General features: G+C 41.5%; 3 long non-coding RNA genes across 5 annotated transcripts; all 3 read right to left on the bottom strand.

Moving 5' to 3' along the window:
* Window positions 1-43,312: 43,312 nt before the first annotated feature.
* Window positions 43,313-45,271, bottom strand: LOC130541512 (uncharacterized). Its single transcript, XR_008955570.1, has 3 exons — window positions 45,067-45,271; window positions 44,084-44,159; window positions 43,313-43,462 (listed from the first exon to the last, which is right to left on the bottom strand). It is a non-coding gene; the product is annotated as an uncharacterized LOC130541512 (long non-coding RNA).
* A 19,718-nt stretch (window positions 45,272-64,989) lies between these two features.
* Window positions 64,990-273,398, bottom strand: LOC117980266 (uncharacterized). 3 transcript variants are annotated; one of them, XR_008625365.2, is made up of 5 exons: window positions 273,216-273,391; window positions 266,952-267,103; window positions 106,010-106,177; window positions 90,134-90,243; window positions 64,990-65,191 (listed from the first exon to the last, which is right to left on the bottom strand). It is a non-coding gene; the product is annotated as an uncharacterized LOC117980266 (long non-coding RNA). The 3 variants fall into 3 exon arrangements; XR_004671513.3 differs by lacking the exon at window positions 64,990-65,191 and adding an exon at window positions 127,556-127,666 and having other exon boundaries at window positions 89,921-90,243; window positions 273,216-273,398; XR_004671512.3 differs by lacking the exon at window positions 64,990-65,191 and having other exon boundaries at window positions 89,921-90,243; window positions 273,216-273,384.
* On the bottom strand, window positions 68,985-72,081 carry LOC117980267 (uncharacterized). Its single transcript, XR_004671515.3, has 3 exons — window positions 71,888-72,081; window positions 69,429-69,574; window positions 68,985-69,336 (listed from the first exon to the last, which is right to left on the bottom strand). It is a non-coding gene; the product is annotated as an uncharacterized LOC117980267 (long non-coding RNA).
* Window positions 273,399-288,358: the final 14,960 nt, after the last annotated feature.

The raw sequence follows: 288,358 nt of genomic DNA, 5'->3' as shown, positions 1-288,358 counted from the left end.
GACTGCCACCCTGAAACAGCTGTCCTTAGGGTTACCAGTCACAAGCCTGCTATGAAATCCCAGGGACACTCTACAGTCTTCATTCTTCTTGACTTCTCAGCAATCCTAATCACTTCCACCTTTCATTCTTTTTTTTTTCTTTTTGACAGATTCTCACTCTGTCGCCCAGGCTGGAGTTCAGTGGCACTATCTCGGCTCACTGCAACCTCTGTCTTCTGGGTTCAAGTGATCCTCCTGCCTCAGTCTCCTGAGCAGCTGGGACTACAGGTGCACACCACCATGCCCAGCTAATTTTTTTGTACTTTTAGTAGAGATGGGGTGTCACCATGTTGGTCAGCCTGGTCTCGAACTCCTGACCTCAAATGGTCTGCCTGCCTTGGCCTCCCAAACTGCTGAGAATTACAGGCATGAGCCACCTCACTCGGCCCCTTTCATTCTTAAATAAGCTCTTTTATGGCCTAGAATATAATATTATAAAGTGCAAAAATCATGAACATAAATGTTTACAAAATGAACATACCTTTGTAACCACCATTTGGATAAATAGGGTTTCACCAGACCCCTAGAAACCCCTATCCTGGTGTCCCCTTCCAGTCACTACTCCTACTGAGAGGTAACCACAAACAGTGGATGCTGTGGTGTCCTCCCCAGGCCCCCTCCACGACTCAAGCATTTATTCCCCTACTGGGAGTGTTGGCTACTAGCTACTCTTAGCCTAGTCCCACTCGAAGACTTCCCTGGGTAAAGAGAGCCTTACCCAGGGTCCTGCACCATTCCTCAAGATGTCTCACATCCAGTGACTGGTTGATCTGTAAATGACTGGGATGTAAAGGCTGTTTGTGTGTGTGTGTGTGTGTGTGTGTGTGTGTGTGTGTGTGTGTGTGTGTTTAAAGACAAGGTCTCACTTCACTCTGTTGCCCAGGCTGGAGTGCAGTGGTATGATCATTGCAGCCTCAACCTCCTGGGCTCAAGTGATCCTCCCACTTTGGCCTCCCAAAACACTGGGATTATAGGTGTGAGTCATCATGCCCAGCTGCCATCATCATTAGAAAGCTCCCCTTTAGGTTAGCTGAGGCCCTGGTTGTGACTTCATCACAGTTCGCCTTTTCCTTCTGACCTTCACAGCATCCTTCATTCACTCTCATGGGCTGACCCTCAGGTCACACCCCAATCAACTTACTGCACACAAATCTCTGCTTCCTGGGGAATCTAAGATGTGATACCACAGACTAACTGCTAACATAGATTGCTTCACATGACTTTGAACTTTATAAAAAAATTACACAGTGTGTGCTTTTATGTGCCTGGTTTCTTTTGTTTAACATTCTGTGAGATTCATACATGTTGTACATAACAGTAGTTTGCTCTTTATTGTAGTATCATTTATGATATTCTTTAAATAAATGTGCCACAGCATAGTTATAATTTTTCTGTTTATGGCCTTTTAAGTATTTTCTAATTTTTGGTTATTATGAATAATACTACAATAAACATTTGTGTACCTATCTTTTGGTGCTTATAAATAAGAATTTCTGTTGGGCGTATGCCTAGAGGTATAATCGTGTTATATAAGGTATATTTATGTTCGGATGTAGTGAATATTGCTGAGGAGTATTCAAATTATCTTACCACTGACTCCAATTAGAAGAGCATGAGACTTCCCATTGAATTTGCTATCTGGCCCTTTATAGAAAAGGTTGGCCAATCCCTGAACTAAGCCAAAGAATGAGAGGAGCACAAGTATTAAGGCAGAAAAACACCTGATATATCTTCAAGCAAGGGTAAGAATACCAGTTTCTTTAGGTAGATAAGACTAGGTAGAAATACAGTTTGGATCAGAGATCAGCAAACTTTTTCTATAAAGGGCCAGATTGTGAATTTAGGCTTTGCAGGCCATATGGTCTCTGTTGCAACATTCAACTCTGCCATTGGAGCTCAAAAGCAGTCACAAAAAATAAGCAAAAAAATGAGAGTGGGTATATCCCAATAAACCTTAATTAAGGACACTAAAATTTGAATTTTATATCATTTTAATGTTGTCACAAAGTATTACTCTTCTTTTGATTTTGTCCAACCATTAAAATTATATAAGGAACATTCTTATCTTGTGCGGTAAACACAAACGGGCAGTGGGCTGGGCTTGGCCCATGGGCCATAGTTTGCTGACCCTTTTCGTAGATGGTGGAGGTCTAAATAATCTCAACTTATTTGATAAACAGAACATTTAGCATTTTGGGGGGAATGGTATGATGTATACAAAGCAGTGTTTCAGGGACTCTGAGCTGATTGCGGTATTTAGGATGAATTGGGGAGGGAGAGATTGGAGGTTGGATGACCAGTTAGGGGGCAGCATGGGTAGACCTAGTAAGGGTTGGTAAGGATCTGTCACCTGGTGATGACAGAGAGAGTGTGGTGAAAGAGATGGGGCATATGCAAGAGGATATTAGGAAGAGGTAAGAAAAAGGTTTGGTGACTGGTGAGAGAGAAAGAAAGAAGACTCGGTGCCTAGAACCAGGATTTTCAGCATGGGAGACAGGGTGAAGAGTTTGATGATAAAATGGTTAAGAGACATTAGAGATCAATATTTAGGGCATGGGTACTGGAGCCAAAAGGCCTGAATCTAAAGCCTGGCTTCCTGTTTTACAAACTGTAATCTGTCTGTTTCCTCCTCTGCAAAATGGGATTAATAATAGCATCTATTTCATGAAGTTATTATAATTCATACAAAATGCTTAGAACAGTGCCTGGCACATAGCATGCGCACTACAGGTGCTAGCTTTTATTGTTAATTGTATAGTGTCTTTTTAAAAATAACAAAATAGGGCTGGACACAGTGGTTCACACCTGTAATCCCAGCACTTTGGACAGCCGAGGCGGGATGATCACTTGGGACCAGGACTTCAAGACCAGCATGGGCAACGTGGCAAAACCCTGTCTCTACAAAAAATTAAAAAATAAAATACATTAGCTGGGCATGGCAGTGTGTGCCTATAGTCCTAGCCACTCAGGAGGCTGAGGTGGGAAGGGCACTTGAGCCTGGGAATTTGAGGCTGTAGCGAGCCTTGGCTGCACACCTGTACTCCAGCCTGGGTGACAGAGTGAGCCTCTACCTCAAAAAAATATATATATATAATCTTTAAAATAATATAATAAAGTAAAAATGTTAAAGATAGAAAGCAAGTTTAAGGGAAAAAATGTTATCTGGCTTTAAATGGTTTTCAGCTGACCCTGGGCAGCAAACAGAACACTAAGAATAAACGCTCTGAAAGGCGGAAGTCCTAGCATTGTGAGTGTGTGTTCCCATAGAGAGCAACTTCGTTTCATAGGAGTGGAAAAGAAGGCCAGAAGGTCAAAGATTAAAGTATAAAAGCACACATTGTGGTCAAGAGCTCAGACTCTAGTGAAATCTCTTCTGTCTCTCTTAGTAGCTATGAACCCTTGGGAAGGTGAGTTACTTAAGCTCTCTATACCTTAGTTCTGCCATCTGTAAAATGGTGTAACCATAGTACTTACTACATGGAGTAGCTGTCATGGTTTAAAAAGTAAATGTGAGGCCCAAACAGAGCCTATCACAAAATGAGTCTTCCATAAATGTGTATCCTTTGTTATTCTTGTGACTACCTTTAAGGAAACTAGAGACTAGGGAAGCCCCAGGAAAAGAAGGCCTCAAAGGCACAAAGGAATTTGCCCAGTGAGATTGTCCTTGAGGACTTCTCTGTCTCTATCTCTGCTACACTGCATCAGGGTTAGGAAGAATGATTTTCTGAGAACTTGATCAACTCCTTTAGGATCAATGGGCAAAATCCCAAACTTTTCGTTTAAATGGAGTTGACCTAAATCTGCTGAATGACAATGTCTTTAGGATCAGCCCCTGGAGCTTTTCAAGTGGCATTGATTGGGCTGCCTGGAAAATCCTCTGACCTAGAGAAATCTCCTCCTTAGTGAAGCTGACATAAAACCCCCAGATTGCTCCTTTTCCGTTCAGGAGGAAGAGGGGCAGCTCATCATCGCGAAAGCAGCAGCTCAGACTCTGGCTCTCGCATTTAGCTCTGTATCACATCCATCAGGATCCCACACTACAAAGTTGCTCATTTTCTAATCCACAGTGACTGTGGGTTATTTCTTCTTAAGCTTCTTAATTTGCTGCTTAGAAAATTACTTTGGGTGAAAGCAATTAGTGTTATACATTTTTGAGGAGAAAATTGCAGGCTAGCCCACTCTGACTGCATGGGTCAGGGATTTCCTCTGCGTCTCATTTGATCCTTCTTTCTTTTGTTCATAGCTCTGATTCAAACAATCTGGCTCCTTAAAACTCTGAGATGGTAACCTGGTGCTGTGTTTAAAACTTATGGAAGCAACACTTGGCAAAGGAGAAGAGCCTGGGTGTGAGGAATATAGGTGACAAATAGGATTGGCTTCAATAAGATTTTCCCAGCCAGGTGCAGAGGCTCACATCTGTAATCCCAGCTCTTGGGGAGGCTGAGGCACGAGGATTGCTTGAGGCCAGGAGTTTGAGACCAGCCAGGCAACATAGTGAGACACGGCCTTTTATATATGTATATATAAGATAAAATGTTTAAATAAAAAATTTAAAAAGGAAGGTTTTCTCTTTTCTTATTAATTGGTAAACACTGTATGGGTTTGTGTGTGTGTGTGTGTGTATGTGGTGTGGGGCAGGAGGCTGAATAGGGAGTAGGGAGTAGAGACTGACTTAGAAAACTTTCTTTTAAAATTTTCCTAGTGATCACAGACTCTCTAATGTCATCTTGATCATTTCTGGAAAAGTCATTGTAGAAATCTCTGCTAGGCCAGTCAAATAAAAATTACTGATGGGAAAGAAAGTCAAAAGGGCATAGCGCAAGCTGGAAAAATCAGTCTTAGAAAGAGACAAGCAAGAAGGAGTCTAGAGCCTATAGGGGCCTTTAGCTTTGGCTTCTCCACTTGTGGAGGTAACAGAACTAGCCAGAGGCTGACTCGGTCTCTCCCGTCTGATCACAGGCCTGACTACACTGACGGACTGCTTGGCCAAAGGTCTGACTGTGTGCTTGAACAGTCTAGCCATGGAATTAGAGTTGCAGCTAGTGTGTTCAGGGCCCTTCTCTGGCTTTTTCAACCCTCGATTTCATGATTCCTAGCTCTCATGGTTCACAGGACATAGTCCTCCACCTGAGACATGTTCTCTACCCAGGCCCTGGGTGGACATTCGGATGGCCCCTTTACCTTTCCATGGCATGGGATATGGGTCTTTGGATGTCAGAATCATTTTGTCCTTCCTCAGGTGGAAGGCAGGGACCTACTGGGATTGGTCCAGTCGGTCCAAAGCTGCTGATGGTGGCAGCTTTGATGACAGCTCCGTGTGGAGCCCAGTGAATCTTCCTCCATCACCCTAGGGTGTGATGGTGGGGGCGAGTTCTCTCACTGCCCACAACTCCTCTCCCTTGTCCCTGCAGCTTGTTTCTGAGAGCTTCGTTGTTTTGTGCCTGGCTCTTGGACTGTGAAAAATCATACCCCTCACAGCCCCAGCGTCTTTCCCAGAATAGAGAAATAATAATCCAGGCCGAATGTACACGCCTGAGATTCAGTCCCTAGAGCTTTGTTCTTTTAGGAGTACAGTGTTTATTAGAGGAGAGAGGGTAAAAGTGTCATTTATCTCCACATATGTGGGAATGTTATTGAATTGTCATCAACAAGGAGTCCAGCCCTCATGAATGGAACAATCTTTTCTCCCCTGATGGATGATTGTGTTTCTGGAAATCAGTCAGACCTTTATGCTAACAGGGCCCGCGTCTGGATTCTATAAGGCGGAGGGTAGTTTACTCAGTGGAGTCCTTCAGTCCTACAATTACGTCCTCCCCATAGACCCACCCTCCCGTCAACTTTTTCACTCATAAATCCAACACTGCTTTGTCTGAAATATGGCAGATTTGCTTTCATTTTTATTTGAATTTGAAGTGGGAGGTTGGAAGGGTAAGGTCTGGGCTCCAAGAGTAAGCATAAGTTATAATTATATTTCTTCACATTGTGCCTTTGATTATGTTTTGATTTGATGGATTGCATATCCCCTACTGTACACACCAGGATCCTTCTGACAAAACTAAATAGATGTATTTTCATTAACCTACCCAGTGACTTTCCAGAAATACCTTTTCAGAAGTTTCTCCAGTGTTTCATGACAGAGTCTGTTTCTAAAATCTTAACTCAAAGCCACAAAATTACTAGTATGAAATACTCTCTAGAGACCTTGGGACACTTCTCTTCTAACGTAGGACCTATTAAGGACCCTCGATGTGACCATTTTGATTGAACCAATTATTTGCTTTATTTAAATACCAGGACAGACTGAAGCTTGCCTTCCTGAAGTGATTTCTCCTTTGACTAAATGGGAGAACACCGAATCAACAAATTATTTGAGCTTGTATAGTGGTGACCTCAGGGGCACGGTATCTGAATTCAGCAACAAAATCCTTGTTATGTGACCACAGAAAAAATCATTCTGTCTCAGTTTTCATGACTGTTAAGGATAAGCTGAGAGTTCCATTTAAGCCCGCAAATTGCCAGTCAACATTCATAACTGGTAGGCTGGGATAACTATTATTAAGTAATACTCAACAATATTAATAATGATAACAACTATCATTTCCAGCATTCATTTGCCTTGAGTTGGTAAGCATGGAAGGAATGTTTTGTTTTAGGGGCTAAAAGAGGAGGATGAAAGTCGGGGGTGGTTGCACATTTATTTGGATTTTTTAATGCCTAATGCCCGCATCCCTGAGAAAGTATAAAGAGACATTTTGTATGAAGCAGAGACTGTTATCTGTTCCCTATTCCACATCTTAAGCTAGTCTTGAGTTCACTAAAAAGTTAGGTTTGAATAGCAATTAGAGAAGTTGAATTTTTTAGAAACTTTGTGAGACTCTGGACAAAAACAGTGATACTTTTAGGCCTGGAGACTTTGAGTTGAGACAAAAGACAGTTTCCCCATTGTTATGTGGAAATTAGCTCCCCCTGACACCTCCAAAGTTGCCAGCAACATCGAAGACAGGAAGGCTAGACTGCGCAATGAACACGGGCACTCTCCCACAGCACTGTGGAGTCAATGGTAGGACAGAGGGCTAAGGTGTAGCGAGAAAGAGAGGGAGTCCACAGCTTGGACTGAAGGGAAGGAGTGTGACTCACACGCTGCTCCCAAGCCAATGGGAGATCCTCTTTAGAAGCAGTAGGAAATATCTTGAAGGAAGGCACTTAAGGTGGCTGAGCAAGGTGGGAAAATCGGAGACTTTTCATGAGTGAGTGTGAAGAAGAAATTCAGGATTATTGATGTCATTGTGATTTCACTTGTATCTGCAGAAAATAAGAAATAAAAATTGCTTTAAATACTTAAAAAATAAAAATAATCTTGAATGTGTGTGTCTCTATTCTGGATTCCCTTGTGTTCTATTTTTTATATGTTTAGATTTATGCCAATACCTCACTATGTAGTTTATTATAGGTAAGTAAGTCTAAATATCAGGTCAAATAAAACCTCAAAAATTGTTGGTTTTTCCCCCCACAATTGTTTAGACTATTCTAGTTCCCTTGCATTTCCATATAAATTTTTAAAAAGCTAGCCAATTTATAAAATAGAAAAAGCGCCTGATGGGATTTGGATTGAATTTGACAAAGGTGCCAAAGTAACTCAATGAACAAAGCATCGTCTTTGCAACAAGTGTTGCTGAAAAAATTGAATAGACTTACACAAGAGAAAAATAAAAACCCTCCATTCTTACCTTATCATATACAAAAATTAACTTGAAATGGATTATAATAAGAAGAAAACATAGGAGAATGTCTTTGCAGCCTTGGGTTAGGGGAATAATTCTTAAGACATAAAAAGCAGAAACCATAAAAGAACTAATCAATAATTGTACTTTATCAAAATAAAAACTTTTACTCTAAGACACTAGAGAAAATGAAAAGGCAAGCTACAGACTGTCAGAAAATATTTGTAAACCATGTATCTGATAAAAAAAACTCTTAGAACTAAATAATAAGACAACAAACAATGCAATAAAATAAAATAAATAGTAAGTTGGACATTAATCCCAAATAAGACCTAGGAACAGCAAAAGAGTGCATGCAAAGATGCTCAATATCATTAGTCATTAAAATAATGCAAATTGAAACTATGGTAAGCTACTACTATACATCCACTAGAATGGCTAACACTAAAGACTAACAAGACCAAATGTTGTGGAGGATGTAGGGCAACTAGAATTGTCATATATCACTGTTAGGAATGCAAAATGATAGTGCTACTTTGGAAAACAATTTGACAGTTTATTATAATGTTAAATATATATGTACGTGTAACTCAGGAATCCTATTTCTAGGTATTCACCAAAGGGAAGTGAAAATATGTATCTATACAAAGACATATAACAATTATTTTCCACTGTAATTATGATATCTTCCTAATACTTGGCTTGCCATTTTTTAAAAGCTAACATTTCTCTATAAATAATTTCCTTTTTAATATTTTGAGTGACTGAATATCTTGGTTCTTTCTCTCCTTTACTTGAAACTTAGAACACATAAACTAGAACTCTTTTATCAACATTATCATGGACTCTTAAAAGGATGTTATGATTTTTGATGGAATAGAAAAAGGACTTCAGACCCAAACTGGTACATATTAAGCTTGTGCAATAGTAATTGCAGTTTGCCATTACTTTAATGGCAAAGACCGCAATTACTTTTGCACCAACCTAATATTATTGTTATGTGTATATCCGGCCACCTGAAAATGTTCTAGGTTTTTAGATTCTGTGTGTGTGTGTGTGTGTGTGTGTGTGTGTGTGTGTGTGTGTGTGTGTGTGTGTTGCTACCTCTGGAACTCCTCAAAATCTTAATGGAGCAATTATGAGTGTCATTTCCTTTAACTTTTTCCTTCAGGTTACTTTTACATGTAGCCTGTCTTTACGTGTCTAAATATTTAACCGCATGAATGGAGCCTTCTTCCAGTTTTTTTCTTGAGGGTTGGATTCTGTGTAGGTACAGATCTTGACCCCTGACATCTTTATGCACAAAGAACAATGGTCAAATCAGCAGTCATTACTCTTTGGTTTAAGAGGAGGTCAGCCAGGACAATGAGCTGAAAGTCAAGGTAACAAAAGAACTGAGGGCTGCACTGGGTCCTCTTCACAAATGAGTGAACTTGATTCTTGCTTATTGGGATGTGAGGAATCTGGGGCTATTTCAGGAATGTTAGCAATTTTGCCCTAAAGCAACTTTGATCTTGTTGCTCCTCCCCTTGCTTGGTCATTAACTGGGAACATGGAGACCAGCTCCACTCTTTGACTTCTCAAAGAGTCACTGCTTACTGCATAAATACATCTCCTCTTACTGTACTCTTTTCCTGGAAGAAAAAATACCAATCCTCTCCCCTGAGAGGGGGTTCAACTTCTCGTTTTCAAAACTATTTACCCCAGCTGATGCCCTAACTAAAAAAGCATGCCTTTGAAACTGGTAAGCAAAGGCCAGGGAAGGAAAATGAGAATCTGCCAGCCACAACTTCCTCAAGTAAGAATTCCCTTCTGTCTTCTCCAACCCATCCTCAAATCCCACCAGAGATGGGGTTTCCAGCGGCTTTAGGAAATTCCTCAAAAACAGGGGAGGGGGAAATTATGTACAACTTCCATTGTATCTAGCCACAAGAAGGTGGTCTGTTACCCACCCTTTCTTTCCCTTTAGGCTTTTAACTGTTAGCAGTGGCAATTAATATAAATTAGCCAATGACATTGTATGCTTCATTCTTCTGGAAACAGCTAGTTTGTTAGTGGTCAGGCCTACTTACCTCCCAGAGAAATCTGTGGGCGTTCTTTATATGAAGAAACTCTCCAAAATCCTCATGTTTCCACATAAGTGAGGATCAAAGTAAGAATTCCATTGTCTCCTGTTAAATTCTGTTCCTCAGACTATAGCCTGAGTAGAGTCATCTTTCATTCAAATTCTCCCCACACATTTCTGAGGTTTAGGGGCTGTCATCTACAAGATTTAGAGATTTGCATGCATTTTATTGTGTTTTCAAAAATTAAGAGGCAAATTCCCTCAGAGCAATTACCAAGACTTGTGTAAGAGTCCCTCACCTTAGGAAAAGAAATCACCAGCACACTTGTTCAAACAAAACCCACGCCAGTTTTCTTTATTTTATAATCTTATAAAAATGTTTTACTTACACCATGGGATTCCGAACATGTTTATGAACATTTTCCAAATGTTTTGAAGTCCAGGGTTGGGAGCCCAGTAATTGTCAATGGATGAGTTAGAGGGTATGTTTGCACCGGCGGCTTTTGTCTTTCCCTCCCACTCACCGGGACTGTCTCTCACAGACTCACGGTGACCTTGGCTAGTTTTGGAGACCTGCTTTGATTTATGAAGTTCTCACAGGGCAATGTTTTCAAATAAGTTGTTTGTGTGGCCATCAGCCTAGTGGTTTCCAGAGTGCTTTCCCACTTGCTCTCTCTTTGAGTCCCACAATAACAAAAGAGGATAGGCCCTTGGCACCAAGCTTGAGAGACCTGGGTTGTTCTACATAAGTTCAATTTTCTAGCTAATAGAAATTTATCTTATATACTATCCAATTGATAAATAAAAATTTATTGAGGAATTCCTAACTGTTCACAGTTAGTATTCAGTAAAGCACTTTTAAATTTAAAAATAAAGGAATACTAGGCAAGATTGATTTATCTTTTGATGATTCAAAAAGTACCTCAGGATTCTGCAGCATTTCAGGCTCATTTTGCTGAAACTCCATTATCCCTGTTGTTGGCATTCAGTGCTAGGTTATGTTAGATTATCCTGAAAGTTATTTCATACACATATTTATGTAGCACAACGTAGCATTCAGAATTGCAGCAGGCCCCCAACTAATGAAAATGTATGCTTGCAAGACAGATGCATATGGCAGTAATTATTCAATTTACAAAGCATTCACCTTTAGAATTCCTTTGCATGGCATTTAGATTTCTAACTACACCTATAGCTTTATGAACATACTTCTGGTTCACGGAGTTCCTTTTGTCTCCCTCCAGCATAACCACACACTCACACATGCATATCCCTATACAGATACTCTAATTTGTCTGACGAACTTCCCTCCCAAGTAGTAGTCCCTAAGAATAAGATGAAAAAGAATCTCGTTGCTCTCCTATGGCCATTCTGCCTTCCTCCTAGAGTCAATATGCTGCAGTGAGGTCTTCTAGATCACCTAGTCTGATCTCATTTTCTAGATGAGAACCCATGGCCCAGAGAAGTTAAAGCACTTAGCTGAAGTCACAGAGTTTGTTAGTGGCAGAGCTGGGACTAGAAACCAAGCCATGAGCCTCACATCACAGCCTCTACTCTTCCCACTAAATTCTCTTCCCACAACTCCCTTGGAAAGATACGCCTCTTTTTCCAGAGACCTACTCAGACAACAACTTTGCAGTCTGCCTGAGAAACTCATTTTCCAGATTTAATCATGTACACTCTCACTGAAGCTGATTTAATCGATCGGAATTGTCCACGGTATAGAAAAAAGGTCACATCCAGATGGAGATGGGTCGAGGTGGTCACCATTTAATACAACATACTGTTTCTACCCAAAATGGTTATACTAACCTAACCCTCTATAATTTTTTTTTAACCAAGACTGAGTATTCTAAATTCCTTAGCGTTGTCTCAAACCCCTGTGTTTTATTCTTTAATTATTTTGATGGACTTCTCCAAAGCCATCCTATTTTAGCATCCATTCTTCCCATTCCTCTTGATTCAATGGTGCAGCTCAAGTTGAAATGCAGGGTTGTACACAGGCCCTGCTCAGAGCTGTCCATTGCAGAAAGGTAGCACAGGCTTATTACCAATTTTAGTTCTTTCATTTTATAAAATTTTAGCACTTTCCTTTGATTAGAATAAAATTCCCACAAGATTAAATCATTTCTTCTTGTAGGCCTGTGAACTAAAGCAGCTATCTCTTTGGGGCTGTGAATGGAAGCATACAATTTTCATCATTACAACTATTGTTGCAACAGACTTTATTTTTAAGCTACTTAATATATGACTTTTTAGAGGCCTGATCTGCCTTTTCTTTGAGGTGGAAATATTTGTCACAATCTTGTTCTGCTGCCCAATAAATCAAAATGTTGAGCCTCTTGTAATAAAAATAGTTGCTTTGATGTATAACCTTAAATGTCTAATTTCCTACCAGCAATAATGAGGCTTTCTCCAGCCATTCTGGGGGAACTGGGTTTCCTTTTTTCTGTCCTTTTGTTTTTCTAACATGTGGGCTGTCTAATGACAGGATTTTGTATTCCAGATGTTTTGGCGAGAGAAAGCAGTAAGCCACGGTACACATCTCAGGCCTTCATACCACCCAAGTGGCTGTTACATCACTGGCCAATGTGAGCCTATCCAGACTATCTCTGCCCGCCCCCCCACCCCAACCCACACTTTATTTAATGTTGCTAACCCTTTAGACATCAACACAAAATCACAGAAATTCTTTTATGCAGCTATCACTACACAGACATCCAAAGAGCAGGGAAAGAATCTAAAACCACACAGAAGTTAAAACCCATGTGGTTTTAATAAGAAGAAAAGAAAGAGATGGTTTAATTAAGTAATAAGACTAGACTCCCTGGTGGTTAATAAGGTAATTTGCCACATGATTAAAAGTATGTATATGCAAGTTGAATTTCTGCGGTAACATTATTGCTCAAATGGAGGCTCTTTGGAAACTGGGATTGTTAGTCACTTAAATACTATAATCTTTTGAAGCAATAGAAGGGGAACAACAAAGAGTCACTTTTGAGATTCTTTCATCATTATCTCAATGTTTTTTAAAAAACAGAGGACGTTATGCAAGACTACAATCTAGCAGCGGCACTGTCAGATTTCAGAGTGGATGTCTCCCCTCTGTGTTCTCGGCTCTGGGACTGCAGAGGCACCATGAGCCTCTTGGAAAACAGAGACCAGGTCCTGCTCTGATCATTCTCTGGAATGGATGAACAGGTGCTTAAGGTTTGATCAACTAAAGCCTCCAAGACACCAGTTCATTTAAAAGATGTTGCCATTGATTTATTTTCCATCTCTCTTCTTGCTTCTGTCTCTCTTCCCTGTGCATCATGTTGGCATGCCTCCATTGCTTCTTGAAATCTTTGCCCTCCTTGGGGAATTCTTCTTAGCTTTGCTATATATTCAGGTGACAGGACCTGATGCAGACCACCAGAAGCCCCTGCTGCTGGGTAAACAGTGAAGGCTGCACAGTTGCTGGGGGTGACAGGGGCATCTTGTTCCAAAGCACTCCACCAGATGCCTGTGTGCTGAGAAGCTGAACTGTCTTATCTGGATTCCAGGCTCCTGCCTGCTCCTATCTGTGTGACCCTAAGGAACCTCACTTCTTTTTATTTGTTGAATGAAAATAATGATATCCTGTCCACTTCATGCAGCTGTAGATGCTACAGTTCAAAATGCTCTACACACTTGTTAAGGTGCTCTATGAACATATCAGCTTACTGTCATTACCTCTCTCCTCAAGACCCTCCAAATGTTCCCAGAGGACTTGTCTTGGGGCAAAAACATTCCTGCCAGTTCTAATGGTTTATAATTCATCTCTCATTCTCCTATTCATTTACTTGTTCAGCAAGTACCTATTGAGCTCAGGCTACTACAGTCAACAGGAAGGCAAAATCCCTTCCCTCAAGAAGCTTATGTTCTAGGGGAATGACAGACAATAAATAAGAAAACAAATAGGATAATTAGAAAGTATAATAAACATGATGGAGAAAATTAATAGACTGATATAACAGGGAGTCAATGAAGTGGGAGCTGCTTTAGAAAAGGATCAAGGAAGGCCACCTGGATATGGGGCATTTCAACTGCAACACAATGGATAAGAAAGAGAACCACCTGCACAAAGAGCAGTAAGAGCTCCCTTCCAAGGAGAGGGGTGAGGCCTTGATGCATGGAACAGCTTAGATGGTGAAGGAACAGAAAAGCAGCCAGTGTACCTGAGGAAAAGTGAGGCCAGGGAAATGGGCAGGGGCCAGGACATGCAGAATCCTGCAGGCCATAGCACCAAGTTTACATTTTACTCCAAGTGCAAGGGGAGCTATTAAAGGTGCTAAGTAGGCAATCGGATGTACATTATTAGAATACTACGTGGGCTGCTCTATGAAGCATGGATTTTAAGGGGAAAAGATGGAAAAATGAGGACCAAGAAGAAAATATTGAAGTAATCCACATGGGCGATGCAAGTGATTTGGGCAAGGAAGATGGTGATGGATAAAGAAAGGAGTGGGAAAGCAAAAATATAGTTTGGAGGCAGAGCTCAGATAAGGGTCTGGGTATACACGGTATACACATTATTCAGAAAGACCAGACCATGAGCACAGAAGGCCAAACCGGATGGAAAAGGAGGAAATTCCAAAGAAGGAGCCTTTCTGTTTTGTGGCCTATACCTCTCTAGGAAAACTGTGTTTTTAGAGCTCTCAATTAGCCTACTCCATGTCTTTTGATGCATAGGGAAAGGGGACATCTCTGAATAAACCATGTCCTGGCCACATATGGCTAGGTAAATGAAAATCAATATATTGATTCCCTTGAAAGGACACGGGAAACCAAGATGTGTTTCAGGCACAAGATCATCTTGTTTCAGGCTGACCCACAGACGCCTCAGTTCAATTAGTGTAGTCTCCATCTAGCCAGAACTTAGACATCTTAAAGCCACTTGGGCTTTTTCTGGATACCATAAAATCAAACAAGTATACCAGGAAAAACATGAAAACTGTAGCACTCTGTGTTCTCCCACTCGCTCTCACTCTCGCTCTCTCACTCTCTTCTCTCTCTCCTCTTATTTTGAAATAATTGCAGATTTAGAGGAAATTGCAAAGATAAGACGAAGAGTTCCCATGTACCCAGAGCAGAGAGTTCCCATTTACCCTTTACTCAATTTTCTCAATATTACACTTGTATAACTATAATACAATATTAAAACCAGGAAATTGGCATTGGTATAATGTGTGTGTATAGTTCTATTTCATTTTATCGCATATGTAGATAGATTCTTTTAACCACCATCACAACCAAGATAGAGATCACCACAAAGATCTACTATTGTCAATATTTTACTAGTTTGAGTAAAGGGTAGAAAGCTTATTTCCTCTTAGTCCCTTCACTTTTCCTGCCCTGGCTATTTACAACACAATTGTCTAAAATATTCCTCTATGTACATTGAAATTCATATTAGACAATATCATGCTTTTTTGCCTTGACTGTCAAATCTAATTTAGAAAACTTAAGAATAGAAGGAGAGACTATTGTATGTATCCTATTTTTACCCCTCCATTGTTCTTGCTTGCTTTCAGATGTTCCAAGACTCCTCCTTTTATCATTTTCCTTCTGTTTCAAGAACTTCCTTTGGCCATGCTTTTAGGGTAGGTCTATTAGTGACAAACTCTTAGTTTTCCTTCCTCTGAGAATGTCTTGATTTTACTTCTTGAAGGATAATTTCATGGGACATAGAATTCAAAGCTGACAGTTATTTTCTTTCAGCTCTTAAAAAATCCTGTGCCACTTCTTTCTGGCCCCTGCAGTTTCTGATGAGGAATCCACTGTCATTTCCTCTATAGGTAAAATGGCATTTCTCTCTTGCTGCTTTTAAGATTTTTTTTTTGTCTTTCATTTTCTGAAGTTTGATTATAAGATGTCTTGGTGTGTATATCTGTGGGTTTATTCTCTTTGGGATTCTCCCAGGTTCTTGAAACTGTAGGTTTTCCAGTTTTTGCCAAATTTGGAAAGCTTTCAGCCTTCATTTACTTGAGTACTTTTCCACCTCCATCTTCTTTCTCCTCTCTTTCTGAAACTAATGACACAAATGTTAGGTCTTTTGTTATTTTTGCTCAGGTTCCTGAAAGAGTCTGTTCATTTCTTTTTTCAGTCTATTTTTTTTCTCTGTTGCTCAGATTGAGTAATTTCTATTGTTATGTCTTTAAGTTCATAGATTCTTGCCTCTGGCCTCTCCTGCTATTGAGTCCATTCATTATGTTTTTTTTAAAATGTTGTTACTGTATTTTCAATTCTAAAATTTTCACTTGGTTCTTCTTTACATTTTTTTTGCTGAGAATTTCTATTTTTTCATTTGCTCCAAGCACATTCATAACTGCTTGTGAAAGCATTTTTATGATGGCTGTTTTAAAATCCTTGCCAGATAATTCCAATATACGTGACATCTCAGTGTGGGTGTTTGTTGATTCCCTCTACTCTTTTATAAAATTTTTTACTCTTGACCCCATTGTCAGAGAGATTTGACAATCCCTTGCTCCAAGGACAAGCACAGATGCAAGTTTCCTAAGGGCCTCCAGAGACTTTGGTCCATGTTATTTTTTGTTGCATAACACAGGCATTTTACAGTGGTTAGGAGTACAGACTTTGGGGTCTGATAGACTCAGGTTGAAACTTGATTCTACTGTTTACCAGCTCTGTGGCTATGGACATGTTATTTAACTTTTAAGACTCAGTTTCTTCATCTGTAATGGGGTATGAATGGATTTCATTCAGCATTTGGGTGGGGAGAGAGATGGGGTAAATAAGATAATGTTTTTGTAATTGGTACAAATTGTTCCATTGTATTTAAGAAGTGACAACATTTCAACACAAATGTATCATGAAAGATAGTGTATATACAGAAAAGCTCATAAAATATGTATGTACATTTTTAAAAAATAAAGTGAATGCTCTCAGTCAAGTAATAGCATAGCCATGGTCAAGAAATACATCATGGTTGGTGCCTTAAAAGCAGTGTTGCTAGATTAGCAAATTAAAAATGTGGAAATTGAATTTCAGATAAACAATTAATGATTTTTTTAGTATAAGTTTGTTCCATGCAATATTTGGAAAATCACTTACTAAAATATCATTTATTATTTACCTAAAATTCAAATTCAGTTGGGGGCCCTGTATTTTGTCTTGAGGCCCTACTTAGGGGGCTGATCCCCATTATATTACCTTTCCTCCCACCTAAATTTTCTGATAATTATTCTTTTGCTTTTCTTTAGTTTTACCATCTATGTATTGATTCCAAAGTGTAGAGTTTAGTTCTTCCTGTGTTGGACTGTCATGGATTTTTTCCAATTATTTTTTTCTGAAGTATGGCAAGTCCATGCACAGGTCTCCACTAACCAATGTCATGAGCAGTCCAGTAGCTGTCATTTTTCTTTACAGTTCCCTACTGCTAAACCTGGTAATCCAGGAACCCGATCAAAGACCTTTGGGGTGAGGCTTCAGATTGTCAATCTACTGAGATCACCTCCAAAGGCGCTTCGTGCCACACTCACACACCCTTGTCAAAGACACCCACTGATGGCTGCAATCCCTCTATGCCCAGCTGACCTTGGGGACCCATTGCTTTTGGTTCCCAGTGCCCACATGCAACTCTGAGCTGTTTCCTTCCAACCACCAGCACCCTCTAGAGTGCTGGGAACATGTGGCTCAAGTTTTACCACTCTTGGATCTGCCCACCACCCCCCTTTCCTTGTCCTGACTTATGGGGAATTCCACTCTTTTCTGCCTTGAACACTTCTTTTTCAACACTTAGAAGAAAAAAAAAAACATGTCTTTCTACCCCTTGGTTTCATGATGGGGATAGCATCTTCAGAGATTATTTCAGTAGACTGAGAAACTGAGGCCTCTTCCCAGATTTCCTTGATTGGGTTCCTGGAGTACAAGGTTAAGGAGTAAGAAAACATTTTTAAAAATGACAGATATTTGACTGCTACAGAGAAGTGGTAGATGATTTATGAAGCCAATAGCCCATCACCACCAAAGAGCTGTTTTGTCTTTCTTAAGGGAAAGGAGGCTCAGCCCTCAGAAAAGCAGTAGCAGCTTTCTTTCCTCCAGGAGCAAAGAGCTCACTTCTTCCAAGTAGCATAAATAAATAATGTAGTTATATTTGCATATTCTGCTGCATTAAATTCTTTAAAATTTACATATAAAGCACCCATCTCAATGTCTGGAAAATAATGAGAGTCATTATGAGCATCAGACTTTGTTCCCAAATTGCAGAAAGCCAGAATCTAATCTTCAAGGCAAATACACCATGTCTCCTCTACCTTGAACCCACTTCTTAAAAAAAATCCAGTTGGACTCTAGAGAAAATTGACGTCACATACAGCCTGGAAGGGAAGACAAGTGGTGGCAGGGCGGGAGACAGCCAGAAGAACAAGCATGTGGGAAAGAAAGGAAAAGCTGTACCCCTCCTCACCTTGATGGCCCAGGGAGTTAATGGGCTGCTTGTGTGCCAACAAGGGACTCTGGTCTCTTTCCCACCACCTGGCAGTCTTTTCTTCCCAGCTGCCTCTCTGAGTCACTGCCCAGCTGAGCCCCATGAAAAAGCAGCAGAGACAGAATGGGGAAGAGAGGCTGCCTGGCCGACCCCAGGGGGAGCTGGCCCTGTAAATATTTGTTGACCACCACATTGCTCGCCGTCTGTCAAGGCGATGACACGAACAAGGGCAAATAAGTCAACAAATGGCCTAGCTTGTATCTGATGAGATCAAAGCCAATAAGAAGTAAGTCAGAGATGCTAATAATAAATAATTGTAACATAAGCAATTCTTGTCAACATGTAAGATAATCTCTATTTTATAGATAAAAAGGATTTATTCCTTTCAAAGGTAAAACAAAACAAAATAAAACACTACCCCAAACAAAAGCACGATACATGCGTTGTAACTGTTTTAAATTAAAATTATATTTGGAAAAGCAACATTCTATAAAACAATTGCTAAGAAAATTATCCAAAATCTGGAACTAAGTTAAAAAGATTACTAGGTATCCTTTCAGTGGACTGCCTGACATAATCTAGTAGATCTTCCTGGGATTCTATTCTTCTACCGGGGTGTGCACCTTTGAACAATTTTTCATTGAATAGGCTATTTTTGAAATTTGTAGAGGTAGAGGTTAACTTATTAGAAAACTGATATCATTGCAAAGATTATTTTTTGAGTCAAAGAATTCCCATGTGTAACAATGCGAAGGGATAAGATACAATTGATGCAATTGGATGTGCTTGATTTCTCTCTGACGGAAAAGACAGCCTTGAATATTGTTGCCCTTTAGCATTTCAAACATGTTTATATCTGTTCACATATTTATCTCAGAATTCTTTTTACTGATTATATTTATCCCTGTTCCTCTAAATCAGTCTTAATACCTTACTGATTTTCTTTCATTATTTAAGAGTTGAATAAAATCATTGACATTTGGTCATTTTATATTTGTATGTGCCAATTTTTTAACTTTAAAATCTTTGTTATGCTTTGTATTTTATATGTCATATGATAAATGTAAACAAAAACACATATGATAAATGTAAGAAAAAGAGAAATCAGAGAACTGGGTTATAGTATTACCTTAAGATTTGCACCTCTGCAAGGTAAGAACCCTTTCTAAAACCATACGGAAGATCTGAACCCTAATTCCTCTTAGTTTGGCAAAATTTAAAAGTAGAGTCAGTTGGAACTTTGGTCTCACAAGGTTTCTTGCATTGTCATCAGGCGTTGGATTGCCAAGCCTCCATGTGAGCCGTCACCCACAGGTTTCCGTATCACATCTGCACTAGTATTTGAAGAAAGCAAAGGACATGTGGGCTATCTCATCAGTTCGTGGTTGCCCTGAATTGCAGCACCCCAGACTGAAAGTTAAAAATGCTTCTGGACTCAGCAACCCTACAGAACATACGCATTGGGCTTGTAGGACCAAAGTGGCTTTATAGGTGAAGAGCCCTAGCAGAACATTTCAGTGGGTATCGGAAGATGATTCTTCCATGTATACTGAATTGACCTCATAGATAATTTTGCTTGTTAGTTACATATAGTGCTATTTCAAAGACCTTTTCAAGATTTCAGATATATGTCTTTATTGGTTTTATTGTTGTTATTGTTACTCTGAGATTTGGATAATAATTCTTCATAAAGTAAACCAGAGAACAGGCCTAAAGAATGCCACTGTCACATTGGCATTCAGATGGTAAGAACTCCATAGAAAAGCATTACGACCAGATCCTAACAATGTTAATGAGAGATGCTACTCCTGCCTGACAGACAGCAGGTAGCATTTGTTAAGAGAAGTTCAGGAATTCTACCTCGGTCAAATTAGCTAAAGGGGAAGAGGAACTTTGGGCTCACATATTCCACTAATTTGTAGAAAAGAAAGACCCTTTCTGATGCTTTCCCTGAAGCCAGTCTGAGGTAGACACCCTCTACTGACCTCCCACAGGGTGGATGGACCAAGGGAGGAGTTGGAAGAGCTCCAAGGAATGGACCTCATGGCTCACCAAGCCAGCCTTAGCATTAACATTTGTGTAGTATTTACCAGTTCACAAAGTCCTCCGCATACACTATCTTTGCAGCTGCTAGGGTCTGTGACTATGTCTGTCTACACATGAGCAAGGAGAGGTTGAAGGAGGTCACAGTGGCTGTAGAACACACGTGATTAGGCTATTAGCTATTGGGGGCAGGTGTCCACCTGGATCACAGGTCTTCTGATTCCACATCTGTGCTTCTTTTTGTTTCCCTTCTGAAGTATTACCAGTTCACACAGAAGCTTTGGAAAGCACAGAACAATATGAAGAAAAGGGGAGAATTTCACACCATTACCATTCAGAAGCAGGCACTATTTACATTTTGCTGCATTTTTGATACTTATATTTACCTATCTTCATCGGAAAAAAAATTGCAAAGTACAAGTATGTATGAAGGTGAAATCTGAGTCACACAGAAATAAATGTACATTTCTTTCCATTATTTTTTCCTAATCGTGTTTTAAAACCAATATAACTGATTATATAGTATTCCCCTGCCTATATTCTTTGTTTATGAAAAGATTATACTAACTACACAGAGCAGCAAGGCTTCCTAAGGCCTTTCCAGCCTCTGGATCTAAAGTGGTATTGACAGCACCAACCCAAAGAGTGCTCGTGTGTGACACAAGATCCCTGCCTTCTTCAAACCCCAGTGATATTTTTGAGACCTCCCACCATATCTCATGCTTGTTCTCAATCCTCACCCACTTTTCTCTCTCAGCTGCTGTCACCTGGTTTCCACCACCTGAAAAACCTCTTGAGGATTGTGTTCTAACCACCACTCCTCCCTCCCTGAGACCTCAAGGTCCTGACTGGTTCTCTTCCATACTCTGTGTCCCACCCTGGGGAAAGCTTTAAGCAGACATGAGGAGAGGCTGCCCTTTTGCACTCTCTCAGATGTATTCAGATACCATGGGTCTCCTAGGATAGCACTCCTCAAACATCAATGTGCACACAAGTCATCTGGGATCATGTTAAAATGCAGATCCAGAATCATGAAGTCTTGGGTGGGTCTACTCACTCCCAGGTGATGCTCGTGCTGGTGGTCCCAGCACCGCACCTTGAGTAACAAAGCCCTAAAGTTCCTCCGGGAAAATCGCCTCTCTTCTTAGGCCCATGAGGTCTGCCCATGGACCAGGTGGGTACCACTTTGTCTTCCCCATCCAGCTTTTCTCCTCTTTCCTTTATCTTTCCCTCATTCAAATAAACTTATACAGATAGATGCCAGCAGGCCACACACTCCTTCAATTTGCCCAGCAAACCCTGACATTTCTAAATAGCTCCTATGCCACCCTGCTTCCCGATGCTCTGTTCCTCATCCTCTCCCCTCTGTTCTATCGTCTCTTCCTAAACCCTCGATAACCGTAAGCATCATGGACAGAATACTTTTGTTATCTTTTTGTCCAGTTCCTGTCCCTCACCAGACACTCATCTTCATAGGCTTCATCAGGCATATTCATGAAGCCTTAGCTTTACCCCAGAAGTTGTCACCTGACTCAAGGCAGCTTTCTCACTCAAAAGGATTATGTGACTAGCTCTTAGACTAATTAATCTTCCAGCTGGAAAAAATACCACTGCAATAAACATTTTCATGCATAAGCATTGTCTGCATCTGAATATTTCTTCTTTAAGACAGATTCCTAGAGCTGCAACTCCTGGATCAAAAGATACGGAAACACTGGACCTCTTTATACCCATCATCTTTCCATTCTTTTCCCATGAGGCCACACTGCCTAATACGGGCTCTTCGTGGCTTAATTTGAGAGGCTTTGAAAATGGAAACATACTTCCTGCTCCCAAATAGCTCCCAAACCAGCTCTTTCGTGATGACTGAAATTGACCCTACCCTACCTTGGTTATAAGCACAGCTATGTTGTAAAAATACAAAAGTTACCGTTAGCCAGGTTGGTAAATAGACTAATCCACGGAGAGACATTAATGCTTGAACTCAGAGCTTTCCTTCAATTTAGGAACCCCTCACTGAGCCCTGAGTGCCAGAAAGCATGGCACTTTATTGTTGTTGGGTGGGGGGTGAGGATATAAAGATGAGAAACAGTATGAAAGGGGGAGAATGTGAAACATAGGTCTTGTCCCCCAGCCCCCAAACCTCCCCACCCTACTTTGTAGGAAGCAAGGGACTGGGAGAACAGAGTAGCCAGGGACAGCTGAAGGTGTCATCCTATAATGAGGAGGACAGAGAGGCCCACCTGAACCCCCCACCACCCCCCCACCATTCTGCCTTTTCCAGTCAAGTGGTGGTTGAAGCTTCTATGGCTGTCTTCACCCATAAACTATAACTCTACACTCCCTGGCCCTAATGATTCCCATACACAGGGGGCTGTGCCAGGGAGGCGGCACAGGCACTTCCAGAACTCTCCAGACGCTTTGGGAATCATCCCACATAGAACCACTTGTTCCCATGTTGCTTCACAGGAAGCCCAGGGTCTCCATTCGAGGCAGCCCTGCACAGTCACAATGAGCACTCGTGGTTCATCAAAAGCAAATTGTGCAAAGGAGGGCACACAAAAGAACAATTAATACAATTTATGGAATCAAAGTGGCATCAGGAGCTGTACATTTTATAGAGCCTGCTCACTAAAAGAGAAAAACAATGAGCCTCTGACAGGGAGCCACTCCCTTAAGGCTGGCCACGGTGGATCCCACAGTCTATTATCTCAGCACCTCATTTCCAATTCGAATGGATGCCACCTGTCTTGTTTTGGCCTGCAATGGATGGTGTTTTCTGGTTTAAAAAGCAGGAAGAAAAAGATTCATGTTGTGCTTTTTACTTAGCCAGGGTAGCATCTGTTCTTATCCACAACAGGACTGCTGGCTAAAGGACATATGCCAGGATTTTTCTTTTTTTTAGGGATGATTTTTTAAAATCCCCCAAAAAGTTCCTATTACAGCCTTTTGACAGATTATCTTTAACTAACATCCCCAGTCCCCTGGCTGGAAGAATTGGCATTTGCAGGCTTGGTACATACCTATCCCCATGCTGTGGGTTGGTGTCATCAACTAATTGATCAATTGTTTACATGAAGTCTGGGGACCTGGGATTTTTCAGAAGTGATTTCAGTTCCCACATGTGAAAAGGTAGCTGCCAGCAAAATTCTATCTGAAACATTCACTATAATTTATTTTGTTAGGTGCATTTAAAAAAAAACACATAAGCCATCAGTAGCTTAGTTGGCATGCCATTGGTTCAAAAAATCAGTCTTTAATTCAGCAAAGATTGATCAAGGAGATACTATGTGCAAAGCACCTCCTAGTCCATGGGGTAGATGAACTGGAGTAGTGTTAAATAAATGGAAGATTCTAGAACCACATGACATTAAAGGAACACTGGAAAACAAATCTGCCCATCTCACATCCTTCTTTTCCTGGCATCTTAGAAAGACAATCTTCCAGAGTTAATAGCCAAGGATGAAGTAAGAGAGGCCCCTTTCACTTCTCAGCAACTCCATTACATCATGGTGGCATCTGAATGATTGAAGGCTGTGCAGCCTTCTTTTCTGACATATGCCAGGGAGACAGATGTTAAACTTGTCTGTTGATTGACTTGGTAAGATGAGTCTCTCAACCTGGTCTTAAGAAAAAAGGTAATAGCTTGGTGTCACAGGGTATGCTGCTTAGAGAAATAGGAGTCAAATCTGTGCCAGACTTTTCTCAGAGACACTAGAACACCAGGCTTTCCAGAACAGTAACAACTGCAGCAGAAGCAAAAGGGTAACAATCGTAACTGCCATAAATGGAACACCAGCTGTGTGTCAGGCATGCAGATACTATCTCCATTTTGTAGATGAGAAAGTCAAGGCTCAGAGAGATTAAGTAATTTGCTCAAGGTCACAAAGTCAGTTACTGTGATAGTTAAAAGCACAAGTTTTGGCCAAAGACTGACTTGGGTTGAAAACCAAATGATTAACTATTAATTAATCACTTAATGATTAAGTTATTAATCATTAATTAATGAATCTCTCTGCTGCTTAATCTCCATCTGCCACCTTGTTAGAATGGATCTAACACCAGTTTTGATGTTTGACTGCTGACAGCCTGTAAGACTCACTCCTCCCTCTTCTTCCACCCCCAGCCCCCATCTTGACAAGCTGATTAGAAAGCCTGGGTACTTTCTCTTTGGTATGGGCTGGAATTTTAAACCATGTATGAGAACCCTCACCCTGCCATATTAGTCTCCTTTCCTTGCTCTCTTAACCTATTATCGAACCTGCTTAGGGGCTGCCATGCTCTTCCCAGAAAGCCTCGTTATGTGAGTTAAGCCTTTCATACCCTCCTGGCATATGTGTGTCATCATCAGTTTCAATATCCAAACCAAATGGGGTCCATCCTGTTTCTTCAGGATAAAGACACTCTGAACTCATTGATCCTCTAATCTGCCTATGCCCTGGGATTGATCTGCAAAGCATCATCACTCTCTCTTGCCCTCTGGCTTCCCATTGGGTTTAGTCAACAAGAAGCACAGATAGATCAGAGGGAGGAGGAGACAAAGGTTGAGGCATTTCTTCTGCGCTTCTCCCTGACTTGGTACACGTTTCCGGCTGTTGCAGCATCCCTGTATGTCAGCTCCCACCAGGCAGCCCCCCAACCCCCCGCAACATGCCACCACTCACTCTTCCCTTCGGTTGTCCCTCCAGCACTAGGGGTGGTAACAGTGTGCCAAGGCTACAGTCTCTGGGTGCCTCAACATCCTTTGCTGGTTCCCTTATCCCTGCCCCACCTCTATAAGGAGTCATCTCTTTAAAGTTTCCTTACCGGAATCATCTGAATTCAATTATTTCCTCCCAGTACCCTGACCGATACACTAAGCCTCAGTCCCCTCACTTGTAAAATAGAGATGACTAATACTATTTGATAATAAGTCATAGGATTGTTGTAACAATTAAGATAATTCAGGCAAGCATTTAGTATACTACCTATATGTGCAAAGTAAACTCTCCGTGTCTCTTCTTTAGTAAAATGAGGGTAATGATACTTATTATAAAGTTTATTCTGAGAATCAGATCAAATTTAGGAAAATCAGCTAAGACAGACATATTACTATTGTTATTATTATAACTTACAACAGCAATAATAATAATGAACAGTGACCCTGGAATTAAAAATCCAGGTCTCTCTGTTTGTAAAGTTCATGCTTTTCCCACCAGACTACACTTTCTTCTTTAGAGAAAGGAGGTCAGACATCTCCCAGCCTGTCTTGGAAATATCATATTTAGACTGTTACATGAATTAAATCATTCCTTATTTCTTACTTAAACAAAGCTTCTCCAGCTCAACAGATTTGTCAGTTAAATGGGAGCTCGCCAAAAGAACAAAGCGTACTGTTTTCCTTTTAACATCTCAATGCCAGACATGATTCCATGTCTTTCACCCACCAGGGACTTTCCGGAACATCATCTCATAAGGCAGCCAATGAGAATTCAATATAAATCACTGTAATTAGTATTCAAATGATAGGTGTTTGTCACAAGTCCATTATCAGAAACCAAATATTCATTAGGCAATAGACATGACCTTTAGAGCTTCTAAACATTTGTGACCACGGCTCAAGATGCTCCCCATCTGCCAATGCTCACAGAGGCAGCTCATAGGAGAGAGAAAATTCTGTAATCTTTAAAAATAGCCAGGAAATGTGATTCCCAGATAGAAAGATTTCCAGGTCATGGTGACACAAATAATACAGTATGTGTATACAGGATGAGGATGAACTATAGAAGGAGATAGAAAAGCTGTGGAATATTGTAAGGATTTGGGTGATGATAGAAATAACTTGAGTTTGAGAGATCATCCTTCTCTGAAGGCTCCTCCACCCACCTTCCTCAACATTTTTCCTACGAACTGTCTTCTTTTCTCCCAGTGGTGCAGAAAGCAGTGAATTACAAAGTCAGTGTTCTGGGGAAGCTACCAACTTGGGAGAAGGGTTCCATTATCCAAATAATCGAAAATTATCATAGCTCCAGGGCATAATCTCTTAACAGATGAATCATGGACAGGAACCTGGCTCTGGGTATGTTGACAGCAAGGTGTAAGGAAGAACATATGGGCTTCAAAGCAGAAAAACCCAGGTTCAGGTTCTGACTCTGCTACTTTCTAGCTGTGAACCCTTGAACACGTCACTCGGCCTCTGTGACTCTTCTGTAGTAAAATGAGGGTAGTGACACCTATTATAAAGGTTATTCTGAGAATTGGATCAAATTTAGGAAAATCATCTGGTACAGATATAGTATATCTTTAATAAACATAAGAGCTATTGTTGCCTTGGCCTCTAAGTACATAACTCAAACAGAGCTACCATATGAGTAGGCTCCATGGGAAATTATACCTTTAATATACCAGAGCACTAACATGGGAGTCACAGGACCAGGATTCTGGCCTAATGTTGCCAATAAATTGCTATGTCATCTTGGGCAAGTCACAGCATTTCCGTTGAGCTAAATAGCTCAAGGGGGCCCTTGAGCTATTTTCAAAATCTTGGAGAGTCCAGTGGGGAGCACCTAATTATTGGAGCTGAGGCTGCACCAGCTCTGCCCTTGCTTTTGGAAGAAATTATCTCATAGTCTCATGATATTCTGATTATTTTACTTCAATCTGGCATTCTAATTGGCAGCTGCAAATGACTTTACCTAACAAAAGTGAAAATTATCAATGAACTACTGAAAAAGTTTAGGGTTTTAATAGAAAGATCTGACAAAATATATGGGAGAGATTTTAAAAAGAGATCCCTGGTGATGCAAAGTCTCAGAACCATCTCCTAAGGTACTAATTGGCTCTACCATATTCTATTTCTAGCATCCTCCTTAAAGATCCTGATTCTCCAGAATTTTCTCCCGTAAGAGGAGATTTAAAAATGTTTCAACTCATTATTCCCCTGCCTCTTCTCACCACACAAATGCTGTTACTAGTCATGTGACACTGACCACAGGCCACCAATCTTCATACAGTGGCCTCTTTCTGGCCATTGATCATCTAAGATGAACAGAATATTAAATATTAACTTATTCTTTCCATAAAATAATTATGGAGCCTATACTCTGGGCAAGGTCTTGTTCTAGATAATGGAATGTAGCAGTGGACAAAACAGACAAATTCTCTGCCCTTGTGGAGTTTGTATTCTACTAGGGAAAGATAGACAATAAACCAAATCATCAAAGAAATATATAAAGGTGGTGATAAGTGCTCTGAAGGAAAAAACAGGCTGGCTAAGGGGACAGGGATGATGCATAAGGAAAGGCTGCAGAGAGAAGGTTAAAACTGAGCAGGTACTTGAGGATGAGAGATCAAGGTTATTGGTGTCTGGGGAAGAGGCACCAGGTGGAGCATTGAGCCAGAGGTGGACATGAGGAGCCATTAGCCACCATGGCTAGAGAGGAGCAAGCCAGACAGTGAGTGAGGGACTAAGGGCACAGATCCCATAGGTCCTTGTGGACTATGGGCAGGACTGTGAGTTTTATTCCAAGTATGTGACAGGAAACCGCTGGAGAAGGGAAGGGAAGTTTTACAAAGGAGCTGCCACAGTAATAAAAATCAGCAAACTCTGCTGTCTTTGTGTCCCTGGATTGGAATGAAACTTGTTCCCCATTTTAAACAGAAGCCTCTACCATGCTTGAAACTCTAGTGCTGCTCTTTAACCCTGCCAATAACTCAAAGCAATTCAATGGAAGACCCATTTTTAGTGTAAAGGTTAAAATGACGGCAAAGACTATTGCAGGCAAATGCAAAACCCTTCACTAAATCACATAGATTTTTAAACTAGAATAGGATCTATAACTCACAGCTCACCTATTTCTCCATCCAGGCATGCCTAGGTATGCTAGCATTTGTGTGTTGGCTGGAATAAAGCTTTTTTGCTCAGAAAAAAGATGAGGGATGTGTTCATTTAACAACAAAATCTCATTTTTTTCTGCCTGCCTGCTTAGGACAAAGGTCTGGGGTTCCTTTCTTAATCTACAAAGTCTACTCTTTAAGTTCTGATTGGGGACCCCAAATTTGAATTGTCAGCCATATAACTCCTATTAAAAGCTCACGTAAAAGAATATATTTAAGAGGGTTTTCAGTGTTTTCCATCAAATCATTCCCAGGGTCAGCAGAGAATATATTTATCACAACATCTATAGGTATAGCCTGAAGTGACCTGATGAAAAAATAAATTTTTTCAAAGAGATTTCATCATAAAAATATTCTTGGCTGGGCACGGTGGCTCCTGCCTGTAATCCCAACACTTTGGGAGGCCAAGGCAGGCAGATCACCTGAAGTCAGGAGTTCCAGACCAAAATGGCCAACATGATGAAACCCCAGCTCTACTAAAAATACAAAAATTAGCTGAGTGCAGCAGCATGCACCTGTAGTCCCAGCTACTCAGGAGTCTGAGGCAGGAGGATTGCCTGAACCTAGGAGGTGAAGGTTGCAGTGAGCCAAGATCGTGCCACTGCACTTCAGCCTGGGTGACAGGGCAAGACTCCATCTCAAAATAATAATAATAAAATTATATATAGATATATATATATATTTGTGTGTCTATATATGTATACATATCTCCTAGTGATTTTTTGTTATATACCATACATCATAATCTATCCATGTTTATTTTAACATGTAGAATTTTAAAATACCAGTTAAAATGCTGAACATTTTCTCTCCTTCGTTTCTTATATTTGAGCAAGATGAGCATCCTTGATTGTGCCCTATGTTGATCATGTGGCTTTGTGTCCTCCCTGGCATCCAGGCTAGGTACTCAGGAAGAAATGCCACCAGTCAGCCAGTTAATCCTTCGAATCAAACCACCAAACACCTACACAGCCAAACCATACTACTAAATTCTCTTTAGAATCCCTTCACATCATTGTGACTTCAGATCATGTTCAGTGTTTTTATTAAGAGCCACTGTGAGAAACAGCCACATTTATAGCTAGTTGTTACCATGCCCATCATAGAATAACCCATGCAATAAATTGCTCTCAGCACTCAGGACATTTCTCTTTGTGAAACAGCATGCTTTTTAAAAACAAGAACTCGTGAATATAGCATTTTTGTTTTGTTTTGTTTTGTTTTGTTTGCTTTAACTGATAGGAAACTTGGAGATATTTTCATCCAATATTAGTAGCATTCAGCAGTCTACATTTCTGATATATCATTCAGAAAACACTGACAGAGCTCCTTCTCCATCCAGGTCCTGGGCTAGTCTGGAAAGAGGGGCACTTGTAATGTGCAAGCTGTTTCTTCTTACTTTTCACTAGGGTAAACTAAATGGCCTCTAACGATCTCCTCTAGCTCAATGTTTCTATTTTCTTTCCTTAAGAAAAAAAAATGGAGCTTACAGACTTAGAGGATCTTATTGTGGAGTATGTGTCCCCAGGCACCTGCATTCCTTACTCTGCTTCCCAGAGGAACTATGCCAAATTTTTATTAGTTACATGATGAATTTTTTTGAAGTTCATGATATGTCATTTGCCATTTTAAAACAAATGCCTACTTTAAGATGCCAAAGGTTTGTGGAGTCTGAAGATGTGAAAGTATGTTTTGACGCTGCCTCTGCAAGCTCAGATTTTGGCTGCAAAGACCCTCCTGTATAAACCGTGGTGCAGGCTGGAATACAAGACCCAGAAATACTTTAGCCAAGTTCCAAGTATTTGCTTCTAAATATTTAAGAAGCCAACTCTCAGATGCCTCCAAGGAGGCAAATACCAGTGAGCTATTGCTAGCTCCTGGGGCAAATGAGGGCAGCCTTGGTCCCCAGTGCCTTTTAGATTTGATGTGGGACACATGGCTTTGCAGCATTCGTACAAACCTTCTTCCTCTGTTTCCCACCACCTCAACATCCACTTCATATGAGATCCAGACACATAAGCCAAGCAGTTCTCACACCAGCAAGACTCCCTGGGAAGAAATCAGCCATTCTCAGTTCCCAAACACAGAGGAGTGCTCCAACCACTGGGAAAGGTTTATAGAACACTTGAATACCCCTGCCCTCACACCCACACTGTTAAATACACGCATAACTGCATTTTCGCTAGACAATGCCTATTGCTTCAAAAATTCCAGAATCCTGTCATATCACGTGGATGATTTAAAAGCAGTGTTATTAAATTAACTTCTAATTAATTGGCTCTCAGTGTTGCCAAGCCAGATTGCTAGAGGCTGAGTCCCTTTGTTATATGATGTGCTTATTACCAAAGCCAACTCTAACAAAGTATAAACATCTATAAACACAATCTTGAGAAGGCCAGGGACTAGCATGTAACCATTTCTAATCCATGTTTCTGTATTTGCACCAGTTTATGCCACAGGCTAAGGGTGGGATTAAATTTACACATAAAGGCAAGTTGGGAAAATCGGTTTCCCAAGAATTTATAATGCTTTAAACATAGAGGTCATTCCATAAATATCAGCTGATTGAGAATGTTTCTCAATGTGTACATTCTAATATTTATTGATCCTGGGCAGCCTAATAATCCTGCCAACCGAAACTATTTGGGTCTAGTCTCAGGCCCAGCTGAGTTTTAAGACCAGCTCAAGCCTTAGATTGAGAAAACAGAACCATATCTGGCTTCATGTGGCTTGTGGTTCAGGAACTTATCATTCTTGTTGCTACCTTTCTTCAGACACATCTATTCTACTTAGTATAATTCCATTCGTCTCTTGTTCCAACCCAGTCAACGTCCTAGCTCATTCATCTCACCACCCATCTTTCATTAATCCCCTCTAGTCTCAGAGAAAGGGTCCCTGCTTCTTTTTAAAGTTGGTTTCAACCTGAAGCCTCACCCTGCCACCCACCTCTGCCAAGGTCTTACTCATTAAATCGTTTCCTCTCTGCTATCTTCAGAAGTTACATCCTCCCCCACCCCTTCGACCTACCCATCTTTTAAAATCTTTCTGTCCTGTTTTAAAAATAAATTCCCCTTGACTCTCTCTGTTCCCCTCCCACCATAGCTTTCTCGCCTTCTTCCTATGATGACGAAGCTTGCCACCTCCTCTTCTCACTTCCCAATCTCTCCTCAACACATGGCCATCTGTCATCTACCTCCAATGTTCCAGAAAGCCAGCTCTCACGAAGGTTACCAGCCACCCAGCCCATTGGTAGGTCTTTCCTACTCATTTTGTGCTGTATTTGGCCTTGTTGGCTGTGCCCCAAAACCACCTCTGGCTCCTGGCCCATCCTTTCTTTCTGATGTTTCTCTTTTCTGACTATCCCCTCTCAGTTCCTCTTCCCTATTCTTCCTCCTTTGCTTCCCCTACAAAATACTGATGCTGCCTCTGACTTTCTTCTTTCTCTTCTACTTGCTTTCCTTGGAGGCAGTGTGGCCCTGTGCTTGGGCATGGATCTTTGAAGTCAGATTTACTTGAACTTCACATTCTGGTTCTGCTGCTTAAAAACTATTAGGCCTTAGAAAATCACTTTGCCACTCCAAGCTTCAGCTTTCTCTTCTATAAAATCAAGGTAAATGATCAAAATAACAGTAATAATTGTTCTTTCACAGATCTGTCATTCCAAGCATGCACAGGGCTTAGCCCAGTGCTAATATACAGAAAACTTGATGCACAGCAGCTATTGCTATTTTATTATTATCTTCATCACCATGACCCCCAGAGTGATCTCTTCTCATCTTCTCCCCAGATCTCAGTTCATGCACAGTTTATGACATTCACCTCTCCATCCCCAACCCTCTCCTGTCCCCTGAGCTCGAGCGTATGCTTCAAACCACCTATCTACTAGGCAGGTTCTCTGGAAGGTCCACTGGTACCTCAAACTCTGCATGTCCTCTTAGAGACTGAATTGTGTCCCCATAAAATTCATGTGTTGAAGTCTCACCTCAGAATGCAGCTATCATTTGAAGATAGGGCCTTTATGTAGTAATTAAGTTAAATGGGGCCATTATGGTAGGTCCTAATTCAATCCGACTGGTGTTCTTTTAAGAAGAGGAAAACTAGACATGCAGAGAGACACGAAGGATATGTGCACACAGAAGAGAGACCATGGGAGGACACAGCAAGAAGGCGGCCATCCACAAGCTAAGGAAAGAGGCCTCAGGAGACACCAAACTTACTCAGTACCTTGATCTTGGACTTCTCAGTTCCCGAACAGTAAGAAAATTAATTTCTGTTGCATGAGCCACCCAGTCTGCAGTATTTTGTTCTGGCAGCCCTAGCAAATGAATACATGGCTTAGGCTGAAATTGCTAGGTCTTCCTTAAAACATGCTCCTCCTCCTACTGCAGCCCCTCTTTGAACTTATCTGTATCTCTTTCTTCTCCCTAATGACCCACATCTAATCAGTCTCCAAGACTTGATAGTTTTAATTTCTGAATAGCTCATAGTCTATGCACCATCTTTCTTAGCTCTGGCCTGCATGATCTTTCATCTAGTCTATTGCAATAGCTCTCCCACTCAGTTTGTCTCTCTCACCATAGCATTTCTCCATTTCAATCCTTCCAGTATACCAATTAGATTAATCATTCTAAAGCACAGGCTTGTTTGCATCTGCCTTCAACAAAAAAGTCCTTCATTACTCCCACTGCCTAGTAGGAGTTCCTCAGCCTGACACTCAAACCGTCCACAGTTTGGCTCTAGCTTACCCATCGGCCTGGAGTCTTGCTATATCCTTCCTCAGACCTTTATTCTAACCAAACAGGAAAATGTACTACTCCTGAAAAAGGACTCTACCTTTTTAACCACTCCCTGAACTAAAATACCTCACCATTCCTTGTTTCCATTCCACACCACCAAGGCTTTCTTCCCTTATTTCCTAGAGGAAGGGATCTTTGCACTGGGCTCAGCCCCCATGACAGTTCATAAGGACAGCCTGTGACACATGTGTATCCTCTCATTTCTCCTTCTCAACTGTAAACCCACTCAGGCTACCTCTCGTTCACCCTTTATCCTCCATGGTGCCCAGCATAGCCCCTGGCACATGTCTCTTCCACAGTGTTGATGGAACGAGCAAACGAACAATGCTGACTGCAAGGTCATGAAGACAAATGGCCTTGACACCCTAAATAAGCCATCTCAAAAAAGAGCTGCTATGTCTGATTTCCCTCTAGTAAGTTAGGTTGTTTGCTCAGATAACCAAAGTAAATCACTCATCTATAGTTATTTTCTGGAATTTAAGCACTAAAGATGAGGCAAATAACCAAAGATTTTCAAAAAGAAAATGGTGAGAGGCAGAGGACCCAGTTGCGATGTCATTAATACTCAGCCATCATAACTGGGCCTTAACAATTCTCCAGGAACAATTTTCATCTTTATTAATGACCCTTAGAGAGCTATCCTCATACCCACCCCAAACTGTTCAATCTGTAAGAAGCATTTTCCACCAGATGCCATCATATCTGACCTTTCTAGCTTCCCAAATGATCCCCCGACCCCTGCTTCCTCCCCTTGCCTCCCCTTCCCATGATGATGAAACATCCACTATAGAACACAAGTGGCATGGAGCCAGGTCAATGATGTGCACCGTGGAAGCTGTTCTGACTGCTCGCTGCTGGCAGCCACTGCTCAGGGTCAAAGCATTATAGCACTCTGGTACTTTCCCAAAGGCATTCTCAAAGGGGGCTGATGCATCTGGGTTCTCTTTCTACTGATCAGCAGAACACGCATGTTTAAGAATCAGATTAGACACAACTCTTTGGGTCATTTTATATGGTTTTTAAATTGAGAATGAATGAATCCCCATATTCTGTGCCAGTGACTGACTGTCAGGGGCAATCACAACAGGGCTGATCAAGGGTAATTATGAGGCGGCTGCTTTGCCATGGCCCTCACGTGTTATAACTTGCTACATCCGTTCTAGGAAAGGGAGATTCTGCCAAGCTAGTTCCTAATTTGCTCGTCTATTTTGGCAAACAGAGATATAGTCCTATCTCTCTTAAAACAAAACAAAACAAAAAATGAGCTTGTCCAAACAAAGCCTTAAAATAAACTGCAGGAATACCTGAGACTCAGAATGTGTAAGCTCACATACTCATTAGTCAGACACAGTCTCTGCCCTCTGAGCCTCAGTTGTCCTGTCTGCAAAATGGTATAACACCTGTTTCTCTCACCATCAGTATTGTTTGAATCCAACTGGTAAATATGTGATTTGAAAATTATAATACACCACAAAAATATATTACTTATTTTGCATATATTTTATAAGTAACAATGCTTAGCTTTCTTATCTACATCTAAAAGTTTCCTGCCTTTAAATATTAGGTATCTGTGCCAATTACATAGTCCCCCACTGCCCAGCACCACTAAATTTCAGTGTAAGTATGAATGAGAATGTGCTATATTTTGCCATGTGACGGATACATGGTAGGATGCAGTAGATACTCATTGAATTAGTTAATTGCTTAGTCTCATAAGCTTTTTCTGATGTGCCTGTGGTTACACAGTGGCCAGATTCATACTCCCTAGTTCCAAGGTTCTTTCTACATAGTTTACAAAAAGCAACGGGGCAACCAGCAGAGGGTCTGATGCTATGGAGTAAAGTGTTTTATTCACATTCTGCTTGGCTCACTTAGTTTCTCCTCTATCCCCTGAGAGGCTTCTGAGGCTCCCTGACTATTTTCTTGGAGAAAGGCTCAAGCGGGAGATGAGGAGCTTGAGCTCCTGGGGCTGAGACTAGAAGGGGTCTGGAAGCAGGTGGGGGAAGAGTGTACACACAGGACTTTGATCAGAAGACCTGGGATCGAATCTAGACTCTTGACACTTTCTACCGAAGCTTCAATTTTCTCACATTAAAAAAAAAGGAGTAATAAAAAGGTTATATGATGAATAAGATAATGCTAAGGATTCTAATTATTTTCATATCATTAAAGATATAAGAACCCCTGAAGTTAAAACATTGTTTTCTTTGATCATGGAAGTATTAATATAAACACGACTGTGGTTCTTAAATGAGCAGCCATGTTCTTCTCCAGCTAATTTTCTAGGGGCTTCTGGGAGTCAGACACAGTGTTGTAAATACTTTGTCCTCACAGAGCCTTTCAGTCTGGCCCTGCTCTGGCTTTAGTTGGTGGTATATGCTTAATCTTCTAATAGTCCTTATTTTCCAGGTGTTCTGAGTTCTCAGGCTTATTTAAGGCTTTGTCAAAGTTCTGAGTGCCACCCTCTAAAAAGCTGAGTGATGGTACACATATAACTAATGAGAACATATTCTGGGAAAATAAAACTTTTTAAAGTAGATTAGTTTCTCATCATACCATATGGCCCTACAAGTGATCAGATGCACTTCTATGTGCTGTTGATAGAAAAATAGAGTATATTACATATACTTTTAATTGTGAGGAATTACATCATTAAAGAATTTAGAAATAGAAATTGTCTCTTATTTGAGTTAGAAGGAGTATTGGGGGAAAATTAGAATATCACCATATGGCTAACCTTAATTCTAATTTGCATTTTAATGGAAATAAAGCTTTAAATGCCTCATTCTCTTCAAAATCTTTGAGACAGTAAGCCTTTTGTGGGTCTCTCTAGCTTAAGCAAACCAGATTTCAGCAGCTAACTGGCTTTCCAGAGAGTTCATACCACCTAAAAGCATTTAAGGTGAAAATGTTGCATATTGATTTGTTAAACCACGTCTCTGGGAATCCTTAAACACTGCTGCCAAGAGTACATAATTTTTTTTGTTAAAAAAAAGTTTTCTGGCCAGGAGCAGTGGCTCATGCCTATAATCCCAGCACTTTGGGAGGCAAAGGCAGGAGGATCGTTTGAAGCCAGGAGTTCGAGACCAGCCTTGTCAACAAAGTGAGATGTGTCTCTAAAAAATTTTAAAAATTAGCTGGGCATGGTGATGTGCACCTATGATCCCAGCTACGCAGGAGGCTGAGACAGGATCCCTTAAGCCTGAGCCATGTTCGCACCACTGCACTCCAGCCTGGACAACACAGTAAGACACTGTCTCAAAACAAAAAAACAAAAAAGGAAAAAAAGAAATGTTTTCCCTAATTTTAAAGGTAGTTTACACTCTTTGAAAAGGAAATATTAAAAAAAATAGATTGTCTGGAATCTTAGCATCCAAAGATAACCACTGTATATTCTACATTTGTTTCTATATATGCATAAGCAATTATAATTTTTATTGTTTTTGTACTTGCAAAAATGAAATACCAGATTTCCTATTTGTGATCTCTGCATGTTCCCTTAAAGCATGTTGTGAATATCTTTTCCTGGTCACATATGTAGATTAACATCCAGATTCTTATTGGCTGCAATATTACACTATATGGATATGCCATGATTTATTCAACTTGCCTCCTGGTGATAGATATTTAGATTGTGATGGGGTTCAGGACACACTACCTTAAGATATGACACCTTGGCATTTGAGAAAACTGCAAAGAAAGGAGGGTCTCTCTGTCTTTCTCCTGTCCTTCTGCCCTGGAGTAGGCCATAAAACCTAGAAAAAATTTTCTGACCTTCTCCTGAAGTAGGTCATAACAGGCTGATGTGAAAGGTGCCCACTCTAAACCCACAGAAAAGGAACATTCTCATTTCTGAAGACACAGAAACACAGGGAAGAATCTAAACAAACAGGCCTTTCTACGATCCCCCCAGTTTATTACCATTGGATCATACCTCCTTTGTCCAATCACATTTCTCCACAACAATCGACTCCTTCATCAAACTTACCATAAAATTATACAGGTTTCTTTGTCTGAAGCCTCCTGTACTGTATAAAACATATTAAATAAAACTGTATGGTTTTCTCTTGTTTATCTATATTATAGTGCCTCAGCCTTGAACCTAGTGATAAGTGAGGAAAAGAAATCTTTCATCCCCTACAACTGTTTCCAGCTTTTATCATTACAAGCAATGTTATAATAAGCATCCTTATATACAGATCTTTGAGTACCTTCTTAATAACTTTTTAATTTTTTAAAATGGTACCCAATAATTTGGCACATCTTTTTGAAGGAAACATTTTGGCATAACTGAAAAAAGAAAAAAAAGAGAATTTTCAATTCTTTAAATGTTACTAAGTATGTCAAAGTAATTCAAAGATAGTCTTCAGCAAATAGTGCTGGGGAGAAAATGGATGTCTACGTACAAATAAATGAACCTCAATCTTCACTTTACCCTATAAAATAATCAACTCAAAATGAGTTCTAGATCTGAATTCTAGAGCCTAGAATAATATAAAATTCTACAAGACCACATGACAAAATCTTTATGACCTTGGAATAAGCAGATTTCTTTGGTAGGATGCAAAACATGCAAACCATTTTAAAAACTGATAAATTGAATTTTATTAAAATTTAAAATGTCTCCCCTTCAAAAGACACCACTAAAAAAATAAAAGGCAAACCACAGACCGGGAAAAATAATAGCAGAAGATAAGTTCAATAAAGGCGATCAAGAATATGTAAAGAATTCTTATAACACAATAAGAATAAGATAATCTATTAAAAATAAATGGGCAAATAATTTGAAAAGAAGGTCTCCAAAGATGTGGAGACCTTTGGTGAAAGGTCACCAAAGATGTGTAAATGACCTAGAAGCCCATGAAAAGACGCTCAACATCATAGTCATTAGGGAAATGAGAACTGAAATCATAATGAAATACCACTACAAATCCACTAGGATAGCTAAAATAAGAAAGATTACTGTATTAGTCCGTTCTCACACTGCTATAAAGAGACTACCTGAGACTGGGTAGTTTATAAAGGAAAGAGGTTTAATTGACTCACTGTTCTGCATGGCAGGGGAGGCGTCAGGAAGCTGACAGTCACAGTAGAAGGTGAAGGAGAAGCAAGGCACGTCTTACATGGCGGCAGGAGAGACAGCGTGTACAGGGGAAACTGCCACTTTTAAATCATCGCTCACTAACACAAGAACAGCATGGGGGAAACTGCCCCCATGATCCAATCACTCCTAACAGGTCCCTCCCTCGACACATGGGGATTATCATTCGAGATGAGATTTGGGTGGGGACACAGAGCCAAACCGTATCAATTACCATACAAAGTGTTGCTGAAACTGGGGTGTGGGAATTCCCACACTTTGCTGGTGGACATGTGGAATGTTCAGCCACTTTGGCAAACAGTTTAACAGTTTTGTCAAAAGTCAAACGTATACTTACAACTTAGCATTCCCATTCCTAGGTATTTATCCAAGTGAAATGAAAATTTACATCTGTGCAACAACTTGTACTTGAATGTTCATAGCAGCATTATTCATAATAGCCAAATATCCATCAACCGGTGAATAGATAAACAAATTGTGGTATGATGAACTACTACTCAATAATAAAAAGGAATGAACTACAGATACATACAATGACATGCAGTATCTCAAAAGAATTATGCTCAGTGAAAAAAAGCCAGATGTAAGAACACATATCCTATGATTTCATTTATATGAAGTTCTACAAAAGGCAGAATTATAGTGAGAGAAAGCAGATCAGTGCTTGAAAGGGGTGGGAACTGACTGTAAAGGGATGAGGAACATTCCTAGAGTGATGGAAATAGTCCATAGTTTGATGTGGTGATAGTGTATATGTTTCAAAACTCATCAAATTGTATACTTAAAACTGGTGAATTGCATTGAATGTAAATTATATCTTAATTTAAATAAATCATGGAATTATAAACTATAATGTTTGCAAGAGATAGCCTTACCCCAATCCTAATCTTCATCCCATCCAACATCTTGCAAGGGGACACCCATTTTTTGGTAAAAACAATTTTTAAAATTGTTCTGATCCGTCAAACAAAAATGTTGTCCACATCAACAGGCTGTTTCAAATTGATCACGTGAAAGAGATTTGTTTCTTCCTGGCCTTGCCCAGGATAAAGTTGTGTCTTCTGATTTTTAATCTGCCAAATATCCAAAAGCAGACTAAAAATTTGTCAATGCTCCAAATATTTAGAACAACTTAAATGTTTGGTACAACATGGAGTAAATAGCTGAAGATTTGATTGAGTTTTTCATTTTTCATCCAGGTGTTCAGATGCAGAACGAACGTAAGAACGATGAAGTGGATGGGCAGATTTCCAAGGCAGCTGGAAGTAAATTGGACAACTGCATGACCCAAAGATGTAAAGCCAAAATTTCACATTCAAAGCAAGTCAGGAGGTAAAACTACACCATGGAGACATGAGGGAGATTGTCAATAAGACTTTCATGCCTCAGAATTTGATGATGATGGTGATGATGATGGTGATTGATAACAATTGCAGCAGCAATTATTTCTTGAGTGCTTACTAAGTATCAGGCTCTGTATTGAGCCATTTACATACATTATCTTATTTATTCTTCACAATAGCCATGTGAATGAGGTACTGTTGATAGCCCTGCTTGATTCAGGAGAAAACTAAAATGTAAAGAGTTCAGGAATCCTCCCCAATTTTGTACAAGTAGTACAAGCTGAGGAGAGGCAACAGTGTTGAGGTTGGGTGAAGGGGGCAACATGATAGCCACAGAAATCATTAGAGAACCATAGTACATCCAACTTTTGTGGCCAAAAGTACTTCAGCTTCCACTATTCTGTTGTTAAAGGGTGTTAGAAAGCACTTTATTTTCATCTAAAATAGACTAAGGGGGAAAGTATTCCAGTTTTCCCTTATCTCATTATGAGCTTTAAGATGATTATTTTCTTCCTCATAACTCCTGTCAAAGCTTTATTTTGTCCCCTCCCACAAAATCTGGACCCATGGCAGGATGAAGTCCTCTTGTCCTGCCACTCTGTGCGGGGAGCAGTGTCTCTGAGGTGCCAAGGCCAGAAGATGCCATTTTGGTCCTATAGACAAAACCAAGAGGTTTGAATGGATCAAAATTGTCTAATTAAGTCCAGATTCATTGATTTAAGTATTTAAAAATTAGTCAAGTTTTGTGTCATTCTGTCAATCTAAAATGCCTTTGTTCTTTTTCTGGGAAAACAACTCTTTAAAAATTGTAAGATCTCATGTTTATTGAGTATTTACCAGGTAGCACATAATTTGCCTAGCACTTCACATGCATTGTCACATATGAGTTTCATGATACTATTATCCTAAATTTGCAGGCATATAAATTGAGTTTAAAAAAATTTTTTAAGGTACCCATGGTAAAGGCATGGCTGAAGCCAGCGATTGTCTGACTCCAAAGCCCTTGCTCTTTACCTCTTCTCCTTCCTGACTTTCCCTTTGAAACCAGACTGAGGAGAGTCAGATGGTTAAGAGACCCAAGTTTCTACCCTGCCTGTGTCTCTTTTTGAGTAGAAACCTGAGCCTCACAGAAGCTGGCTATGTATCTACGGACGGAGGACTCAAGGATGTTTGCAAGCACAACTTACTTCCGGGAGTTGTCATCACACAGCAGCTCAACCCACCAAGTTGCCCCTTCTTGCATTATTTATGGATATTTATGGAGGATTCAATAATTGCAACATGTGCTATGGGAGTGTTGAAATGCATTGGCAACAAGTTCTTAGCTTTTAGTTAAGACAATCAATTCCAAGGAGTTTTCATGGAGCTAGTCAAGATAGAAAGGCAATGACTAAGGTCAAAACCCACAGTGGACTCAGGAAGAGATGGTGGTACTGCTCTTGACAGATGGCTTTTGCCTCTTACCTAGGTACTTCCCATACCACTGGGATTGTTGGCTTATTTTTAAAAAGATATTAAAAATATAACAAGAAGGAGAAAGACCTAAAAGGAAAGGATTTCTCTAACAACTATCTCCAACTTTTATTGTAAGATCCATTGTTAGTAATCCATGCTGTAAGGAAATCAGGAGAGTAGTTACTGCTGGGAGGGGTCCCAACTGGACGGAAGCACAGTTGCATACCTAGGTGCACTAATGTTCTGTCTCCTAACCTGGTGCACAGGTTATGTTCAGTTTGAAACTGAACTGGTATGTTCAGTTTGAAACTTCATGGAGCTGTATACCTATGACATATGCACTTGTCTGTATGTATATTATGCCTCCATAAAAAGTAAAAGAAGAAACATTGCAAATGAAGATGACCAATTAAGAACTTCACCCTCTTTTAATCTGGAGCACAAAATTTTGCAAGAAGCATAAGTTAAAACTTTCCTGTGATGCAGACCCAGGTATTTGTGGCTCTGCTAAAGACCTTAGCAATGGCCACTCTCATGGGTTCCTTTTGGTGACCCCCTGTGAGCAGATCTCTCTTTAAGGCTTTGGACACCTCCAGTGGAGAAAGAGGAAAGGAGGCAGAGCAGAGGTCAATTCACTCTGACTCCGACCTCCCACAGAGACCAGACTGTTGGTTCCTGCTCATTTTCCACACTTCATTTCTGATTTTAGTGACTGTCAGCACTAACATGCCTATCACAGATGCCTGCCTGGCCTAACAGAAAAGACTAGATGGCTGTCTGCCCTCAGCAGAGGGATTCCCAAGAGGCACTTCATACCACATGCACATGTCTTCTTAAGCTCAGGATCTCCTGAGTTTTAGCTAGAGAAAGCCTAGGAATAGGGTATATTTACCAATTTATTTTGTAGTAGTTATAAACAAGTACCCTATGTTAAATTAAGTTTGACCTAAACCTGCCCCCTTACATATTTTAAGTTTGGCCTAAAGATTTCTCCATAGATAGTGAACTGAAACCTAACTGGATGTATAAACAGGCTGTAAACGACTTTTGTACAAATCATTGAGTTTCGGCCAATCACATGTGGCCAAGTGTTCAAACCACGTTCAAACAAGACAAACACCGGGCTGTAACAAGTCCAGCTGTTTCTGTACCTTGCTTCCATTTTCTGTCCATAAATTTTCTTAGACCATGTGGCAGTGCTGGAGTCTCTCTGAACCTGTTCCGGTTTGGGGGCTGCACAATTCACAAATCGTTCTTTGTTCAATTAAACTCTATCAAATTGAATTTGTCTAAGGTTTTTCTTTTAACACCTAAAAATTGTTTCCAAAGATAAAAAATATTTTTTTCTTCCTCAAATCTCTGGTTCACCAAACTCCTCACAAATTTATATTAGACAAAATGCTTTGTGCTAGAAAGAAACAGGTTGACACTCAGTGAGACACAGGAAAAGTTAACCAGCCCACTGCCCCTTCCAAGAATGTAAGTGGTGAAGGGGATGGAAGTGGTCTGGCAAATGAAACAAGATTGATCAGATATTGATCAATCAATATTGAAGCTGGAGCATAGGTACATGGGGATTTATAATACTCTTCTTTCTAACTTACGTAGTTTTGAAATTTTCCATAATTCTAAAAGTTTTAACAAGACAACAAGACATTTAAGGTGAGTGCCAGATGGCCAGTGTGGATGATTAAATCTAATATGATCAAATTCACAAATGAAGACAAATGTTCATGTTATAAAAGAAACTGTCTTTTCATTGAGGAGGAGTCCTTCTCATTATCAACAGAGTTTGGCATTAAACAGGAAGTCCTAGAGGTGAGGGATTTTTCTCATGTCAAGTGCTCATTTTGTAAAGCTATTCCACCTGGTGCAGTAGACAATACATGGGCTTTGGAGTCAGGTTGATGTTGGTTTGAATACTAACTCCGTAGTTTACTGGCTATATAATCTCAGAAGCAATATTTAACTTTCCAAAACTCAGTTTCCTCAACTCCAAAACACAGAATTGTGCTGTGAATCAAATATGTTAAAGTGCTAAGTACAGTGCCTAGAATATAGAGGGTGTTTACTTTTATCAGCGTTGCATTAATATTACCAACATCGTTGAAACAAAGACTATGCATATGGTATAAATTACACGGACGCGTAATCTGTTGTTTTCCTGAGGTATTAGCATTCCCTTCCATGATCTCTGATAGTAGTAACATTTATCAGCTTAAGATTTGCCAAGAATCTGTATGATTTTAGTGATTTGAGCCATTAAGCTAATTGGGTCATGTTGTAGAATTCTCTCTCTAGATCACATTCACTTTCTTTCAGTTGATATGTTCTAATGCCTGGAAGGTCACCTTTGACATCCTAATCACAAAGTTAAAGGCCTTTTCCTGTTTCTCCTGCTCTTTGATTCTTCTGCAGCCAATGGGCTATTGGCCACTGTTCATTCTTGAAATTACACTATTTTATTGTCTGACATGATGCTGTGTTTTCCTGGTTCCCTTCCCACCTCTTGACAGCTTGTTTCTTTTTCTTCATTAGCTCCTTCTTTACCTACCTTTTAAAAATGAGAAATTATTTAGTTCAATCCTTGGCTCTGGCTTTCCTAGGATATACCCTCTCCTCTTATTTCCAACATCTCCTCCATGCAGATGACTCCTGAAACTCCACCCAAAACCTCATTGGCAATCAACACAGCAAAGCAATGAGCATTTTACTTGATCACTGAACCTTTACCAAAACCTCAACATCTCTAGGTATAAGTTTCTCATCTGAGCTCAAAACTGTCTTTCTCTACAGATTCCTCCATTATTCCAGTCTTTTAGGACTGAAATCTCAACTTTATATCTTCCCTTTCCTCTATGGAAAGTATCTAAGTAGTGACCACTAGAGTTTGGATATGGTTCGTTTGTCCCCACCAACCCTCATGATTAAATTTCATTCCCAGTGTAGCAGTGTTAGGAGGTGAGGCATAATGAGAGGTGTTTCAGTCATAGGGGTGGATCCCTCATGAATAGATTAATGCCTTCCCTGGGGTTGGCGGGGGTTGGGGGTGGTGAATGAGTTTCCACTCTATTAGTTTCCTCAAGAGTTTGTTGTTAAAAAGGAGCTGGCACCTCCTCTCTCCCTCTCACTTCCTCTTGCCATGTAATCTTTACAGGAGCTGGCTCCCCTTCACCTTTTGCCATGAGTGGAAACTTCTGAGATCTTCACCAGAAGACAACCACAGTTTGGTGTCATGCTTCTTGTATAGTCTGCAAAACAGTGAGCTAAATAAACTCTTTTCCTTTATAAATTACCCAGCCTCAGGTATTCCTCTATAGCAACACAAAATAGACTAAGATAGTGACCAAGCCTTGTTGATTCTTATTTCACAGTGCTGGTGAAATATTCCTACTGACAACAAGCTAAATCGGACTCTTACCTTTCCTAGGATTGCTGAAAAGGCCCATTAATGGTTTCCTCAATTTCAACATCAGTTACCTCCATTCTATACCCCACATCTATGTCAAACTACCTCTCCCCAAAACACTGTCAGACCATGCCACTCTGCCAATCAGAAGCCTTCCAGGACTTCTCATTGCTTACTGGATTGTATCTAAAACCTTCAGCTCAGAGTTCAAGAGCCTCCATAATGGGCCTCAATATACTTTTACTACCTCCCCTTCCCTCAACTTGTCTACATAAAATAACAACTCCAGATAAACTTATTTCCTTACTCTCTTCCAAATATACTTTTATCCTTCCATTCATCTTCCTTTTTCTTAGACTACTTTCCCCCACCAAAACTGCCTTCCTAACCTAATCCTAACTCCCAAATGGGACCAAGGTCAGATCTCACTTCTTTAGTAATGATGTTCCTCATTCTCTAAGTTGAACTAATCGCTCCTTTCAAAAAAGTTTCCACAATTCGTATTCAGATAATACATTTGGTAATTAACCACTTACTGCCTACTGACATCTTTTCCATTATTGCTTGCTACTATTAAGTGCTTTATTGTTATTTAAGTTTTCATACTTGTAAATCTTGTCTCTCCAACTTGCTTGTTTACCTCTTCTTTTAAAAGAGGCAAGCCTATCCTCTTTGTATCTCACAAAGCATTTAAGAGTAACTTGTACAATGTATTAACTTTTTGTCCAAATAATTTTAGAAATGTTTACCTCCAATAGTTAGGAACTATTCACATCGCTTTGTATTCTTTCAGTTAATATGTCTTCATGATGGTCCTCAGAGCTTTGAGAAAGCATGCATCTCCAAAATGTGTGTGTATTCTGTCATGGTTTGTATGCTGGATCCTTTCTCCTGGCTTCATGGCAGATTTGGCCTTTAACTATATGGCAGATTTGGCCTTTAACTCTACCATTAAACCAACTGAGTATGATTTCTAAACATAGAGAATAGACAGCTAGATTAGTTATGCTGTAGTAATGTGAAATAAGAATTTTCTTCCCCCTACCCCACACAGATCTTACTCAATAAAATTGTTTTTAAAAATGTGGGCTTGATTGCTCACTGTTATTTTCATCTAGTATTATTTTAAATATTCAAGTGTTTTGAAAATAAATGAATGTGATATGTTCATTGACCTATTTGTAAGAAGCTAGATATCCGCAAATTGTGAAATACAGTCAACTAGCAATTATCCTCATACAGATCCAGGCTTTACCTTATGACTAGTGATCTGTGGTCTGTTGCCAACCAGCTCTCTTCTTCCTCCAGCTCACACCCAACCTACTTTACCCAACCACACTGAAAATAAATGTTCACTTGGTCCAACATACTAACATCAATCTAACACAGGTTGAAAAATAAGTATCTTATATGCCAATCTCCGTTGATTTGTACCAGCTGCCTGGATTGCAGTGATGCAAAGAATTCTAAAGCTATATCCAGATTCATCAGGAAAGGCCTATTAGTGAGTCTGCTATGAGCACAAGACAAGATGTGTTGGCACTTGAACCATGAATTTGCAATCTCCAGCCAAAGCAAAACTTACAATGTGGAGTTTCTTGTAGGGACCAAAGTAAAACTACCCCTTTGCTCTCTGAGGTTTTGCTGAAAACTCAGCTGACAAAAAGGTTAATAGGAGAAAAGGCACACAAAATTTTATTGTAATGTGCATGGCACAGGGGATCACAGGAGAATGATAGAAGTGATATGCCCTTTTCCATAGGGGAGGAAGGAGATGGGAAGTGTAGACATTTCTTTTAAGGAGCAGTAAGTCATTAGGGAAAAATAATGCACCTGGGAGGTAGGAGGCAGACATTATGGGAAGGTGAGGGGTGGAACTGCACAGGAACAAAGGTCATCTTATTATGCAAATTGAGTCCCACAGGTAATCTCTTGGAGCTGCTCTCAGGAGAATAGATGAAAAGTCTGTCTGGGCAGGGTGAAGATTCCCAGTCTCTTCTCTTCTCTTCTCAGGTGATTAATCTTTCCTGGTTATTTGATGAGGTCCCTAAGGAAAGCATTTAAGATAATTGCATTTATTTTGGAAAGAAGCTTTCTTGGTCACATAAAGAAATTCCAGGAAGAGTCCTTCCTTGTGCTTAAGAGACAAGACAAAGGTAGAGGAACCTTCATTCTTAGGCAGCTTCTAGGGCTCCTCAGCACATCACAGCAACAGTCTTTGGGGCATCACTTTCTGGGCCCCAACATTCTCAAAGGCAAAGATTCTGTTTTATTCATCTCTACACATCTTCCTCTCTTCCCCTTTTACTAAGTCATGGCAGATATAGCCTGCTCTGAAGTTGGCACCATTAGAGAAGGTATGGTTGCTTAGCTGTGTCTGTGCCTAAAGTGAACATGTGTCCTCTTAGTCACACCCAGTTTCTACTTCCACTTCTTGTGGAAACAGTCCCCATCTTCATTTAGAAATCCATTCATCTCCTATTTTCAGTCTACATGGTTCCAGGGAGATGACCATAACACAAGCTCATTGTGACATGTGATTCAGACCACCCAACATGATTACTACATTTTTCAATAACTGGCTTAGAAAGGACATTTAACCCAACAGGGACAATGAGATACCTTAGAGTTTTCTTCTGAGGTGTTTGTGAGGGAAACAGTCACTCTTGTTGCTTGCTGGATTTGAAACTAAGAACTATCTTGCTGTCACATGGAGTTGACACTTTTAAGCTTACAAAAAAAAAAAATGACCAAGTCAAAATATGATGATAATAACAGTTGTGATTAACTAACCTAAGCCCCCAAATCTATCATTCTGAAGCCCTGAATACCTTTCATTAATACATTCCCTTTTCTGCTTAAGCCTTTTTGAGTTTTCTGTCACTTATTACTGACACAGACTCCCTGAGACAAAGCTTTATAAGGACCTTCTTTGACTCCTATCAACTGCAAAAACAATATCTAATAAAAAACATGAGAAATGGCTGTGTGGGTGATATTTATGCTGATGTTAGGAAAGCTCATACCCCGGCAGTAGAAAACGTAGCAATTCAAAAGCACATGTTCTGGGAAGTGACTGCTAGCTGGGTCTGTTTTTTGCTTTATATCATTGCTCTCTTCTGTGAGTACTAATAATTGAGACTAGGTTATATACTTTATAAGTGCTTCAACAGCAGTGCAATTGGTCCAGGAAGGGAAGTTTGGCAGCTGAGTCACCTGTCAGGATAGTGTGTTGCAGGAAATCTCCAAATCAAGGAGAGACGCCTTCCCAAGGAGAGGTGGAGCTGGACCGGGCAGCTGTGGGAAAAGTTGGTTTCTAGCCACAGGCTTTTTCTGTAGGTAAATCAAACCAGCCTAGTTTTCCAATCTAGGCACAGAGCAGGCACTCCAGTCTCAGACACTTTGATCCTTTCCATAGAGGACAAAGAGGTAATGGGGAGAGGCCATAGCCTACTCATTCAAGAAGGTAGTTCTCAGGATGAAAGTTCATCACAAATGTCTGTCCTCTCTGGATTTTGACAGCTTTGTTGCCTGACTTGAATAATGGATCACGTCAGAACATTACCTAGAGGAATATGCCCACTGCTTAGTGAGTATCTTTGACACTATTGACCTTGAGTAACTTGAGGAAACAGTAGAGTCTACGATTTGCTTCATCTGAGGTTGATATTTTTTCCAACTACAAATAGTAGCTTCCCGCTTCCCCAAGATCAGACTCAGAGGGTGCCTTAAACGTCAATACTGAAATACTCATTTCAGCTCCAGGAAAATAAGTCTGTTGTGTCTCAAAAGAATTGTTCTCTGAGGCAAAACAATCTTTTGCTGCAACGCCCCCACAAAAGCCTGCATGAAAGGGTCACACAAGTATGTACAAAGGAAAGATCAGTGAAGATTTCCTTTCTTCTCTCTCCGTTTTTTTTCCTTTTAGCTCTGAGCTATGAACATGCTTAAAAGTCCGAGTGATGAGATCAATTCTGAATGGTCCTTGTTCTTCAGGATAAGTTCAAAGGTATCAAAAGTCAGCCTTTAAGGCTGAAGGAAAAATGCTTTCTACTTTGCCGCCAAAAGATTTTAAAGTCTGGGGCCTTCATAGAAATTCCAAGGTGAGAACCAGGAGGGAAGTCATAGACTGTTCCCTGACATTGGAGGATATGGCTTTTTTTTTTTTTTTTTTTTTTTTTTTTTTTTTTTTTTTTTTTGGTAGGGAAATCAAATCCACACAGCTGTGCCTTTGGAACAATTAGACACACCTAGAAGATCACACCAGGATGTTAAGAAAATGAGACAAACAGTGAGCATTCTGACATCATATACACTGATTGGCTTTTTAAACTCTGGGGCCTTTTCACACAGATTTTACCCAGATAAAAATGCAAGCATCTGAACCATATGCTTAAGTGTTTTCTCTGTACCGCTGGCTGGAGCAGCTGGCAAAACATGATCTAGGACTGCTAAAACTGTTCTGACAAAAGCACTTTAGTGGGGTCTGCAGGACAGGGTCTGAAAGATGTCAGAATTTTTAAAAGGTACTAATTGCTCAAAGGATGAAGCAATCCCTCTGAAAACTAACCCAGCATTTTAATAGAACCCAGAACAATACTGAGAATCTCAGAGGGAAAATCTGCTCATTTTCTAACTCCTGCTGATAAAGAGGAAAAGCATAACCACTAAGCACCGGGCAATGTGGAAGAATGTATTGGCTTTTCAGGCACCTATGAATCCTTCAAGAACTGTACCCAAAACTTTAGCAACTGAGCAAGAAACAAAAGAGCAGAAGCCTATTACCAAATCACTGTTGGAAATAAGGCTATTTGGCCTCTGCAAACCTCTGATGTCTGTCAGTTCAATCCTTCCAACAGCTCTTGCAGAGGTCCGCCAGGAAGACAGTGAGGGGACTGTGGCCAAGGGATGTGGAAGAATGTCCTGTCCTCACAGGCAGGCCCATTAACCCTCCAGGGAGAGCTCAAAACCCACAACAGATCTCTGACCCAGTTATTTGCCTCATGCAATCAATGTCTGTCTAATAGGAATTTATCAAACCTATGAAATCTTACATTACTAGGCAGTGAAACCAAGTAAGGACTAAAAAAACCGGATGCCATCTGAATCAATCAGGACTTGGGGACATGGGTCCCTATCGTGATGTTTTACACAGCCACAGTGCCTCTCTACATCAGAGGAGCTCACAGATTCTGGGCTTCTGATAATCATTTCTCAATCCTGTGAATATAAACCAAAACTAAAATTCTAATTCCTGGACCCATCCTCTCAGCCGGGGGCATTCCAAAATTTACCTAAAAACTAGCTCAGGCCATGATGGGAAGAGGGAGCTGGACGTGCCTCATTGTACCTTCCTTCCTGTTGGAATTCAAGCACATCTGACCAGCTTTAACATCAATACAGAGACCTTAAGATTGATAGAACAGACTCTTAAGCCTGATAAGTAACATTTACAATCTATTCTCTCTGAAGCCTGCTGCTGGAGGCTTCCTCTGCATGACAAAATCTTGGTCTTCATAACCTCTTCGTAACCTAGACATTCTTTCTATAACCCAGACATTCCAGGTTCTTAGATAATAACTCTTTCAACCAATTGCCTATCAAAAAATCTTTGAATCTGGCCAGGCATGGTGGCTCATGCCTGTAATCCTAGCACTTTGAGAAGCCAAGGCAGGCAGGTTGCCTGAGTTCAGGAGTTCAAGGCAAGCCTGGGCAACACTACAAAACCCCATCTCTGCTAAAACTACAAAAAATTAGCCGGGTGTGGTGGAGTGCACCTGTAGTCCCAGTTACCCAGGAGGCTGAAACCAGAGAATTGCCTGAACTCAGGAGGTGGAGGTTGCAGTGAGCTGAGATTGTGCCACTGCATTCCAGCCTGGGTGACAGAGCAAGACTGTCTCAGAAAAAAAAAAAATCTTTGAATCCATCTATGACCTGGAAACACCACCATCTCAACTCCCAATCTCCCTGCCCTCCACTTCCAGTTCTCCCGCCTTTCCAGACCAAACCAATGTACATCCTACATGTATTGATTTGATGTCTTATGTCTCCCTAAAATGTATAAAACCAAGCTGTAGCCCAACCACCTTTGGACACATATTCTCAGGATCTCCTGGGGCTGTGTCACAGGCCATTGGTCACTTACTTTTGGCTCAGAATAAATCTCATCAAATATTTTACAGAGTTTGACTTTTTTTGTCGACACCTATTTTGTCAACAGAACTAGGAACTTGAAGATGAATAAATAACTCAATATCTAACATACACAAATACATCAGAGTAGGATCCTTGGCTCTTGATCCCCATTGCCAATGGCATTTTCAATAAGAACAGATGGACTAAATTAAGCAAAGAAAGATGGTTCCAGGATAGCCATTCTATTCTCCAAATGAGCAATTAATATGTTACTGCTGGCTGATATGATATAAACAAATAACAACATAAAACACATCCCAGGTTAGTCAGTATACACACAAAACACATTAGTCTCTGATGATACATCCAGGAATTAATTGAGTATAAAATATTGTGTAGAAATGAGGACACTCTCATGGCAATGAAGAATAATAATGGTTTTACAAAATACAGCAGTGAGCCCAGCATCCCATTACCCTCCCCTCAGTCCCCTTCCTCTCTGCCTTTTCCTTCTGCCTGAGACAGCAATGCACAACTGAGGGAGTTGCCCGAGATGGCTAAACGGAGGGCATGACTTCTGCAGATGAATCAGCTGTGTGGCCTACTGCTCCCTCAGAACTCAATCAGAACTCAGGAGTGAGTCGCTCTAAGATGGTAATAGCCTCGTTACTGAGGTTATAAAGGCAGCAACATGTCTTCTCTGAAAGATAAAACAGTATTATCCACATTTCATTTGGTAAATTAAATCCCTTTGAGCTTATTTACCATCTTGAAGATAGTGCTATTCTCTGTGAGCAGAAGTTTCAAAGTGAGATTATGCTAATAACTCATCCTTGTGTCTCATTGGCTTAGCACACAGGGATGACTAGTGACATGGCATCTGCACAGAGGATGCTCTCCCCTGTCTCCAGAATATGCTGGCATTCAGCCCTCTGCTTGGCTGGAATTTTTAGTTTTGGGATCTTTTGATGTTTGTTTAGGGAGGGAGGGAATATTATTATTACCTTGACGCTACATACCTCGGAGGTTTTAGAACTTCTGGCACATCTATCAATTACTGAGCACCTACTACATACCAGACCCTGTGCTTAGTTCATGCACATGCATTATCTCAACAATTGTCTCTTGAGATGGATATCGTATCTCTCCATTATGCAAACTGATATGTCAAGAAGTTAAATTTCTTATCCTAGCTAAAAGAAATAGTAACGATTTTTAAATTGGAAGCTAAATATACATCTATTGACTATCTCAGAGCCCCCTCCCCAGGACTGTAGCTTTGCCCAACCATCAGAACCAGGAAGAAGCTGCCACTGTGTCTGTGAACTGTAGCCACACAAACATGTGTGCAATGTTCCTACCTACACAAAATGTGAATGTGTCAGCATTTGCCCAACTTCTTAATAAGGTACTTGCCATTCTTCCCAGTCACTGAGAGCCCAAGGACAGCAGGAGCATTTATTTCTTCCTCTGCATGTGAAAATATACAACTCAACCTCAGTGCATAACCCATGGCTAGTAAAGTGGTCAAAAGAAGTACCTGGAGCCTACCAAATAAGAAACATGCAAATGGTATGTGAACCATCCAGTGTTACCAGCTCTCTGGTCAACCCAGTGCTGACTTTCCTACTTGGCCTCTTGGGAAAGAGATAATGATCAAAGTAAACAATTTTACCACATGTTAGAAAGTTCTCGGTATGAGATAGTTAAATTCAGGGAGAATACAATCATAAATTAATACACTTTTTTGATTATTTATGAACATATATGGTCTGGTTAATGCAGAGAATTAGAATATGAAAAGAACCATATTGAAGAATATTAGTCCTCAACGTGAAGACAAGCTGATCTCATCACCACCTCTGGTCACCTATATTTCTCTTATTGCAGCTAATCAATATGGCCCACTATAGTGGGAATAATTATGATTACATAACTATGTATCTGAAATTTCATCAGGTTAGAATCTGCTCAGGCTTTCCCCAAATCCATATCTCCCAATTTTGCGAGGCATGTGGTCCACAAGAAATCACTGCTCTTCCAAGAATTGGTATAGAGACAGTCAAAGGTCACCAAGGGTCACCAAGTCATAGGGCAGTTCTCAAACTTTTCCACCAAAATCTCTCAAGGGCAGAGGGAGCCAATACGTCACTTGAAGGGTGAGCCCAAATGCCTTCAACAAGTGAATGGCTTCTTCAAAGTCTCATGCTTGTGATAATCTTTCATTTTTGCCCATAAGTCCACGTATTTCAATATAAAAATAATCTTTTTTATTACTTATGTACTTAGAGTTGAAGCTTTAAGAATGCATCCATGAATCTAGTATTTCAAGTGCCACCTTACATTCTGAGGGTAGAAATATGGAATCTAATGTCCTCAGTTCTTAAAAATTAGAGCAAAGGGTAGGAGAGAGAGAAAATGGATGAAAAGAAGCCGTCTGGTCAACTGAATGACAGAGCTAAATTTATTGCAAATTGATAATAAGAACAAACCCTAGCCTGCTCTATTTTAAAGAAGACTGTGCAAATGTGTGTGCATTGTCTCCCAGTTACACAGGCAGTATAAGCACCATTTCACAGCAAGGATCAATTGTAACAGAGCTACTGAATGGCTCATTTCCCTGCAACCAGGGGGCTGACTCATGGGAATGTTTCTGCACTGATCCAGCCTGGAAATCCCCACAGAACCTTCCCAGTCTCTCGTTCCCTCCTCAGCAGTGAGGTGGGGAGATGAGCCTCCTCCCAGGGTTCTCAGGCACCATGTCTCAGCTGCCCTTAGCTTGACACGCCAGTCTTCCCCGTGATTGGAGTCTTCATAGGGAATGGGCCCCAGAGTGTAGTAGAAGTGGCTGCCATGGTGAGGTCCTGTTACACACGCTTCAGGCTGTTGCCACCAGGCCTTATCTGGCCATCTGTGCATATCTGTGAGGACAGTTGCCATGGCACCAGCCTGTGGGCAGTGAGAGAGGTGCTGGAAGGGAATTCAGAGCCTGAATAACCCTGGGGTGAGTAACAGAAAGCGAGGAGGCAGTGCAGGGAGGGGTAAGGAAGGTGCTAGAAGTTCTGTGAGATTATGTCAGAGATAGTGCTGCTCCTTAAAGCTCCCTCAGAAAGAGCCACCAGTCTCCTTCCCTCACCAGACCTCCTTGGGCCATCATGGCTGCCTTGGGCTCTCAGCTGGGGCCACATGTTTACCCTTGTCTGGCACAAGGGCATTTGCCATGGCCTCCAAGCCTGTCTTCCCCTCTGGCCTCACCACTATACCACCCACCACATCTTCTCCTTTCTGCTTTCAAAACCTACTCTAGGAATATTCTCTAGAGATCCTGGAATATTCCCTGACGCCCTCACCGTTGCTCTCATTTCCATACAAGGATAAAATAGATGTATGTACATGTGTGTAAGGTGTTTTAGTTGTGAGCAGCAAGCCAGACCTGGAAAGAAAAAAATCAAAACAGAGTAAAACAGTGAATCTAAAAAGAATTACGTGAAAAACAATTTCTATGATTTTCAAGTAAAGGAGGAGAGCATCTGCATGGGAGGGGAACCTCTGTTCCCTCCAGAATACTGGGGTATGGAAGGTTGCAATATCTTCTGATATGAGGACAAAAACCCAAAAAAAGGAAAGAGAGGCAACAGAAAAAGGAACAGAGAAAAAAGGAAAACGGAGACTAACTCAAGAGCAGGGGAAAGCAAGGTCACTTCATAGTCAGAGAGAAAATATTTTGAGGATTTTGGAACAAAAATACCTTCAGACTTTGCCCACAACAGAATCTGAAGTGCGAGTTGAGTATAGAAGAAACAATTGGGTTTTGAATGTTCTCCTCTGTGAGCTGGGCAGAGGAACTGGAACTCAGAGCCCAGGATGGCGATAATGACTAATATTTATATGGTGCATACTATATGTAGGCACTCTTCTGAATGCATCCCATGTTTTAATCCCCTTAATGTTCACAGCAACTCTCTGAGAAGGCAATATCACTCTCCCCAATTATAGTTGTGAAACCTGGGCCCAGAGAGGGCAAACAGCTTGCCCAAGGTCACACAGCTAGTAAGTGGGGCGCCCAAGATTTGAACACAGGTGGTCTGACCCTGAACCCAGCCCTCTTTACCACTACCCACTAGTGTGTGTTCATAGTTACTCTCAGTAATAGTTTCCCAAAAGCAAAGTTACAAGTTTAAAAAAAGAAAGAAATGGGTGGAGACAAATTTCAAGCAGGTTTTAGGAAAGCAACCTCTAAGTGTGAGAGGGCTGGATAATTAATGATGCTCCACCACGCGGGAGAATGAGCAGGAGTCTCAGAGAAATCCCTGGCTTAGAACCTCTGACTTTCCTTTGTTCTTCAGTTGGTTCTGAGCATTGAGTAGGTGGACGAAAGGTCTCCTAAGGATATCATTATCTCATAGCCCCACTGCTGCTTAAAAAGCCTCAGCCTTGAGTTTCTAAGTGTCCTTCAGTCTTTTTTAAAGACTTAAACTAGAGCCAGATGTGATAGCATGTGCCTGTAATCCCAGCTATTCAGGAGGCTGAGGCAGGAGGATCGCTCGAGCCCTGGAGTTCTGGGCTGTAGTGCACTATGTGGATCGACTGTCCGCACTCAGTTTGGCATCAATATGGGAGCAAGGGACCACCAGGTTGCCTAAAGATGGGCGAACTGGTCCCGGTCGAAAATGAAGCAGGTCAAAACTTCTATGCTGATCAGTAACAGGATTGTGCCTATGAATAACCACTGCACTCAAGCCTGGGCAACATAGCGAGACTCTGGTCTCTTCATAAAACAAAACCCTCAAACTGGAGCTGAAGACAAAAAGAAAAAACCCACTCTGTTGTAACTACTTAAAGAGTTGTTGACTAGGGATAAAGCACTCAAGTAGAACAATATCAGGAATCATCCAGACACAAAATACACTGGGGTATTTTTCTTGGCCTTTCTGATATCACACCCTCTATGTATATTTTTTTCTTCCCCCTGGCCTTGAGGAGAAATTGCTGGGAGAAAGTTGCCACCAGAATCTCTGGCCAAAGACCTATCTTTTTTCTATTCCACAGTAGTCTAGGGGTATAGCATTTGGCATCCTCAGCTTTTCATCATCTTTGAGCGACCTTAGAAGCTACTGTGTACTTAGATTACTTATTAAGTGTCTACAGCAGTTCTACAGATGTAAGTTCCTTGCTGGAAAAAACTTTTTTTTCCTTAAACTGAACAAAGCCTGTTGGTGTAAATGAAACCTCAGGAAAAAAAAGAAAACACTCTTGTTCATTGTTATAGCTTTGCCTTTCTAGATGCTGCCACATGACCAAGTCGGACAGATGGGAACCACTAACCATCTACCTAAGAGAGGAGTGATAGGTACTTCGGCCTCAGGTTTCAAACCTTGGATTTCAGAGTTTCTGTAGATGGAGAGAGGCATTGTTTCTGATAAGTGTCTCTGATAAAGCCACTTGGGAGGAAATAAAATCTTGTTACATGACTGGCTTTCCTTTTTACTTTTGCTTTTTCCCTTCCTTTTGGTAGCACTGATTCCAGGGGGAACGTGCTGTTTTCACTGGGTGTTTATGAAGAAATATTTTATATTGTAAACTCAATTCAGTGAGGAGTGGTTCTCAACTGTGACGTCAGGACTCACTGATGAGTCTCAATAAGTCATAGGGAGTATCACAAATAAGTTGTTACTCATCATAGAATACCAAGGTGTCAGAATGAGTTCCATTACAAAAGACAGACTAGAGCTGACTCAATATTCTCACCATTTCAAAGTCATTCATAAACTCATGTATTCCAGTGTGTTTTCTTAAATGACAGAAAAAGAGACAGAATTACACCCAGTGAGTGGAATGACATACCTTCAAAATCCAACCACGGGCCACCTCAAAACTATCAGGATGACTACAACAACAAGCAAAAAATACGAAAAACAACAAAACAGAAAATAAAGTGAGAATATGGAGAAATTCGAAATGCCTGTGCACTGCTGGTGGGAATGTTAAATGCTGCAGCCACTCTGAAAAGCAATATGGTGGCTCCTCAAAAAATTGAAAATAGAATCACCATATGATGTAACAATTCCATTTCTGGGTATATACCCAAAAGAATTGAAAGCAAGGTCTTGAAGAAACATTTGAACACCCACATTTATAGCACTATTATTCACAATAGCCAATTGGTGGAAGTAACCCAAATGTCCACCCGTGGATGAATGAATAAACAAAATGTGGTACATATGTACAACAGAATATTATTCGGCCTTAAAAAAGGAGGAAATTCTGACACACACAACAATATGGATGAAGCTTGAGGACATGATGTTAAGTAAGATAAGCCAGTCATAAAAGGAAAAATACTGTATGAGAGTTACAGACAGAAAGGAGAGGGGTGGTTGATAATGCGAAGTTGTTCAATGGGTACCGAGTTTCTGTTTTGCAAGATGAAAACGGTTCTGGAAACTGGCTACACAACAATATGAATGTATTTGACACTACTGCACTGTATAACTCAAAAATGGCTAATATGATCAATTTAATGCTATGTACATTTTACCACAATTTTAAATGTTTGTAATTTTTCAAAAAAGAGAACTACAACCATGGGCCCATGGAGTGTTTTGCATGTGAAGTATCACCCAGCACACATGCACAGTGGAGAAACTACTTTAGACAATGGAGTATTGGGAAGTTGTGGAGTATTGCTAGGACCATCTTTTCTTACCCTCCTTTTTCTTCATCTCCTTCCTCATAGTCTATGAAAATTTATCACCAAAGCCTATTATTTGCAGAATCTTGCTGACTTGCCCTTTCTTTTCTGCCAATGCAATCTCCATCCTCTCATGAAATCTACATTCTAACTCATCTCCTTGATTCTAGTTTTCCCTTCCCCTCCAATTCTTTCCTATGCCACTCCCATTGAAGTGTTTCTAAAACAGCCCTTATCCCATATCTTTAGCTTGTCCAATAAGATATAATAATTCCTCTTTAATTATTGCACCGGGTCTAACCTCAATACCCTTTATGAGCAGACCCTGTTTCTGTTGCTTCCTTCCGTGAACTTTCATCCCAGCTGGAACAGATTCTTCATCAGTCTCACCTCTGTGCCTCATGCTAAATCTCCCCATCTTGAAATACAGTAGATCCCTGATTTCATGTATTTGAAAGCCACCTGTAAGGTCTATGGCCTGTTCTTACCTGTCATGAATCTAAGCCCTGCACCCTGGAGTGGAGGCATGAGTCACTCTGCTAGGAGGGAAACTGCCATCCTCTGCATCTCAACATTGCCTTGTGGTTCTCTGCTTGTCATTTCGGAGGCAAAAACTCTCTTTGTGTTTCTGTTGTGGAAGAAATTATCATGATATTGGTGTAATTAGAAGCTCACAAATATCAGGGACCTATCAGACTTTCTTTTTCTTTTCCACAATTTGAGCTTTTTCTCCTTCTAGAAGCCTTTCCCAGTGACTCTGACACTTGGTATTCTCTCTCCTTTCTCTTTTCCAATGGCAAGAAAGGAACCTCTGACCTGCAAACAGGTAGCATAAGCTTCTATATGTTATCTATCTGATATAGTTTCTAAATTAATTTATTTGAATAAACGTCACCACTTCAACCACAGTGTAGACTTTTTTGAAGATTAGAAACCAGGTCCTTACATCTCTTGCCTTCACATCACCAAGCACAAAGCTGGACACATTGCAGGTGCTCAATAAATATCATAAATTGTTGATCTAGAAACAGCACACTAAGGTCTCGAAAGAGTACATGAGAGCCATGGAGAAACAATGCTGTATAGTGATCCTCCTAGAGAGACACATGTCTCCAAGGACCTCAGTTCAAACAGCCACCTCAGTTCTCTTTTACTGCCCTATCCTTTCGCCAGGTTTCTCCTTTCAACCTTGAGAGATGACTGACATGGGCTTAGGATACTCAATCATTCTAGAATTCTGTATCAGCACTGAATCATGAGTGGGGAAATTCTAAGAAATTTACTTCTCTTTTTCTTTTCATATTTTCCTCATTCCAAAGTGGAACTAAATCGAGGTTCCCTAGCAACCCAGGGCTCTGTGAAGATTCATTATTCTATAAAATCCCACCACCTTACAAACACAAAATGTTACAAGTTGCCCAGTTACCCCGGCTTCTGAGATGAAGAATATCATTGAAGTCAAATCTGGTGGCTATCACACTCCATGGAACTTGGGGCAACATTTAGGTACCTCTACCCAGGAAAGAATCTCTGAGAAATAGGTGGCAGTTTCTCTAGCAGCATAAGAACCTTGACAAGCATCATCCTTAAGTCCTGACAGCAGTGGATGACTAGTCAGGAACCTGTCCAGGTAAGCGCACACCCTAGCAGGGCTCTGCTAAATGGCTCCAATGGCTCGGAGGCCTTACTGAACACTAGGGATTGATTTCTATTGAAAACAAAAAGGAAAATGAGAAACAATCGAGATCAGGGCTCCTTCCAACCCTGGCTCAATAGCCCTTTGTTTTGCATATTCTCTATGCAAGATGGTGAAATGTAGAGATACAATTAGAATATCAAGGCTAATGAAACTAATCATTTCAAATTAAGCCCATATACAACTGTGGCACCACAAAACTGCCTTCTCATCTCTGCTATCTTGGGGGAACATCCCAGATGCACAGGAAAAATTAGCTGTCTTTTCTGGAAATTAAAATGGTAAAATGCCTGATGCACAGAACATACTTCACAAATCTTAAGTGAGCCAAACGAGGCTTTTATCCCCTGACAGCAATCTTTCATGAGCTGGACAACTGTCCCCAGTGTGAGGCAGTGAAGTCTGGCTAGCACCCTGCACACAGGAATATCAAGGCCCCTTTTCCCTTTCATGCTTTGCCTCCTCAACCATACTCTCCCCTTTGTAATATCTCTGTCACTAAGGAAACCATGGTAACATCAGTGCCTCTGTTGAGCACAGTGGTCACTCAAAAGAGGGAGAGTGAGTTCAGCCTATCATTTGAGATCCGAGTATGATTGGGGAAATATCCTGAAATAGTCCATGATTTGAAGAAATGGATAGATGGCTAGAATAATATGCTAGATGGTACTCAGGTTACTAACTGCAGAATTGATTTGATAAAATTCTCATCGTGTCTCCTGACTTAGGAGAAATATTGGGTCTGATGAATGGGTAAAATTCCCAGGTGAAAAGAATTTGGTCTGTAAGATTTGGCAGCACCCTGAGGTTTGCCATATCTGATGGCCTGGCTTTAGTGGCAGCACCTAGTGAAGGCCCAGGTGTCCTTCTGACAACCTTTACCGCCTACCGTTTTGTCCTTACTTATGTTGAATCACTACACACAGGCTGTTGAATTCAGCTGTCTGTGGAGAAATTATACCAACCACATGGTTAGACAGAAGGAATACAATATATTGCTTAATTTGTATCTGAAAGCTAAGCAACATGGAAAAAAATCAAGCCTGCTCAGTCACTTCCATGAGGACAAATGAAGACACTTCAAGGTAACCTTAGACCAAACACATATTAATCTATAATCAGATGCCATTCAAAATAATAAGAGAAATTGACCTGAATCTTAGAGCTGATGCAACTGAGTGTGTCACCTCAATATTCAACCAGTAGGGGGTTGTTTATGGGGAGGGCTTCGGCTTGCCAATTAGAAGTCTTGGCTGATTCTAGCACTTTCTGCAGGTTCTCTTTCTGCAGGTCAGTTACTTTGTTTGTAAAAGTGTACTCCTTCTTAGTAGCTATCAACTCCTTCTTGGTAGGGTTATTTCTTTTACTTCTTTGTATTCCTTCCACTATACAAAATACAAACCTTTGTTTATATTTGGCTCCCCGGTAAATATTTTCTGAAAGAACAAATGGATGAAAGAAGGATGATTTATGATATGTCCATGGTTGCTGAAAGAATGCGGAAAAATGTAAAATCACCTTGAAAAGTTAATAGATAATAAATACAAGAAGTTTTATTTGTAAAAAGTCAATAGATAATAAATAAAAGAAGTTTTATTCATGATAAGTAGATGCTGCTACTTGATCAATGTCCCAGAGAAATAAATGTGTCCAGAGAACATTCATTTTACCAATTCAGTCAACCAACCAGAAATTCAGTTGAAGCATCAGTTTGACAGGTATTGACTGAAGTGGCTGGGTAGTATAGTTGATCTCATTGGCCCTTTTGTGGTCCACATTTTAGTGGTGACCCAGTATTCCTCTTGGAAACCAGAAGGAAAGGAAAAGGGAGGCAGGGCTTTTTAGCTATGCCATGATATGGTTCAGAGAATATTGGATGAGAGATAGTAGACCTGGTTTCTCCTCTGTCTTGGGGAGGGGCTTCCTGGCTATTGCTATGTGACCTCGCTCTCAGGACAGTACACTGAGAAGAGACAGAGCAAAGAGCTAGTCTGAAAGAGAGTGGACTATTGTCTGCTGGTCCCAGATCCATGCCATTCTTCCATGCCTTCCTCTGTACTGCAGTCCACTTACTAGAGGAAGGCTAGAATATAGGAGGAAGAAGGCTTTTTTGTCTGCTACTGGTAGAGCCACCAATAACAGTAGTACCGAGATCAGCAACTATGGGCTCTGGCAGCTCCATGGGTGACACTGAGCTTCAGTGGTGTCAGTCCTGGTTTCACCAGCATCAAAATGTAGTGTCCGGGGTTCCTAGTCAGAACAGCATAGATCTGACCGTGGCAATGGTAACAGCAGCAGCATCTTTAGAAACTCAGCAGACAGTGTGGGCTTGCAGGTTTCAACCCAGGTTGAAAAACCCCAGCTTCCTGATCTCTGGGGCACATTTCCCTCTCTGTGTGCTTCCCCAGCCCATCTAACACCTTGGTAACATTCTTTCTCCATTAATTCCTTCTGTTTGAAACATCCAGAGTAGTTTCTGTTTTTCTGTCTAGATAATGATTGATACACCTCCCATGCCCCACCTCTCACCCAGGACAGGATCAAAGTGTTGGGGGAGCCACAACCTGCTTCACCTAGAAAGTAAGAAAGAAAAAGAGAACTGAACAGTACCACACCTTACAAAGTTCAACCCCAGTTTGAAAATTAAGGGTGGCTTATCAAATTTCCTAAGTCAGCCAACCCCTGGTGACATGTACTCACGGTGGTGCTGTGATGCTCCACTGAGATCCCCCATGAGGATTGAAGGATTTATCCTGCAGAAGCTGGAATTGCTCCCAAAATACCATCCCCAACTGTCAATCCTCTTCGGGATTTGTCTAGGCTTATGAAAACTAGGCAGAGGCAGCCCCCACCCAGTGACTGATCAGCAGGGAGTTATAAAGGCCCAAGCTCATATTCCAACAACGAAGGGCCATACCAGCTCCAGAGCTTCCCATGAAGTCAGGTGAGACCTTTGCTGGGACTACATCACAGCTCAAATTATCCCTTGTCCCAATCTGCCCCCTTCCCTTCTCTTCCATGGGAGTTTATCCCAAGAGCACTCCCTAATAAGCCCTACATACTCATCTCTGCCTCAGAACCTGCTGCCAAAGAGACATATATATGTGCTGGAGCTGCCGCAACAAAGTGCCACTGATGAGGTGGCCTAAACAACACCGACTTATTGGCTTACAGTTCTGCAGGCTGGAAATCCACGATCAAGGTGTCAGCAGCATTGATTCCTTCTGAGGGCCGTGAAGGAAGGACTTGCTCCAGGCCTCTCCCCTTGGCTTGTAGAGAACTGTCTTTATGTTCACATGGCAGTCTCCATGTGTATAGATCTGTCTCCAAATTTCCCCCCAACCTTTTTTTTTTAATTTTTTTTTTGAGACAGAGTCTTGCTCTGTCACACAGGCTGGAGTGCAGTGGTACAATCTCAGCTCACTGCAACCTCCACCTTTTGGGTTCAAGCTGTTCTCCTGCCTCAGTCTCCCGAGTAGCTGGGACTACAGGCATGCGCCACCACACCCAGCTAATTTTTGTATTTTTAGTAGAGATGGTGTTTCACCATGTTGGCCAGGATGGTCTCGATCTCTTGACCTCGTGATCTGCCCCCTCGCCCTTCCAAAGTGCTGGGATTACAGGCATGAGCGACCGTGCCCAGCCCAAATTTCCCCTTTTGGTAAGGACATCAGTCATATTGGATTAGGGCCCACCCTAATGACCTCATTTTAATTTGATTGCCTCTATAATACCTTATCTCCAAACAAGGGCCCGTTGAGGTCCTGGGGGTTAGGACTTCACCACATGAATTTGAGAGGGCTGGGGGGAAAAATTCAGCCCATAACAGAACCCAACCTGCAAACATATCAATTGTCTTTTCAACTAGGAGGACATTGACATGGATCTGCCAGCTTTCTAAGCCTTTCCCCAGTTTCAAGTCCAGTCACATCAAGTTGCCTTATTAAAGGGTCTGCCCACTCAAAAGGAGAAAGTGCAAAAGATGCTCAGCAAGGTTAGTTATGGGTTCCCCAGCACAGGCTGGCAATATTTTAATCAGGAATGACAGAGTCTGGTTCCCAGGCTAGAGGGAAACCTGAAATCGGGCATCTATTGGGAAATATGCATTTACAAGGAAACTATTTATTACACATAGCTGGGTGATGAGAAATGTGGCTGATCATTCACCTCTGGAAGGGTGTCTGGGAGTCTAACATAATTAGGCTCTTATGTCCTTTGTTCCCAAAATTAATAACAGCATGACAATGAATAAAGGTGGGAGGAGGAAGGTACAGGCAAATAGATGATAGATTTTTTTTTTTTAACTAGAAAAGGAGCACTTTTCTTTCTTTCTTTCTTTTTCTTTCTTTCTTTCTTTCTTTTTCTTTCTTTTTTTTAATTTTGAGACAGAATCTCACTCTGTCACCCAGGCTGGAGTGCAGTGGCATGATCTTGGCTCACTGCAACCTTCACCTCCCAGGTTCAAGAGATTCTCCCGCCTCAGCCTCCCAAGTAGCTGGGATTACAGGCACGTGCCACCACACTCAACTAATTTTTGTATTTTTAGTAGAGACGGGGTTTCACCGTGTTGGCCAGGCTGGTCTCAAGCTCCTGGCCTCAAGTAATCCACTGGCCTTGGCCTCCAAAATGCTGGGATTACAGGTGTAAAACCATCATGCCCAGCCCTATTTTTTCAATTTACTGATAGAGTTATCATGGTATTCCTATGTTTTTCTCCGCATACACATTGCCTTGCTTTCAAGCTGAAAATGTGAAGATGCTTTGCTGTAGAAAGCATTGTCACAGTAAAACGCCTTAAGAGTCAGCACTTTGTTAGTGGGGGCAGGGTAGCAGGAAATGTGGGCTATAGACAAATTTATGCATGAATGCTTAAAAGCAACCTAAAGCCAGCCTGCACTTTGGAACTCAAGTTGGTGTTACAGTCTGTATCTGGAGCCATCAAAACCATGTTGGGTTGGGGCATTTGAAGGAGTACAAACAGGCAGGGTTACAATCTGGCCCTGAGCCCTAAATCCCAAGAACACTGGCCTCAAAAACATCAGAAAGCAATGGAGGTCTGAGAATCAAGTGCAAATGTTCTCATGTGCCAAGAAAACCTAAGACGGCTATTTTCACAGTATATTGGGGCTTGGCCAGGTTCCAGAAACCATCAGCAAAGTAGCCTGCCTTGATACTTCAAAGGAAGAAGTCGCACTGATAAATCCTGCCCACACTTTCCACCGCACACACTTCATCTTGAGGTATATAATACCACAACAATGAGTCACTGGGCTGGAGCCTGAGGCCTGTCCACAGGACAGAAAGAAAGAAAAAAGTCTCTCACATCTGTTGTCTAGGGCAATTCCCCTCACTCTTCAAAACTGCATAAAAACAGAATAATAAAAACTGTCACAGGACAAATGAGTTATGGCCTGGTTTACCTGTACAGTGTCCCTCAGTAGAACTATAACGAAGTTGGCCCACCATTTTTCTTTACCACATTTTATCACATTTTGATAAAACTCATCAGACAGGGAGGAACCAATCTACTTTATTCCTTAGATTCAGCTCAGATATCTCAGGAGGACTTTAAACCATGAGACAAGCTGAGAGCTTTTCTTTAACATACTTACACACTCATACCTTGGAAAGCCTCTGTCTTCTGAATTGTATTTGGTGTAAATGAAAATTCAGCAAATATTCACAAGAATACCCAAGGTAAAGAATATCAAGCCTAGGTGTCATGGACGAGAAGAAAGCAACAAGGGGATGCCAAGGTCAAGAGTAGGGCCTTTGCTTCTTAGTGGGGGTTGGGCAGGAAGAAATCATAAAAATTCCTTTTCTATAAATCCTGCACTGTCTGGACTGCTCATGGGCTGACTGGCAATTTGGTCAGGCAATAGACTTTTCCCATCTGGTCATTTAGTGAGGGTCTATGGAAAGATAGTGGAAATCGTCTACATCTTTTGCTGAGTAAGACAAGAAAGTCAACGAATGCAGCGACTACATAGTATGCTGGAGGCTAAAGTCTTAAGAGACACATTGGTTTAGATGTGTGCATGTGGCCATGTTTGCTTTGGGGCAGTTTTTTGGACACACAGACACGTCTCCACCCACTCGTTTACCCCTACCCCATTCCCACCTTTACCCGCACCCCCACCTCACTTTGTTCTTAAGACTATAGTTACGCATAACTGCTAAGAGTAAACACTTTCCAGATGACCTACACAAAAATCCTTTTCCAAAGACTCTTCTTGGTTTCAGGTGAGTTCTCATTTTCCTTCACTCAAGCTTTGTTTGTCTCCCCCAGGGTAGCAAACACAGTCAGATGATACTTCCTGACAGCATCCAAGAGCAAGTCTCACCACCACATCTGTCAATAAAAAAGAAAACAAGGAGCTGCCAATTTGTCTATTTATAGGTGCCAATAAAATCCTGCACAGAACTTTAGTCAGCAAGACTATTTCAGAAGGGGTGGCCAACAGTGTGGCCTTTCACTGGCAAGGGCCACCTTTGTCATCACTTAAGAAATAAAACCTGCCAAGTTTTCTGTGAGGCCCTCAATAAATCTTACAGAGTATTTCCATACACATCAGCCACCTTAACTTGAGGAAAGCCAACTTGGTGAGCATTATGTTGATTTACCAAGATAAGGAGCCTAGAGTCTATGGCAAGAAGTTCTTGAGGCCCCTCAGGAGTGTCAAACAGTCCAACCCATAGGCAGGGGAGGAAGAAAATTACACCTCTCCTTCAACACCTCCAGAGCCCAGGATCCTGCCACCTGTCAGAGCAGAGGGGCAGTGGGTGTTGGCATGGCCCACAAGATGCCTCCAAGGACAGAGGCACTGAGACAGGGGTTGCACTGGGGTTTCTAAATCCTGGGAGCTGAGAGTCAGATCCAGGATACACACTGGGGTTCCCATTGCCTAGCCCTAAAACATGGCAGTTGTGGTTAGCTCTGGTGAAGCAAAAAGACCACCAAATTGAATTCAGATAATTAGTTCTAATTATGCTAACTCTACCACTTTCTGCTTTTTAGAACTTGAGCAAATTACTTGATTTTTTCTGAGCTTCATTCTTTATGCAGTTCTTATGAAGACTAAATAAAAAGGTATTCAATATTAATAGGTAGTTTATTAAGCATTTCCTGTAAGCCAACGACAGTGCTAAGAACACAAATATCCTAGTGTTCAGATAGGAATTGTAAAGGGTGGAGACAGTAACTTGCCCAGAGCCACACAGTTAAAACATGGCAGATATCTTATACATATTTTGGCTATTTTGTTTATCATTTTAGAACCACGAGAACACCTCAGCTACCACTATAACATGAATTTTTTTAATCCAGTGCCAGTTTTATTTTTTGGTTGTTTGTTGGCAGAACACAAAACTTACAAAAAGCTTCACCCAGGATAGCCATTGTTGTGTGATAAAGTTGGGAGATTGATCAAAACGGCAGTGACATTGTGGTATTATTTTTGTTTTGTGTTGTTAGTGGCCAGATCCTTCACAAACACCTGGAAACTAGTGTGGCTTCTGGTTCTAGCCATTTGGTAACAGCTCTGAGGCTGAATAAATTGGACGTGAGAATGTGACAGTGGAAGATGGCTTGGGAACACCCAGGGTCTGAAATAAAGCTTAGAAAATACACCACACCTTTATAGAAAAAGTAGATTTCTGTTTTATAAGGGAAAGATTGGCAGGAGTTCCAGGCCAGCTGCCCCCAAGAAAGAGGTAACTATTTAAGCCAATAAGGTTTCCATCTACACAAGTGCTCAAGTGGAAACCAGCCAACCAGAGTTAGCAGTTCTGTGGCAGAGAATCTCTGAAATCACCACTGTGTTCTGAAATCACAGAACAGAGGCCTCCTAAGCTTGCCGAGCCACTCAGCCTCACAGAGACTCATTTCCACTTCTCTAAGATGTGGAGACTAGATCATGCAAAATGGTCTAACCAAAGAGTAGATTTCTTTGAGGTTTCTTTCTGTTCCAAAATTCTGAGATTCTTAATTATGTCGAGGAAGCCACTTCGAAGCTGCTTTAGTTAAAATAACCGGAATCCAAAATAAAGTTCGGCTTCAGCTAAGCATAATATTCCTGACACTTTACACCAAGCTTGTCCAACCCGTGGCCGGCGGGCCGCATGCAGCCCAGGACAGCTTTGAATTTGGCCCATGCACTTCCTTAAAACATTATGAGATTTTTTTTTTTTTTTTTTAGCTCATCAACTATCGTTAGTGTTAGTGCATTTTATGTGTGGCCCAAGACAATTCTTCTTCCAGTGTGGCCCAGGGAAGCCAAAAGATTGGACACACCTGCTCTACAGTGTGTATTTTCTTTCACAGTGTCTTAAAAGGAACACATTTCAAAATCCCTACATTTTTCTTCTTTTTCTTCTCCCTCTTCTCCTCCTTCATCTTGTTTGCCATCATTATCATCATGATTGTACTTAGGGTATTTGTTTAATGTGTTTGTTTTTACAGAAAGTGCCTTTTGCAAGCCACTGCTCCTACTGACCTAGTAGTGGAAAGTAAACTGACTGTCACAGAACTCCAAGCATCCTCACATGTGCACTGAACAAGAAAACTGTGGAGTGCCTGCCCACTCCAAGCCACCTGCCCCACGCCACCCCAAGGGGTGCCCACCAACAGCCCCAAGGGAAGGGGTTCTTGGAGCATAAATTGCTAGGTTCAGATCAGGTGACTCTCCATCCTCATTCGCAGGTGATTGGTCTGAACCCTGTATCAGTCAGGGTTCTCTAGAAGGACAGAATTAAAGGAATATATATATGTTTATTAAGTATTAACCCATATGACCACAAGGTCCCACAATAGGCCGTCTGCAGGCTGAGGAGCAAGGAGAGCCAGTCCGAGTTCCAAAACTGAAGAACTTGGAGTGTGATGTTTGAGGGCAGAAAGCATCCAGCATGGGCCAAAGATGTAGGCTGGGAGGCTAGGCCAGTTTCTCTTTTCACATTTTCCTGCCTGCTTATATTGTAGCTGTGCCGGCAGCTGATTGGATACCAGATTAAGGGTGGGTCTGCCTTTCCCAGCCCACTGACTCCAGTGTTAATCTCCTTTGGCAACACTCTCACAGACACACCCAGGATCAATACTTTGTATCCTTCAATCCACTCAAGTTGACACTCAGTATTAACCATCACAATCTAGGTGTAGAAGTCTCACCTCAGAGCAGCTCCTCTCTGAGTCGTGCTGACACAAAAGCTGAGCCTAACAAAGACAAGGGGGATCAATGGAAGCACTCAGAGTCCCTCTCTAGAAGCGTCTAAATGAGAATCATAGAGCTATTCATGAGTGGAAAGGTAGGAAGGAAACAGAAGCCCAGAGGCCTTCAGCAGAAACCTAGAGTAGCAGAAGCCACAGGCAAGAGGAAGCCTGGGCAGGCAAAAGCTAGGGGAAAGCCTGCAGTCCTAGACAGCTAAAACTGAATGACATGCAGAAGAGCAATGAGATACTCGGTTGTGCAGTGGCACAAATAGTAGAAAATTAGAAAACTCCTGCTGCTCTAGGACCACAAGGCAATCCAGCTTCCAGAGTTGCTTCTGATTCTGTGTAACCTCCTAGTTCCTGATGGACATACCATTCTCCATGAGTTTTGCCTCTTTGCAATTCCCCCATGAGGTCTGGTACAGATTTCTGCCTACATATATCCACCAATGAATCTCAATTTCTTCATTGTAACCTGAGTCAGTCTCTCATTCTGATCATCAAAGGGCCTGTTAAGTATAAAATGCTGTATGGACTTACTGTCTGAACGATGACTCCTAACCTGCTCACAACTCCACTAACATGGATGCTTCTGTTCTGGGAAATTCCAGGGTTTGTCTTCTGTTTCTATTGAATTGACCACTTGCCTGTTTTTCAAATGCTCTAAACCTTTTATTTACATAATGACTTTGTACCCTCTCATATACTTCTCATACTGTCTCTAGCCTCTCATAACTAAAAGTACTGATACTATTACTTCAATTACCATTTTACATTTGTACTTTTCCTGACAGATTTTTCCGTAGTACTTTTCCAGGCAATTTCACCTGCATTATCTCTTCTGAATCTTGTAATAGACTTATGAGGTAACAATAGTAATTATAATACCTAATATTTACGTGGTGTTATATAATTTAAAGACCATTTCACACACAGAATCTCATTTGGCCAGATCCATTTAATGAAGCTGTGGAGTATTTTTCTCATTTTACAGATGAGAAAACTGGGTTCAGGGATGACAAAGAACCCATGCAAGTCCACACAACAAAGAATGATTTCTCCTGGCTGTCACTTCGGTGCTAAAATGCTCTGTAGCTTTTCTTTCTGCCACAGACACCCAGGAGCTTCTCTTCGCTGTGTTCCCATGGCATTGGAGTGTGTCTCGTTTCTTGTCTTCATTAAGTCAATGGTCCTTTAGGTTTAGCATGCACCATTTATATGACTGGGATCTGCCCACATGATCTGGGAGTAGCCATTTAACAAGAAAATCACCTTTGTCTTCCATAAGTGCACTGAAAATACATTGATCATATTAATTTAGCACCTAGAACTGTTTCTCTCCAGTCCCTTAATTTAATATAAATGTGTTCCAGAACCCAGCTACCTGAGGCAGGGCTTCACTTGAATACAGAGGGCTTTTATTTTTCAGTACCAGGAAACTGATTCTTTCAGAGTTGCGAATCAAACCAGCCTGCTATACACACATTGTACCATTACAGCTTGTAGGTTGGAATGTTGAGATCATTTTAGCTTGAGAGAGAAAGAGAAAGACTCAAAATATAAATTGTTCTTCATTTTTATCTATAACAAATGTGGTTGCTCTAATGATAGCACATGAAGCGGGTTGTTTTATCATTCCTTAAATAAGACCTTGACATTCAGTACCTCATCTTCCTGTCATTTGAAAGCCAGGAGAGTTTAAATTGTGTTCACCCTAGTATCTGTTCTTCCCAGGCACGCAGATGGCTGATGCAGTTTATAATGGTAACTCTGGTGATTAGAGCAGCATTGCGCACATAATAAAGCAAGCAATATGCAAACAGCATGAGCTGGATTCTGGAGGGCTCCTCCACAGGGTCTGAACTACTGCAGAGCAAGGCATTTAGAAAAAAGGTGGCAAATTCATGGCCATGGGTTCCACACCATCAATCAAGGCTTTCTTGCTGATAATAGATATAGCTTCTGATTCTTTAAAATATAGAATTCTGGGTGCTTACTTACCAATCAGATCTGACTACAAGACGAAACTTATTTGCCATTTAAAAATTAGACGATCCCTAGCAAACAAGACTGCCAAGGATTGATCTTGGTCCCATGAGTAATGGACCCCATGACCTGGTCCTACTACGAATGAACCCCATGGCCCTTGCTGTAAAGGTGACAACTCAAATATGTCACCTTATGTCATAAAAGTGCACTTGACACTTACTGCCCCATTCATATTGGGAACTACATTTACACTGATTCAAGGGCCACACTCCAATAATACTGGACAGTGGCTCCCCAACATATCACATGGTTCCAAACCTCTGTGCCCTTACATACCCTGTTCCTTCTGCCTGGAATGTCCTTTCCCTTCTAGGTGACTTATAAATCCTCTTGACATTTCAAGACTTCAAGATTAAATAACAGCAACTATCCATAACTCACTTCCTTCCTGGGTTATCTGCTACCCTTTCCCAACCCCTGCCAACCCTAGGCTAAGTGATGCACTCCTCTTCTGTGCTAACCATGTACTTTGGACATTCCTCTGTCATTCACTGATCACACTGACTTTATTAGTATTCATATTACTACTTCTGTGTCTGTCTCCCTAATAAAGTACAAGGCCCTTGAGGATAACAACACTCTCTTATTTATCCCCAGCACCAAAGTCAATGCCTAGCACACAGTAAATGCTCAGATGTGTGACAGAAAAATACATGGATTCATTTGTGAAAAATTAAAGAAGTGGGTACATAATAAAAGGCAAAGGCAATCCTCCATGTGTTCATGTTTGCATCATTCAGAGGCAACACTTCCCACTCTACTCCCCTTTAAATTACAAATTTCTGCACGAAGACACTTGGGCTTCCTTCAGTGTGTTAGTTAAGAGTGCATGTAGCTGTGCAACAAAAAAACCTGAACAATCAGTTTAAACAAGCAAGGGTTTATTTTCTCACATAAGAAGTCTGGAACAAAGTGCCTGCTGATGTTGATTCAATGGTTTGCCATTATCAGGACTAGAAAATTCTATTCAATTATCCCTTCAAGATGTTTCCTAAATCTCTGGAGATAACTCCAACAGTCAGAACAGGAAGAAATGATAAGGGGGTTCCAGCTACATCTGCCTCCTCCCCAGACTTCTGCTCATATCTCATCGGCCAAAACCAAGTCACATGATCAGGGGATATGTCTCACCCCCAAAGGTGAGGGAGGCTGGTAAGCTGGAAGGAAATTATTCTGACTGACTTGGGCCAGGCATGATCCATCACTAGGGCTGGGCACATTGTCTCCTAAACCAAATCATAGTTCTCTTGGTAAGAAAGACAGGAGAACTAGATATTGAGCAGACAACTAAAGCATATGCGGATTCAGAAAATAGCTCAGTGCTTTAAAAATAAAAGATTACATCAGAATGCAAAAGAATCAACATTCACCACTCACTGTGAATCTTAAGGTTTCTCCTTTAAGACCCAATGAACATGACTTCAGGTGCCCTCCTGACTGCTCCACTGCCAGGACGAAGGCTAAGGCCATGGCTTTGCAGCAATGACTTCACTATGCATTCAGCACAGATCTCTGAAACAGGAAGCTTGCCCAGATGTACTCAAATTCTGATTTTATGATATTACAACAATGAAATATCCTGTTCATTCAAGGAGCATCTCTGGAAAGGTGCTGATACACTGCTGGTGGGAGTGTAAACTGACACCAGCATTTTGAAAAGCAGTTTGACATCTTCTAGTTGTTCTGAAATTATACCCAGGACTTAATTTATAGAGGCATGACTGAGTGACAACACAGAGAAGCTAATGCCACTGTAGAATTTATTCATTTCCCAAGAGAAGGGGGCATGCTTACCATGCAGGGCCACGTGGGAAGCACCGGTATGATCAGGAGGCAGAAGACAGGAGGTAGGGGAAAGCTGGGGGCACAGCCGTTATGACGGTTTCCTTGAAAAGGGAAGGCAGGGCAGAGTAAACAGTTTAGGATGAGCTAGTTTGAATAGCCTCTATCAGCCCTTGGGTTACAGGGTTGATCTCAAGTTGCCTGGAACTTGGCCCTGGGATAATTTAGGGCAGAAGAAGTATTGGCTTGGTATGTGAGAGTTAGATAAGGAGGGCGGTTGGGACTATAGATCCTGGATTTGTTGGCTTGTATATGAAAAGTATGCTCTTGGCCAAGCCCTTTGCAATCTCTAGGAATTGGCTCGCCCTGGGAGGGGCAGTATCTCCCTGGGTCTGCAAGGCCCCCAAATGCCAGAGAATCAAGAATACAGAAAATAAGAAAAAACAGTTAATATACTTGGCCCTGTGATGAGTGGATGCCAAATAGACACACACAGAACACTAGTCAAGTTGAAGATATACATCTCTATGATCCAGCAATTCTATTCCTACATAAAAACCGTAGAAAAATGCATGCACCAGGGAACATACCCAAACGTTAATACCAGTGGGTAAATAAATACCCAATGGGAGTGGGTAAACTGTAACATATTCATACCCCGGGATGCCAAATGGCAATAAAAACAAATCAACTAGAGATGCGCTTAACATTAATGAAGCTCATAAACAATATAGAGTGAAAGAGGCGAAGATACAAAATAATATCTTGTATATGATTTTCCTTATCTAAAGTTTCAAAGCAGGCAAAACTAAACTATAGTGCTTAGGGATACAGAGGTGGTCAAACTGTAAAGAAAGTTGTGATCACCTTAAAAGTCAGAATAGAGTGCTTTCCCCTGGGAGATGAGGGGTTGTGGGGGGAAAGTAAGATGAGGGTTCCTGGGGTACTGATGATGTTGCATCCTTTGAAATAATGGTGTTCATTATTTGTTATACTAGACTTTTCTGTATGTATGCTATATTTAATGATTTTTAAAGGGGTAAAAGAAAAAATGTAATTTATAGTCATTAAATGTCATTTATTAGGTACATAACCTCCCTTTATCAATGTAAAGCCTGCTGCAATAGTAGAAAGGTAAAAATATATATATAATCTTCTTCTGGTATACCATGACTACTGTAGCATAAAATATATGTTTATGAAAAATAAATTGACCTGGTGTTTTTTTGATGACCCTAAATTCTCACATTATCTTGTCTGCCTGGAGTCAGGCCCTCAAAAACGTGGTTGCTAGTGTTTGCATTCTCCCTCCTGGGTCACCTCTTCCACAGAGGCAAATTTGAAAGCTGTTTCTGGAAGCCAGCATTGGCTGGTATTATGACCATATAAAATTTTTTATATTTTTTAAGTAAGGAGGAATTATAAAATTCTTGAAGTTGGGAGGCAAAGAGATGCATCAAGGATAATTACATCCTGCCTGCTTCGGTGCCCCCTGTGGCTGCAACTGGATATGGTGCCCCTTCTTCATTTCCCATCCTAAACCAGTGTGCACTGCTGCTCTGTGTATGAAACAGCTGCCGGGGCCCTCCGCAGGCAGCTGCTTCTGAAGGTTGTGTGAAATGAGTCTGATATCCCTGGCGCCTCAGCACCTTGGCTCTAGGGTCCATGATATGCTTCAGTGTACAGGTAAAAATTACGTGCTCAAAGCTTGAGATTTGCTTTTGGCTGCTTATTTTGTAAGCACCAAAGATCAGCATTTTATGGGGAAGCTCACATTCTCAGCAGGGGTGGGGGCTAAGGGGGGTATCTAATCAGCTGAGTGGCTTGAATTTTTGCCCTTGAACCAAAGCAGGTAGCAAGGGAGATACGAGGCAGTACCAGGACCACTCTGAAATCTTGATGAAAAACCTAATTGCATAGCCAAGTGCATTACTCTGGCTGGAGTTGGCAAGAGGCCTAAAGGGTAAAATGCTGAAAGTAGGGGCAGTATGGTAAAGGTTTTTCTGTTTTGTTTTGTTTTTTGGTTTAATTTCTGGAAGAATTTACTTATGCTATTAGATATTGTAGTGTTAAAGTGAAGAAGGGTTTTGTTTAAAAAAAAAAAAAAAGAAATCTGCTAGGAAAACAAAGAAAGACAGGGATATACAGGGAAAGAGATTTAAAGAGAGACAGAACACGAAGGAATACAGAGATGGATAGAGTTCCTAAAAGCAGAAACATGCTGAAAGACAGAGGTTTCTGTCCTGACAGTGGACAGGAACTTCCCTTGCCTTTGTTCATTCTGGAGGGTAAATATGTCAAGTTAGAACTCTTTGCACTCTCCAGGTTAGTACCGTACTTAAACCCATTTAATTACTGTGATGGATTGCATTCTTACCACCAAAAACCTTGTTCTCACTCGCCCTAACTACTAATGGGCTATAAATAGGGCCTTTAAAAAGGAAACCATGTTTGATGTGGATTGTGTTCACCTGTGTTAATGACATGCTGGGGAAACAGATTAGCTGCTGTCTGCCCATGACACTGCATCATGCGTTTTACCACTGACCTGGTCTGGCCCAGTCCAGCGGGACAGAGGGCACTGCCCTGACTGTATATAAATCCAGGCTTTTATTGTGAAAAGAAACATCTCCAGTGAAGGAGAGCATTTATAGCAGGACAGAAAGAGCTCCAGTTATTGTTTGGTAAGCAGTTGAGTCCTAGGAGACTCTTCCAGGCGATGAGCAACTTCAGCTGGAAATAACTAAACAGCTCTAAAGGGAATGGGGGCTAAGGGGAAGGGGAAGTAATGAGCTCCAAGCCACAAAAGAGTTAGAGCATAATTAACTCCCCCATGGTCTCACTGATGGTGTAGTGGTGCTGTCCAACCCTCCCAGCCCTTCCTCTTCAGCTAGAATTAAAGTTTAATTCAGTCTCAAAAGGGCATTAGGAAAAAAGCACTGCACAGTACAACAGGAAGAAATCAATGAACTTTACGGAGAAAAGATTACAACGTGGCTGCTCCTTCCTGCACAGTTTGCAGAGTGGGCTGACTTTAAAGTGCAACTATTGGATCATCTGAAGTAGACTGAAGGAAGTCTAAGTCTGGGCCATTTGGGAGAGAAAATGATGGAAATAGCTGTCTGATGCCTGGAGAAGCTATTTGTTTTGACTACTGCTGCTGCTATTTTCCTGAAGGTTGAAGCTCACAGGACTGGAAAATCAGTGCCCTGAGCTGAGTAAAAGTATTTTCTTCAAACAACTGGGAGGCCCTGTGCTTTGGCACCTACATGCCTTTTTGGGTGTTCTGTGCTCAGGACAGGGAAACCTATTGTCAGTGGCCTATCTTCCACATTTCACACCCACGGCAGATCATCATTAATACCTCCTCCTCTATTCAGCAAAATTATTTCTATCAATAATTGGAAATTTTAAAAATAATGTGGCCAGGAAAGGCAGTGAAAATTTTTCTTTACTATATTTTTATACAATATAGCCCTGCAAGAAAGAAAGGAAGAAAGGAAGGGAGAGAGGGAAAGTTTATTATACATACATAAAAGGGAAAGGCACAACTATTTATTCAAGGGTTTTATATCCACCTTACAGCATGAGCTTTGATCCTTTCTTTACAATATATTATTTTATATAAAGAATTGTCCAGCGACATCTAAATAAATTTTAATAAAACCAAAATGTCTACAAAAAATACAAGTCAGGCAGCTATGAAATCATGCAATTGTGGTACTATTTTATTTACTGGATTCATTATTTAGTTTTAAAAGGAATAATTATAATTTTAAAAGAAGAGTGCATTTCCATTTTAAAGCTATTATTTACATTCAGTAAAATAGTTTATGTATGAACTAGAATATGCACTTAACAAAAATTTCATACCGCACCAATTTTCAGTGTTTCACCGTTTCAAATTTTAAACACAAACACTCAAAATGTTTGAGTGTCAGAAATGAGGTAATTCGACTTGTTTCTTTGTCTTTTGCAATCCTTGTTCTTTTTCAAATCTACTGTAGGAATATCCAGCACAATAAGCATTGAAGAAACAAATGGCAACGCAAGCTCAAAGGATTCCAAGCCATTATGAACTGACTCTTCAAATAAGTGCTTATTTTCACATAACCAGGGAGTTTCTGGATTAACTTCCATATAAGACATATTTATTAAAAGGTAAATAATTTGGGTGGGCGCGGTGGCTCATGCCTATAATCCCAGCACTTTGGGAGGCTGAGGCAGGCGGATCACGAGGTCAGGAGATTAAGACCATCCTGGCTAACACGGTGAAACCCCGTCTCTACTAAAAATACAAAAATAGCTGGGTGTGGTGGCACGTGCCTGTAATCTCAGCTACTGGGGAGGCTGAGGCAGGAGAATCGCTTAAACCTGGGAAGTGGAGGTTGCAGTGAGCTGAGATTGCGCCACTGCACTCCAGCCTGGGCGACAGAGCGAGACTCCGTCTCAAAAAAAAAAAAAAAAAAAAAAGGTAAATAATTAAAATGTGCTGATTTGAAGCCTATATAGCATTAAAACTCAACAGTAACCACAACGATTGTTTAACATTTAGATCATTGAAAATTTTGTCAGGGAAGAGTTTTTATTATGACATTATTTAGAAGTGGGGGTATATGGTGCTATTAGAAAATGGATCTCAGGGATTGTATGCAGTATTTCAAGCAGCTGGGCGTGGTGGTTCAAGCCTGTATCCTAACACATTGGGAGGCTGAGGGGGGGTGGATTGCTTGAGCCCAGGAGTTCAAGACCAGCCTGAACAACATAGTGAGCCCACATCTCTACAGAAAATACAAAAATATGCTGTGCATGGTGGTGCATGCCTGTAGTTCCAGCTACTCGGGAGGCTTAGGTGGGAGGATCACTTGAGGCTTGGAGGTGAAGCCTACAGTGATCTGAGATTGTGCCACTGCACTCCAGCCTGGGCAAAGGGAGTGAGACCGTGTCTCAGGAAAACAAAAACAAAAAAGCAAAAAACAGATCCCATTTTAGTTGATTTGTCATTGTTTTTTAATTCTTTACAGGTTTGCACCCCTATTGCTGGCACTGGGTGGACCTCCCCAAAGGCTCTGCCCTTGGTGCTCTTCTGCCGGTTATTCTCGTCCATGACCCCAGAGTCAGGGAGAATCTCACCAGTGCAGCCCAGGGCACCTCTGATAACATCTGTGCAGAGTGAGGGAGAAGAAACGCATGAGGCAGGCATCTCATTTATGGAAGTGCTCCTCTGGGTCAAGCCCTCTGCCAATAATTTTCATGCATAATGGCCCTTTCATTCTCCCCAACAATTCTTCAAGGGAGGGTGATAATCCCAGGATTTGGAAACAAGGAAAAGCAGACTACAAGAAGTTAAGTGACCTCCCCAATGACCCGCTGCTCATAAATGGTAGTATCAGAATTAAAACCCAGATGAGGCTGCCCAGGACTGAGGTTTGAGTTACCCCCCGAAGGTGCGCACCATGGAGAATGGCCTGGAGTTTCCTGGCTGCATATAAGTGCAGGAAGACATGCTAAGGGTACCACCGCTCTCAGTAGAACAAGCACACTTCTCTCGGGCTCTTTCCTGAATTCAAGTAATCACACCTTGCACACCAACCCACTGCCCAGAAAGAGCTTTTATTTGACTCAGGAGGTAGAGAAAGTTTCATTGAAGGATTTCTAAATTTGTTCTCTTTCTTTCTTCCTTCCTTTTCTTTCTTCCTTCTTTCCTTCCTTTCTCTTTTCTTTCTTTTGTTCATTCTCTTTCATTTTTCTTTCTCTTTTTTTTCTTTCTCTTTCTTTCCCTTGTCCATTCATTCCCCTTTCCTTTCTTTATTTTTCTTGGCTTTTTTCTTTCATTTCTTTATATTCCCCTCTTTTGCTTTCTCTGAATTTTTATGTCTCTTTTTTGTTCTTTTTTATTCCCTTTTTAACCCACTTCCTTAACAACATCTGTATCTCGGGTGAAATTGCTGGAATTGTCACATTAAGTTCCAGAGAATTTCTCATTTGGGACCTTGCATATCACACATGGCTCCAAGGGGCTGATGGATTCCTTTTATGTCCTCTTTACTACTAAAGTTTATAGGGAACATCTTGTGTCTCGCTCTCTTTTCTCTGCTACATTAAAAATGATCATCTAGCTCTCCATATGGCCAAAGTTTGAGGTCTTGCTTACTGGTTAGTATTGATTAGTACTTATTTAAAACTGGTATAATATTTTTCCTACAGAGTACAAATTGCAATTTGCAGTATCAGACCTTAGAAAGCTTTGGACCACATAATAAATGCAAGATTTGACAAACATGAATCATGTTCTTTCTTCTCCTCTCCACTTTAGGCAGAGCTATTTTGTGTTTTTTGTGGTCTTGCCTTTGAGTATGACCAGGGGCAACAAGTTAAATGCTTGCCATCTCAGACTACCGGGGGAAGGGCTCCTCCCCACTCACCAATGTGAGTGGCATAATGAGAGCTAAGGACAGGCCAGGGCCATGGGACTGCTACACAGCAGAGCCTTCCTTGAGTTTGTCTCCTCTGGAGGCATGTCCTTAACAATCTTCATAGCAACAAAACAGGTCAGTGAGGAAGGGAGAGAGCAACTGAAGGCTTCCTCTCCTTCCATAGCTAGCAGAGCAACAGGCGTCCTTACTATTATTTTCATTTTTATCCATTTACCTAGTCAAAACACATAGGAAGAGAATAAGCATCTTCAGAATAACAAAAATGTATCAATTAGGATTAGGTTCCTCTGCATATAACAGTAGCTTACATAAGTAACTTAATGATATACAAATTTATTTTTCCCCACATAAAAGAGGTCTTGAGATGGGCAGCCCCGAGATTTAATGGAAGTTCCACAGTTGCTAAAAACCAGGTGCTTTTTTATCTTTCTTTGCCATCATACTTAACATATGGCTTTCATCCTCAAGGTCACCTCATGGTCCAAGATAGCCGTTGGAATGCCAGCCATCATTTCTGCTTTCTAGGAGAGAACCAGGAAAAACAGAAAGGCAAAACATGTAGCTCTCCCGGTTGAGGCAGCATTCTTGAAGATTTCTGGAAACCCAACAAACAACTCCACTTACAGGAGGCTAGGAAATATGTCTCTGTATCTAGGCCCATCACCAACCAGAATAAAATCAGAACCTGTGAGTGAGGAAGGAGAGAATCAATACTATGTAGGCATCCAGCAGTCTCTGCTCCAAGCGAGGTGCCAGTCCCTGAGCTAAGAACTTTATATACATAGCCCTGCTTCTTCCTCAAAATACCTCCACTAGCCACAGGCCATCAGAGCTACAGAAGTCTCAGGAATTATTAATCCACCAACCCAATTTTATTTTAACTAACGTTTGAGTAGAGCTTTAGCATTTACAGAACTATGCCCCAGATCTCATTGAATTCTCAAAAACACTCCCTTAAGGTAAATATTATCTTAACTTGATTTTCCAGTGCAGGAAGTTGAAATCTAGAAAGATTTCAGTGGTTGGCTCAAAGTCACATAGCTAATTAGAGGCAAAACTGGTACTAGCACTCAGATCTCCTGATACCTAGCCCAACATCTTCCTTCCTTTCTCCCTTTCTTTTTCCTTCCTTCCTTCATTCCTTGCTTCTTTCCTTCCTTCCTTCCTCTTTCTTTCTTTTTCTTTCCCTTTCTTTCCTTCCTTCCTTCTTTTTTTCTTAGAGATGAAAGATACAGAAAAGTTCAGAGATTATTAAAAATGTCAAACCACTACTCAACAAATGCTGATGTTTTTGTCACTTTGCTTCAGAACTTTTTACTTTTAGATTTAAAAAAATTACTGAGAAGGCTGAAATCCATTTTGTATTCCTCACCAATCACATTCCCCTTCTTCTCCAGAAATAATCAATATCATGAATTTGATGGGTATCTCCCTGGTCCCTATTTCTCTTTTAATTTCTCACATGCATTCATAAATAATATAAATTGATCTTTTTGAAGCCTTTCTTTTTCACTCAACATTGTTTTTGAACTTTATCCAGGTTAATGCATACAGTTCATTCATTCTAATTGCTATGGGATGTTCTATCCATAAATATACAGTACATTTTATTTGTCCATTTCTATTTTCCTTCTACATATATTGAGAGCTTATTATGTGCCAGGAAGTATTCTAAAAGCTTTTTGTGTATTATCTCAATCATCATAACAAGTCCATGAGGAAGAGATTGTTATAATCCCTGGTGTATATAAGGAAGAAACTAAAGCAAGACAGAAATAGGAATCAGGCCAAGGTTTCACAGCTCTTAAGCCACAGAGCTAGAATTCAACCCCAGAAGATCTGAATCCAGAATCCCATCCCTTGACTTCTACTCTAAATAACCCAGGCAAACTCAGGTATCCTCACCAGTACAGCCATTCCTGTTATTAAAATATTGCCCAAAACACTCTGCCCTGATCTGGCAGGACCCTGCCCCACTCTATGACCAGCACATGTTCTGATTGGCTGGTGCCTGTACCTATTTTATTGCTAAATATTTTGAAAACCACTCCTATTCTGTACTGACTAGACACTTGGGTTGTTTCCAATTCTTCGCCTCTACAAACAAGAAGACCTAGGGGTAGAAATGCTGAGTCATACATTATACCTATCAAAGATTTTACTAAAAACTGCTGATTGCTTTCAAAAGTTGACTACATTCATGAAATATACTAATAAGCTAATGTAAACTCCATTTCTCACCAGTATTTTATGTCATTAACCATTTTGATTTTGCCAGTTTGTTGGGAATAAAAGGGTATCTCCTCGTCTTTATTTGCATTTTGCTGATTACTAATAAGGTAGAAAGTTTTTTTAATGTGTTTATTTGCCTTTTGGATTTATTCTGGTTTGAATTGTCTTTCTCTGCTCTTTGCTTTTTTTTAAAGTGGCTTCTTCTTTTATGTATTATCTCTTTTTTTTCAAATGTGTATGTTTTCCTTTGTTTTTTTTCTTTCCAACTTTTAAGGTCAGGGGGTATATGTGCAGGTTTCTTACATGGGTATATTGTGTGTCACAGGGGTTTGGTATACAGATAATTTTGTCACCCAGGTAGTCATCATAGTACCCAGTAAGTAGTTTACCTGCCCTCCCCTTCCCACCAACCTCTTCCTTTATATAGTTTGGACATTAATCCTTTGCCTATAATACCTGGTACAAATTCTCCCCCTGCCTCATCTTCCCTGTTTTAATTTTAAACTTTATATACTCAAATGGATAAATATTTTTCTTTATAGGATACACTTATTGGTATTTTAAAGAGTTTTCTCACTCTAGAAGTAGTGAAGAAATCCAGTATTTTGTTCTTATTATTTTATAACTTTGTTTCTTATGTTTATTTTTGTGTGCGGTATGAGAAAGGAATCCAGCAATTTTTTTTCTCCCTGGAAATTGTTCCAACATCATTAATTTAGTAAGTCATCTTTTCCCCACTGATTTTTAGTACCACTTTTAACACACATATCCAAGTAACCTATGTGTACTGATCTGTTTTTCAGTCTTCTATGCTATTTCATCAATTTGTTTTTCTCTTCTCGGTATTCTTTCAGTTTAATTCTCTGGCTTAAAAATAAGGCATGCTAGAGCCTGATGCCTTCTATTTACTCATACAATTTCTGTTGCCCTGATGCTGCACACAAGCCTAAAAGTTTGTTAAGTGTCTGACAGTTCTTCAGGAAGGGAAGCTAGAAGGCATATGGTCTCTTTGATTTCCACATCGGAGATTCCACTTGCGTGACTGAGAGATCTACCTGTTTAGAGTGCATTCCTCTGCAGTAGAAGGAAGAATAAATTCTTTTTTTTTAAGATTTTTTTTTTATTATTATACTTTAAGTTCTAGGGTACATGTGCACAACATGCAGGTTTCTTACATATGTATACATGTGCCATGTTGGTGTGCTGCACCCATTAACTCATCATTTACATTAGGTATATCTCCTAATGCTATCCCTCCCCCCTCCCCCCACCCCACAACAGGCCCCAGTGTGTGATGTTCCCCTTCCTGTGGCCAAGTATTCTCATTGTTCAATTTCCACCTATGACTGAGAACATGTGGTGCTTGGTTTTTTGTCCTTGTGATAGTTTGCTGAGAATGATGGTTTCCAGCTTCATCCATGTCCCTACAAATGACATGAACTCATCCTTTTTTATGGCTGCGTAGTATTCCACGGTGTATATGTGCCACATTTTCTTTTTTTAAATTTTATTATTATTATATTTAAGTTTTAGGGTACATGTGCACAATGTGCAGGTTAGTTACTTATGTATACATGTGCCATGCTGGTGTGCTGCACCCATTAACTCATCATTTAGCATTAGGTATATCTCCTAATGCTATCCCTCCCCGCTCCCCCCACCCCACAACAGTCCCCAGAGTCTGATGTTCCCCTTCCTGTGTCCATGTGTTCTCATTGTTCAGTTCCCACCTATGAGTGAGAACATGCGGTGTTTGGTTTTTTATCCTTGCGATAGTTTACTGAGAAGGATGATTTCCAGTTTCATCCATATCCCTACAAAGGACATGAACTCATCGTTTTTTTATGGCTACATAGTATTCCATGGTGTATATGTGCCACATTTTCTTAATCCAGTCTATCATTGTTGCACATTTGGCTTGGTTCCAAGTCTTTGCTATTGTGAATAGTGCCTCAATAAACATACGTGTGCATGTGTCTTTATAGCAGCATGATTTATAGTCTTTTGGGTATATACCCAGTAATGGGATGGCTGGGTCAAATGGTATTTCTAGTTCTAGATCCCTGAGGAATCGCCACACTGACTTCCACAATGGTTGAACCAGTTTACAGTCCCACCAACAGTGTAAAAGTGTTCCTATTTCTCCACATCCTCTCCAGCACCTGTTGTTTCCTGACTTTTTAATGATCGCCATTCTAACTGGTGTGAGATGGTATCTCACTGTGGTTTTGATTTGCATTTCTCTGATGGCCAGTGATGATGAGCATTTTTTTATGTGTCTGTTGGCTGCATAAATGTCTTCTTTTGAAAAGAGTCTGTTCATATCCTTCGCCCACTTTGTGATGGGGTTGGGGTTGTTTTTTTCTTGTAAGTTTGTTTGAGTTCTTTGTAGATTCTGGATATTAGCCCTTTGTCAGATGAGTAGATTGCAAAATTTTCTACCATTCTGTAAGTTGCCTGTTCACTCTGACGGTAGTTTCTTTTGCTGTGCAGAAGCTCTTTAATTAGATCTCATTTGCCAATTTTGGCTTTTGTTGCCATTGCTTTTGGTGTTTTAGACATGAAGTCCTTGACCATGCCTATGTCCTGAATGGTATTGCCTAGGTTTTCTTCTAGGGTTTTTATGGTTTTAGGTCTAACATTTAAGTCTTTAATCCGTCTTGAATTAATTTTTGTATAAGGTGTAAAAGGGACCCAGTTTCAGCTTTCTACATATGGCTAGCCAGTTTTCCCAGCACCATTTATTAAATAGGGAATCCTTTCCCCGTTTCTTGTTTTTGTCAGGTTTGTCAAAAATCAGATGGTTGTAGATGTGTGGTATTATTTCTGAGGGCTCTGTTCTGTTCCATTGGTCTGTATCTCTGTTTTGGTACCAGTACCATGCTGTTTTGGTTACTGTAGCCTTGTAGTATAGTTTGAAGTCAGGTAGTGTGATACCTCCACCTTTGTTCTTTTGGCTTAGGATTGACTTGGCGATGCGGGCTCTTTTTTGGTTCCATATGAACTTTAAAGTAGTTTTTTCCAATTCTGTGAAGAAAGTCATTGGTAGCTTGATGGGGATGGCATTGAATCTACAAATTACCTTGGGCAGTATGGCCATTTCTACGATATTGATTCTTCCTATCCATGAGCATGGAATGTTCTTCCATTTGTTTGTGTCCTCTTTTATTTCACTGAGCAGTGGTTTGTAGTTCTCCTTGAAGAGGTCCTTCACATCCCTTGTAAGTTGGATTCCTATGTATTTTATTCTCTTTGAAGCAATAGTGAATGGGAGTTCACTCATGATTTGGCTCTCTGTTTGTCTGTTATTGGTGTATAAGAATGCTTTTGATTTTTGCGCATTGATTTTGTATCCTGAGACTTTGCTGAAGTTGCTTATCAGCTTAAGGAGATTTTGGGCTGAGACGATGGGGTTTTCTAGATATACAATCATGGCATCTGGAAACAGTGACAATTTGACTTCCTCTTTTCCTAATTGAATACCCTTTGTTTCTTTCTCCTGCCTGATTGCCCTGGCCAGAACTTCCAACACTATGTTGAATAGGAGTGGTGAGAGAGGGCATCCCTGTCTTGTGCCAGTTTTCAAAGGGAATGCTTCCAGTTTTTGCCCATTCAGTATGATATTGGCTTTGGGTTTGTCATAAATAGCTCTTATTATTTTGAGATACGTTGCATCAATACCTAATTTATTGAGAGTTTTTAGCATGAAGGGCTGTTGAATTTTGTCAAAGGCCTTTTCTGCATCTATTGAGATAATCATGTGGTTTTTGTCATTGGTTCTGTTTATATGCTGGATTACATTTATTGATTTGCGTATGTTGAACCAGCCTTGCATCCCAGGGATGAAGCCCACTTGATCATGGTGGATAAGTTTTTGATGTGCTGCTGGATTCAATTTGCCAGTATTTTATTGAGGATTTTTGCATTGATGTTCATCAAGGATATTGGCCTAAAATTCTCTTTTTTTGTTGTGACTCTGCCAGGCTTTGGTATCAGGATGACCTCATAAAATGAGTTAGGGAGGATTCCCTCTTTTTCTAGATTGGAATAGTTTCAGAAGGAATGGTACCAGCTCCTCCTTATACCTCTGGTAGAATTCAGCTGTGAATACGTCTGGTCTTGGACTTTTTTTGGTTGGTAAGCTATTAATTCTTGCCTCAATTTCAGAGCCTATTATTGGTCTATTCAGAGGTTCAACTTCTTCCTGGTTTAGTCTTGGGAGGGTGTATTTGTCCAGGAATTTATCTATTTCTTCTAGATTTTCTAGTTTATTTGTTTAGAGGTGTTTATAGTATTCTCTGATGGTAGTTTGTATTTCTGTGGGATCAGTGTTGATATCCCCTTTATCATTTTGTATTGTGTCTATTTGATTCTTCTCTCTTTTCTTCTTTATTAGTCTTGCTAGCGGTCTATCAATTTTGTTGATCTTTTCAAAAAACCAGCTCCTAGATTCATTGATTTTTTTGAAGGATTTTTTGTGTCTCTATCTCCTTCCGTTCTGCTCTGATCTTAGTTATGTCTTGCCTTCTGCTAGCTTTTGAATGTGTTTGCTCTTGTTTCTCTAGTTGTTTTAATTGTGATGTGAGGGTGTCAGTTTTAGATCTTTCCTGCTTTCTCTTGTGGGCATTTAGTGCTATAAATTTTCCTCTACACACTGCTTTGAATGTGTCCCAGAGATTCTGGTATGTTGTGTCTTTGTTCTCATTTGTTTCAAAGAACATCTTTATTTCTGCCTTCATTTTGTTATGTACCCAGTAGTCATTCATGAGCAGGTTGTTCAGTTGCCATGTAGTTGCATGGTTTTGAGTGAGTTTCTTAATCGTGAGTTCTAGTTTGATTGCACTGTGGTCTGACAGACAGTTTGTTATAATTTCTGTTCTTTTACATTTGCTGAGGAGTGCTTTACTTCCAACTATGTGGTCAATTTTGGAATAAGTGCAATGTGGTGCTGAGAAGAATGTATATTCTGTTGATTTGGGGTGGAGAGTTCTGTAGATGCCTATTAGGTCTGCTTGGTGCAGAGCTGAGTTCAATTCCTGGATATCCTTGTTAACTTTCTGTCTCGTGGATCTGTCTAATGTTGACAGTGGTGTGTTAAAGTCTCCCATTATTATTATGTGGGAGTCTAAGTCTCTTTGTAGGTCACTCAGGACTTGCTTTATGAATCTGGGTGCTCCTGTATTGGGTGCATGTATATTTAGGATAGTTAGCTCTTCTTGTTGAATTGATCCCTTTATCATTATGTAATGGCCTTCTTTGTCTCTTTTGATCTTTGTTGGTTTAAAGTCTGTTTTATCAGAAACTAGGACTGCAACCCCTGCCTTTTTTTGTTTTCCATTTGCTTGGTAGATCTTCCTCCATCCCTTTATTTTGAGCCTATGTGTGTCTCTGCACATGAGATGGGTCTCCTGAATATGGCACACTGATGGGTCTTGACTCTTTATCCAATTTGCCAGTCTGTGTCTTTTAATTGAAGCATTTAGCCCATTTACATTTAAGGTTAATATTGTTATGTATGAATTTGATCCTGTCATTATGATGTTAGCTGGTTGTTTTGCTCATTAGTTGATGCAGTTTCTTCCTAGCATCAATGGTCTTTACAATTTAGCATGTTTTTGCAGTGGCTGATACCAGTTGTTCCTTTCCATGTTTAGTGCTTCCTTCAGGAGCTCTTTTAGGGCAGGCCTGGTGGTGACAAAATCTCTCAGCATTTGCTTGTCTGTAAAGGATTTTATTTCTCCTTCACTTATGAAGCTTAGTTTGGCTGGATATGAAATTCTGGGTTGAAAATTCTTCTCTTTAAAAATGTTGAATATTGGTCCCCACTCCCTTCTGGCTTGTAGAGTTTCTGCTGAGAGATCTGCTGTTAGTCTGATGGGCTTCCCTTTGTGGGTAACCTGACCTTTCTCTCTGGCTGCCCTTAACATTTTTTCATTCATTTCAACTTTGGTGAATCTGACAATTATGTGTCTTGGAGTTGCTCTTCTCGAGGAGTATCTTTGTGGCATTCTCTGTAATTCCTGAATTTGAATGTTGGCCTGCCCTGCTAGGTTGGGGAAGTTCTCCTGGATAATATCCTGCAGAGTGTTTTCCAACTTGGTTCCATTCTCCCCGTCACTTTCAGATACACCAATCAGACGTAGATTTGGTCTTTTCACATAGTCCCATATTTCTTGGAGGCTTTGTTCGTTTCTTTTTACTCTTTTTTCTCTAAACTTCTCTTCTCTCTTCATTTCATTCATTTGATCTTCAATCACTGATACCTTTTCTTCCAGTTAATCGAATCGGCTACTGAAGCTTGTGCATTCGTCATGTAGTTCTTGTGCCATGATTTTCAGCTCCATCAGGTCATTTAAGGACTTCTCTACACGGTTACTCTAGTTAGCCTTTCGTCTAATCTTTTTTCAAGGTTTTTAGCTTCTTTGTGATGGGTTTGAACTTCCTCCTTTAGCTTGGAGAAGTTTGATCTTCTGAAGCCTTCTTCTCTCAACTCGTCAAACTCATTCTCCATTCAGCTTTGTTCCGTTGCTGGTGAAGAGCTACATTCCTTTGGAGGGGGAGAAGCACTCTGATTTTTAGAATTTTCAGCTTTTCTGCTCTGTTTTTTCCCCATCTTTGCGGTTTTATCTACCTTTGGTCTTTGATGATGGTGACATACAGATTGTCCTTTCTGTTTGTTAGTTTTCCTTCTAACAGTCAGGACCCTCAGCTGCAGGTCTGTTGGAGTTTCCTGGAGGTCCACTCTGGACCCTGTTTGCCTGGGTATCAGCAGCAGAGGCTACAGAACAGCGAATATTGCTGAACAGCAAATGTTGCTGCCTGATCGTTCCTCTGGAAGTTTCATCTCAGAGGGGTACCCGGCCGTGTGAGGTGTCAGTCTGCCCCTACTGGGGGGTGCCTCCCAGTTAGGCTACTCGGGGGTCCGGGACCCACTTGAGGAGGCAGTCTGTCTGTTCTCAGATCTCAAACTCTATTCTGGGAGAACCACTACTCTCTCCAAAGCTGTCAGACAGGGACACTTAAGTCTGCAGAGGTTTCTGCTGCCTTTTGTTTGGCTATGCCCTACCCCCAGAGGTGGAGTCTACAGAGGCAGGCAGCCCTCCTTGAGCTGCGGTGGGCTCCACCCAGTTCGAGCTTCCTGGCCACTTTGTTTACCTCCTCAAGCCTCAGCAATGGTGGGTGCCCCTCCACCCCCAGCCTTGCTGCTGCCTTGCAGTTCAATCTCAGACTGCTGTGCTAGCAATGATTGAGGCCCCGTGGGCATGGGACCCTCTGAGCCAGGCACGGGATATCATCTCCTGGTGTGCCATTTGCTAAGACCATTGGAAAAGTGCAGTATTAGGGTGGGAGTGACCTGATTTTCCAGGTGCTGTCTGTCACAGCTTTGCTTGGATAGGAAAGGGAATTCCCTGACCCCTTGCGCTTCCCAGGTGAGGTGATGCCTCACCCTGCTTCGGCTCACTCTCGGTGTGCTGCACCCACTGTCCTGCACCCACTGTCTGACAAGCCCTAGTGAGATGAACCCTGTACCTCAGTTGGAAATGCAGAAATCACCCGTCTTCTGCATCACTCATGCTGGGAGCTGTAGACTGGAGCTGTTCTTATTCAGCCATCTTGGAACTGCCCCCAGGAAGAATAAATTCTAAAGCTAGTGAGTTAGAAGGAATGAATACCAGGTTCTGCATCCACACAGATATCCCCACTGCTAACATCCATTCTCTGACATCCAAGTAAATGTCAATGACAGCACATTATTCATAACCATCATTCTTATTAATTTACATTGACCAAGATAACACAGGTATCCAAAAAAGATTGAAAAATAATCAATTCCAGAGCTTAGGCAATAAAGCAAGTTTTAAAATCACATTGCTTTTTGGAAATGATCATATTCATACTATATAATGATCTGCACTCTATAGTACTTTACAGCATTTGGGCATCTGTATATATCCAAGGTTTAGAGTCTGGCTCTGGGAAAAGCCTCTTCAGCACAGTTATATACACTGTAGGCAGAGAATGTGAGGGTTGATCAGTGTCCTGCATACAACACCCTGAAATAAACCAGGGCACAAAAGAAATAGATCCTGGCCCAGAATGGTGCCTCACATCTATAATCCCAGCACTTTGGGAGATCAAGGCAGGTGGATCACTTGAGCCCAGGAGTTCCAGAACAGCCTGGGCAACATGGAGAAACCCCGTCTCTACAAAAAATATACACAAAAAAAATTAGTTGGTTGTGGTGGTGTACACCTGTAGTCCTAGCTACTGGGGAGGCTGAAATGGGAGGATCGCCGAAGCTCAGGAGGTCAATGCTGCAGTGAGCCATGATCGTGCCACTGCACTCCAGCCTGAGTGAAAGAGTGAGACCTTATCTCAAAAAAATAAATAAAAAGAAAGAAATAGATCCATCACAGCAGTCCTGAGTTTGACTATAGCAGTTATCTCTCCTCTGCCTGAGTATAGACTCAGCCCAGAGACCAGTGGGGATGAGGAGGATGGGGACTGTCTAGGAATCAGTATCTCATAGAGCCCAGCTTTTGACCCTCACCTCAACCCAACCATAATGGATGGAAATATGTATCATTATTCTTTGTCAGTATTAAGAAGATCATAGGCAGTCCTGACAAAGTGCTTTTCAGCTCAAACCACCAGCGTTATTTTTCGTATTCTGTAAATCATTAAGTACCTGATCTATAGAATTTTTAAACTCTTGCAAGAGACTCTTGCACAGCAGCTTCAAGAATATGCCACAGTTCAATCAGAAAGCCGTTTTTAATATTAGGATGTATTTTTCCACAGACAATTTGACTCCCAGTGGTGGAATGTGGGGGTGGAGGAGTGAGGAGGAGTAATTCCTAAAACATCTTGACTCTCTGGTTTTGCCGGAGAGTTTGTATAAAATATGGTTATCAAGATACTGATTGCACAGAGCCAACATTACAGATGCACATCTTTTTACTCCATCTCTTTACTCTCTTTTCCCTTTTTCCAAATGAAATTTTACACAAGTAAAGGAAGATCATTTTTGTTAACTCAAGAAATGTAAGGATATTTCTGATTTGTAGCCTCTAATTTCTGTAATTAAAATTATATATTGCTCAGATTAAATTTGAATAGAAAGGCAATCAACTGTATAGCCAAGGATATTTCTTTTTTAAAATGTATTTCTCTCCTGCATTAGAACTGGCATGATTCTTCTGGTCTTCACCAAGCAAAACAATTGTTTTTTAAAAGGAGAATAATTCCGTCTACTCATTCATTTAAAGCAAGAAATTTTGAAGAGGATGAAATGAGAACTCCACAACTCCTTACTTAAAACCATAATTGGAAAATCCCCGTAACATTGTCCTCTGGGTTCACACCTAGGGATCAAATTTCAGGTAAAGCTGTGTTTTAACAAGATTCACCCAATTCTTCCAATAATAAACCATATTGGACAGGTTCCAAGACAAAAATGCCATGTATTGTATTATGCATAATAGCAAGTCATATTTATATAGGGCTTTCGTATGATTTACAATTGTTTATCAATTTTTATTTCTTTTTATTCTGTTTCTTAACATGTGAACCTGACTGGCATGCTTACATCAATTGCTCTTTTTTCTTGCTTTGTTGTGGTCGTGTTTTAATGAAAACTCTTCATCCTGAAAGACATCCAGCTCCATGCCAGATCAATGGAATCTGCAGGTTTTCTTTCTGGAATATAAAACAAGAGCTTGGATTCAACTGGCCCAGAAATATATTTGCTAAATGAGGCTTTCCTCAAAGGTCACTCATTCACTCAGCAAGTATTTACTGAGCACCTCTTAGGCTCCAGGCATTGTGCATGTCTGTGAATATAAAAGTGAATGAAGCAGACATATGGCCCCTGACTGTGTGGTGGCTGAAATGCAATGGGGAAGACTGAAACAAGCAAACATCTAATTATACATTGTATTAAGTTGAGGGAGGAAAAAACAGAATACTGTGATAGAGAATAATGCAGTGCAGAGCGCTGCTACTTAGAACAGTTGAGGAAGGCCTCGTGGAAGTCTTTTAAGCCAAGTCCTAATTGATAAGGGAGACCCAACCACTGAAAGAGAGGAGGGGAGTATGTCAGCAGAATAGCAGATGTGAGGGTCTGGCAAAGGGCGTAGACAATCGATGCTCACCATCTTTGCCCACCTACCTGCTGGCCAGCTTCACAGGGCAAGTCCAGTCCATTTCCCCTAAGAAGCCTTCCTGCCCATCCACGCGTGGTCCTCTCTTCCACGACCTCCTCCAGCATTTCAATTGTTCCCCATGACTTACCACTGAGCCATATGCTGGGTTGTATTGTCCTCAGATGGTTCCTGTGGTTAAACCTCTCTTTCACAAGTTTTGCAAACCCACTGAGGACAGAGGGCATGTGCCCCTTTTGCACCCCATGCCACGTCTGCTGCAGCACTGGAGCGGAACTGACGTGGGAGGCATTGAAATGAACTGAAGATGGAAGGCCTAGCGGGGCAGGTGAATGGCCGTGGCTAAGCCTCTTTTCTATCTGCATCTGCTCACATTAGATGAAATGCAAATAGATAGGCCCCATCTCTCTCTGTTCTACTTAGCATTTATATGACACCTTTCAGCACAGAGAAACGAGTAAGTGTAACCAGAAGCGGTTGTTCCATGTGCTCATCCCCAGCTCGGCTGTGGCCAGGCATCTGGTCCCCACCTGCCCCGATACCACTCCTTCCCAGAGGGGCAGCTGTGGACCCCACCACTTCACTTTCAGCAGAGCCTTTCCCATGGAGCCACACACTGTTGAAAGAACGCATTGTCTGTGCTAAAGGGAGAACGCAGGTAGCACATTGCAAATCTGAGCTGTTACGTGATAGATGAGCAATGAAAAGCATCCTGACATCATTAAGGTGTTCCAGAACATGCTGTCTGCTCCAGCCTCACCTGCATGCAACCGCATGAAGACAGAATTGCCTGCATGATGACCAAAGCCTGGCTTTGGAGTCAGCAAATTGGGTCATTCCAGCCCTACGAGGTTTTTCTAGATTCTGCCAGTTGGGGACAAAGACATTTCATAGAAACTGCTAGACTTACATCTGCAAATGGTCTTAGAGGGTAGGGCTGTCTTCAACCATATGAAAATAGACTTGCCTTTTCACTCTTCCAAGTATTCTCAGAATTTGAAGCTGTCCTTCACCACTACCTCCTGCCCCACATTCTGGAAGCCCTCTCCCAAGCCCCAGGGCATCCATGTCTGGACACGGCTCTCTGTAGAACCCACTGCACAACCTCCTGACTTTGCCAGGGCCCAGCACTAACAGGGAGTTGGGGACAGACCACCTGCTGTGTGGCAGAGCAACTTATCTGACATTTATGGGATGAGATTTGTCAGGGTCAGAAAGGGCAACTCTTTAAAATTTTTTAAAGAGCATCTTAACCTTTGGCACGCTGCCTGGGGAACTAAAAGTAACCTCTTATTCTTCCCTACCGATATTGTGGAATTTCAAGTTTCTACAAAAGAACTTGAGTATCAGTCAGCAAAAGCAGTGGAGTGGCTGGATTTATTCCTCATGGCTCAATCACTCCTAATTTGCCTACAGGAACCTAGTGGTCATTGAGGTAGAAGAGGATACATCACTCTACAACATACAGGACAACATCCTGGGCTCTATCCTCATGGCAGCAAGCTCATTTTGCCTCCTGTTTCATAGTAAGAGTCACTGTTCACCGAGAGCAGCATGTGTAGTGATTAGAACATGCACTTCAGAGTCAGATTACATGGGTACAAATCCTGGTTCTGTCTCTTACTACCTTTGTGATCTTGAGCAAGTCACGTAGCATCTTGTTTCCCCGTATGTAAACCAGAGGGAAATAATAGCTCAGTCAATGAAATATGATGAGGCTCAAATGATGGCAAAAGTCCTCAGTACAGTGTCTGGCATGTAAAGGGGTGTAGTAAATATTCACTATTTATCGCAGACCTACTTACTATGTCACACACTGAATTATGTGCTTTATTTAATTCTGTAATTTAATCCTACAACAACTCTCAAAGGTAGGGCCTATGCTTATAATCACCATGCTATGCTACTCACCTTGTTTCCCTAAGAGAAATATTTTCTTGTCAGTGGCTATTCCCACCTGCAATTTTCCCTTGACAAATTGCTCCAAGACAGGTACTTCCTAAGGGGACACTTTCTCCATTAGTGAGACAGTAGGGGAAATGGAGGGGCAAACCTTGACCCACCATTACCAAGAAATCACCTGTGGAAGTGAGTCATCTGTCTCTCGTCGCTGGGCTGGACTTGATGATTAATGGGAGACATTTAAGATTAATACACTTTCTTGTTTAAGTTTTGAAAATTAAAGATCTTAGAAATGTGAGCCCAGAGAATAAAGAAAAAAGAAGGAAGTAGAACAATATTCTCTTTCTAGTCATCTGCTTTCAAGAACTCAATCCCTTTAGGCCAGCATTTAGAGAATTGCCTGTCCCCAGCCAGGTCATCTTGCTTTCCTTTTCTCCCTCCTCACCTCCAAAGGGACGTTAGTTCCAGCCAAAGTGCTTATCATAGATCCTCAGCACAAACAGTTTCCAAGTTACCAAATGGGATCGTGGAACAATTGATTGTACTGGCACAGGCCAACGGTGGGAGATAATAGAGTGACATGTGGGCCCAAGCAGCTATTGTTGCTGCGTTTTTCTGTTTGGCTTTGGGTTTTTGGTTTTTTTAAAAGCATGAGTGCACAGGCTGTGCTGGCCTAAGCCCTTGAGATTCTTGAGAAAGAAAAGATACCTCAGCTAGAGTCTTACTGAGGCCAAGTTTCTAACAGCTCAGGCCCAATCCTGTTACCTTAACAGAGCTGACACTACCTCATCCTGAAACGGGCTTTCAGACCCAGCCATCAAGAGCTATCCTTTGGCCCCAGATGTCACTACCAGAGTTAGGCCATTTAAATGAGCATGGCTGACATTTATTGAGCACTTTTCACTGTGATAAAAGGCTTTTCAGGCTTTCATTTAGATCTCAAAACAGATGCATTTTAAAGGGACTTATATTTTCTGATTTCTAGGAATAAAAAGGCAGAAGCCAAGAGATCTTGAGAACCTCACCTATAACTGCACAGCTGGTCAGTGATAGGGCAAGAATCTGAGCCCAGGCCTGTGTCTTTGACCTTAAACCCGTTGCCTAAGAATGAGAGGAGACAAAAGGAAAGCACAGGAAGTGGGGGAAAGGATGAAGACAAAAGAAGAAGGTGTGATATAAGACCTAAAGTCAACACCCAATATTACGTGCTGTCTTGACATCTGGCAAAGTATGGCAGGCCCCAAATGGCCTAGATGCAAGTTCCCCTCCTCACTCTGCTTCTGAGGATAAGGTTTTCTAGCCAAACAACACTCTTTATCAGAGGTCAAATAGGGCTGGGCACAGCGGCTTGCACCTGTAGTCCCAGCTACTCAGGAGGCTGAGATGGTAGGATCACTTGAGCCCAGGAGTTCAAGGCTGCAGTGAGCTATGAGCTATGATTGTACCACTGCACTCCAGCCTGGGTGACATCATCTCTAAAAAAAAAAAAAGAGAGAGACAGAGACCAGGCGCGGTGGCTCACACCTGTAATCCAGCACTTTGGGAGGCTGAGGCAGGCAGATCACAAGGTCAGGAGTTCGAGACCAGCCTAGCCAACATGGCAAAACCCTATCTCTACCAAAAATACAAAAATTAGCCAGGCGTACTGGTGGGCACCTGTAATCCCAGCTACTTGGGAGGCTGAGGCAGGAGAATCGCTTGAACCCGGGAGGCAGAGGTTGCAGTGAGCTGAGATCGTGCCATTGCACTCCAGCCTGGGTGATAAGAGCAAGACTCCATCTCAAAAAAAAAAAAAAAAAAAAAAAAAGCAGCAGCCAGACACAGTTCCTGCTTACCCCTGAGCAGCGGGCTTCAGTTCCCTGCCAGACCAAGGAATTATTCAAACAAGGTAAACACATTCTCCCTCACAAACCAGGGGGCACACCACTCTCCTGATACTACAAAGCTTGCCTCTCTCTGCTTGTTCCCTCCGTTTCCAAGCGCAGCAGCCATGTGGCCTTGCACGGCATGAGGTGTCCTTCTCCCGGGGCTTTGAGCAGACATATGCCCCAATAAACCACCGTTCATACCATCTGTCCAGTGTCAGGTATCATGTTTCATTCAGCCATGCCTGCATCCCTAGGATGGGAATCCCTCACTCTTCAAGAGGAGGTGATCAAAACAGAAGAAAAATAGTTAAAGAGGAAAGGATGAAGGATGAATCTGAGGTGACCCACCTGCAGATTCAGCCACAGGGTCTTCCATGTGGGTCCAGAGGCTGTGATGCTGTGGTTAAGAGAGCAGATCTGGAGACAGCCTGGATTTAAATCATTTCTCTACCACCTTCAGGCAAGTTACTTAACCCCTCTGGGCCTTCATCCCTCATCTGTAATGTGGGAATGGATAATAGCCACCATCCATTTGGTGTAAGAATTAAATAAAATCATGCACGTATAGCCCATTGGAGAAGGCCTAGCACTTAGCAAAGGCCCGTTATCTTTAATATCCTAAACCTTCATGCTCTGGGATCACTTTTCCTCCTGAATCTACCAGAGAACCCATTTGCCTTTCCTCCACTGGCCCAGCCAGCTCATCTTTGTGTTTCTGCAGCATTATTTGTGGAGCTGTTGACTGCAATATTCCTTTAAAATGTCTCTAAACTGTGTGCACCAACTTAAGTAAACAACTGAAGGACCTAGTCCTCCTATGCTGCCCAACAAGGAGCGCTAGTTTCAAGCACTCTAAAACTGCCACAGCCTTCACACGACAAGGACAGCAGAGAAAGTCGTTCTTAGAGTTTTCCAAGTGAATAGGCATCAACATTCTGAAAAGCTTCAGCAGAGTCTACTAGGTATTCATGTTTGAATATTTATTCACCAATGAGAGCTCACATTTATTGAGTGTTTATTGTGTGGCAGGCACTGTTACAAGCATTTATTTGCATTCACTCATTTTATTTTCACAGCAATAGATTTGAGGTAAAGTATTGACCTAATTTTGCAGATGAGGAAATGGAGGCACAGAGGGGTTCACCAATTAATTCAAGTTTCAGAAATTCTGTTTAACTGGTCTAGGGAAAGGGCCCAGGCAGTGGTCTATTTTCAAAGCACCCTCAGTGGTTCTCAGGTGCTGTTAAGGTCAGAAACGCTTTCCAGAGCCAGCACGCTGATCTTGCGATCCTGTGATCACATCATGCCTTGCATTGTGAACTGTTTCCTCTAAGTGTCTCATGTCTCCAATTACATCATAAATCCCAGGAGCGAAAGAGCTAAACAGAAACAATGTCTTCTATTAATCTGGAATCTATTCCTTCAGTACTGACACCACTGGATTTGTCCAGAGTAGGCACTCAGTAAACTTGACATCTACATACTTGGATTGTGCACAGTGATTGGGAACTTCTGCCATTCAAGGCAGGCACTGTTTTAGGTGACTTACATCAATTATTACCTTTATTCTAAGAAGAAGGTGTTACTCTTATTATTCCCATTTTATAGATGGAGAAACAAAGGCACAAATTGCTTATGGACACACAACTAGTAAATGGCAGAGCTTTGAGTTGACCAATCTGGCTCCATAGCATGACCTAATCCAATATGGTAGAGTGGAAGGCGAGGGGAAGGGGAGAGGAAAAACCATAAAGAGGAAGACAAAGTCAACTTGAGAATTCCAAGTTATTTAACTAGTATAGTATCAGTTTGGTAGGACTGCTGTGATTAAGCATCATAGACAGGGTGGGTAAAAAAAACAGGAATTCATTATCTCACTGTCCTGGAGCCTAGAAGTCTTTAGGGGACAAGAAATATCTTTTCTTCCCCTCTTGGGTTCATGACTGTGGTGGCCCCTATAACAAAAGACAGATTAACAGGAGAAAAGCATGGCAAATTTATTTAATATAAGTTTTACACAGCATAACCTTTGGAAATGAAGACCCAAAAAAAGAGGGAAACATCTGTAATGTTATCCTAAGCTTGGTGAAGAAGTGGATAATTGTGGAGAAGTATGATTGGACAAAGGAGGTGTGACCTAATAGTAATAAATGGGGGGGAAATTTAGCAAGGCCTGTTTGTTCAGATTCTTCTGTGTCCCTGTCCTCAGAGATAAGGATGTTTCTTTCCTCCAGCTATAGGGAGGGCAGCTCTCCCATAAAGTCTTATGACCTGCTGCAGGGGAAGGTCAGAAAATTCTTTCTAGATTTTATGACCTACTTCTGGAGAAAAGGGCTAAGGGAAGGTGATAGTGGCCTTCCTGCTTTTGCTGTTTTCTCAAATGCCAAAGTGTCATATTTAATGTTCGAAGATGTGTGCAATCTTTGACTTTCCTTAGCACATAGAAGCATCTCCCCAACCTCTGCTTTTGTCTTCCTCATGGTGTTCTCCCTGTGTGTGGGTTTGTCCTCAAATTTCCCCTTTTCATAAGAACACCAGTCATATTGGATTAGAGCCCACCCTAGCGACCTCATTTTAACTTGATCGCCTCTGTAAAGATCCTCTCTCCAAATACATCACATTCTGAGGTACTAGGGGTAGGACTTCAACATATGGATTTGAGGAAGACACAATTCACCCCTCCGCAGAAGTTGGGGTCACATGGTGGGTAGGTTAATAAGCCAGTGCTCCACAGGAGTGGGAAGGAAAACACTCCCAAGACTGGAGGCTGCCAAGAGAACAGCTCCGATGTGTTTAGATGAGGGTGGGTCAAACTTCAGCAGAAGCCAGGGTAGCAAGGCCACACTCAGGCTTCTGCTGGCACCGAGCATGAGTGGTCACCGAATGGCTCCCCTCTTTTCCTGGCAACGCCTGGGCCCCTGGATTGCACAACACTCTCATCAATGAAAACCAATAAGCTGAAAGAAAAACTAAACAACAAAATAAACCACACACATAAAAAAGAGTAACCTTATGTTGTCTGTAAAAAACCTCAAAAAATGCCAACAAGTACTGAGTCAGGAAATTCTCTCCTAATAGCTTTTGGTGGAAACATTTAACATTTCTACTTTATCTCTTCTTTTCTTTCAGACCACTCCTCAGAGGCAATCAAGTGCAACAATACCATCATTCAGGACTTTTGGTTCCCAGAGGACTCACTCTGAGCCTTGGCCAACATACACCCTTATAATATCAGAGCAGCCTTAACTCCCCGAGAGTGGATTTCCTCCAGCCCTTCTGAGCTGAGGGAGAGGAGGATTACATATCTGATACACCAGTTTTGTTGCCATCTGGCCACCAAAAGAGAGCACTGGGTTGATTGTATCCCCTCGGTAGTGACTGCTAAGGAGACACATCCCCAAAGCTAACGTTTCAAGTCTGGCAGTGGCCAAGAAATATCAAAGACCCTCTATAAGGGGCCTTTCAACGCCACCCAATAGTAACCTTCACATCCCAGGACAACAGTTAAATTAAAGACTGGACCACTGGACCCTCACAGGACAAGAATACAGCTAAGAAAGGACCACAGCACAATCTCAGCTGTCCTCATACCTCAATCTTCCACTTGGAATTCCAGGTCACTCTGTGTCACAGCCTCTCTGTACCAATTGCTACCCCGTGAGGCTAGGATCCCTAAACACCTTCATTGTTTCTTCATTCTGAACCAAACGCGTAAACAGGGAGGCAGAGGAGGGATGTGGCGGAGTGGAGCAGGCAGAGACAGTGTGCACAGAGAATGCAAGTGATGCACTTTGGTGTGGACAAGCTGATTGCTGGCCTAATTACTATGGGCTCTACCTCAATGAAACACCATCTTTCTGGTCAGAGAAGCAAAGAGATGTTTTTTTTAATGCAGAGCAATAAATAGCAAGGAAAATAGAGGCACATTCCCTTCCTCACCACTCCCAACCGCAAAGGCTCAACTTACTCCTAAAAGGGGATTCATGAACTTCCAGGCTGGCATTCAGAGAGCCTTATTCTGGCAAAATCCATCCTTCCCAAGAGTCAGGTGGAATCAATGAGCCCATTGTTCTCAAGCCTGTGCTGAGAAATAATATGTACAAAACAATAGAGAGCCAGTGCCAGAGGTGATCTTTGGCCACAATCATCATGCTAGAATAAATAACGCATCAATATACACTGATTAGGAAATGACATATTAATTGTCCAAACATTGAGAGTGAAGGGATAGGCTGAGCCAGCCACCTTTGCTGTTTTCAGCATGAGCAGAAGGCTTCACTGGAGACACATAAGAAAGGGCAGGGCTCACCCTCCAGACCAAGACCCAAGAGCACAGGGCAAGCAGCAGCCACCAACAAAGGATCCACGCCAGAGGGGCTGGGAAATGGTGTTACGAGCCTCACTCCTGTGAGTTTCACATTTCTCATCATGAACCATATTAACACATTTATTGCTTGGAAGAGACAGGGGGAGAAAATGGAGACTTGCTGAGCATCTGTCCACATGAACTTCCTCACTCACTGTGATCTTCCTAACTCCCTGGGTAGGTACTATCATTCTCGTCCTACAGAAGAGACTAAGAGGAGATAAGTAATTCCTACCTAAGGACCAGTTATCAAATCAATATTCATTTTTCTTGCAAAAAGATGTTCTACTCTGAATTAAGGCCAAGGAAGAACATAACAAGTTTGGTGTTAGGTTATTTGTGAGCACAGAATCTTTGACAGTATAACCAGGTTAATGAACTTGTTAGGGAACAAAAGGAAACAAGTTTATCCTTCCCCCATCCCAAGCTCTGTGAGATTTCACCTCCCCAACTCTCAGCCCCAGGCCCCTCCAATGTCTTGGCTTCACTCCATAGCTTTCTGGGCTGCTTCCACTAATAAGACTAGGTCTCCTTTGGTAGTTAAGAGCCTTTCAGGTATTAACAAGTCTCCTCCAAGAGAATACTTCTCTCCCACTTCATGTTGAAGCTTCCTTCTTCCTGAAACTGAAGGCTGATTCTGCTTGCTCAGAAGTGGGAAGGAGGAATGGTGATTAGGAAGAAGAAGGGGAAGACCGTTCCACATGCCTTGCCCTCACAGGAAGCCCTCTCACTCAGGGTCCCCTGAGACACCCAGGCATCCATTTGATTGCATCCTCTAGATAGTGAGTGCTGAGAAGACACATCCCCATCTCTGGCCGTGGCCAAGAAATACCAAGCACCTTCCATAAGGGGCTTTTCAGTGCCACACAATGGCAACCCTCACTTCCCAGGACGAGAGTTCAGTTAAAGACTGGACCACTGGACCTCACACATAGGAAGCTCACACGCCAGCTAGCCCTGAGTTCAGAGTGTGCCAGGCAAGCTCCAGGCTTGAGATTTGCATCCACCTGCAAACTCTCAGGGGTGCATGCAAACCTCTCCCAAGGCAGTGGGTGAACCCCTGCTCTTCCGTACATCATGTTCAGCCAGCCAGGGAGCAGAGGGCAGCTTTCCTTCATGCAGGTCCCCCTTACATTGCAAAAGCCAATGAAGGCAAGAGCCAAATGGAGACCAAAATGCCAAATATTGAAATGTTTCAAAGTTACAAGTCAAGTCAAAATTACTATTAAATAAAATAAGTTCTAGCTTCCCACCTTGACAAATATAGCTCCTCAATGGCCTAAAAGGTCAGTTTGCATTTAGAATGTTCGGTCTTCTTGGAATTTGAATCTGAGCTTTTCCTCCCATCCTCAGACCCTGTCACTGGCCGACAAGCTGCTCTGCTTTTCTTCCCACTCCCAACTCCTTTCCACACCATAAGGGCAGTGAGCCACCCAGACTGTGCATCCAAGATCCACCCACATCCTTCCCAAACTGCTGCCCAGAGCTGAGCACAGTCCACCTTGGGGGAAGGACCCAAAGCAGATTAGAGCAGGCCCTGGAAAGAGACACATTCTGAAGGCCTGGACACTTGGAACATGATGGGGAGGCGGAGGCATGGTCTCCAGGAGGACACGTCCCCTTAATCCCACAGGCTCTGGCTCCTGCTTCATGGGGAGGAGTGTGCTGAAGAATTCCAGAGAGGGCCTCTCTCCCAGGAAGAGGGCACGGCAGGGGCCACACCCGAGGGCAGTTCTGATGAGGGTTCTCCTCGGCCCTCCTTCACCTGCCTGAAGGGGGCAACATAGGAAGGGGAGGGCAAATGCCACAGCCCCGTCCCCAAAAGCCCTCAGCTCACCAGTCAGTGATTCCCCTTGCTATGAGTCTGTGTCTCCTGCTAATGTGGACTTCACGGGATAGTGGGCAGGGTGAAGGGCAAAGGGCCTGTTTGGCCTCCCTCTGGAGGGGCTGCTTTCTTTATAATATGCAGACACTTACTGCCCACCGCATTCTGCTTTGGGGCTTTAGCCAAAATCCAGAGACCTCCATTTCCCTCGAGGGACAGAATGGACACATAGTTCTAACACGACAAGGATTTCAACTGGGGAGGAGTGTTTCACACGCCCACATTTTAACACCATGAGGAAGGAGAGAGTGAGCGTGCGGTTCACATATGGGCAACTTTAAAAGCAGGCACTATCGTGTGACAAGACTAAACTTAGGGAAACGTGTCTGCAGTGACACAGGGAGAAGACACCGAATTCCCACTGGGGAAGCTCCACGAAGACTTTGGAAGAGAATGTTCATCTGGATCCACTTTTACATTCACAGAAACCTGCTCTTTCTCAAACTTGGCCATTTTGTGAAATGGCTTGGACTTGGACAGCACGGTGCCATCCAAGGCCCTGATGGCAGGAGGCCACTTCCCTTATACCACTGAACTACTTCTGGGTTGGCAGCAGCTACTGTCCCCACCCAGAGTGCCTTCCTTTTGTCTTAGCAGTTGTGAGGCGTGAGGAAGCACTGTCAGCTGCCAGGCGCCCAACCTCTCCCACCTCCACTCAGCATGGTGGGGACCACCTGGCCTGCGGCTATGAGTGGGCTAAGCCCTGCTCTGGTCTCTGGCCAAGAGGGAGTTGAGGAACTTAGGTCTTATGCATCAACACAGAGGAGTGCATAGAGAAAACAGGACCTAATTTGGAATTGGAGGCTCTGAATTTAAGTTCTGATTCAGCTGCTTCTTAGTTGTAAGCTTTTCAGACATCAGTGGATTTTCTGGGCTTTATCTGGAAATTGGAGTTTCTTCATCTGGAAATTGGAGACATTAAGAACATCTGCTTTCCCACCTCAGTGAGGAATGGAATGAACTACCACGGTATCATTTGGAAGCTGTGAATTCTGAATTGTTAGAGTTATGAGTCTTGGCTTTGAATAGGAACACTGTGGTCTTTGTTTATGGTTTATTAATGTCGACTCTCTAGAACCATGGCTCTGCCTACACTGGTAGGCCAAATAGTAACAATAATGGCAACAACAACCTCTTGAAGAAGAAAAAGTCTAAAATAATATAATCAGAATAGCTCAGTATTTGTTGAGAAGCTTCTATGTGCTAGAACTAGGCTGCGTGCTCAGATTCGCCTCACTTAATACTTAACCACACCTCATGAGAATCACTGTCACACCTGGTCTCTGTCCCTGCATACCAGCCTGATGCATGGGCTGAATGAGCCTGGATATCTGAGTACTAATACATTCCACCTCCTGTTGGGATACCTTGCACTCTCATTTGGAACCTTCTCAATGTTAGCCAACTGGACCTTCTTGAATTTTTACATACTCACAAGATGCCCTGCTGGATGGGGCTTTCTCCAAACATAAGCAAGCACTAGGGTCTGACCTTGGGTTTATTCATCCCAATGCAGCCCAGGTGTTCATACCTGTTCCCAGTGATCCCAGCACCAAGTGGGCCATAAGAACTGGGTTCTGCATGGTTCCAGTTATTGATGAATAACAAATCTTGGTAACTACCAGCCTAGTGATAGTGGCTTCAAACCACAGCAATCATTTTATTATCTTTCATATTTTGTTTGGATCAGGAATTTGGGAAGCTACTGGGTGGCTGTGGCTTGGGGGTCTGTCATGCAGTTGAAGTCAGTTGGTGGTGGGAGCTGAAACAGTGGGGAAGCTGACAAACTGGGGACTGGCCAGATATCTCTCTTCATGCAGTCTCAGGGCTTCTCCATGTGGCTGTTCCATATGGACTAGTTGGGCTTCCTCCCAGCATGGCAATCTCAGAGAAGTCGAGCTGCATACATGGCATCTCAGGGCTTTGGCATGAACATTCCAGTGAGTAAGGTAGAAACCATGGTACCATTTTTGACCCAGTCTTAGAAGACATATAGGATGACTTCTTCCACAGTCACAAACATGTCAAGATGCAAAGGGAAGGAACATAGATTCCACCTCTCCATGAGAGGAGTGTTAAAGTTACAGTGTAGAATAAGCATGTGAGATGGGAGATATTACTGCAGCCATCTTTGGAAAGTACAATCTGTCATAGCTACTAGAGAAGAGGGTCTACTCGGAAATAAGACAGACTCAGCCCCTAGATGTCACAAAAGCATCTGATCCTAATGTTCACACTCTGCCCCATGAGGAGGGCTTAGATTTTTCACCGTCTTCTCATGTGGGCCTTGGTTTCCCATCATCTTTTCAGTTTCTCATTGAAACCCTAGCCCTAGCCTTTGAAAATTCAGGCTTCCTCCCCTAGACCATGGCAGCTCTTCCCATCCTAGCTGGACCCCATTCCTGAGGATTGCCAACTGACCACAGTGGACACATTGTGGCCCTAATCTATACCTGGCAAATGCCACTGAGAAGAACACCTGCCACTCCCACTTCTGCCCCTCTAGTACCCTCCTGCAATGACCATCCCAACCCACACTGAATTCAAATTCACTAAGTTGCCTATTTATTTTACCCATTTGTATGACTCCATTGATGACATCCAATGTGGGTTTCACCAAAGCAGCTGGCTGAACCTCCAGAGTGTGCGATATCATGACACTTAAGCAGGACACTTCAAGGTATGGGCCAAGACAGGACTCAGCTCTGCAATTTACTAGCAATATAAATTTTAGACAAGTCACATGACACTCTGAATTCTTGTGATATGAGGATAAGAGATAAGAGTACTTTGCTGTGTGGTATTTATCTGCAGGCTCCAGCAAGGTGCATATGAAAATGAGTTGAAGACATGTATCATGTACCATGTAATTATTATTACAATTGCCACCTAACATTGCTTCTCTATTCTCTTGCCCTGTCTACAGGGAAAGACAGCGTACCCTTCAGCTAAAATATGTCCATTCCCTCTTGGCCAGCCTGCTCAAAGCCCAACAGGCTGTCCGTTCATTTTTCTCTATCACACTCGTGCAGCAGGAGATTGGTGCAGTGAATGCCATCCTGGCCCCACCTCCTCTGCCCTCACTCTCACAGGCATGTTGTGGGCAATCTCAGCCTCTTTCCAGACACCCTGTTAATGCCACCCTAAAATTGGATGATCTAAGTGGTTGGTCCCAAAGACCAGTCCCACATGCGTGGACACACCCAGGCTGTGCTCCTTGAGTGAGCAGAGAGGCCTACAGCTGGGCCTCCCCTAGCACTGTGTGTTCACCCTGTCCTGCATTCCTGGGATACAGGAGGGAACCGGGTGCATGAGGACAGGCCAAGGCACCAAAGTGACAGCAATCAGCTGTGGATAAAAGAGCACAGTCCTGGACAAGCACCTCATTCCTCTCCCACAAGACTCAGACCATTCCAGGACAAATTCCCAAGGATGTTGCATTATCCGCCTGTCTGGACAAAGTCTGGCAGGAAGAAAACCTTTCAACGGTTCCAGCTTGATGTTTCTGGGCCTGGGCTTTTTTCCTTACTCTGATCTTTCCCACACAAGAAAAAGGAGCTGCTGGCCCAGCTCTGAAGATCTGGCCCATTTGTGATGCAAAGCAGCTTATTTCTAACTGCAGAAGTGCCAATAGTGCTGGAGGGGGCTGGCTGAGGGAAAGGATGATAGAATTGTTTATCTTTCAAGGAAACCCAGAGGGTACAAACAGTCAAAAGATTAGCCTGGGTAGCTTTACTGCCAGGGATGGGTGGCACGATGGGAACCTGCCTCCCAATTCTGCCATGAATCAAGGTCTAAAACTTTTACAGGCATTTCTCTTTACTCCTCAAAGTAGTTTCAGGGGGAAAAAGAGTGACAGTTTAATCTCTCTATCCTCACCAATTTTTATTTCCTCCTCCTGAACTACCCCCTCACCCACACTCCCAACATTAAAAATCCATCTGGTGTCACCAAGGGCCAAGCAAGGTCCATGAACAACTGCTGGAGGCTGATGCAGCCAGTGTGGGCTTGGGAGGAGCCTTGGGAGAATTGTCCTAGACTGGAGCCACTTGGCCAATGGTGGGGCAATGGTGGGCGTGCTGGAGTGGAGGGACTGGGGGAGGGAGAAAAACAGAAAGTGATCCAGGACACATGAACGGGCCTGGAATAATGAGAAGGGAATGTGGCTAACAAAAATGGCCAAAGTACACAAGAAGAGAGAAAGGGAAGAGCCGCCCTCAGAGGAAAGAGAACAGAGAAGGAAAAGAAGATGGAGGAAAAGGAGGAGGAGGAGGCAGGGGGAGAAGAAAGTGCCAGAAATGAGGAGAGAGTAAAATCAAGGCAGAGAGGTTTGGAATGAGAGGAGTTAAAAGAGTATGACAGTAAAAGAAGCAGGAAGAAAGGAAGGGAGAAATCACCAAATTATAAATGGGTTGTGCCCTAAAGACTTTTTTTACAATAGGTAAGTTTAAAACTAAAACCCATCTCCATCCAAGACACTGACTCCCATGCTGACGAAGTTCCTAATGCGACCTGCAAAATGGGCCAACTTGCAGGGATCCAAGAGCGAGCACCTCCTGACACTTTGTACCTAGGCACCTCTCTGGCCTCAGCCTAGTCCTGACCCAGATATAAAATCTCAGGGCTCTCAACCCTGCCTGCACATTAGGATTTCCAGGGAAACTGGTTTTGTTTTTTGTTTCTTTGTTTTTTTCCAGACAGAGTCTCACTCTGTCACCCAGGCTGGAGTGTAGTGGCATGATAACGGCTCACTGCAATCTCTGCCTCATGGGTTGAAGCAATTCTCCTGCCTCAGCCTCCCAAGCAGCTGGGACTACAGGTGCATGCCACTGTGCTGAGCTAATTTTTGTATTTTTAGTAGAGACAGGGTTTCACCATGTTGCCCAGGCCGGTCTCGAACTCCTGACCTCAGGCCATCCGCCTGCCTCGGCCTCCCAAAGCGCTAGGATTACAGACATGAACCGCCGCGCATGGCCAAGAGAAACTTAAAAAGTACGTATGCCTGGGTTCTTGCTTAGATTAGTTTAATCAGAACCTCTGCTGGAGGAACACATGCAGGGTTTTAAAGCACATCCAGGTGATTTTAATGCACAGCCAGAATTAAAAATCACTAATAGAACTTACACCGTAGCGTTCAGCTCTTGGGGGGGTTAGTGGGCTTTTGGCCCTCGTGAATAATATTGTTTCTAAAGGGAAATGTGTTTAGGTTTTAATTCCAGATGCCAGGCACTAACCAGCCCCCACACCCTGTATCCCACCCACCCATGTCTGCAACACTTACTTTGTCAATGGAAGTGGGGGCCACAATAGCTGGTCGAGCTTCCCCCTCCACCCCGAGTTCCAATGGGAGGCCCCCATTCCGTTCCCAGTGTGGCCAGGGCCATCCAGTCACGTGTGGGAAACTTGAGTGTTTCCAAGTCAGGGAGTTCTTACTCAAGTTTGGTTAAAGCTGAAAGAAAAGAGAAAAACAAAATGTGTCAACATGAGTCTCACTTGGATAAAAAGTAAATAAACATACAAAAAGTAAAAGAAACAACGTATCAACAATAAATGCCAGAGATGGAGGCTCTATAAGAAATGGCAGAACCTTCAAGTTAACAAACAGGGCCGGGCACTGTGGCTCACGCCTGTAATCCCAACACTTTGGGAGGCTGAGGTGAGCGGATCATGAGATCAAGATATCAAGACCATTCTGGCCAACATGGTGAAACCTCGTCTCTACTGAAACTACAAAAATTAGCCAGGCACGGTGGCGCGTGCCGATAATCTGGTAGTCCCAGCTACTTGGGAGGCTGAGGCAGGAGAATCACTTGAACCCGGGAGACGGAGGTTGCAGTGAGCCGAAATGGCACCACTGCACTCCAGCCTCCATGGAGATAGAGCAAGACTCCGTCTCAAAAAACAAACAAACAAACAGGAAGACACATGCCTGGAAATGAAGTTGAAATGTGGCTTAACAATTCCATACTAGGAAATCTGCTGTGTCAAGACATCAAGAAAACTGGTTTTTAAAGCTGTGTTAACTTGTGTTAGAGCTGCCAGACATAGGGAGATCATTCCAATCAAACCAATACACAGCCATTTCTCCTGGGGAAAAAGGGACAAGATGGAGCTTGAGCACTAAACATTTGAGAAAATCTGCAACATGTGGGGCCACTGAAGACTCCACGCAAACCTCTGCTGCCCGCATGCCCCACCCACGAGCCGGCAACTTAAGGGTTAGGTCCCACTTCCTACGGATTCTGTGGACATATGCACATGGGAAGCAGGATGCTGCCTGTGAACAACACCCAAGGAGACAGTTGGCAGCAGCACAAAACTTCGTGAAATCCTTGAAGCCAACAAGACAGATCAGAACAGGCCAGAGGGTACAGCCAAAAACCTGTTGTTTCCTCACTTCTTCCAGCATCACACAATATAAAATCAATCAAATAACTGAATTACACCAGCCACAGCCTAGTGAGGATTATGTAAACGGAGCCATTGTCTGGTGGCAAGGCAGCCTCCCCTGAATTCCCCTCTGAAGAGACTCTCTGGCCAGCAAACGAGGGGCCAGGGCCCTGGTGCCCAGCTAGTGGGCCCTGGGCCTGCACAGAATAGAATCACAGCTCATCTTTCCTGAGTAGGTTTCTCCCACCATGAGGTTTCTGCCCCTCATGGAGCAGCCAGGTGGAAGAAGTCTGCACATCAGCCACCCTCTCTTACTCTAATTAGTAACAGGACAACTCAGTTGTGCCTAAATTATTTGAATTCCTTTGTAAATGGGGCTCCATAGTTACCAAGATCAGAGATCTTTGCACATTCCCTCAGAATAAGGGGTTCATAGAGGGGCCCTGGAGGAGCAAGAAAGATGGCAGCCCAGCCAGGGGAGAACTGGGGCATGCTCCAGGATACAGGATGGCCATAGCAACACCCTAGGCAAAGCAGCAGCTCCAGAGATCTGATCTTGTCCCTTAACAGCATGTGCTGTTGCTCCCATAATGGCAAGTCAGCCATTCTCTGTTCAGATGCTAAGGCCTCTTCAACAAATGCATCCATCTCATGGCTTCTGCCTTCTCACAGCTTCTGTTTCTTGTGCCATCTACTTGCTTGTCTCCTCTCTATGTGCCTCTTAGCTTATGCACATCTCTAAAATCTGGCATATTTGAATGACACTTAGTGACACTAAGACAGAGAGACTGATTAGTTCCATTAATTACTACTCTCTATGGACCTCTCTTATTGGACAGAAATCTCACTGCAGCCTCTCACTGGCTGCCTTTTGAGTCAGGCACCATCCTCTGGTCCAGACTGCTAAGGTCAGAATAGAACAGGGTCATTGTGAAAAGCATGGTACCCCATGCATAAGGAATTGCCCGTGGCTTTGTTCAGGCAAAACACCTTGTACAGGACAATCTCAGCCTCCCTTGCTGTGTGACCCAGCTTTCCTTTTGTGAGTTTAAGATATGCACACTCCTGGACAAGACACTAAAGCTATCATGAGCAGTGCACAGGAAAGCAGTGCGTTACTAGAAGAGAAAGAAGTCAAGCGGCTTCTAGTGCCAAATAGCAAGGATTCTGGATTCTCATATGATAAAGTTGAAAATTACTGCAGTGAGGTTGAATCAGGTGCAAAGGGAAGAATAGACTGTTAGAGAAGGGTAACTAACAGTTATCCAGTGCTGGCTCTGGGTCAGGCCGTGACCCGGAAGTTAAGCACTCAACCAGCATTAACCACTACACGTACCTCATGACATTCTGACGTCACCTGGGGCGGACTGGCAAACCTGTTTGTTGGCTGACTTCAAAGGACTTCCAACCCCTTCTCCCTTAACCACTATCACAGAAGCTGAAAAAGACTTTTCCAACTTCCCACAGGTGAGGAGTCTTGTGGTCCTGTTCTGGCCAATAAAATACAATGGGAAGTCATGTGGGAGTTTGGGAAAAGTTGTTCCTTTTCAGAGAAAAGGAAGAAGCAGCCCTAGAACATAGACCCTTTCCCCATGCATATACTTAAAAAAAAATCCTGCTATCACCTCCCACTCCCACCCCTTGCTTTCTGATGGGAATGAAGACTTAATACCTGGAGAGGCTGATGCCTTTTTATAAGATGAGGCAACAAACATGAAGATGAAATTAAAGATGGTGAAGTCATCAAAAAGAGCGTGGGTTCCTGTTGAGCAGCTGAATCAACAAATGAACAGCAGCTGCATATCCAAACTGATACAAGTAATATCACTATCCCCATCTTTTATATAAGAAAAATGAGGCCACGGGTGGGTAAGCAACTGGTCGAAGATCACTTAGTTCAAAACCAAGCCTGTTGATTCCAGAGACCAATCCATCATGATATGCTCCTCTCCAGACAGAAGAAACCTTAGAATTGAAAAGTTCTTATTTAGAAGGACCCTTAAGACCCTGTAGCCCAATTCCTTCCAATTAAGAGATAAGGCGCACAGTGGTTAAGTGCTGGGCCCAAGTCTATTGGCTTTCCCCTCCTGAAGCTGAATCCTGACACTCATCCAGTGTTCTTTACATTACTCCATGCTTTCTCTCCCGGGAAAAATAAGAGACTATAATTCCTGTACAGTACCATGGTGGCTTCTACATTGCCTTCGCTAAGGATTTGTCATCTTGATTCATTTTGGGCCTCTGACACCACAGAAACCAAGACAGAAGTAAGGACAATAGTATTGTATTTCAGAAAGTTATCGTGTTGGCCACATTACACTTCAATGTATTTAGACTATATTAAGCCAAGATATTTTATACCAGAAAATGTTACCTGAGAAGGAGTATTATTAGTGGCTTTTGCAATATTCACTCTAGGAGCCTCTGCAGCACAATCCCCAGAGGGAGAACAGTATTGCATTTGAAAAGCAATGGCAGACGCCATCCCTGAGGCAATTTCTATTATTAAGCTGCTCAAAAATAAATAAATAAATAAACCAAACAAAACTATCCAATTTTCTAAAGAACTCAAGAAAATGAAAAGGTCTTTTTACACACATTTGCCACCTTCCCATAGTTTGTTGGCCATGATGAAGACTTTGGTTTTGAAAACCCAACTCTAAACATCTTTTTTCTTCCACACTCTGGCTCCTTTTCAAGCATCTCTTAACTCTCCCCAAAAGCTGCCATCATCCTATGATTGATGCATTTCTGGAGATTCAGCTGAACTTGTCTGTTCACATTATCCAGCTGTTCAGTGCCTGTGGTTTTCACTAATGGTAGTTACATTTGATCATTCCCTTCTTGCCCCTAAACTTTCTGGCAATGCTCAAGAAAAATGTGGAATGCAACTAGTACTGAGGGCCCTGCAAATTTAGCAAAGTTTAGGATAGGAAAACATTTTGCATTTGCAATAATATAGGATTCGAGAGAAAACGAGAAGACTCATTCATTTATTTGTTCCACCAATAAATGTTGAGGACCTGTTGTATGTCAAGCTCTCTGCTCAGCACTCTAGATGCTTTATTCCATTTAACAATGCTGCAAACTTAGAAGTTAAGCACTACTATTGCACTCAGTTTAATCAGGAAATTAGGGCTTAGCAAAATAGAATAGCTTAACCAATGTAAAATGTGATGGGGGACTTCAAAAAACTTACAATCTAGAAGGGGAGGTAGCAAGTAGTACACACACACACACACAAACTCCAACACAAAGCAGAATGTATTCAATAGATGATCCAGTTTCAGAGCTCAGAGAAAGAAGATATTGCATTCAGGCCTCACGGAAAAGATTGCATTTAATGGGGTTCTAGAAGATGATTAAGATTACTGCAAAGAGAAATAAAAGAGAGGCAGATCCCAGCACAGTAGAAGGAATGATGTAAGTAAAAGGGTGGTGGCAGGGAAATGTAGAACACGCTTGTAAATGGAGGATAAGCCAGTTGAGTAAGAGCAAAGGGTACAGGAATAGAGTAAAGGTGTTAGGACTGGTAACGTAGGTTGGGTACAGGTCATGAGGTACCTAGAATGTCTATGTTAACCTGGAATTTATTAGAATCACAAAGAGGAGCCACTGAGCAGTTTTAGGAACCCATGATACTGTCCCACGGCAGTAAAAAGCGTGTGTTTAACAGTAATACGAAGCATGGAAAAGGAGGCGAGGCTGGTGATTGCCAGTCCAGGCAGCCAGCAACCACATGACACCATGGCAAACAGTGAAGGCCTGAGACGCGGTGGAAGTGGTGGGGATGGAAAGAAGACCATGGACACAAGACCCATGGCAAAAAGACCTGGCAATGGATAAGTGGGTGAATGAGGTGTCAAGAAATGATCAGATGCTGATGGTGCCACTAATGCACATCCAGACAAAGCTCAGTGTCTGGGAGTAAACTGTCAAACAAAAAAATGTCAGTGTGAAGAACTTCCAGTTTAAAATGACACCTGGCTAGCAGTCCATGACTCAACCTCTCTCAATTTCCCAGTAAATATACATACATTCCCCACTACATGTTTTAAAGAATGAAATTCAAAATTAGCATAAATACAAATTGCCAAAATGTGGAGAAACATTTTCACCAACTCCAAGACAGCAGAAGGTGGATTCAGAGAAACAGTGAGTGGCCAAGCTACAGGTGTTCTCCTGAAGCAGGGAAACCCACACATGGCAAAGAAAGTGAGATGGCCTCTGGTCCTTCCCCTGTCTGCCCTGTCTCAAAGGCCCAGGTCAGTGCTGAACAGTAAGTTCTATTGTACAAGTGCTTATTTCTAAGGTACCAGAGTAAAACACCAATCACCTGTTCTCCACCGCATCCTCTCCCACTAACCCCACCCCACTCACATTTTCTATTGCATCTGTGAACTGAAAGCAACGAGCAGGAAGTTGTCAGGGTCTAGAATCATGCTCTGCATCCTAGTGGATGTAGCCCTCATATTGAAGCTACATAAGCAAGAAAAAAGACTCTAAGATATCCAACAGCAGTGTGTGCCGGGCTTCTAAATTTCCACCAACTCCCTCAGTTCAAAGTGTCAAAGAATCAAGCAAGAGAGTGAGATCTTATTTCTCTACAGCAGAGCCACAAAATCTGTGTGTTGGCAAACACTGAATGCAGAGGGAACTTGTCTAATCTAAGGATTAGTAAACACCAAACTAAATAGAGGGCCTATGAAAAAAGTATGAAACCTCAGGGGAAAGGGAACAATATCCCAGAGATCAAGAAGATGAACACACCTTTGAAAATGATTTACTATCAAAAAAAAGAGAAAATGGTATGAAATATTTTTATTATTTTCAGTAGGATCTAAGAAGATATGGCCTCTCTGAAACAGGAGCAGAAAGCCAAAAAGCTGAACTGAAAGAACGCAATGAGATGAAAAGACAACGCCATGGAATGTAAAGACAATAAACCCAGGTGAAAAGGAAGCTGGGTGAGATAAGGAGGCTGAAATTACAATATGAGAAATGAAGTCAGCACTGAGGGCAGTAAAACAGACCTTGGGAAATCTAACCAGTAATGTGCAGAATGGAGTTGAACAGAAGATAAAAGGGGGAGGGAGGTCCAAAAAAATGTGTTATTTTTTAAGGCAAATGGGAAGATGATATATGTAGAGCACAAAGAAAGGAAATTCAATCTGCAAATAATAGGTGTTACCAAAGACAGAACCAAAACACAGTAGGACCAGAGCAATGATCACAGATATAATTTGAATGTAGTAGACATAAACTTCTATAAGAAATCTACTTAATTTTTCTGTCTCAGGATTGTTGTCATTAAAATGGGGGTTTAAAGCATAATGCAGAGAGTTTTATGAATATTTGAAGGAGCGTCTATATGTTATTTGCTTGCCTTCAATATTGGTAGATAGTAAATGCTAAGTAACATCAGTTGTAATTTATTATTACTCTATAATAGCTCATGCAAATTAGTAAGCCGAAAAAAAATAAAAGTACCAAAAGTGTGATGAGTTCATTCATGAAATAAAACTATGAATAGCATATAAGCATATGAAAAATGTTCACCTCATTAGGAATCAAAGAAATCCAAATTAAAGCCATGAGTTACAACTTTTCCAATAACAAATTAATTACGGTTCTTTTTCTTTAATGATGATGCTCTACATTGAGAAAAGTGTGCTGAAATCCCACTGCTTTGCTGGTGGGACTCTAAATTTGTTCAACCTTACAGTTGATATTTATAGATCAAAAAGATTAAAGAGATTTATATTTTTGTTATGGACTGAAGGCTTGTGTCACCCAAAAATTCACATGTTAAAGCCCTAACCCCCAATGTGACTGTATTTGGAGAGAGTCTGGGAGGAGGTGATAAAGGTTAAATGAGGTCATAAGGGTGGGGCTGTAACTGATTAACTGATAGGACTGGTGGTCATATAAGAAGAGGAAGAGACACCAGAGCTCTCCCTCCACCATGTGAGAATACAGCAAGAAGGCTGCCATCTGCAAACCAGGAAGAGAGCCCTCACCAGGACTGGCACCTTGTTCTGGGACTTCCAACCTCAAGACCTGTGAGAAAATAAATTTCTGTTGTTTAAGCCACCAGATCTGCAGTATTTTGTTATGACACCCCAAACAAACTAATAAAATTATTTAACCAGAATCTCTTCTAGGAGTCTATCCTAAGGAAGTAATCAGTGAAGCAGGCAAGGATTGAGGATGTAGCCTGCAGCATTAGAGGAGTAGTTAAAAATAACCTCAATCTCTAACAATAGATGTTTGGAAAAGTACAAAATATATATTGTTGAGTCTTTTGCAACCATAAAAGCAAATGTTAAGGCTTATTTAATGGTACAGTGGAATAATCGTTATCTAATATTAATACAAAAGTAGAGCAAACTCTATATCAATATGATTCTTATTTTGTTAAATTATTTATCAAGTATATCCACATAGAGAAAAGAATAAAAGGACATACATCAAAAAAATTTTAAAAATCAACTGAACATGGAATATTATCTCTGATGGTAGTCTTTTTCTTTTTTCTTTTTTTTGAGGTGTTGTAAATCTTCAACAATCATCCTGTGTTATTTTTACAATAATAAAATACATTTTCTTTTTAAACAAAACCTATGAATCTTGCTTCCGTCATTAGCTTGGAATAGTCTTTAAAGAGAGCCTTGTTTCTTCATGTTATGCTTATGTCCTGCCTGTAAAGTTTTAGAGACATTATCTAGGTCATTCACCTGCATTCATAAAACAATGTCATAAAGAAGTTTTCACTACAGGATGCTGGCATTGTTATTTTGTTGGTAACTCCTGCATGATCTTACCTACAATCTCCAAACAATTGGGCATGTACCTAGGAGTTCTATAATAGAGCTTAGCAAAATTCTTGCTTTTGTCTTTAAGACATATCAGTCCAGTTGGGCAAGATGGCTCATGCCTGCAATCCCAACACTTTAGGAAGCTGAGTTGGGAGGATTGCTTGAGCTCAGGAGTTCAGGACCAGCCCAGCTCAGGCAACATAGCAAGAACTATTTGCTAACTAAAATTTTTAAAATCAGCTGGGCATGGTGGCATGCTCCTGTAGTCCCAGGTACTCGGGAGGCTGAGGTAGGAGGATCACTTAAGTCCGGGAGAGCAACGCTGCAGTGAGCTCTGATCACACCACTGCACTCCAGCCTGGGTGACACAGCGAGACCTTGTCGCAAAAAAATAAAAAATAAAATAAGGTATCTCAGTCCAAAATCGGATCAGTTTCCGTCGAATTTCAAAAAAGGAAGTGAAGTAAACATGAATATTTTCTTGAAAAAGACACCACAAATATACCAAAATGGAAAATATTTTGTGGAAGAGAGAAGAAATTTACTCTAGATTGTTTCAGAAGAAGGAACTAGAATCAAAGGGTGAAGCCAGAGGAAGGAAGATTTTGGTGCAGAACTGAGAACTCATTAATTAGAGATTCCTTGCAAAGTATGAGTCCCCCATTACTGGTGGTTAATAGCAAACAGATGACCATGTGTTTGGAAGGAAGAGAAAACAGAAAGATTTTAATAAAAATAAATAGGTTTATTTAAGGTTTAAATAAAATAAAAGTTTTTTTTATTTTTTTACATCTCCCAAGTCTCCATCATTCACAGAAAGATAATTTCTACATTAAATTTGAACCAAACTGAAAGGCAGACTAGATAATCTTTAAGGCAAAGTAGCTATATCATTTTTGGTCCCAGCTGAGCACTTTTGAGAGAAAAGAAGTGATAATAATTACACCGAGACAGGGGCTTTCAGGTTAAACTGAAATGTATGGTCATCCTACTCTAGGGTCTCTTCCAACTCTTTGACACTAACTAACTTCTATGTTCCTCAACCTTAAGTGTTTAATCCTTGCTTCGGGGGCTAAACTGTTTCAGCACCTACCTTTGACTGGCTTAATGAAAATGGTCAGACGTTCTGGTGTATAACAATCTTTCTTTGAATGGCTGAAGCAGAGAGGAGGAGAAATGCCAAATTCCCCCAATAATTGGTCCTTGGAGAAAAGAGAGAAGTGAGCACAGGTAATTGGAAGCCTACAAGGTACATGGCACTGGCAACCCCAGAATTATTTTGAGCTGCAGTTAGCAGCATACCTAGGTGATTACTACTTGGATATTTCAGTGTTTCCCAAGTGTAGCTGGAATGTGTGGCTCTGATTGGTTTTCCAGCTGGAAATATTACAGAAACAGGAAGATTTCTGCTTTCAAGTGTCTTGTTGCATCCTGCCTCTGCTTGGCAGAAGCTCTGGTCTGACAGTCATGTACATCTCTTCCGCTGTGCTTTAGGATGGACATGAGTAATTAAGGGTGAGCTACAGCAACGCTCACAGAATCACCCCTGCAACAAACAAGGCCACCCCCAAATACACCCTGTGTGGTTTTACTATGGAGGATCACAGGGCCATCAGTTGGAAACAGGTGATAGAGAAGATTTTAAAGGTAGGCTTTTGTAGATACCCATTGATGTGATATGATTTTTTCAGGGTCCCTGCCTTTTCTGAACATCTCTTCATTGGCCTCTCAAAAGTACCATGGGCTAAGGCATCATGCTCTTATATTTCCTATTGTAATGCATAAGCATTTTATCCTAGAAGTAAGACAGGAATTGACTTGTGATCAATAGTGTTTATATTTCTACACCCAGATTAGAAACTCTCCCAGGGCAGAGAGTCTTTCTATATTTTTGTGTGTTCTCAGGGCTTGGCAAAGAGTAGGGGGTAATGGTGGTGGTATAATAGTGTTGATAGTAATCATCATAATGGCTATCTTTTTTTAAAAGAGAAGTTGGTTATTATAAACAGAAAGGGCAGGGCTTCCAAGAGAAGTTAGGAGAATTTTGAGAGGGAAAGAAACCTTGTAATGACCCACAGATGCTATCAAATGTGGACCCAGTTAGGACTGCACAGCAAATAATTTTGAGCAGCTGGAAAGCACCGGGTCTATGAATGAGACTTAGTCTATCTCTGCTACTACAACAAAATACCTTAGACTTGGTAATTTATAAAAAACAGAAATTTGTTTCTTACAGTTCTGGAGGCTGGGGAGTCCAAGATAAAAACACCAGCATTTGCTGTCTGGTAAGTGCCTTTTTGCTGCAAACTCACGTGGCAGAAGGAGCAAATGCTGTGTTCTCACATGATGGAAGGACGAAAAGGGACAAAGAGATTCCCTTAAGCCCTTGTATAAGGGCACGAATCCCATTCATGAGGGCAGAGTCTTCATGATCTAATCACCTCCTAAAGGCCCCACCCTTAATATTATTGCAGTAGGAATTCATTCTCAAATTGAAGTTTGGAGGGAGAAAGGGAAAGATCTAAAGTAGATTAGAAGCCTCTGAAACAAATTAAATAGAGCCGAAGACAAACCATGCCTGGTTAGAAATTTTACCTAAAGCTTGGGAAACACACAGACAGAACAAAGGTGACCCTATACCTGAACAGAGAACCAGGTCACATTCCCAGAAACCAAGAAGATGAGCTCTTTCTAGAGAGGTTTGTGTGTCAATTAATGGGTGATTGATTTAAACTGCAAGGAGAGATCATGTGTTCTAAGGCATCCTTATTAAACTCTGGCAATTGAGCAGCAGGGAAGAACAAAATGTGCACATTATCTAAAAGCTAAATGGTGATAGCTTCAACTCTTTGTACCTTCAAGAAAGCCAGTACTTTGAAGTTGTTGTAGCATCAATCCAGCATCAAGCTCCTCACCACAGTCAAAATCAGAGAATGTATTCTGTTTTTACAGGGCAGCAAAATAGATATTTCACAGCGACTCTTGACTTGTTAAACTAGCCTCATCTCTAAGCTTTCCAAATAACAGCCAATAAGACGGCAACAACAAAAGCTCCTGGAATGAAACCAAACTATTGTTTGAGGAGCAATGTCCAGGCCTGGACACCTCCCTGGGTACTGAGCTGATAAGGACAGTAGTAACAAGGCAGCTTTCATATTAAGTATCAGCCAGGGCAGGTACATTCTAGGGGTTCAATGCACTTCCCAGGTGCCCAGAAGCACACCTTCAAGCAACTTGAAATAGGTAGGTACCCTGGGGACCTGAGTACTGCTGGAAGACTAGCGAAGCTCCAGAAATAGAACACGTGCAGGCTTCTTTCTAGCAAAGGTTATGGGTTGTCCAGAAAATCCAGCAGGCAAGGTAAGAATAACTTGACATAACAGGTGCTGTGGGCAGTTACAAACTGAAGAATAACCTACATGTGAGTGTCTACTGAGGAAAGCACAATGTACCTCCCTCCTGATGGACCAGAGATGTTACCATCTTCATGAAGGATGCCAATAGCTAATAAGCATCACTAAACACTGCTTTTTCCAATAGAAAACACTGTACTAGGAGCCAGGAGACTTTGGCTCCAGTCCCCACTTTGCCACCAACTTGCCCTGTGACCCTGGACAAGTTACTTTTCTCTTAATTTCCATGCCCGAGCAGTGAATTAATGATACCTTCCTTTCCGGCTCCAATTAAGTCTTGATGACAGGGCTGGGTGCAGTGGTTCATGCCTATGATCCCAGCACTTTGGGAGGCCAAGGTGGGAGGAACACCTGAGGTCAGGTGTTGGAGACCAGCCTGGCCAACATGGCAAAACCCTGTCTCTACTAAACCTACAAAATTAGCTGGGTATGGTGGTGGGAGCCTGTAATCCCAGCTCTCGGGAGGCTGAGGCAGGAGAATCACTTGAACCCGGGAGGTGGACACACCTTTGCACTCCAGCTTGGGCAACAAGAGTGAAACTCTGTATCAAAAAAAAAAAAAAGTCTTGATCACAGGAGTATTGAATGAAATAATGTCTGTGAAAATTAGACAGTAGAATTCAAATGTAAGTCATTGTTATAATTCAACTGAAGACAGTTTGGTAGGATAAAAGCTAAACTAGTGGACCAGGTGCAGTGGCTCACACCTCTAATCCTAGCACTTTAGGAGGCCAAGGCCAGTGGATCGCTTGGCCCCAGGAGATTGAGACCCGCCTGGGCAACATGGTGAAACCCCGGCTCTACAAAAAATACACACAAAAAAATTTGGCCGAGCATGGTGGCACATGCCTGTGGTCCCAGCTACTCCAGAGGGTGAGGTGGGAGGATCATCTGAGACAGGGAGGTCAAGGCTGCAGTGAGCCAGGATTGTGCCACTGCACTCCAGCCTGGGTGACAGAGTGAGACCCTGTTTAGGAAACAAACAAACAACTAAACTAAATAATAGTGTTATATGTTGAAAGAGGCAAAACAGAAAATCCTTGCAAATGTTTCTCAACTAAGAAGACAACTTCAAATCATTTGTCTTCTAAATAGTACCTAATGCCATGAAAAGAGCCTGCCAATGCCTTCCAAACAATCCTATTTATCACTTGAAAACTCAGGCGATGTGGCTGGAATTGATGAGCCTGTTTACTCTATGATTTCCATCCCTACCTTCCCTCCCTAATACGGTACACAGAAGTGGGTGAGTGTAACTCCTGGCAAATGAATAGACAGGAGTGCCAAATCCCAGGACCAGCTACTATCCCCTCACCTCCATTCCCCTGTCGCAGAATCATAGAGACTTTGAAACTTGCGTGTTTTCCTATAATCTTCAACATGTGCACTCATTTCTACTCCTCCTTTCATAATTGAGTAGTGAAGAAGATAATTTATAAACACTCATGCCTCCATGGCTCCAAAAAAATATTTGAAGTTCCAAAGAGGCATAGAGGCAGAACGTATTTAAACATAACCAGGGGGTGGTGGTAGAAAGCTGCAGGCCTCAGAAGGAATTTACTTGAGACTACGTGGGCTCTGCCTCTACAAAGTCCAGCTGCTGTGAACTATTCATTTGTTGGCAGAATTTGCACTGAGTCCATGGGACAAACATTTTCTCTCTAGAAGTTTCCCTGGATTATCTCTTCAGGCTTTATCATCCATTTATAAGATTAAAAATCATATCACATAAAACTTGACTCTAGAAATATGAAACTAACCAATGTTGTTTTTCAAAAGTTCTCTGAAAAATAAAATGGATTATGCAGGAAAATTTTGTAAATGGAAAATATTGCATATACAGAGTTTGAGGCAATCCAGGACATTTTAAGCCAGAAAGCAGATGGAATAAGAGCAATATAAATTACTGTAACTGTATTTTGCCAATTGCAAAGTGACTCTAATGCCAAACAGAACTTCTTCTCCCCAACTTGTTGACTGCATACATATTTGTTTTTAATTTACACTTGGTAGAGTTTGGTGAGATGTTTGGAGTTCGAATGATAGAATCTACAGGTCTAGGGAACACCAAATCTAGCCAAACCACCCACAAAGTATCCAATTAAGGAAACAAGCACATAATGTACAAAAAGGTATTTTCAGTGAAAAATAATATTCATGCATGTTATATAAGCCAATTAACAAAAACTGTGCCTGTAGCAATTTTTAAGGAATGTCTTACAAATAGGAAGTACATTAAATACTGAACAGAAGGACAAAACTTCATCAGCAGTCCTTCCTGGCCTTGGTGCTCTCAACATGATCTCCAGCCTGTCTCTTAGATGTCTTGGCAGCTTCCCAAAGGAAGAGTCTTGGCCTCTGGTCGTCAGACTCAGAGAATCCTGACTTTAATCCTGACTCAATTCACTCTAGACCATCAATTCAGGGCTCAGTAAGATTTGTCCAAATTACCCTGACTGGAGTCAAATAACGCAGTCCTATGAGAATCTAACCAGCTAATTTTTGAAAGAGGAGGGAGAGGTTGACACAGATTTTTCACTGCAGTGCAAATTGTAGTAAAGGGACAATCTGATGACTTCTTGGTGAATCTGTCTCTGCTTCATATTCCAGTAAGGTGCTCGGGCCTTGAGCCATTTCCTTGGGCTAGGTTTGAGCTAGGGTGTGATTTCATCAACAGGCTATTTTTAACCAAGGCAGCCTAGAAACCAGCCTCAGGGGACTCGTGCCGAGATAAATTCACACAAATCACTCCCCAGCCCACTGACCAGCAAGACTCCTGCTTGGACAAGAAATCTTGCTCCATAGCCTAAATTATGACAGCCTTGAACTTTCAAAGCCCAGATTTTCAATGACAAGCCACTTTAGAGTCTGGATGATAAGAATGGAATGAAGATTTCCCCTGCATCTGCAGTCTCTCCTCCCAACCACATAAATACAGGGTAGCACAGAACTGCATATTCATGATAAAACAAACAGGCACTACAAGGTGTTTGCTGCATTCTTACATTTTTTTTAATAGGCAAGACCTCTTTACTCTTTTACCTCTGCCCCAAACACATCTTCATACCCCCTTGCCCAGTTTCAAATCTCATGCACTGCCACTATCGGGTAGAAAGACTCAGGAATCAGCATCTGGAAATACATTAATTTTGCATGAAAATGGAGGATGATAGCAGAAATTACAAAGAGACTACACACTAGAAGCATCTGTTCATTACAGCATTTTAACGTGCAATTATGGAACAGCATGAAGCAGGGTGGATGAGGAGGAGGAGGAGGAGGGTGCCCAGGGAAGGCACCCTCCACCCCAGGTGTGAAGAGGGCAGGCAACTTTGGAGGGAGCTGGAAGAGACAAACCAGGGAAATGAAACTGGCTTAACTCACTCAGATGTGGAAGAGCATATGCCCTGATAATACAGGTGAGGTGAGAGGAATTAGAACTCCCCGTCCCTAGGAAGTGCAGCGTCAGCCTTCATTCAGATCTCTACAGCAGTGAGAAAGGATGCAAGGACTATTCTTCTGGAATCCCAGGAAGGAAGACTGGAAAGACAGCACATCTGACCCAGTACCCATGTGCAAGCACTCGATCTGTGCCAAGCAAACGCAAAGATGCAGAGTTTCATACAATCATACACTGTGATCATTTATCAATCTCCTTGAGGTTTCATAGTCAACACAATGGCATAGTTTACCACAGGCCTCTGCCCTTCAGAACTCAACCAGTCTCTTGGCAGCTGCTTCTAGAATGGGGGTTGGGGGTGCAGTCCACCACGAGAGCTTTGAGGCAACTGGGCAGCTTCAGGCACCTCACGGCTTCTCCTTCTGAGATAATTCCCACCACAACAAACCTGTATGCCTACAGGAGTGGCGAAGGTAGCCACCATCCCAGAAATAAATGGTGCATACCATCGGGGTTAAACCCAGTGCTGAAGATTTGTAAATTCCATTTCCTGCAAAGTTTCTGGGGGAGAAAAGTGGGTGGGGCTGTAGAGTGCAAACATAACAACATTCACGTACCTCAGAGGACGGTGGAAAGAAATGGCTAATAAAAATTATTACAAATCACTTCACACACATAAAGTGCTTTATAATAAATACTAATACTTTAATTCCACACTGCTCGTTTCTAGATTTTAAGAGTCAAGCTGAAAGAGTAAAAGTAGTAAGCTTCATATTCTGTCGTTTTCTAGTTTTAAGCAAAGGAAGAAAGGAAGGAAAGAGAAAGAAAGCCCAAGAAGTCAACTTTTCAGTTGCTGCTTATGTAACAGGAGCCTGTGAACTGCACCAGAAATTAATTGAAGGAAAAGTAACTGTAGGGGAATTGCTTGGAGAACTGCCAGAAGGGTTTTAACAGCTGGAAGTTGAAAAGTGATTAATTTTGACAGCAATAAAAGCCTCATGTTCATACATAATTATGCTTAGATTTGTGGGCTGCTGGAATTTTTTCTATGCGCTATTAACCTTTTGCTGTCCAAATTGGAATTTAGATACCTTAAATGAGTCTTGATTTTTAAATTGAATAATAATTTGCTTTCCATGGCATTGACTCATCTCAAGACATGGAAAGTTTCAGGGGAAACACAGTAGAATAACAAGCAGGTAGGAAATAGCTTCACATATCCTTCTGAGTATTTTTGAAACTTAATAGAAATAAAGGCATCTCATTTTGCCCTATGCAGGAACAACAACAACAGCAACAACAATAAAGCATTTAGGAAAAAGCATTCAGAACAAGCAGGACAAGATACTGAAGCAACGGTATGTTGTCAACTCTACAATTCAGCTGAATTCATAGCACTAGGAAATAGAGATAAAAGTGTAAGAAGATATTCATTATGGTTTAAAGGTCCCCTCTAAAATTCATGTTGAAAACTTAATCCCGAATGTGGCAGTATTGAGAGGTGACCCCTTTAAAAGTTGATTGGAGCATGAGGGTAGAGCCATTCATGCATTAATGGATTTTCAGGTTAATGGATTAATGGGTTATTATGGGAGTAGGACTGGTGGTTTTATAGAAAGAGGAAGAGAGACGTGAGCCAGCATGCTCAGCTCCTTCACCATGTGATGCCCTGTGCCACCTTGGAACTCTGCAGGGTCTCAGCAAGAAGGCTCTCACCAGATATAACCCCTCAACCTTGGACTTCCCCGTCTTCGGAACTGTAAAAAATTAATTGTGTTTCTTATAAATTATCCAGTCTCAGATATTCTCTTATGAGCAAAAGAAAGTGGACTAAGAAAATATTATAATGCTACATTCAAAAATATTGACTAGCATAGGATTAAACTGAGTTCTAGAACTGCAGTATGGCTAATTAGCTACAAAAGCTTAAACACATCACTTAATTTCTCTGTAACTTCTCTGTTTCCTGCATAGGAAGAGAGGGCTGGAGTAGATAATTTAGAAGATCACACTCACTCTAAAATCCAATTATTTTAAATAATCTGTTTTGGGATTAGCCATATTCTGACTTTTTTTCTTAGTCACCTTTACTATTCTTATATCAACCAGTTTGACCAGATAGAGTGAAATCTTGGTAATATAAAATATTTTCAAAATAATTAGAAATAGCTAATATTTAGTAACAATAATTGCAGTTTGCAAAGCACTATTCTAAGAACTTTATAAATATTTGATGTATATACCTATATATCTATAATATTTTATGTCAATCCTCACAACCATCATATCAGAGAGGATTGTTATCCTATTATTACAAGTATTATTATTTTTCCCACTTTACAGAAACTGAAACAGTAGAGTGGTTACATGACTTCCCAAAGTCAATTAATACCAAGTGGGAATGCAAAGATTTGGGGAGTTTCCTATTATTCCTAAGAAAATATATGTTATTGTAGACACAGTAAATTTATGTCATGAGTGGTGGAACAGAAATAAGAACAATGAACCTGAACTCAAAAGAACTAGATTTAGCCTTGGCCCTTTCATTTTCTGCACTGTTACCTTGAACAGTTCAACTTTTCCATTCCAGTTTCCTTACTTGTAAAGTACAGGAGTCATCTAAATCAGTGGCTCTCAAGATGTGGTAGCCAAACCAGTGACATCGCTATTATATGGGAACTGGTTAGCAATGCAAATTCTTGGATCCAACCCAATTAAGTTCTTAATTCTCAGATAGGTCCCAGACCTACCAAATTATAGTTCCTGGGCGTAGGGTCCAGCAGTCTCTATTTTGACAAGCCCACCAGGTGATCACAATGCATGCTAAAGTTTGGAAACCAGTGGCCTAGGTGATCACTAAATTACCTTCTGATTCTCACATTCTGTGATTCCATCTCTGACTGTCTGGTTTCAGGTCGTTGAATTTCAAACTGATGTGGTTTTGCTCTATTTAAATACCTCTTCCCTGATTCTTTGTGCCAGAGGATGGGATACCTAATGTTGGCTCACTGGAATGATTTTTTCTTTAGTCATCATCTGAGCATTGCAGAAGAATGAGGTTACTGTGAATGCTTTCTTACCTCAAGCAAAAGTATAAGATTGAATTCCAAAGCCAGAGCCTCAACAGAATCTGAGTTCTTAATCCAATGCCATGCCCCACATGGGGGCTTAATAAATCCTTGTTGCTGCCTGAGGCAAACGACATCCAAGCTATGATTAGCAGCCTGAAGGAGCTGGCATGTGTTTGCTCCCATATTCCCAAATGTGCCAAAATTAGACCTGCCTGTCTCCTCCAAGTCAAGAGGGAGGCACCTACGGATAGAATGTCCAATTTACCTCTTAATTTAATGCTCCCATTGCCATAGTGTTACCTGACAAATACAACTCACTTGAAATCAGAAGCCTGGACAAACAAACAATTCCAAAGGTATTCACATTTATTTGAGGCCCAATTTTAAATGGGCCTTCACCTTGTTCTCTTTCAGTAACCACCTGCTCTTCAGCAGTGGCAGAGGAACACCTCCAGGTTTCAGGGCCAACCATGATATGAATGCCCGATGCCTTATACTTAATAAACCCTCCTGTAAAAGCAGAACACCAGGAGACTGCATACCATGATATACAATACTAAAAACAGGAGAAGAGCAAAGACTGGTGTCTCTGCTTCCTTTGTATTTCTCATGACACCTCATTAACATAAGCCATTGTTTGCTGGTTTTCTTAAAAAGATACAACTAGAAGAAAGAAGCAGAAATGCAAATTCCATTGGATTTCAAAATTTTCTGAGAAAAAATAGAAACTTAGGAAAGAATAATATATTGAAAGGAAAGATGGGCACATAAAGAAATATAAACTTGTTAGGAGTTATAGTTATGAAGCAGGTGGAGTTTCACTCTTTAGAGCCAAATAAGTCTAAGACACATGGGGAATAACTCTACTCTTTTGTTTTATGTGAGTGGAAAACCATAAATATTTATTCTAGTCCATCCCAAAGACTAACAATTTTACATTTGGCCATAATAAATATGAGAAGGGCTAAAAAAATTTACAAACCATTTCCCAATCCAAGTTTACTTCAAATGATATGTTAGCAAATGCATTACATTATTTTATTAAAAATAATCTAGGTATAATTTTCCAACTTGATACCTGTATATTGTGATAGCTGCAAAAAGAAGTCAAGCTGATATTTTGGGATTTATTCTGGACTATCAGGCACAATCTATTAAGTAGGTGCTATTATTGTCTCTATCTTACAGATGAAGAAACTGAGGCACAGAGAGGCTAACACAGCCAAAGTTACAAAACTAACTAGCAAATAAAATAGCTTAGATTCAAAACCAGGAACTCTGTCTCCAGAGTTTATGCTCCTTGATACTCATGTCACTCTTGTTTTATTTATTCTGTGTATCACTTAGGAATGCTTTGGTGGCAAGTAACAGAAAACCCAACTGAGAGTGACTCTTAAAAATAGGAATTCATGTGGTCAGATGTCATAGCTCACGCCTGTTATCCCAGCACTTTGGGAGGCTGAGATGGGCAGATCACCTGAGGTCAGGAGTTGGGGACCAGCCTGACCAACATGGTGAAACCCCGTCTTTACTAAAAATAGAAAAATTAGCCAGGCATAGTGGTGCATGCCTGTAATCCCAGCTACTTGAGAGGCTGAGGCAGGAGAATTGCTTGAACCCAGAAAGTGGAGGTTGCAGTGAGCTGAGATTGCACCACTGCACTCCAGCCTGGATGACAGAGGGAGACTCCATCTCAAAAAAAAAAAAAAAAAAAGCAGGAATTCATTTTTCTCGCTAAGCAGCAAGTATGGAGAAAAGCAACTGCTGGGGGTTCAGTTGCTCTCTATGCCCTCAGGGACCCAGGTACTCTCAATTCCACTGATCAATCATCTTAGAATCCTCACGCCTACCATGTCATGGTCCCTGCTGTTCTAGATGGTACCTCCCCATTCCAGGGAGGTAGAAGGTGTAGTCCCCCTGCCTTCTTGGGGGACTTTGTCTTTTTCCATTTGGGAAACTACACTCACCTCACTGGACTGTCCTTTACATCTCACTAGCCAAAACAGGATCACACACTCATTCTTCACCCAACGAAAGGCCCAGCAAAGTGAGATGATGGTTACTGGTTTTAACTAATCATGCTTTATTTTTGGGGCTTGGAAAGGAAGCTGAAACTAATGAGCCTCTACCCAGCTCCTGAATAAATTAGACTTTTTTTAGTGAGAAAGGAGAGTGGGCAGGAAGGAGAATGAGTGTTGGATGACAATAGACAGTGTCTGCTGCACTCCCCTACTTTGGATATTTGGTTGCTCTTTATTGTTCAATACCTGATTCCCTTGAACTGTGGGAAGGCACTGTGCTAACAAGTGGGAATAAAGACAAAAACCATAATCTCTATATGGTTATAAATTGCTGAAAGGCTTCATTTGAGAGAACCAATTGCATACCCAATTTTAAACAAAGAGGTGAAAGAACTTAAGTGACATATGGCTGAGTTGGCAAATGGCTGTCAACAGAATCCAGGAGGCCTTACCTTGGCTTTGAGTACACAATAGGTGAGATAAAACAAGCCCCAAGGTACTCAGACTGTAAAATGACAGAAAGGACAAGCCTTGTGTATGTGCTTAAAAATAGAGTGTACATTCAGTATTCTCATAGCATTAAGCATACAGAGTTGGTTTATACCCACAAGTAATCACAGTATAATCTGAATTTCTCCAGGCCTTACCTGCTGCTGGGTATAGATAGAATCATGCAAAAGTAATGACTCAAACTTCCCTGGCACATGTCTCTGCCAGCCCCTGCTTTGTGTTTCTGGGAGTCCCCATGAAGTCCACAAAAGTACACACAAACCATCCCAAGCCCACTGGGGTTGCCCCTGCTCTGGCTTGACCCAGTGCTACATAATGGCTTGGATCAGAGCTGGAGGAGCAACTCTCTCTCCTTCATGTACCCACTGTCACAAGGGTCTGAAAACAGTGCAGCTAGCACCTCCTCTCTCCCTAGGACCCAAACATGTGGCCACAGAGCTGGGCTGGGCACAGATTCAAGTGACAGTGACTGTGATCAACTGAGTATCTCTTCTCTTCCTCAAATATCACAGCTTGCCGTTGCATCAAATCATCTTGTCTGGCTCTTTTTCCCTTAGGACAACTGACTAATCACCTCTGTCCTAGGAACTTATTCTTAGGAAGTAGCCAGACACATGGTCAAAAATATGCATTAAAGAGTCAATTACAGAGCTCTTAATAATGGTTAAGAAAAAAAAATAACCTTAATTTTATCAGTAGGAGACTGGTTAAATGAATTACAGCATATTCATTTTGAAAAATAATAAGCATTCATTTAAAATGATGAGGTACATCTACATTTACTGATGTGGAAAGATATGATATATTGTTGAACTTGGAAGAAAGTATGATCTCATTTTTATAAAAATATAAGTAAACACATGCTTACATGAATGTATGTGCATTAATGTGTGCACACACACAAAGAAAAATAGAAGTTATCTTTGGACAACAAGATAAGGGTATTTTTGCTGTTTTCTTTATATCTTTCTGAAAAACAGGAATGTTTTTACAAGAAGTATGAATTGCTTTCATAATCATAAAAAGATAAAGCCATATCTATTTTGAAATATAATTATTTTAATAAAATAGGCTTTAGTAATTGATCCATTCTTTAGGGTGAAATTGTGGAGGGGTATAAAATCTCCATTTAGCGATATCACTTAATAGAAGGAAGGTCTAATCATTTACTGGAAATTCGTGGGTAATGTGCAGGAAAACCAACCTTGACAGAAAGATGATTGGTACTGGACAGCTCCTGAAAAATACAGTGAGGCTGGGGAGAAGTGCAGTGCCCCAACAGCGCTGTTCCTGGAAGCCCAAGAAATCACAATTTCTGGGAAAAAAAAAAAAAAAGTATGCAGAGCAAAGCAAACACATGGGTTGCTGTATTTTGTGGTTGCCTCTTTTTAGCCTTGGCTCATTTTTTCTATTGGTTATTTTTTTCTAACTGATTAGTAAAAGCTCAAAGCTTAACAACACCTGGCATTTACGTCACATTTTTCCCCCTCTATTTGTTTGCCTTTCAAGATTTTTGTGAAATTTTATGACACATAGAAGTTCTCATTGTTTGTGTGATAAAGTATAACAGTCATCTTTTTTTTTTTAATGATTCTTGGCTTTGGTATCTTGCTTGGAAACGCTTTTTCTACCCCCCAAAACACCAAAATTATTCACTCATATTTTATTTAACCTATACATTTTTATCTTTTATAATTGTTAAAAGGAAAATTACAGGTAAATTAAATTTAACAGAGTTTAACTGAGCAAAGAACGGTTTGCAAATAGGCACCTCCCCCACCACCAGAATAGACTCAGAGACACTCCAGCGCTGCATGTGATCAAAGAGAATTTACAGACAGAAAAAAAAAGTGATGCCAGAAACAGCCTGATTGGTTACAGCTCTGTGTTTGCCTTATTTGAACCTGGTTCGAACTATCAGCTGCCTTTGGTTGGCTAAAGCTTGGCGATTTGTATGAGTAGGTTGCAGTCTGTTTACACATCCAGCTGGGTTTCAGTTCACTATATATGGAGGAAACTTTAGACCAAAAGTCTCATATGTAAGGAGACAGCTTTGGGCTAAACTTAATTTAACATAATTATTAAATTGATCGAATTTGTGTGTGTGTGTGTCATGTATGAGGTAGTGATATAAATGGTTTGTACCAATTGGTTGATCATTCTTCCCAACACCATTTATAGATTTATCCAGTCTTTTTTTTACTGATTAGAAATAATATTCTTTTTTTTTTTTTGAGACGGAGTCTCGCTCTTTCAACCCAGGCGGGGCTGCAGCGGCGCTATCTCTGCTCACTGCAAGCTCCGCCTCCCGGGTTCACGCCATTCTCCTGCCTCAGCCTCCTGAGTAGCTGGGATTACAGGCGCCCGCCACCGCGCCCAGCTAATTTTTTGTATTTTTAGTAGAGAGGGGGTTTCACCGTGTTAGCCAAGATGGTCTCGATCTCCTGACCTCGTGATCCGCCCGCCTCGGCCTCCCAAAGTGCTGGGATTACAGGCGTAAGCCACCGCGCCCGGCCTTGTTGTATATCAAAACAACACAAATACACAAGGGTACGTACATACATAGCCTTGGGTATGTTCTGGACTTAAATTGTTGAGTTCCATTAGCCCACCAGCCTATTCCTGAGCTGATACTATACACATTACAATCATTATGAATTTAAGATGGTTTTAATTTTCTGATAAGGCAAAAAGACACCCTCATTATTATTCTTTTCAAAAATATATTAGCTATTCTTAAATGATCATTCTTCTGAATAATTTAGAATTATGTGGTCAAATTCCAAATAAAAAGCCATTAAGATTTCTATTGGGATGGCATTAAATTATAGATTAATCTATAGAAAAAGAACTTAATATTTTCAACAGGAAGCCTTCTCTTTAGTCTCACATTAGGATTTTGTAAGTTTCTTCCTATTCTTCCTGGATGTTTCTTGGTAGGTTTGTGAAAAGTTGATTTTCTCTGGCCCTTCTCACCCCTTGTCTGGTCCCATGCAGTGTGTTGGAATCTCTTTATCAGATTTACAGTTGTAGGACAGGTTTGTATATCTATAGCTCTCAGGCAAAGTTTCAGTTCCCACAGACTTTCCTTCAGTTTTCTTGAGGTGGTACCTTCCCCTGACCTCCACTATCTGGTTTCTGGTTCCAGAGAAACAATTTAATCATTCTCATTTCCAGCATGCTCTGCTTCCTGGGAGTTTATTTATTTCCTGCCACAATGCTTACATCATAAAGACTATAACTCATTGTACTGGTTTGTTTATTTTTTTTTCTGCATAACAAATGACCACAGACTTAACAACTTAAAACAACACACATTTATTATCTCACAGTTTCTGCGGGGCAGGAGTCTGAAGATGGCCTAGCTGCGTCCTCTGCTCGGAGTCTCACAAGGGTGCTATCAAGATGTTGGCTGGCTGCATTTCTTTCTGGGTCTTGAGATCCTCTTCGAAGCTCAGGGGGTTGCTGGCAGAATTCAGTTCCTTGCAGCTGTAGAATGCAGGTTCCTGCTTTCTTGCTGGCTGTCAGCCAGGGCTGCTCTCAGCATCTAGAGGCCCCCTCTGTTCCTTGCATGTGGCCCTCTCCCAGGTCCACTCATGATATGTCAGCCTACTTCTTCAAGGCCAGCAAAAGAATCTCTTGTTAGGGCCCACTAGGACAATTCTTAGATAATGTAACATAATCACAGGAGTGACATCCATCACCTTCACCATACTCAACTGGCTAGAAGCCAGTCACAATTTCCACTCATTCTCAAGGGGAGGGGATTATTCAAGGGTGTATCCACCCCACTCAGGCCTTGGACCATTGTCAGCACACCACTACTTCCTGATCACCTTTTTTCTGAGATTTGGGGTCTTGGCCTAAATATGACAGGGTGGCAGCCTGAGTGGGGACAAGAGGCAGAGGGCAGGTGGCTGTGGGAGAAACGTATAGAGAGGCACTCTGCTCTCCTCACAGAACTGGACAGTTTTCTGTTTGATATAGGCACCAGGTCTTCAAATGGGGGAGGCAAAGTAGAGGTATGACATATGAGGAAAGCTACACCGGTTATTCTCGGTTCTCTCCATCTGGCTTAGAATTATTGTCAGTTTCTTCAAAATGCTGGAATTTGGTTGTTAGTCATTTTTCAGTGTTGTACGTTTTATCTTTTTAAAAATCTCTTTGTATATATGTTAGTGAGAAGTTAGGGAAAATGGCTAGCTTCCTGATGCTTTGAACCAGAGTTTCAACCAAACCAGTTTCTGGCAGGCTTCTGCTTCTGTCTTCTTGAGATGGCACCATGCCTTGGTTTCTAGTTCTTTCGAAGCAAGTGCAAAATTGAGAACAACACATTTTATAAGAACTTTCTTGGTTCCGTTGTGCTACCTCAGGGAAACCAAAGAGATCGCTAATCTATACCTTGCTCAGGAAGCTGTGGGTATCAGAAATGTATCTGCAGTACTGGTAGTCATTTCATCCTCCCAATAACCTAGTGAAGTACATATTATTATCTCACTTGATGGAAGTGGAAACAGATGCTTTGACTAAACAAATAACTTTCCCGTTTTCGCACAACTCAAATCACAGGTTGCCTAACTCCATAGTTCTTTCTATCACATTATACTTTCAGGGTGGGGGAATGTCTTCTGAAATATTGAGAGGCATTTAATAATAATCAACAAGTTTCTTCCAATCTTCATTCAGCCTACAACCTCACAACCCTAATGTATAACTTTCTGAAATAGGGAGTTTTTTCACAGTAAAAATGGACAGCATTCTTTTTCCTGTCATTACTCCATACCGCCTTTGCCCCACGAATTTTACAACCTGAAAAACAAAGCAAGCAAAGTCAATTATTGAGAGATCTGGTAAGCACACAGAGCGGCTCAAACTCAAGGTTTTTATTCAGCCGCACTCAAATACCTTGTCTCATGTATCCCAGAAGCAAGCCACACTAAGCAGGGGTATAAGCCAGTCAGAGGGAAACTCCCTTCTCTCTTTTGGGAAGCTCTGACCAAAGTCTCCAGGGCGCACTGCAACCAGCTGGAGGAAGTCTTAGTCTGTTTGGGCTACTGCAGCAAAGTGCCATAGACTGGGTGGCTTAGAAACAACAAACATCTATTTCTCAGTTATGGAGGCTGGAAAGTCCGAGATCAAGGCTTGGGCAGATTTAGTGTCTGGTGAGGACCTGTTTGCTGGCTCATACATGACCTCTTCCAGCTGTGTCCTAATATGATGGAAGGAACAAAGACGCTCCCTTGGGCCTACTTCGTAAGGCCAGGCCCTGGTGACCTAATCACCTCCCACAAGGCCCCACCTCCTCACAGGGGGTTAGGATTTCAACATGTGAATTTTGAAAGGACACAAACGTTCAGACCATAGCAGGGGAGGACACAGGTGCAACAGTCAGAGTTCCTGGGTGCTAGAGTCAGAGATCCTGAGGCCAGGTGCCTGCCAGCTGCCTCCAGGGAAAGGTCATGTGATGGGTGGTGGGACTGTAACAGACACACACCAGGAGTAAATTCCTAAATAGCAGGTGATACAGAAACTGAGGGAGATGTCTTGCAAAACGAGACCACACAGCATGCCAGCAGGTGGAGGTATAGACCCCCATGTCTCCCAGTCCCCATGAAAATATACAGCTGCTGCTGACCACAAACCCATCCTCCCAGCTGCCCGAGCTGCATACCTGCCTGCTAACTAGGTGCAAGTAACTACTGAAACCAACCTCAGCACATTCCTAAGTGTTTATAGGTCATAAAAGGTCTATTTCTCATGCTTAGTACCCTCATTAGGCCCAAGTTTTAGGCCTACCTTGGGTCCATTCCCGCAGCAATCTTGGGCAAGTCATAAAATCTTGCCCATTATCAGTTTCCTGTGATACAGTAGTTCTCAAAATGTGGTCCCCCAGCCGGCAACATCAGTACCTTATGAGAACTTCTTAGAAGTGCAAATTCTTGGGCTCCACCCCAGACCTACTGAATCAGAAACTCTGGGTATGGAACAGAAGGATCTGTTTTGACAAGTCCTCCAGGTCATTCCGATGCATGTTAATGTGGGAACCACCGCTCCCTCCAATACCTCATAGAATTGTGAGAATTAAATAAGATAATACATTGTGTTCTGCTACCATTTCTGTAGTATGAATTAGCCCATCAGAGATTGATCACAGAGAAATGACATCAGTATAATGTGAAAATTGCACTGGTTTCCATAATTTCGTAGGTAATTTTTACTAACCAAGAAGTCCTGAGATAGCAGGAGTAGAACCATAACGTTCAATGGGAAGGAAAAGGCTTGAGGTTTGGCTGCTGTACCAGCAGCAGAAATCTTTTTGCTGTATTCCAGGAAATGTTTAAATGAGTATCTGCCACCAGGGCTACCTCCTCAGGTAGGTGCACCTCCAGCCTCGTGAGCTCTCAGCTTGTGGAAGGTTGTCTGGCTTCCTGTGTGCACCTTAACAACAGCCCTGTGACTCCAAGCTACATTTCCATTGCCCTGTCCCAGCCCCTGCCAGTGCCAGTCTAATTAAAATGTTACCAGCTTTTCATCTTTATTGCTTTTGTGCATTTTAATACCCGTGTGGCAGCTTCTAGCCCCTCAGCTGCTGCCAAGGTGGTCCAAATGTTCTCCCCAGGTAGTAGTGATTGCTTTCCTTAATCACAGTTGCATGGGATTTGAATGGTCTGCCTTGGCCCAACTTTTCCCATAAGTCCTATTATTTTTTATGCCAAGTTTTGCAGACAGCAACATTTTCTAAAAAGTGTAATTTTAGGTTACAGCAGAAATGCCTGTATATGTAAATTACCTGGCACATAGTAAGGGCTCAGTCATTATTATTATTAGTTCATGTCAACCATACCTTGTCCTTGAAATGCTGACCAAAAAAAAAAAAATGAGCCAAGAAAACCCTACAGTGACAATTCCAATACAAAAGCAAAGGAACACAACTTCATATAGCAGGTTTTGATAATGAAAGGCAGAAGTTCTTATTCTCTTTTGCCAATAGTTTTAATGACAGTCATTTGAAGCAATTCCTCCTGTGTTTTTTGTTTTTTCCCAGTTTGAGTAGCTTTTTTTTTTTTGACATGGGGATATTTTATCTACTCCTATGTACTTAAATCTTTAATTACATTCCATCTCTTTCTTTTTGACTTTAGAAAATCAGACACTTATTCTTAGAAATAGCCAGGTGGAGAGTAATTATCTTGGCCATAATTCTCTGATGTTTACAGAATATGGCACTCAGACTTGAAATCTCCGATGGCCTTTGCTGGAAGGGAGTTCAGCCTCCTCGTCCGACATGAATGGGAATTGAGGTCTGGCTCAAGGTCAAACAGCAAAATAGTCTGGCCATGAAAGCCAGCCAGGTGTCCTGGCTTCTAATTCAGTATTCCAGCTCTTAATGTTTACTCTCTAGTTATGCCCTGCTTCATGAGGTCACTTCTAAATTGTTTCCTCAAACCTGGGGTCACAGACTAGTGGTCTGTAAGTCAAATTCAGCCCACAGACATGTTTTATTTGCCCGTGTCGTATATCTTAACAATTGAGAAATTTCACATTTAAAAAAATGTCTTGCTTCACTTGAAAATTCAGAACATCTGGCACCTCTGAGCCACTATTCCCACACGGCAACAATCAGCCCAGCTGAAGAGCACCTTCCCCTTTTAACCGGGATGAGCTCACTCAAAACTGCTGGGGTCCCCCCAACTCCCCATTGCTTGACGTGCATGCACACACCTTTCTGTATTAGTTCGCTAGGGCTGCTGTAGCCAAGCACCACAGATTCTGTGGCTTCAACGGCTGAAATTTATTTCCTCACAATTCTGGCAGCTAGAAGTCCAAGATCAAGGTGTCGCCAGGGTTGGTTTCGTTTTGAGGCCTCTCTCCTTGGCTTGTAGATGGCCCTCTTCTCCCCGTGTCTTCATATGGTCTTCCCTCTGTGCGTGCCTGCATCCAAATTCCCTCTTCTTATAAGGATATCAGTTATATGGATTGGGGCCTACCCAAAGAATCTCCATTAACATAATTACCTCTTTCAAGACCCTATCTCCAAATGCAGTCATATTCTGAGGTACTAGGGTTAGGACTTTAACATGTGAATTTGGAGGAGACACACTCAGCCCATGACACAGTCATTCCTCCTTTAGATTACCTGCTTGATCCCAAAGGCATTTGAATCTGCAACTGTGACAAACAGCAAACCTTGGTTTGTTCTTGAACAACTCAAACCTTCATGTCTTCTTTCATCAATTAAACAGCTCCTCTATGAAGTACCTTAATAATGAAACCCATGAAGTACACTTAGAAGAGACATAAAATTTTAAAGACAGGAAGAACCTCAAAGACTATCTCCTCCAGGGGTTTTCAAACCATTTTAAGTCATGGAAACTTCTAACAAAAGTTAACAAGGAATTGATACGTAAAATAGCTAAACTCCACTCCTGTTTGCCAAAATAGCTACTAAGGGAGCTCCAGAAGACACTGGGCCTCCCTGTATAAAAATCATTTGAAAACCACTGACCTAATCAAATTATTTGGTTTATATCTGAGGAACCTGAGGGCCTTCCACACAGCCATGGCCACACAGAGCTGGGAGCAGAACCAAATCCCCTGTCTCCTGCTTCCTATGGCTCCGGGTCTCTATATGGTTCCAACCAGGATCTGCACAAGGTTGATTGAATAATACTTTTAGGTTGGTGTAAAAGTAATTGTAGTTTTTGACACTACTTTTAACAGCTAAAAGCACAATTACTTTTGCATCAACCAATATCATCAGGATAGGAAAATCTTGACATTTTGTTGGTGAGAGGAGCAAGCTGGAGCTGAAGTCTAGGAGTCAGGAGGCCCAGGTTCTAACTGTGTGTTGTCCATTCTAGCTGTATAACCCTGAGGACAAAGGATTTGACCCCTTTGTTCCTCTTCATATTCAGCACACAAAGGGTTTGACTCTATGAATTCTAATATATCTTCCAATATTAAAATACTAGGCTCCTGTAATGTTACCCTTATAGTAATTATGCTCTCCTTTACTTATGCTCTATTGATGTAAAAGGACCATGATAACTTTTGCCCCAAGAGGCATGTATACCAGCAATGGGCAGGCTCAGCCTCCCCACACACAGAGCTCCCCCGGGCCCTGCCTGCTGACAACCAAGGCCACCTAAACATCCATACTCCAGCTTGTTATCATAGAAAACAAAAAAGAGAAAAATTAAAAAGACCTTCCCCAGAAGAGGTAAAGCCATGTGGCCCACTCTTTGGTCAGTAATATAAACCAAACATTTTGCACCACAGGGAAAGTGGAAGCAAAAGAGTAGGAAGAATTGCTATGCTGTTTGGGAACTGTAATTACATGACTCCAAAGTGGCAATGGCAGGAATTTGTTCTGCAACCAACATTCTAGTAACAACAAGCATATTACTTCATGAGGTTGCCTGCCATGGAGCATACTAATTTTCATAAGTAATTAGCATCTCATTTTGAGCCAAAATCTATGACCCTCAAACATCCAAACTTTGGTTACCACCAACACCCATGTCCTCTTCCTCTTCATGGACACACAGCTGGACTACCTTTTCCAGGCTCCCTTGCAGTTGGCTGGAGCCAGAGAACTGCGTCCTCACCAGTGGAATGTAGGCCAGGTGTTACACGTCTCACCAGGCTTGGTCCATAATATCCTCCCACATGTGATCCTTGCTCTTTCCTCATATGCCAGTTGAATGCAAGGGACTTTGGAGGCAGGGAGGAGGGCAAGGCCCAGGATGAGGAAACCTAGATCCCTGAATGACTATGTGGAACAGAGACACACCCCCACCCCCATCCTCCCTGTGATGTGCACAAGAAATAAATGTTTATTTTGTTTAGTGATTGAAATTTGAGAGGCATCAGTTTCAGCAACTAGCATTATTAACTTTAACACATGTATCTTTTGAAGTAAGACAAGCCTACTACTTCTTGTCTCACTTACTAGACTTAATATATTTTAAGATAGCTCTCATCTAAAGGTGATAAGAAGACAATCTCTTGACTCTCTTCTCCCTTAGTACTTCTCCTCTTTTGTCCTTCCCCAATTCAAGAAATTCCCCAATGTACAATCCTGAGCCCATTGTATCATGGAAGGAGTTTGCATGGGAGGAACACTGAGAGTCTCTTTCTCCCTAACATTTATAAAAACCTAAGCCCTTGGTATTAATAGATCAGAGAGAATTCCCAACAAAATCAGAATATTTGAGACAACTGTCATCAGTGACAGAAGTGAGACTGAGGGGACTAGAGTTTCTCCACCCCCATGGTGAAAAAATATTCCATAGTCCCAACAGTCTTTCTCAACCAAACTGCCACAGTAGAAATAAGCCTTAATGCCCATTGTATCAAATGAATTAACTTCTATAATAGAGTGATACTTATTTATCATCCTTGGGAGAATCTTTAAAAAATATTTCTGAGTTACATGGTTTAGATGAGAAAGGCTGGCTGGAGGAAAGGAGAAAGGAAAAAAGAAAGTGAAAGCATCAAAGAATCCTGGACAGCAAAGGGAAAGGTGCCAGGGAGCCAGCAGAATGCCAAGGCCATGCGGCGAAGGTACTTGGCCTTGTTGAGCTGGTAGAGCCCAGGGAGGTAGCAAGACCCAGGGGAGGGACCTTCTTCTGACCAAGGAGGCGCATCTTAGGCACCTTCTTCTGGCCCAGGAGGCTTTGAATCAGTGACAGCACCATTCTGGAAGGAGCAAGGCTGGCTGAAAGGAGATCCCTCCAAGCTGTAACCTGCAGGACCAACTATTAAGAATTCTCTGGGTCAGGGAACATCTTCATGAATACCTTTGAATGAAACTCAGGACTTCCTAAAATTTCCGTGTCTTTTTCTTTCACCTGTCATGCAGGGTATTCAGAAGGCCTAAAATGATTAGGCCAGATACAGTTCAGTCACTGTTTTCCAACTGTAACATAATTAAGAATATGTGCTGTTTTCTCTCCGTGTTGACAAATAACTCCAAGATACCAGCACAGTCCTTCTTCCAGTGCAAACTCAGTCTTTGGACCTCATGGAAGACTTCCCCAGACCACCACTGTACTGACAGGCTGTGTTTGTTCCTTCATTTGACGTTTGGCCAGGGGGATGTCCTTCCTTAATGAAATCAGAGTCTGGAACTTCACCCAAATATTAGGTTGGTGCAAAAGTAATTGCAGTTTTTGCCATTGCTTTCAATGGCAATGTAGCAATTCTGTAATAATAGGTCATGAGAAGAGGAGGCTCACCACAGGGGCTCCTGAGAAGACATTGATTACCAAGGGGAGGGCTGGCAAGCATATTGTTGGGAAGAAATATTTAGTGAGCTGGTGAAAAATAATGAATTAAAAATTTTAAACTTTTCTTAGCAAAAGAAGATATTTAATAAGTATAAAGTGTTAAAGCTGAGAATTAAAGTAATATTCACTAAAGAGTACACAGCAAACATAAAAAATATAATTACATCTATAACTTGAGAAATATTCATGTGTTATTTTAACCTGGGGCTTTGCATTTTAAGTGAGAGGAAAGAAAACAGATCAACCCAAATTACTGAAGGCCCTGGAAGGAAGATTAAAGGAATTGAGATGGCTTTATTTTGGTGATAAGAAAGCCAAGGGAGGGCTAAATAGCTGTTTTCAAATATTTTAAAGGTTAGTCCCAAGATACAGGCCTGCTGAGCTCAGCCCCTGGCCTTTCCCAACTCAGAGCCCTTGAACTCAACAGCTAACAAAGAACTGCTGTCTTAAGTGGAAAGTAGAGTCAGAAGCTCTCCCATCCTCCCCAGGAGCTTCCTTCTGGGCTTGGGCTCTCCAGATGGGTTACTCACACTCCTATCCCTCCACCTCATCCATTAAGTTAGAAAATTGCTGACTCCCCAAACCATTCTCCCCAACCAGTCCCTGGGGCCTTACTGTGTCTCACACCCCACTAAGCTGCTCCTCAGTCCTCCTGCCTCTGCCTTACTGTAGCTTCTCGTAGCTTCTTTCTTATAGCTTTTCAATAGCCATCTAATGGACCTCCCTGACTCAGCTTCCCCATCCTCCCTCAACAGTCCATTTCCACACTGCCCCAGAGCTCCCATCCAAAACACAGATTTGATGATGTCACTAGCATAAATACCAGCAATGGACTTTCTGCAGGCTTAGATTTTCATAATGAAAGGTATTTTTACAGTATCTGCCTTGGCTCCTTTTTTCATCCAATCCCGTTAGCACTGCTCTCAAGCCCCTTTCCAAACTGACTCATTCAACCTGTCCCCTCTCATTTGCCCCACCCACCCGCACTGAAGACTCTGCTTCGGCCACATTAGACACTCACAATTCCTTGAACATCCTCATGCTCCGCTGTCTTTCTTCTTGCAAATTCCTGTGCCTGAAATGTCCATGCTTATCTCCTCCATGTGGAAGAATCTGAGTCATCTTTCACAACCCTGGCCAAAAAACACCTCTCTTATGCCTCCCTGCATCTGGGCAGAGGTTGTGACTTCCTCCTGTGGTTCCCACAATGCTTGGTCCTGAAGTAGCACTTGTCACATATTATAATTTTTTGTGTGCATTTCTGTCTTTCCCATTCAACTGTCAACTTCTTAAAAGGAAGAACCATATCTTATTTATTTGGGTTTTCTTCTATTACTATTATATACTATTTCCTCTATTACTACTATATACTATTACACAGTATCTGGTGTTTAGTACATGTCTGATCATTGTTGAATGAAAAAGTAAGCTCCCAGTTCAGGTTCTCTTCTAGTTTACCTACCATAGCCAGCCTGGCCAGGAGCTGGGAGTGTTCAGCTTGGAGCCAGAGGCGGGATCCCAGGAGCAGGTTAAGAGGAAGTGATTGACAACTGCCCGCAATGGCTCCTGCTGGGCACATTTTACATCCCAGGGTCTGGATCAAAGCTGTCAGTTTCTGCCCTGTCTGTTCCCAAGTGTCATAACTGGAGCAAAACTCCTTCATCAGCCAGTCTGGCCACACCACAAACACGTGGGTTGGACAGCAGAGGCTGCCTGGCTCTTTTCAGGTTCCTATGGATACAGTGTCTCCCTTGACCCACTGAATTCATCTGTGTGGGCAGCTGCCACTTCTGGACTACAAATACACAGTAAGCAGGCGTGTAGGAGAGCAAGAATAGGGTAGAAAGAGCATGTAGGAGGGGAAGAAAGAACTGAGAGAGAGCCTATGGGTAGAAGTGGGCAGGAAGGAAGGTTTGGTCTTTTTGTTCCTACAGAAGATGTTTTTGAAAAGCTTCTTGACAATCAAACAGACTTTTGAAAAAAGTTACTTTTGCTAAATATAAAGTGTGAAAATCACCAGTGGAAGATTGCCTCCCTTTCTGCAGCCAGGGCAGAGCTCTTGGGTGTATTTTGATCAGTAACTTCTAGACACATCCTTCACAACCATAACTAGGCAGCCAAGCATTCTGACATGTGCTTAACTAAGAAGCAAATTAGGCAGCCAATTTGTAAAAATGTAATATGGCGTCCTTTCTGCCTTCTGCTTATTTCATTGATAAACACACATTCACGCACATTGATGTACATAGTAATAATAATATTAGTTTACATGGCTGACTCTACAGTTTCTGTAGAGCTTTTGCTTAGAGCTTCACAATAAATGAAGTAGGCAAACTGCATTGATTAGATAGTCCATGGTTTCCGAGTTACTCAGTGGAGGTGCAGTCTAGACTCAAACCCTGGACTCCAGCTTCCGAGAATAGGCACACTCGTTCCCACACCCAAACCCCCCACCCCCATTCCATGCCTGGCTGCTGGCTAAGCCACAGGCTGCTCCACAGTTGGAGTGTAAGAGATAAAGAAAGAGGAAATGAATGGTTTAAGTTGGGAAGGGCATCTTGACAAAGTTGTTAGAGTCTACCAGTTTTTTTAAACCCCACATTAGAGTACAGCAAATAAATGCATGTCTAATCATCACCCCACCGACTTCTAACTTTTTTGCTCATCACTTTCTCTGAATTTATACATGGAAGACTTTTGAATGTGGTTCCTACACTGAACCAGTCTCCAAAATCAAGGTTATGGCTTCTGTCCCCATGGGGGCCTGTAAGTTGAGGTCCATATGGCAGCCTATGATGGCTATCCCCTCCCCATGAGCCACAGGATGTCTCTGGGCACAACACAATGCCTCCTTTTCAACCGCATTTTATCAGTTTCTCAAATATCTGTATTTGTGGGCCAAGTGATGACAATACACTACATTTATAGAACATTACAGTCTCTGGAGAGCCTTCTGTTTTATACACCCTACCCACTACACCCTCCCACCATAGGATTCCCTCCCTGGCCATGAGGCTGATAGGACAGATATCACCATTTTAATTTTACAGATTCAGATATAGATATATATTTTTTGAGACAGAGTCTTGCTCTGTCACCAGGCTAGAGTGCAGTGGTGTGATCTCGGCTCACTGCAACCTGTGCCTCCCGGGTTCAAGCAATTCTCCTGCCTCAGCCTCCCAAGTAGCTGGGACTGTAGGCACATGCCAGCACGCCCAGCTAATTTTTGTATTTTTAGTAGAGATGGGATTTCACCACGTTGGCCAGGATGGTCTCAATCTCTTGACATCGTGATCCGCCCACCTCAGCCTCCCAAAGTGTTGGGATTACAGGCGTGAGCCAGGGCGCCCGGCCGCCTGGCTATATATTTTTTGTCAAGCTCTAATTCCACAGTTGACTGAACTAAATGATATTTAGTTCAGGACCCAGGTAACTAACCAAAATTTAAGAGAGAAATTATTTGAAATTGAGAAAAAATATTTGATCTCAATGCTGTTAAACATGATATGACTAACTCCCACCCTACAATGTTCTTCCAGTTTTCCCATCCATGGACTCTGCCACCAAGCAAAGAAGAGGATTTACATATGACCAACTTCAGCAGAGCAAATGGAGAAATTATATGGCTGTGTTCCAGCCCTGGCTGGTTACATATTTTATATTTTATATCTATTTCTCTGTCAGAATTATAAATCAACCACACACACAAAAAGGTCTAATTTAAAATGGGGCATACCAGAAAATCACAACTCAGCAAAATACGGCATTTTCCTGACAAATACTGCATAACTAAACTATATATGCACATTGTGGTTTTAGAGACTGTCCAAACTACAGGGTGATTTGGGACTTCAGTTCCTCATCCCTGCATGCTGGACTGATTTCAAGAAGATAATTAAAGTCGACGGTACCTGGTATATGAAATCAAACACCCATCCTCTACTCCCTGGGTTTGGAAGATCAAAGATAATAAGCCTGTCATAAACTAAGGCAAAGGGCCACCAGGGAGTGACAAATCCCTATCAGGTTTAAATTTTGTCAGAACGGTCAGTGTAGAAATAGAGTTGGTGAACACGCCAACCCTCCCTGTAACCTAGTCTGAGCAGCACTGAAGGAAAACTGGCCAGACCTTTCAACATGTTGGCAAAAGCCACCCCCTGACAGCCTGGAAAAGAGCAGAGAATGGGAGAAATGTGCTGCAGAACAGAGCTCATCTGTCCAGCCAGCACTCAACCTAACTGTGGCCAGAACCTGCCATTGGATATTTCCATGCAGTTATTAATAAGCTGTACACAAAAACTACCTGGAGGCTGAATCTGACTCTGGGATTTGGTGTTAAATACCAGAGGGTATACAGTGTCCTGCCAAGGATAAACTTTTATAACCCTACATTCCTTTACTGGTGATTTATATTCCTTTCCTTATCAGGTTAGAAAGAGGTAAGGGTACAATCAACAGATTCCATATCAAATCAAAAGTCCTAAGGTCTCGAATATGTTATTGGACTTGTGAACAAAAGACATTCTAGGATTTGGGATATCAATTCAACTTGTTTCTTGCACCATTATGATAAAAAGGAGAATTCTTTGTAGTTTATTATCTCACATCTACATTATCTTAATTTATCTTCCCAACTCTGCAAAGCAAGCAGAGCTGATATTCGGTTTGTGAGTGTGCGGATATGCAATTGAAGATCAGAGACTGAATAGCTTCTCAGGTTCCCACAGCCATTTCCAGAGCTGTCTCATGTTTTCTGACCCCAAGTCCAAGTTCTCTCCAACACAGTCTTTCCCAGGCAGATTATAGGGGTTCTACCCACTTCAACGGCAGGTCTTCAAATAATGTTTCATTCAATATTATTTCATTATAACATTGATGAGAAGGAAAAAAATAGGTTTCTGCCCAGAGCCGCTGTCTTTGTGGAGTTTGCATGCTCTCCCCATGTCTGTGTGAGTTCTCTCTGGGTCCTGCAGTTTCCTCCTATATCCCAAAGATATGCACATTCAGTTCATTGGTGTGTCTAAATTGTCCCTGAGTGAGTGTGGGTGGGTGAGTGAGTGCACCCTGTAATGGGAAAGTGTCCTGTTCAGGGTTGGTGTCTGCCCTGTGCCCCAAGATGCTGGGATAGGCTCCGGCCACTGTCGACCCTGAACTGGAATAAGCAGTTGAACAATTATCTTGCTTGTTTGTATTAATCTTTCTTAAATCTATGTATAACTCAAATTTATTTCAATGCTTAATATCCAAAGTATATTGGTGTTTATTTGGAAGTTTGATGTTTTGAGACCAAAAACATGCTGTAGGAACTTAACTCTTGTTTATATCATTTAGCCTATGGTAAAATTAGTTTCGTTATACACTATTTTGCTTATAGTTGCAGTTTCCAAGAACCTATCAACAATGTTAAGTGAGGACTTACTGTATTGCTATCTTAATAGTCCCTGGTATGAGCAATTTATCACATAGATGAAACTCCTTTATAAAGAGGTACTTTTAGCAATTCGACAGCTGAAATCCTTCAGGTGGATCCAAAAGATACCCATCTGATATTGCATTCTGTTCTCTCTATAATGGTCTAGAGTAAGTTTATTTTAATAGTTTAACTATAAAATATATTCACATTCATTATTAATACATGGTTTATGCCTTTAAAACAATTAGTCTAAGGCCTTTGGACAAAATTTAAAACATTTTAAAAGCATCTTTTAAGGAACAGTTTGCATTGTTTATTCAGTTCAAAAAATATTCATTGAGCACCTATCAAGCATTGTCTAGGGCAGTAAGAAGGCAGAAGCAGTCAAGACAAGGACCCTCCTCTATAGAACTTAAACCAGAGAGAGGAAGTCAAATAAGAAAAAATAAATAAATGCATGTATTGCCCTAAGAACTAAATTGGAACAAGGGCAGAGGGTTCCAGAAGCAGAGAAAGGGCACTTGATCCAGTTTCAGAGAAGGCTTTCCAGGGGAAATAACATCAATGCCAATAGTTTGGGAGAACAGAGTGTTGTAACATGTTTCCAGCCTCATGTGTACCTCCAGGGCCATGGGGAGCTCTGACGAATATTTAAGCGCACATGTCCTTTCCCACTCCTTTGCTTTACCCACTCTACTCCTTTAGCCAGAAAACCTCCTCTTGAATTTTATTCCTATTTCATCTTCATCATCCTTCACAGCTCAGCTTTAATGTGGCGTCTTCTCAGAAGCTTTCCTTAACCATATTTGAAGAAACTGAACTAAAGCTAATCTGAAAAGCTTGTAAATGCAAGACTCAAGTTCTATTACATTGCCCTTGATCATTCAGAAATTCTAAGCCCCTCAGCTAAATTTAGTCATGAAAAGATCACTGTCCATTCTTTAATGTTTTAAGAATAAGTTGTACTATTTCCTAGTTGACTGTTAGTGGAGCCTACAGGGGGAAATCATGACCATTCCTAAATTTCTCCAAGGCTTGTGTTATTGCGGCATCTTGGTCTCCAGCTGAAGCCCTTGGGGAAAGACATAAAGTTGCCCCTTCTGTTCCACTGGATCCCAGCTGGGGTATGTCAGGCAGCTTAAAGGGTGACCACCATCAGAATCCTTGGTCAACTGGTGGCAGTTTTGGGTGAAAACATGTCAACATTACATTGCAATTTTTTTACTCTAAAATTACATAGTGGTTCCTTTGACCATCAGTAAATCTTTACAAATGGGACCAAAACAACTTTCTTTGGAGACACCATGGGACTAAAGAAAGAGACAATATTCCTATTATAGAATTTTGCAAACTCTCCGGATGTCCTAACAATAAGTTACAGATGTTTAATCCTAAATTAAGAAGCTAAATATAATGTGGACTTTACAAATGGCAATTTTCTATAATTTGAGGAAAATATCTGGTAGCTCAGTTCCCACTAGAAATGTTTGGCAATGGTTCTGCTCTCTGTTAAACATCTCTGGTATGATTTCCTAAGGACAGAATCATAGCAGAAGACAACAGATTTTTTTTTTTTAAAGAAAAACAACATAGAATTGATCAAGAAACTATAATTTGAATTTTCCTCTGGGCGTGTGGGTATTGTTTTATAACTGAAAGAAGCATTAAAATATCAAGGGAACTACATTCATATTTGTATTCATTCTATTGAATCATTTCTTGGCTTATCATATTTTGTGTTATTGCCTTGTTCTCCTTTGTTTTGAAAAGAAACTTTATCAGTTTTCCTGTGTCATGCCATTTTATCTCTTCACTCTGCCTGCAATAAGATATCAGCCTAATATTGGCAGAGCAACTCCGTACAATGATCCTTTGTTCTGGGAAAAAAAAATTGCATGAATAGTACATTATTAAAATAGAGAAGGAAGTGTGTTTCATTTGTTATTTATTTAGTGAATATTGTCATGGTACCAGGTGCTTTACAAAAGACAAATAAGTGAAGCAATAATACGGTGCACTTGGATCTTGCATTTAATGTAAGGATCTCTGAGTACTTACCAAACACTGACTCATAAATCAACTCACTTCAGATAGGATGTAAAGGTTGCTTTAAATCTACAGTCAACTTTGCAGAACCTGCTGTAAAAAAATGCTCCACGGCACCAAGCACTGTACAGCCTGCCTTGCCGCATCTCTGATACCTCTGAGGACACAGGGAAAGATGAAATCACAATGGGAGTGGGGCTATGAGAGATGGTGGGTGAATTTTGAAGAAAGGAAGCTAGAAAAAAAAATGGTAACAAATAGAAGAGAATCTGGGAAACTGAAAGCTAAAGCAGTGAATTTCATAGACAACAGACAGATAACTTCAGGTTCTAAACAAATGCAAACTTGACAGCTGTCAGAGTAAATATTTTATTGACCTTAGATTTGGCTCTTATCTTTGTCTAACACATTCATGACTTCTGAAGTTGGTTTCTTCTGCATAGGAGAAAATTTCTCGAAATTTTTCAAGATATGAATAGACTGGATTGTATTTTTCTAGTCACAAAGCTGAAATCTGCTCTATCCTTAATAATTATCACATAGAATTTGCTGCATACCATCTTGATGTGAAAGTTGAAATTAGGAAAATCTTACCAACTCAGATCACACTAAATTCTGAATCTGTCGGAAGATATCCAGAAATCTGTAGAAGACTATGCTTCTGAGATTTTTCAGGTAATGCCCAAGCAGGGTTACAGCTGTGACACAGCAGAGGCCAAAGGCAACAGACAGCAACCATTCAAGTATACCTGACATCCCTCTGCAGGCCTTCACAGAGAGTCAAAACTCAATATTTCAAAATGTATGCTTTTTCTCTCGGAAGAGTTTGGTGAGCCCTATAATCAGAAAGAAAACGGACAGCAGAGGGCCGGCAGCCAGGTCTTCCAATTACTATTTCAAAATCAGGAACCAGAGACCATGCCTGTGCAGAGGATCTCAGCTTGAGCCTGGGTTTTCTGCCATCCATTTGCAGGGTCCAGGCCTCTCTTGGCTTAGGCTGGTGGCTTGGGCCAGATGGAAGTCTAGTGCATGGGGAATGAGCAGCCTCTTGGGAACAAGCCAGCATTGCACCTGCTGCTGGGAAGTGTGTGATCTGGGCACATTACAGTCTAGTGGAGTACCAGGCAAAATTCCACTCTCAGGGAAGACGCAGGTACCCCCAGGAGACAGCTCATTATAAGAGAGGAAGAAGCCAGGAATAGGGCTGAGTAACGAAGTCTTAAAATTCAAAGAGGGTGTAGGAGGAGTCTACATGGAGCAAGTGGTCTCTACTCAATGCCCAGCCCAATCCCTTAGACCACATGCTTAGGTCCTAGGGAGAGGCACCATAACAAAACTTGAGTAGCTGTTTCAATAGATGTTTTAGCCCACTAGGCTCATGTCCCACATCTAACACAGTGTGACACAAAAGGACAGGAGCCCTTCTTCCTGACTCTGCCAGAGGCCATTGCCAACTTTGGCACTCAGTGATTACAACTGTGCCTGCCCTGCCTGACAAGCCTAATAAGCTCAGCAAGAGTGACTCCAGGTTGGAGAACAGGGAAGAGGAGCTGCAGCCTGGGACAGCTCAGATCCCTAGGCAGGAGGGCCTGGGGACACCTGTAAACCTCTCCTTGAGGACCCCTAGATTACTTGAGGGAGGAAAAAAAGAACATTATTGGAGAGCTTATGACAGCTGTTTGAGAAAATAAGGTATTTGGGGTTGTGATTAGAATAATTTTATGTGTCTGAACATTCATAATTTTCCCACATTTGCAATTTCAGCTATTGTCTGTTTCAAAATCAATACATGACAAGAGATTGCACATTTGTCTTCAGAGAACATGAGGAACAGGTCAGATGAAAACCTACTCCACAGACCCTATTGGGAAGAAAACAGCAAAGTCATGGAGTGGATTATTGGTGGAAGAAAGAGAAACAGGGTAATATTTTAGGTTCTGCAATAAGAAAGAAGGTGAAGTTTGAAGAACCTGACGATCCCCAAAAGGACTTAACAAAAGTAACATAAATGTCTTAAACATTGGGGAAGAGGAGGGAATTTTCAAATTTCATATAGGAGCAGACTGTATCCAACCATGTAGCAGGATGTATTCTCCTCTTCAACCTGTATGCTTATTATAAACAAATTAATCTAATCTATTTAGAATTTAGCCATGTAGTACATTTTGCTTTTAATCTTCTATATACAAACATCCGTTAATGCTTTTTGATAAAATGATAATTCCAAGTCCCTACGGGCCCCCTGTTGGCAACATTTTATAGCCATTAGTTGAGTTACTACATAGGCATTAAAGTAATAGAATTACATTTCTTTTGCTATTCAGGCCCTTTTGGGAATTCAAACAGCTCTTTACAACCATCAGGACCAATTAGGGAGGTGATACTGTGTTTTAATTCACAGACTGCAAGAGGTTTCTCTGACCAGTCAGGAAACCAATAGGATCCAAACAAAATGAAATGCCCTGGAAGCAGAAGGATTTACAATTGTGTCTGTATTTAGCAAAGCATTCCATAAATAGTGAAAAAATACAGGCTCTTCTTGCTCTGTTTGGTTTTCCTCAAACAATAATCATGCTAATGATAATACTGTCTGTGCACAATGCAAACACATTTTACTCTTTCTTCTTGCTTATGTCTCTGTAACTGGGGCTCTTCTGGTTGAATTATCTGCAGTGGCTAAGAAGTGACCTGTGATGGCTGCTATTCTCTACTGTAGAATGGGGACCCCATAGCAAGAATCACAGTAGGATTACCTCAGTTAAACGCACTAACTTCGATGTTACGGAAATGAATCATCAACTGCTTTATAATTTATTTGCCAAACAAGATTTCTCTCCTCTTTCCATTCTATGTTTCCTTCCACTTCCTGTTTCTTTTCATCTATTTGGGCCTCTTATCTGTTTATAATGCCCCTTTTAGTTGGGCTACTCAGGACCATAGTAGGCTGCTCACACATGAGCAGCCAGAGAACAGGGAGAAATGATGACAGCCCTCCACCTGCCTTTTACCTCTTTTGCCTGTATCTGTCTTTCTCCCTTTTGAATGTCTTTTGACTTCCTCCTTGGGAGTAGTCTTTTATGCTTCCAAAGCACTTCTGCATTTCCTATCTGTATCCAGTGATTTAGTCTTTAGTGCCATGAGTTCAGGGATAAAAATTGATGTGCTCACATAGCAACGTCTCCATTTTGATTATGTTGCCTGATCCTAAACAGGTAATCAGATATATTCAGAAATGCACAAGGATTTATGGGTATTATATCATCTTTTTAAACTTTTTAATCACAGTTTTTCCACAGTTGTGTAAAGTACAACCTTTCCCTGCTTCTGCCTCCCCAAATGACTTTTCTGACTTTATTATAGAATTAGAACAAGGAGTAAAGCATGAGAGAACAACCATAAGCATAAGGAGATTGGGTCAGGATCCAAGGGTCTCCTGAGGATGGGATCTACAAAAAGCTGAGCTATAGATTCTATCTATCCATCGATCCATCGCTCCATCTACTTACTGCCTAACTCTTTATTACACATATAGTGGGCATCATGCTATTGACAACTCCCTGGGGTCTACCCACTCTACAAATTTGTCTGTCTGATGGATGCCACTTAATGTTCTTAGGCTTCCTCCAGTTGTATCAGATTCCTTTTCCTCATGCTGCCATTGCAACCTCTGCATATCCTAACTGATCATATCACTTTGTATCATAATTGTAATTGTTACTCAGTAGCTATCTGTCCCTGTAAATCTCGAAATTCTTAAAGTCAGACTCCTGTTCTTCCCTCTCACATACCTCCCCCACCCCCAGGCCATCTGCTCCTTTGCAGCCTGGAAGGACACAATGAATAGCTGCCAATAGATACCTCACTGCCACAGGGGAGAGCCTGTCTGAGAATGCAGGCAACTGTGAGGAAGGGAAACAAGAGGTAGAGAAGAAGAAAGACTTCAGGAGGGCAAGGGCAGCCTGATGCACTTGTGAATCTTTTGTTCAATATAAAGATGATTTCCAGAAAAAAAAAAATCTTAGCATCTACTTTAACCATCTAGTATCTATTTAAATTTTTAAGAAATAATACTGGAAATAGTCATTGAAAAACATCCTGGTTAACAAAATATGACACCTAACAACTTTGTATCCATTTCCACCTGCCTATTTTCTATTTACTTTTTTTCTTTTCTTTTGTTGATGTCAAGGATAAACCAAACTAGGAACACTTTTCAAATTAATGAATTAGGCTTTCTGACTATGAATATAGGCTTGAAATCTCAGGCATGTCTTGATCTCTGTTACATGAAATACAATCTTCTAGAAAACAAAGACATAGTTGACAATCTTCTAGAAAACAAAGACTATATTTTACTGGCAACCTCAAAGACAAGCTCATTACATTCATTACAATTTAATATGTTTCTTAATGACTCATCAGCAAGACATAAAATATTGCATTTTGAAAAGAAGTCTCATTTGGATGTTAATTTGCAAATAAAAGTCAGGAAGAAGTTTGTATAAATTATTTTTGTAAATATATGTACATAAAATATCTTCTAAAATTTTAACAAACCTGTGAATAAAATCTTCTTGTGAAGAATGATAATCACCCTGACTTGGAATAATTTTATCACAGTCTATCTTCCGTGAGCTTCTTTAGTAATCTGAAGGGTGAGATTAGACTCTCATTATGAACTACTTATAAACATAATTTAAGATGATGGGAAAGTAATTTGAAGAATTTGGGGCCTGGTAATGAGTTTCCTTTGAAGTTGAGGAGGGGTGGCAGTGGGAACAGAATTTGAGATAATTGCTGGTTGTCTCCAAGGAGTCCAAATGTTGATGAAGCTTCTGCGTTTAATAATTAAAGACGCTAACCTCAGAGAAAGATGGAGCCACGTTGTCAGTTACCCCTGGATACTTCCAAAGCCTGTGTCTTGGTCTAACAATCCACTCTGACTTTGTCCTCCTCCTCCCGCTTAACTCCCACTTCTGCACTTGCTGTGTCTCTGTTAGGCACTGAGAAGAACAACTGAAAGCATGAAGAATAGAAGAAAACCTGCTTAGGAAACTTGACTCTGGCAGCATGGCACACTGAGTTCGTGCAGTATCCACCTTCCTGCCTCACGTGCCTCTCTGGAGAACAAGGATAACAAGGATATCTCTCCCATGCATGTTCAGGAAATCAACCAATGTTTGCCATACTCTTATAAGCTTTGCATCTGGGTTAAGTCCAATTAATGCATCCATAAAAAAACTTTTCCTAGGAAAAAGGAGGAACTCTGAGTGTAGTTTTTTCTTCCCGTTTATTTGAACCTATTGCTAGACTCATGGGAACTTCAGTTAATCATACTATGCCTGCAATATTCTCCCAGGATCAACTACCATGGGAACTCAAAGTTCATTTGCAGTGTTCTACGTTTGTCCTGGGTGACCTTTAGTCCAATCAAAGGTGTCTCTTGGTACAGCTGTGAATTCTAACGAATAGTAGAGAGAGTTGTGCTCACTTTTTCTTGCCAATTCCTGAGTATCCTTCTGGTCTAGAGCCATTTTATAGCCAGGCAAGCAGAGCACCTAGAAGAAGCAATAAGAAATGAAGAGGACGGCCACAGATTGCCCAGAAAACAAGGTCAAAGGCATGACCTCACCTGCCTCAACTTGACTAATTACATCTGCAATGACTAGTCCCAAGTAAGGCCACATTCTGAAGTACTGAGCATTAGGACTTCAGTATATAATATTTAAGAGGATACAATTCAACCCATAGCAACTAAGTTGTATCTAAATCAGTCACTCCCCAATCCTGGCTTAAGGCCAAAGCAGATGGGAGCTGCAACCTCCCTCTCAGATCAATTTCTCCCAGATCAAGTCTTTTCTGCTCTGCTGTAGGCCACACTGTGTGACCCTGTCTCTTACAGACCTCCCTGATCCCTTCACCTCTCCCCGCAGCCCAGACACACTGTCTACTGCTTCCTGCTCCCCCCAACCCAGGGAGGGGGCAGAGGAAGTAGGGGGTGGGGGAAGCCGCTGTTTGTCCACTTCTCTTGGCTCACACAGAATGTGGGCCCTGGTAAAGAGTGGGTCAATAAAACACCTTTCCTTGGTGTCAACATATGATACCACAGGAGCTCTTAAAATCATTAAAAACGAAATAACCAAGAAAACTGTATTTTCCCTCATGGGTGGGACTGCACAGCCCTCTGAGAGCATGTTCAAATAACAACATATGTCTCTCTGTTATCTTGATAGGAGAACAGATTCTGCTAACTAAAGGATTTTGGATTTGTAGAGTAGGGTTTTCAGGGCTGGGGGCAACATTTAATTGCTCGCATCAGTCAAAGCAAAACTGAGTTCTACCAGTTTTCCTTCTCTGCCCTTCCTCTATTCAGCGACTACCACCAGCACCCCCCGCCATCCCACTTAACAAATGTGGAGTCTAAGTATTACCAATGTGAAGGTAGTTCCAAATTATTTCATAGGCTCGGGCACCTGCAAGTATCGCTCTGCCCAGGATATTCCAAATGCAGTGAAGTAACACCAGAAATGATGTTTTCATTTGCATCAACATAATTATGGGAGAATGGACTTTTAGCACTGAATGTGATTTTAAAATGTCACTCCCAGAAGCTGGACATTTGGGCTGTCCTTCATATTGTAGAGCAGAAATCTTTAAGCTGATAAACTTGCAATAAAACAAGTGTCTAGAAGGTGGCATGATAAACTAAAATTTTACTTTATGATTTTTCTACATTTAAAAATTGTAAATATATCTTTCTAAACATATGTATGGGTTTGAAGTTGCTGAGCACTGTTTCTTGGGAAGGATGGTGCTGCTTCCCACTCTTTAGGGGTACATTGTCCTTTCATAGAGCAAGCAATGAGAAGAGATGATCATCTTTTTTTCAATATCCTTTCTTGGCACAAATGAAAACTGGCAACCCTAAAGCGATCTGCCCCCTCCCTTTACACACACACAGATTTGCTTTTATTTATATATTTTTTTAGCTTTTTTTTTTTTTAACTAAGTCTGTGATATCCAGAAGTCTAAAACCACTGGTCAAAATGACCAAAGACCAAAACAAAACAAAACAACAACAAAAATCCCTTTAGAGCTGGCTCAGATAATACAGTCTACCGTAAAGGACCTTAAGAAATAGCTGCAGAAGAGAGGAAAACAATAGGCTTGATCACAAACTCCTTCTGAAATGAAGCTAACACATGTCCCCAGTAGTCTTCCCCCTATGAAGCATGAGCTCATCTTCCAGCATGGATAGCAGTCTTGCCTAACTCCAAAGAACATTGCTTCTTAATCCCACCTAAAACAATCTCTCTGCAATACCAGCATCTTCATGTCTGCTCGTTGTCCCTCTCTGCCTAGCACGGCCTTTGTGCACTTTACAATATTTATACCTCTCTGTCTGAACTGCTGGCTGGTGAGCAGACTGTCTCAGACTGTCTAGAGAGCAGGAAGCAGATGGAAAATAAATACAGATGAGGAGCTCTGGGGGCAAAGCTGCAGACAGGACAAGAGGGCCAGGAAATAAACAAACAGGAAAGAGACTGACTGGTCTTTCTGCCTTTCATCCCTGGCTCTAAGAGATAAGACTTAAACAGTAAGACGCCGACTGGGCTCGCTTTCAAATTCTACCCAGCTTCTACTTCAGGGTAGTTTTTTCGTTTCAATAGTCTATCTCTGCAGTTTTAAAAAAGGATGGTTAAAATAAGCTCTTAATAAGTGATAATAATTCATTTCAAATGCAATGATCATTATTACATTAGAGAGGTATAGGATGCAAGAATTTGAAACCATCTTCAACATAGTTGAATATAGTGCATGTATGTTAAAAGTAGGAGCACTGACTTAGACAGATCTTACGTGTTTTAAAGCAGAGCATCAGGTGCCCAGGTCTAGGGAAAACATGACGACACCGCCTTCGTCATTCTGCTGATGTTCCCTCTTCTCTCTTCTTTTGGCTGTCAAAGCCAGCTTTAATGAAAGAATCTCAAACCAATCATTTACGCCTCATAATAGACTTAAGTCAAAGCATTATCTCTGACCATAAGTCATTATTCTTATGGTAAATACTTTATACTCAAAGCCTGTTTGATTTATACTCAAATTCTGTTTGATTTTCCTCACTAGGAACGCCTTCCTTAAAACTTTCCATTATTGTGTGATATGCTTTTAATACCTCACCCCAGGACCAAAGGCCTCCCTCTTGGCCTATGCTTAGGTGATTGGTATGAACAGCTCTGGTGCTAGATTACCCAAGTTCAAATCCTGACTTCCCCATGTGTAGTCATATGGCTTTGTCAATACTTTTTAATCTGAGTCTCAGTTTTCTTGTCTGCAAAATGAGGATGATAATAACATCACCTTCTTTATGAGATTATCATGAAGATTAACTGTGGTAGAAATGTAAAGCTCTTGGAACAATGGGTGACCTTTGAGGATTAGCCAATATTATTCCTGTCATTGTATGGTCAGAAATGATCAAAGTGAACATATTTTTCTTGATATTACAGGAATTGAATTTTTAAAGGCAACTCTGCAGAAAATACTAATTTAAGAAATCTTGTATTTATTAGGTCAGGATCTTTTCACAGAATTCTGTCTCCAAGGTTGTTTTATATCACATAAGATTTTTTGGTGACATTTTTTAAAGTATAGTAACTTAAAGAACCTTTGGGTAGAAATAGCTGAAGGACAAGAAAATCTCTTAAGTTTTCAGGTTTTTTTTTCAATATAGAAAATAATCATCTCTTGTTACTAATCTAAAACCTTAATATATTTCCTATATCTTGATTCAATACATGCTTTGTTTCTACAAAATCTGTTTTAATCTCTCTGTGTTATCAATGTAAAATATCATTGAATAAGTTTTTTGAGGGGAAGAAACGCCATAGAATGAGTTAGCCAAAGATAGAAATGGTTCCCTTTATCTTAAAATACATTTTGCAACACCTAACGTCTACAGCATGGCATAATGGCCATCAGAGAAGGAAACTATGTCTACTGCACAATGTTTTCTGGCTGCAACAAGATGGGTCCCATTTTTCCAAGATCTTATTGTTACTCTAGGCCATCTAACAAGATGTCCTTTGGTACAAAGTCTTACCTCAAGCAAATACACTTAAATGTCAAAGGATCATAAGAGTCCTGGAGGGAAAGGAGCAGAGAAGTTCCTGTACCTCTGAAATCACCCAGTGTAAGTGGCAATCTGCTTGGTCTTCACAAATAAGGCTGGCAGCAGGCAAGGATTAATTCTGATGTAAATTAACTACATTTCTATTTTGATTAAATATAAACTTGTTAAAATTAAAATAGCTGTTCTTCTTGCTTGGATTTCAATTTGTAACTGTGAAAGAGAATAAAGTTTGAGGAGCAGTGCTCTCAACGTTATCTTTCTGAAGGGACAGGGTTTTATAGAATGCCCAGTCCAACCCCACCTTCCTGTGTTCCAATGCCCAGTCCAACCGCAGCTTCCCATCTTTCCTTCTGGTCGAGTCATGGAGCCACTTGGTGTGTCTCCTCTGCAAAGCTCCAATCAGAATATTTAATTGTCTACAAAGGATGTTCTATGGATTAACTGTCAAGTGTTTTGGGACTATTAACTACTTGATAAATGCTAATAAGATGCATCAAGGAAGCTGATATTATTTGTTCACCTAACATATATTATTCCATCTCTCTGTATAATTACGTTAGGTTTTATTGTTGTTTACAGAGACTAGTTTTTAAACAGTATTGCAACTCTATATTGTCCTCCAAATAATCATCATATTTCAATTATAAAGTCTTGCATTTTTCAACTGTCATTGCTGAGTTGATCTTCAGGGACTGTATTAGGATCAGAGAAAAGGCATATGCCTAAGCCTTAGGTTTGAGTGATAATCACCAAGACATAATAAGCCTGCGAGTTGAAACAGAGACAGTTTAATAGTTACTTTAAAGAAAGAAGATCAGCTGGGAATCTGGGAAGAAAAGCTGGGCTGAATGGGAAAGTAGGAATGATGAATATATTCTAAGCTTCAAATTAAATCCAGCAATTAAACCAAAGACCTTATGAGTGCTTTAGAAGAAATTTTAGAAAATATAGACTTTGCAGTTTCTTTGATTTCCATCTCTCTGACTCTAAACATATTTGAAACAAGCTACATAAGATTCATTGCAAATGTATCTCTCCTAAGGATTTTTTTAAAGGCATACTGCACTTACCCAACTTTTCACTGGGAGAAAAAAATAAATATTTTGTTCCTTATTTGGGCTACAAAATGTCCAGCTCCATTCCAACCCTGGCCCTGACTCATTCAGAGCCCTTAAGCAGGTCCTTGAACCTATATGTCCATCACATTCCCCACCTCCACCTGTAAAAATACAATAAAAGCAACTGGCTAGTTCCTACCTCACAAGGAAGTCATAAAGATTAGAGTTAGAACATTGAACTTCAAAGATGAAAGACTCAATATAAATTCCAAGCATTATTGTCAAGATCTCAGTGTGAATTAACAGAAATGTACTGCTTAGGCAATTGCTACCTGTCAGCAGATCTAAACCAGGCTGACCTTGATATGCCCAGGGAAGGGCAGGAGCGCCTGAGACCAAGAAGCACATTTTCTCAGAGCCAATGTAATTGTCTTAATTATCCATACTTGGTAGCTCACCATGATTGCATTTCTTGTTTTTCTGAAAGACTGAATACTATAATATAATGCATACCTGCTATACACCCTATCCCCACCCCAATAAAAAAATAAACATTTATTCTCTACCTACAGTGTTCAAGGCTGCACTAAAGATTGGAAATACAGAAATTAATATATAGTTCTTACATCTTCAGAGATCACAATTAAAACAAGAGAACTGTGCATTCTCTATTTAGTCTAGAGAGAGCTGAGTCTCCCAAGAGCTTAAAGCATCCCAAAGCAAGATTTTACACACAAAAAAAGTCCAATAATTTTGTAGCTGGCTTTCATTAGCAATGACTGCCTCAGCCCATGACATGTACTATGACAAATCAAAATTTTGCACATTTTCTTCTCTGTATCTACAAGGGTTACAAATTATTACTAAAGTTATTTTTAAAGGGCCTAAGGTATTAATACCATCATTCTATTCTCAGAATTACTAAGCTCAAAGGCATCCTTCATCCCAGTTGATGAATGCTTACACAAATGTTTGACGTCTCATTAGCCTTGAGGTGATTTTTAACATGGCCAGGGATGTAGAGAACAGAGTCCTCTGTGTGTGTGTGAGCACGTGCCTAATTGCCCAACTCCTGACTTGGGCCCCCTCACTTCTTCTTACTGTTTGGTAGTGAAGGAATGAATGGCAAGTTAGGGTGCTGCCTGGGAAATATCATCAATCTTAGCCTAAGTCATTTTGAGCAGCTGTTCATATCTGTTTTAAAGATATCCAGGCCCTGGACTCCCTTGGAAATATAATTCCAACATCTGACCCATTTAAAGTTGGAAAAACCTTTCTTATGTGGAAATGGAGAATAACAGTTCAGCTTGCTTCTCTAATAACTTAGAAGTAATTATTGTCACATCTTTAGTTTCCTAACTTCTATCATTAGAGTTTGGTTTTTCTCAAAGGACATCTAATTCTTGGGGTTTTTTTCCTCCAAATTCCCTCCAATTTTTTCCTTGTGTCTTTTAAAAATACAGATTAAAGCTAGCGGGGAGAATGTGAGTATCCATTTCCTCATCTGTGAAATGAGACAAGATGATTCCTAAGACTCCTTTTTGCTCAAAGATCTTAATTCTTGAGAAACTTTACACAATAGCCTAAGCCAGGGATCAGTAATCTTCTTCTGTAAACAGCCAGGTCGTCAACATTTTAAGCTTTATGGCCACATAGTCTTTCTTGTAACAACTCAACTCTGCCGACTTAGGGCAAAAGCAGCCATAGATAATACTTAAAGCAAATGATCATTCCTGTGTTCCAATAAAGCTTTATTTACAACTACAGATGACATGCTGGATTTGGCCTATGGGACTTAATCTGCCCCCGGTCTAAAAGAAAAAAAAAAAGAAAAAAACAAGCTCTATATCTCCATACCACCCTTCCTGTCCCTGTGTTCAGGCTCAGATTTTCTGAAATGACCCACAATCCTTCAGCCATTAGTGAACCCGGAAATCCCTCAATTGCCTATGTTTATAATACACACACACACACACACACACACACGGGGGAGGGTGAGAGTGGACAGCCAAACTTGAACAGCAGAATGTCTTCTGCTTTTTGTTGTTTTTACAAAAAACCATTCCTGACTTTCAGGATAAGAAGAAGCCTACATTTTTACTTACAGTGCTTTATAATGAGACTCAACTTTTACATTTATTGGGCCATATTTACCAGCAATTCTGACCATACAGTGAGTAGGAAAAGTGAGTAAGGTCCATAGACCAGTAGCCTCAGCATCACCTGGGTGCTTCTTGGAAATTCAGTGTCTCGGGCCCCACCCCAAACCTACTGAATCAGAACCTCCATCTAATCAGATCCCCATGCAACTCCTACGCACATTCCATTTGAGAAGCACGCAAGGTCCTGGCAAAAAAAAAAAAAAAATAGATGTCAACCTCAGATGGAGTGAATGGAGAGGTGACAATGAAGGGATGGCTTAGTGGGGTGTGGCAAGAGGTAGATGAAGAAAGGGATGGGAGGAACCTTTGGACTAGCAATAGCTGCAGTCATTACAACCACTGGGGCTGAAGGGATATACAGGGGAAATTGTGATACCCGAGTCCATTTTGCACTGGAGACCTGGAGGAGGGGCAGCCTGGTGAAGCTGTCTTTGAAGAGGAGACAGCAACTTCTGTAGACACATCACCAGAGCAGGGAGCAACTACAGAAGAAATAACCCAAGCTGTCTGCACTCCTGCCTGCCAGGCTCTTGCTGGTATCTTCCACTGGCCAAACCTAACCAGAAGATAGGGGGCCCAGGAGATGCAGTCCTCAAGGCCCAGGCTTCAGAGCACAGAGCAGAGAGTCAGGGAAGGAGCAGAGAACAACCAGCCCAGCCAGAGGGTGCTTCCCACTGGGGTCTGGGTCCCCTGGAGCCCTAAGCTGGCGTCCCTTCAGCTGGTGGTTCTCATCTGCCATTGTCACTGGCACTGGTAGCTCTGTGTCCTCAGTTAACATTACACTGTTTGCGTCTCCTTTTATTCAGAATGCAAAATTGCTCAACTTGTATTATTGCCCAAACTAAAACACCATTAAAAGAAAAAAAAAACGTTGTATATCTCCATGTCACCTCAAGAAGCCCACACCTCAAAATGGTTTCTTTTTACTGTCACTCCCTAATGCCAGTTAAATTACAGCATTCCTGTTTCAAGCCATCAAAGTAGCCAGGCTGTGGGAAGTACTGCCTGCCTAAGCTGGCAACGAGCTTGGCTCAGAGAAGACCGCTTTTCTCTCTCTTCTACCTGCAGCAAATTCCCTGAGATGGTTTTCAAATAAGACTTCACTTTGTTTCCTGGCATACACAGTGGATCAACTTATTCCTAAGTAAAATACAAGAATCAACAGTGTTGAAAGAGTAAAGAAAGGAGGTAGTAAGTACTGCCCCTTCGTCACCCTGTCTTTAGGCAAATAACTTCATATTACAGTTTCAATATCTAAAATGGAGCATTAAAATAATTAATTGGGAAACCATTAGACTGAGGTAGCCCTACTGCCAGGTTCCCATGTAAGCAAACCCAAACTCAATTCAATGTGAACTGCCATATCTGAGAAAGTGAAACCTATGTTTTCCCAATCAGAAACTGCCAACTAGCCTCTAACTATGGACTTTACCAATTAGAAACCACCAACTATCTTCTAACTATGGACTTGGAGGTTATTGCTCCACTTTAACTAGTCAAATATTTTCTTTGCCTTGCTTCCTAGTTTTGCTTATAAAAGCCTCGCCCAACCCCTCTTCGTTGGAGCCCCAAACTAACTGCATCCTGGAGCTGCCTGATTCATGAATCCCAGTCTGTTCAAATAAACTCTTCAAAATTTTAATATGCTTCAGTTTATCTTTTAACAGGGATAATAATAATAATACCTACCTCATATGTTTAAAACAAAGGAAATAGCAGTGTATCAGAAGGTTAAAAAAGAAATGATATAATAAAAACACTTAGCTGGGCTAATAGATATAACTTAGTACCATGATTGATATTTACCAATATTTCAAATGCTACTAGAGGAGTTTTTCATTGCTCCAAGCTAACCTCCACTTCCATGTTATCAGGAAAAGGCCCTGTCAAATACATCATCTTTGCTCAGGGACAGCATGTCTTCCCTTTATCCCATCAGGCCAATCTGAGTCATATGAACAACCCAGAGAGAAACCACGGGGTCCTCTTCCTCCCCGTTCTGGGTCTAACAACAACAGCCCTGGGTAGGAAGCTCACGGGATCTCCACCTTCCAGCCTCATGCGACTGTCTGGCTTTTCAGAGACAAAGTGTCTCCAACGTAAAACCACAGGACCCCAGCACTACCCACACCACCCGCCTGTCCCAAAGAGAAAGCATATGCATGACATCACTTCCTGTTCTCCTCTTTTGGGTTCCCATCCATTTTCTCCTAGAAGAGGCCAGAGTTCAGGCTTTGTGTGCAGGAGTTAGGGAGGAATGTTGGCAAAAAAGAAAAAGCTGGGGCTGGGGGTTGACCCCACACCCTCCCTGTCTTTTCTGTTTTCAGATAACGTTGACCAATCATTTACTTGCCAACTCCCTACACCTGCCCCTACATCTCCCATTATATATTCTTGTAGCCATCTACAATCCTTGTCTGAAGACATTACAGTATGGTAGGATAGACAGGGTTTTATTTGGCTTTTTTTGGCTTTTTTTTTTTTTGCATCATTGGATGACACAAAAGGTGAAATAAACGGTACTGGGGTGCATGAATTGCAAAACAAAAGCAAAGAAAGACAAAGAAAGAAAGAAGGGGAAATAAGGAAGAAAGGAAGGAGGGAAGGAAGGAAGGGAAAAAAGGGAGGTAAGGGCAGAGGAGGAAGGGAGGGAAGGGGAGGGGAAGAGAGGGGAAGGGATGGGGGAAAGGAGGGGAAGGGAAGTGAAGGAAAGAAAAGGGAAAGGGAGAGGGGAAGAGGAAGGGAAGGGGAGGGGAAAGGAAGGGAAGGGAAGGAAAGAGGAGGGAAGGGGAAGGGAAGAATAAGAAGGTCCATGTACTAGGCTGTTCTCTCATTGCTATAAAGAGATACCTGAGACTGGGTAATCTATAAGGAAAAGAAGTTTAATTGGCTCATGGTTCTGCAGGCTGTACAGGAAGACTGATGCTAGCATTGCTTGGCTTTTGGGGAGGCCTTAGGAATCTTACAATCATAGTGGAAGGCGAAGGGGATGCAGAAATATCACTTGGCAAGAGCAAGAGAGTGAGGGGGGAAATGCTTTAAACACACCTTTAAACAATCAGATTTCATGAGAACTCACTCACTGTCATGAGGACAGTACCAAGACGGATGGTGCTAAACCATTCATGAAAAATCTGCCCCCTTGATCAAATCACTGCCCACCGGGCCCCACCTCCAACACTGAGGATTAAAATTTAACATGAGATTTGGGTGGGGACACAGATCAAAACCCTATCAGTTGGACTCTTCGAAATAATTTCAATTTGATATTTCAAAACTGTTCCCAATTAGTCATCAGAGCAAAAATACTAGAATCTCATTGAAGTTCCTTATACAGTTTTTATGGTTTAATATTGTTTTCATTTAAAATTATATTAGAGGAGGTGATTCCATTCTCAGCATGCCTGCACCCCAAATTAGAAAAAGGTAGATAACCTCGATTGACCTGGGAAGACCTGGAAGGTATCGTGTGGACCACTTCAAACCCTTACTGTACCATTGTAGGCAGGCAAAATGACTCACTAGAAATCACCCTATAAGTCCGCCAAGTGCTCAGGGCATCTGGCCATCAAATCTGTATTCATTTCACCCATACTCTTATTCTCAGGACAAGCAGGTGGTGTTTGTTTTTCAAAAATTCAACACAAATATCAGCCACAAAAATTACCTGAATGAAGAGGAATCCAACTGCTTACTTTGTTTGAATCAAAGCTCTCTTTCAGAGTGCTTGGTACCTGGAGGTCACATACTTCCTATGTGAAGTAAAGGATCCCAGCACAAAAAGTGTTATTCAATGTGTGTGGATGAATTGCAAAATCTTGGTTACCCAGCACAACTACAAGGAGTTGCCACAGTCAGCAAGCTTATTGGGTAACTTTTGCAAATACTCATTTGACTCATTAAGCATGTTTTCTTTTGTATATTAGTGTGCAAAAGTCACAGGAAAAAATTACTTAGTAGGAGTGTGTCCTTGAATGCTGTTTAAATAAGATTTTCTCACCATTACTTGGAAAGAAGAAGACACACAAATGAAAACTATATTAATAGACAATCTCCTCCAACAATTTTTGCACATCTTTTGATTTTTTTAATGCAGATTCTTGACCAAAAAGTGAATATAAATAGTGGAAAAACCACCAAACTGCAATTTCCATGTTATACTTATAATATATGTCTTATTGTGGTAAAATATACATAGCATAATTTTTCCCACTTTAACCATTTTTTTTTTGAGACAGGGTCTCACTCTGTTGCCCAGGCTGGAGTACAGTGGCACAACCACAGCTCATTGCAGTCTTGGCCTCCTGGGCTCAAGTGCTCTTCCTGCCTCAGCCTCCCAACTAGCTGGGACCACAGAGGCACGCCACCACAGCCAGCTAATTTTTTATTTTTTCTAGAGATGAGGTCTTGCTATGTTGCCCAGAGTGGTCTCAAATTCCTGGCCTCAAGTGATCCTCTCACACTGGCTTCCCAAAGTACTGGGATTACAGGCATGAGCCACCCATTTTAATCATTTTTAAGTGTACAATTCAGTGACATTAAGTAGATTCACATCATTATGCAACTATCACCACCCCTCATCTCCAGAACTTTTTTATCTTCCCAAACTAAAGGTCTGCACCTATGAAATAATAACTTCACATTCTCCCCTTCTCCAGCCCCTGGTAAATACCATTCTAATTCTTGTCTCTAAGGATTTGACTCTTCTGGGTATCTCATATAAGTAAACTCACACAATATTTGTCTCTTCATGTCTGGCTAACTTTAGTTAGCATAATATCTTCAAGTTTAATCCACAATGTAGTGTGTATCAAAATTTGATTCCTTTTTAAGGATGAGTAATATTTTATTGCATTACATTTTGTTTCTCCATTTAAACATTGTTATCTGTGTCTGTTGATGGACATTTGGATTGTTTCCACCTTTGGTTGTTGTGAATAATCCTGCTATGAACATGGGTGTACAGATATCTGCCAAGTCCCTGCTCTCAATTTTTGGGGTATATGCCCCCCATGTTATTCTAATTTTCTTTATTGAAATGCCTTCCTCTATCCAAGATGACCATTCTTTCAACCTAGTATGCATTTTTGAGAGTTGTTGTTAGCCTGGTGACAGAGAGAGTGGGCAGCTCCCCATCTCCATCCACTAAGCCAACTCTGGCAAATCAGTAGTTGCAAGACAAGAGTTGCAGCCCGAACACACTTGTGTTCTTTCTTTAATACTTCTTTATTTTATAAATTTTTAAATGTCTATGGCTTCTTTGAAAAAGAGGGAGGCTGTCTTCACCATGAGAATGTATGGGATGAAGTAGCAATTCAGTAGCAGGAGAAAAATGGCCACCCTGGGTGGAGAAAGAAGTCTCAGGACCACTCATGGCTGCTGGGGAAGACTGAAGGGAGCTCCTTTGATAAACAAAGATATCCAGGATGGAGAGTAAGAGAAGAGATGAAATAGAGGACAGACAGGATTCGTGTAGGAGTGAGGACCAGGCCTTCTTTAGGATCCTGAGGCACAGGAACCCAAGAGTTGCTGATACAGAGTAGCCAAAATTATGGAATTTACAGTGCGGCCTCTAGGGAAACTTGGCCAAGGCCATAGAGGGAAGATAGGAAGCAGATCCCTAGTGAAAACCCAGCTTCCATTAAAATATCTCCCATGGAGAGGACAAGTCTCACAAGAACTTGGCCACAAACTGAAGAGGTGCAACCAGCATCCAGACAGAAAAGACTCTCCTTGCCCCAGAGACCAGTGAGCATCTGAAGGCTGGATCAAAGCCCAGGCCTAGAGAGCAGATGTTAAATGGAGTCTCCAGAAGGCCTCTAGCCCCAAGAGACCCAGCACAGAGCATTAAAGGTAGATCAGTACACGTGGGGATCATTCCAGCAAATAGGCTGTGTGAACTCAACAAGACTTGGCAAAGACCTTGCCTGAGCTGGTCATCTCAGAGGGCCTCACAGCCCATCCAGGCTCAGTCACCCACAGGAGCCAACTGTTCATGCCAGATTTCAGTGTAAGGGAAGAAAAGGAGAAAAGAAAATGGCTGGAACCAAGGAGTTCTGAAATAAAAGGACATTTCCTTGCATTCTCTCATAAGCCATTTTCACCTTCATTTGGTATCTTCAAAGAGTGACACCCAGATCTTACCAAGCCTGAGCAGCAGACACGATTCCCTTTGATCCATGTGATCCTTTTCATCCATTTGAAAATCCTTCATGTGGCATCGACTTGATTAGTTCACATTATTAACCCATGATTGTGTTTTTACTTCATACTCAGCTCTGCACCCGGAACTGAGACACAAAAAGGGCCAATTCCCTGCCCTCCCTAACCTCAGGGAGCTTACATCTAGTGAGGAAACAAAAAATTAAAGGGACAGTTACACAAAAGAATGACCAGGGCTACAAGAGAAAGAAGTTTGGGGTGAATTAAAGGCACAGAGAAGTTTGTAACGCAGGAGCAATATGTAACCCAGAGGATCAGGACCACTCAATACGTTTTTGTTAGTTTCCTCTTGCTGCTTAAATGACTTAAAACAATACGACTTTATTATCTTAGACTTCCGAGGGTCAGAAGTCCAAAAATAGATCTTAAGGGACTAAAACCAAGGTGTCCAGTGCTGACAGGACTGCATTCCTTCGGAAGGCCCTGCAGAGATTTTGTGCCTTTGTCAGTTTCTGGAGGCCATCTGCTGCTTTGGCTCAGGGCCTCCTTCCAGTGATGGCATCACTCTGACCTCTGCTTCTACCATCACACCTCCTTCTCTCCCCTGCTCTCATCATCTTCTGATTCTGACACTCCTACTTTCCTTTTAGAAGGATCCTTATAAGATGCTTACATTGGGCCCACCCAAATAATCTGTGATCAATCTCCAATCTCCCATCTCAAGATATTTAACTTGATCACACCTGCAAAGTCCCTTTCACCTGTAAGATAAAATATTCACAGGTTTCAGGGATCAGGACATGGCCATCTTGGCAGGGGCAGTGGGGTAGGGGGAGTAAGGAGTTGGAAGGTGGCATTATTCTGTCTACCATGCAGTTAATTCCTTTAAAAAAAAAAAAAAACCCTTTGCGGCCAGGCGCGGTGGCTCACGCCTGTAATCCCAGCACTTTGGGAGGCTGAGGCGGGTGGATCACGAGGTCAGGAGATTGAGACCATCCTGGCTAACACAGTGAAACCCCGTCTCTACTAAAAATACAAAAAATTAGCCTGGAGTGGTGGCGGGCGCCTGTAGTCCCACCTACTGGGGAGGCTGAGGCTGGAGAATGGCGTGAACCCGGGAGGCAGAGCTTGCAGGGAGCAGATATCGCACCACTGCATTCCAGCCGAGGTGACAGAGCGAGACTCCGTCTCAAACAAACAAAAAAAAATTCCTTTGCGTGAATAGATTGTATCATTATTATCCCTGTGAAAAGGTTTTTTTTCCTTCATCTCCCCCTTTTATTTTATCAAAGAAAGAACTCATAAATCTTTATCTTCTGAAAACTAGCCACAAATCATCTAAATTATATGTTAACATTATATGGATAACATCAAACATCAGAGGCCTTCTATACCGCCTCTGCTTCTTTTACCGTTTCTAATTTCTCCAAAACGTTCCCATGGCAGATGACTCTGATTCTTACATGCTGATCTTCTCATATTCCAGTCCCTTTTTCTCTTATGGTGGAATCCCATAAGCAGACTCAACTTTTCACCAACTGATAACACGAAGTAGTCAATTTCACTTTATGAGTTAGGTGTAGGAATAGAATTCAGAATTATTTCCGGAAATTATTTCTTGGTATCTATAAAATCATGTGTTGAAAGTCTACAGTCCTCTATCATAATTGTATTTATATCACTGTGGTGTGTGAGGGGAAAAAAGGAAAAATGTAATCTAAACTGGAACCAAGAAGTTGTTTCACCCAAGATTAACCCAAGATTACACAGATTATTAATGGTATGACCTGGTCAAAACCCACAGCCTCTGGACTCCAGAACCAGTGCTCTTTGCCCTAGCCACACTATTCTGCCATTCTTCTCTTTCAGATTAAAAAAAAATTTGGTAGAAATTTACACATTAATGGTACACATTAATGACTTCAAATACTTGTCCTAATTGTCCTCTTTATTAAAAAGCTCCCACCACTAGTCCTGATTGGTGTTCCATAAAGGGTCCTTCCTGCTGGTTGATGTTTGACTCTGTGAAATATAAACAAGTTTCAACAAGAGGACAGAGAATTTGTAATCAACACACCTTGGCTCCTGTTCAGAACGACCATGCCTGGCACTTGATATCTTTGCAGAAAATGGATATTGGAAAGAAATATCCCACTTCATTTAAAAGCAGAACAACAGATGTAGGGGCAATGGTGTCAATGAGAATCAGTTACATATCTGATGAAAGTCTTTGTGAATCTCAAATAATAACAATATGGCAATCCTTTTACTTCTCTTTAGAATTCCCCAGGACCCTCCTCCAAACCCCCTCCCTATTTCATCTCTTCCTCACAGCCAGATGGCCTCAGCAGCTACTGAGCAGAGGACACCAACACTGTCCCTCACCAGCTCCCTTCACATTCCTCCTTCCCACCTCGAAAACACTTTTACCCTCACTCAGCTCCTCTCCCTTTCCCTCAGTGACATCCCCTCTTTTTTGGATATCGTGCCTTTGCTCAGCTGCCTGCTTCCCCTTGATCTACTGGTACGTTGAAATCCCAACTACTCAGCATAGTGTGCAATACAACTCATGAGTGCCTCCCAAGTCAATGCTACACTTATAGTGTTCTCCAATCCAGCTGTGAAGCTCACTGAGATCCCCCCATTCCTTTGCACCCACTGTTTTCTCTCCCTGGAAGGCCATTCCTCCATTTTTTGCCAGAAAACTCCTAATCATCCCTCAAAGCCTAGCTCAGCATTGACCTCTGTGATGCTGTTCCCAACCATCGGCCATCTTCAGTGAAAGTTAATGATAGAGGCAGACAAGGGTGGGTCCCTGGCGAAACCCCACCATCAAGCCAAAAAGCCTGAAACCCACAGCCTGAAGTGGGAACTTCTATCCCTGTTTGCCCACTCTCTCCTGATTGGTTCTTTCTGGCCTAGAACTCCTGACCTCAGGTGATCCACCCACCTCAGCCTTCCAGAATGCTAGGATTATAGGTGTGAGCCACTGCACCCAGTTGGTTCTTTCTGAATAATGTCTTTTTACCAATCAAATTTTGCCTCTTCCAAAACTACCTATGGCCTGCCCCACCTCCTATCCTGTGCCTATAAAGACCCCAGACTCAGTAGTAGAGAGGGAGAAGTGGCTTGACTGGAGAGAGGTGACTTGACTTCAGAGCGATGGCTAGACTTCAGAGAGACAGCTTAACTTCAGAGAAGAGCCATGTGGAGACAGCCAGACTTCAGGGAAGATTACCTGCCCATCCTGTCCCCTCTCCAGCTATCCCCTCTCTACTGAGAGCCACTTCCATCACTAAAAAAAAAAAATTATCTGCCTCCACCATCCTTCAAGTGTCCATGCAACCTAATTCTTCTTGGGCACTGGACAAGAGCTCAGGACCCACCAAGTGTGGGTACTCAAAAAAGGTTGTCACACTGGCCCTTTGCCCTTGCTGGCAGAGGACAGCCACCCAACGTGATGAGGCAAGGGGCCCATTGAGCTGATAACACACTGCTGTCCACAGATGGCAGAGCTAAGAGATCATTGTAACACACCCTCTGGGGCTTCGGGGGTCACAGGCATCCCCATCTGGGCACCACCATGGGGCCACATGGAACCTGCTCCTGCCAGCACCCAAAGCATCCAGCCAGATCCTGCACTCGCTTGCTAATGCACTCCCTCCTGCAAAAGGTTGAGCACAGTGGGCCTGGTAAATGGACCACCCCTGTAGCAAGTCCGATGAAGGGGTCAAAAAAAATTCCTGCATCATTAATACTCTCTGCCCTGTGTGGCAAGAGCCCCAGGCTTTCCTCTCCCAGAGCTTTTAACACATGACATTAGCCTTGTCTGTTCACCTCTCAGACTTCCTCAAAAAGTTCCCAGACTGAGAGCTCTTTAAGAGCAGAGATTGCTCCTTTTACGTCTAAATCCTCAGCACTTAGCACAGTCCTTACTAGTAGACACCCAATAAATGTTTGTTGAGTGATTGAAAGAAAGTCCAAATCTTTCTATTAAAAGAAAGAAATTAAAAAGAAAAAACGATCACTCTGCTGTCTTCTGGAACAGCTATCTAACCAAACTTCCCAAACCCAGTTGGCACCATGTACAAGCTGATTTCTGTTGCCAGCCTACCCCTGGATCTGCTTTATTGACCTCGATTATTTCCTCATCACTTAGCTAACTGACTGTTCCTCATTCCCCACTCTCCTTTCCCCCTCTGCAGCATCTGATGGCTTTATTTTTAAGTTTTGAGCTGGTCCATTTTCCTCTTCCACCATCTCATCCACCCCCTTTGTCTCAGCAATAATTTGTTTTCTCAGCTCCTCATTTGGTTATTTTCTAAAAGTGCCAGTCACAGCCACTCTCCAAAAGCTCTCAGTAGCTGGCTGATGGACCATGCATCAATGGAAAGCAGCATCCTTACGCCAGTTTCTGGAAACTAGACAGCAATTAAATGAAGCAATGTGCATAAAGCACTTAGCAGTGCCTTAGACACTTACTGAGTGTTGTCATACCTCCATCCTGGGCAAACTGGCCTTCAAACTGGCCATCCCTCTTCCCATTTATCTTCGCTTGAATTCTGAGCACCACTGCTATAATGACATTCCTAATGCAGAGTGCCAATAAAAAGGAGGGGTTCCCAAATATCCATCCACAGCAAAATGAGAAAGATAAAAGCAGTGCAGTGACTTTTCATCACATTACTTATATTCAACTCAAGGCTTTGCTCTTTATTGAGACAATGTACTTCTGCTTTCTGTGTTAAAATGCCCTTTTTATAATGAAACAATGGCAATTTTGTTTTGTTTCTTATTTCAGTATCTTTATTTGGGAAAATAGTTCACAACCATAAATGGCCTACATTTTGTATTTTGGAAACTATATTATCTAGTCTGTTACTCTGGATTTCTACAAGGGACCAAGTAATCCCATTCCTACATTCTTTTCACATTGATAAGAATGAAGAGTTTACTAACACATATAGCATTTTAAAAGTAAGATATAGGCAGAGACCCCCCCAAAAAATGTTTATGATAGTAAAGACCTATTTGAGATGTTCACAGCCCTATTTCTTTTATATTTGTTTATTCACACATTTCAATGTCTTAATGGTTATTTGCCGTTAGTTTGCCTTTAGTTTTATAGACACATGCATACTAATAGTGACTGTCATCAAACACATACACACACACACACACACACTTTAAAGCAGGCAATTAATCATTTTCTCCCTCAAGACCGTATTTTACAGTCGGAAGCCAATTGTCAGCACATATGCTCCTAAATAAACTGACACACAAACCAGCTAATAGATTAATTCGCATGAAGAAGGCGTCGTGGGAAGAAAACCTGTGTTCCCAGATTTCTCAGGCAGGTGCTCTGCCTGTTAACATAAAGATCAGTCCTCCTGGCTCCAACCCCTTAGGCAGTGTGCCCAAAATTACTTACGGTTTCTAACACAGTTGATGCCAATGCAGTTCTGCAATTGAGAGCCTGGTTTACACAACGTAACCTAAGAACAGCTCAGCTCAGGAGCAGCCAGTGTAGACTTTTTGTATGCTGTGGGGGGCGTTGGGGAGGAATTGTTTGTTTGTTTTGTCTCACATGTGGCTTTTCTAATAGAAGACAATCATGAAGCAATAATTCATGCCTTAATATTTCTTTGCAGCTATCACCCATTGTTCTTCATAGCCCTCCCATAAGTGGGTGATGTTATGGGTCCTGAGGAAATGGAGACCTATTGGGATGAATTTGTTCAGAAGAGAGAAGGCTTGCACATACGTGTGCATTCTCACAGACACGCACTCTCTCGCACCACCCTCAGCACTCAGAGCTCTGCTAGTATCCCTTTCCCCTTTCTGACTTTGTATCTCTTAAGCCAGTCTTTTATCCCATGCACTGTGCCTCAGTGGAAAGTTCAGCTTCTCTATAAAACAACTTATTAAGGGAAGGATCACTATAGAGCTTCCTCAGAGCTCCAGAAAAGATAAGCTGACGGTCTGCTTTTCTTTTTCACCAAATCACCCTTCTCAGAGTATTAATGCAAAGAATAGCATGGAGGAGTGGGGAAGGAGGTAGGAGAACATATACATGACACAATTATTAGACTTCCAAAATCCTGTAAAAAAAAATCTATCAATAGTATTCTGTGTTAGTTTTAGCTTTCTTAAATAAGCATCATCCATGCTCTTTTCCAAACAGGATTCACAAAAATGCTAAATGCATTTGCTGCAGACCAGTTCTGGGTCCTCAATGAAGAGTGGTTGGCAGTCAGGCTAGGGCTGCTCCTGGGAAATGCTGGAAGGGCCGGATGCTCCCCTGAGGAGTCTGTTCCCCCAGATCAGCCTAGAGGTCCAGTAGAATGGTTGCATCCCAGCAGGATGTGACTCTTTGTTCTACCTATTCCTCTATTGTGACCCTTCAAAAATCCTACCTGTTTTCAAAGACATCATCCTCATTGTTCGTAACCCCCACCAACAACAACAAAAAAGCCAGATTGAGGCACCCGCTGACCAAGCAACTCTCTTGTTCTGGCACCTTAAGAAGGAAATGAGTTTACTTCCCTTCTGTAACTGAAGCAAAGCCTTCCCTCCCCGCTGTGGATATGGTACCACTCTGTAGCACGTTTCCTTCAGAGAGTCAGCTTTTCTGAACAATGACCCAACTGTTTGTACAGTATGGGAAACTATCTCTTGATAGAGTTTGGTGCACACCCTCCTACGAACCCAGACATGCACAAAAGTTCCACATTTCACCACAGGAAGTAAGACTGGTCAGGCTTCAGGCATCATTAATCATTTTGAAGTGATTATTCTTAAAAAGAAAAAAAAAAACAGGGATGCAGCTTGAGTTAAGTCATGCCCAATAAAAATCAGCACTTCTCCTCAGAATTACATTTCTCTACTTCCGTGTGGAAAGTTAAGAGCTCCCTGTACTGACAAGAGCTGGGGTGAAATCGAGAATCTTCGTCTCTTTAATTGGAGCACAGACAAATACTTGGGATCTGACATGGTCAGATGGGGAAGAGGTGGGTGGAGTTTTACTTCCTTTGCCTTTCGGCTCAGAAATACACACATTTAGGAGGAGGATAAAGCAAGAACAATTTGGGATTTTGTTCCGAGATCATTTTCCCCCATTGAAATGCCATTAAACAAAGCTTAGGACAATCCTGCTATGTGCACTCATTTAGCCACGGGAACTATGGAGTGCCCCACCCCCCATCCCCATCACTGAGGCCCTGCAGCCCAGCAGGCAAGGGCCAGAGAACAATTTAATTCCCCAGATAGGCTGCCCCACACAGAGGTTCCTCATCAAGGGAGTAGCACCAGCCCACTCTGCAAATCTGTTCACCCTGCAGGAAACACCTCCTTGTCTGCTTCTTTGAAGTAAAACTGTTTCTCTAGCATGGGAAAAGGGATAAGTAGAAAATGAAATCTCCAACTCTATCTTTCCTGAAAGATTACATTTCCTGCTATCCTGGTTCAGGAGGAAATTCACTTACATAAAATTAGATTAATTTTCTTTCTGACGTCACCTGGTCTACCAGAAGCATCTTTTGTCCATTGCCTCTTTTTGAAACCTTGGCCATGTCCCCAGTCCTCAGTCATTCCTTAATCAGAACATCTGGTTCTCAAGTCAAGATTAAAAATCATAAAATAAAGGCAGAAAAGAGGCTGCCTCTTCTGTCCTTGTTCCGCATTGCCTCCTTCACCCTAGTCTTGCATAATCATTACGTAGATGCCAGCCCAGAAGGCAGCATCATCTTCACTTCCTTCCTCATCAGCCAACTGCTACATATCCCAGCTAAGCCCTAGTATTTGTTTAATTTAAAGGGTTAAAGTGGAAAAGAAGAGAATCAACAAACTTTATTTTAGTACTCTAATCTACCTATTTTAAAATGTAATACATGTTATTAAATAGATTTGGGCTTGGGTTGTTTTTTTTTCCCAGAGTTTAGTTGCTTAAATTCATTTTGTATCTACCCAAGTGGATCCTTTTAAAAATCTGCTAGGAGTCAGATTGAAAATGACTGACAGAAAGCCTGAGCAGGGTGAGAAATGGGTTCACATGGGATGGCGGCCTGGCATGGGGTTTGGAGCCCAAGCCAGGTAAGTGGGGTATCCACAGGGAGACATAAGCCAGAGCGCAAATGCAGCAAGGAAGGAGCTGGGAGTATGAGGTGTCGGAATCCAGGCAGCTACAATATAAGAGGAGCTGCAAGGAGTAGGGGGCAGCAACAGAGCTGGGAGATGGGTTACATATAGGAGGATGGATCAGTTAAGTAGATATTTTAGGGATAACAGAAAGGGAGAAAATTAGAATGAACCCTGTGTATTGTTGGATTGGAATTGGATATTGATGTGAATGAATAGTTTTCAATATACATACATAAATATAGAAATAAATATAGTTCTGTCCATGGCTAGGACCTGGGAGCAATGACATCACAGTGGCAATGAGCACACCTAGTGCCCAGATATTCACAGTATTCTAAATACTCTTCTCCACTAAAGGAAATTCAGGCTACTTAGAAAAACAGCTGATTTCAAACCTGGAAGAAAGTGTAAGATGAGTACAATTTCTCATCATGCCAAAAAGCAAGGAAGATGAGGTAGAAATAAACAAGAGTTTATGTGATGAATTACGTTTATTGATTTGTGTATGTTGAACCAGCCTTTCATCCCAGGGTGAAGCCGACTTGATCGTGATGGATAAGCTTTTTGATGTGCTGCTGGATTCGGTTTGCCAGAATCTTATTGAGGATTTTCGCATCAATGTTCATCAGGGATATTGGCCTGAAATTTTCTTTTTTTGTTGTGTCTCTGCCATGTTTTGGTATCAGGACAATGCTGGCCTCATAAAATGAGTTTGCGAGGAGTCCCTCTTTTTCTATTATTTGGAATCGTTTTAGAAGGAATGATACCCAGCCCCTCTTTGTACCTCTGGTAGAATTTGACTGTGAATCCATCTGGTCCTGGACTTTTTTTTCGTTGATAAGCTGTTGTTTACTGCCTTAATTTCAGAACTTGTTATTGGTCTATTCAGGGATTCGACGTCTTCCTAGTTTAGTATTGGGAGGGTGCAAACAGAACCAATGACAAAAACCACATGATTATCTCAATAGATGCAGAAAAGGCCTTCGATAAAATTCAAGACCCCTTCATGCTAAAAACTCTCAATAAATTAGGTATTGATGGAACGTATCTCAAAATAATAAGAGCCATTTACTACAAACCCACAGCCAATATCATACTAAATGGGCACAAGCTGGAAGCATTTCCTTTGAAAACCGGCACAAGACAAGGATGCCCTCTCTCACCGCCCCTATTCAACATAGTATTGGAAGTTCTGGCCAGGGCAATCAGGCAAGAGAAAGAAATAAAGGGTATTCAAATAGGAAGAGAGGAAATCAAATTGTCTCTGTTTGCAGATGACATGATTGTATATTTAGAAAACACCATCGTCTCAACCCCAAGTCTCCTTAAACTGATAAGCAACTTCAGCAAAGTCTCAGGACACAAAATCAATGTGCAAAAATCACAAGCATTCCTATACACCAATAATAGACAAACCAAGAGCCAAATCATGAGTGAACTCCCATTCACAATTGCTACAAAGAGTAAAATACCTAGGAATACAACTTACAAGGGATGTGGAAGACCTCTTCAAGGGGAACTACAAACCACTGCTCAAGGAAACAAGAAAAGACACAAACAAATGGAAAAACAGTCATGCTCATGGATAGAAAGAATCAATATAGTGAAAATGGCCATACTGTCTAAAGTAATTTATAGATTCAATGCTATCCCCCAACAAGCTACCATTGACTTTCTTCACAGAATTAGAAAAAACTACTTTAAATTTCATATGGAACCAAAAAAGAGCCCATATAGTCAAGACAATCTTAAGCAAAAAGAACAAAGCTGGGGCATCACACTACCTGACTTCAAAGTATACTACAAGCCTACAGTAACCAAAACAGCATGGTACTGGTACCAAAAAAGATATATAGACCAATGGAACAGAAGAGAGGCCTCAGAAATAATGCCACACATCTACAACTATCTGATCTTCAACAAACCTGACAAAAACAAGCAATGGGGAAAGGATTCCCTGCTTAATAAATGGTGCTGGGAAAACTGGCTAGCCATATGCAGAAAACTGAAAATGGACCCCTTCCTTACACCTTATACAAAAATTAATTCAAGATGGATTGAAAACTTACATGTAAAACCTAAAACCATGAAAACCCTAGGAGAAAATCTGGGCAATACCATTCGGGACATAGGAATGGGCAAAGACTCCATGACTAAAACACCAAAAACAACGACAACAAAATCCAAAATTGACAATGGGATCTAATTAAACTAAAGAACTTCTGCATGGCAAAGAAACTATCATCAGAGCAAACAGGGAACCTACTGAATGGGAGAAAATGTTTGCAATCTATCCATCTGACAAAGGGCTAATATCCAGAATCTACAAAGAACTTAAACAAATTTGCAAGAAAAAAACAGCCCCATCAAAAAGTGGGTGAAGGATATGAACAGACACTTCTCAAAAGAAGACATTTATGCAGCCCACAAACATTTAAAAAGCTCATAATCACTGTTCGTCAGAGAAATGCAAATCAAAACCACAAAGAGATACCATCCCATGCCAGTTAGAATGGCGATCATTAAAAAGTCAGGATACAACAGATGCTGAAGAGGATGTGAAAAAATAGGAAGGCTTTTACACTGTTGGTGGGAGTGTAAATTAGTTCAACCACTGTGGAAGACAGTGTGGCAATTCCTTAAGGATCTAGAACCAGAAATACCATTTGACCTAGCAATCCCATTACTGAGTATATATAAAGGATTATAAATCATTCTACTATAAAGACACATGTACATGAACGTTTATTGTAACACTATTAACAATAGCAAAGACTTGGAACAAACCCAAATGCCCATCAATGATAGACTGGATGAAGAAAATGTGACACATATACATCATGGAATACTATGCAGCCATAAAAAAGGATGAGTTCATGTCCTTTGCAGGGACATGGATAAAGCTGGAAGCCATCATTCTCAGCAAACTAACACAGAAACAGAAAACCAAGCACCACATGTTCTCACTCATAAGTGGGAGTTGAACAATGAGAACACATGGACACAGGGAGGGGAACATCACACACCAGGGCCTATCAGGGGGTAGGGCGGTAGGGGATGGATAGCATTAGGAGAAATACCTAATGTAGATGACAGGTTGATGGGTGCAGCAAAGCACCATGGCACGTGTATACCTATGTAACAAACCTGCACATTCTGCACATGTTTCCCAGAACTTAAAGTATAATTTTTAAGAAAAAAGAAATAAATAAACAAGAATGAGGTAGAAATGCCAAGAGGACACAGAGGCCCGCTTGACTAGTCTCCACTGGCCAAATCAGGGATAATTTGAGCATCAAAAAATTATAATAGCAACAGATTATAAACCATTGAATAAAATAGTCTATTCTGAAATGAATAAACAAACAAATTGAAAGCTTGATGAGGAACAGAATATTTACATAGTTTCAAAATACCTCTCCCACAAAATGCTTATAAATTACAAAGGAGAAAAGAATAGCTTTGCAGTGGGGAAGCCTGGCACACACTATCCTAATCAAGTGATCACAATGACCAACATTAGCCGAGAACAACGTAAAATCTTGTGCTATCTGTTAAGACACCATGAATAGAACACAGAATCACTCCTCTCTTATTTCTGCCAAAAAAGGCACAACCTAAATCTAATCATGAAAGAACATCAGACAAACCCAAATTGAAGCACATTCTACAAAATATCTAGCCAGTATTTCAAACGTGTGAAGGTCATGCAAATCAAGGGAAGACTGAGGATGTGGTTGTCTAGACTCAATGAGACTGAAGAGATATCACAACATAATTCAACATGTAATTTCAACCTGGATCCTTTTGCTATAGAAAACGTTGCAAGGACAAGTATTGAAACTTGAATGGAGTTGGAGGATTAGATGGTAATAATGTGCCCCTGTGACTGTCCTGATTTTAGAAATTGTATTGTGGTTATGGAGGAGAATATTTTTATTTGTAGGAAGGACACTCTAAAGTACTCTGGAATGATGGGCATTCTGTGACAACTTACTCTCACATGTGTCAAGAAAAAAACCTTATTTATATTGCACTTCATACTTTTTCATAAGTTTATCACTGTTGCAAAGTATTTTAAAAGTTTAATTAACAAAAGAAAAGGCTGTGAGCTAGCTCATGAGCACCCAGAAGGGCAGAGACCATGAAAATTCATTCTGACCAGTGCCTGGTGCATGTCCAGCCCAGGTGAGTGCTCAATACATATTTGCTGAATTTAAATGTTTGGAAAACTCTCTGAGATACAGAAGGAGCATAATAAAAGGGCTTCCATCAAGATTTCTGTATTGTATTCTACAAGCACTTGAGGGTTACTATGTGACAGACATTGTTAAATATTTTACAAATAGCTCTGTGAGATAGACACTATAATATCTCCACCTTACAGAGAAGGAAACGGAAGGACAAAGAGATTGTGTGACCTCCCAAAGTCACACAGCTAATGAGTAGTAGAAATAAGAGTTGAGCCCAAGCGTGGCAGGGGAGGGGGGGAGCTGCAGAGCCACTTTCCCAGGCTGCCTTTCCAAGATTCCACTGGCAGAAAATTAAATTTTTTAACATCTTTCCCATTCAAAATATTTGGTTCTTGATTATAAAATTGCATTCTGTATACTCTAAATTTACAAAATAATGCCATATTTCTTATTTCATAATGGATGGAACCAACCTGAAAGAAGCCATTCAGAGCAAAGTACTCATCTTTGTGAGCAGTGCTGGTCACCAGCTTTGGTCTTTACCTAAGTCTTGGTCACCCAAGCATACCTTTAGTTCTTATTATGTCAACCGTAGTTTATGTGGCCCCCATTTTTTTTAGATTTTTATCTCCTATGCACTTCCTTTTCTTCTATTTGCATCAGGATTTTAAAATGGAGTAAATATGTCTGTGACACAGCTAATCTTCCTTGTAGCAAGGAAAATCTCACTGGCCATCAACCGGGGCCCTACGCTATGACACCGCCCCATTATATTTCTGTCCCTCACAGAAGGGAAATGAGGCATTGACTCAAACACACCTCCTAATGGAATGAATATTTCCATAGCCCCCAATAAAACAATTGAAGATATTCTGCTCCATGCAGCCCTCTCTGCCTCACTTTCTCCCTCCTGTGAGATTCGAAAATACATTGTTTTATGCTCATGTATGTTGTAGGGAAAAGAAGAATACAATCAACACCAAGGGGAGATGCTCATTAGACTTTCCTTTATAGCAAATGGCTCATAAAGTAAACCCAATAAATAAATATTCTTCTTTATAATTCAGTGTAGCAAGTTACCTAATAAAACTATGATAGGCATGACACAATGAGCTCTAGTTCATGAGCATGGTTTCATGATTTTTGTGGCCTATGATGTTATCACAAAATGTATCACAAGTTTCAGGTAGGCTTAGAGCAAGTTCCATGTTGCCAAATAATTCCTGTTAGCATTTTTATCTTCAAATCATATTTAGTCATAAGAACAACATCTTCCCTTTGCTACATCCCATTTCCAAAAGGGTGAAAGCAGTACAGATGAAACAGGAAGAAGGAAACTTATTTCGTCTTAAGTGGTATTTATTTTTTCTTAAACAGAACTGTAACCTTTTCCTGTTCTTCTCTGTGCCAATTTCCAACCATTCAGGTATGATTTCTGCAACAAATAAATGCATATATACATTTTTATGTATATAAATATACGAGTGTATGTCCTCTGCTGTCCTATCCCCACCATAAATTCCTTTCAGTTGCAAAATCACAGTTGCTAATGCTATCAACGCACCACCCGGATCCCCTCACCCGGACCACTTCTGTGCACATCTACCCAAATTTCAACTGCCAGCATGAGTCTTTCTTTACCGAAGAGTGTTTTCTTCTTGCCTGAGCCCACTTTGCTGCTTTGGAGGCAAGCAAAGTATTGTGGAATTAATGTCCCCATGAATAGTCCTCAACTCATGACTAAAAAGAGTTGGTGCTCCCTTGCCCCTCAGGTGGGATGACTTTGAGTAAGTGTTTTCCACACTGGCTGCCAGATCTTCCCCAGAGGGATTAACTCCCAGTCCCTCAGGGTGGTAGCTGGCTTGATGACACTCTCCTTAATGCTTACCTTCTCACTTTCCTGTCTCACTTCCCCACTCTCTTACCATTGTTCCCTAAATTAACTGCTTGCACTTTGATCCTTGATTTAGCATCTTCTCCTGGGGAAGTCCCATCTAAGCCACTCACTCTCCAAAGAATACGGAAGTTGACCAGAAGCCACAAGACAAGTAGCTATTCTGTCTTCTATGGGGGAATTGTCAACAATTGTCCACAATTCCCCCATAGAAGAATTTCGAAGCACAATTCATATCCAGTCTTTAATATCTCCTCTTATATCCCTCCTTTCCCCCACCTTCTACCAACATGCAGCATCCCATTGATAGGCTTTTCCCTCCCCAGTTATCAATAGCCCTTACCCCAAAGTTTTACTTTCCTGTTAATCTATTGTTAGAGATGTCCACTCTTTGTGGCACTGACTCCTGTTTAATTGGCTCTTACAAACAGTGTACTTATTCTTCCTCTGTGAGCGACAGATATAGCCTACCATATGTTTATTTCCACCGGGGTCACCCTGCCATCTGGACGATGGAAGCTTATGCCCCAGGGAGACGGAGCCATAAGCCAATTTACATTAAGACACAGATTCTAGACATACAGTCTAAGTTCGGACACAGAGCTGACTCCAGCTGACAATGCCACCAGACTCTGATTGATTTCACCCACAATACACAGAGGTTTCTGTGTCTCATAGTCAGAGGCAAAGACAGTATCTAGGTTGCTTGACTAATCTGATTGTTTATTCCCTTGCTGTACTCATCTTTATTTGATTTGAAGACACCAAGTTCAGGACAATAGTTAATTGAAGTATATTAAGATGCCATCCCCCCAACCCTCTTTAGTGCCCTCAGGTTTGGCCTGGAAGGGACCCAAAGACACTGTGCCTAGTGGTCAGCATTTTCTTTAGGGCTGTTCTTGGCATTTCCATAATCATTAATATTTTTTAAAGATTAAAAGGCTGGTTACAATCTTAAAAATAGCTTAGCACCAGTTTTTCACAATCTCTCTCACCACCCCTTGCCCCCAAAAACACAATAAAGTACATGCAGACTTGATTTTAGTAACCTTCTGTCTGTTGTCCAAAGCAAAATTTCTTCTGCTTTCTCTTACTTTTTTTATGACATTGGGTATAGAATGAATTTGTCAGTATTTTCAGCAGTCATCTCTCTTCCCCACCCTGGAGCTTCACACGATATTATGGAAAATGTTTTTTTGGAGCCCAGAAGCAGGAAGGAGTGCCCTGCCCTATGTACAGCCACCATCTGCTAGCTGCACTTTAAGAATCCTTTCTGCTTTGGAGTCCTGTGGTGAGGAATGCCGGTGTTCCTTGTGCCTTGGTACCAATAAGATACAGACTCTTACTAGCATCTCATTCTTACCCTCCCACAGACCTTGGCTGCAACACTCTTAGGTAAAGAAAGCCTGAGGCTGGCAGGCTGGAATTTGGGCAGATGTGCACAGAAGTGGTCAGGGTGAGGGGATCCAGGTGGTGTGCTGATAGCATTAGCAACTGTGATTTTGCAACTGAAAGGAATTTATAGTGGGGATAAGATAGCAGAGGACACACACACAGAGCCAAAGCAGCTTTGTTGATAGGTTTTCACACACACACACACACACACACACACACACTTCATTTTTAAAAATTAGCTGGAAACTTTCACAAGCTTTTTCCAAATCTAATCTTAACAAGGACCCTCCAGGGAGTCTTCTGTAGCGTTAAATACATCCTTGGTATCCAGTATAGTACCTGATGTATAGTAAGTGCTCACTAAGTATTTATTTCTTTGTCTATTGATCTACCAATTTACCTATTTAAATGAGACATTAGGGCAATTCAGAAGCATCCAGCAGAAAAATTCCACTCTTCAAAAAAATCAAAAAGAAAATATTACTTTATGAGAATTGGTATACTAAACAAAATATAGAGTTAATATCTTCTTTTTTCCCCCCAAAGCTTGATTTTTTTTTTTTTTTTTGAGACAGTCTCACTGTATCACCAAGGCTGGAGTGCAGTGGTGCGATCTCAGCTCACTGCAACCTCCACCTCCTGGGTTCAAGTGATTCTCCTGCCTCAGCCTCCCGAGTAGCTGGGACTACAGGTGTGTGCCACAATGCCCAGATGATTTTTGTATTTTTAGTAGAGATGAGGTTTCACCATGTTGCCCAGGCTGGTCTCAAACTCCTGACCTCAAGTGATCTGCCCACCTCAGCTTCCCAAAGTGCTGGGATTACAGACATGAGCCATCGTGCCCAGCCAAAGCTTGATTTTTTTTAGAGAATTTGTCCTTCAAGTCTGAGGTTAATTTAAGTATATTAAGAAGGCTGAGAAAATACCACTATGTGTTATTTAAAAAATAGTCTAGAAAAAAGACACTTCAGTCCTCTGATGATTTTGTGTGACAATTGAATCAGTGAGCAAGAAAGCTGCACTTCTATAATAAGATGGGAATCTTGCTCTCACAACTCCATGATTATAAGAATCTGGGATTTCTTTGTCTACTCAGCTACTTGGAAAAGAGGAAATATCAATTTGTTTTTGCATCACCTGTGCCTGGCACAATTCTCATGCGTAGCAGGCACTCCATGGAAGTTTGTTGAATGAATGAATGAATGAATTGGTCAGTCATAGGAAATAACCACGTAACCTGTGTCAACAGGTTTTAAGGGCCAAAGCACTTACTTGGACAAAGTGGCTTTTTCATAGACAGTTCTCTCTGATTCTACAGTGGACTTAAAAACCAGCTAGAAGCCGGGCGCAGTGGCTTACGTCTGTAATCCCAACACTTTGGGAGGCCGAGGCAGGTGGATCACAAGGTCAGGAGTTCAAGACCAGCCTGGCCAATATGGTGAAACTCCAACTCTACCAAAAATATAAAAATTAGCAGGGCGTGGTGGCGTGCACCTGTAGTCCCAGCTACTCAGGAGGCTGAGGCAGAAGAATCGCTTGAACCCGGGAGGCGGAGATTGCAGTTAGCCAAGATCATGCCACTGTACTCCAGCCTGGGCAACAGAGCGAGACTCCGTCTCAAAAACAAACAAACAAAGTAGAACTCTATGAGGAAAGCCCTTAGCCAATGATTGAGGGGTTAGGTGTGTGGACGCCTGAATTCCTGGCCTTAAGTTGGGCACACTCTAGGCCCAACACTCTAGGTCAATTTGGGCTGAACAAACTGACCTGCAAAGTTCCTTTCATGATCAGGTTGAAGCCACTCTCCAAGGAACTTTTCCTGAAATTGCACACTTTCCTGTCTTCCTCTTCCCTATCACACTTCTCCCACTCCCATACCAGTTCCTCCTGGGAACACTCCCTTAATAAATTCATAACACATAGAAGGAAAACCAAGTTAAAAGGATGGATTCTGCATTAGGAGATTATATGCAGCCTATACATTCCCTAGAAGCACCCTGCTCTAGGTCAGGGACCCTTCCCTGGTGAGGGAACACCTGTTCTGTCCAATTGCTGTCTTCTAAACCTCCTCCTTGAGTCCACTCAGTCTCTGTTTCCACTTATTCTCCCCAAAACTGCACCACTGGCTGCTTCCTACACACATGTTGCCATCCTTGAACTACAATTTCTCCTCCTGCCCAGTGACATTCTTTCCTACCACTGTCAAACTTCTGTCACTCAGCTGGATGGATGTGGCCTCTCTGGATGGGCTGATTCTTAACCCCATTCTGTCTCTAGAGAAAGGTGGGAGAATAAAATTTACCTCTTAGGTGATACAGCAACCTATGTGAGCAGATAGACAGACAAATATGGACACCTGCTAAGGAAAGGCGGCCCCTATTCTGTCAAATGCATGATATGGATTCAAAACAGGGAAAAGGTGCAAATGGAAAAGAAAACATATGAATGAAGAGGCTAATGTTTTGAAATGAGAAGGAGCGATGAGGCTATTTCAACTCATTTATTGAAAGAGGCAAGTCCCCTTGGACAGATTCTAAGTTGTAAAACAGCTTTCTTAAGTCTGTCTCCATTTCCTTTCTGTACAAGGAGACTCTCCTTGTTAGTTTGCAGAAGGTCCATGCTAGCTTAAAAGCAGCACGGTGGATGCCATTTAGTCACCTGATCTTAGGTGATAATAATTTCCCAAGCACTACAGACCCTGATCGTCAGGAATACCATGGCCATACTAAACTGGTTTAGCTTATTTGATGAATTCAGCTTTGTGAGTGACTGCAGAGTCAATGTGGATAGAAACAGACTCTGGGGTCCCTTCTTTCTGGGGTCACCTGATACAGTCATGCAGATCCCTCTTGATTCACTCAATCTGTTTCAGCTGCTGGGGTAGAAAGCAAAGCTGTATTAGAATCTATTTTTCTTTCTGAACAGTGTTTAATATTCTTATCATTTAGTATTTTATATTTGTAACTGTAATATTTACAGGGAAGTGTAGTGAGTTTGCTTGTGGTTAATTTGCCTGCCTGCCATGTCTCTTTTAGAGAGTGTGATCACCCCACCCCTCTGATTGAACAGCAGGCCCTGGGACTCTGGCCTCAAGTCATGTCATTTAAATCGGAAGTGAGCATCCAAGTCAAGCCTAGGCCCAAAAAAAAAACTGCACTTGGAAATAGAGTGTGTCACAGGGGGGATTCAGGGGTCTTGCCAGTCTCTCTTGGGTGCTAAAACTGGGAAGTGATGTAAAGTTGCAGTTGGGGCAACCATGCGAGTTCAAAAGAAAATAAAAGGGAGTGTTCTGGTAAGAGGCAGAAGGAATAGGCCAGCAGAGAGAGTCAGAGATGAGAGAAAACGTGGCCCCGGTGAGACAGAGTAATTATCCAAATGTACATGTCCCTCCAGATGCTTGCCCTCAGCTTCCATGACATACGCCATATCTTTCTAATAAATTCCCATCTTTTTAAAAGTGACTTGAATTCCAGAAAATAAAAAAAAGAAAGAATTTCATATCTATGATAGTGGCCAGGCGCGGTGGCTCACGCCTGTAATCTCAGCACTTTAGGAGACCAAGGCAAGAGGATCACTTGAGGTCAGGAGTTCAACACCAGCCCAGGGAACATGGTGAAACCCCATCTCAACTAAAAATACAAAAATTAGCCGGATGTGACGGTGCACGCCTATAATGCCAGCTACTCAGGAGCTGAGGCAGGAGAATCACTTGAACCTGGGAGGCAGAGGTTGCAGTAAGCCCAGATCGCGCCACTGCACTCTAGCCTGGGCAACAGAGTGAGTGAGACGCCATCTCAGAAAAAAAAAAAAAAAAAAAAAGATAGGGACAGAAAGGTATGGGGCCTTGGTTAGAGTTTGTTTGAATACCACCTCAAAGACAGGGAAACATTCAATTAACCATTTCTGTCTGATTTCTCAACTTTACACCACTATTATCGTTTCTTGATAGATCAGGAAAATGGTCACTTACATTTAAAATAGATTATGTAGCCTCTTGTCATTTTTGGAAACATTCTTAGATAATAGAATTACTGAATTTCCAGACAACTCAACAGGATCACATAGACTCTCAAATCAACATACCTAGCAATCATGACTACACCGTGTCATGAGCTGATAAATTCATAGAGCCTAAAGCATTACAGAAGGAGGGAGTGGAGAAGCGTGCTTATCTTCCTTGTGAGTTAGCCTAAATTTCAGAACAAACTCAGCAGTGCCAAGAATAACCGATTATTCTCCCTGTGATGAAATGTACTTTCCAACAATATTGAGTCCTTCCCACCAGTACTAGGTTACGATGTCAACATGGGTTAGTTATTCTCACGCCAACATGAGGATTGGCCTAATTATTCAGGTGCCAGCATGGGAGCTGAGACCTCACTTTCTCTCCCAGAAATGAGAGCATGACCACCCCGATAAGCACAATACCCGCTCCTGCCAAACACCCCTCTGCAGGAGGCCGTGAACCAATACCGTGTGAGCTGCAATGCTGTCTCTTCCGGAACTCAATGTCGCATTTCACACATCTAAGTTGGTCGCCAGCCTTTGGCAATTTCCAAGTTTCCCACAGATTAATGAAAAATCCAGCTGTTTCCAACTATTTGGAACAAAACAATATGTGATAAAATGAGGAGAGAAGGGAATCGTTATCCAATTTCTCCAGCAGTCAGAGAGATTTGGAACATACTGGGAAGAAAAATTACAAGCTCGATTGTTCAAAGATTTAAAAAAAGAAAGAAAGCTTTGTATTAAATTTCTGAGAATGCTTTTTATTTACCATACAGAGAGAGCTAAAAAGCTATTCTTTGATTAATCAGGTATGAGCTAATTCTGCCTTCCTAATGCAGCCTGGGAGTCCTTTTAGTGAAAGGTGAGTAGTGATGGTTCCCACGAAGGACACTGAGACATCTTGGCTATAAATCTAAGTGGGAATGGAACTTGGGGCAGCAGTTAAAGGAAACCGTTGTGTAGGCCAGTGCTCCTCAAGCTTTCCGAGGGTCTGCCTGTGCAAGAATGACAGATACATAGAATCATCCATTATGTAGCCTTGGCTTCTTTGACTTGGCATAATACATCTGAGATTCATCAATGGCTACAGGGTGGCTGTGGCAGCAAGGCCTCCCTTTTCAGCATCCAAATAAGGAGAGAAAAAAAAAAAAGAAGTTTCTGCTCATGAGACCCTCTTTTCATCAGGAAGGACCTATTTCACAAAAGCTCTCAGCAATGTGTCCTCGGGTCACTTTGATCTGAATTGACTGTCCTGCCCATGCCAAGCTACAAAAGAGGCTGGGAAAGTGAGCAGTGGACATTATTTACCATGGAATGTGCCACTGCCAGGAAGGAACCCAGGAGATGCACTAAATCCCGTATTCCAGGCTGTCCCTTTCATCTCCCTCACAGGCCAACGAAACTCACACTCAACTTTAAAAGAAGAAAGGCTATGGGTGAAGGAGGAGAAACAGAATACTAAGGAGAGATGTATCATGAGGTATTCCAAATATATGTCTTTGTTAAAAGATCATCACACACACTTAACCTCTCTGGACCTTAATTCCCTCATCTGTGAAATATAAATGGGTATGCCAATGCCTGCAGTATAAGGTTATCTTGAGAATTAAACAAGAGAATATGTGGCAAGCACTTGTTACATACCTGATGCATAGTAAGTAGTCACTAAATAGTGGCTGTTATGAGAAATTTAAGCAAAGAAGCATATTCAAAAGTATTAAATACTGAAGGCGTATCATTTCAGTATACTAGAATTTGGAAAAAGGAGAAATTGTCCCTCGGAGTCATCTAGAAAAGCTGCATTGTGGAAGCAAAATATGAGCTGGCCTTGAAGGATGGCTAGAATTTAAATAGTGAAGAAGAGAAGGAAAGGCATCCCAGTGAAAGAAACAGCACGAGTGGGAAGGCTTAGACAGGAACAGGGGCCATATTTGTGCTATGGGAAGGAGAAAGGCACTGATACCCAGCAAGTGCCTACAACATGTGAGGCACTTGACAGGCACATTGCATATGTCTCATTTAGGTTCTTCAATAACCTTGGGAGGTGGTGTATTGGTCAGGGCTCTCCAGGGTAACAGAACCTATAAGATGTTGTGTTAGTCGGCTATGGCTGTCATAACAAAACACCATAGACTGAGTGGCTTCATCGATAGAAATTTATTTTCTCACAGTTCTAGAGGCAGGAAGTCAGAGACCAGAGTGCATGGTCAGGTTCTGGGGAGGAGCCTCTTTCTGGCCTGTAGACAGCCACCTTCTCATTGGTGGACACAGAGTGAGCTTTTTCTCTTCCTCTTCTTATAAAGTCACTAATCTCATCATGAGAACCATGGCCTCCTGATCTAATCTAACCCTAATTGCCTCCCAAAGGCCACATCTCCAAACACCATCACATTGGGGGTTAGGGCTTCAACATATAAACTGTAGGGGGACATAAACATTCAGTCCAGAACAGATGTGTATTATGCAGAGAAAGAGATTTATTTGAAGGAATTGGTTTACAAGACTGTGGAGGCTGATTGGGGAAGACACAACCTGGAGGCTCAGAAAAGAGTTTGGTTTGAATTCAAAGACCATCTGCTGGAAAAAAATTCAAAGACCATCTCCTGTACCTTTAGTACAGGAAGAGCCTGTGCTAAATATGCAGGCTGAAGGCTGTGCTAGAGGACTCCCTCTTGCTCAGGTGGGGGTCACCCTTTTGTTCAACTCAAGCCTCTAACTGGTTTCATGAGGCCTATTCAACATTATGGAGGGCAATCTGCTTTACTCAAAGTCCATCAATTTAAATGTAAATCTCATCCAAAAACACCCTCACAGAAACATCCAGAATAATGTCTGACCAAATATCTGGACACTGTGGTCCAGTCAGGTTGACACATAAAATTAGCCATCATAGGTGGGCTTCAGTCCTAGTTTATGGATGAAGAAACTGAGGCTCAGAGGGGTTAGGTAACCTGCTGAAGGAGGTGAAACAGCTGAAGTGGAAACGAAACCAAGTTCTGTCTGAACCCACAGTCGTGTGTTTCCATGATGAGTTGTTCTGAGTCTAGAGAAATTTATTTGAATAGGACATTTTGAAACAGGAAGAGGGCTTAGAATAGTGAGTGCCTGTGTGTCTTCCACAGTTATCATGGTGCCTTGCCATAGAAATGCTTAATGTACACTTCAGAGGTGGATGGATGGATGGATGAAATAAAATATCATCACTCTGAGTAATTATGGGTACAAAAAAACAACTTAATTCTAGTATTTCTTCACATCTGACTTGGCTTTATGGCTAGGCTGTTCAAAACGTAACCAATAGTCACATATGCCTATTAAAATTAAATTTTTAACTAGTTAAAATTAAATAAATAAAAATTCCATTGCACGAAGTACAAATTGCACTAGGTACATTTCAGATACTCAGTAGCCATACGTGGTTAGTGGCTGCATATTGAACAGCACAGATACAGAACACTCCATCATATTAAATTCTATTAGTATTATCCAGGGAGACTATGCTTGTCTTCCCATTGTAGAACCTCTCATGCATGTCTCTGTGAGCACATTTCTTGTGCCTTGGGGATGAATTATGAGGAAACATGTAACTATAAACCCAACCAATCTCCCATTGGCCAAGGCCTTTCTTGCACACTGTGAATCAGTGAGGAGCTGGCCCTTTGGTGCCTGTTCCTGCCTCACAGAGGCAGAGTAACTGCCTGCTCCTCTGGGTCTCTCCATAGACCAAAGGTGCCATTGACATTTGGCTCCATTCAAACCATAAACATCTAACAAGCTCCAGATGCACACGTAGTGGATTTAAAGTCCTGTCAATATGGACACTAGAGTCTGAAATGAAACACTTGGCATTCAATTTGACTAAAATGTTAAACTCACAATTTATTGGTTCAATAAAATGTGAATGCTAACAGCCAGTTTTTACGTTGGAGCCTCCACATGTGTGTATGTGTGTGTGAATGTGTAAATGCAATTTTTCAAGGCAAAGCTAATAGCAAAGTTAAAAAACGGTCTTCAAAATAGAGCTTTGGCGATAATAATCATTTTTAATGGACCTGAAATGTTATTCATGATAAACGTGTTGCCAAGCAAAATCCTTTCCTGTGTTGGGTGATAAAACAAAATTGCTGATAAACTACAATGTCTGTGAAGGGTGAAGACACAGACGGCCGAAGAAATGAGAGCTATCAGAAAATATGAGCCTTCCCAAAGGCTGTGACACTATCTTCCAGTGTTTTCCTCTGCTAGGGCTGGCTGACATGTGCAAAGCTACAAATGACCAACCTTGGTGAAAAATAAAACATGCAAGCTTTTGTAGCTGTAGAGGGAGTGTGGAAGGCAATAACAGTTTTATTAAATGTTTGACTCAAGAATGAAAGTTCAAAACAAACAAAACTTGTGTTTCCCAATCAATAGGAAGAAAAACATACTTTTTTCCCTGACATCAATTTCATCTCTCCCTTTCTGTTTAAAATGGGAACATGGGAAGGTGGAGTAGATATACTTTTCCCTATTCCTCCCACTAAGTACAACAAAAAAGCCTGGCTGTTATGTATAAAACAAACATAGAAGACTCTTAAAGGTGAAAAGAAGACAGAACTGTTAGGAACTGTTGGGAGACTGAAAAAACAAAATGGTGGGAAGTTTTCTGGGATGTCTTTTTGCTTCATATATCCAAGAATTGGAGATAAAGAAGCTGGCAACCATAAATGCCATCGATCACAGGCAAAAAGGCAAAAGCGAAAACAAAACCCCAACAAAAGCTTGCTCACTTTAGCCAAAAGACTAGGAATTAGACAGCCTTGTAAGACAGAAGACTTTTAGACAATAACTGCCCTGATACAACCACAGAAAAAGTATGTCCCCAGCTTCAGTCATGCCAACAAAGGCTCAGGGAAAGCCTAGATTTTTACCCTCTGGAGCCTGTTATGGGAGGCTGCTATAGCTTGAATCCACTCATCCCAAAAAGTAGGTGTGGGAAACTTAATCCCCAATCTAACAGTTTTGGGGGTTGGGGCCCAATGGGAGGTGTTTAGATCATGAGAGCTCCAACCTCACAAACAGATTAATGCTGATTATCAATGGGCTTGAAGCTGCAAGGTCCTCGTCTTGCTTTTCTTTGCTGTCTCTTTGCCCTCCCACCATGAGGTGGCTTGGTAAGGAAACCCTCACCAGACGCTGGCCACTCAAGGTCCCCTATGAGGATTTCCCAGCCCCTAGAATTGTGAAAAATAAATTTATTTTCTTTATAAATTACCCAGTCTGTAGTTTTCTGTTATAGCAACACAAAGCAGACTAAGACAAGCATGCACTAAGAAGGGAGCCAGGACTTTCATCCCTGCTGATTTTTAACATGTCCCACCCTTACTCCAAAATATAGAGACCACATGGGGAACTTGAACTACTACCCTCACTCAGCAACAGTAAGTCATTCCTCTTTCCCTGATAGACTACTGCCATAAACCTGGTGGAGAGGCAGGATGCTCATCATTACCATTGTCACGAGTGGTAACAAGGCTACCTCCCCTCCTGTGCTGTCAGTGGAAGCCACACAGGGAGCAATAACAAAGCATGCCTACTACCCCTCCCAGCCAGGCAGTGTCAGAGAAGCCAGGTAAGGTGCTGGAGCTCCCAGGCCTGCCCAGCAGTTATGAGGAGGGATATGGTTTAGATGTTTGCCCCCTCTAACTCTCATGTTGAAATGTGATCCCCAGTGTTGGAGGTGGAGCCTAGTTGGAGGTGGAGCCTAGTTGGAGGTATTGGATCATGGAGGTGGATCCTTCATGAATGGCTTGGTGCCACCCCCATGGATATGAGTGAGTTGTCACCTCTATTAGTTCATTCGAGAGCTGGTTGTTAAAAGGAGCCTGGCATCTACTCCCCTCTCTCTCTGACTCCCTCTCTCTCCATGTGACATGCCTGCTCCCCTTTCACCTTCCATCATGAGTAAAAGCTTCCTGAAGCCTCACTAAAAGCTGGGCAGATACCAGCACCATGCTTGTACAGCCTGCAGAACCATGAGCCAAATGAACTCCTTTTCTTAATAAATTACCCAGCCTCAGGTATTCCTTTATAGCAATGCAAAATGGACTAACACAAGGAGACCCCCCACAAGTGTTTAATAGATGCCTGTGAGGACCCCAGACTTCTATCTTAGTGTGTTTTTGTTGCTATAAAAGAATACCTGAAGCTGGGTAATTTATACAGAAAAGAGGTTTATTTGGCTCATGATTCTGCAGGCTGTACAAGAAGCATGATGCCAGCATCTGTTTCGGATGAGAGCCTCAGGCTGCTTCCACTCATGGTGGGAGGCAAAGCAGAGCCAGCATGTGCAGAGATCCCATGGTGAGAGAGGAAGTGAAAGAGAGGAGAGAGGTGTCAGGCTATTTTTAACAACCAGCTCTCTCTCTCAGGAACTAACAGAAGGAGAACTCACTCACCTCCCCACCCGGGGGAGAGAATCAGTCTCTTCATGAGGGATCCACCCCCATGACCCAAACCCTTCCCAGTAGGGAAACCACCTCCAGCATTCAGGTCAAATTTCAACATGAGGTTTGGGGAAACAAACATCCAAACTATAGCAACTTCTCTCCCCATCAGCCGGTACTGAGGTGCTTCTTCCCCTCTCCTTGTTTGAGTGGTGGCAGAGGAAGCCAGCCAAAACACAAGGTTTAAAATTCACAGTCTCATAGCATAAGACCCAGAATGTCCAGGTTTCCATCAAAAATCACCCATGACACCAAGAATCAGGAAGTTCTTAAACTGAATTTAAAAAGACAATAAAAAGATGCCAACATTGAGTGGACAGAGATATCTAACATCTCTGTCAAAGCGCTTTATCTGACAAAGATTTTTAAGGCAGCCATCGTAAAATGCCTCAATGAGCAATTACAAACACACTTGAAACAAATGAAACATAAGAGTTTTGTCAAGAAAATAGAAAGACACAGTAAATAAATAGATGATATTAAGAGCCACGTGGAGGGTGTTTGTCACTTGGTTGCTGAATTCCACTGTTCTCCCCTAGACACTCTATTTGATATGCAGTTATCTATTTGTTGTTTTGCCTTTGGAGGAGATGAGTGCTGGGTGCCTCTGGTCAGCCATCTTGATAATGCCCTTTCTTTCTGTTATTATTTATTACAACCGCATGTAAACCTATAATTATCTCAAAATAGAAGGTTTAATTAAAAAATAAAAACAGGTTGGATGCAGTGGCTCACACCTGTAATCCCAGCAGTCTGTGAGGCCAAGGGGGAGGATCTGCTAAGGCTAGGAGTTCAAGACTAGCCTGAACAATATAGTGAGACCCTGTCTCTATCAAAAGAAAAAAAAAAAGTAAACAGTGCACCTTCTAAGGCAAACAACTTCATAAATTATGACCAACTATCTAATGATTTTGGATCCCTTTTCCACCCTCCAATATTATGCTCATTAAGGTACAATATTTACATTTAAAATTGTATTAACTGAGATAAAGTACAAAATTAATTCTCAATTCAAAGAGACACAGCTCTGTTCTGTGGACAAAGGACAGGAGAGAACAACCTAAGAATAAACAACTGTATTTTTTTTTGGCTATTTAATTCAATTTAATGCTTATAATTCTTTAGGCATAAAAATGCTTAATCTTTAAGATTAAATTTATTAATTCAAATGCATTTATATATCTACCATATGGCCAGGTTTATATTTGTTTCATTTATTATTTCAGACCTTCTGGTAATAAAGATCTCTCCGCCCAGAACTGGACAATCACTAAACCTCCTTCCTCTCCCACCCCCACCTCTAATATTAGTAACTCCAGGTCCAACTCCAGCTGTCATCTGAGAACAAACTGTTATGAATAGAATAGTACCTTGTGACCATAACAAAATAACACCATGAATCTATCATTAACAAAATAATGTGTTTTCCTTTACATCAACATTGCTGGTGTAGTTAGTACCATACAAAACCTAAGAGAGACACGGATGGGTTACTGGGCAATGAGACGATAAGAATTATTTGGAAATTACCATTACTCTTTACTCATCTCCTACTCCCCAGAGCCAATTTGTGTGCTATACTTGGGGGAAAAAATGCTGGGTCACAGAAATTGCTTTTCCATAGGTCTGGCAACTGTGTGAAAGACCTAGGGATGGGCAATAATGTATTCTAAAATAGCATGTGCTTTGTCAAAAGTTCATTTGGAGGCCAGGTGCCGTGGCTCACGCCTGTAATCCTAGCACTTTGGGAGTCTGAGGCAGGCAGATCATTTGAGCCCAGGAGTTTGAGAGCAGCCTGAACAACATGGTGAAACACCTTCTCTACAAAAAATACAAAAATTAGCCAGGCATGGTGGCTCACGCCTGTAATTCTAGCACTTTGGGAGGCTGAGGTGGGCAGATCACGAGGTCAGGAGTTCGAGACCAGCCTGACCAACATGGTGAAACCCCGTCTCTACTAAAAACACAAAAATTAGCTGGGCGTGGTGGCGCACACCTGTAATCCCAGCTACTCAGGAGGCTGAGGCAGAAGAATCGCTTGAACCCAGGAGGCAGAGGTTGCAGTGAGCTGAGATCACGCCATTGCACCCCAAGCCTGGGCAACAGAGCAAGACTCTGTCTCAAAAAAAAAAAAAAATACAAAAATCAGCGGGACATCATGGTATGCACCTGTTGTCCCAGCTATTTGGGTGGCTGAGGTGGGAGGATTGCTTGAGCCCGAAAGGTCAAGGCTGTAGTGAGGTGTGATCACACCACTGCACCTCAGCCTGGGTGACAAAGTGAGACTTTGTCTTACAAAGAAAATAAAAGAAAGAAAATTCATTTGGGGGTTTACCAAAACAACTGCCTCAAAGTCAACTGTGAAAAAGATGGTGAAAACTCACTTGTATTATTCGGACCCTGTCACAAGAATCATGCATTTGGAATTGGAATTCCATCATAACCATCCCCAAATCCAATTTTTTGTGTGTAGGGAGTGAGGACATAAGTGTGACATATTATGAAGAGAAATTTTTATAAATTTCAAGGAATTCTTATAAGATATAACAGCTTTTAGTCAACACAGTTTTGGATGAACTGAGTGTAAACAAATATAAAAATGGCTATTAAATTTCCATTCAGATTTATGCACATGGGTTTAATATTAATAATTAAGAAAAGAAAGCTGGCAAAACAAATGTAAAATTTAGCCAAACCCAAAATGCTCGAAAAATAAGTCAAGGCTTTCTGAAAACATAGAGCACTACTGGCTTACCCATCCCTAGTGACAAGAAATTGAGAAATTGAAACTAACTCCATTTAAATATTCTCTCTGCCCCAACAAATGCTACAGTTCATTCCTGCCAAGGAGCCCAAGAGACTGGCTCTTTAGTGCCAAGAACAAAGCATAGGTCTTCACATGCCCCCCATTCTGTCAGGGCTCCATGCTCAGATGCCACAAGGGTGGAATTTTCTCTCTTCCACCTCCAACCAGGTGACATGTTCTTACTTTTGAATCTAACTTTCTTACCTCTGGTTCTTGAAAAATATATCAGCTCACAATTTGGAGTAAAAATAATTATCAACCCTCTGGAACCCTAGGCCTGTACCTATCCTGACTTGGAGTCCCTTTGGTGACGTTACAAGACCTAATATGATTTCATAAGACTGATGCCCCATAATTGCTATCAAATCAACATAGCAGGGCAGAGAAGGAGGGGTGGGGCAGACTTGCCATACATTGATAGGTGAGAATGTCCAGGGTAGGAATGTGTGTAGTTAAACTCTATCAATTCTTAGCCACACCTGCTTCTAACAGGGTTAACACAACTGTAATACATGATATTGTATAGAACTCCATAGTTTATCAAATATTTTCACCCACATTATGTCATTTAATCTTCATGATAACCCTTTGAATAGAGTATTGCCATTCTCCTGATGAGGGGACCACAGCTCAGAGAGGAATCTTCTCAAGTCAGTAGTTAGTAAGGAGCTGCCAGGACTTGAACCCAGGGATTCCAAGTTCAGTGCTGTTATCAGTCCATTCTCACACTTCTATAGAGAACTAACTAAGACTGAGTAAGCATGTCTTACATGGGGGAGAAAGAGAGAGAAAGGGAAATGCCACACACTTTTAAACAACCAGATCTCATGAGAACCCACTCACTATCACAGAAAACAGCAATGGGGAAATCCACCCCCATGATCCAATCACCTCCCACCAGGTCCCCCCCGACATGTGGGGATTACAACTCGACATGAGATTTGGGTGGGGACACAAATGCAAACCATAACAAGGGCTTTGTCCACTACACTACTGCTGAGGTAGGGCAGAGCCCTACACAGTAGCTGATACTCACTCAATGCTTTAAACACTTAACCCATATGTACCTAAAAAACCACATGCTCTCCTGGAACTCTGCTGCTCAGATCCAAACTGCTAAGCCAGGAGCTCAACATTACCATGAACGTGTTGGTATTTTACTCTTAGATGGCATGGATCAGAATGTTTCTATGTGAAAATCTTAGATTCTCCTCCATGTTTAACTCCATTTTCTACCATACAAGATCCTAAATACTCCATAGATATCAAAGCCATCTCTGAAAAAATGTCTGTCAAAATGTTTTTAAGAAATTATGGTGCCTGATGAACTGAGGCTTTTATTGCATTTTTTACAGACAGAATAAAAGAAATATCTATCTGAAGTTTAAAGAATTTGTATAGTGGTTTGTTTGTTTGTTTGTTTTTTCTTTCCTTGAGACATGATCTGCACCCAGGCTGGAGTGTAGTGGCATGATCTTGGCTTACTGCCAGGCTCAAATTATCCTCCCACCTCAGCCTCCCAACTAGCTGGAACTACAGGTGCGTGCCACCACACCTGGCTGATTTTCTGTGTGTGTATATTTATTTTTTTGTAGAGACAGGGTTTCCCCATGTTACCTAGGATGGAATGGTTTCTAACTCCTGGACTCAAGTGATCTGCCCACCTCGGCCTCCCAAACTGCTTGGATTACAGGCATGAGCCGCCGTGCCTGGCCTAGTATTCTTTTTTATTAGCCAAAAGATATCTAGTCCTCTCATTCAAACCTGGGCAAATAAATTAAGTTGCAATGCCACTATATACCTGCTATACTTTATATTTCATTATGATTGGAATATAAGACTATAACTCATTAAAGAAGTGTGTTTTGTTTCATATTAACTGTATAAAATAGTTCCCTAGAAGTCATTTGAATGAGGCATGCACTAACTTAAACTTTATCCAAAAGCCAAACCAGCTGATTTTATGAGTATCAGAAACAGGTTTATTTGTATAATTTATGAAAATAGTTTTTATTTCCTTTCACTCTTGCATACTTTGGAAATATTTTCTTGAAACTGGAAAGCCAAATGTTGAAAAACAACCAGAGTTACAGTTACTGTAAATTCTAGCCCAAACAAAAGCAGACCGATCAGCAAATTTCATGAGAAAACAAGCTCTGGTGAAATTTTCAGCTCATTAATCTATTTCTATGACAGAGTAATAGGCCCAGCAGATTGAAGAGAAGCAAATGACATAATAGATCTTGATTCAAAAAAGATTTTTTTGATTAAGTCTCATGTAACACAAGAGTAACTAATAAGAAAAATATTCAGAACACAAAACTATTGGTAGGTACATAGCTAGTTGGAGAATTATATCCAAGAAGTAGCTACGAATAGGTCAATGTCAGCAAAACAAAGATATTTTCCATTTTAATGGATGGCATAAATATTTTACATAAATGCATGCTCACTAGGTTTGAGAACACTGCCCAGTAGACAGGGAAACCAGCCCCTTAAACAGGAATACCCCAGTGTGGTGAGACACAACCCTTGAGAAATTCCCTGGGAAACACTGGAGAACAAGAGAGGAGGAAGAGCCAGTGGGAGCAGGTGGGATAGGTGACAGGGGGAAAGAAAGATGATTCAAGCAAAAAAGGAGTTACTTAGAAGGGAAAAAAATGAATAAGGAAGAAAAGGATCTTTGGGTCACAATGGATTATAGGTTAAATGCAAACCAATGCTATATCTAGAGGGGACTTTACAAAGTCACTTGGCTCAGTAGTTGTCAAATGCCAGTTTTTATCAGTCTTTGGTGGAATGAAAATAGGACACCATATTAAGTTTTTCATAGTAGGTGGGGCTTTGGTACTTCTTAAATGCTCTTACTTGGCAAAGAAAAAATGTTGATAATCCTATATCGGTCTCCAAAATCACTTTAGAAATTTTATTGGTCAGTGAAATTCAAAAATCTAGAAATTGCTAGCCAAGTCTATCCTTTGGAACTTTTCATCTGAGTAAATTAGTCTGTTAAGTATCCAAGTCCACTCAATTTGAAAGTTCTCTGGCAACTCAAACAAAAATTCAGTCTCCAAATGTCCAGCTGGTCCAAGTTTTACTCAGTGCCAACTGAGCCACTTGCCTTGAGTTTTTAACTAATCGTAAAGGAAGGTGGTGTGATGTGGGTGTATTTTAGGTGTACCGGAAGACCTGGTTCTCACACACAATTGTGAAGGGAAGATTTTAGGCCACATCCCTATACCAGAAACCAACAAATTAAAACAAGGAGAGTCCTGACCCAAAAAAGGAAACATCAGGAAATGATTGTTTAGGATTAAGATTTTTGCTTCTAGACATGTGCAGTAAAATACTGTCTCGTTCAATTTTATTTGCCTCCTTTGATGAGGCCAAATTAACTTAAAGCAACTGTTAGAAGAACTGCTGGTTATGGACACTAACTAATGTCACATATTCTAAAATATTCACCCTGGAGGCTTCTTGGTTAAAACATTTTAAAACCTCTTTGATAATTAAGAATCTCTGCAATAATGAAATTCATCAGGAATTACACCTTGGTAGTTTCTAAACTAATTATTACAGAAACTTCAAACAGAAAAGTCCTACCCAATTCTCCCCCTCCGGTCTCCCCAAGAAAGCTGCCTCCACTTCCAAATCCTTCGTTCAAGTTAGACAGTGAAGAAAAGTGCTAACCAGGGGTTGGGGTCTCACTCATGCGGTCCCTTCTAGGAGCACCAATCTACTGTATTTCTCCAGCACTACAGGAGCAAAGAGCTTGTCCTAACAGGAGAAAGAGAAGACAGACTCTTGTGATGGTGAATTGTATGTGTCAACTTGACGAGGCTAACAGATGCTCAGATAGCTGGTAAAACATTATGTCTGAGTGTGTCTGTGAGGGTGTTTTTGGAAGAGATTGGCATTTGAACCAGTAGACTGGGTAAATAAGATTGCCCTCACCAAGGTGGGTGGACATCACCCAGTCTGTTGAGGGTCTGAATAGAACAAAAAGGCAGAGGATGGGCAAATTTGCTCTCTTTGCCTGGGCTGGGACATCCATCCACTCCTGTCTGTAGACCTTGGCATTCTGGGTTCTGGGCCTTTAGACTTGGTCTGGAAGTTATAGCATTGGCATCCCTCATTCTGAGGCCTTTGGATTGGTACTGAAACTATACCACTGGCTTTCCTGGCCCTCCAGCTTCCAGACAGCAGATCTTCTCAGCCTCCATAATTGCGTGAGCTAATCCCTCATAATAAATCTTTATATGACTATGTGTGTGTGTGTGTGTGTATGTGTGTATGTATATATATATATATATATATATTCTCCTATTGGTTCTGCTTTTTTGGAAAACCATAACACAACATTTTAACTTTCTGACTCAGTTTACATTCAGGCAGAATTAGAATTTAGCAGGCTTAAAACCCTGCTGATCCCCTTAACATATACTTGTGTGTAGACACATATATACAAATGCTTTTAATTATATTATTTTTGTATTCTCATTTCCCTCATAAAAGCCTCTGGCCTGAAAAACACACTGGGCTACATATACACATATAAAGCTGTCAATCACCCACACTGACCGTGGTGGTCAGCAGGTGTGTACAATATGCTGTTACACTATGTCATCCAGTAACAAGGTACCATTAAGAAGTAAAGAGCCCTGTCTGAACAGAGGGGACTCTTTACCACTCAGCTCTGCCACTCGGTAGCTGTGTGACCTCAGCCAATTATTTACCTCTCCAGGCCTCTGTTTTCTTGTCTATAAAAAGACAGAAGTAGAATACTGGTGCTGTTAAATTCTCTTATAGCCATAACATTCAAGGTTCTGTACAACTACAAATGACTTTAATCACCACCACCAGGAAAACTGAGTGCATGTATCCCAGCCGGAGGGTTAGCAGAATCTGTGGCTGACCATAGCCAAGCTTAGACTTTAATGTGGGGTTCTTTTTACAGTTAGTTTTGGAATACACTCAAAAACCAAAAGGAAGTTGGATCCCAATCCCTAAGTCAGTCCAGCCGTTATTTTCCACGGGCAAAAGGCAGACCTGCAAGCCTTAGGAAGAGAAGGAGAGGTGCGGTTGCTGTGTACCAGCAGTCAGACTACACAGGAGTCCTGTGGATGAGGAGCCCAGGGGCAAGGCTCCCTGTGGAACCTGGTCAGTTATCCAGCTCAGTCTCTGAAAGCAGGCAGGATCAGGCACTGCTTCCTCATGGGCACCAGGGACTACCATGTTACCTACCATTCAGAATAAAGGCACACAAGTCTTGAGCTACCTACCCATCCTCACCCATATATTATGAAAATCAAGTTGCCCCCTAGACCAAGTGAAAACATCAGTATTTATAAGAATGCCGATGGGTTTTCAGAAACAGACTTGCTCCCAGAATGGAAGAAAGAAGTTATTTGAATAATATGGCACAGCTTGAGGGACTGCCTGGGGTGAATGGGAATTAAAATAATCAAAATCAATGGTAATAATGTGCTCAAGAAGCAGTTCAGAAATGCAGATTACCCACTCAGTAGTCAACTCACTAATGACATTAGGTAATATGAAATACAAACAGGAGAAAAAAACAATCTAAGCCAATTATGCTGATTATGCTTCTGACATCAAAAGGTAGGACAGATGAAGCTAAATTTCCATACATTAATATTTAAGCAAGTATAGAATAGAAAATACTGCACATAATGAAGACCCACTAGATTTCAGTACATATAGCTAAGATCTCTAATCAAGCAAAAACAATTTTCTAAATGATAATTAGCAGTAATCATGTTCTTTAAGTGCAGGATATTATGGAGTACAAACTGCAATATTTAAACAAGATGCAAAATGCAGAATTCCATGTATTAGCTATAGCTTAGCAAATGTAATAAACAGAGATACTTACCAAAGAAAGACAACATTAACTAAGTAGTATGTTCCACACCAGAGAAAGAAAGGAGGAAAGAGGGAAGAGAGGAAAGGGGAAAGTAACAAGAATGGGAGACAGGAAAATGAAATCTACACGTTCTGAAATATCTTGCTGAAACAACAAACAACTCTGTCCAGGGGCTTACCTGGCTCCTCTTTTTATTTCTCAATTGTAAGATTGTTTTGCAAATAATCATTCACATAGGGCAAGACAGAATTCCTGCCAAGTGAGCAGTGAAGAATATGAGCTTCATTTGTTTTAATACCTGTGTTCCTAGTAAGAGTTAAGTAAGCAGAGGAAAATGGATAATTAAAGCAATGACATGCATTCACAGCAACCTTACACACACACTCACACACACACACATACACACCATCCAGAAAGTACTGAAAACTCTTGGTGTACAAGATGCTTTATAAGAACAAAGCAGGTTTAGCACACATGAAATTTTAAAAATTCTATTGTGCCAGTCTCATAGATCTCATGATTCCTTTCAGCTCTTCAGTAATGTGAAAAATGCTACTATTATCTGCAGAAGGAACCATGGTACAGGACAGAATATAACTTTCCTAAAATCCTGTGACTGCTCCCTAGGACCAACATGGAAGGTATAGGAGGACAATGTGTTTTCACTCACTGTCTGTAGGAGACACGTCAAATGAGCAGGCGTTCATTCCCAGCCCAGGAATGAACACCAGTTTGGAAAACCAGTTTTAGTGTCTCACAGACATTTGATTCCTGAGGTTCCAAAGATGTTTTAACTGAATTGTCACATGAATGAAGTTCCCTTCACATCATATTTGATAACAAAGCCAGGTTTTATTGTTGGCTGCGCAACTATCACCACCACCACCAATACCCTTTAAAAATAAAATCCAAATTAAGTTAGTCCAAGTTTTTTAAACACAAATGAAAGTTTCAGGCTAATTTATACAATGCCAAGTGCCAATCTGTTCACTCTCCAGTTGCATCATGGGCCTGAGGCAAAAAATCTTGAGGAGAGAACTCTAGTGTCAAAAAATCCACCTAAACCATGAATGTACTTATGATGGTAAATTTTAGGTGTCACCTTGACTGGATTGAGGGATGCCCAGGTGGGGGGCAAAGTGTTGCTTCTGGGCACCTGTGAGGGTGTTTCTAGAGGAGATTGAAGTAGGAGGCTTTGGACTGAGAGGAAGACCTGCCCACCATACATTTTGCTGGGGGCCTGGCTGGAACCCAGAGGCAGAGGACAGGGAAGTCATCCTGTCTGCTTTCTCACTCCCTTCAGGAGTAAGACGCTTTTTCTCCTGCCCTTGGACATCAGACTCAGGTTCCTCCATCTTTGCACTCTGGGACTGACCAGCAGTCTCCCCAGGGCCATCAGGACTGACTTGGAGCTACACCGTCAGCTTCCCCAGTTCTGAGGCTTTGGACTTGATGGAGCCATGCTGCCGGCTTCTCTGGTTCTCCAGTTTGCAGTCGGTCTGTGGTGGAACTTCTCACCCTCTGTGATTGTATGAGTCAGCTCCCCCTAATACGTCCCCTTCCAGATATTCTACTGGTTCTGTCTCTCTGGAGAAATCTGACTAATATAATTCAATAGGTTCTTGAATAACATCATTTTGATCAAAGTCATTTCATTATAATGTTGATGAGGAAAATATTGATTCCTGGCTAGGGCCACTGTCTGTGGAGTCTGCACATGTGCCTGTGTGGGTTTTCTCAGGTACTCCAGCCTCCTCCCATGTCCAGAAAATATGCATGTTAGGTTTATTGGTATGTCTAAATGATCCCAGCATGAGTGGGTGTAGGTGTGAGTGCACCCCACAATGGGAGGGCGTCCTGTCCAGAGTCAGTTCCTGCCCTGTGCCCTGAGCTGCCAGGATAGGCTTCAGCCACCCATGATCCTGAACTGAAATAAGCAGGTTGGAGAAAGAATGAGTGAATGAATGATTACAAATTATTATAAAATAGAAAATTATAAATTTTATGATAATCATACAAATGAACTACAATAAACAATGCTGTACAAAAGCATTCAGCAAGCCTGCCCTATTTGTTGTTGTTTTTGAACTGTGTGGTGATAGGAGGTACTCCGGACAATTTTTGATTTGCAAACATTTATACCTTGATATAACCCACTATTACTACAACTGCCATCACTCACCAATTCACCAAAAATTGGATATATAATTTTTGCTTGCTTTTCATCTTTCTTTCTTAAATGTATGTATAGCCCACATTTGTTTCAATATTTAATATTAGAAGTGTTTGGAGTCTTTATTTGGAAGTTTGGTGATGTTTTTGTGACCAGAAATATGACTTAGAAACTTAACTCTTGTTTATATCAATTAGCTTATGTTAAACTGGCTACATTATAGGTCATTTCACTTAAAGTCATAGTTTCCAAGAACCTATCAACAACATTAAGTGAGGACTTACCATACTCAATACCACTGAACAAGACACTTAAAATAAGGCAGGTGGATCATCTGAGGTCAGGAGTTCGAGACTAGCCTGGCCAATGTGGCAAAACCCCGTCTCTACTAAAAATAAAAAATTAGCCGGGTGTTGTGCCCGACACCTGTGATCCCAGCTACTTGGGAGGCTGAGGCAGGAGAGTCGCTTGAACCCGGGAGGCAGAGGTTGCAGTGAGCCAAGAATGTGCCACTGCACTCCAGCCTGGGTGACGGAGCAAGACTCTATCTCAAAAAAAAAAAAAATCGTCAGAATGGTAAATTTTATGTCATGTGTATTTTACCACAATAAAAAAAAATGGAAGAAAAGGTCATAAAAAGTTACACCTGTGGCTGAAAATACAAAAGGCAAGAAAACAACAGCTGTTGGGAAAAGTAAATAACTGCACAGGATGTCAGCAAGGAATATCTCAATGGTCTCCACTGGGAGCTCATTCTAGTAAGTAAGCTAAGCATATATTACTTTCTTTTTTTTTTTTTTTTTTTGTATAAGCAGACAACAAAGCTAGTTGTTGATTTCACAGCAAAATCTCTTTTCAAACAGCTGCATAGTGCTGCCCGGGACTTTTTCTGACCCATGGAACTCAGACCTCTTTCGTACAACAGCCAGTCACTCAACACTGTCAGACCACAGAGCTTTCCTTCTCATTTTACTTAGCTTTGCCAAATTGCTTTACTCACACTGTATTGCCTAATTTTTCCAGTCTGTTGTAATGTTCTGTTATCTGTCTCCAGCCTGGAGCAGAAAAAGATAGCAAGATGCAGTGCTTACCCAAAAAAAGCTGTTTTACAGATTTAAGGGAGACACAGCTGTCTTATCTGTGACACAAAATAGCAAGGTAAGCTGAAACATGAATTCCTGTCTGCCTCTTCTTCCTCCCATCTGTTGCATCAAAGGTCCAGAGACCCCCAGGGCCACCTTGTAAGCATACTTGGTATCATTGTTTTTTAAAAAATAAAATTCCAAATGTTTATAGACAGTATTTAAAAAATAAGAATTCAAAATGAGGCCAAGTACAGTGGCTCAAGCCTATAATCCCAGCACTTTGGGAGGCCAAGGCAGGTGGATCACCTGAGGTCAGGAGTTCAAGATCAGTCTGAGCAACATAGTGAAACCCCATCTCTACTAAAAATACAAAAATTAGCGGATGTGGTGGCACACACCTGTAATCCTAGCTACTCAGAAGGCTGAGGCACGAGAATCCCTTGAACCTGGGAAGTGAAGGTTGCAGTGAGCCAAGATCACACCACTGCACTCCAGCCTGGGTGACAGGGTGAGACTCTGTCTCAAAAAAAAAAGAATTCAAAATGAGGCTTGAAAAATAGTCTGTGTATTCCATTGAGATTTAACATTATATTTAGAAAAATTACTCTCAACTGAATATAAAAAAGCATTAGGTTAAAAACAAAAAAAGCCAGGCACAGAGGTAGGCAGGGCAGGCAGTTCAACGTGGGATATGGAATGAAGGTTTGTGAACTTACCAAGGGCTGGGTGCTTTTCATGGTGCTGTTATCGTCTGCTCAGTATGACCTTTGAGAGGCCCAGTGGTTTCCCCATTTCACTTGGTGAGGTGGTACACGCTTGTAGTAACAGCTGCTTAGGAGGCTGAGGCAGGAAGATTGCTTGAGCCCAGGAGTTCAGGGCTGTAGTACACTATGATTGCAACTGTGAATAGCTGATGCACTCTAGTCTGGGCAACACAGCAAGACCCCAAGTCTAAAAATATATATCCTTTTTTTAACTCAAAACATTTTTTTAAAGTCCTCCTGTTTTATGCAAAATCACTAAGAATAGCAATCTACAAAAGAAAGACAATTATAATCCCTTGGTATTTACGGAGCATCTATGATGCATTCAGCAATTTGCTGGCCACTATAGATAATAGGGTAAAATTAACATGGCTAGGTCCCTTAAGGAATTCACCCTCTTTTCAGAAGACAAGTCTAATCCCACAAGTCTTTATTGATGCAAGATAGGATGTAACGTCAAACAATTAGCTTCCATTCTCAAATAACTTGGGAGTTTGGCAATGGGAGTGTCCACGGTGATATTTGCCTTTCTTACTGTTGATATATTTGTGCAGCATCATCAACAAAAGTGCACATGCTATTTAACCCTGGGAAAGGGATGCATTTAAGGACGGGATTGCTATATATTCACCATGGGGTCTCAAGTATTCTGACTGATTCAGTAAGTCTCTACCATGAAATCTGTGTCAAGTCATTCCTGCTAAGTTCTATTTTTAAGTTGTATCATTCCCACAGCCTCAGTATGAGTATGTAGCCAACACTCAGGTTGCAACCTCACATATCCTTCTTATGATCCTTCCTCCTCAAGAGATTATTTTTTCATTTATACAATAAGCATTTAATGGGGTCTACTAGACATTACGGACTCAGAGATACAAAGTTCTAATTCATAGTCTAGTAGGAAAATAGACACGTTAATTACAGCACTATATGAAGCAAACTAAGAGAAAAGAAATGAATTTTTCACGAAATCATGGGAAAATGCAATAGCTTTCTAAGTATAAATGAAAGAAACCTTTAATGAGCAGGTGTGACTTAAAATTTGTTTTATTTATGAAGAATTATATCATAAACACTCACATATTTACCACCCATATTTAACAAATAGATATTTGCATTTGAGCACATAAAGTGATTTAAACATCTGTCTACCAGAAAATATTCTAAGCAAAATTAAAATCAAATGATAGAGGAAAATCAGTTTTCAAACAATGTGATAAAGGTTTAATATTCTTAATATGTAAAGAGTTGCTATAAATTAATGGGAAAAACAGTAGGAACTAATGCAAGACAGATATATGCAATTAGATAATTCTCAAGAAAATACATCTGGTTAATAAACATTAGAAAATAGCCTTACTAATTACCAGTTACTAATAATCATAGGTATGCAAATTAAAACTACAATGAGATACCACTATTAAGTACTAGTAAAAGTATAGAGAGATGTCTACTTTCATAAACTCCTGCTTAAGAAGGTAAATTGGGTTGTCTTTCTGGAAAACAATTTTGAAATATATGCTTTAAACATTTAAGTACATACACTTTAACCCAGCAATTTTTACATCAAGAAATCTCTAATGAAATAATCACAAATGTGAATAGATTTATATACAAAAAGTTCATTGTAGCATAATTTATAATTGCAAAAATTGGAAACAATTTAAACACTCAAAATAGAGAAATGGTTAAATAAAGTTTAGAATAGCAGTAAGATGTGGCCCTGTAAGTCTGTGTAGACGTGAGTGATTTCTCTCTCTCTTTTGGAAAGAGTGGGAGAAGTAGTGTACAATGTTACACAGTGGCCATTTCTGGGTAATGGGATTATGGGTGCCTTTTTTTCTTTTTACTTCTTTATATTTGTCTGTATTTTCCAAATTAATACAATAAACATGAGTCCTTTTATAAGCTGAAAATGCTTTTTTTTTTAAATAGAGACAAGGTTTCACCATGTTGCACAGGCTGGTCTTGAAAGCCTGGGCTCAAGTGATCTGCCCACCTAGGCCTCCCAAAGTGCTAGTATTATAAGCATGAGCCACTGCGCCAGGCCTGAAAAATATATTTTTAATTTTTAAAACATTATAAACCCTCTGGTGTGGAGAGGAGGTACTTATGACCCAGAAATAGTGTCAACTAATGGAGTGCTCAGGAAGGCCTTCCTGGGAAGGTCACTTCTGAACCGAATTTCAAGAATGAAATGTTTGCAAGATAAACAGCAAATGGGATGCCAGGCAGAACTCTAAGTGCTTCTTCCCCTATAATTACAACCTAATCATAGATTGTATATCTCAAACATGAAAACACGTATCACTTTTGCTTCATTGTTTTCCCTCTAATTGTGAATTAAAATACGTCTGAAACTCAGCAAGGCATTTTCTCATGTTATTCCCTTCTAGTCTCAGAACAGCTCTGTAACATAGAATTTATTCAGGGGATCTCAGCCATTTCCTGCCTATCAACCACTCCCTTCCTAAGGGTTACTCTTTTGCTTCATTGTTTTCCCTATAGTTGTGAGTTAAAATATGTCTGAAACTCAGCAAGGCATTTTCTCATGTTATTCCCTTCTAGTCTCATAACAGCTCTGTAACACAGAATTTACTCAGGAGATCTCAGCCATTTCCTGCCTATCAGCCACTCTCTTCCTAAGAATTACTGCCCAGTCCACACCATACTTTTAGGCAGCCATATTTCTACCCTGTGACCTCAGTTGCGACAGCAGTCACAGCTCACTGGACAGGGAATGGGCTCCTCAGCAAAAGGCAGCAGATCCGATCAGTCAGCAATTTGTGTCCTAAGGATAAAAGACAAGCCGGGCCCCACAGAATTCCTCTCTTAGAAATTTGAGCTAAAAGTTTAAAAAGAATGCTTCAGTTGCTTTGGGAAAAGAGATGACACATCAGCATAACTGGATGCTAGCGGTGCAGGAGCCCCATTGTGAAAAACACCTTTGCTCCTGAAGTCCCTAAAGTAGATTTAACTATAAAGTAAACCTTCAACTCAAGTCCCATGGAGCCCCTCTCAATATTGTGTTGTTCTTGGTTTCCATTAGTTCCAATGTCTTCTTCCCTGATCTCCAGACCCGTACATCTAACCATCTGCTCATGGTCTCCATCTGGATTTCCAACAGGTGTTTCTATGTGTTCGAAACCAGACTCTTGATCTTCCACTTAAGCCTGCTCCTCGTGACATCTTCCCCATTCAGTAAATGGCCACCCTTCCTAGCAGTCACTCAGATCAAAAACATGGGTGTCTTTCCAAACTCCTGTCTCACACACACTCCTATTTTATTTGTTGGCAAACTCTGTTGGCTTTTAGCTATGAAATACATACAAAGTCCCACTACTTTTTCACCACCTGCACTACTACCCCTCCAGTCCAAACCATGGCCATAGTATCTCTCACCTGATTTACATGGATGGTCTACTAAGTAGCCTCCCAACTTGCCTCCAATATAAATCAGATCACATCATTTCTGTTTAAAACCATCTCATTGCTTTTGATCTCCCTCAGAATACCAAGCTCTTATCTTGGCTTACGAGGCCCTACAGGATGTGGCTCCACCGCCCACCCCTCTCCCACTCCCCATCCCACCCTCAGCTCTCAGCTGTTATTTCATAGTGGTCCCTGCTGCGTACTCACATCAGCTACCCTGGGTGCCCTCACTGCTCCTTGAACACACCAATCACACACCCACCTTAGGGTCTTTGAACTTATTGTTTCTTCCACCTCGGATGCTTGTCCCCTAAATGTCTGTAAGGCTCTTTCCCTCATTCATTCAAATCCCTATTCAAATGTCACCGTATGAGAGAAGACTTCCCTGACTACATTATGCAAAATAGTACTTTTGCTGCAGTGGTTCTGTCACTTGAAGGGCTGCCATGTGGCTTTCAAGACATGCACTGCACAACTCCAGGGGCACCATTCACATCATAGTCATCAAAGATTTGTGTATTAATTAAGACATCTTTCAGCAGTAAAGTACCTAATTTGCACAAAAATGTTATGAAGGGTAGCAGCAGCCCTGCCCATACCCTGCCTCATTATCTTTGTAGTGTTCATCACCACCTGGCAGATGCCATCCATCTCCCCTCTGCTAAGCGCTGAGAGAGCAAGCACTTTGCCTGTTTTTGTTCATGACACTAGTTCCAGTGTCTAGAACAGTACTTGTGATATATATTGGGTGCTCAAGATTTTTGAATGAATGAATCAATCATTCAGTCAATTAATGATCAATTGATACTATGTTCTTGGAGAAAACCTCCCTTTAAGACTCTCTTGAATGATTTTATCATCCTTGCAACTACACAGATCCAAAAAAAATGATAAGATAGCCTCATTTTATAGATTCGTAAAATGATACTTCTAGATTTCAATAAATCATGCAAGTTCTGACAGCTAATAAGTGGTTTCTACAACTCCAGAGGCCACATTTCTAAAACATATCCTGCCTCTAGAGAATGGTGTTTCTAAATATTACCACCAAATAATATGGAAGCTTCACATGTGTTAAATAATGAAGCTTAACAGAGGAGAAAATTATATGCTTTAATGTTTTTCAGCAATGAATCACAATATTTATTAATAATAATTCCTTAATAATGGGGAATTACAGCAATTTGCCTTTTGACATTGCATCTAAAAGATAATGCAATAAACTTTTATTTTAAATGAACTGATGAAAAAAATGTCAAGAAGGGTAGTATTTATGGGTAAAAAAGAGTCACAGGGAAATTAAAATCCGAAAGCTTTATTTATACATTAAAAAGAAGAAGCAGCGGAGGAAATAAGCAATTACAGAAAGTTCAAATGAGATAATGGTAGATGCTTTTTCCAGCTATTTAATTAGGAGAATCTGCAGGCTAGGATAGTTGTTTTGAAGCTCTGCATGAATACAAATGAGCACACATCATGTTACAGCAATGTCAATCCAAGAGCATAATATTTTAGTATTACCATTTTTTTCAGGGAGAGAAAGAACTGCTTTCTAAATACAATGGCATACTGCTTATTAATATTTAGATGTCGTACACGCTCAGCCTTCCAGGGGAGCCATGAAAGGGCATCTGACCATGAGTAGCAACCAAAACAGCCAAGATGACAGAAGATAGGCTGTGATCAACATACTCACTATTGCAAAGAAAGTGGCATCTCACTGCCCTGGTAGGGATGGCTATAAAAACCAGCATCAAAACCAATACTGGAAGGTGAGGACAAACTGGGATATTTTGCACAGAAACCAACAGTCCTGCCTGCCCCAGCCTTCTCTGAGCACACACCAAGACACACATTCAGGACTAGCACAATAGTTTACAGCAGTTTTTCCCAAATCTGTAATAAGTGACTCTTAAAAATTAAAATGCAATCTCAAAGAAAAAATACATTTGGGAAACACTATATAACATATGTCCTCTTGGAGAGTCTCTTTAGGATAATAAATTCCTATAACAAACATTTATCTTTGTTTCATACTCAGTTGTCATGGACTGAATTGCATCTTCCCAAAATTTATTGGTTGAAGCCTTAACCCTCAATGTGACTATTTGTACATAGGGCCCTTAAGGAGGTAATAATGGTTAAGTAAGGTCTTAAGGGTAAGGCTCTAATCCGATAGGACTGGAGTCCATATAAAAAGGAGAGACACCAGGAACATGCACACAGAGAGGAAAGGCCATGCGAGGACACAGCAAGAAGGTGGCTGTCTGCAAGCCAAGGAAAGAGGCCTCACCAGAAACCAACCCTGCCTGTACCTTGATCTTGAATTTTTCAGATAAAAAATAAATAAAATAAATTTCTATTGTTTAAGCCACCCAGACTGTGTTTCTCTTATGGCAGCCTAAACAGATGAATACACCAGTATTTCTCAAACTTATTTGAACACAGAACACTCAGGTCTCCAAAATCATAGTAACAACTTTTTTTTTTTTTTTTGAGACAGTCTCACTCTGTCACCCAGGCTAGAGAGCAGCGGCACAATCTTGGCTCAATGCAACCTCTGCCCCCCAGGCTCAAGCCTTAGCCCCCCGCGTAGCTGGAATTATAGGTGAGCACCACCATGCCCAGCTAATTTGTATATTTTTAATACAGATGGGGTTTCACCATATTAGCCAGGCTGGTCTCAAACTCCTGACCTCAAGTGATTCACCCACCTCAGCATCTCAAAGTGCTAAGATTACAGGCATGAGCCACTGCACCCAGCCAGTGACAACTCTCAAAACAGCTCAGAAAATGTTGTTCAGGGTAATTCAAAGAATTAGTTTATAGCCCTCTCTTCATACCTAGGTAGTAAACACCTGGGCTTTTACATAGAATATGTAAACATTTATATGAACATAGAATAGGACTGTTTTCTCAATGTTGACTCTCTTTATTAAGAAGCCAAGTAAGAAATGTATCTATCAAAACTGTTTACTTTTTGTAACAATGCTTAAAAATTCAACCTCATTTATCTAAAAGCCTCCAATATACAGAACTACTCTTTAACAATAGTAATATTCGCACTTATTGTGGACACTTATTTAGGCACTATGTTAAGAACAACATGGACACTAGCTCATGTGATCTTCCCAACAGCCCCTGGCAACAGATACATACAATCAACCCTTCACATCTCTAAGCTCCACATCTACAGATTCAATCAACAGCAGATCAAAAATACTTGGAAAAAATAATAATTAAAAATAATACAACAGTAAACATAATACAAATAAAAATATAATATAGCAACAATTTACATGTTATTTACATTGTATTAGGTATCATAAATAATCTAGAGATTATTTAAAATATACAGGAGGATATATGTAGGTTATATGCAAATACTACACTATTTTATATAAGGGACTTGAGTATCCACATATTTTGGTATCCATGAGGGTCCTGGAACCAATCCCATGTGGAAACTGAACGATGACTGTACTTGATAAAGAAACTGTGAGAAGGAAGAATGTGTTCACCGAGACCATACAACTAACAAGCAGCAGATCTGGGACTCAAGTCCAGGTCCTTTAAAGCCACCGTCCGTGTTCTTGCCCATGCTGCTCTACGCTGACTTAATTCCTTCCTGGGGAAACTGATCAAAGTCAAGCTCGTCACTCAACAACAGTCAGTTCTTTAGGTAAACAGTGACAGCCTTCAGAGAGGAAAGGTGAAAAAGGATACATTAGGTTAGAATGAAGGCAACTTTCACATCAAATTGGGCCACCTATATGATACTGATTAGTAAACAAACACAAAAAAATAGCCAATACAGCCAGTCCTTTAAAGCTGGGTAAGGTCTCTCTTCTTTGTCCTCAGGCTCACCAGCACACTCCTTGCATGAGAGGTTCACTCAGAGGTAGGCACAAGGAAACTCTAGCAGAAGAATCAGCTAGACTCCTAGTTGGATCAGGCTCAGTAGAGTCCTCTGTGGGGCAGGGGACACGTGGCCTGGCCCAACAGAGCTCTGCCTAATGCTATTGCGCTTGACAAATTCTCGTAAGTCATACTGATAAGGGCAATGGTGTCTGAAAAATCTCTTTAGCCAGCCATGCATTTTTTAATACACTCTGTATCACCAGTTTTAAAAATTATTTGTATTATTCTTTATGCTAATTAATAAATCTTTTTGAATAGATTTCTATAACATGAAGATGCGGTATCTGTCTCTGAAGTAGAGAGAGCCCTCACTTGGGTGCTTCAAAGATAGCAACTACCTGTATTAGTCAGAGATTTCCAGAGAAACAGAACCAAGAGGATGTGTGTGTGTGTGCGTGCGCGTGCGTGTGTGTGTGCACGCGCACGTGCGCACATGTGCGTGTGTGTTGTGTATACAGAGAGACAGAGAGACAGAGGTTTATTTTAAAGAATTGACTCATGTAATTGCAGAAGCTTGGGGTAGGCCAGCAGGCTGGAGACTCAAGAAAGAGCTAGAGTTCAAGTCCAAAGGCAGTCTGCTGATGAACCAGGAAGAGCTGATGTTACAGAAGCAGCTCAAAGGCAATCTGCCAGCAAAATTACTTCTTGGTTGGAAGACATCAGTCTTTGTTCTATGAAGGCCTTCAACTGACTGGATGGAGTCCATTCACATTATGTATACTAATCTGCTTTACTCAAATCCACCTTTTAAAACTTTAATCTCATTCAGAAACACCTTTACAGAAACATCCAGAATAATGTTCAACCAAATATCTGTGTACTGTGTCCCAGCCAAGTTGACAACAAATAAAATTATCATGCCACCCTAGTAATAACTACTCGTACCTTATACAGCTTATACTAAAGTATTTTAAATAAATTTCTACACAGTACTTATGAGACTAAACTAAGATCCTGTAACAAATACCCCTACACAGACACACTAAAATCCAGGGGCTTAAGGAATACGTTTATTACTTCATGTGGCAGTCCAGGGTGAGGACTCTAGGTCAAGGGCTGTCTGCTCCATGGAATCACTGAGAGACCCAGGACCACAGCAGACCTAACTCTGCTCCAGCTTCCAAGACTGCTCTGGCCACTAAAGCCCACAAGCATAAAGAAGGAGCATGGAGAAGGATGTATACAGGCTCTGTTTGCCAGGCTGGGAAATGGCCCATATCACTACAAGTGAAACTGGTTAATGACATCAGCTGTGTGCCCAGGTAGGCGAATGGGAGAACTAGTGGTCTCCACCATACACACACGGTGTGTGTGATAGCTGGTGGTGGCAGAAAGTAAAAGTGCCATCAATATATTAACTCAACATTAATACATCTTCATTTTCTTCAGAGCACTTTTCTCTCTTCAAAATTATCTTTTTTGTTTACTAGTTTATTTATCTGGTTTGCAGCAATTGGGAGGAGACAAAATAGCAGCTCAAAGTGTGAGCCATTACAAATCAACTTCCTATTCTTTAAGCCCCTGGATTTCAGTGTGTCTATGTAGGGGGTATTTGTTACAGGATATTAGTCTACTCTTATGAGTACAACACAGACGCATGAGAGTCATCAGACTGCCTGGAGTTCATCATGACACCTCAACTTAGCACCTGTGTGACCTTGGGCATGTGGTTAAACTCTAGGAGTCTCTGTTTTCTTGTGTAAAAATGGAGATAATACCATACTGAACGTTATGGGGGGCTGCCCAGATAGCCCCACTTCAGTGCTGTTGCATCTGTCCCCAACTGCTAGAAATATTGACAGGTGATGGCGCTCAGCTGATGAGAAATTGTCTTCCCCAGGGTAACACCTTCTGCTGGGGGCATCTATATCTAATGACCATTGATGGGGTGTGTGGGTGGGGGATGGGGATGTATAAAAGCCTACTCTTCTTGCCTCAGGAATATACAACTCTTGGGTGGGTGAGGTGGCTCATGCCTGTAATCCCAGCACTTTGGGAGGCTGAGGTGGGCAGATCACGAGGTCAGGAATTCAAGACCAGTCCGGCCAACATGGTGAAACCCTGTCTCTACTAAAAATACAAAAATTAGCCAGGCGTGGTGGTGCGCACCTGTAATCCCAGCTACTCCAGAGGCTGAGGCAGGAGAATTGCTTGAACCTGGGAGGCAAATGTTACAGTGAGCTAAGATTGTGCCACTGCACAATTGTTGTGCCTGGGCAACAGAGCAAGACTCAGTAAAAAAAAAAAAAAAAAAAAAATTAAAAGAAGATACATCTCTCGAAGGCCTTCCCAGCTTGAGCACCCAGTGGGATCTGCTGACACCCTTGCTGCAGTTACGTCTTAGTGTAATTCCTTCCTCTCTCACCTCCCAGTCTCACTGCCTCCCAGTCTCACTGCCTTTGCTCCCCACAGGTGTTGATCACAAAGGCATTCACCAAGAAACTTTCTGCACATACATCATATATCTCCACCTCAGTGTCTGATTTCTGGAGAATTGACCTAAGGCTTGTGGGAATTAGAGGAGATAAGCCTGAAAAAGCACTCAGAACAGAGCATTGCACATAGTAAGCACCCAATGAATATTTGTTGAGTTGAAGGAATGAATGATGCTTTGTCCATATTGTAAATAAAAACCGTTAAACAAGAGAAGTTAAGAGAACATCCATGACTACATAAACTTATCTATGTCTAAATTATATGGATAACAAAATTTAAAAGAAAGTAGGCACAGTTATTTGTAATATTTCAATGCCATTATTTTATAACCAGAAAAATTCTTCATGATGCATGATTCTAGCTACAAACTGTGCAAGAGAAAGCTGTGAAATCAAGAGCCATGCATTATCAAAAACTTTTATTTTGTCCTAATTTTAGATCAGTTATGTTATTCTTCAGATCAGCATGACAAGTATTGAAACGGGAGTGACAGGCAATTTTGTCACCCTATCTTTCTTGGAAACCTATGAACTGTGTCTCATTTCTCACATTTGCCCTTCAATTCTGATTCTTGCCGCAGACTCAGTAAAGACGTAAAATCTCTTACATCTCTACACCCTTGCTAGTACCAATGTGACAGACACACAAATATCTGGGATGCACTTTTCATTTTCCTGCCTCCAAGGCTATTTACATCACCATTCAAGCCAGCTGGCTTCCTCCTTAGAGCGCTGCCTTCACTTTCAATCTTGTTCACCTTGGGGTTTTATTTCTCACAATGGTGTTACATATTCTGAATATGAAGAGGATATTAAATTAATGTATTCCCCAGACCACTCAAAGCAACTTTTAAAAAACAACCACTAAAAGAGTTCATCTGCCAACTCCCAAGTGCTGCGAGCACTCTGCATCTGCCTTTGCATTCATTTCCCTCCCATGCAAATATGCACACAGCCCACAAGGAAGGAGGCACAATTACCAGCCTTAACCAGATCAATCTCCCAAAATTCAATGTCAAAGAAACATCCCAGGATGTCAAAATTTACTTGTAAGCGACTCATCACCCCTTCTGAGATGGACTATGTTAATTCACAGGGGAGAATAACCTTCTCGGAAACACACATTTACATTTACATAAAGCAGAATAGAAAATAATCATGCTTCTCCATGAGCAAATGACAGTTACATAAGGATATTCTTCCACCTTTTTGTGTGTCACGCATAACACTGCTTTCAAAATTACATCTGTGGAGAGGACGCTTGGAAAGCAGTGCTGTTTGCTACAAGCACTGTTCAAAACCACTCACAAATCCTTCACCTTTTTCCTTCTTTCAAGTACACTTTGCTTAATTTTAGTATGTTATCCTCTCAAAAAAAAAATCACGTAAAAAACTTTCACCCTAGAAAGGTTTCTCGGAACATTTCCCCTCTGAGAGCTTTAAGCGAAGATTGTACATTAAATGGTTTCATAAAAGATCCTGAATAAAGGCTATTATCTACATGTAACATTCACTCACACTATATCTCATGATCTATTGACATAATGCAGTTTATTGGTCAATATCACTGGCCAAAGGCAGAGACAGAGGTATGATTCCAGCCATCTGGAAATCTATTATCAAGGCTAATGCATATGCCTTTCATTTCTAAAGATCTGGTTTCAGCTTCATCAGTTAAAAGTGAATTGGGTGGTCTTGTCTTACCCACATTAAAGAACCATTATGCAGTTTAGCCTAACAAAACACCATCAGTCATGAACATCATTTAGCAGAAGTCAACCTAGGCAAAATGTCCAGTCTGTTAAGTATGCCTCCTTCTCTAACCTCTCGTTCCCTGATCAGGCTAATTATGGGCAAAATTATAAAGTAGGCAGAGTTAGTTTGAGGTTATTTTGAGTCTATTAGCCAAAAGCACAGAGTGGGAGAAATAGATATGGATATAAGAGTGAAACAAGCGACAAAAATATGCGTTCTAGTCCTAGCTAGTCACTACCTCTCTGGGGCTCAGTATCTTCAGCTGTAAAATGGGGATAACAACCACCCTCACGCTTTGAGGGCTCTTGGAATTGAAAGGGTTCCCTTATCCCCCTCGCAGGACGTTAGGCGGAGGTGTGGCTCACTGCCCCACCACTCAAACCCCTAGGGGAAGTATGCAGACGGCAGGTGCAGAGACCGTGGGGAGCGTTTTTGGGCTCTGGCCCCATGGCTGCATCTAGGGGTGGGTGTCTGCGACTCCCGAAGTCCAAGTGGGTGTGTGTTACAGTGTGCTCTTTCAGCTTTGCCGTCTGCAGACGGCTTGTGTTAATCAGCTCAACAGACCCTCTGCCTTATCGCTAGGGCAGGGGACCAGTGTGACAGCCTGAGTTCTTGCCCGTTGTATCAGAAGAATCAGATCACACGTGGGCTGGAAGGATGAGTGCAAGGTCTTACTGAGTAATGGAGGTGGCGCTCAGCGAGATGGATGGGGAGCAGGAAGGAGGGGATAGAGTGGGAAGGTGATCTTCCCTTGGAGTCAAGCCCCCCAGCAGCCGAACTCTTCTCAGACGGCCCCAGCTGAACTCCTCTTGGTGTCCAGATGTCCTTCCTCTTCTCTCTCTGCTGTGCCGCCCCGCTGCTCTCTGCCACTCTCTGCCTCTCTGTTCCTCTGCTCCTCTCAATGTCCAGCTGCTTGTTTTTCTGCCCACTAAGGTCTCAGGTTTATATGGACACAGGATGCAGGGCATGGTGGGTCAGAGTGGTCTTGGAAAATGCAACATTTGGGCGCGAACACAGGAGTGCCTGTTCTCACTTAGGTCTGTGGGCACAGGCCCGAGGGTGGAGCCCTGGCCAAGGACACCGCCTTTCTCTACCCAGCACTTCCCTGCCCCCCTCCCATATCAGAATGATCAAAAGAACACATGGCTATGAAAAGCCATACATCATTTGCAAATAACAAGATTACTACTATCCTTTCTTGCCCTCATTTTTACTTTCCACATTTTCCATATGGCCCTCCCCATCTACAGAGACCTGGTGCTCTCCAGCTTTCTCTTCCCCTACGTGGATTTAGCTGTCTCCTCCCCTACCTGGATTTAGCTGCCATCAGTCCTGCACCCTGGGTCTTGCCTGTCCCCTAAGTATCAGTAATATTTCCCTGCTAATTTCCCTTCTTACAAGGTGTGATCTCTGCTATGTGTTAACTGGTCAGTCTGGGAAGCTGTTACTCCCTATGCTATCAGAAAAAGTGCTGCCTTGCCAAGCACTTATTAGAGACCCTGAATTTTCCAGAGCAATTTCAATTCTGGCACAGGATGGCTAGGAATGCACAGAAGTGAAGGCAGAACTTTTGTCAGTTTTCAAACCTGGGGTGGTGAGGGTGGTGACTTACTCGATATCACTCTAAGTACCAGGCCTGGGAATCCAGGGCCAGCCTAGTCCTAGAGAAAATAAAGATGACTACCATACATCCATATCACACACTCAGTGTGACTCTCTACATTCCCAGATCACAGGGAACTCTGTAACAATGTCTCACCTGTGATTCTCAGAGACAGGCCTCAGTTTGAAACTTCCTACCAGCGGCATATCCATTGTTTTCCCTTTTATTTATCTCATATTACCTCAGATATATTAGTTGGTTACATTGAAATCAGATCAGCTCAAAATTATCCACTTGTGGTGAATTTTTTTTTAACCCAAATAGGTTTCTCCATATATCCATCAATGCTTCTGGGTCACTTTTCCATAGCCACGACTTGGTTTATTCTCAGGAAATGCAAGCTACGGTTTTTATAGATCTGAACCAAACCACTAGAGAGATAGCCATACTGCCCCGAAATCATATCCATCTAAATGTCCATCTCACTTTTTTTCTGTTTTTTTTAATACCAGAAAAGCTCTTCATCAAGCGTGATTCTGGCTGCAAACTGTGCAAGATGAAAGCTATGAAATCAAGAATGGAAATGGAAATGTTTTCATATCAGCCCCTGCATGGAATATCCCTGGCTATTGCACTCCCACCTTCACCCCCACCATCCAGGAAGAATCAGTGTGATTAGGGTCATTCTATGAGGGCAGAGCCCTGAGACAAAAGCACAAAACTCTCCAACTCCCTCACATCAGCTTGTCCCCCAACACACACACCCATTCCTAAGTCAAAAAATGATTTAATTTATAATGCACAATTTAATTTGCTTCACACATTACATCATTTCTCAATACACTTTAAGGTAAAAACTTACAAGGAGAAACCAGAAGGGTTTGTTAAGACCTGGTGAGAAGGCAGATGATGGGTTCAAGTGCAGGGGCCGCAGAGGGGTTGGTGCAGTGACCAGGGAAGACAGAAGAGCAGGTGTTAATGGCTGCTTGTGTATATGGGGACCTGAAGGCTTTCTTAGCACCAGACAGCCCCCACCCTCAACATTCCTTAGCTGAGAGCCAGTTCTCAAACTTTCTTCAGCATCAGGAATAACAATAATAATCAAGGAGCCTACTGAAAATTCAGATGATCATGCTCATCCCCAGAGATGGGTCCATAGGTCTGGATTTGCGGCTCTGCATTTTTAAAAGGTACCAAGTACCCCAGGTTATTCTGATGCAGGTGGCCAGAGACCCACACTTTGAGTTCTTCTGGCCACTGGCCTCATTCAGTAGAGCAAAGCATGCAGTGAGTGACTTCGAGGGGAAGGCTCAGGGCCTTATGAGTGGAAATCCCGTATGCAAGCATGATTCCACGGGAAGCTGTGTGCAAAAACACTCAAAGAGAAGGTGTTACTTGAGAGCATTCAGCTGGTGTGTGACAGCTACACTATATGCAGGCATAAAAGGAGGTGTTACAGTGTCTAATTATTACCTTTAGAAGATTTTAAAGATGGATTCTATGATCCTTGATCACTTGAAATTCTGAACCTAGGGGAAAGATATCTAAGAACAATCCCTATAAATAATAGCAATGAATAGGTGTGAAGAGTGACTATATTTAGCCACAAAGTGAGCTGTTATAGGCATTTCCCCCAACTTTACAGGAGCACCATTTCTGTATTCTTTTTACTCCTACAAGATACACATCCTGTTTACCTTGTGCTTTGTGTTATACAAAGAATGGATACTTAAAACAGGCCTAGGATTTTTAAAATATAAAATAAACGCCTATGTTGTTCATTCTATTCAGTTGACTGTCTCAAGACAGAATATTCCAGCAGTGATATCCCTCTTGGGAAACTCAATTTTGAAAGTACTCAAAAATAGTAATGTGGAGCCGAAAAGATTCACATTATTTCTAATATCCTATAAAGGAAATCTTATTTCCCTAAGTTAAGGCCATATAGGCTAATAGTAGATACTCTTAAGCATTTGAGTATATTAAAAATCTTTTAGCAAGATACAAGGAAAAATAATAGCAGAGGTCCTCAATAGAAAAAAAAAAAACTCGGGAAATTTTATTTCAGAGGAATATCTCACTATTCAGCTATATCCTAGTAACAAGTTTACTTAATAAAGAGTCAAATTCATTGCACAATTAAAAGGCTTTGGAAATGTTCTGCTCAAGATCTATCTCTGGAAGCACAAATCACTACATCTGCCATGGAATCACATGCAATGTCAGGTTGAATTTTTGTTTTTTAATGATTTTATTTTGGTCTCAACAAAGTAAGGCCAGAAAGATAAAACAAGATAGAGAAGCTGTCAGAAAAATGAGCACATTCCAAAAACCAAATAAGCTGTCTCCCCAAAATAGCATCACTTTCTTTGTTGTTTATCATATGCTAAAGTGATTTGCATATTGTCTTTCAAGGTGGAACTTTCCACTGCATTTGCATCATCTCAAGAGCCAGTGGCTGCCCCCTCTGCATGCTGTCTTGTTGCTATGGAAATGAGGGTGTACAGTAAGACAAGGAGCAAAGGTAATGGGCTTTAAACAGAAATGTTAACAAGAGAGTCATCTTGCTCTGTCATCCAGGCTGGAGTGCAGTGGTGAAATCTCAGCTTACTGCAACCTCTGCCTCCCTGGTTCAAGCGATCCTCTTGCCTCAGCCTCCCGAGTAGCTGGGATTACAGGCACATGCCACCATGCCTGGCTAATTTTTGTATTTTTAGTAGAGATGGGGTTTCACCAAGTTGGCCAGGCTGGTCTCAAACTCCTGACCTCAGGTGATCCACCCGCCACAGCCTCCCAAACTGCTGGGACTACAAGCGGGAGCCACCACACCTGGCCAAAAAAAATTAACTACTTTTGTAATCCTCCCTGTAATAATAATATCTAGCAATAAAGACACTTAAGCAAACTGATTTTATTTTTAAAGACCTCAGTAACAATCATAGAGTATCTGTTACACAGCTTGAATTTGATTTACTTGCTTAATGCCTTTAGCTTTTCATGTATAAAGAGACTGGTTTAAAATTGACCACACTAAATTGGTAAAAGTCATGTCAGATTCCTCTCACTCATAGAGAAGTTTCTAAGACTCAAGTTATCAAAAGTGAGTGGTTAACCTAGAAGTTAACTCTGTTTTGAAATGTGTGTGTGACCTTAGGCAAGTATGTTGAACTCTCTAAATCCTTGTTTCCTTCTCTGGAAAATAAGATAATACCACTTATGTTACAAAATTGTATAGAGATCTGACCTAACGAAAAGTTTGGCACATGATAGGCATTTAATCAATGCAAGCATGGTGGTGTTAAAACCAATTTTCTCAGCACACATTAGCTGAGTGGAGGAGACAGTTTAGAGCCTCATAGTGGGTGGCAAGACAGTTGGGAGAAAAGGATCCGGGCTTGGCCTAAAATTTGCTGTGAATAATGCATAAAGTGAGCTATCCACAGAAGCAGATCATCAAGCATTGGCTATACATGGAAAAGGGCTTTCCTCACCCATCCAAGATAAAGGCCCACCTGGGCATGACAATTCCAGGTTGTGGTTTGACTCTGAGCACTGGGAGTGTTGGCTTTCCCCGCAAGCTTGGCTATTCTGAGCACAGAAATATCACATTATAGTAACTACCCTGTGGCAAAGGCGATTTGAGAGCAGTGCAAACTCTTCCCTTTTTCTCTCCACTAGCATCCAGACTGCTAAATATTTGGTGCCAGTGGTTACGGTTGATTCCATTTCCAGAAATGCAATGCAGCTGGAAAATATTTTTTCTCATAGTGGAAAAAGGCTGGACCATTATGTATCTCTTCAGCAAACATAGGAAACGGTTATGATACATAAAGAAATTAACTTTAATGCAATATAAAGCACACTGTTTACCAAACGCCAAAATGGGGAATAATGTCTATGTTGGTACAGAAGTCCTTGTCACCACCCCCCATCCACGGTTTTGCTTTTTGCAGTTTCAGTTACCCATGCCCAACCACAGTCCAAAAATATTAAATGGAAAATTTCAGAAATAATTAATTTATAAGTTTTAAATGGTGTGCTATTCTGAGTAGTGAGATAAAATCTCAGGGCTGTCCCTCTCCATCCTGACTGAGACAGGAATTGTCCCTTTGTCCGGCAGATCCATGCTGCCGACACTCCCTGCCTGTCAGTCACTTAGTAGCCAGCTGGTTGTCCAATTGACTGTTGTGGTATCCCAGTGCCTGCGTTCAAAGAGCCCTTATTTTACTTAATAATGGCCCAAAGCCCAGGAGTAGTGATGCTGGCAATTCTGACATGCCAAAGAGAAACTGTAAAGTGCTTCCTTTAAATGAAAAGGTGAAAGCTGTTGACTTGAGGAAAGAAAAAAATCATATGCTGAGGTTGCTAAGGTTTACAGTATGATAAGATATTTTGAGAGGGCACATCCACATAATTTTTATTACAAAATATTGTTTTAATTGTTTTCTTTTATTGTTGTTGTTAATCTCTTACTGTGCCTATTTTATAAATTAAACTTTATCATACATATGCATGTATGGGAAAAAAATATATAGCCTATATAGCAGGGGTCCCCAACTCCCAGGCTGGGGACCCTTACTGGTCTGTGTCCTGTTAGGAATTGGGCTGCACAGCAGGAGGTAAACAGTGGGACAGTGAGCATTACCGCCTAAGCTCCACCTCCTGTCAGATCAGGCGGCACTGGATTCTCATAGGTGCATGAACCTCACTATGAACTGCACACGTGAGGAATCTAGGTTGCATGCTTCTTATAAGAATGTAACTCCTGGCCGGGCATGGTGGCTCACGCCTGTAATCCCAGCACTTTGGGAAGCCAAGGCGGGCGGATCACGAGGTCAGGAGATCGAGATCATACTGGCTAACGCAGTGAAACCCAGTCTCTACTAAAAATACAAAAAAAAAAAAAAAAAAAAAAAAAATTAACCGGGCGTGGTGGTGGGCGCCTGTAGTCCCAGCTACTCGGGAGGCTGAGACAGGAAAATGGCGTGAACCCGGGAGGCGGAGCTTGCAGTCAGCTGAGATTGCACCAGTGCACTCCAGCCTGGGCGATAGAGCGAGACTCTGTCTCAAAAAAATAAATAAATAAATAAATAAATAAATAAATAAATAAATATAAAACAAAGAATGTAACTCCTGATGATATGTTTCATCCCGAAACCAACCCCTCCCCCGCAACCCCTCCACCGTCCATGGAAAAATTGTCTTCCACAAAGCCAGTCCCTGGTGCCAAAAAGGTCGGGGACCGCTGCTATAATGTTTGGTACTATGTGTGATTCCAGGCATTCTCTGGGGATCTTGGAATGTACCCTAGGGATAAGGGGGGCCTACCGTACTGTCATATAAACTTTCCCACATTTCATATTAGCATTTGTGATCGCTGGCTGTAAGGAAAACCAGCCCTTTCTTCTATAAATGTGGCTGGGTGGATTTGGAAACATTTTGGATACGTAAACTTGTATTTCTTAGCATAGGTTCTTTCCACTCAATTCCTTTAAGTATTTTTTGGAAAAAAAATGAGAAACTAAGCTGACACTGGCCCTTATAGTTTTGTTCCTTCTATTTTTATCATGTAAATGAGCTGGGGACCTAAACACTAGAAATATATTCAAAAGGTTTAAATAAGCCACACTTAGCTCTATTATTTTTCTTCCAGGCTCCATAAATCTACTTTTAATTTAATTTATATTTGGAAGAAAACTTCTGCTTATAGGCACCAAAAATGTGTCATGAAATGTGGTAGGTATGTTATTACATTATCATGTTTATTTCTCACAACAACCTTGTGAAGTAGGTATGTGGCTATTAAACAAGGAAAGAAACAAGTCTGGAAGAGACAACATCTCTTGTCTAAGGTCATAAAACTAGAAATTGGTGGAGCCAGGATAGCTCTTTTGATTCCAAGCCAAATGCTTTTTCTTGTAGGACTAGGACACCTTATTGAATTTCTCTAAATGTTGGAAGCCAAGTTGTCCCGTAACTTTATTAAGAGTCACCCTTAGTTGGTCTTTGATTGCTATAATTTTTCCTTCCACTAAAGGCTGTAAATAACAATGGTTTCAACTCTGGGGGGCTTTTTAAATACTGATGCATATTCTCCCATCTCAATCAATTTAATACAATCTCTGAGGTGAGGACCAGGCATCTGATTTTTTTTAATGCTCCAGAGGATTCTAACATTGAAAACATTAGCCAGGGTTGAAAACTACAGCTTTAAGATACCAGCTCAGCCAAGACCCTAGAAAGTCTTTGATTTTTATTGACCCTAGAAAGTCTTTGACTGTAAGTCACAACCCAGAGATGTTAACATTGGAAAATTGTTAAAGGGGATTATAAGATACCAGGGATTATATTTTTATATAAATAACATTTATATAAATAACTATATTATATAAATAACATAGTTATTTATGTAAGTTTAATAAAAATCTATTCTCCTTGTACAAGATACAGTTGGAAACACTGGTTATATTATGAAGGCATTGACTGGAATGTCATATTTTCAGATGTGACCAGACAACTTAAGGAACTAAGGTTGACTTTATGGTGCCAATAAAGCCTCTTAGGGGTTAAAAAACTGACCTGATACCCTGCATACATGATTCTTATAAATGGGTCCCTTACATAGTTACAGGCGAGTAAGGGATGTCACTTCCTGGCAGGCCCAGGAACATCAGAAGATTTTGAGGACTTTGAGAAGAGAGGAATTCAACAAAACTATAGGTATTGCAAAAGTCTGATTGCCAAGTCCTTGGATGAGGTTCTTAACCTCAAAAGACTTTTAAAAATCTAGTCTGAGATTCCTTATGAAAAGTTCCAGCAAAGCAAACTTTAACAGAGCCTACATGGTCAATCACTACTCTTGCTACACTTAGTAAATAAACAGGCCAAGTTTAATGAGACTAAACTTAATTTGGAAGTGAATTTGTCTACTTTGGTTATTTTTGGTAAAACTGGGGATGACTACAGAGAAATAAATTATGTTTCAGAAAAAATTTATAGTGTGCTTGTTATTAGATTCTAGCCTTGTTCATAGTTTTTGAGGTTTTGTTATTTACCTGCAAACTGGATTGGATTCTAAATTCTTATAGTTTCCTCCAGTACCTGGCTGCAACTCTCCAGACTAATATTTCCCAGTCCTTCTGACGTGGAGTCACTGAAATTAAAATTGCCCCTTTCCTGAAGCCCTGTGAGCTGAAGCTAGATGACTTGATATAGACTTCAGAGAAGTCACCACAATAGCTTATGTATGGACAACCTTCATGACATTCAAACTGCAAACCAGAAAAATCTGTCAGAGTGTCCCTGCCTGTCTTCACTCCATCTGAAGATGCTTCAAGCTCAAATTTAGAAATCTTCTCGACTATCTGTCATCTGGATTCAAAAACTGAGTTTATAGTTTGCTCTAACCATTAGTTTTTGTTTTTCTTTGTTTTCATAGAAATGACTCATTTAAATACCTGATCGATCAGACCATATAGACGTCTAAGTCTAATGGAAGCCGACCTGCCACACTAACTCCTGACATGAAACACAACTGTTAACTGTCTAGCTGAACTGGCCTATCCCCAGGAATAAAAGACAAGTTCAGTAACTTGTAGGACAATCCAATACCCAGTTTCTGGACTGTAAAACTTTTTGGGGAAGTTTCAGGGAATGGTGGGGTTTAAAACACACTAACCCCAAAATATGGCACCTTGGATTTGAGAAAACAGCAGAAGCATGTTCTCTCTGACTTTCTTCAGCCATTCTCCCTTGCAGCTGGCCATAAAAGAATTCTCTGACTTTCCTCTAAAGTAGATCATAAGACCCTCATTATAGACAAGTTCTCCCTATACCCAGAGGAAAGGAACAAAGACACAGGGATGCGGAGAAGAATCTGAAGAAACAGGCCTTGCTAAGTTCCTCTCCATTTACTGCCATTAGATCAAACCCATTTGTCCTTCATTCATACTTCTGTATGACTGTACATAAAAATACACAGATTTCTCAGTTTCTCTGGGTCTTCATTTCTGAAGGATTCCAGAAACTCTTTCTCTCCTATACCACCCAACAGTTATCACTTGTCTCCTTAATATGGAAGGTGAGAACCATACAGTATGTTGCCCCAAAAAGTTTACCCTGCAAGTCAGCAAGGAACATACCTAAGTCCAGAAGAAGGTAAGGGTGGAAGATAAGCATTCACCTTCAACTCACATAGAGCCCTTTTTAGGTGAGAATCAAGGGCAACACCCCTCCCACCCATTCCCCAGAGCACAGGGGTCTTTCCTTCAATGTTCTCCAAGCCTGGCTGTTCCCTCTCTGGTCCCACAGATGTTGCCAATACATTATTTGGTTTTCTCTCTCATGTTTACAGATGTGGACAGAGTGAACATGAAGAGTAACAGATGAAAATTCATTAAATGTGTGCATATCTTAATCCATATATAATAGAATTATATGGAGCCATTCCAAGTCATGTTTTAGGCTGGGTACGGTGGCTCACACCTGTAATCCTAGCACTTTGGGAGACCAAGGAGGGCAGATTGCCTGAGCTCAGGAGTTCAAGACCACCCTGAGCAACATGGTGAAACCCCGTCTCTACTAAAATACAAAAAATTAGCTGGGCATGGTGGTGGGCACCTGTAGTCTCAGCTACTTGGGAAGCTGAGGCCTCCTGAGAATTGCTTGAACCGGGGAGGCGGAGGTTGCAGTGGACCAAGATCACACTACTGCACTACAGACTGGGCGACAGAGCAAGAGACTCTGTCTCAAATAAATAAATAAATAAATAAATTTTTAAAAAATAAAGTCAGGTTTTAGAACAATTATCATGGAGGAAATTTCATGATACATTAAATTAAAAAATTAAGGATACAAAACAACAATCAAGACCGGAGAAATATACATAAAATACTATCACATCAAAGTGCTGCAATGACAGATAATTTCACTTTTCTATGTACTTTATTCTCCAAATTTTTATAGCAAGTGTATATTTATGCTTAAATTCAGAAAAAAGTGCTATACAAATATGAAGTATATGTGGTTATTATAAAAATTAGAATAATTACATGGAAAATTCTTAAGAGCCAATATTAAATAAAAAGAAAAAGATACAAAATTATAAATATATGATGAAAATTATTTTACTATGCATTGGTTAAAAAAAAGACTAGAAGGGAAAATACCAAAATATTATTAGTAATTACCTTCAGGTGGTAGGATTATTGATCACTTTTAATATTTAAGTATTTGATATTATTCTTTATTTTCCTAATTTTTTCAGTGAGAAGGTGTGGCTTAAATTTTTCTTATCTTTAATCATGAATTTTTCAAGCCTCTAACAAATATCACACATATCCACTACTCATATTTAACAGATATTAATGTTTTGTCATATTTAATTTGAGTCCCTTTAAGGAATAAAACACAAATACAGCTAAAATCTAACCCCTCCTTCATTCTTCCCCCTCCCTCTGGTTTTAGAGGTAACCATTTTTCTGTAATTAAGATGTATCATTCATGGGCATGTTTTATAACTTTTGCTACTTATATATGTATCTTTGAACCACATGATTATTTTTAAAGTACAAAGTAGTATCACTATACATGTCCTTTTGCAATTTTTTTACTTCAAGATTTAGTCATGTTAATACATTTAGATCTAATACATTTAACTACTGCATACTATTCTTATGACTATACCACAGTCTATCCATTTCTCTATCCCATTGGTCCTCAAACTCTAGCATACATCAGAAGCACCTCAAGGCCCTCACAGTACAATACTTATATGAATGTGTGTGGTTGTGTTCCAATAAAACATTACTGTGGATACTAAAATTTGTATTTTGTAAAATTTTTACATAATATAAAACAATATTTGTCTCTGATATTTTTAAGCATTAAAAATGTAAAAACTGGCCAGGTGCAGTTGCTCACACCTATAATCCCAGCACTTTGGGAGGCTGAGGTAGGCGGATCACCTGAGGTCAGGAGTTTGAGACCAGCCTGGCCAACATGGTGAATCCCCGTCTCTATTAAAAATACAAAAATTAGCTGGACGTGGTGGCACACACCTGTAATCCCAGCTACTCAGGAGGCTGAGGCAAGATAATCATTTGAACACAGGAGGTGGAGGTTGCAGTGAGCCAAGATCGTGCCACTGCACTCCAGCCTGGGTGACACAGCAAAGCTCTGTCTCAATCAATCAATCAATCAATCAATAAAAATATAAAAACTATTCACAAACCGTGCAAAGAGGGATTTGGCTGGATTTGAGCCCAGGAGGCTTAATTTGCCCAGCCCCTGCTCTAGTCACCAGAGTTGGGTCAGTTCCACTGTTTTGCTGGAACAAACAGTGCTCCTTTAGCTTTTGTCATAGACCCTCAGAGTAAATACAGTCATGCGCTACATAATGACATTTTGGTCAACAACAAACCACATATAGGATGTTAGGCCTATAAAATAATACTATATTTCTACTGTAACACTGTACCTTTTCTATGTTTAGATATGTCTAGGTAAACAAATACTTACCATTGTGTAACAATTGCCTACAGTATTCAGTACAGCAACATGCTATCCAGGTTTGTAGCCTAGGAGCAATAGGCTATACCATATAGCCTAGGTGTGCAGGAGGCTATACTGTCTAGGTTTGTGTGAATACACTCTATGATGTTCACACAACCTAACCACACATTTCTCAGAATGTATCCCCATCATTAAGCAATGCATAACCATACTTAGAAGTGAAATAACTAAGTCATAGAGGATTTACTGGGTATTGCCAATTTGCTCTACAAAGGAATAGTGCAAAATCTGCCTTCTACCAACAATGAATATGAGTTTCTATTTACCTAGATCCTTGACAAACACTTGGTGTTAGCAGGCCTTTTGAAGTCTGTCTGTCTGGTGGATATGAAATGGTATCTTACTGGTGTGTTCATTTGCATTTCCTTGGTCGTTCATGAGGTTGAGCGTCTTTGCAGTTGTTGTTCACCATTTGCCCTTCCTCTCTATGGAACTGCCCCTTTATACTTTTTCCCATTTTTAAAATTGTTGGTGTGAAATCACTCATATATTTTTGATACCTATTGTTTGTTGAATTTTAGAAATGGAAAAATTTCCCAGTCTGAGTTTTATTTTAAGCTCTATTTACAGTGCTTTGTCATGCAGAAGTTTACTAATTTTTATGTAGTCAGGTGTATAAATCTTCTTTGTTATATGTTCCTTATGTTTCATTTAAGAAATTCCTTTCTGTTCCAATGTCTTCAAATGTTAATCTTCCCTCTTTTTTCTCTAAAAGTTTCTAAGTTGTGATTTTCATATTTAGCTCTCCAATCCACTTGAACCTTATTTTTATACTGGTGAAAGGTATACTCTTTTGGGGTGGGGAGCAATATGGTTAGATAATTGTCTATGTTGATTTGTAACGCCTCCTCTGTTACAGATAAAGTTTAATGTAAATGTAAATGTAAATTTTTTTAATGGAGAAAAAACTTTGCCTAAAGTTTATCCTAGAGGCATAGATATGGGAACGAAGTTAATATGCTACAGGATAAGTAATAAATAATATGAGTTGCTGTGTTGCCGTGATACAATAGCCAAGATATGCGTCAGCAAAGCCAGAAAATGTGTTTGAAAGAAAAAAAATTCAGCTACATGAGTATTTGACATGTAATTTTTTGATGATGCTGAGACAAAATATGAGCAAAAGCTTTGTAAAAAAAAAAAAAAAAAAAAGGAACCTTCCTCCCACCCCCTGCCAAAAAAAGAGATAAAGGAAAGCAGGGTGATCTCTTTAAAAACAAGTGGGGAATGACTGGACAGCTCTCTGTGTTAGTAATAGCAGACATGCAGCAAAAGCATAATCCATGAACCTGACATTGGCTACCCAAACAGAGAAGCAGAAAATCCAGTCGGGCAGACCTGGGCCGTGGCAGGCACTGAAGACTAATGGTGCTGCATGAATGGGCAGAGCTGGTGCCCCATCTGTGTGAAATCAAGAGAGAGTTTCAATTTGGCTTATTTCAGAGAGCTCAATAGGAAGTGAAAATAACAGGCCGTAATGGTCTCATGAAGAATAAAGCACCCCTATATTTCACACCACTACTGAGTTTTGCTAACATATTAGATTGAACTATATGAAATTGTCATTTCTGAAGTTAGAAAAAGAAGTTTGACTATCTTCACTTTCATATAGCTCAACATAATATAAGAGAAGGATAGTGCTACGTTACATATTTGGGCGTCTCTTGCTCAAAAATGAGTCAATATAATGAAATTCTCCACTCAGATTCAAGGAGGGCACTCACTGGTGTGGGAATTACGGACTCTTCTCCCATATCGTTAGCAGACTGGCAACCCTGGAAGTCAAGTTTTCTCAGGCTAAAGGAGAGAAGTCCTCTGACTCAGAGACTTGGTGACTTCTCTCACCAACCCATCAGGATAACGGTATCAAGAGCATGCTTCTAGGTGTTCCTTTGTCTAAAAATCTCCTCCAATGATATGAATAATGCTTTTCTCAGCAATGGCATCCTGTTCTGCTCACTCACACTCTGCAGTTAGATCACCCAGGAAATGAGATAAAACTACTGAAATCAATTAAAAGCATCTGATACACCAGACAAAGCCTCTTGGGTTGTTCAGAAAGAATCAGCAGAGCCAATGATTTCCTCCCATGACATCCAGTGAGAGCACTCTCTACAATAATGTTCTCTAGTCCAGCTCTTCCTGCTATTTCATACCAAACTTTGGGCTCAAGAGTCATATTAGTTCATCTTTCCAGCTGCCAGATGGGCAGTCACCTTACACTTGGTCACTTTCCAGCTTCTCTAAATATATGTGTTTCTGATGTTATGCAGAATTTCTCATTCTGACACTAGGAAATCAGATTCTATTAGTGTATCAAGGAAATGTGAAGGGACCCAATGGGCTGTGAATCTCTCTGACCAAAATCCTAAAGTACATACATTAGATTAACTACAATCACTTTCAGATTTTCTTGTCTCTCTTTGTTCCCCATATTTTCAACACTTTCTCAGGCTGCTCCCTTAGGATCACAGATAATTAAATAAGAATACCCTAAATGAAAGAAATTGAATTGGAAGCTTTTAGAATTCTCTTCTCATCATCTAATTACATGAATAACATGTATGGGCAGCCTGACTCCTAGCTAATTCCCTCTCTGAATTTTTAGCTATCATACAATTTGAACAGCAAATCCTAAAACCACAGGGTGGGTATTTTCCACTGCTTTGGTGACATACTTTTTTTTTCAAGTTTTCCTGAAGTACACTTTGCCAGAAGACTGCCTTGAGGCTACCCCTGGTCCAGAGAATCTTCAAAAACCACATTTAAACAATTGTTGTTGCTCTTATCCTCTTCAGCATCTTGAGAATGTCCTTTCCCCATCTTTACATCTACAGTCTCCACAGGGAGACTATTAACTTCCCACAGTGTCCTTTCAGCCAGCCCACGAAAAAGGCCAGGAAGAGCAACACTGTCAAGGCAGCCACATCTGCTCAATTGCACTAATCAAGATTCTGGGGCAGTATGTCATAACTCAGACTGAATGGAGCCAAATCCCATGGTCTGATGATAGAAGAACAAAGAAACTCAGGCTCTCTTACTTTACCCTCACATCACAGAATGCTTGTGTAGCCTCTGGTCTCCAAAATGTGTGGGGACTTCTCCCCTCCAAGCAATTCTCTAGCTGATCCCAGCTGGGTATCCCCTAATTTAACTCAATTCTGACACTGTCTACCTGGAGATGGTGTCAGATCCCCCAGGTTGAGGGCTCAGTCCCACAAGACTGCCCCCGACTTCAGATGCCAATCAAAAGCCCCGGGTTGTTTTACCTGAGCTTCTGAGCAACCACCTATAAATCGGGGGTTTTCATGGCTCCCTTCTTGAGTTTGATTAATTTGCTACAGCAGGTCTTAGAACTCAGGGATACACTTACTTACATTTATCATTTTATGATAAAGGATATTGCAAAAGATACAGATGAATAGCCAGATGGAAGAGACACATAAGGCGAGGTACGGGGAAGAGATGTGGAACTTCTTTTCCCTCTCCAAGAGCACCATCCTCCAAGAACCTCCACAGATGCAACTGTCAAGAAGCTCTCCAAACCCAGTTCTTTTGGGTTTTTATGGAAGCTTCATTACACTGCCATCATTGATTAAATCATTGGCCATTGGTGATCAACTTAACCTTCCACCCGTCTCCGTTTCATAGAGGTTGGGGATGGAGCTGAAACTCCCAATGTTGTAACCACGCCTTGGTCTTTCCTGTGACCAGCCATCTAGTGGTGACCAGCCATCTAGTGGCTCCCAGCCACCAGCTCTCTAATAAGAGAGCAAAAGATACTCTATGTAAAAAATACTCCTATTATTCTGGAGATTCCAAGGATTTTAAGGTCTGTGTGTCAGGAAATTGAACAAAGACCAAATATATATTTCAGAATATCATAGTCTACCCTCTGGTTTTTTAACAGAGATCTCTTAAGTCAAAACAATACACCACTACAAAAGATGCTGGCTGGCACATTCCTATAATTCCATCCAATCATTAATAATTAGTCCAGTCCATCATCATTATACAAAAATGTCTCCCAGGATGAGGCCATCAAGTTTGTAAAATTCCTTATCACACATGGGTAGAACTGGCTTCAGACCATGAACTGGCTTCAGACATAGCTGAATTCAAAGGTCAAATGAAGTCACCAGGATTTCATCTCTCAACTTTCTCCAGTGTGGGCTTCATTCTCAGCTTCATCTAAGAGATCCTAAGAATGCAGGTCTTCTGTGTCCTAAGCCAAGCCCCAACCTCAAGGTTTGCTGTCAGGAAACCCCAGAGCCACTCCCTGTGTGTTTCATGGCTCCCTGCTCCCTTGTGATTTTTTTCCTTCCTCAGACAGACCCACAGCAACCAGCAATATCTCCTGAAAGGATGATAGCTTCCTATCATCCATCCTATGGAAGGATGGAGGTTTTGAGTTGTGATCTCAGCTGTTACTCCTCTGTTGTGTGTTTTTGGACAATTTATTTTGCCTCTCTGGGCCTCAGTTTCCTCATCTGTAAATGTTTCTTTCTCTGTAAAGCTTCCCCAAGTGCCTGCCCCTCCATCTAGCTCTGCACCTCCTCTGAACACACCGCACTCTGTACTGTACTTACTCTGACACACAAATGCTGGATTGATGGCATCTAGAGAGCAGAAATTATCTTATTTCTCCCTGTAAAGAACAAAATGTGTAAAATATTTCATTCATTGGTAGGATCAGAAGATCTCCAGGGCTCTTCTAACCTTTGAAATTAGTCATGATCCAATGATCATGACTTATCTGATTATTCCATCCCAACCTGGATTTATCCCTGATTGGCTGGACCAGCCCTCTTTGTGTCCTTCCCTTCTCTGGAGCAGCTCCCAAATCCAATCACCACCTTTGAGAATTTCCAGACTAACAAACCTCTACCCTTCTCCACACCCAATTCTCATTCTCCGCATTACTCAATATGTTCCATACAATCCCAAGTATTCCTTCCCTATGCTTGTGTACAATGAAAATGTCTCAACTGCAATGTGATCTTGCCAATATACCAGTTCCTTCATGCCTGACTACTGCAGAACCAGCTTGACTTGCAAGGTGCCAGAAATCAACGGCTGTGGGTCCATCTAGACAGTGCCCCAAGCATATAGCTGTCTCCTACATGCGTTTAAAGATAATGAATGGTAATGACATTCAGATTGATTATGTTATTCCACAGTATGTGCTCCCACTCCAGATGAGCATGGGGGTCCATTAAAAAACTCTAATTCAGTGATTCCTCATGGGATGGGCAACTCACAAATGTATAAGGAGGAGCATATAGTTTGAAGAAACATATTCAATATGATCATATAACTTTACATATTTGGAAAATATTTTTAGAAATTATTATTATTTAAAACACGCTATAGAAAGAGCAGAGATAACATTTGAACTCAGGGTTACTCTTTTAGACCACATTGTTTCTCAATGAAAGAGGCAGCAAGTGCCACAAGCCTGGGCTGTAGCTGGTTTTGTAACTTGTCATTCAGTCTCCATGCTTGTTCTAAATGGGGAAGGGCTCTGTATTGGGCTCTGGGTAGGGGACAGGTTCTGTATAGGGCTCTGTAATGGGGAAGGGCTCTGTATCCTTGGGGACACCAGAAAAACTTTGTCCCACAGAATGAGGAGAACAGGGCTTTCTCTCCTATAGTCACCAAAAAATTATCTAGGTGCCAAGGTTTGGCTAACACTAGTCTCACAGAAGAAGATCCCATGTCCTGTTTCCTATGTCAAGGTGCCTCCTGGGTTCTTCCCTGAAAAACGAGGTGGTTGGATAATGCCCACTGAATGCTCACAGCTCCGGGAGCTCTGCTCGTTCTGTGAGAAGCCATCAGACAGTCAACAGATACTTCTCAACACCCAATCTGAGCCAGGCATGCTCAAGACAGGGTTGCTATTTGGTTTTTCTTTAGAGTCAAGTTATTAGAGAGCTGAGTGGAGTGTCCAATGGCTTGAAATGTAGTAGGGATAACAGATTATTTGACCCCCAGTGGTAATCTGGTAATGGTTATTTTGTTTGAATCAAGAAAGTCTAATTTTTACAAACCCTGGCATTGTGTTCTCCCCTTCATGGCTGGCAGTTCACATCTCATGTCATCCTACATTATGTGTAATGATTTTTGAAGAGTGATTTAAATCATCCAATCCTCAGGGTTAGGAATCACTTTCAAGAAAAAGGCTTTAGGGTGAGATTTCACTCTTGGCAAATTTTAAAACCACTGTGGAGGCATAGAAAGCAGAAGCAAGAACAGTTTTCAGGGTAAATTAGGTTATAAATTTTGGTCAGATATAGAACCGGCCTCAATAAAGACCTTGCTAAGAAAGTTGTAAACAAAAGCAAACTGGCACATCACAGTGGTTCTGAAGAGTGTGGCAAGCCCTGAATAAATACAAAATAAAGACGTTCTAGTATAGCTCCACCTCTAACTACAGCAGAGTTGGTCATGGGAAACACTACTGATGGGTTTTGAGGGTTTTTTTCGTTTGGTTTGGTTTGGTTTGTTTTGAGATAGTGTCTTGCTCTGTTGCCCAGACTGGACGGCAGTGGTGTGATCATAGCTCACTGCAGCCATGCCCAGCAAATTAAAAAAAAATTTTGTAGAGATGGGGCCTCCCTTTGATGCCCAGGCTGTTCTCAAACTGCTGGGCTTAAGTGATCCTCCCACCTTAGCCTCCCAAATTGCTGAGGTTACAGGTATGAGCCACTGTGCCTGGCCTGTAAATTTTTCTAATCACTGCCCCATTCACTTTCCTTCTCTTACAGCCTTCCCTACAACCCCTGCCTCCTATTTTTCCTCCATTAAAACTGTACTTTGAGGCTGCAGTTTATGGCCAGGAAGAGGGCAAAAGACATGAGAACAAATAAAGCAAGCACATTTCAAAATAACAATTTTTTAAACTCATAGTAAAGACAATAATCTTGAAAACCAAAACCCTCTGATTTGCAAAACCAGGCTTTTTAACAGTAAAAGGCTTTCTGAGGTCTAAATGCTTGGATTTGAATATCAAGAGCCAAAGCCCTGAAGGAATCAGTATATAAAGGTTATCCATGAATAATGGTTTAGAAAACCATTTTCTCTCCACTGGGGAGAGGGGAGATTACAAATCTTGCTGAGTGGGAGTAGAGTGTTGAGAATGAAGCAGGACAGCAGTAGAGTTACCTGCTCTATTCCCCATGCCCCACCCCCATGCCCTGCCTCAGGTAACTTCAGTGAGGAGATCCCAGGTTCCCAGAGCAGTATGGCCTGTGCAGCAAATTTATTCCCCAGGATCCAGCGGGAAGAAGCACAGACAGCCAGTCATGTGTCTGTGGAGAGTCCTTCCCCCCACAACCAGATTATAGAAAGCCAGAGAAAGGGCCACAGATGTGAAGGGGTCTCCTGACTGGAACAAGATGAATGCAGAATGTGGGGGTCTGGTAAGTGGAGGTGATGCTGTGATCTGAATGCTTGTATCGCCTCAAAATTTCTAGGTTGAAATCCTAACCCCAAGGTGATGGAATTAGAAGGTAGGGCCTCTGAGAGGTGATTAAGTCATGAGAATATAACTCTCATGACAGGGATTAAGTCCCTTAAAAAAAAAAAAAAGACCCAAGGCCGGGCTCAGTGGCTCACACCTGTAATCCCAGGACTTTGGGAGGCCAAAGCAGGCACATCACCTCAGGTCAGGAGTTCAAAACTGGCCTGGCCAACATGGTGAAATGCCGTCTCTGCTAAAAATACCAAAATTAGCCAGGTGTGGTGGCAGGCGCCTGTAATCCCAGCTACGTGGGAGGCTGAGGCAGGAGAATTGCTTGAACCCAGGAGGCGAAGGTTGCAGTGAGTCAACATTGCACCACTGCACTCCAGCCTGGGTGACAACAGCGAGACTTTGTCTCAAAAAAAAAAAAAAAAGACCCAAGAGAGACCCCCTCTTCCTTCTGCCATGTAAGGACACAGCCAGCAGGAAGTCACCATCTATGAACCAGGAAGAGGGCCCTCCACAGATATCAAATTTGCTAGCACTTTGGTCTTAGACTTCCCAGCTTCCAGAACTTTAAGAAATAAATTTCTGTTATTTATAAACCATCCACTTTGGGTGCTTACTTACAGTAGCCCCAACAGACTAAGACAGACCATGTGGACCTAGTAGCACAATCCAGAGGGATTGAGGCCAATAGCCTTTAAAGACCAGAGGGCCGAAAACACCTTGCAGAGTGCCAACCCTGGTCCAGAGAACCAGAGGATTCCCCAAACCCATTCCGCAAGTGCCACCAACCCCTCCCCATCTGTGAACTTAGATGCCACCCCTAAGAAAGGGAGGAGAGCAGAACCCTGCAAATGACTAAATCTAGGCAGGAAATGACTGGGTCATCACTACGTGGACTGTTTCCCTTGAGTTTGGAAGATTACATTTTCAGCTACCAAGGAGAATGGAGTGCCATGGTAAAGATTAAGTTCAACTGTTTGTGAATTCTGGTGCATTATTTAACTATTAATTAAGCCATCAAAAATTTTGGAATTTATATGTTCAATAAATGTATGGAATTTATATGTAACAATAAATAGGTCTAGAAAAAGAATGTGGGTCAGGGGGAATTATCTACAGTATCATTCTTTTCTAACTTCAGCAACACAACAATAATACAAACCACTGTAATATTAGAAAGGTTCTCAGAAACTTATAGTTCATCACTGAATACATGTCACTCTTTAAATTTTCCTAGAATTAAAAGGTTCTATTCCAGTAGTTTACCTGAATTATATAATTATCTATAAAACTTCAAAGAAAATGAGGCTGAGCTTTTCAAAATGCAGATCTGATCATGTCACTTTTTCCCAACATCCATCTCTGGAGAGAGGGAACTGGTCTACTTTGCTCACCATGGTGATGCCAGAACTGAGCACATAGTGGGCCTTCATTTGTTGCATAAATGTAGAAATGAATGAATTAATATGATCAGGCTAGTGAACTCTTAAACCTCCTACCTTTGACATTCTGCAGCTACATGACTTGCATCTACTTTCCCACATAAAAGATGACAAAGAATACCTTGAATTTCAGAGTTTAAACTGATGAATATATGCAGTAATGTAGAAATAGTTTTAATATGTTTCTATTCCATCACACATTTATGCATATATATTAATTGAGCTTATTTAATACAGTTCTTGATCCCTGAAACTTAATTAACAAAGGCATTAAGTTATTGAAAACATGAACATTGTCAGCTCTTGGTGTAAATGTTAGAGTAGAATCAGGTATTGTTCTTTCATGTTGCAATTAAAATTTAAATTAATATATAGACCTGGCTATGTTTTGTTTCTTAATAAAAATATATAAGGAAATGACATTCTATTAAAATACACTATTATGAAAGAAAAATCTATAGAGGAATTAATTTATGTCCATGACAAAGTCTTTTCTCTGAAAAGAGTAGCAAAAAACATAAGCTTTGGGTTTTTATCACCTGATCCTTTGTTCATCTCTGCACACTTTGTTGCACACATAAACAATTTTGTAGATTTATGGCTATCTATATAAACGCCTTTTACTCTAGCAGTTCCCACATTTTCAGCAATTACAGAAATTTAGGATTCTCAATTCTCCATAAAATATGAGCAAAAACACTGCAAATTCCGGTTCCCCGTCCACCAAAATCTCTCACACAGTAATTAAAGTCCTTATCAGCATCACCGCGTGCTACATAACAATCTAGTCTTCCTAAAAGTAAATTCACAAGGGGGAAATTCCTCTTGATGATAAGCAAACAGCAATTATTATTCCCCGTTATTAAAATGCTCTCAGTTAATTGTACAGATACCAGCAGAAAGATTACCTTAAAAGGCTGGATAGCAAAGGGGAGTTAGAGTTTTGAACCTTCTGGTCTAATTTAGACGAGAGTTTACAGAGAGATTCAGTAAATATTTGTAAGGAACCATTAACATTGAGTAAACAATTCAATGCCTGCAAGGAAAAATGTATTTGAATAATTGTAAAAGAACCTCCCTCCATACATGCTGGAAATGAATTATTTTAAAATGAAAATAGCTCAAATACATTAACAGAAAAATACTACCAGTCACATTTTCTAAGCATGCTTTGTTGTATACACAGTTGATCATCCTGGACTGTGTAAGAGGCACATGTTCGAAAAAAAAAAAAAAAGAAGAAGAACAAGCTGCTGTTTTCACTCCAGGGATTATTTTACAGGGAACTCAGCAGGCTCAGCCCTTCCTTAGCATTTTTTTCTGTTTCTGTCCCAACAGAAATGAGATTTTAGTGTTTCTCTTTTGTGCTGCTAACACTGAGCTTGCCAAGGTATCCCTGTTTGATGCTATACCTCCATTGATGGAGCGAGGGAGGAAAGAGCAAGTAAATGAGGAAGCTCTGAGATTTCTCTTCCCCTCCAAATGGCAGAGATAAATCTAGCCAGTGAACATGAAGGCGCCCTGGCTCAATTAAAAACCAACTTTGATAAAATATTTTGTTTAAAGAGAAAAATAGTCTCTCCAGTGAAAACTGTTTAGGGCAGCTGTGCAGGGGAAGCAGGTGTTGAGTCTACCCTGAGGGCTTCAGAAATATTAATATTTAAACCTCTCACATTTCACTAAAGTTCACGACAGCTTCCTAATGCCTAGAGGAAGACAGAGCAGGAAAATCACAAGCCACAAAGTGGGGAATGCCTTCTAATTTGGCCAGAGCAGGGCCTGATTATCTGTCTCCCTGACTCAGCCTCTCTGATTTGCTGCAAGCTCACAAAGACCATGCATTAGAATTTCAAAGCTGGCTCCGTCCTCCACACGCTGTAAAGACATAACATGTCATCAAAACACAGGGTTTTCCAGGCCGTGATTTGTTTGTCTAGACTCTGGCCATTGAACTCTGTTTATTACTAAACATCGTGTGGAATGGGCAACAAATCAAAGGGGGCTCTGAGAGCCCTGAGTGCATGCAGACACTCTTCCTTCTCAGTTTCCACTGCTCTTAGAGGTCTATCTTTCCCAGGACCCAGGGGCTGATCACTAGACTAACGTTTCATCTTTTTTTGACCTGGGACATGACCCTGGGCTATTTGTAACCCTCAGATCCCCTCCCCATCATTGTGCAAGTAGGCAGCCCTTAATAATTATATTCTGGCGGCTGCATGGAGAGGTCATGAAGAATGACTAATGATTAACATTTGAAAATGGAACATGATAGGAAAATACCACCAATCACGGCAAAACCGTCTGTCAAAAGAGCAGAGGGCAACAACAACAAAAACGCTATTCAAAGAATATCCTCTTCCAAGATGAGAATGTGCCATTCAGAAGAAGTCTTCAGGTTTGTTTTTCAAAAGACGCATAATTATCAGATACGTTGTTATCATTTTTAATGCATAATTGTTAGCCTACTTGTTAATGAATATATATTTCCTACTTTAAAAGACTTGATGTAGAGGATAAAATGGAGATTCACAGCTCTTTTTAGAAAATAGTGCACAACTTGATTCTTTTAAAGAAAAAGCATCTCTGTTGCCTATAAAAATATAATTGCTTTGTACAAAAATAATCTCAGGCAGCATTTCTGAAACACATCGATTACATTAAGAAAGACCTATAAGCTGAGAGAAGGCTTGTAAGCTCAGAGGCTAAGGATGGAGGTCTCTAAATGAAAAGGCTTAGGTACCAACTCCCTATGAACCTTACATTAACAGAGGCCTCTGGTTCAGTTTTAGTCCTTAGAAAAAACTGCAAGTGAAGTCAGTTACCCTAATATTATTATCATCCCTGTCAAATGCTCCTCGGTTAAGGAAATTGTAAACAACTGTATCCTTTATGTCTTGGAATAAGATTCCATTTACCCAGCTGGAGTGGCAACACCCCTCTAGGTCAGGCACTGTGGGCCTTCTGCCTGTGATTCCATCCTCCCCGCACCTCCAGCTCACCAGGTAGGTGTCTATCCATGCAGAAATGATGGCTGAATTAAATTGAATAAATGTTAGAACTCCAAAATAAAACAACATATTATCTAAATGGGCACAAGCTATCTAATCTGTGTTTCACTTCTCCTGCCAGAAATGGAAAGCTATCACTCCAAAGGCATGTTAAGCAAAACAAAATAATACTTCCAAAGAAGGTCTAGCTTCTGCTCTGTGACAATTTGGTGATCATTCATCAGATGGACAAAAAAGCCAAAAGTGTCAAACCAACCAGAACTTAAAACGATGGTCAGGAACTTCTGACCTATCCTTTGTGGCAGTTTCAAGGAGCCCAGTAGAAGATTTGGCCCCAGCTAGTCACTATGATCTCTCTACCTGCACCCACGGGCTAGGACTAGAGACCCATCTCATCCCAGGGGTGTCAATCATAGGCCTATACACACTCTGCACAGTTCTAGGGAAATTTAGGTGAAAGGAGTGGGGAAAGAATCAACCTAGATGTTCCTGGGGCCCATCCTGACCAAGGCCCTTGGTATGGCTTCAAACCCCCAAAATGACAAAGAGGACCTCATGTTTGCTGCCCCAACGAACCTGATGTAATTTCACAATAGATCCAGTTCCATTAACAGAGGCCTCTGGCTCAGTTTTAGCCCTTAGAAAAAACTGCAAGTGAAGTCAGTTACCCTAATATTATTATCATCCCTGTCAAATGCTCCTCGGTTAAGGAAATTGTAAACAACTGTATCCTTTATATCTTGGAATAAGATTCCATTTACCCAGCTGGAGTGGCAACACCCCTCTAGGTCAGGCACTGTGGGCCTTCTGCCTGTGATTCCATCCTCCCCGCACCTCCAGCTCACCAGGTAGGTGTCTATCCATGCAGAAATGATGGCTGAATTAAATTGAATAAATGTTAGAACTCCAAAACAAAACAAAAACCAAATAGTCATTTTCATCCACATTCACACGTCAAGTCTTTTTCTTTAAAGGCTGAAGGGGATAGCAGGTGAAAGTAGAAAGAGCAGATGGTATGAGAAAACACCCCTCACCCAACCAACTTGGTCATTGATTTTTTTAAAAAAGGAGTCTTTATCTTTACACAGAAGGTAGAAGTTATAATTTAACTCTCAAGTTAACTATAAGTCCCCTTGCCTTTCAAGTCATATGAACACAAAAGGCTTTAATGATTTTTTAACTAAAGAAGGAAAAAACATACCATATGAAAATCACTTCTCCCCCCTAACACGAATACACTGGCCACTCAAAGATAGGTCTGTGAGATCCTTATCCACAGGATCTATTAATAAGAGCAGCACAGGAAACTCGGCACAATCACAATCCAAAGTTTAGTTTGACAAACACGGGAAGGCCACTGGCTTAAGAGTCTCTGCATATGCAGTTAAAACCTCATTTGAACACCTGCATAATCATTTCCCTCCTAAAAAAAAAAAGGAGAGTGGATTTTTACTTGTAAGTTCTCAGTTTCAAGTAGACCAAATCTAATGAACATCTTTTTCCACCACAGTGAAGAAAAGAAAAAGGAAATTCCATGGACTCCAGTAACAATCAAGTTTGCAGAAACACAAAATCATTTTTACAAGACACTTATCTCTCAAGACTATTCACATACACAAGAGGGGAATTTTTACAGGCTAACGTGACATAAAATTTGTATATAAAATCATCCCTTAATGCCCCAGAGGACTTACTCCTTTACAAAATCCTTTAAAAAAAGAAGACAATGATCATCACTGGGTTATGAGATTATGAGTACTTTTTATTGTTCTTTTTCACTTATTTTCAAGCTTTTATACAAAGTTCAATTTTTGCCTTTAAAATCAGAAAAAAAAATTAATTAAATCCTATGGTAGAATTCGAGATGAAGAATCTCTCTGAGGGCTGTCAGCCTTTGTGTTAATTTTTTTTTTTTTTTAAACAGGGTCTCACTCTGCCACCCAGGCTGGAGTGCAGCGGTGCCATCTCAATGTAACTTCCATCCCCTAGGGTTCAAGCAAATCTCCCGCCTCAGCCTCGTGAGTAGCTGGGATTACAAGTGCACACCATCACGCCTGGCTAATTTTTATTTATTTTTATTTTACTTTATTTTATTTTACTGAGACGGAGTCTTGCTCTGCCGCCCAGGCTGGAGTGCAGTGGCGCGATCTCGGTTCACTGCAAGCTCCGCCTCTCGGGTTCACGCCATTCTCCTGCCTTAGCCTCCCGAGTAGCTGGGACTACAGGCGCCTGCAACCACGCCCGGCTAATTTTTTGTATATTTAGTAGAGACGGGGTTTCACCGCGTTAGCCAGGATGGTTTCGAAATCCTGACCTCGTGATCTGCCCATCTCGACCTCCCAAAGTGCTGGGATTACAGGCGTGAGCCACCGCGCCCAGCCACGCCTGGCTAATTTTTGTAATTTTTGGTAGAGACGGGGTTTCAACCATGTTGGCCAGGTCGGTCTTAAACTCCTGACCTCCAGTGATCTGCCTGCCTCAGCCTCCCAAAGCGCTGGGATTACAGGCATGAGGCACTACACCTGGCCCCTTAGCATGGATGTTTAAAAGGCAATACCTCCGGGCAGACACATCCCCCGGATGCAGACTGGATTTAGCTCCAGTCACCCCTCTGGAGTGCACAGTCCTAGCTTAGTCCCAATTGTCCATCTTTCTGTGATCCAGATTTCTATGATATCCAGTTGTGCTTACATGTTCATTTGCACTTATGTGTGACTATGGGACCAAAGTCCTCAATCTTCACACACTGACCAGGAATTTGATTCCTGGCACTGTGAAATCCAAACTGGCCCTGACGTTTTACTCAAAAATCCTTTCTAAAGAAGCCATGACAGACAGTTATATCTTGAGACCCAGAGCAATTTTACTTACATGTCGGCATGAAGGAACAACAAGGGCCACACTAAAAAGTAAGGGTATGCCAATATGAACAAATAAAAAGGCCTGGCTTCATGTCCCCTGTCTGCATGTGCAACTTAATCAAGATGGATCTTTACTCACTGCAGTTTTGGGGCTTCATCAACCTCAACATCCCGTTCTATTTACTTTTACTTTCAAAATAATGCCCCTGACCACTGCCATCCCCACAACTCTGACACCTTCCTAAGTGGATGTACAGATCTTCATAGCTGTGGACGACACAGTCACTTCTAGTCTTCACTCCAAGACACACAACAGGTTCCCTGTAGAGGTGCCATGTGTTCCTGAGTATCAGAGCGTTCTGCCACCCACTCAAATCTGGATTGTGCACTCACAGCCCTCACCCTTCCCAAGTTGGCCAAACCTCCCAGATAGCAGATAGAGGCTTTGAGAAGTAAAACAGTCATCTACATCAACAAAAGGGCGCCAAAGTGACATATATGGACCAAAGAGGGAGGGAAGGAAGAAAGGAATCGCCACCTAGCCAGGCAAATGAACAGGGGTAAGTCTGGCCATCAGGACTAGCTACACAATTTTGGGGGCCCATTGCAAAATGAAAATGCAAGCCCCTTTTTTCAAAAAGTACTAAGAATTTCAAGACACCCGCAGCAAAGCATTAAACCAGATATGGGCTGCTTTTAAGGATGGGGCCATGGGTTACTACACAGGTCACATGCCCATGAAGCCTGTCCTGCTGGCTGTCAGTGATAAAGTCACTGGCTTCCATGTCCAAATTAGCAGCAGTCAAATGGGCTAGCGAGGACAGTAGTGAAATAAATAAATTAAATAATCCATTAAGGGGTCAAAAGCTATGTGTCCTAGGTCAGCTTCTTGTTTATAGATAGCTCTACACATTTTTCAAAATATTTTTCTATTTTTTATCTGGAAAATGGAGCATCAGTAGTTACAACATCACAGTGATAGGACTCAAATTGGCAGCTCCTGATCCTGCAAGTAATGAGAATGTTAAATATACCATCTAGCCAATCATGGAGAGCAGTTTTCATTGTAACAGAACTGGATGGAATTCAAATCACTTTGGCAAGAAAACCCAAAGCCATAATTTCCTCCCATGGCGTACTCAAATTCAGGTAGAAGTTAGTTATGAATGAAATTTCCCTTTATCTGGGCTGCCAAAGACAGCACTGCAGGCCTTCACTTCCTGGAAAACCCTAAACTAAGCTGGGTTCATGCTCCCACCCAGATCAGCCTTTCCTCAAGGGCCCCAGGAGCGCCTCATCCCAGCCTTTCTGGGAATTCTCCAGGTTCTGACATTCCCGTAATTCCTCCCCAGGTCTCGGCAGGGATCCCAACGTTTAAACTTATGTACATATTTTAAAACCAATTATTTTCTTTTTATGCTCAAAAAGTGGTTGGAGCTGAATTTTTGACAAAATTCATAGGATTTAAGATATCTCCAAGCTAGATTCTTCATCCTTAATAAACAGTTAAAGAAAAGAAATGTCCAGGCACCAACTCCACAGCATGCCAAGGCCAGAAACTGCTCTGCAATGTAAACCACTTTTTAAGGAGAAAAGAGAAAACATCACAATTCTAAAACTGGCACTAAAAAAGTTATGCTGGGGTGGATGAATGGTTTGTGGAGCTGTAAAAACATACTCAGGTCTTGTATGAACATATCCTTGAATTTCAAACATATGAGCTGCATCGTTATTAATAGCCTGGTAAATACACTGCCCAGTTTTACCCGCTCATACATCGACCCCACATACACTCACAGTTCCTCCCCTGGGGGGCTGAGCAAACACATAAAATTCCTAGGGCCTGTGGCTAACACTTCTTTATTTTGAATAGCCGTATTTCACATGGAGAAGGCAGGGCGGGAGAGCTAAGATTTATTGATAGCCTACTGTGTGCTAAGCCCTGTGTCAAGTGCTTTCATAAAGGTTAGCTCATCTTTTCTTCCAAGGGAAGCCCCGATTGAAAGATGAATGACCTTATGAAGGTCACACAGCCGATCCATTGGAGAGATAGCATTCAATCCCACTTCACCGGCCCCAAAGCCTTCTTCTTTCCACTCCAGCACAGCGCAGTTCTGATGCTTCATGAGCCAGCAGCAGGTTCAGTAGCTGAGCTGAGGACACAGTGGGGCAGCGCCCAGCTAACTGTTGAAGAAAGGGACAACTGTGGTGTCCAGGGGGTCACAGCTTGTCCTCCCTCCCCACTGGCAGGAGTCCAGCCCTGCAGATAGAGCACAGGCACTGGAGGCTGTAATAATAAGAATAGTCCAGTAAAGCAGCTGGACAGAGAATCAGGGTGTCCGGACTGGCGAGCAGAGCCCAGCCTAGAGGATGCAGAAGTGGGTGCCATGCAGACAGCCACATGGTCAGGTAAGCTGTGGCTGGGCAATCTCTGCAGAGCAGAGGCCCCACCAGCCACAGCAGCCTACCAGTCAGTGACTAACAGTTGGATGCACACAACGAGAAGTGGTATATCCCAGGCTAACACCTCGCTGCCTGGTTCAAAGGCTGGTTCTACCCTCTGTAAGCTGGATCACCTTGACCAAGTGACTTAAAGTCTCTGCCTCAGTGTCCAATACCTAACAGAGAGGTTTTGCAGATTCAAAGGAATAAATACATATAAAGCACTTGGAGCAGATGCGGGAACATAGACAGTGGGTGGTCATTGTTAGATATTACTATGTACCAAGAATGTTCTGAAGCAGGCCTGGGACCCCATTAATTTATTTTGACTTCAAAGAGGCAGAGTCCTTTGTGAGAAGCCTTGGAGCCCCAACAGTAGCCCCATATCCAGCAACCCCTCACACAGACAGTCCCAGCTCTGAGAGGGAAGAAGACAATCTGCTTTAAGACCCAGGCAATCTGCTTTAAGCTCCGTGGGCAGCAGCCTACAGATAGTGTGTGATAGCCCACATTTCATTTGACAAGACTCCCAATCCCTTCTCTAGGGCTCAACACAAAGAATGGGCACTATCATGGCAGAAGAGGCTCCCTTTCCCTCATCTGGTGCTTCTGAGAAAAGCCATCAAGTTGATGGAGCTGAAAATATTCACAAATTCCAGGAGAGTGTTTCCAAAGGAGTACCACGCATTCCCCTTTGCGATTGTAATAAAATGCTTGGGTGCTGCCAGGGGAATTGCCATCCCCCAAGCCAGTCCTTGGAGGTCCCCCAAGGGAGGACCACCCTTCTAACCAGAACTTTCCCAGCATGGAGCCTATCAGCATTTTCATCAACTAGAGAACTGGTGTTCCTTTAAGCCGAATCACAGAGATTAATGTTTCAATTTGCAGCTGCTTAATGGTGTTCTGTGGAGCCTCTCCCTTCTGTCATTTGCCCTCCGGTTGGCCTGAGGATTTGTAGTTAATGGGGCAGCTAGGGAAGCCTTTCATTTCCCCTTGACTGGGTGTGTTAAAACGCTGATCTGTTTCTCGATCAGGTCTCTATGTCTTAATCTCAGTCTTGCCCCGATGGAATGTTCCCCTTCATGCTTTACCAAAGCCAGGTATTGAATATCTAGAAACCGATAGCTTTGGCAAATGCCCTGCTTGCTTCTTCCAAGAAACCAGTCCCTAAGGGGGTAGATATCTAAAGTAAGCTTAAAACAAGAACATGCTTACCCCTGCTTACCAATATGATTGCTATCTTTTGCAGTACTGATAGCTCCGTTTGCACCTTTGCTAGGGACATAAGATTAGACAAGAAATGGTTTTGTTTTGCTTGTTAGTTTCTCCCGAAGCCTCCTTCCCCACCTCCCCAACCCATCACTTTACACTTCTGTTCACTCTCTGTGCACTCTGTTTACTGAGACTCCTTTCATACGTTTTGTCTTTTTCAGTAAAACCTTTTTTCAGTGACATAATTATATGTTTGTATCTGAGTCTACCAAACGGAATCCAGAAAATCCAGTACAAAGAGCCTGGAAGTCTGCTCCCTAAGTGCTGGCCTTCTTGCCCAGTGACCTAGCCCACAGAACCAAGACATCTTTGCTTAGGGCCTGCCCCTGTCCCTGAAGCTCCCTCATATGAGGGAAAGCTAACTGACTCTGGAGTCTCCTCACAGCCATTTGCTGCATTGGAAGGGGGTGGGATTCTCCAACTAGGCAGGGGGACCAAACAGAATGCTCCCAGCCAGAGACTTCCCACCACTTCTGCTGAGAGATTTCAGCTGGCGTCGCTCAGAGGGGCTGGAACAATTTGGCTGTCCACAATTTTCATATTCTTTTTGGTGAATATTGGTTGTCTCCAGGGATTTGAGATGGTGAAGGCAATAGGACTCCTCCCTCACACCTCATTCCTAGAGCCTATATGTTAGGCTATGGTTTGCATATTTGTCCCCTGCAAAACTTACGTTAAAATTTAATCCCCAATGTGACAATATTAAGAAGCAGGGCCTTAAGAGGTGATTGGGTCATGAGGGCCCTGCCTTTATGAGTGGATGAATCCATTCATGGATTCATGGGTAAATAGCTTATCATGGGAGTGGGACTGGTGGCTTTGTAAGAAGAGGAAGAGAAACCTGAACAAAGATGCTCAGCCCCCTCACTATGTGATACCCTGCACCACCTCAGGACTCTGCAGAGAGTCCCCACCAGCAAGAAGGCTCTCACCAGGTGTCCCTCCTTGACCTTGGACTTCCCAGCCTCCAGAACAGTAAGAAATAAATTTCATTCCTTATAAATTACACAGTTTCAAGGTATTCTGTTATAAACAACAGAAAATGGACCTAGAGACAATTCTCCATGATTCCCTCACTTTCTGCATGTCTTGTTAGCAAGACATTGACTACCTTTGTTCTGGACTACCTTTTCAAAAATGTTTGTATAGTGAATAATCTTGGAAGACAGAGTGTCTCTCTCCAGAGTTTGCTTCCCATTATAAGATATATAAGATCCCGTTTCCCTCAATGAAGGGGTCGTCTCCTGTAACATAATCCACTCCATGTATTGGTGTCACCTGGCCTTCCCATCACACTTTGGGGATTGAGGCTCGAGGAACTGGGACAAAAATGCTAATACTCTGGCTACTGCTTTTGCTGTGAGGGATAAACTGTCCTTCATCTCTGACTGAAGAGTCTCATGTCTTCTACCAACATCCATGAAACTATGGCAGACCACCTTGTTAACTTGTAAGTAGGGCTAAGTCTCAGACCATTCACAGTTCTTGACAATATATTATAATAACAACAAGTATCAAGCTACCTTTCAGCACACATGTAAACATTTATTAACAAACAGGCCAAAAAAGTCATGTAATTTGTTCTTTTAATGGGTGAGGTCCTGCTTCTCTGTCCTTTAAGCATGTCAGCAAACACTTTCCATGAAAAGTTTACCTGAGGTAGATGTGGCCATATTCTAGTGGCAAGATTAAGCTAATATTCTATTTGGATTAGGTGACAGAAGCATCTATCAAGTGGCAGAACACTGGACTAGACTGAAGCTCTAAACCAAGTATCCCACCACTCCAAAGGGTATTAGGCTTTTGGACTTACCAGAGTCTTGTCTTCTGTTCATGCAATTGAATATTTCTACTCAATGCACATAAATAGAATGTCATTCAACTCCCCAATAAAAAATTTCTAGCATCCCTTATAAGAATTAACAAATTCTCTAAGGCAGATCTAGATGGGCCCAGTTAAAGTATACTTATGGTAATGGCCTCTGGGTATGAATTCCAAATTAGGGTCTTTCAAATGCTCACTTACTACCCTAGAGTATGAATCCCTGATTAGGAGGTAACTTCAAATGTTTGATCTATCCTAGTTTATTATAACCAGCAAATCACGCTTGGTTCACACTGTCTATTCTGAAGTATGTTCAATTACAACACTTTAATGGAAGCATTTTGTTTTTTAAAGATACAGCTTCTAGGACACAGCTCTTCCCTCTTACCCTTCTCTTGGGCTTTCTCCATTATAGGAAAACAAACAGTTGGTTAGTCGGTGCTTTTTGGCTGGCAGAGCCAAGGGTCTTTGGCACAAATGGCCTCCGATGAGCGCCAGGTACAGTCTCATGTTATTCAGTTGATTTATACCCTTAAGCCCAGTTTAAAACCCTAATAACTCTCTTTCTCCTCCCTTCAAGTTACCTAGCTCATTTGCTAGCCCTTGTCATATGGCAGCCTCCAAGTACACTACCGGGCAGGCTATCCCAGAGTCATGGAATAGAAAGAGTCACAGACTCACATATTTGCAATAAGATGCTCATATTGCACAATGTATTAAATTTATTTAAAACACATGGCAAGATGTAAGGGGAACTAGACAGGCTAGGTTAACACACTTAGGGTAAGGTAAATATAAGCCAACTGGGAGGAACACACTGCCTGATTCCTACTTACACAATTGTTCATATGCCTTGTCTCTTTCTCCTCCACATGAGCCTCCTCTGCTACTGATGTGGTTATAAGGACCCAAAATGAGGTTTGAAAAAAGAGGCCCAGCAAATGTAATGTACTTGGAGCTAAGATGTGCTCATACTCCACAGAGATCTGAGGGCAAGTACAGCTGGCTATAGCTGTAACTTGCCAAACAGCCTGCTGAGCAACTATAGATTTTTATTTGCATTTTTGGGGTCAAGTACACATGGGCCCATAGTGGGTATAATGGATGTTCCTATTAGGTGCCAATTTAGGGATGGCATAGCTGTCATCCCAGAAATGACCAAATCATATGATTTGATCTTTCTGTTTCTTCTTTATCTAAAAGTATTCATCTTATTTGTTCCATTATATATTCCATTCCATTCTTAACACGTCTTTCAGGTTACCCACTACCTATATTTAACGTATACCCACTACCTATATTTTGCCCACATTGCACAATCTGCTTGCTTCTTCTTTATCTGCATGCCTAACACAGCTAGTGAGTTTTGCCTATATCACATGAGCTACTTGCTTACACAGCAATGTGTGCTTAACACATCTTATGAGTTTCAAACATCCTGTTTATTTTTCTTGTATTTTTTGAATATTCTCAATAATATAGCCAATAACCATCACAGATATCCTAAATGAAAATGTAGACTATAAAATGGTGCATACAATGATTGCAAGTACATAAGAATATGAATGTACATGAATAATAATTGGAAGATAATACATAAAAATAAAAAAAATATGCTGGGGTAGTGGGGTCATGAGTAACTTTTGTTTTCAAAACTTCCTTTGACATCGTTTGTATAATGTGTCCTTTTTTAACTTTTATTTTAAATTCAGGGGTATGTGTGCAGGTTAGTTATATAGGCAAACTTGCATCATGGGGAGTTGTTGTACAAAATATTTCGTCACCCAGGTATTAAGCCTAGTACCCATGAGTTATTTTTCCTGACCCTCTCCCTCCTCCCACCCTCCATCCTCTGATAGGCCCCAGTGTGTGTTGTTCCCTTCTATGTGTCCATGTGTTCTCATCATTTAACTCCCACTTATAAGTGAGAACATGTGGTATTAGGTTTCCTGTTGCTGCATTAGTTTGCTAAAGATAATAACCTCCAGCTCCATCCATGTTTCTTCAAAGGACATGATCTTCTTTTTTTTATGGTTGCATAGTACTTCATGGTGTTATTGTACAACATTTTCTTTATCTGGTCTATCATTGCCATTTAGGTTGATTCCATGTCTTTGCTATTGAGAATAGCGCTGTGATGGACATACACAGGCATGTGTCTCTATGACAGAATATTTTCAGTAACATTCATTATTTGTAAATAGGCTAAGATTCCATATAATCTATATATAATACTCCCTTCTGACTAAGCATGCAAATGAGGAGTATTTAACTGCAAAACCTATCTCAAGCTTAAGGAATTTGAAGAAGTAAACTGAACTCTTAAAGAAGAGTTTGGACTCTGAACCATTTATTTGTATCTCAAAGAAAAGGCTTTAATGATACAGGCTATTTACATATTTTACAGCACAATTTTTAGGCAATACATTTAGCCATAATTTTTTATTTCATTTAAAAATAACTACTGAATACAACCCATCTAGCAATATTTTCTCTTCCTATTTATAAGCTCATTTAAAGTTTCAAAGTAATACAGAAAAAATCAAAATTATTTATGTGTTTTTGAGTAGAAATTTCCCCTTTGCTTGATTGACTACAGCAAAAACTAAGACTATGGCCCTAGCTCTATGTTGATTACCTTCTGAGCCAGTTTCCAGAGTGCCAAGCACCCTTAGTTATGATGCCACAGGTTCATCTCTTACATTCATATTTTACTATAAATCAATGGGTCTCTCAAAACAGAGATTTAAAGGGGTCTCAGAGCTTCTAAATCGTTAGAATCTTTTAAAATACAACTGGTTTCCCAATCAGTGTTCAGAAATGAGAGCTCCTCAGTGGATTCCAGCTAAAGATCTGCCAAACCCACTTGCAGTTTAGTGAGAACTGAGCTATCCTTTCATCAAATAGCCTGGCAATTTAGCAAAGTGTGATGACATGAATAGATAGACTCATTCGCATCTTATCTTTTGAATTCTGCTCAACTGCCCAAGTTGAAGAGTGTGTAACTTGAGCAAGGGCAGACATCCTTAACTTGAAATTTCCAAATGCCAAGGAAAAAAATTTAGAATGTCCTTGATATGTATGGGGGTTATTTAAAGCACTCAATTGCTCAGACAACTAAAAGGTCCATTACAGGCAGAAATAATTTTTAAGTTAAGTTTGAGCCTGTTCAAGTAGAGCCTCTCTCCTAGTATTTGTCACTAATAGTAAGTGTCCCAGCTAATGTACATTATGCTTGTTTTAAATCTTCTCACTCTATCAACATGTAGTGAAGAAAAGCTGTTAGTCCATCATAGCTGTGCTGACCAAAGCAATCATTCTAGTAAAATCATACTGCATTTTTGTTTGCTCAAAGCCAATTTTTTAAACACCTTATTTGTGTAAAGAACCTTATAAATACAGAAAGAGTTTGTTTTAGATAAACAACAATTCTCATTGAGAACTATAAATTTAGTATTAGTTGGCAAATAATAGTAGGCATATGAATTATATATATGAGAGAAATAGGTTTAAAAAATAGATTAGCCACATTACTAAGGGGCTTATACATTATCATGAAAATATTCATCTTGAAGGATTATTTCAACTGGGCTGCCATTTTTTTGGAATCATTTCGGAATTGTTGTCATTGCTTTCAGAGCCATTTTACGTGAAGAAAATAATATTAGGATATTACAATTAGGCCTACTTTTTTTACTGAAACTGACTCCTAAGGACTGTGGATGGTCTTTGAGAATCAATTTACCTTCCAAGCATAAAGACTTTTCCTCACTGAATACAGTCAGAGAAAATGACAGAGGGGCAAGGGGGAACTTTCACTCCACTTTGGAGCTACTTTGAAAGGGCTAACACTCACTTACTTGGAAGAGTATGCACTGGTGTGTTGTGTTGTTGAAAAATAAATTAGGTCCCTTGCTTCATGGTTTCCCTCTCTCCGTGCTAAGAATAAGGGAGCTCTCCTAGCAGACTAGAGTCTCCCACAGAGCACCGTTTCACAGGACCGTGCACAAGAGTGTCACAAAGGATCAGAGGGGTTCCTACAGGGCATGCTGCCACTGTGGAGCTAAAGAACAGCTTTCTGGGGCTCCAGCCTTGCTTCAAACCAGCCTTGTGGGGTACTCCTGGAAAAGGGACTCTTCTAAGCCTTCTCTGCTTGTTTACTCAACATGCAAAATTGAACCTCCGGTGTGATGGAGCCCAGCATCCCCTCACCACTTGTCTGGGGCCAAAAAGAAACCCAGGACCAGGAGGATGAGGTTACCTGGTGCCCTGCAGATGGATCAAGAGTTATAACGCAGGTCGGAGAACATGCTTCACAACCTTTAACTAGTTATTACAGTAACAAAAAGAACAGCCTGGAGAAGCTACTAAACAAAAATAGTGTGGTCTACCTTGAGCCAAAGTGTCCAATCAGGGGCCAGGAAAGGGGCAAACTAAGTGTCCTTTGTTTTCCAGCCAGGATAGCATTCAATTTATAACTGTCCCAAGGACAGAGTAAAAAGTTCAGTTCACAGGATCCATCATGGCTTCACAGTAGTCTGTTCCCTCATCTCAGGATTTAAAAAATCCCAAAGGCAGAATCCCAAACACATACCAAAGTCTTCCCCTATGGGTTCTTGCTATTGACTCCTCAACTTATGGCCCATTACTACCTAGAGAATAAGAAATGGATTTGTCCAAAGACTTCCACCCCAGTCTATCACTCTCCCAGCCTACGACTCTATTTATCCTTTTTCCCACGGCTAGTCACATAAAAGCAGTGGAGGAACATCTCAGGGTTCAAGGTTAGGCTAAGAGACACTGTTCTCTGCAATTCAGTTAACGGGACTTGGGCTTTCAGCATGACCCAGTTTCCTTCCATGTCCTCACATTTCCACTCTGCCACAGCCCCACCAGAGGATCATGCTCCTTTCCAGCAAGTTCATCTACTTCCACTCCAGGCTTAAATTGAGCACTCTCTGAGCTGCCTTAGTCACAGAAAGCAGGGACCATTCTGCTCGGCCACAGGTCCACTTCTAGGCTTTACACTCCTACACCTCCTTCCTAGCCTCTTGATCCCAGGCTGGACAACATGCCCTGGATTCTGCCACAGAAAGTCCTCCGGGGAGACAGCCAGGGAATAGAACAAATCCTGAGCTTCCTGAGCTGCCTCCTGTTCCCAACACATTCATTCCTCTGTCTGCTCACTGGCCCTCTATAAATTCTTCTTTGCAAATTTCACAGTTTCTTCCCCTAGGAATTAGCCTTCAACATCACAAACAGGAATACCCCAAATAAATACAGGTCACCAACTATTCCATCCAGTGAATATCCCAATCTACACAACCTACCCACACAAAGACAGACACTTGTGTACTTTGCCCCTATTTCCTGGCATGTTTTAATTCCCAAAACATCCATTGATAAATATTTGTGGAGAAGCAAGCCTCTGGATTTCCCTCCTGATCTGACAGCATACTAAAAAGCATTAGGTTTAAACCCTAATGATGAATACATCAGTAACTCAATGAGACGTTCCATAAACATTGGGATTATATTTATTTATTCCACTGGTCACCACGAAGGTCATGCTATTCTTTCCCTCCCAATGCTAATTCCCCCACTTTGCAACCACACCTGCCACATATTTCTCATCTTGAGGCCTATAGGCTGCACACTTCTTTCAAATATGCCTTGATGCTCTCCTACAAGATATGGCTACACTGCTTATATAACACAGAATTGAAGCCTTTATACCCCAGGCTTAGAGCCTACATTTGCTCTGGGCCAATGCTACTCAAACCACAGGGTAGATCAGAATTACCTGGAGGGCTTGTTTTAAATGCAGATTCCTAGGTCCCATCTGCTTTGGATCTTAAGAATCTCCTTTTGTAACAGACCTATGATTCTAAGAACCACTCTTTGAAAAGCACTCGTATTTGGTGTCTTAGGTGTTTTAATATATTGTAAATCTCTTGAGGCCAAGGCTCACTCCTTGTTCTTCTTTGCATCTTCCATAGGCTTTAGTACAGCTTCCAGGACACAACAGGCCTTTAATAAATTTAGGACATTTAGGACTTCTTATCACTTACAGTATGTTACACTGATCCTCCAACATTATCATGCCTTTTGTAAGAATGCTAAACAAGGAGCTGTTTAAGAAAAAAACAGGTGTGTTTGGAGGTGGTGTGTGTGCAGGGATGATAAATTCAACTTCCCACACTTGCTACTCTCTCTTCTCATAATAAAACTCCATGTGTGAAGCCTGGCCATTACCTTCTCAGCAGGAGCTAGTGAAATGTTAACTTTTAGCTAGCAATTAGTCGACAGACCCCCAGATCACTTATCTATTTTCCCACTGTTTAATCTCTGTCCTCAGAGATGCACTTCTCACATTCCTTTAGAATGACCTGGCTCTTGAAAGCACAAATGCCCCGCCCTAAATCCAGCCATCCAGCTGAGGGATTTGTAAGAACCACTATAACCATCCTCCTCCTCCTCCTCTTTCTTTTCCTCCTCCTCCTTGGGAAAATGTGAAAGAGCCAGTGTGAATCCTCACTCCAGTATTTCCTGGTTATTCCTAGCCATAGCATGTGACATGAGCGCAGATGGATTACCCCAGGGACACCAGTGTCCATCCCAGGATCCAGATAAGAAGAGACAACTCACTCCCAGAGGCATCACTCAAGCCTGGGAAAATGTTCATAGGTGTATCTGGTTTTTTTAAATTTGATATAGTTGTAACACTTCAACTTCTACTAGAACCCTTATTCTCCAATAGCTGGTGGATATTTTAAGAATACTAAAATTTGGGAGGTTCTTTTACTCCAAATTTAAAGAAACAATAGGAATTTCAAAGTCTTTTTTGTTTTTTTGTGTGTGTTTTTTGTTGTTCTTGTTTTTGTTTTTTTTGAGACAGAGTCTCACTCTGTTGCCCAGGCTAGAGTGCAGTGACACAATCTCGGCTGACTGCAACCTCTGTCTCCCAGGTTCAAGCAATTCTCCTGCCTCAGCCTCCTGAGTAGCTGGGATTACAGGCATGTGCCACCATGCCCAGCTAACTTTTTTGTATTTTTAGTAGAGGCAGAGTTTCACCATGTTGGCCAGGCTGGTCTCAAAATCCTGACCTCAAATGAGCTATACTCCTCGGCCTCCCAAAGTGCTGGGATTACAGGCATGAGCCACCACGCCTGGCCTGGAATTTCAAAGTGTTAATACACATAATTGAGCATTTTACAAAGGAGTCCTAATGATTCTGTATAATGCATTACATTATATATAGGATTGAAGCCAACATCTATTGATTAATTATACCAGGCACTATTGTAAGCCCTCCATACATAGTGACTTATTAAAACAATACAACAATCCTTTTATGGCAGATGCTATAATTATCCCCATTTAACACATAGGGAAATGAAGCTTAGAGAACGTAGGAATGTTATACAGGTTGCATTTAAGCAGAGCCAGACTTCTCTGAACACTATGCAGTCATCTACTATATCCTACTGCAGCAAGGATCTCCAGACCAAAAGCCAGAGGGCTTACCTCTGTCCCAAATTCCTGCAATGAAACGCAGTCTTTGGGAAGACACGTTCATTTTAAAGAAGTACCATGTTTTTCAGACAGGGTGCAACTGACATTCTGATTAGGATATTTTTTCATTGTATAGTACTGTCTAGAGTATTAGAAGATGTTCAGCCTCCTTAATCCCAGGATATTAATTGCCAGTACCACCACACAATCATTGTACAGCCAAAAATATTGACAAGTAACTCCTGGGGACAGAAGACACCCCTTGCTTAGGATACCTGGAAGGGACAAAAGACAAAATTTCACTTTAGTACTGTACTGTGTAAGCCAAATAATTTGTTTGAAACTCATGACCTCCCAAGGATGGAAAATGAATGGAGCATAGATCAGCCATGTTTTGATGGGAGAAGAGCCAGGGACAGGCTTAATGTTGGTTTGATTCACCAGCTGCATGAGTAATGGAAATGCTGGACATTTGTATTACAAGGCACAGAGGAAAGAACATGAGTGTGAAGGTCCCAAAGATGGGGCTTGGAATCTGATGAGGGTTCACAATTTGTCAGCACAAATTAATTTGCCTCTCCAACATCTCAACTCCCTCATGTGTAAAGTGGGATGATAATACCTACCTCACAGAGTAAAATTGAATGAAATAGCTGATATACAAGTAACTAGAGCTCTCTCTGCTGAGGACAGAAAAGCTCTAAATAAATTTGAATCCCCTTCCCCCTTCTCTCCCTTTGGCACTGAATCAGTGGTCATAGACGTGGGTTCCAGTCCTGCCCTGCTGTGTGACATCGGCCACCTCTCTTCACATCTCTGGACCTCAGGTTCCTTGCCTGTAAGAAGAAATGAAATTAAACTGTCTCTGAGCAAACTTACAAGCTAAAACTATGAACAGAACTGGGTTGGGAGGGGGGTGGTGTGGGCACATGGAGATCCATGAGCCAGGGCAGGAAGACAGAAATGTGAGAGCGCAAGAGCAGCCACCGTGAGCAAACCCCTGCCAGGGCCCCGAGCTCCAGGGACACGAACAGCTCCAGCACTCCCGGAAAGCACTCCTTCAGGCCTAATCACAGGCATTGATTACTTCAATGTAGAAACTGCCGTCTTAGCAGGATGTCCATCTGTCTCTGCCTCCGCATCAGCTCCTGCCAACAGCATCTCCCCTCCCCAGGTTTTTCTACCCTCATGGTTTTTCTACCATTGCCTCATGGTTTTTCTACCATTGCCTCATGGTTTTTCTACCCTCCATGCTATTTCTGTTCCAAAATCACCCCTTCCTTGCTGGCGCAGTGGCTCATGCCTGTAATCCCAACACTTTGAGAGGCCGAGGTGGGTGGATCACCTGAGGTCAAGAGTTTGAGACCAGCCTGACCAATATGGTGAAACCCCGTCTCTACTAAAAATACCAAAATTTGTCGGGCGTGGTGGTATGCACCTGTAATCCCAGCTACTGAGGAGGCTGAGACAGGAGAATTGTTTGAACCCAGGAGGCGGAGGTTGCAGTGAGCCGAGATCATGGCATTGTACTCCAGCCTGGGCAACAGAGTGAGACTCCATCTCAAAAAAAAAAAAAAAAAACCCTTCCTCTTCTCCAGTGCCCACCCGGTCCCACCCCATACTTAGGACACTCTTCTCAGGACACTGCTGGAAAGACTGAGTCCAGGGAAACACTTAGTGCTAAGATGGCAATGATGACGACATCCCCAGGGCATGCCACACTCCCTGCAGAGCTGCCCCTGGAGCTGCTCTCAAACATAGGTGTGGTCCTGGGCTGTCTTCCTGTTTGCAGCTCTCCCAGCAAATCAGAAGGGCTGAAGCCCTTGGGACTCCAGGAGGCTTCCCTGTCCTTGCCCCACCCCCCAGTCACGATAAATTCATTTACATAGTAATAAGGGGAGCTGATGGATTTACTTTCTTCAGTGACACTCTCCCTGACTGACCGTGCCTGCTCCGCCAAGTCACAGTGTTCTGTGGCCTTGCTCATCATAGCACAGTGCCTTCATCTGAGCACTTCTTGCTTTGTTCCTAAGGGGAAGTCCCAAGAAGTTGGGGTCAGGGTAAGGAGAGGAAAAGGGAATGGCTCACAGTCATTACAGATTCCCGGTGGTAAATGATGACCACAGCCCTGGGACAGACGAAGCTCCCATCCTAAATACAGGCGTTAATAGGGCTGAAATGCACTAACACCCCGAATCTTAGACATTGCCCATCCTGAGCTCAGAGGACATTTCCAGTCAGGCGATATTTAATTATACATGCAGTTTGCAGGTTCAAAGGGGGCTGAAACCCCAGGCTGTCCAAACTGTGAAGAGGCCTAAAGATCGATTAGTCCAATCTTCTCATTTGTACTGGAGGGAACCGAGTCTCAGGGAGGTGGAATGACTTGCCCAACCCTGCACAGAGGTAAAACAGAACAAAGACCAGAACAAGGCTCTGGGACCAGTGCTCCTTCCTCCAGACCAGGCTCCCCAGACCAGGCTAACCTCCTTGGCCAAAGCAAGGAAAACAAGCCCTGGCCCTTAGGCTCATGAGATTGGAGAGAGGACCTGAAGAAAAGCAAGACTAAAGGAGAATCTTACACATGAGTTCTTTCTCTGTCTTCTTTTGGTTATTCTGTTTTCAAGGGAATTTTTCTTTTGGAAAATTATGAGACTATTTCGGGCTAGAAGATCAGTGTGATCACATAGTCTGGTCACAATAATTGCCTAGAGGTAGGGAAGATGGGTAGGTGAAGGGTGGGAGTGGGGGGCAGGAGGAGGAGGAAGAGGAGAAGGAAGAAGAAGAAGGGCTAACACATAGCATTAACTATGTACTTCCTACGTGCCACACGCTTTATAGCCACCAATTCATTTGATCCTCAGAAATCCATGAAGTAGATACTATTAGCATCTCCATTTTACAGATGAGAACACTGAGGCACAGAGAAATAAAAGTAGCTGGGCCAAGTCACACAACTAGGTAGGTTTCATTATAAATGAAAATTGGGCAGACTGCTCAGCACACCAAAGGATACTTCTAATTCCTTAATTAAACTCATTTCAGAGAGCTTCCATGTGTCTACACCTTCAGGAGAAAGAACCTTCTAGAATTATTTTTATTCCAGAAAGTAAAACATCAACGTCAATTTTGGAATCTGTTTAGAAGCCCTAAATTTTTCAATGACTGTCCTCAAACTAGTCACCAGGTAAAAGAATTTCACAAAGGCAACTGCTCAGAAAGGGTCTCAGAAACATGACCCCTGCTCACCACATACACACCCCACAGAGAGGACCCTTGCTCTCCAGCCTTTACTTCAGTGAGATGAAGTCTCTTTTTGAGCCCCTAAACTTCTACTTAGTGTTTTCTGCATTGTTTCTTTTTGTTTTGTTTTGTTATGTTTCGTTTGAGACAGAGTCTTGCTCTGTCTCCTAGGCTGGAGTGCAGTGGCACGATCTTGGTTCACTGCAACCTCTGCCTCCCAGGTTTAAGAGATTCTCCTGCCTCAGCCTCCTGAGTAGCTGAGATTACAAGTGTGCACTGCCATGCCTGGCTAATTTTTTGTGTTTTTAGCTAATTTTTTGTTTTTTGTGTTTTAGAGACGGGGTTTCAACATATTTCCCAGGCTGATCTCGAACTCCTGACCTCAGGCAATCCGCCCGCCTTGGCATCCCCAAAGTGCTGGGATTACAGGCATGAGCCAATGTGCCCAGCTGGCATTGTTTCTTGAATGTTCATGGAGGATACTAAATTTATGTTAAAAATGAATAAGTTCAGAAAGTCCATGGAAAGAAATGTGTTTCTTTTGCTTTTTTTTTTTTTAATTTACCATCTACAAAGTAGGTGATGGGTGTTCAGTCTCTTCTAAAGAGTTGGCAAGTTTACCCCTTAAAAACTACAGACCACAGTGAGGAATCCCCACTTTAACCCTATAGTGGACCTCATACTGCAGTATTAAGTAAAATACTTCTTAATGACTATTCCAATAAATATGCCAATGTTTTCAGATGGTCTTTAAAGAAACCCCTGGCCACTCCCAGTGTCTGTCCTGCACTCCCCATCAGCACCATGCACAGCAGTCCCTTGCTCTTCTGTCAGAGGGAAACTAGTACAATAAGAGCCTTGTTTCTGATTAGAATATCTGTCACTGACAAAGAAAAGGCAATGTGTTTTTTATTGAGCTGACCCCCCCACACACAAAAAGCAATACACAAAATTCATTAATTATAAGCCATCCTCTGTCTCAAGCGCACACACACATTTGCATTTTCAAAAGCTCCATTCTGCCTATTTGAAAAAGCTACATTCTGGTTTTTCTGAGCTAGTGAGGAAATAACTGCACCTAAAGGTACCGCCAGCATTAACTCTCAGGGCACAAGACATATATTTAAATAGCACAGGCTCCTGAGCTTCGTGGGGAAGGATGTTCACAGGGAGAGGTGGCACTATCCTTGATTCTCACCACTGTAAAAACAAATGTCAGCTAGGAAGAGTGAAGGCAACATCTGCATTTGTGGAGAAGATCCTGCTTTTTGTGCATTTGTGACATGGCATGAATACCACCTACATGGAGTTTTGCTGAATTTTGTGACTGTGTATGAATGAAAAAAATATCCTATTTAGAATAGCTCATTCTACCTGGAAATATGTATTAACTTTTCAAACGAAAACAATTCATCAAAGCCACTTCTTCAGATGTGCTTTGTGTGCACCAAGACAATTCCTGTGTTTATATTTGACATGATGCAACATCTCACAAGAATTATTTGTTTTAAAAGAACAATGAGGGCAGGCCTGTTCTCCCCTGTGCAAGAGGTGTGTAGTGTGTTCTAAAAGGCTGGAGGGCATGCTATGTGTCTTTGTCACACTTAGGATTTGGAAAATGGGAAAGGTGAGGAAAGTGAGGAATCCTACCTGGTGAGCCCTGACCTAGAATGAAATCTAAAGTCTTCTACACAACTCATTCTGGTTTGTTGTTGTTGTTTGTATTGTTTGAGACAGAGTCTCACTCCTGTTGCCCAGGGTGGAATGCAGTGGTGCAATCTCAGCTCACTGCAGCCTCCACCTCCCAGGCTCAATCAACCTTCCCCGCTCAACCCAAGTAGTTGGGACTATATGCGTGCACCACCATGCCTGGCTAATTTTGTGTATTTTTTGTAAAAACAGAGTTTTTGCCATGTTGGCCAGCCTGGTCTGTCTGGCTCAAGCAATCCACCTACTTTGGTCTCCTAAAGTGCTGGGATTACAGGCATCAGCCACCACACCTGGCACAACACATTCTTAACATCGCCCTTTTACCCATTAAATCTTACAATTCTATATTGTGTAATACAATTATCAATAAAATGGCATGCCCCACAGTTGTTAATGGCCCACACTGCAAAGTGGGTGTGTACCTGTCCTATTCAGCCACACCATGTGATATGGTTTGGCTGTGTCCCTACCAAAATCTCATCTTGAATTCCCACATGTTGTGGGAGTGACCCAGTGGGAGGTAACTGAATCATGGGGGCACATTTTTCTGTGTTGTTCTCATTACAGTGAATAAGTCTGACAAGATCTGATGGTTTTAAAAAGGGGAGTTTCCCTGCACAAGGCCTCTCTTTGACTGCTGCCATCCACGTAGGACGTGACTTGCTCCTCCTTGCCTTCCGCCATGGTTGTGAGGCCTCTCCAGCCACATGGAACTGTAAATCCATTAAACCTCTCTCTTTTGTAAATTGCCCAGTCTTGGGTATGTCTTTATCAGCAGTGTGAAAACAGACTAATATAGTAAATTGACACCAATAGAGTGGGGCATTGCTGAAAAGATACCTGAAAATGTGGAAGCGACTTTGGAACTGGGTAACAGGCAGAGGTGGGAACAGTTTGGAGGGCTCAGAAGAAGACAGGAAAATGAGGGAAAGTTTGGAACTCCCTAGAGACTTGTTGAATGGCTTTGACCAAAATGCTGATAATGATATGGACAATGAAATTCAGGCTGAGGTGATCTCAGATGGAGATGAGGAACTTGTTGGGAACTGGAGCAAAGGTGACTCTTGTTATGTTTTAGCAAAGAGAGATTGGCAGAATTTTGCCCCTGCCCTAGAGGTCTGTGGAACTTTGAATTTAAGAGAGATGATTTAGAGTATCTGGCAGAAGAAATTTCTAAGCAGCAAAGCATTCAAAATGTGACTTGGGTGCTGTTAAAGGCGTTCAGTTTTAAAAGGGAAACAGAGCATAAAAGTTTGGAAAATTTGCAGTGTGACAATGCAATAGAAAAGAAAATCCCATTTTCTGAGGAGAAATTCAAGCCAGCTACAGAAATCTGCATAAGTAATGAGGAGCAGAATGTTAATCACCAAGACAATGGGGAAAATGTCTCCAGGGCATGTCAGTGACCTTTGCAGCAGCCCCTGCCATCACAGGCCTGGAGGTTTAGGAGGAAAAAATGGTTTCATGGGCTGGGCCCAGGGTCTGTCTGCTGTGTGCAACCTAGGGACTTGGTGCCCTGCATCCCAGCCACTCCAGTGTTGCTGAAAGGGGCCAACATAGAGCTCGAACCATGGCTTCAGAGGGTGCAAGCCTCAAGCCCTGGCAGCGGCCATGTGGTGTTGAGCCTACAAGTGCACAGAAGTCAAGAATTGGGGTTTGGAAACCTCCGCCTAGATTTCAGAAGATATATAGAAATGCCTGGATGTCCAGGCAGAAGTTTGCTGCAGGGGCAGGGCCCTCATGGAGAACATCTGCTAAGACAGTGTGGAAGGGAAATGTGGGGTCAGAACCCCCACAGAGAGTCGCTACTGGGACACTGCCTAGTGGAGCTGTGAGAAGAGGGCCACCATCCTCCAGACCCCAGAATGGTAGATCCACTGACAGCTTGCACTGTGTGCCTGGAAAAGCCACAGACAATCAACACCAGTCCAGCCTGTGAAAGTAGCCAGGAGGGAGGTTATACCCTGCAAAGCCACATGGCAGAGCTGCCCAATGCCATGGGAGCCCACCTCTTGTATCAGCCTGACCTGGATGTGAGACATGGAGTCAAATAAGATCATTTTGGAGCTTTAAGATTTGACTGCCCTGCTAGATTTTGGACTTGCATGGGCCTGAGCCCCTTTGTTTTGGCCAATTTCTCCCATTTGGAATGGTTGTGATTACCCAATGCCTGTACCCGCCCTGTATCTAGAAAGTAACTAACTTGCTTTTGATTTTATAGGCTCATAGGTGAAAGGGACTTGCCTTCTCTTGGATGAGACTTTAGACTGTGGACTTTTGAGTTAATGCTAAAATGTGTTAAGACTTTAGGGGACTGTTGGTAAGGCATCATTGGTTTTGAAATGTGAGGACATGAGATTTGGGAGGGGTAAGGGGTGGAATGATATGGTTTGGCTGTGTCCCCACCCAAATCTCATCTTGAATTCCCACATGTTGTCAGAAGGACCCCATGCTGTTCTTCTCATACTGGTCTTTCCTGTGCTGTTCCTATGACAGTAAATAAATCTCACAAGATCTGATGGTTTTAAAGAGGGGAATTTCCCTGCATGAACTCTCTTTGCCTGCTGCTTTCCATGTAAGATGTGACTTGCTCCTCCTTGCCTTCTGCCATGATTGTGAGGCCTCCCCAGGCACTTGGAACTGTAAGTCCATTAAATCTCTTTCTTTTGTAAATTGCCCAGTCTCTGGTATGTCTTTATCAGCACGTGAAAATGGGCTAATATGCTGTGGCTGCTGATAGCTTTCCCAGCTATAATGGTGAATTTATGGGAAAACCATAAGGGAAGCTCAAGCCCAGCCCCCTCTCCAGTTCACCTTTCTTTGTTCCTTAATGAGGGTTACATTCCAATAGCAATATAAACTTCTCCCCTTCAAGTTCTGATCACTCCATTCATGTTATTTAGGAGGAAAACTTTAAGTCTCCTGAACCATTACCCTGCAGAAGTTTTGGTCTGAAATATACCAATTCTGGTCAACATTTGCCTAAGCAGTGTCCATTCCCCCACTGAGTTGTCAGCAATAAGCAGAGAGACCTACTGAGGTACCAACATAGGGCCTTGGCTTACAGTAGGTGCTCAAATAATAGTTATGGAAATGAAGGACATCAGTTGTCCCCTAATGAGAACAATATCATCTTCTTTGCCTCTGACAAGCACTTCTTGGAAAAAGAGTCCCTACAGGGATGGGTTTGCCCAGAATGTCAAAAAGAATGGCAGTTGAACATTCTGAAAACAGCTTGCTCTGTTAAGAATATGACACTCATAGAAATGGATGCATCCGTACATGGTTGTAAAACTGGGGACCATCTTGGTGTTCTTCATCATTGAGATGTGTGAAGGAATCTCATCCTTAAAAACAACAGAACACAAAAAATATGGACGAGTTTAGCAAAGGGATTAAGGGCATGGGCTGGATTTGAATTAATTGCTGTGGGACCTGAGGACAAGTTCCTGAACCTTGATAAACCTCAGGTTCATCTACAAAATGCAAATAATAGAATTACCTCATGAGGTTGTTGGCAGGATTAAGTGAGATCACATGCTAACAAATAATAAATGTAACCTATTAATCACAGTGATCTTGATGGAATAAAATAATCCAAGGGACAAGACAAAAATTATCTCAGAAAAAAACTGATTCGGGTTGGAAGGAATGAGGGCCTCAACCAATATCAGCTTTCACCCACAGTTTCTCCTCCTGCCAAGATAGGGGTTCTTTACTTGGGATCTACAGAGCCTTCTGGCTCCCTAAAACTGGACACAAACTTTTGTGCATATGTACATTCTTTTAAGAAAGGAGTCCGTAGTTTTCATAAGATTCTGAAAGGAGTCTGGCACTCCCCAAAATTAGAAATCCAAGCCCTGGGCTATATCAGACTCTTACCACAAGTCTTGTTTTCTCATCTAAATGTACACAAAGCTCCCTTTCTTCTCCCTCTTTTGGTTCAGCTGACATATGGTAAGCTTTTCAAAAGAATTTTGCTAAGATTCTAGGGAGAAATTAGAAAGGGAAATAAAGCACACACAAAAGCTAGGTGAACATCAAAGTACAGCACACACTAGTGATTCTAAGATTCTGCAACAGCATAGCTACACATTGGCTGGGCCTGCTACAGGTGCGTAAGCCTAGATTTTTTTCCCTCTCTTTTGTCCCTTAGAAGACTTGCTGCTTTCTTTTATTTAAAAGATGAATTAATTTAGAGACTGTCCTATATTCTTAGACTTCTTAATATACATTCAGACCATTGCTTGTCTCTTAAAATAACCCCAAATAAGAGTTTACTAAAAACCAAGAGAGGCTGAAAATTATTCAATCTCTTGGTGAGTAGGTGATTGGAAAGTGATGCAGAGGTGATCAGAAAGAAAGAGAAATTGGGGAGATTCAGAAAAAGAGAGAAAAAAATCAAGGTTTAGCTTTATATTATCAATAAAAGGGTTTGTTTTGATAAGCAAGCATGCCATTACCAGTCATTAAGGACCTTAATGTTAATAAGTTTCAGAGGCTTCACTGAATAATAGATTCTTTTCCTGGTACGGAGAAGTCAGAACTAGGTAAGGGATACAGATTCCTGTAGGGAAGTGTTAGATCCCTGAATATGCTCTCCTCCGCTTCCCTTATCCTTAAGTCTGAATAGGCAAGGGCCTTCCAGAAAGGGGAGGCAGGGAGGGAAACATGAAGAATAGGGAAGTTTCTGAAAATCATTCACATCTTTTTCACAATCACTTACTGAGCTTTTTTAATTGGGTGCTAGGCTCTGGATGAGGCCCTACAATGTAAGAAAGTGAGTAAAACCAAGGTCATGTCTTCAAGAAGTTCTTAATCCAGGAGAAGATATAAGTGATAAGCAAATATCATTCAAAATGATAAGCATATTATCATTTGTGATGAGAAGTCCAAAGAAAAATAAGGTTGGAGAAAACACACCTCATGTTAAAAACTAGATTGCCCTGCTTTAAAATTATCTTTGGGATCTGCCCTTTCCTGTCTACAATGACCCCATGTTCTTCCTAGATCCATAAGCCAAAGCTGACATGAAATGATGTCCTGGAATCAAAGCATTTTATGGTAAAGTACAGAGATGAGGTGCTCTGAGCATTTTGAGTACCTCTTTTCTACTTCTAAGGAAATGAGGAAGAAGAAAAGGGAAGTTGTTCTTTTTCCCCATAGACTTTTCCCCAATAGAATGACAGTTCTCCCTTGGAACTGTAATTTTTCCCTTTGCTTCTAGAATGCCATGTTCTGCAAAACTGAGTTTTACCAGTAACTACTTTGCCAGAATGTAAAGAAATCTCAGGCTGTGAGCTCCGTAAAAGTAGGCAAAGTATGGTCACACGGTCTGGTGCCTTAAACTACCTTGGCACCAATCAACTCAATAAACAAGCTTGAACCAGATGTTACTTCTGTTTCCTAGCCCTACTTCGGCCACCAAGGAAGCCAAACACTTGTTGTGTGGACCCCAGTTCAATTCTAAACCAAAACCATTCTCTCCACTGTCAGAGGAACATTTCAGTGAGTCATTGAAAGATGGAAATCTTGCAGGAGGCAACAGGTGTGGGGAGGGGGAAAGGGAACAAGACAGACCAGCCCTGGGGGCCACCAGAGGGATAAAGGAGTGAACAGAGGCAACAGCACTTATATTGGCAGGAGGCCTGGCCTCTTACGTCTGAACTTCTTGGAACTCTCACCAAACCACGGCCCACCATGCCCAGCTTGTCTCTCTCCACTAGGCTCCAGGCCCACCTTTCAGACCAGGCCTGCCCAGGTGGAATCACCAGCCTGGACCAGGTTAGTCAGCATCTTAGTTGGTAGACAGATGTTTCCTCACTGCTGCGGCATCAGAAGAGCCGTTGCTGGTCCAAAGTTAGGAACTGGAACCAAAGCTGAGCCCTCCAGCTAACATACACACACACACTCCTGCCCCTCTCTCTATACTCCTTATCTCTGGTATGGATCCATTGTTCTTTTAGCTCTCCATACCTGACAGCAAGGGCTCACATCTCACCCTTCCTCATGAATAGTCCATCTACTGAGTAGTCCAGCTCCTGGAAACTCAAGCCATCATCCCTTCTTGCCTAGATTACTGCATCTTCTCTAGGTACCCTCTCCCTCCTTTGAATCTTGTCCTCTCTCCCACCCTTTTCCAAATAGTTCACCATGGAGCTGCCACAAAAATAATATTAATCTGTTCATGCTTAAAATCATTCACAGGCTTTCCATTGCCTAGGGAATAAAGTTGGGATGCTTCTGATGTCATATAAGACACTTTCTAGGCCAGGTGCCGTGGCTCACGCCTGTAATCCCAGCACTTTGGGAGGCTGAGGCGGGTGGATCAGCTGAGGTCAGGAGTTCAAGACCAGCCTGACCAACATGGTGAAATCTGTCTCTACTAAAAATACAAAATTAGCTGGGCAGGGTGGTGCATATCTGTAATCCCAGCTACTTAGGAGGCTGAAGCAGGAGGATAGCTTGAACCCAAGAGGTGGAGGTTGCAGTGAGCTGAGATTGTGCCATTGCACTCCAGCCTGGGCAACAAGAGCAAAACTCCATCTCAGGGAAAAAAAAAAAAAAAAGACACTTTCTAGTCCACCCATCTCTCTAGCCTCTCAACAACCTCCTCCTACCACTATGCATGTGCTGTGCTCCACCCATGCTGAACTTCTTGCTGTCTCCCAAAATGAAATAGTTTCACCATTTAAAAACAAAATGAAATTTACTGAAATGATTTGAGGGTTGAAGTTTGGGAAAAGGCAGGAACAGTGGACACTTGGGAGGAAATAGAAAGTATAGCAAGAATGTTCTACTAGGAACAGTCCAGTAGGCCTGCCACCTTGCAATGAATTTCCTCCCAGGCTTCGGTCCAGCCTTGGATCAGGAACAAAGTTTCAGCAAAAAGCATCTGAGCGGTACACCGCAGCTTCGTACCATGGTTGTACCGAGGTCAGCTAAAGGAGAATGTGATTCATTCAACTCCCTAGTAGGAGGAAGCGACCCCTACATTACCTCCTGCCAATAATACAACTATGGAGGACAGGTACAGGAAGAGGTAATTCTCCAAAGGAAGTCGGTGCAATATAAGGAAGGGGGTAAACTGGGAAGGGTTGGAGGTGGGAGGATGAAGAGAGGTTGGTTCGTGGGTACAAGCATATAGTTATACAGAAGGAAAAAATTCTAATGTTCCATAGCAGAGTAACATAACTATAGTTAGCAACAATGTATTGTATTATCTTAAAATAGCTAGACGAGAGGTCTTGAAATGTCCCCAACACATAGGTATGATAAATGCTCAAGGTGATAGAAAGCCCAGATTTGATCATTACACTCTCTATGCATTTAACAAAATATCTCATGTACCCCATAAATATGTGCAAATATTATATATTAATAATAAAAATTTTAAAAATAAAAGCATCATGCTAACATAAAAAAGGAAGAGGGTGCAGATGCTGGTCATCTGAAAAGTAATAATCATGTATGTCATGACCCCATTTTTCTCCATACTTGAAATACTGCAACTCCCCTTACTCTTACCTGCCACCACCACCCCATTTTGCCTGATGCATGCTTATTTTTCCACGAAAGGTTAGCTCTGACATTACCTCCTCTAGGAAGTCTTCTCTGACCTTCATAGACTGTGTTAGGGAACCCCTCACCTGCATATCTTTATCCTGTCTCTTACCATATGAATTAAAATTGTTTCTTTGTCCATTTCCACAATTATGTGTTAATATGGCCCCTTGTAACAAGAGGTCCTAACCACCAAGTGTAACGCTGGGAAAAAAATGTAGATGAACTTCAAATAACTCACTTAAAAATAGTGACCTGCCAAAAATGATTTTTTGGACTGATTTACCAAACCATTTTTAATAATGGAAATTGATGTTTCTCTGGAAACCCCTTATATATTCTTGCATAATTCATGTGTCTTTATGCTGTTTCATGATTTGCACACTGCATTGCTAAGGGGATTCTAAACCCAAATTCCCCTGTATCCCAGTCTCACCTCTAGTTCCTCACTGATGTAATTCAGCACCATGTCTTAACTGTTCTCCCAGAGCTGAAGCAAGTAAGTTCATTGAAATCTTGGTTGGTATTCTTAATCTGTAGGAATTTTCTATTGTTTGTCTTTTTATTGGCAAAGGATCTTAGTTTAATCTGTGGAAAGATAGAAACACATTAAAATATTTCTACAGCCATGTTGTGTGCTTTTGAGAATGACTCACTCATTTTTAAACCATGTTCCTTCCTAAATCACTCTGGCTTTTCTCCAGATCGATTTCTTTAGAGAATATTGCAAATTTATTACAAAAGGGGTTGCTAAGTGAATCATTAATGAGCTTAATAAAGTCATTTAAGAGAGAATTAATCTATGTTGAGTGGGCTTTGTCAGACACAGAGCCATTTTTAGGAGAATAATGCTTGATAGATGGGAAACAAAGGACAATATCAACATAGCAGTAGCGGTAATGGTAGATGTCTCAAAGATGGCATCATAGGAACTGCTGCTATTTTCATCCCCAGAGCCTGCCTCTGCAGATCAAAATGACATTGTAAGCTCATGCTTTGAAGTCACTACCTGCACTCCAAACACTTAGCAATTATAAATAAAATATTTTAAGAACGAATTTAAAAGAAAGTTTTAAAAAAAGTAAACCACATGCCCATACATACATAAAGAAAAATAAATATCTATGTGCTAGAAACACACCAGAAATATAACACAGTAGTTACTAAAGCTGTGAGCTTGTGGGCTCTGGAGACACACACAGATAGGCAAGATAACTCCTCGGCAGTATTGGGAGTAAAAGGGCCCTAGATGGTTGGTGCCTGGATCCAGGCTTATTGCTTGAACCTAAATGCGGTGAGGAACTTCTGCCCTAAAAAAAGGTGCAGCTGTTACCTAAGGTTAGGGCTTATATAAATGTGCATCTAGAAAAGTAGGAACAAGCAGGTATGACCAAGACTTGGGCCAACCTGCCTCCTGATTCAGTGACTAAATCTGTAATATCTGAATATCATCGTAAGATAAAAGTTCAGGGCCACCAACATAAAACCAAGTTGTGGACTGGGGCCCTGTGACCAAGCAGGGAGGGAAAGGTATAGCAAGAAGAGAGAAAGTGTGTGTGATGCCACTCGAAATGTACATCACACAAGTTAAAATTCTAAAACAATTAAAGAAAACTAACATTAAGAAAGGGAGCCAAGAAAATCAATATTTGGGATACATTCATTCCAGAAGAAATGGAAATACAGGCATACCTCGTTTTATTACATTGCTCTTTGCAGACACTTTGTTTTTCACAAATTGAAGGTTTGTGGCAATCCTGCTTCAAGCAAGTCTATCATGCCAGTTTTCAAACAGCATGTGCTAACTTTATGTCTCTGTCATAGTTTGAAAATTCTCACAATATTTTGAACTTTTCATTGTTATTAATCTGTTATGATGATCTGTGATCAGCGATCTTTGATATTACTATTGTAATTATTTTCAAGTGCCACAAGTCACACACATATACGACAATGAAGTTAGTTGGTAAATGTTGTATACGTTCTGACTGCTCCACCAACCGGCCATTTTCCCGTCTCTCTCCTCCTCAGGCCTCCCTACTCCTTGACACACAGCAATATTGAAATTAGGCCAATTAATAACTCTATAAAGGCCTCTAAGTGTTCAAGTAAAAGGAAAAGTCCCGCAACTCTCATGTTAAATCAAAAGCCATAAATGATTAAGCTTAGTGAGGAAGGCATGTTGAAAGTTGAAACAGACTGAAAGCTAGGCCAAATGATTAGTCAAATTGTGAATACAAAGGAAAAGTTATTGAAGGAAATTAGAAGTGCTACTCCAGTAAACACACAAATGATAAGAAAGCAAAACAGCCTTATTGCTAATATAGAAAAAGTTTGAGTGTCTGGATAGAAAATCATACCAGCCACAATATTCACTTAAGCTATTCTATGAAGGCTGAGAAGTGAGGAACTGCACAAGAAAAGTTTGAAACCAACAGAGGTTGGTTCATGAGGTTTAAGAAAAGAAGCCATCTGCGTAATATAAAAGTGTAAGGTGACGCAGCAAGTGCTGATATAAAAGCTGCAGCAAGTTACCCAGAAGATCTAGTTAAGATCATTGATGAAGGTGGCTACACTGAACAACAGATTTTCAGTGGAGATGAAACAGCCTTCTATTGGAAGAAGATGCTATCTAGGACTTTCCTAGCTGGAGAGGAGAAGTCAATGCCTGGCTTCAAAGCTTCAGAGGACAAGCTGACTTCCTTGTTAGGCACTAACGCAGATGGTGTCTTTAAGTTGAAACCAATGCTCACCTGCCATTTGAAAATCCTAGACCCCTTATGAATTATGATGAATGTACTCTGCCTGTGCTCTGTAAGTGAAACAACAAAGCCTGGGAAACAGCACATCTGTTTATAGTATGGTTTACTGAATATTTTAAGCCCACAGTTGAGACCTGCTTCTCAGAAAAAAAAAAAAAAAGATTTCTTTCAAAATATTAGGGCTTATTGTCAGTGTACTTAGTCATCTAAGAGCTCCAATCGAGATGAACAAGGAGATTAATGTTTTCATGCCTGCTAACACAATATCTATTCTGCAACCCATGAATTAAGAAGTAATTTCAACTTTCAAGTCTTACCATTTAAGAAACACATTTTATGAAGCTATAGCTGTCATAGATAGTGATTCCTCTCATAGACGTGAGCAAAGTAAATTGAAAATCTTCTAAAAAAGATTCACTATTCCAGATACCCGTAAGAACATTTGTGATTCATGGGAGGAGGTCAAAATATCAACATTAACAAGATATTGGAATAAGTTGATTCCAACCCTCATGGATGACTTTGAGGGGTTCAGGACTTCAGTGGAGGAAGTAACTGCAGATGTGGTGGAAATAGCAAAACAACTAGAATTAGAAGTGGAGCCTGAAGATGTGACTGAATTGCTACAATCTCATGATCAAACATGAAAGAATGAGGAGTTGCTTCTTCTTACAGATGATCAAATAAGTAGTTTCTTGAGATGGAATCTGCTAGACCTGGTGAAGATGCTGTGAACATTGTTGAAATGACAGCAAAGGATTTAGAGTATTACATAAACTTAGTTGATAAAGCAGTGGGAAAGTTAGAGAATTGACTCCAAGTTTGCAAGAAATTCTACTGTGAGTAAAATGCTATCAAATAGCATCATATGCTACAGAATAATCTTCTGTGAAACAGTCAATTGATGCTGCAAATGTCATTGTTGTCTTACTTTAAGAAATGGCCACAGACGTCCCAATCTTCAGCAACCAACACCCTAATCAGTCGGCCACCATCGATATCAAAGCAAGACCCTCCACCAGCAAAAAGATTACAACTTGCTGAAGGCTCAGATGATTGTTAGCATTTTTAGCAATTAAGTATTTTTTCATTAAGAGACGTACATTTTTAGACATAATGCTGTTGCATACTTAGAATATAGAATAGTATAAACATGACTTCTATATGCACTGGGAAACCAAAAAATTTGTGCGACTCACTTTATTGTGACATTTGCTTTATTGCATTGTACTGAAAATGAACCCACAGTGTCTCTGAGATATGCCTGTAATAGAATCTGAAAGTGAATTTACTATAGGGATTGTAGCCTGGGCAACGTGGCAAAACCCCATCTCTACTAAAAATACAAAAAAATTAGCCAGGTGTGGTGACATGCACCTGTAGTCCCAGCTACTCAACAGGCTGAGGTGGGAGAATCACCTGAGCCAGGGAAGTTGAAGCTGCAGTGAGCCAAGATTGCATCACTGCACACTGACCTGGGCAACTGGAATAAGACCCTGTCTCAGAAAAATAAAAATAAAATAAAATAGGGATTGTTAGAACCATCAAGGAGAAAAAGAAAGGAGGAATATTCATAAAAATGAATAGTAAATTGTGAACGAAAATAACTAAAAAATGAAGCAAGAGCAGGCTGATATTAAAAGGGACAAGTTGGAAATTCTGGTAATAAAAACCATAGTATTTGAGTAAAAAATTCAATAGACAGGATTAACTCTGTCTTGGGTATAACAAGACAGAGAATTAATAATTTAGAAGGTTATATAGAGGAGCTTACCCAGAATGAGCAATAAAGAGTTAAGGAAGGGGAAAAAACATGAAATAGCAATTCAGAGACATGGAAGACATATTGAGAAGATCTAATATATGTCTAATAGGAGTTCAAGAATAAAATAGAGGAAAATATCTGTGAATCAATAGTCAAAGAGATACTATAAACTTTTCAGATGGAAGAAAATGATATATGTTCTCAGAAGAAAAGGTTACATACACCAAGTGCCAAAAAGAATACATAGTAACGAACCTATAACAGGAAACATTTTTCAGTGAAACTACTGAACATTGAAGGCAGACAGAAAATCTTAAAAGCTTCCAAAGCAAAAAGACAGCTGCCCTGCAAGGAAAAGACAATTAGACTAACTCTCATCTACAATGGGTGCCAGAAAACAGCAGAATAATCTTCTCACAGCCTTGAGGAAAACCAATTATCAACCAAGGCTTCTATACCCAGGTAAACTATCATTCACAGCAGAGTAAAATAAATCATTTTCAAGCAAAAAGACTGAGTGTGTTATCACTCACATGCTAAGCCCCAAAATTGAGAAATCATTGATAAATATGATTAACCATTTACTTTAAGTAACTAATGTGTGTTTTTAAAAGGTAAATCTAAAAACCTAGATAGCAATACTATGGGAGTGGCATTCAATGAATAGAAAATGCATGGTAAGTTCCTTAACCCTTTCAGGAATATAGAGATAGTTAATCATTCTACATTTTGTTAGAAATTTTACAATAAATATTCATGAAAATTTAGAGGTAATCTCAGAAAGTAAAAACTATAAAATAGAAGGCAGAGTCTTATAATGAACAGTCTTGAAAAATCTGTAGAACAGGACTTGAGTTGTGGAGATAACGGTTCAGTAAAGGCTGCCCATGGCCTGAAAAAATAAAATTTCCCAATATTTTTTCTTTGCTACTAAAGAAGAACTTAAGCACTAAAGAATCAAATGCCATGAAATTGAATTCAGATACAAATTTAAGTTTTTGCTTTTTAGTAACTAAATGATTTAAAAGAGAAATTTAACATGGCCTCAACTCCTAAGTTGCTATTGATTATCAGATACAACATTTATGTAAAAAACAACTTTTTTCCTACTTGACCATGGATGAGAAGGTGCCACCTGATTTCCAAAACGTTAACATTTTAAATCAACAAAATATATTAACTTACTTGACTTTGAGCCAAGTGAAATGGTTCTCAAGTGCCTTGGACTCTTCCAAGGAAGCTTATTAAAATGCAGATCCTGGGGCCACTCTAAGAGACTCGGATTCTGAAGGTTGGAAAAGGCTAGGAATTTGCATTTTTAACAGATAGTTCTGACACAGACGATGGGAAGACTGCGCATTTCTGAAATGTTGACTGAGTAAAATCAAAATATTAATAAAATTAGCCAGGCAGCCCTGAGGGAATCTTAACAGCAAACATAAAAATTGAGCCACCCATTCTGAAAGACATCCAGGTTGGAACTATGAAAATTCTAATTAATGAGTTAAATACTTGTTGAATCCTAATCTAGAAATCAAAAGACCTGGTTTCTGTTCCAGTTCTGCTGGTAATTAGCTTTGAGACTGTGGGAGAAGTGGGGGGATTATTTTTCCTCTCTGGGCCCAAGTTTCCTCATCTATAAAATAAGGTTAAATTATTCTCTGCCAGCTTTAATGTTCTTTGGCTCTATGAATTCACATAATGGGATTGTGGACCAGTAATTAATCTAATCTTTATAGGTTCTTCGAAAGAAGCCCCCCGCCTTATTTCCCCAGGAGATGGCAGTGGGAAAGTACAGCATACAGAAACCACATTAATGCTGCAGAGAGGCAGGTTCTCAGTGAGACACCAAATTGACCCTCAATATCTGACCTCCACCTTCCCCGTTACAAAACTTATTATTTAAAAGCTTACCAAACGAATACAGCAAAGGATGGGTAAAGAAAATGCAGTCAATCTCTTCTAAATGCAAATTACCGTGGCAATTATGCAAGCAATTTCAAATAACAACGAGTTGCAAGCAAGAACAACAACAAAGATTTGATTCCCAAGCTAGAAACTTTCAATTCAGCCGAAAGCTACAAATCCTGGGAAATGCAGGCCCCCAGAACTGCAAGGATGGTGGTAACAGAGACAGGTAACAAAACAAACTTCAGAGAAAAACTAGACTTACCTAGTTCTTCTAAGAAAAATAGAGTTTTTTCTTTAAAAGCAGTCTTTTGTGAGGCTTGGATTCCTCCAGCAATGAATGTAGAGCCAAGCTGTGAACCCAAAGACTGGAGCCCTACACACCTCCCCAGCTTTTACTGTAGAAATCTTTATTTGTTCTGGAATCTCTTTTATCAACACTTCACTTACTCCTACAGTGTGAACTCCAAACAGTCCTGTTTAAGAAACTATCTGCAAATACCAGAATGGCTAATCCTAAAAATAAGGTGTTAATTGGTCTCTTGGTGATTCCAACCCCAAACACAATAAACTAGTATTTCTTTTTAAATGTGGGGGTTTTGCCCCACTGCTAGTCTGAAGTACTGGGTCTTTCTTACCTGAATTTGGCTCTTTCTTTTTCTGCTGCTTTTCAGCTTATGTTTTAGGTAAAAATAAAGGAAAAAGAAACTAGTAAGAAATACAGTGAATCTTTGTCTCTCTTCATCTGACAGTAATTATAGGGTGTTAAACCCAAAGTAAACCAGGTCATACTGTATCTTCAGGAGGAGCCAAATTAGGAGGGAAGCTTGTCATTCCTGAAGTCTTCCTTATGGACATAGGAATCCAACAATTTTTTAAAAAATTTTTTTAGAGACAGAATCTATGTCACCTAGGCTGGACTCAAACTCCTGGGCTCAAGGGATCCTCCCTCAGCCTCCCAAGTAGCTAGGACAACAGTCAAGCAGCACCACACTGGACTTCTCAGGAATCCACTTTTTTTTTTTGAGACAGAGTTTCACTCTTGTCACCCAGGCTGGAGTGCAGTGGCCTGATCTCGGCTCACTGCAACCTCCGCCTCCCTGGTTCAAGCAATTCCCCTGCCCCAGCCTCCCAAGTAGCTGGGATTACTGGCACACGCCACCATGTCCAGCTAAATTTTTTGTATTTTTAGTAGAGACGGGGTTTCACCATGTTGGCCAGACTGGTCTCGAACTCCTGACCTCAGTCAATCTGCCCACCTCTGCCTCCCAAAGTGCTGGGAATACAGGCGTGAGCCACCGTGCCCAGCCAGGAATCCACTACTAAATAATAAGCACCTCTTAGTGCCTCTGGCCCAAATGCCCAGTTAACTGTGGCCCAGTTTCCCTGGGTGTTGGCTGAGTGTTTAGCTGGGGCAGAGAGCCAATCAACAAATTAGGGGCATTGATCCTTTTTATTATCTTTGTTTTTATCTCTCACTTCTGACCTGCAACAACATCCCATTGTCAGCTCAGATTCTGGAGCGTTTAAACCCTTCCCCTGCCACTGAGAAAGCGTTTTTCTAATGAGGAAGTAGTGTGACTGCAGAATGGTGGTACAGTAGGAGGGATCTCCCCCGGTACCCATCATGCAGGGACAGACTGGCTCTGGGTTCTACTCCTAACTTCTCTCATCATTGGTACTACTATCCACGACCATCATTTCAGAGAAATTTCTCTGCTTTGGTATATACAGGAATTTGACCTGGGATTTGTGTGAAATATTTACATTGTTTTTCATTTGGGTAGATGGCCTCAGAACAATGCAGTTCCCAATTTCCTTGTGCTGTTCTCCTTTGCTTGCAAGCAGGACAGGAGCAGAGAATTAGAGGAAAGGATTTCACTGAGTGGTGACAGTCTTTCCTCCAAACTTTCCATGGCAAACACAGTGTTGATCTATACTTGTGAGAACCTCCTGGGGCTGCATGTACTTCCTAATGGGCCTGGCTGCCAAGTTGCCTCTTGTGGGACTGGCCTGGAGCCTCTAGAGCAAGGGTCAGGAGACAGGATGCAGGGTTTATGTCGCTGTCCGAACTGGGAGCGCAGGCTGAGCTGCCCTACACTGGGAACCGAAGGCTCAGACATTACTTCACATCTCAGCAGAATGATGCAATGATAGCTCTGCTGCAAGTTCTGCTAAACAGCTCAATGTTTGGTTCTCCATCCTCTGTAATATTCTTGTCACTGAGCCAATGGCCTCATCAAAGGAACTAAGCAAGGATCCTCTAACAGCCTTTTTTCAGTTATTGGTAATAACAGTAATAATTGTGGGTTCCCTATAACAAGCACTGTGCAAAAGCCATAAAAGGGAAAAATGGCCCTGTTTTTCCAGCATCACATCTTCTAAAGATTAAGTATTTCTATATCAACCATTCAACCATTCATTGAGCAGTCTTCATGAGCATGGCAATATGCTAGGTGCTGGGTTTGCTGGTGGATGAGTTCAACTCATCCCTGCCCTCAAGGAACTTACAAGACACCATAGAGGACAGATGGATGCAGAAAAACTAGATTGTTCTAAGTGCCACTGGGGAGACCTAGAGCCACATGGAAGGCAAGTCCATTTCTTTTTTTTTTTTTTTTTTTTTTTTGAGACAGAGTCTCACTCTGTCACCCATGCTGGAGTGCAGTGGTGCGTTCTCAGCTCACTGCAGCCTCTGCCTCCTGGGTTCAAGCAATTCTCATGGCTTAGCCTCCCGAGTAGCTGGGATTACAGGTGCATGCCACCATACCCTGCTAATTTTTGTATTTTTAGTAGAGACGGGGTTTTCCCATGTTGGCTAGGCTGGTCTTCAACTCCTGACCTCAAGCAATCTGCCCGCCTAGGTCTCCCAAAGTGCTGGAATTACTGGTGTGAGCCACCACACCCAGCCAAAGGCAAGTCCATTTCTAGCTGAGGAGGGGCAATCAGGAGTTGGGCTGTGTTGAGTTATCCTTGTGCATATCTTGTACTCAGAGCTTATTTATCTCTATTAGAACCCAACAAGCATGGTGGTGTAAACGTCATCTCTTCTCTATATCAGAATGTAATGGAATAAGTTTTTTATCTAAAACCTCACTTGGTGTAGCCTTTATATTATTTCCACTGTGATAGATGAAAGAAGAGCAGTTTAGAATGATATCTAATAATAAACCTTACTGGTCATTCAAGATCTAGTGATATTCATTTGAAATCTGAAAAGGATTTCTGCCAGCGAATCAAGGCCTGAGGTTGTCTTCATTTCTTTACCGTAACTCCCCTGCCTCCTTCTATCAGCAACATACTCTCAGCACACCCCCAATTTCCTCTTCCCACTGCCTAAAACCTCATCTCCCAAAGACGTAACCTGGCAACCCTACCCAAGAGGCCCTTCCCGCCACTCACCTGTCCTTTCTCTACAAGAGCAGCCTATCTGTTTCATTCATGAAATATATCACCATTTGTAATGTTTCTTTCTTTTTTTTCTTTTTTTTTTTTTTTTGAGATAGAGTCTTGCTCTATTGCCCAGGTTGGAGTGCAATGCCACGATCTCGGCTCACTGCAACCTCTGCCTCCCAGGTTCAAGCGATTCTCCTGAGTAGCTGAGTAGCTGGAATTACAGGTGCCCGCCACAACGCCCAGCTAATTTTTATATTTTTAGCAGAGACAGGGTTTCATCGTGTTGGCCAGGCTGGTCTTGAAGTCCTGACCTCAGGTAATCCTCCCACCTTGACCTTCCAAAGTACTGGGGTTATAGGCATGAGCCACAGTGCCTGGCTATAATGTTTATTTTCTTATCAGCAATCTTCCAGAACACACTGTAAGCTCTTTAAGGACAGAGGTTCTTTCTGTCACAATGCCCAGAATATAGCAGATGTGAAAAAATTGTTGCATGAATAAATTAGCAAATAAATAAGCAGTAGCACTATTACTTTAGGAAAGTCCTCATAGCGCTCTAGACCATGGTCGCCACACCCGTCAAATAAAAGAACTTACAAGGATCCAGACTGAATATTCTATGATTCTAGGACTTGGTAAAATCAGCACTAGTGCTTCACCAGAAAATGTGGAGCAACCCTGACTTCAAGGCAGTTTTCCTAGTAGAAAGACATAATAGGTAATGGATGGAAGGATGTTCGGCATTCTTATCCCACTTTATAAAAAATGAAGACACCTAAATACATTTTGTGTCTGTCAAGAAGCCAGGAAACTAAAAAGAGGCTCCTCCACACGTGCAAGTAGATTGATTCAACCTGTGTCAGCAGCCAGGGGCCCTGGAGTCAGCCCCTCCACTGGAGGACACTAGCAAGAAGATATTTGCAAACTACTTTTTCTGATGGAGTCAAGAAAACCTCTGGTCTAACCCATGAGCTTGCATTAGTGCCTCAGCTCAGCCTAACTCCAGCACCATCTTATAGATCCTGAAAGTGGGTGGTCTGGAGCTCCGCTTCTAAACTTCCTCAGATTCAAGCAAATTCCACATTCATTTGAAAGACAGAGGCCAGAGGGATTGGCTGGATCAGGGAGGTTGGTAAATACAGTGCCTTTTTTTTTTTCTTTTATCAACAGGAAATACAAGCTCCAGTTCTGGATGAAAGGGAAAAAAAAAATCATTGAAAGTAATTTATATCTGAAGCTGTTTAGTAGTGTCATCCTAATTTACAACAGAACCAGTTCCAAATTAAAAAAAAAAAAAAAAGTCTTTTTCTGTTTCCTGTTAGCAAAGAACATGGGGTTATTTAAAAAAAAAAAATCCACTGGATTTTCCCAAGTGTTGATAAGGTCTGGAATCCTGCAGATCTCATGAGAAGAATTCAAAACTCCTAATTAAAAGTTTTGTTCTCACAGTCAAATCTTGAAACTGTGCCGTTTGGCTTCACTTCTCTATGGTTAATTCATTTTGATCTTCTTCCAAAAGATAAATTGACAGTGTGGGATGAACCATTATCAGAAGCTTATTAATTATTATTATTTCTGGTTTTGAAAGGAGAAGAATTTTGCTGTAACATACCTCACCTCATACGGAACCCAGGGCTATGAGTGAATACATGTTGAATGGAATCTTTCCTGGATTAGTGACATTTGTTCATCTCTAGGGCTAGCCAGGTAGGGAGAAATTGTTTATTAAATAGATTACACAATCTATTGGGCTCAGGTTGAATATAGTGACAGGAAACTGAAAATAGTCCTGACATTGGATGACTTGGTGTTTTTCGTAATTTTAAACAGATAATTCAGATGCTGGTGTTTTGGAAGGCTGCCCAAGATCTGCTCTCCATATAAGCAAACTATAAAATGCAAACTAGGGCTATGACAGCCACCTACCTCTTTCCCTGAGGCAGACTTCATACTTCCTGAACCAAAATACTTGTCTGACCACAATACTGAATATTTGGAATTGGGACTGTCCCAGAAATCTGGGACATATATGGTAAGGACCTGAAGCCTGTAGTCAAATTGGAGTTTTCTTAGATGCTTGGTTAAAATTTAAATATTTTCAAGTCCAGTCCATTTATAACTTAGTGTACTAAGTTGTACTCAAAAAAGATGTACAAAAAAAATGATGTACTCAAAATGTACACATTAATGCAGTGGTGGAGTTAGCTAGGTAACCTCCTTTTGTTAGCAAAAATGAGAGTCTTACTTCTGAGATCTTCAGAGACCATTTGGAAATTTCTGGAAGGGAAATGGCATGGATGCCCTTTCTGCTACCAAGACTGTCAGTAGTTACACAAAATTATATTATTAAAAGTCCCCAGATGGGAAGTGGCTCATGCCTGCAATCGTAACACTTTGGGAGGCTGCGGTGGGAGAATCATTTGAGTCCAGGAATTCAAGACGAGCCTGGGCAACATAGGGAGACCTCATCTCCACAAAAAATTTAAACATTAGCCAAGCATGGTGGTGCACACCTGTGGTCCTAGCTACTCAGGAGGCTGAGATGGGAGGATTGCTTGAGATGGGAGGTTGAGGCTGCAGTAAGTCGTGATTGTACTGGGGCACTTCAGCCTGGGTGACAAAGCAAGACCCTGTGTCAAAAAAAAAAGTTCCCTTTTCCCTATTAAACAGTACATCTGTGTTTGGAAAGCTTTGGGTAGAGGACCCAGGTAGGAAGGCCATCCTTGTGCCCAGGTGGCAGCAGCCATTGAGGGTCTGAGGGAAGTCCAAACCGAAGGTTAGCCCAGGACCATTCTCCTCAGAGACTGGAAGGTCTCTCCATCTTAGGACTGAGGCTACCTGAAACAAGGAGGAAAGGTGATGCTGAATGGAATCCGTGTTAATCAAGAGAAGGGCCTTTCCTGTGGTTTATGCCTCTCTTCATTACTCACCAGCAGGCTCTGCTGGCGCCTGAAGCCTCTTCCAGTGTTGACATCCTTTTTGGCCATTTCTAGCAGTGTCTTTACAGAAAACAGGGTGGGGGAAGACATAAGAGGCAAAACTCAAATAGCCTAGTTTTCCCAACCTTTACAACTAAAATATTTTTCTGAACAAAAAATGGGAAAGTTGTGGCAAATAATCATGCCTGATAGTTCTGTTCCCTTTGCCCATGCGTGACTGAAACTGAGCCAGAAGGATTGAATTTTCTTACTCTATTTTACATTTTTATATATTTTTTAAAATCATATTTTGAAGGCACACAGGAGCTTTTTTTTAACCCAAGAGTGGCACCATGTTATAGATATTCTCCAGTGACCCAACTCCCATCCCCTCGCTTTTCTATAAAAGGAGCCTGGAGTTATAAGAAAGACAGGGCAGCCCTCCAAACCAGGACGTCATGGAGAGGTCAGCCCACCCAAAGAAGATGCAGCACATGCAGGGTGTGGAGAGGGAAGTTCACGGGTGACGGGAGACACTGCCCTACGCCGCTAAATCCCTGCAGCCTCCTCCCCCTCATCCCTGTAAAAGTGAGTCAGAAGAGCTCACTTGTCAGACTCCTCCCAGCCCAGAGTTGAAACAAGCTTTCCCCTACTCCGTGCTCCACAAGCCACAATGCTCCACGCCTCCTCAAATTCATCCATGAAGCTCTGTGGGGCCTCCAGGCAGGCACATTCCAAAAAAGACCTGAATATTTTATTGACAGTGGAACCCTAATTAGGTGGTATCTATAGTCGCCGATTTCTCTAGCACTTGAAGGCAGAAGTCAGCGTTTTTGTCCCCTTCTAATTTGCCCTCTCTACCCCTCACACCCCAAACCCAGGGCTGCTGGCACCCCTGCTGAGAAGAATAGATGGGGAAGAAATATTTCCGGGATTAGTCTCATAAATCTTTCACTGGCTTCCCTGGAAATTCTCTACCCTTGAGCAACGGGGATGTGGGGTGAGGGGGGAGTCAGATCACTCCTGACTCATTAGCGTGTTTCCACGATGTGCCAGCTGGATCATCTAAAAATTATTCAACTGCCCAGGAGGAAAGCCTTTTTGCCAAACTACAGGCTTATTCGAAGAACTTAATGCAATCCTCAGCCCTGGCATCCAACCGCAAAGCCCAGCAAGCTCTTCAGAGAGCCATTTCCTGACCCCAGAGGCAGTCAGTGACCCCCTGGAGTGGATTTTTACATAGAGATACTGTCCTTACCTGCAAAGCTTTCTAAAGAAGGGATTTGGGAAAGATAATCTATTGTGTTGTTGGCTTTGTGCATGTCTGAAAGAAGTCATAAAATCTTCGTGTTCTTGATGGAGTGAGTTCCAGGAAATATTACCTTTCCCTTATCAGGTCCCCATGAATTGAATCAGGCTGATAACATAGCCTTCAGGTTTCCACGTGTGCATTCACCACCTACATTTGCAAAAACTCTTCCTTTTTCTGTTTTGTCCTCTCTCATATCTAAAAGATTTTATCAGCACTTTCTTGCTGTATCTGTGTCTGTTTTCAGTCCCTTGTTAGTGTTCTACGTGGTATGTCCAATTTTATTAATAGCAGGAGGCCGGGTGTGGTGGCTCATGCCTGTAATCCCAGCACTTTGGGAGGCCGAGGCAGGTGGATCACTTGAGGCCAAGAGTTCAAGACCAGCCTGGCCAACATGGTGAAACCCTGTCTCTACTAAAAATACAAAAAATTACCTGGGTGTGATGGCACATGCCTGTAGTCCCAGCTACTCGGGAGGTGAAGGTTGCAGTGAGCTGAGATCGCACAACTGTGCTCCAGTCTGGGTGACAGAGCAAGACTCTGTCTCAAATAATAATAATAATAATAATAATAACAGCAGAAGTTACCATTTATTGAATGCTGACTGTGTCAGCCACTGTGACCCTACATACATTTGTTCATTGATAACTGACAACACTGCAAAGTAGATCTTTAAAAGCCTATGATCCAAATGAGGAAACCGAGGTTTAGAAATATAGCTAGAAAGTACTAGTCAGGACTCAGAGCCCGCGCTGTCTGACTCCTAAGCATTTTCTCTCAGCCACTTCACTGAAACACAGAGAGCCCGGGAGATGTGCATTGCTTTTGGTTAACACCCATATCCAGGCACATGCTGCAGAGCCTGAACGATGTCCTCACTGTCACCTCCCCAACCCTCTGAAGATGGTGATGGAAATGAGTGCGCCATGACAATTTCTGCAGAAAGATTCTAAAGTGTTGTCAGAAATCTTGAGGCCAGGAGCATATCTAGCTCCCTAACCCACAGCAGGGTGTTAAATAGGTTCCTGATGACATGCTTTTGATAAAGAAAGAGAGTTCCTCAGGCAATGGAGACTGGAGATCAGTGAGGGGAGGGGTATTAGAGGAGCCCCGCAGGGAACAGAACCTGGGGTGCCATCGCAGGCAAGAAGACAAGTCAGAAAGCATAGACCCAGCACAATTATGAACAGAAAAGGCCATTGTTTGGAAGCCTGAGGTTTTGGAGAGGGTCAAAATTGTAACAGAAGTCCCTCTGCAGTGAATTTTGGACTCCAAAGCTCTTTAGGATTCTCTCTTCCCCAATACTAATTCTCGCAACATGGGCTGAAAAACTGCTAGAGTCTAATGAAGTCTGACTTCAAAAAAATTGTTGGAGCTAATTAGAAAATGCTTAGTTTTGACATCTTCAGTCATCTTTAGTCCTTAGTTTTCCCGCTGATCAAATATATCCATTCATTCCAATCTAATGAAGGCCTGCTGTACATAGGGCTTTTCCCTAGCACTATGAGAGATGCAAAATATATTGGACACGATCCCTAACCCTGAGTTGCTTGCTCTCTAGGTTGCAAAGCGAGAAATGTGCACATAAAAAAGGTGAATAAAAATATTTCAGACACCAAGCCGGGCACGGTGGCTCACGCCTGTAATCCCAGCACTTTGGGAGGCCAAGGCGGGCGGAACACAAGGTCAGAAGATTGAAACCATCCTAGCTAACACGGTGAAACCCTATCTCTACTAAAAATACAAAAAATTAGCCGGGCGTGGTGGCGGGCACCTGTAGTCCCAGCTACTCAGGAGGCTGAGGCAGGAGAATGGAGTGAACCCAGGAGGCGGAGCTTGCAGTGAGCCGAGATCGTGCCACTGCACTCCAGCCTGGGCGACAGAGCGAGACTCCTTCTCAAAAAAAAAAAAAAAAAAAAAAAAAAGTATATATATATTTCAGACACTATCCCCACTTAGAGGCCTAGTAGACACCTTGAACTTTAACATGTCCAAAACAGACCCTGGTTTTCCCAGGATCTCGACCCATCCCTTTCACTGTTCTCCTAATCCTTCTTCAAGGCTCAGTTTATCTCACCCCCTCTATGAAGTCACTATGAGGCCATCAAAAAACACTTTAACCTGTGCCTCCGTCAGGCCTCTGCCACTTTGACCTCAGTGAACAGCAACACCTACCACCCAGCTTCCCAAGCCAAGACCAAGACATCCCCACAACTACATCAATCAATCAACCAGGACCACCATCTTTGTCTTCCAAACATACCCCAGTTTGCACCCTTCTCTCTCTCTCTGCACTCACCACCATCACTCACTCAGACCATTGCAATAGCCTCCTCACTAGGCTCTCTATCTCCACTTGGTTGATCTACCACTGTTTGCCCACACAGCAGACAAAGTGATATTTTTAAAGTAAGTTAAAACATATCATTCTTTGGCTTAAAACCCTCAAACGTCTCCCTGTCACACCTAAACTTAAATCTAAAACCTGCTACTGGCCAGGCATGGTGGCTCATGCCTGTAATCCCAACGCTTTGGGAGGCCGAGGAGGGTGGATCACCTGAGGTCAGGAGTTTGAGACCAGTCTAGCCAATATTTTAGAACTCCATCTCTACTAAAAATACAAAAATTAGCTGGGCGTGGTGGCAGGTGCCTGTAATCCCAGCTACTCGGGAGGCTGAGGCAGGAGAATCGCCTGAACCCGGGAGGCAGAGGTTGCAGTGAGCCAAGGCCACACCACTGCACTCCAGCCTGGGCAGCAAGAGCGAAACTCTGTCCCAAAAATATAAATAATAATAATAATAAAACCTTCTACCTGAGGCTACCAAGCTGTGCCTTACCCGAGGTTCCCCTGCCCTTGGGACCACCTCTCTCACCTGCCCTTCCTCATCCCCACAGGCAATAGGCCTTCTTTCTCTTCTGGCAACCACTAAGCTTGTTCTATTCTTGAGGCATTCAACTTGCTGTCCTCTTTACCTAGAAAATTCTTCCCCAGATCTTCCCAGGGCTGACACATCTTATGACTCAGATCCAGTTTAAATGTTCCCTCTTTGGAAAATCCTTTTCTGCACAGCTAACCCAAAATAGACCATCAAATACTTTCAAGTCCATCACCGTTAAATCTTCATCATAGCACTTATCACTAGATACCTTCTTGATTGCTTATGTACTTATGTGATTCTTAACTACCTCTCTCTCTCATAGACACACACACAGACACACACACAATTAGAATATAAGTTTTCTTATATGTCCTGTTCCACAGTATTTTCCCAGTCCCTAGGAAAGAGCTTGGTAAGCATTTGCTAAATGAATTAATCTGGTCTGATAGAAGTTTTCTAACTAGGACATGGTACTGTTAATACACAGGTACCAATGTGTTTCAGAGGATCATGAAAGCAATGCAAACTAGCTGGGTCAGGGAGGCTGCATGGAAGAGGGGAGGCAAACTGAGCCATAAAGGAAGATTAGGATTCCAGCAGCGAAAGGGAGCAGACCATGTACTTGCAGCCAGGGGTTTGGGACCAGGACAAGCCCTCTAATATACAGTAAGAAGCAGCAAGGCCTTGGCACAAACCCAGACAACCGAACTCCAAATGTAGAAGCAAACCTTACCCTCTCCTGATGGGCTGGGGAATATGGTATTCATTCAGACTAGAGATGATGAACTAAATTGGAATTGGAATGTAAATGGCATGGGAATGGAAAGACGGGAAAGTGTAAAGGACATTATGGAGAAGAGGCAACAAATTATTTTAGTATAATCGAATAGAGTGGGCAGAAATAGAAGTAGCAGGAGGAATCAAAGGTGAAATTGAAAACCAGAACCAAAGACAAACTTGAAAAATTGGGGCAAATGGTGGTGTCACTGATTGTGAAGAAAGTGACTCCAGGTTATGTAAGAAAGTGGATGTGATTCTAGTAGAACTGGGTCTGAGAGAGTGGCAGGGGCTTCATGTGGAAATAGCTAGGAAGCCACAGAGCTGCTGTCTGAGGGTAAGGTGAAAGCCAGAGAAACAGGTCTGTGCATCATCTGCACAGAGATCCCAGAGGACGTTGTGATGGATTCCACGAAGGGGGAGATTGAGGAAGGGACATCAGCTCCCGCCCGCCAGCTTCATGAAGGGGAGATCAGCCCAGGCTAACGGTGGGTGGTGGTGGATCCCAAGCACCAAGAATACAGAATGCCCTTGCTGAAGAATCAAGCAATGAGTTGGAGCTCATGGGAAGCAGGTGTCTAGGCAAGAAGGCATCAGTGCAGCCGCTGGTGCCCAGAGCATGGCACGTGTTGGACAGGCTGAAAGGGTGGAGCCCAGTGGATACCAGGTAAGCAGGGAATGCATATTTGGTCCACTGGTGGGGATGGATAGAGGAAAGGAGGAAAGCCAACAAGGATATGCAACCATATATGGTCAGAAAGGCATGAGGAGACCAGGGGTGGTAGAGTCAAACGGCCAAGGGATGATACTTCCAGAGAGCAGATGTGAGCAGAGTGTCTTTCATGTTGCAAGGATGTGAAGGAGAATAAGGTCTGAGAAGAGGTCACTGGCTTTCCAATCAGTGAATTTGCATCAACTGTTGGGGATCATTTTAGTCAAGTGCCAGGGTAGAAACTAGATTGCTTGGGTTTGTGGATAAAAAATAGAAACTGCAGGTACAGTTGCTTCAAGAGGAAGAATGGCAATAACGAGTTTTTAAGTGTTCCATAAGGCAATGGACAAGGTCATTGGCTGAAGGGGAGAAAATGGAAGTGGGGAGTCAGAGGAACACAGGAGTGTCAGCATAGATGCTACGGAGACAGTGCCAGAGAGTCCATTATCGCATGTGGTTATTTTAAAATAGAAAAGTGCTGTATGTTGTCATTTATTCACTCAACAAATATTTTTTGGTACTTTCTTTGTGTTAGGCAGAGAGATACAGTCTTGAGCAGACAGCGAGTCCATGTCCTTTTGCAGCTTGCAGGGTGTGGCCAGGGAAGCCAGGATAACACTTAACCACTACTCTTCTATAATACTTTATAGTTGGCAAAGCACTTCCACTGTCCATTCAAACCTGACAACGACATTCCTTTGAGATCATTGTTGGGAAATTCATTTAAAAAAAACAGTAAACACCAAACCTGAAGGTGAGATTTAGAAGATATGTCAAAAACTCAACAACTAGTTATCAGGAGACCAAAAGCAAGAACGCTAGTGTCTGGACTCAGGTGCAGATACTTCCCAGCACAGGGCTGAATGAAAAGAAAGTGACTAATTTTTGCATCTCTTTTCTTGGTCTAGGCTCGGCCCCCAACATTGAAAGGACAATTCAAGTCAAACACTTTACTAAACTTTGGATTTGATTGCAGCCAAAGATAGTAGCCCCCAATTATTAGGTGATCACTATGGAGTACGTTGTTTAGGGACATTAACTCAAATCCTCATGAACCTGGCTATCCGGTGGGATTTCCTTGTCCCTTGAGCTCTAGTAAACTTGGCTTAAACTTTCCAACTCTAAAAAAAGCTGTGAAAGTTCAAAGCCCTCCTCTCAATTTCCATGAATTCCTGGAGTTTTAGAGTAATCTCTCAGCATCTGGTTTCTGCATTCACACTTGCTGCCTTTTCTTTCCACCCAAATGGAAAACCAGCCCCCCTTTGCTTGTTTCCACACCAATCCGGTCAGTTTAATCAAATTTACAGATTTGCAAGTGGGTAGGAAAGGGAGATGTTTGCAGAAATGCAGAAAAAGCCCAGCAAATAACACAGCTCCCTCCACCTCTCACTGTTTCTCCCGCCCCATTTCTGTCCCACCTGCCCCAAGTTGGAAGCTAAATAAAGTCCTCCTTTTTTATCTAATGCAATTCAATGTATCAATCATATTATGCATCTCAGCTTGCTCTTGGGGGTCTCGTCCTCTACCCAAAGTGGCTTATCCTTATCCAAGTATTCCTTCCAAATAAGTATATTAGTCTCTATATGAGAAACTAAGGCAAATACAATGTCCTCAATTTTCTGACATTTATATAAACCTCTGAAGTATATATTATTATTTCCATTTTATAGATAAAGAACCTGAGGCACAACAAGTCTAAGTCACTTGTCCTCATTTTTGCAGTTAAGTCAGAAAGCCCAAATTGGAACTGAGACCTGTCTGACTTTGAAGCCCATGTTTTTTGTAAGACACCACGATCTTGTGATTGTCCCAGGAAACTATAGGTAAAGGTTCAATCTCAGAGGAAAGAAAACAGGAAGGGGCCACTTTCTTTCATGTTCAGAAACGAATTGCCAAGCAGAGAATTACGCTTACGAAAGACACTTCTCTTCGCATATCCTAGTGACAATAAGGCCTAAAACACCAAAATTGTATTTTGAAATGGTCCAATGCAGATGTGTCTTTAACTTTCAAATCTGACAGAGGAAGATATCTGAATATATTTCATCCAAGTAGCAGAAGAATACTTAGGCCTTAATATTCTACATTTCCCAAACTCCAAGCTTTAGAAAATTCCTACAGAGACTGGCCCCAGAGAAAATGAGAGAGTATTACTCAAATGATCCGGTGGCTGGATATAAGGATGATAATGGATGACTGAACCTTACTTCGGAAATGAACCAGCTATAGCCCCAGGACTTCCTTCCTGCTGACATTGTGAATCTGATAGTCTATGAGAATTTGCCTGATCCAGCTGACATCTAAGAAACACCTTGCATGGCTGTGTAGAGCCTGGAAACAAGGCCTATACAAACAGAATGAGCCATTGTGTCTGACTTCTAAGTCCTTTCACAAATATTGTAGAGGGAAACCCTGAAAGGGTGTCCCTCATCATCATCCAACATGTTTTACAAGAAAATATCAACATCATCATTATCATCACCATCATCACTTGTTACCATAAGCCAGGCACTGTTCTAGGCACCGTAGGTACGAGGGGAAGTAAAAGCAGAGTTGTTGCCCTCTCAGAATTCCCAGTCTAGTGGGGAGAGATTTCAGTTTTAAAAATCACAGGTACAAGTGAATCATTGCACTAACAAATTCCAAAAACATTACTTTCATTAGCTTTTTTGATTCCCATAACCCTAAAAGGTAGGCAGTATTGCTCTCAACTTATGGAAAAATAAATTGGGATTCAAACAGTTAAAGAAACCAGCCAAAGGTTACATAAGACTGGGATTTGACCTAGGTCTAAGTTCAAAGTCTTACCCCTCTGCATTTTTACACTATTGAAAATTAGGACCTAAACCGAGCATTTGACATTGAATTATACGACATGTTAAAGCATGTTACTATGTTAAGTTAACGGTGCAAGACAAGTGGAATGATTATCTGTTGAGCCCATGGAATCTTCTTGGGAGCCCCTTCAATTTCTGCTGTCACATTCCACCAAGTTATGAATATGAACAATTCCTTGGATATTTTCTTATCCTGAACTCTCCTTGGAAGTGAGATGCTTTTAGAAACTACTTTTGATCACTCCCTTATATCAACCAGAAAATGAACAAAAATTCTTAACATGAGTGGTCCCTCATGACTCTTATTTGGTTGCCTTGGGAAAACCTTCCCCACCTACCACAGGTATTTCCTCCTTTGTGTTCTCATCTTTATTAAAACTCTCACTGCCTCATAAAGTATTTGTGCCTCACCAGATGCACCCTGAGTTTCTTCAGGTAACAACTGTGTTATATCCATCTTGACAGTTCTAGCACCTAAGAACAGGCACTTGGAAAGCACTTGATAAACGTTCAGTGGATGAATGCATGAGTGAGTGAAGGAATGATTGAACACCCTGTGACCCAGGACTCTAGGATTCCA

The sequence above is a fragment of the Pan paniscus genome, chromosome 4 (assembly GCF_029289425.2).
Source record: "Pan paniscus chromosome 4, NHGRI_mPanPan1-v2.0_pri, whole genome shotgun sequence".
In the NCBI taxonomy this organism is placed as follows: Eukaryota; Metazoa; Chordata; class Mammalia; order Primates; family Hominidae; genus Pan; species Pan paniscus.
The sequence above is the reverse complement of the archived record's forward strand: the minus strand, read 5'-3'. Positions and strand labels throughout refer to the sequence as shown.